Here is a 288,358-nt window from a genome sequence, read left to right on the forward strand (position 1 = left end):
TAAAAATAGTTATTAGATGTCTGAGAAAAAAAACGAAATTAAAAAAAACCCCTTAATTAAATGAAGGGGAAATGCATCTTGGTGCAGATGCTATGCTTGTGAAGAATAATGGCTGGAAAAAAAGCTGGAGAGCATCTAAACCCAGTATTTTGGCTAGGGTAGAGTCCAGCTTGTCCTGGAGTGTTATCTGTCGTCTTGGATGAGATGCAGAGGCTGAAGCTGGGATCACCACGGCTGACACAATCTAATTCTATGCTTTGAGTCATATCAACCTTCACAGGTATACTGAAAAGCAAAAATTCTTCAGTTAGAGGCTGTGTCGGGGTTGTCTCCTTGGTTGCACATTGGTGGAGCTGTTGAACGTCTCAGCAGGTTACATTAACACCTGATAAAAAAGGAGATGATGGGAGCAAAGGCTTGTGCGTGACTGTTGTGACTGATGCAGGGTTGAGGTTGGTTGGGGAAGACACTGATGCAGGGCTCCTGCTGAACAAAGACTGTCCTGAAGAGCTTTGACTCTTAAATCTCTTTGATAGTGGGGGTTATTAGCAGCAGCAACCTGCACAAGCATTGGGTGGCTCTTCCGTCTTTTGTGGATTTCAGATGAAGGCTACTCATCTTTATGAAATGGGTTATGAAAAAGAAATTATGGGTCTGTTGTGGAAATATCTGGGGGAGGATTCTTGGTTTATATTCTCTCTGGGTGACGGTAGTTGTGCTTTTTGTGCCTGAAACCTCTCAGACTATCCCATAAGCCTAAATGATTTTGTAAGGCCTTGAAAATGAAACTTGACTACAACCTGATGGCTGAGTACATCAAGGGGAAATAGAAAGTGCTATTTGCTGCCTGAGTCATGAGCTTTGTAACGTGGATCTGGCAATCCCTTGGACAGGCCCAAACACCTCTTAAGTTTGCTTATTTTCCTCATGTCTTTCTCACTAAGGAGTACTTTGAATAAATAGACTGTGCAGGAGCAGTGCAGACCTTAGAGGTCTCCGTAGGCAGAAAATCAGAAATTGGCCAAAGAGCATTAGCTTATTTCCTTCCAGCAGTTCTACCACTGAGGCTACTAGCAGAAGTTACTCAGGGCTGTAAATTGCCAGTAACTGAACTGCTGGTACTACAGGAAAGCATGGAGAACGTTCTTCTCTTCCTTGTAGGCAGGTTGTGAGGGCTGCTGATGGTGGTACGTTTTGCAAAGTCAGCGTATGATGTAAATACCAAAAATCTCAAGGACAGTTTGGGTTGGAGAGGACTTTAAAGCCCACCCAGTGCCACCCCCCGCCAGGGGCAGGGACCCCTCCCACCAGCCCAGGGTGCCCCCAGCCCCGTCCAGCCGGGCCCTGGGCACTGCCAGGGATGGGGCACCCACAGCTGCTCTGGGCAGCCCGGGCCAGCCCCTCGCCGCCCTCACAGCACAGAATTTCTCCTAAAATCTCACCTAAGCCTGCCCTGTTCCAGTTAAAAGCCGTTCCCCCCCGTCCTGTCCCCCCACGCCCTTGCACACAGCCCCCCTCCAGCTTTCTTGCAGCCCCTTCAGGTGCTGGGGGGCTGCTCTGAGGTCCCCCCGGAGCCTCCTCTTCTCCAGGCTGCACCACCCCAGCTCTCCCAGCCTGCCTGCACCGCAGAGGTGTCCAGCCCTCTGAGCATCCTCGTGGTCCCACAGTTCCGTGTCCTCCTGACGCTGGGACCCCAGAGCTGGACGCAGCGCTGCTGGGGGGGTGGGGGTGGTGTGTCTTACCAGAGTGGAGTTATATTAGTTATTGTTGTTCATTTTTAAGTATTTGTGTATGAAAGCAAATTGGTAGGCTGCAAGGCTCAAGGCTAAATTTCCAAGCATACTTGACAGTGTATATACATATATACACGCACACATACATATATTTATATTTATATTTATATATAAAATAGTCACAACTTACTATTGATCTAAAACTTAATTAGACATGTACAGAGCCATGGTCCTGGAAGAGAAACAGTAGATCCCGTGGCACACGAACGTACTAGTACGGATAATTTATCTAGGTAACTCTTGATCAGGTGGCAGGAAACTTTGCCAGTTGGATGAGGATCAACTGAGCACTCAGAACATTTCAGGTTTCCCTGAGCTGTGCGCAGAGATCTTGTACCTCTCGCCACTCCAAAGAAATGGAACAAAACCACAAACAGGCACTTTCATGCTCCTCTCGTCTGTGAGGTTTTTTACCTTTTAGAGCCACTTATTTAGACTGATTAAAACTTTGCCATTTCTTCCTCTTTGGCAAATGTTCAAATGGTTTTGTTTTATATTTTATCAGAAAATGTAAAGGGGGAAAAAAAAAAGTGTAAAGGGGAAAAAAAAAAAAAAAGGGAGGGTGGCCTTTATGCTGTTGAGGGAAAGCTCGCTTGGTTTCAGCTCAGGTACTGAAGTTTTCTGGTTGGGCATTGGTGAAATTTTCCTTTAGTGTTGTGGGATTTTTATGAAAACAAAGTTATTTAAAACTTTTTGTAGGAACGTGGGGATTTGGTGTTTCAGTAAGTATAGGGCGGTAGGACAGCTTATGGCAGTGCTGCTTCAGCTCTTGTAGGATCAAAGGATCCAGGAAAAGGCATCCCCTGAAAATCAGAATGCTTTCTGTTGCCATCACTTTCCTCAGTTCACACTCACACTTGGCAGAGTTTCAAATGGACTCTTCCTGGAGAATTATCAGTACAAGGTGTAATAACTGCACACTTTAGCTTTTACCTTTATTAGGAAATTATATCATGAATAAATATGAATGCTAGCTAAAGTGATACTGACTGGAATGCAGATGTGGTTAATAGAGATATGGAAAAAAGGACTTTCAGCATCATTATGATAATTAAGTTCTGAATCTTGTTTGAGGGAGGTGTGCGTTGCAAAATCAGCGTACCATGTAAATTGGCCAATTCAGAATAAAAGTAGTGATTAGTTAATGGTATTTTTCTTAGGGAAATCAGTCTCTGATCTATAGATAGCAACAGATTCTCTTAACAGGACACACAAAACCAGGCTTGTTATTTAGAAGCTTTGGGGTGTGGCAGGCTGGGTGCAGATATGGTGGATGAAAAGTTGGCTTCTGCAATTGTTTTGCAGATTTTTATTTTTATTTTTTAACTGGAATTGAAATACTTTGCCCAATCTGTGCCCCAACCTTTTTGCTCTGAAGAAAATCCTGCAGACCCAGGCACTGGGGCCAGGCAGGGGTGACTTTATTTGGAATGGATTGCAGGGGCAAGCAACGGTCTTTTTGTCTGAGCCAGGAATAAGGAACTAATATGAAAGAACTGAGAATCTGACCTTGAGTTTCATGCAATTTTCTTTTTTCTTATCGAGTGGAATTAGGAATAGTAGTACACAGAAACCTCAGGAGAGATGGACTGTAAAATGCTGAGCAAGGTGCGCTTTAGTCATAATGGGAAATACTTTAAAAATAATGTAAAAAATAAGTAACACATAACGGTTAGCTCATGACAGACTTTAGAAAAAGTAGTTCTACCGTTTTGGCATCTAAGCTGAAGATCTGGGCGGGGGGGTGTTTTCCCAGTACCTGATGTCGGTGTAGCACAGGGGCAGAGGCCAGGGATGGGAGAGCCTTGGGAACCCGGGTTCCAAATGTGCGGGAGCAGCGCAGTGCTGCCCTCTGAGAGAGCGGAGTCTGCTTTGAAACCAGAACTGGTACATGCGTGTGTCTGTGTGCGGCTCCACCGAGGCTCGTACCCTGCTGCTGCTGGTTAATAGGGCTAACCAGACCCGCTGCCTCCGCTTCCCTTCGGCAGCTTTCTGTTGGAGCGGGTGAGAATTAATTCAAGCCCTAGGAAGCTAGCCAGACAAATAGCAGGAGGTGAAACACTGGGGGGGGGGGTGTCATACCCCCGGTCATCACAGCACCAGGGCTGTGCCTGAAGGCTGCTGAAACCCAGAGCAGTCACCGCTTTTGGAGGGGGGAGAGCAGGGGGGAGGAGAGGAGTTTGGAAGAAAAAAGGCGGCACAAATTCTGCAGCTTCGGTTCTGCATTTCATCAAACTCAGTATTTTTCTGACTGAAAGGCACTTAGATTAAAAAAAAAAAAAAAAAAAAAAAAAAGAAGAAAACCCAAGCTGTTTTCAGTATGTTGACGTTTGGATTTGATGCAATTAAATGCCTTTTGTGTGGATGATGGCTTTGAAGGGTTCCTGCCTCCCTCAAACCTTTAACACGACTTTCACTTTTAATCTGCAAACATTCCTTTTCCTGTTCTCACCCTGTGAAGACAGGAAAAGAAAAAACAGTTGAGAATTCGCCTGAGAAAAATATACGGGTCAGGTGGATTAGAAAAAGATCAGGTTGCCCGATACCCAGGGAGGAGGTGGGTTTTTTAGTGTTTTACATTGCCTGCCAGAAAATCCACAATATACACATTTAATAACCTGGGGAAGGCAAAAGGGTCCGGGAAAGGATGATGGTGGGCAAGGCAATACTGTGTCTTTAATTTTCTTTTCTGAAGGAAGAAAGTCTGCATAGCAATGACAGGATCACTTGTTCATGCCTTTAATGTGTGATCTGTTTTCTCCAGTGGAGGGCACTCAGTGTATCACAAACTAGAACATTAGCACCAACAAGCTCCGAAGCATCATCACTCTCTGGAAAGCCTTCTGAATTAGACAAGAGCTGCCTCTCAGCACAGCTACAAAACACTTTAAACCTGACCAGCTAAATGGAGAAACCTATCCTGCGTAGCTTTTAAACTGGGGGTCTTGCACAGCGCAGGAGGCCTGCCTGCTTCAGGAGCTGGGGAGCTGGAGGATGGATTGCTGTGCCTGGGAATGGCAAAAGGCAGCAGAATGAGAGATGCTAGGTACCGGGAAAGATTTTTTTATTTCTCCCAGAGAAGTTGGGTTACCTTCATTGTCTGCTCTAGCTTTTACTTGCAGATTGCCACTTAATGCTGATGGTTCTCTGATGACTTACACAATGGCTCTCAGAGCTTAGAGTCCCTCCCTACCCCCCCCCCCCCACACTCCCCCCCATCCTCCGTCCTGTCTTCCCCACCCCCAACCCCTTCCCTATCCTTTCCCTTCCTCATCCCCAAAATTCTTGCTTGTCCTCTCTAGGGAACTTTGTGTGGGTTACTGGCATGCACACTGGATGGCGGTGATGTGAGTGGCAACCGTGCCGTGACATGAAGATTCTGATGGTTTAAAGAAAAGAGACCAGTTTTAAAAAGAGAGAGAGAGGCAAAGGGAAAGCAAAAAAGGGAAGAGAGAGAAGAAAACAGCTGGAGAAAGGAGAAGGAGGACGTTTGTTGATGACAAAAGGATGGGTAAGTGAACTTACTTTTCTTGTTTGTCTGTTAGCACAGCTGCAGCTGTATGGTATATTTTTCAGTTGGATTATTAGCTGTTCAGGAGGGGGAAACAGCCTAAACAGCAGCAGTGCATTCCTTTGCCAGGTGACTCACTGTACTTGCTATTGTATTTTTAGAGCATGTATTTCCCCCCCCCAGCCCCCCCCAGCACATACACACCTTTCCTCCTGCAGTGGTTTTGTATGTAATTAATCTGTAAATGCATGCACTGAGTTAAGGACTGTAGAGAGTACGTTTGCTGGCTGTACAACCCACCCACACACCTGCACACGTATAGATAAGTACATGTATGCGTGAGGCACGCTCACACAAAATTTCTTCTGGGTTGATAATTCATATTTGTTGAGCCTGTAGCGGTATTGTTCAGGCTGTCAGAAAGGACTGTTAACACTTTGCAGTATGTGGGAAGCAAAGGGAAGGGGGGGGGGGATTTTCTTGTATAGGTGGTTTTGAAAAGGCTTCTTTGGTCTTCGAAAAGATACCACTGATGTTGCTGCTAGATTTCCAGCAGTCATTTGCCAGTCTTATTTTTTTCAAGTGTGACAGGTTTATTTCCCTCCTTCCTTCCCCCCAGCCCCCAAGTCTGTAACAGCCAGAACATATTTCTAGCCGGCTGCTGCTGGCACATAGGCAGTAGCACAAGATGAGGATTTAAATTAAAAATCTAACCATTAAAGTGCAAGGCAGAGGCACCTAGTCAGGAGCATTTTAGATTAGGAATTATTTTGCAGATTGACCCTTGGTTTAAAATTGGGTTAAATAACTGCAGCACAGGGTTGGTTTTGTGTGTGTTCTAAATCTTAAAGTAATTACATATTAAGGAGATACCATCCCTTAAAATATTTCCTGTTGGAAGAATGCATTTTAATTCATAGCAAGATTGCAACTCTGGACAGAGGCACCGGTCCTAAAATTATTACAGGCTAAGGAAAGTGTGCGTATGTATGTTGGGTTTTCTGACAAGCCCTCCGCCCCCTTTCATAATTATTCAAAGAATGTGGAAAATGTGCCTGTCCTCACGTAACAGCATTGCTACTATATGATAAATTTGACATCTCAAATGCAACACCTTAAAATCAGTAGACCTGTGGAAGAGAGAGGGGGAGTTGAAATAGAAATGTACCCCTTTAAACTTTCTGCATTTTGCTGCTGCCAAGGCAGTGTTTATGTGTTGAAGTATTTGTGTGCATATTTTCATAGGGTATACAACGTATATACAAAATAATAAATGCTTAGGTATTCACAGCTACATGTAGATAACTTTAAATGAATATGTGTTAAGACCGTGATTCATTTGAAAAAAAATATGTCTTCCACCATTATCTTGGCATTGGGGTCCCATACTAGCATCATACGGTATACTTCTCCATATGGTTGAAGTTTGTTTCTGTGCATCTTTTTCTGTATTTCAGGTACATAAAAACAATGAGTAAGCCTATCTAAACCTACTCTTAAAAGCAAATCAGTTGGTGCAAAAAGTAAAGCCTTTACTCAGTGCCTAATTTTACAATAAATGCAAGTTTTAAAGATGGATCAAACTTCATCATAAGTAGATTTCTCACTTTTTGCAGTAATATTTGGAGGAATTGGACTTGCAATTGCTTTTATTAAGGAACACGTTTAGCAGCACATAAATACCAGAGGCTTGGGCTCATTTCCTTCCCAGCACTATGGAGCATTCAGCACAGTGACTTGACAAATATGTTTATTGTTAAAACCTCAGCATCTAGCGATAAGGATATACCAGCTACACTGAGAGATGATGTACAGGAGAAAAGCGAATAGGGAACAGGCTCTTGGTCCTCCTGAGGGTTCATAAATCACACAAAAGTAATTGAATAACAAGAGTAGTACTGGTGATGGTGTGGCTAGGAGAGATGGCAAGCCAGGAACTCAAAGGACAGGAATTTACACAACAGAAAGCGTGAGACAGGAGGCAAACAGGTTGTCTCCAAAATCCACTGCTTCGCTAAGGCTTTATTAGAAACCCCATTGACGGTAGTAATCTGTTGGCAATTTGTTTTAATAGCTTTACAATGCACATTTGTTTTCTTTTTAATATTGTAGGTTTCCATTTAATTAAGCAGCTGAGAGGCATGAGTGTGTTGTTAGTGCTACTTCCTATGGTGCTGTTTGTTATGCTTGCGGGGGCTCAGCGAGCTTGCCCCAAGAACTGCAGATGCGATGGCAAGATTGTGTACTGCGAATCCCATGCATTCAGAGACATCCCTCAGAATATTTCTGGAGGGTCTCAAGGCTTATCGTTACGGTACAACAGCATTCAGAAGCTTAAATCAAATCAGTTTGCGGGCCTGAATCAGCTCATATGGCTTTATCTTGACCATAATTACATCAGCTCCGTGGATGAGGATGCGTTTCAGGGGATCCGCAGGCTGAAGGAATTAATTCTGAGCTCCAACAAAATTACCCATCTGCACAACAAAACGTTTCACCCAGTCCCCAACCTCCGCAATCTGGACCTCTCTTACAACAAGTTGCAGGTGCTGCAGTCTGAGCAGTTCAAGGGCCTTCGTAAACTCTTGATCTTGCATTTGCGGTCTAACTCGCTGAAAACCGTGCCGATCCGAGTTTTCCAAGACTGCCGAAACCTTGACTTCCTGGATTTGGGCTACAACCGCCTGCGGAGCTTATCCCGTAACGCTTTCGCTGGCCTTTTGAAGTTGACAGAGCTCCACTTGGAGCACAACCAGTTTTCTAAGATCAATTTTGCCCACTTTCCACGCCTCTTCAACCTCCGCTCGATTTATTTGCAGTGGAATAGGATCCGGTCTATTAGCCAAGGTTTAACGTGGACTTGGAGTTCCTTGCACAACTTGGATTTATCAGGAAATGACATTACAGGGGTAGAGCCTGGAACCTTCCAGTGCCTCCCCAACCTGCAAAAGCTGAACCTGGATTCCAACAAACTCACCAACATCTCTCAGGAGACCATCAATACGTGGATCTCGCTCATCTCCATCACTCTGTCCGGAAATATGTGGGAATGTACTCGAAGCATTTGCCCTCTGTTTACTTGGCTTAAGAATTTCAAGGGAAATAAAGAAAGCACTATGATATGTGCAGGCCCTAAACACATCCAGGGTGAGAAAGTGAGCGATGCCGTGGAGACATATAATATCTGTGCTGAAATCCAGGTGGTGGTTACTGAAAGATCATACCAGGCACCCAAAACCCCCCAGAGACCCATCTTCATTCCTAAGCCCACCGTTTCCAAACTTGAAAGCAATCAGCCAACTTCTGTTATGCCAAGCCCTTCCGCAGACCTCCCAACGCCTGGAGTGGAACCCGAGTACGAGCACGTTTCCTTTCACAAAATTATCGCTGGGAGCGTGGCCCTCTTTCTTTCCGTGGCCATGATTTTGTTGGTTATCTACGTGTCGTGGAAGCGCTACCCAGCCAGCATGAAACAGCTCCAGCAGCACACGCTCATGAAGAGGCGCAGGAAAAAGGCCCGAGAGTCTGAAAGGCAAATGAACTCCCCTTTACAGGAGTATTACGTGGACTACAAGCCAACAAACTCTGAGACCATGGATGTATCGGTTAATGGATCTGGGCCCTGCACGTATACCATCTCTGGCTCCAGGGAATGTGAGGTATGAACCATGATCCTCCTAAAACCATTTCAGCTGCTGGGAAGGAGAGGTAAATGTTTGAAGCTCTTGAGGTGTCTCTAAACACTAGAAAAATTAATGAGATTTTTTTTTTTAATTTTTTTTTTTTTTTTTTTGCTTTTGGGTTTGCTTCGGTATGAAAGGTTTATCTCATTAAATAACAACGGTCAGGGAAGTGGCGGTGATTACTTTGAATAATTCAGACTTATAAAAAAAATGGGTTTGGTTGAAGTAAACAACTGTGATAAAGGCATCTAGAGTGTCACTGTCCTCTAGGTGCTGCACCTGTGTTATTAGCAGTGGCTACAAGAGAATCCGGTTTTTAATGCATGGGTAGGAACAGAGGAGCTAAAGAGACTTTTCTGTTTTAAGAATAAATATGGAAGCTGCTTTACCCCCAACCTGACGTCAAATCTTGAGGGGCTTATGGCCTGTGTAAAAACAACACCAAAGTTTTTTTGCATTTTCTGTCTGATTCGGGAGTACACCGGGGGGGACGGGAGTGCAGCACGAGCTGTGGGTCAGGCGCTTGTTCTCCGGGAGCCCCCGGCCCGTACAGCCGCCTCGCTCGCTCTTCTCCCCTTGAGCCTTGTCAAGGCCCCGGGCCAACAGTACGTTGGCAGCTATCTGGGTTGGGAGAGAGGGATTCTTGGGTTTCTTTAATTTCATTTCAGTGATCAGCGAAGGCTTAGCTTGAGAGACAACTCTACTGGAGTTCGTAGTTCCGCACGCTTAAGCCGCGTTACGATTTTGACTCAGCAACATGGGAAATAGGAATAGGAAAAGCTATGACAGTGCTTCTTTTGTCTGTTGTTCAGCTTTGGCAAGAAAATACCGTATTTTTTCATTGCTGTATTGTCAATGACTCAATGTGTATGTAAGAAACGTTTTTCCTTGTGAATGCCCTGGCTTATTTATAGCTGGTAAGGAGGATTTGCGCAATTACATTTCAGTACTCGTTACTTAATCCTGCACGATGTGGTATTAGGGGACCGTGGTTGATTTTGCTTCCTCGGTTGTGGACATCCTACCTAAAAGTGCTAAATGTGCCCGTTGAAACGTATTTGTATCTGTGTATGCAGGCTGGGTTGGCCCACGGTAGATTTTGAGCAATGCCTTTGGCAGCCAGGTGGTACGAAAGGCGTGTGAGGATGAGCAGTGTTGTGCCGGCTGCAGTTCGGGGATCCTGATTTTTTGAAAGTGGATGTTTTCACTTTCTGACAATGGGGCATCTTGAAGATCTTTCATATCTGGCACCTGAAATATCCCTAGCTGATTTCAGACCACAGAGCTAAGAAAAAGCAAAAAAAAAAAAAAAAAAGTAGTGTATGTTTTGGGGTTGCTTTTTCTGGAGCAGGGTTGTCTTAAAAAAAGAAAACAACCTGTCATAGCCTTGTCATTTCTACCCATATCACGTGGATGAAGGTTAGGTTTGGGGTTTTTTTTCCTGTTAGCAGGATAAGTTTAAAGTAAGTGATGCTAACAAAGGTATTTTGAATTTTCACTGGCTGTCACAAGGAGCATTAATTTGACCTGAAAGGCTGTCTCCTCTTCATGCTCAAGTGTAACACCGCTGAAGTTTCGTTAGCTTGAATAAAATGCTGTTTAATTTACACCAAGATGATATGGGAGACAGCTGAATCTGCATGCCATAACTGAAAGTCCGTGTAATGAAACCATAATCTGTAATGGAATTTGGATCAGGATCCTAGTGCACAGAAGATGGGGAGTATGTGCTGCTGTTTGGGAGACTGAGTTTCAGATCATTTGGGTTATGGCAGATAAATAAAAAGTTGAAGAGTCCTGTAAGGTCTAGTAACAGAAGGTCAACGTGGCAGTGTCTTCACATGGGTGTGGACTGTCACGCACAGCATTAAACACAAGGGGACCCCAGCTCGCCTGGTTTCCAGGTGCTGTTGCAGTCCCAGAGCAATTTTATTCCACTACTCTGTCCAGGTTAAGCTGATGCGCCACTTCGCCGGACTCAAGCTGTTTATCATGTTGTCTGTGGGATTTCTCAGTTGTGGTGTAAATCAGTGAGACTGTACTGACCACGACAGTGTCGTCCTGGGCTGCAGCTGGTAGGAGGTAGGATGCTCTGTGTTTGTTTGCATGGGGACTTAGCGTGCAGCAGCTATTAGCACAGAAGACTTCAGGAGACAGAGAACAGCAGACCATTGAAGGCACATGTAGCAACCATAAGCCCCCGCTGAAATACTATCTTCAGCTTGGATTTAACGTTCTTCGTCTCCATAGCTACAAGGTTCCACTTGTAAAAGGATAGATATGCACTGTACCGTACTTAAAAATGGTAAGAAAAAAATACCTCGTAGTGTCTCGGCAGGGGAAAGGTTTTATGTTTGGGGGGGGGGGGGGGGGGGGGGGCGGGGGAAGAAAATGGAACATCTCATTATTTGCTAATTCACCCAGATGTACACACTTCTGGGAAAACTATGATTTTGTACAAGTGAGACAGAGTTCAGGCCCATCCTGCTGTTGCTCTGACTTGCTCATTCCCACTGGCGCTGAGGCTCCTCCCCAAGAGGACCACTTAGAGGGGAGAAGAGCCTCTGGTTATCAAAACGAAGGCAGGCAGGCTTTCACAATGCATCAAGTTTACCAGTTTCACTTCTTTTAGTACAATTATTCAAGCAATTGTCTGCTTTCGCGTGTCCACCTATGTGCACGCCTGTAAGCAGCTAACGGGTCCGAAAATCGTGTGTCGTTCAGGAAGGAAAGAATGGTTTCATTCTGTTTTGACCTGGGAAGGATGCCTGAGCATCCTCTGTCGCAGGTAGCTGGGTGATAACGGATGGTTTCTGAGTGTGGCCCAAGGTCGTGTGCGCATGCCTATTGCGTGCACAGTGATCGTTTTGGTTTTAGAAGTATCCAGCTCATCTCATCCATAAACCACTTGTTTTCCATGGCGGAACTGGCCTTGAAATAACATGCTTAGGTATTTGTGCAGGTGCTTTTTTTTTTGCCCCCAGCTGCTACACACGTGAGCAGGGGTGGTGTTTGTTACTGTTTTAAATTCAGGGAGATTTCTAGCCTGTAGCACCGCAACACAGGCGTGCGAGAGCTGCCCTGCGCTGGGTCCTCGCGCTGCAAGCAGGGGAGTTGCAGGTACGGTTTGTACGGCTGCTTTTTCGAGCCCATGCTTTATGAATTATTTCTTGTACTACAGAGAGAGAGCCAAAGTCAGGCTTGCTGTAAATGGGAGCAACTCTCTTGGCATCAGTGGGATTATAATCACTGACACCTGGCCTATGGTATTCTATTTAGTCTATTGGCATGCGTTTCTAAAATAACTGGATGCTTATGATTTTGGCTCTCACTATCCAGTTAGCAGACTGCTGCTATCTCATTTTGGTATTTGCTTTGCTTTGTGCATGTGCATCTTACTCCCTCTCGCTTTCATATTTATTTGTACATTTGCTGAAGATCTGGGAGCCATAAAAAGTAATTTCATAAACCAAGCTATAATAGTATGCCTTTCATACGTATCACACACAAAATATCTGTATATAGCACACTGTGAAGGTATATACGGAGACAGAACATTGCTACAAAAATGTTTCCTTCTTTCTAGTGGAAGGTTATTCATCTCCCATTTCTCAGGCTGGCAGTTACAAAACAAACAACAACCAACCAAACAAGTGAACATCTTTTCTGTGTTAACTGAGCACAGCAGATGTGAAGCCCTTTGAGAGACGATCGACACAGACCCTGTGAGGTTCCTTTTTACACTTTCGCTTCTCAATTTCTAACCGTACCCAGCGTTTACCAACAAGCCCACCTGTTCACGTGCAACTACATCTCTGCTGTTGAGGCTCCCGTGGTTTCCATTGGAGTGAAAACCAGGGCAGTTGTCACTTGTATTCGTACATGCTAAATCAGTCACGCAAAATTACGTTCACTTTGAGTTCTGCTTCCTCCCCTCTTGCCAGTGGGAAGAAATAGATTGATAAAGGAACGCAACATATGCAGGCTTGGTGAGCTACTGTTGGCCCCCTCCTTTTGAGCCCAATTTAAAGGGGAGTGTTGTCATGCTGCTGTTCATTTATTTAATAAATACCATTGCTGTGTTGTTTTGAACAAGATGCAAAAAGGAAAAAAAAAGAATACTCTCCATCTTGATAGTGTTTAATTTAGAGGTTCCAGTTCTGCGAGGGTTTTTGTGGCTCTGTAACCCAACTTCAGAAGGGCTGCCAGGGGCTAAGCATGAGCTTATGTGGTGCTGCCAGCTCTTGAGAGAAATCGTTCAATGACTGGCAGAAATTTTCTTTTCCTGGTGGGAGCAGTGATCGTATTTCCTTTGGTCATCAGCATTACATTTTTACAAGGAATACTGGGCAAGGACTTCATGGCAGAGGTGTAAGCTCATCAGAGCTTGGAGGAATGCAGGAGGAAGGTGATTCCCCATATGTGGTGCATTACAAAGAGAAGAATATGGGAGATGGTGGGTGAGGAGTATGGGAAGCAGCAACTGGTAATTAGGTAGCCTACTGTCCTCATTTTAGGCCCAGAGTGGTGTGGTTCTTTCCAATGACTGTTTTGTCACATGGTGGGATGGACATTGTTAATTCAGCTTTCTTTTCATCCTTCTGTGCTATGGCTCTTTCTCACCCTGCCTCTCTCCACCTCTCTGTGATTATAGATCGACCCTAAATTCTTGCTTGAGTTGTAAACTGAAGGGTGAATCAATCTAATGAAACTCTGTCATAAGCTCTGTGTTTGTACTGGGAGAGTAAGCAAAGGCTAAGCTGATGGCGCTTTTCCTCAGTGCAGTATATCTGGAAGAAATATGTCAGAAGTGGCTCAGAGGTGAAATCTTTTAGGCACGGGGCCAGTGAGAGGTTTGAGGAGAAGGTAAATTTCAGAAACGTCTTCAGGATTAGGACCAAAGGTAGAAAATTGTGTTTGTTAACATTCAGAGCCTTAGTTAGCATTGCGTACTTGTTATTGCAAGTAGAATGTCAATAGACAGAAAGTTGTGCCGTACAAGTGCTAGTGATGTAGCAGTAAATGCACAGGGGCAAATTTTCCTGGGCTCAGCACTTGTAAAGTGTGAGATTTCCCAAAGATATCACCAAAATGACTGGCCGTATTTCCGGAAGAACTCAGCCAGCTGTGCATCAGCAGCAAATGAGACACTGGTTGTAAATTTGCAAAGGAAGCTGCAGAAGGATGCTGAACACTTCTGAACATCTTACTCAGTCCTTATTCGGGTGCCTGGGTGAGACGTTAGCTTGTCTGAAATTTGACCTTGCGATACAGGTGCTGCTGAGACCTTGACAGTGATCTGCTCTGAGACAATGCAGATAATCAGTGGCAAAGGAAGAAGCTGAGCCCATGTCTCCCAGATTTCTGTCCCCTTAGGCTTGGGAACTTCCCTAACCACATCTCAGGCATCACATTTGCTCCACTAGGTCTCATCCAGAGGCTGACAGTTAATTAACAGAACTCTGAAATTGCCCTGAGGATTCATAGTCTCAAACACGATGTCCAGCCGGGCGGGTAACTGATTGACTATCATCCTCCCTGCCTTCTCATCACCTCTTTTTCTACTTCCCCTAATTTTGCCTCTTTCTAGAAACTCCATGGTTTGAGTTATGCACAGTGAGGACTACTCAAGGGGAGAGGACGCTGCATTATAAAACCTTTGCACAAGAGACAATACTTGTGTTCCTATTATACTTGTTGCTCAGGCCCTCTGAAGGATTCCTGCATCGCTGGAATTGTGACAGATGTGGTTTGCCCTCTCCATCTCTTTTCCTTTCTCTCACCCCTTCTTCTGCTTTTGCTCAAACTCTGTGATGTCCAGAGGAGGCCACGAGGATGCTCAGAGGGCTGGACACCTCTGCGGTGCAGGCAGGCTGGGAGAGCTGGGGTGGTGCAGCCTGGAGAAGAGGAGGCTCCGGGGGGACCTTAGAGCAGCCCCCCAGCACCTGAAGGGGCTGCAAGAAAGCTGGAGGGGGGCTGTGTGCAAGGGCGTGGGGGGACAGGACGGGGGGGAACGGCTTTTAACTGGAACAGGGCAGGCTTAGGTGAGATTTTAGGAGAAATTCTGTGCTGTGAGGGCGGCGAGGGGCTGGCCCGGGCTGCCCAGAGCAGCTGTGGGTGCCCCATCCCTGGCAGTGCCCAGGGCCCGGCTGGACGGGGCTGGGGGCACCCTGGGCTGGTGGGAGGGGTCCCTGCCCCTGGCAGGGGGTGGCACTGGGTGGGCTTTAAGGTCCCTCCTAGCCCAGACCATTCTATGATGTCTGCTGCCAGTATTTTAGGGAGGAGAAAAAGATCTATTTTAGTGCATTATGGTAGTTCATGCAAGGAGGGAGAAGGGTAGCGTCAAAGAGATCTGTGGATTCATTTGGTTTTTTTTTTCTTTAACACCCCCCCCCCCCCCAAAAAAAAAAAAAAAAAAAAAAAAAGCGCCCTCAAAAAGCACACTAAAAGGGGCAAGCAGTCTTATTAGTAAGTATCCCGCTACTGGAAAAGTTCCTCAAACTCTCCTCGAGAATAATAGAGTTGACCTGACTGTTGACGTGAAGGCTGTCACCCCCAACAACCCAGACACCGTTACAGCGCACAGCTGGCTGGGTCCTGGCACTGTCCAGCGCTGTGCACGTGCTGCTTTACTCTGCTTCTTGAGAGCGATGCTCCCAGACACACCCTCCTGTGGCAGGCAGTCTGCCCCGGGAGAAGAGCCCGCAGGTTTCCCAGCTGTTGGGACTGCAGGTTGGATCCCGACTGGGCAGGTGGGTTACTTCCATTGGGATGGGCTGGTCCTCCCGTCACCTCCAGGACATCGCTGCGTCGCTGGCACGAGCTGCTGGGCATACAGAAGAGGTGTGCAGCCCTCTCCCGTGCTCTCCATGTTAGAAACGTGCCTGTGCGATTTGTGTTTATAGTGCCACTAATATCCTGGTATTTGGTCGTTTCGATTTAGGTATTTTAGGGCTGGCCGCAGATGGGCTACAGCAGTAAACATTTTTGACACTAATCAGCTTTGATCACATCTGCCTGTTTTGCAGCCAAATAAGCTTAGATTGCTTGTAGATCTTTCCATCTCCACAAGATGACTGGATCAATTCCGAGGTATTTCCGCGGAGCTGCCATCTCTGTACCCAGCTGCAAAATCCCAGCTTTGTTAGCAGCCAGAGTATGAGGCGAAGGGATGGCGTGACGTTATGGGCATATTGGCTGCTTGGCCCAGTGCATTTGTTTTCTCTTTGCCTTTTTAAGTCGCAAGGAAATCGAAAGCTCTTCCTCTTAGACCTATTAGTCATCAGTTGCCATGGGCACTCGAATGGGAATTGTTCTACCTGCAAGAAAGGGCAGAAAATGCTGATCATCTATAATCTCTCACCATCTGGGGTAGATTTTAGCTGCAGCAAAATCTCTACCTCTGTTTCTTAGTTCAAGTATAGATGTATTTTTGGGGGTTCTTTAGATATATTTAAAGATACTTGGCTAGAATGGGAGAAGTTCATGGACGCCAGCAAGCCAGAGAGTCTTTCCTGAAAGCTCTGTGGTCCAAGGCTGTGTCTCTGGCCCTGGGCAACTTCCTACAGAAAATGCCGGGACTTTGCGAGGATGCTTGAACTTCCCTTCTTTGTTTTCTCTCCTGTATGTGACAAAAAGGCAAGGACTTTTTTGCATAGTACTTCTTACCTGTAGTTCCCAAAATTCGTCAGATAAGTAACATTATCCTAATTCTTTCTTCCTGCATCACGTAGATCACAATCTTATGCAACAGCTCTTTGCTATGAAGGTTCTTTTTTTTTTTTTTCCCCCTTGTCTCTCACCATCACCATGTTATTCACTTTCCTCTGAAATACACAACAATAAAAAGAAAAATAATATTTCTGATCTTAGCCTACAGGGAAGAGTAGCCTGATCGGTTTGTTTATGATCAAAGGTGGATTGCTGATGTTTTGTGCTTGTAGAAGTGTGTGTTTTGGTTATGTGAAGTCCTAAATGGGGAAGACCGACCTCAGTCTTGACTTTGGTACCAAATTTTGTAAGTTCTTTTGTCATATAAAAGTACTTAGTATTTTCTGTCTGAACACTTCAACTGCACTGCAAAAGCTTTACCTCAGGAGAAGCAGCAGATGGTTTTTAAGTCACTTTGTATGAAATGTGTTGTGGGAACGTGGCATGGCCTTCGTCGCAACAGGCACGGCTTAGTAATTACATCGTATACGAAGATGTTGTGATACATTCAGCGCTGGGGGTGCGCGCACTGCTCCCAGCTGCATAGGGGCGTAAATATACACTGTAGGAAAAGCAGTCTCAATCTCCAGTTTTTGACAAGCAATGAAAGAACCAGTTTTAAAGCAGAAGGTTCATGGTAATTTTTTTTTTCTTTGTAAACTCTGGCCAAGTTTTTTTTGTGTGTATGGAAGAAGTAGGCTTTTCCTGGATGTTACTTGCATTTTAATCCAGTTCAGAAGCAGGCGATAGAAAGCCAAGAAAGGTAAGCTGGGTGTAACGGGAGTGTTATTACTGTGAGTGTGTTTGGGTAGCAGCTGATAACTCCCAAATTTAATCACCATATGAAAGTATTGAAGGAATCGTTGGGTGCCTGGGAGAAAAGGACACAGCAGGTAATGTAAACATAGAAAAGGGAAATGGAGACGTGAAGAGCAATTTACTGGCAGGTGATGAGCTGACCAGTGACTACTGCAATCCAGGTTTTAAGAAACCTTTGACAATCTTCTTCTGTTTATTGGATGACTCCAACTCAGTCTTGTGGAGTGAAAAGGCCAAGCCATGTTCTGTGACTGCAGTGTGCACAGGTTGAAACTCATTCCTGGGCATCAGGCCAAGGACAGACCTGCTTGGCACTGAGCGAGCTGCAAGTTCTCCGTGGGAAGGTCAGTCTCACTCTTAGTGTCTTGCACTCTCGTACACCCAAACTCAATTTTTTTCCCAGACTTCCCGATGCATGGAGTGTCTTTGATGAATGGACTTGACTTGTGTGTTTTCGTTCATTTTCAAACTCAGTTCTCATTAAAAATCAGCTTCTCCTTCTGTGTGATGGCCTCTGAAACCCCAGATGATTCTTCACTGCTCTCATCTTTCACTAACACATCCATTTGGATTATCTTTGTGCCGTGATGGATGCTTTAAAAGGAACCAACAAGGCCATCAAATTCTTGCCCTGGTTCAACTAGCATTTGTTAATGTTCTAAATCATCTTGGGCCTGAAATGTGCTACTTCTTAAATTTAGAACAATGTGATTGCCTGAAGCCTCTCCATGTGTTAATTAAATCATCATAATTGTGGTTTCTTGAGACTGGCAGGTTATAAATAGTTTCTCTTTCCCCCCTCCTGCAGTAATTTGGGATGAATGACAGGCAAAACAGCTATTGTTTAAACTGTACATCTGACACAGTCCTTCCCATTCAGACTATCCCTCTGCTATTATTTGATTGTCCTGAAATAATCGACAGTGTCATTCTTAAAGGCTAGTTAATTACCACGCACTTCTCACATTATGTTGAAGATGAGAGAAATTATTTTTCTGGGTCATCATTATCCGTTTAATTTAACAGAATGTGTATTAAGGAGTACTGAAGGTCAGGGCAGATGTTCCGTGTCTGTGTGTATACACACATGCAAACAAGTGTATTGGAACACACAGAACAAATCCTAATACATTTTAGTAATAACTTTATTTCCGTGTCTTATGGAAAAGAGTGTGGAAATAGAAGCTTCAGTCGTCTTAACATCGTTTTCCTCTCTTGCTCCCACGTGGTGGGCCTTCCCCTGGGAAGGGGTGTAATTGCTGTGCTGTACCTGCGGAAGGACTTAATAAACCTACACATTGCTTGGAAAAAAACTCTGATTACAGTTCTTTTCATTCTTCGTACCAAGAAGGAAAAAAAAACCCTACAAGTAACGAAGCTGACCAAGAATTTGTACAAAGCGCTCTCCTCGACTTCTAATCTCCCCTAGCTTCAGAGCAGCTCCGTCCCACGTGCATGAGAACCAGGTAGAAATGATGTCAGTGGGAACGTCCTCAGGCTTGCAGTACGTATAATCCCATAAGGCAGTTATGCATTGCTCCCCTTTAATGTAGGTCTGCATACTGTTTACTGCTCTAATTTCTGGGAGAACCTAACGCTAGATCTTAATCTGCTTCTCTGGATCCTCCGCGCTCTTCCAGTTGTACAAAGACACCGTACCACTTAACTGGAGCTCTTGAGTGTAGAGATGTGTCCTGCTGACTGGCTTAATCCAGAGTTAGATGAGATTCAAGAACGTATAGGAGAGAGCTCCTACATGGGAAACAGCCTTTCTTTCCAAGGCTGGAGGCTGTCCTTCCTCCTTGTGAACCTGGAAAGCAAGGTGATCCACCAGTCCACTACGGCAGGAGGCCACAAGGTTTAGGAATCATTCTAAACTCTGCTGTTCATTTATGGCGTGAGCTGGGAGAGATCGTTTCATTACTAACTGTCATACTTCAAAAGAAAAAAAAAGGAAAGCAAGGTCACATTGACTTTCATTAGAATTTGGGCATTGAAACCAATCCTTAAATCTTTGAAAATGTCTCCTGTCTTGTAGTCTTTGCCCTCCCATCTACTTACACCGAGGGTCAGCTGGGGAGGATTGCCTTTCGCTCTTTTCCTACATGGTGGCTAACAGAATAGGGTTGGGGCTTTAGCTACTGCTTTAGCATGAAAGAAAAAAGTATTGTCGGGAGCCTTAAGGGACTCCTACTGAGAGTGTTTTGTTCCTAGCATAAAAGGCAGGCTGAAGTGGTCTGCTTTGTCTTGGTGTGGCATTAGCACATGCCTATTTAGTTCTTTTAAAATGTCTATACTATATTCAGATGCAACAGAGACTGACTTACAGCTACTCAGGTGCTCCCTTGTCCCAGTAGTTTTCTGCAGCGCAGTGAAATGGCATGATTTTAATGTAAATTTCTGAGCCATTTCTTCCCCCAGCATTATCTTTTTTTTTTTTTTTTTTTTTTAAACCAGAGTCTTTAAATCGTATGTTAGGCTTCTGTCTTAAAAAGCCACATCAATGTCACATGCAAAGTGAAATGGGGAAATGAAGGCAGTTTGTGCATTTCTGCAGTTGGAACAAAAATTGTACGAATCAAAGGAGGAAGCAACCCACTGGCAATTTTGAATTGTTAGAAATTTTTATTTGAAAACAAAATCTATGGGTATTTGCTGCCTTTTCTTTGTTGAATATATTAAGAGTCCCAGTGTGCATGAAGCTTTGACAATCTGAGGAATTGATTAACCTATTTCTATTTATGATTAGCTCCCAAACATTTATTACGTTAGCTTTTGAGAACAAGGTCTAGACTTTGCTTTCCAGTAACAGATGAGGGACTAGAATTAACGTCGCTTCAGTGAGTTTTCCACCTAGGTTGTAAGTAAAAGGTAGGCATAACGCTGCGTATTTCACTACCTCTCGTGTCTAGTAAGATTGGAGGGGGGATATTTTATCCTCATATGCATATAAAATTTGAAGTGGAGAAGAGGCCGTTAGCCATCTGCTTCGCCTTCTTGTATATCCAGGGCCACACAACTGCACAAAGTTACGCTCTTCATAAAACCAATAGTTTATTTTGACTAAAAAGCGCCTCCGGCGAGGCGCTGGAGGACTCACGGAGAAAACACCGCTTCTCTGATAATTTGTTCCAAAGGTTAATAACCTTCTACAGTGAAAAATAACTTGTCCAGCTGTTAAAATAATTCCTTTCTCCACAATGACATTAAGCTAATCGGAGAGGACAATGTATCTGATATTTGATACACGGCTGAGGATCTCTGTGCGCGTTCTCCAGCTCGGTGAGGAGCGCTTAGAAACAAAACCACAGAAAATCGTGTGGAGACTTGCAGACTGAAATAGCCCCGCTCCTGGCTTTCAAGAGGATTACGTTTTAATTGAATCATCGTAGGAAAATACGTATTTATCCAAACTGCTGAAGTAAGGAATTTTCAGCACATCCGTCCTCCTCCTGTTCCTTTCACCCCATTTTCCACTAGGTCTGCACCTGCTGATCTCCAGCTCCTGCTCCTGCTTTGCTCGGTGTTGGAGCTGCGCACAGGGCTGTCCTGCGGGAACGGCTGTTCCTGCGTGCCCAGACCTAGAGGAGAAAAGCAGAGACTGAAGTCTGTGCCGAGCTCCACGTTTATTTCAGTGGAGAACAGTGATAACCGTCTCCAGGTAGTGGCGTTAAAAATACCAGTGGGTTATCATACTGCAAAATGCTTTTTAAAGCACATGGCTAGAGCAGCGTGCTGTAAGTTCGCATTAACTTGGAAATCACCAAAAGACGGGTGTATGCAGAAGTCACTGTTTGTAAACAAAGCTCAATATTATGTCACTACATTTTAAGATTGGTGTGAATTCTGAGAGTTGTGTTTCCTTTATTATTCAGTGTCATTTAACAAGTTGTTCCATATCTGCTGCCCCACTCTAAAGGACCTTTTTAGCTTGCTTGCTTTAAAACAGACTGAAAAAAAGGCGCTTTCACCCCCTACTCCCCGAATGTGGTGGTTTGTTGGCCCCAACTACATGGAATTTTATTGTTTTGATGTAATAAACTGTTGCGCTGGGACATGATTGCTACTGACTTGTGCAATTAGCTACGTACCCATAAGAAAACGGGCTCTTCAAGGATGGGTATTATTCTAGAATAAGTATATTCAAGAGCTCCTGTAAATACAGGATTTTGGTAATTGAGCTGAGGAAAAAAATGTAGGCATTTGTCAAAGATCCCAAGTCTGTCTTGTTCTGTAGAATTAACAAATGTTCCGGCTATAGGTAATTAATGAAAAAGCATTGATTAGTCCAGGACTTGTACCGGTTTTATTTCTCCCATTAATTTGGCATGATAAACTGCTGAAGATGGATTGGAAGTTGATGTCAGAGTGTGGTAACTTGCAAAACACTGGGGCTAGCTCAGCTCTCGGTTACTTCAGCAGTCAAGAACGACTGACGTGCCGCGCAGGATCAAGCTCCATTTGAAACCACCTTGTAGTATTTCTCAGCTGCTTCTGTGCCCAGATCTTTCTCCCCCTCTCAATCCCTCCTGCTGTTCTCTCCTTAAAGCACGCATCTTTCCACCTTCTACTTGGCTTTCAGCATTGCTTAAATTACACCTTAAGGATTGTGTGCTGCTTCTCGGTGCTGGCTTTCTGGATTGGTTTGGGAAGTCAGGTTTAGCACTCAGCTGACTTAGGTGTCTTTTAACCTGTTTTATTGTTTACAGGTGCTATAATCTTCCTAGGATTTCCTGTTACTTCATGCATTAACCATTCCTATGGTTCTGAAAAGTGAGAGATAAAGGATGTGTGTGACGTATCAGATGTTTGCATATACATCCTTGGGATCGTGTGCATCTGAGTGGATATATTATACGTAGTGGCTTAATTTTTAGGCAGTTATTTTTTTCTTGCTTGCAACTCCTACAGTCTCTCTGGCACAGTTTGATCATCATGTCTTATTTAAAAAACTGGCACATTGAGGGGAAAGTACCAGTTGCCATCTTCTGAAAGCAGATGACAGTGATACAGTCGTTGGCCTTCCTTCGCGAGCCGGTAGGCGTTGGGTAGCACTGCTGCGCTAGGTACCTTGCCTAGAGATCGCCCACTCGTTTAGGCGCAGCTTCGGAGCACCTAGCTTGTTTCCTGGGAAGCCTACAACTACAAGAGATCCCCACGGGGCAAATCTCCTGACCCGCGTAAATGATGATCAAGTCATTGGGTCGGGGGCCAGCAGGATGCAGGCGAAGGGCTGAAGTGGGAGCGAGATGGGTGGAAGGGGGCGTAGCCGTAGCGTGCGCTGCAGGAGGTCGAGGGATAGGGATGGAGCAGAGGCCAGCAGTTAAATACTGAGCGTAAGGTTTCCCAGGCCCTCCTTCACTACCAGAGCGTTGCAAGGGAAGAGGTGAATTTGCACATCCTGGATTTTGTTCAGCCTCTGCCACGGGGTTGACGATAAATTTTGGGCGTACGAATTCAGGTCCTTCATGCTTCTCTTTCGCCATCTCTAAAATGAGATGAATAAGGCTTATGTTCTCTTCCTAGGTGCTGGCAGGTCTGTATAAAAATTGCAGCTCGCATTTCAAGTTTTATTTTCTTAAATTTTTATCATGAGTTTAATTGTAGGTCATACCCTGGACAGCAGAGGTGGGAGAAGATGATTGCAGGACAGCAAAAAGGCAGTTTTTGTGAACATTCGTTTTCCAGAAATTTATTGGTGTTTTGATATCCTCATTAAAACTTGAACCAGTGAAATTGAAGGTATTTTTCAGGAAGAAAACCCAACCAGCCAGCCTTATCCCTAACCCAAGAATTTTCTTTTTCTTTCTTTTTTTTTAAAGTACTTATCCATTCATGATAAAACTTTAGAGATGTTTCCTATGGATGCTTTCTGAATAGAAAATGCCTTTTTCACTTAAAAAAAAAAAATCAGTGACAATTTTAGACAGGGCTGCTAAAGATAGGAGTAAAATATGCTGACTTCTTTCTACCTCTTTTCATTACAGCAGTAGTTAGAATTCCTGTTCATGGTTAAGGTCCTGCTTTGTGGGGTATCCTATAGACACAGGCAGTTACTGTAAAATAAACCCTTACCTGAAAGGGTTTCCAATCTATCTTTTAGTTTAGATACAACAGCGTGTTAGATCATCGCTAAGCAGAAATACCAGGACCTGAAGGGAAAAAAATATTATTCCCTTTGAAAACATGCCAGTGGAAAAATGGAAATGATTTCTTTTCATTCCTAGCAAGTGTTAACTCCCTTCCTTCAGCAGCAGGATTCACAGAACAGTTTTAACCTTACCTGCTATTTCAAAGAAAAAAATAAAAGAATGCCTTTGAATGGTTTAACTATTTCATGTTCACTGTCTTAAGCCAGGATTAAATATTCGTTAAAACTAGCAGGACAACGGAGTTCAGCTCAAAGGAAATAAAGAGGCTTTTCTCTCGTTCATTCCCGTATATATATGTGTGTGTCTGTATAAAATAGCAGTGGCTTCATTTATGACCTGGAGTTGCATTATTTTCTTTATGTTTAAAGGCATTACTTTTACTGTTAGCAACAAGGTTATTATTTGAGGTGCTTTACTTTCCTGTTACTGAATTGGATTACTTGGATTTCTCTTCACACCCTCCCTGCAGCCTGCCAACATTCCCCTCCCCCCTATTTTTTTTTAATTCTTGTTGTTTTTTTGAAATGCTCTTGTTTTTATTGATACACCAGCATATTTTTCTTCTCCCACCTTTCCTGAGCAGGGCATGTGTTGGGCCAGCGGTTCTGCCCGCAGCCTGTGCCTCTGGGTGCAAGTTCTGTCCCCTCTGCTGAGCCGTGCTCCGTGTCCCCGCACAGCCCCGCGACCACAGCCCTGGCACCCGCTCCGCAGCAAGCCAACAGCTGGAAAGGGAAGGGAAGACGGATGTTAAAAGCAGGCTCGGTCAAATAATGCCCCTTTCTGTGTTAAAGCACCTTTCTTGAGTGAGCAGAGGTCCTCTGGTGTCGGGATTAGTAAAGGCGCAGACCCAAGGTTTGAAAGCATCACTGATAAATCTCAACGCTGTGGTTAAGCAGGTTGTTAACAGCGGGAGATGTTTTACACTATATATACACACTGGTGTGTATGTGCATGTCTTAAAGAAAAGCAGCAGATGAGAAAGCTGATGTGTGCCTTATATATATGGCTGCTCTGGACGTCTAATTCAAGATCAGGAAAGTAATAAAGACAATTCTTTAAGGCAAGCAGTTTGTCAAAGTGACAAGTGTGGCATTGAGGTTTATGATTTTGCACATAAAGTATCTTCTTAAGAATGAAGATGATCCTAGTGACTTCATGATCAAGACAATACTTGCTCTGGCCTTCAGGTATTGATCCAGCGATCAAATATTCGGGTGATGGGCACAGTAGAGCTTCCTTCAGAGATGGGATGAGCAAGAGTTAAAAAAACAGAGAGACGTTCACTGGAATTTCTACGAGTCTGTAGGAAGCAGTGAGTAGACTGCCACTGGGTCACAGGCACAGCTCTATGACCTCCTAATTCAAGCAGGAATATTGTCCAGGGACTCTGGCAGTGTTGGGATACAGCACAAACGGTTACATGTGAGAAAGGCACATAAGGAAAAGACGTAAAGAGGTTAAATTTGGCCTTGGAGAAGGTGACCATGCTGACCACAGTGTCACACTGGCTACAGGGTCTCCAGGTCAGGGTATTGACCATGACAACAGCCATACAGAAACTGAAGACATAGGGAAGATTGTAAGTGGGCAGTTAATGGAGAGAGCTGGAGAGACTTCCAGCAACATTCATAGCTTTGAGTAGTGTTGTGGGCCAGTTAGTAAGTATGTAGTAAATTAGGCTCTTGACTGTTCAAGTAGAAATTTTTTTTCATTTCTATGTATAGTTCTACCTACAAAATTTTCAGCAGCAAGATTCTGTAGAAGCTTCTTAATGGTTCCGCTTGACTGTAGTAGTAAAAGAATACACATTTCATAAACTATTTCACATACATTTTGTAATACCTTGTGATAGTACTTCAAGGCTTAAGTGCAAGTTTTTGTCACCGGTGAAAATGACTTACGTATAATGGCCTGGTTGTATATGTCTGGGGTTTGTACTTCGAGCTTTTTGGCAAACGTCTTAGAAACCTGCCTGTTTTGTGGGAAGGTCCCGCACGTTACCCCGTCGATGTGCAAAGCTTACAGGTTTGCGTACAGGTATTTGTGGGAGTGTAAATGCAGATGCAGCAAATACATGGGCCAGCTTTTATATGTTCGGAACATCCAGCATTGCTTTTCAAAATTATTTTCATCCTGTTACTAATTTTTATTTCCAAAAGTAATGCTCTTGTGGAACGTTGTGATGCGAAAGAATTTTGGTGATATTTTCAAAAAGCTTTTAATGTAACCTGCACTAATGGTTTATCCCTGTTGTGGAGAGCTGAGGAACAGGGAGTAAGGGGCCTGGAGACCAGTTTTAAAGTGTGTTCCGTTTAAGAACTGAAATCATGGAATCGTTGAGGTTGGGAAGGACCTTTAAGACCATCGAGTCCCACCGTTAGCCCAGCGCTGCCACGGCCCCCACTAACCCACGTCCCCAGGCGCCACATCGACACGGCTTTCGGACACCTCCAGGGTGGTGACTCCACCACGTCCCTGGGCAGCCCGTCCCGGTGCCGGACAACCCTGTGGGGCAGGAATTGTTCCCGACATCCAGCCTGAACCTCCCCTGGCACAACCTGGGGCCGCTTCCTCATCCTTCCACTTGTAACCTGGGAGCAGAGACCGCCCCCCCCCCTGCCTCCACCCCCCTTTCAGGGAGCTGTAGGGAGCGAGAAGGTCCCCCCTGAGCCCCCTTTTCCCCAGGCTGACCCCCCCCCAGCCGCCCCCCATCAGGCTGGTGCTCCAGCCCCTGCCCCAGCGCCGCTGCCCGGCTCTGGCCGCGCTCCAGCACCTCCGTGTCTTGGTGCGGAGCCCAAACCTGAACCCAGGGTTCGAGGGGCGGCCACACCAGTGCCAGGTACTGGGGGACGGTCACTGCCCTGGTCCTGCTGGCCACGCTATTGCTGACGCAGCCAGGATGCTGCTGGCCACCTGGGCCGGTATCACGGGGTTTCTTGCCTGCTTCTCCAGCCTCTAAACCTTGATTCTTAGGAGCATAATAATGGTGATATTTAAGTTTTCTTGTGTGCTTATTATCAAGGGTGTGAAGCTAAATTAGCACATGAATATTTTCTTTCACTGACATACTTGAAATTATGCTTCTAAACTCCTGTTGAGTTACATGAAGGCCTCTTTGCCGATGAAGGCTCTAAAAAAAACCCGAAACCAAAGGAAAATATGTTTCAATGGAAAAACCCCAACTTTTTCCCTTTAGTGTTTTTTGGTTTGGTTGTTTTTTTTTTTTAAAAAAAAATACTGTTTTTTTACAACTCACTCTGCTGGTTGTGCTTTTGAATCTCCACTGGGTGGGCAGGTAAGACAGGGTTTGGGTTAGCCATATTTCAAACTTAATATAGCCATTAATTAGTCACTATGTGTACATTTTGTGAGAGGCTTAGAAAGTACTAGTTAATCATTGATGAATTTTAATATAGAGTAAGCACATAAATAAGAGGTCACATGTGATTTCTGAGAATTTCTTACAGTGCATATTAATTATTTATTAATACTTGATAAGCTATTTACAAATGCATGCCAGATCTGAAGCATACTCAAATGAGCTGTAGTCATAAAGCTAATAAAACCCTCAGAAAACTAATGTCTACTTCACAGAAAAAGCAGTTCACTGGTTCAGGGAAATTAGGTTGAAACACTCAGTGAACAAAACGCGGTTTATAATTGTTCATATTTGATGCTGAGATTAAAAGTAAAGGCTATGGGACCTGTCAGTTCACCCGTTCCCAGCTGGAAGACGGCGTTTTAAAAAGCCAGCTCCTTTCTAGAGGTCTCATTTTGGATATTCTGCATCATTCAGGACTTCTTAAACACAGCTGTGTGATGTGACTGGCCTTGTTGGAGCCAGCAGGCTCGCTGCCTGCCCCCTTAGCGTGGAAACGGACGTGCCTTACTACAGGTTGTGAAGTTACGTGCCTGTGGGGCACCTTCGTACCAAAGAGACTGTTTGCAGCAAAGGTGCCGTTCTGCAGGGGCAGGTGGACGGGCAATGAGGGCTCAGGCTCCCCAGAGGCACGTACTGGTGTGAAACACCCCAAAGCACATGGAAGATCTAAGAGACTTCTGAAAATGTTTGCCTGCGTGTATGGTATTACACCTATTGTATGGCAGCCGTGACGGAGGTCCAGTTTACTGCATAAATCAGAGCAAGGCAGATTTGTGTGGAAAAGGCAACTCCTGCACTGAGACTCGATTTCCCTACAGTCCTGGAAAGGTAAATAGGAATAAAGGTAAAAAAAAAAAAAATAAAATAGGAAAGTTCTGGAAGTGTTAGAACTTGAAACGACAGAAGCAGTGCACCTGTGAGACCGTCAGTCCTCTCCCAAGGAGAAGAAACACGATAATGGTGTTTTCTTCAGTGACAGAAACGATTTGAGTGAAGTAGTTCTTGCCCAAAATGCCCCGCTTGTGAGTAGCTGTTTTTAGAGAAGAGCAAAGCGCACGGTGTGGTGTGCGTCAGTTATATACGGATATATGTATATATACACACAGATAGCATGCGCCATTCGTTCTTTGAATTCCGGAGTCTTTACAGACCTTTCAAAATCAGGGAAAGAAAAAAAATAAACCAGCTTTTTCTCTCCACTTATGTTTACTGAATCAATATATTGTGTTCGCATTGAAAGCCCCTGTTTATGGCGAGCTTACCCCTGTGCACCAGGCTGTGGCTTTGCTTCAGAGCACTGCAATATTCTTTTTCTTTCAGGTAGGCACTGAAATATTTTTCCTCTCTCCTTGTGTTGATTGCTAATTATGTGGATGCAAGGTTTGCTTTGTTTCCTTTAAAAGCAGTTGGCTGGGACTATTTCATCATCATCTTTGAATCAGACAACAGCATGAATATCAAACAGAGAGCTGTTAGGAGCTTGGCTTGCCACCTGTCTTCCTTCCAATGAGTCAGTTTTGATTTTTTTTAAATATTATTTTATTTCAACTTCTTCATCCGTTTGATGTTTTATCATCTGAAGCGTTTCTTTTCTTCCTTCCCCCCTGTTTTTTATTTGGCATGTCTTTTTACCTACCTCTGAGCCTCAGCCGATTTCTTCAAGGAAGGTCCTTGAACTTGCCAGATTTTTTTACAGTGAGGATCCTTAGAAAAGGCTGCTGCTGCTCTGTTGCTGTCCGGTTTTATCTTTTATAAAGGCAGTTTGAAGTGATATTTCCCTCTTCCTGTTTTACAAGGCTATCTTATATTTTCTAGCAAAAAACTACTTTACCCATGAAAAGTTTGATCATGATTTTCCTCCCATTTTCGCTTTTCTTAGCAATCAATTATATTTATTGTAGTGCAGCATCATAGAGGCTCTGCTGACTTTGACCCCCCTTATTCCAGATGCTGTATATACGTTTAAACTGTTCCTGCTACAGTGAACCAGCTGCCTAAACAGCCTGTAAAAATACTTTAAAATTGTAATCAAATTGTCCTTCAATTTTATTAAGTGCAGGTCTGCACAGGCAAGCGGAGACAAAGCTGAGCTCACTCGGTGTGCTCTGAGCTAGCATGACACGGGGCAGTCCTAGTCCAATTAAGACCATTGCTACGTTAGCGTGACCTTGTAGCTGAGCTGAGGAACAGTGTGCTCTGGGCTCAGATGCCTTCCCCCATCACCAGGATACGGTGAAAAGGACTGTTCATGCTCACTGCTCTTTTCTCCCTCCCTCCTTTCACTGTTGAGGTTCCTGCTCAGCTGGTACAAGGCTTAGCGAGATGGGGACAGACTTTTTAGCAGGGCCTGTGGCCATGGGCAAGGGGGAATGGTTTTAAACTCAGAGGGTAGACTTAGGTGAGATACTGGGAAGGAATTCTGTGCTGTGAGGGTGGCGAGGGGCTGGCCCGGGCTGCCCAGAGCAGCTGTGGGTGCCCCATCCCTGGCAGTGCCCAGGGCCCGGCTGGACGGGGCAGGGAGCACCCTGGGCTGGTGGGGGAGGGGTCCCTGCCCCTGGCGGGGGGTGGCACTGGGTGGGCTTTAAGGTCCCTTCCAACCCAAACCGTACTCTGATACACCGCATACAAAGCATTGTTTTGGCACTAGGTGGGTTTAGCCCCCTGTTCCCAGCTGGGGACCCACCATGCAGTGAGGTGTAGGGGTCTCACAGCCAGCAGGGCCCGTCTGCACAGGACCTACTTGTGGTTTTCAGTTCAGTGACTGAGGTAGAAGGTTTCAGTGTCTTTCCACAACTTTTTCCTCTTGTACTACTAACCAGACATTTGGCCTATAAATTTGATTTTCATAATCTCCTTTCTCATGTACAGAATCCTGTTGGAGCCAAAATGCTGTGTAACGGCTTTAACCATGTAGATAGACAACAGGATCAGGACTTACCCAGTTTAAACTAAGTTTTCTCTTTAAGCCATCCAGATGCCCAGTATCTCTAGTCCGATTCCCATTTTAGAACTCGTATTGTACAAAATTTACCAGAAAATAACTTTGTTCTCTGGAATATAATCTCTTCCAGGACATGTGTGGAGCCACACTGTATTGCTGTCTTTCTTCAGAAGCATTTGGGAAATTCAGATTTACCACGGCTCGGTTTAGCACACCATTCGGATTCATTATCCTAACAGTATGGTTTCTGCCTTTGTCGTGAGGGATCCATTTAGCAGACAGATGAATTAATGTCTGGGAGCGTTTGGAGCGCGCAGTCCGGTAGGCATCAGGGGTAGGTGTGAAATGCCATCGCGTCTGTCCGGTCCTCTGGGTTTTCCATTAACCACGGGGATGACTGAAGACTTCAGACCACCCCTGACTCGCTTTAATTAACACACATGAACGTGCTCAGGGCTTCACTGACCGTTGCCTTTGGTGTAAAGCCAGGTCTCTCCTGCTCAGCCATGCCTTCGGGTACCCAGGCAGCATGCGTGCGGGAGAATCCTCTTAACACGCACACCACGGTGACCGGTGAAACGTGCCAACGAGGGGATTATCTGCGTACTCCTCCCCAGATCTGAAGAATGAGCTACTCAGGAGAGACATACTCTTCCCCTTGGTTTGAACTCTTTCAGAACAGGCTTATTACAGAATTGTAGTTTTATGTGTATGTACAGTAGCAGAAATGGGACACAAGAAGTATTTATGGAAACAAAGCCTAGAAGTGAACGTTGGAATGTGCCATTCCTCCATTCCAAAATTACAGAAAGACCTCGAAATCCTCTTTGTAATGCCGATGGGGAGTATGAGCGTGTGCCAACTGCTGAGTGTCGTGTGGTCAACTCATGAAAGTGTCATCGTGGCACAGCAAAATAGCTGAACAGGAACAAAGTATCAGGCAGAGAGGGACAGTATTGGCTTTAATTGTCACTGTTGAGTCGTCACTGCTTTCTAGTAAAAAACGTAGGATTTGAGAGAATTCGGAGCCTGGTGGAAAACACTCAACCCCTTCCATAACTGGAGTGTGTGTCAGGGTGATCCGCTCCCCACTGAAGATGTCCTCACGGGCGTGACTGTGTGTGATGCACAGGACATGGTATGGGTTGGTAAAACTATTTATCAACGGCTCTGTTCGGCCTGGCTGGAGCATCCCTGGCTGGAGCATCAGCACCTGGGCTGTGGGGGGACGTGGCAGCTGGACCTGGGAAACATGCCAAGAAGCGGAGCAGGATCAGTGCTGAGCGCATCTCTGTCAATGTAATCTGACAGGCAGGAGAGACTGCCACTAGGCAGTCTGTATCAGATCTTACCTCCAGTTTGTCAGTTTAAATCCAGCTACATTAACTGCAGATGCAAGGAGTCAGTGCTCCGTGGTGTTCTGGCCTATGTGGAAAGAGCTTAGTAATTCTCAAGCAGTTTCCAAAAGGATGAGTGGAAACACTTTTCTGCATTTGTGGTGCACCTAGATTGGTGAGTTTCTGATCCATGGGATCACAACGACAAAAAAGAAGTAAAACTTGCAGAAATAGTCCAGAGCAGAAGCAGCACTTTAGTAGTGTGACAAGATGTGCCACAAATCGATTCTTCCCTCTGCTCTGCTCTGATGGGACCCCCCCTGCAGCACTGCGTCCAGCTCTGGGGTCCCAGTGTCAGAAGGACACGGAGCTGTGGGAGCGAGTCCAGAGGAGGCCACGAGGATGCTCAGAGGGCTGGACACCTCTGCGGTGCAGGCAGGCTGGGAGAGCTGGGGTGGTGCAGCCTGGAGAAGAGGAGGCTCCGGAGGGACCTTAGAGCAGCCCCCCAGCACCTGAAGGGGCTGCAAGAAAGCTGGAGGGGGGCTGTGTGCAAGGGCGTGGGGGGACAGGACGGGGGGGACGGCTTTTAACTGGAACAGGGCAGGCTTAGGTGAGATTTTAGGAGAAATTCTGTGCTGTGAGGGCGGCGAGGGGCTGGCCCGGGCTGCCCAGAGCAGCTGTGGGTGCCCCATCCCTGGCAGTGCCCAGGGCCCGGCTGGACGGGGCTGGGGGCACCCTGGGCTGGTGGGAGGGGTCCCTGCCCCTGGCGGGGGGTGGCACTGGGTGGGCTTTAAAGTCCTCTCCAACCTACACCATTCTATGGTTGTATGAATCAAGACACTCAATTATTCCTTCCACCTCAGGATTGAAACGCTCTGTGGAGGGGCTGGCCCAGCTGTTGTACCTGCGTGGTGGCTACTGAGAGGATTTCTGTCCTGGAGCTGACAGTCTGGAACACTAAATTCCCCCACACAAAGAATCCATCTGCTTCAGTAATGCACATCCCAACCGTGTATGCGGCTTATTTCAGTCTCTACTAAATTACGTGCAAATGAATTAACAAAGTAATACAACCTGTCCCAAGCTGTTGGTATTTATTTCATCATATTGAAGCAGATGATAGCTCTTTTCTCTTAAATACCCCTTATGTCATCCAGAAAGTTGAGAGAAAATAATTTTCCAAAGTCGGTCTGTACTCCTCTCGCTGAAATCTCACCTCTTCTTTCAAACCTACAAGAAAATATGAGCTTTGTGGAGTATCTCCAACAGCAACAGTTGTCAGTTTTTCCATTTGTACTTAAAGAGAAAAGGCCTACAGTTGGGAAGCGGCATTGTTCCTTTGGGGAGCGCTGGCCTGGGAGCCAGGGGTCTGGCTCCAGCGCTCGCATCCATGTCTGACCAAATTGCTTCCCCCCTTCTGCTTCGGTTTCCCCTTTTGCCTTTTGTTTTAATTTACTGTCCAAACTCCTGTGGGACGGGCCTGAGCATAACTTTCTGCTCCTGGGCCTGTGTACCTGGGTCTCCGCTGGGGCCTCTGAAGGCTACTGCAATAAAAATAATAATAAATGTGCCCTTTTCACATTAGTCTTTAGCTTTTGCTGCCATTTAGAAAAGCAGGCAGCACATAACCGTATGAAAATGTCATTTGCAAATGTTTAGATCTCCAGTGCTCGCTGTGGTTTCATGGGATGCTTTCTGGAATCAGAAAGCTGAGAAATAAGGACCATTTAGCGTGCTCGTATGCTGGGACTGCCTGAGCAGGATTAGAAAAAGGCACCAGGGAAACCAAACTAACAAGCTCTTGAACAAGGGACCTATCAAAGTTGTTTAAAGGAAAATTAAGGAGAAGAGAGACACTTAAGAAGTCTTTCTTATCAATATTCCCTCTTTTTTTTTTTCTGTCCTCCCCTGACTTTTATGGGCCTGGACTGTTTTTTGGTTTTTTTTTTTAGTTGCATGATGGGCTTTGGCCTTTTTTCTCCTAAGTAACGGCCGTTATATTTTAATTGAACAAATCTCATTTTCCTTATTGGTTAATAAAAAGGTTTAAAGACAATCTAAAAATAAAACGGGTGTTTACGTGGATTTTAAATAATTAACATGAACGTTCACTCAAGTGTTTTAGGAGTTACAAGGCGTACCTAGTAGGACGTGGAGCCTGGTTTTCGGGATGCTGTGAGGCTTTCTGGAAGTGTTGGAGCTGCCAGGGTTGGGGCCCTGGGGTTGTTGCTGGTCCTTGGATGTGTGACATGAGCTAGAGAGGCAAAAATTTGTTCTGCCAGTTGTCTTTGGAGTTCTGGGGGGGTTGGCGTTGCTGTTGACAGACTAGATAAATGCATTTCTCCCTGTGGCGTACGGAGTCGGCTGCAGTGGGCAGAGGGCTGGGCTGGAGCCAGCTGCCTTCTGTGCAAGGGAGATGTAAGTGTGGACATCTCTGATTCCAGGCATGTGTGGTCTTGCATTAGCTTTCCTGGGAGTTTTATCCTTGGAAAATATTAAGGACTAGTCCTTACAGCCGTGCTGCGGTCAAGCTGGCCAGCGCCAAGGCCTCGACCTCTCCCCAGCGGAAGGTTTGGCTTTTCCAGCGGGCATCACGTGTCCGTCGGGCTGTTTGCAGTGCGCTGCCTACAAAGGCTCTGAATTCTCTACTACCTCATGCCACTGGTGGTATTGTCGGGTTTATTTTTGCCACGGTAGGTAGCACAAGAGGAGTTAAGCAAAGGGTATTTTTCATCTATCTATAAAATCCATTCTGTTTATTCTTCTTCTTATTATTTTTGTAAACTACTCAACTCAATTGCAGGTAGAATAAGCCATCAGGTTGCTGTCACAGGTTCTGTATATTACATACGTATGGGGAAATTGCTTATTGATTTAGCCAAGTGTGAACAAGTGGTACTAGGAAACCACAAAAGTATTCGTAATACTAATAGATACTATCAGAAGTGACATGCTGCACTTGATTCTTGGCTAGAGGGCATCAACTTTTAACCAAGGATTTTAAAAAAAATAATAATCAGTTATTTCTATATGGATGACTGCTCTGTTAAAGCTTTAATGAAAAATTTTTTGGAGAAAGAAAGGCAATACACTTAAAGACAATCTTGTCTGCGTGTTTTATTGACCTTATTGTACTTTATGTGCTAGAATTAGGCCTGGCTCCTGTGAAGTCTTTAAGTTATTTATGTCAGCTGAATCATCAAGAGAGTATCACTGTTGACAGCATCCTGTTGTTAATAGCATCTGCATACATATATTTAACTAGTTATTTGCATGACCTGGATGTTATTTTTAACCAGTTTGACAGATGAAACCACTGCAAGGAAGTGGTACAGGGCAACCTCAAAATCGACGTATTCCTGCAGGGATTAAAACGCTTCAGTTTGCAAACAAGCTGCTCTTACAGGACTGAAAGTCAAAGAATTACAGGACTTTTGGGGAAGAAAATTGGAATGGGGACTAAATTGGAGGAGACTGATTTGTTGTGCGACTACTTCAATCAGAGAATGAGAAAAAGGTGCAGTCTGTAAAAAGGGCTGGTAACAGAAAGCCCCTGGTTTTGCCCAGCGGAATTCCTTGGGAGTTTGCAGCTGTGACCACCATGTCCTGACGGCGTCTTTGCTTTGAACTAATATAGTTGGAACTTGAGTCTCCACTTAACGCTGTCACTACGCACCTCTCAGATGTTTATGTGCACTGTATTCTCCCAACGTCTGTATTTTAGAAACAGTGATCTCATCTTGGCACAACGACTCCGTCTTTCTGTTGCCACTGTAACTGGGGAGGGGGTCCTGCTCCCTTATAAACCATAGTGGCGTTTTGTTGGGGGTTTCTAATAGTATCTAGTTACACATTCTTGAGACTGAATCATTAGTGGATTGCTTATATAGCAATATATTTCTACATTTTAACAAAGTTTGCCGATAAAAATGCCAAGTAAAGATCAGAAATGCCATGTGGTTGGATGCCATGAGGTCCAGTCTCAGTTCAGCGAGGAGGATGCTTAGCGCAGCGCTAGCAGTTCAGAAGAGCAGAGGTTCTCCCAGCTGCGTGCTCTCTTTTTTCTTCCTCCTCATCTCGTTTTGCATTGTCTGCTTTTTACTGGAGAATTGCCTTCAGCCTTACCACTCTTAATGTCTGGGGGACATTTCCCTGATTGCGTTTGAAGACGGGCCCTTCTGGCTTAAGCATCCGGGGTATTTTCACAAGGCCAGTGTAAGAAATCTACTTAGAGATGCTCTGGATTTTTCATATTTAATTTAGGAAGCAGACAACTGTGCTTCACAGTGGGTATCATCTGATCTGACTCCTTGCAGAATGAAATCTGTGTGTTCGTGTAGTATTCTGTAGTGATTTTGCTCCTAAAATTGTAAGTAATTAAACAGCTAATTACTTTTGTGTTACAATCTCTGGTAGAGATTATTGATCTTAGCCTGGCTTAATGCAGGTAGAGAAGGAGGATCGAGTTTTCAGCGAAATAGTTCGGGACTTTTGGGGTCTGTTCAGTTCAGGTCTGTGCCGTCCCACACAATTTCTGTGTGATCTCTATACACTCACTGTATCTACTCACCATATCTACTCCCAGGCGGGTGGTAGCACTGGCTTTCTTCAAAAGATGTGGCTTTTCCTGAGGGATAGCGGGGGGTGCAAGGCTGTGTGCTACCCACTTCAGTGGTACAGCTTGATGAAAAAGATTGTGATAGATTGTGATGCCAACATGGCTGAGGATGTATGAATTTGTGTGCAGGCACCGTGCAGGCGGTGCTGTCTGTCCTCCTGATTTTTGGGAAGTGGAGTCTGCTCGCAAATGAGCCCAAGTAAGGTGAAGATAAAGGAGTAATTTTGACTTTGAAGTTAATACTGGTGGCCTGTGACCTAATATCTAAAATGAACAGGGGTATTTGAGCACAGAGCTATTGATCCAGGCTCTTGGCATACGTTGCTATCTGCGCAGACCCTACGCTTGACTCCCGCTTTTCCATACGTACTTTGCAGCGTAGCAGGTAACCGTCCCTGTGAGAGCTGTGATCCTGCGGCGCCCTGCGGTGCTCTGAAAGGGGTCATCGCGATGGCGCTTTGTTTCGTGGCTTTTTCCCTTGGCTCAGGTTAGTATTTAAGCTGCTCTGAGGTTCCTATTTCCAGCACGGCTCTGCCAAGGATGTCCGTGGGTACCGCAGCTTTGTGGTTTCCCAGACTAGCACTGCGCGAGCTACTGTCAGTGTGGGAAGCAGCGTAATTAACAGTCTTGTGGCTCTCAAACTGGATCAGCTAGCGCTGCTGAGAAGCAGGGACAGTTAGCCTGGCAGCAGTGCCATGTTAATATGGTTATATTCCTTTCTGGAACTGATCTGGGATTCATGGTGCTTGGTTAAGCTTGTTTTGGGGTCTTGAATTATCCTTCATTGCCCGAAGGGTGAGCTTGCAATAAAACCCGGACACATACAGAGTATGTCGGTGTACTGGGTAACCTGGTGGAAGTGACTGTCACCAAGGGGCACCCTACCTGCAGTACAAGACAGTAATCAAGAACCCTAGGGAAAAAAAAAAAAAAAAAATGTTTCCACATCCTCAATGTCTGGTCTTCTGAGGGGCTGGGGAAGAAACAAAGAAACATTTGGAAGAGGCTGTTGAGTTGGCAATGCAAGAATTTGCTGGTAATTATGTCCTGGCGAGAATTGTGATGTCACTTAAATCATTAACATGATGTTTTATGCTCAGGTAAGGTGCTACACCACTGAATTAAGCACACAGTGGCTGCGATGCTGTTGAATTAAGAGAAGCTGCATCAATGGCTGTAACATATTGATGAAAAATCTAGGGGAAAAAATGAATGCATTTCCTGCAAACATACGCAAGCGCAATTTTCTAAATTCTTAATTTGGCCTTGAAAATGTGCCAACTCATCTCTTCTTCTTCAGGCAAGAGCTCCTTAGCCATTACTCATTGTTTGCATGGTTTAAACTGAACAGCTCTGCACTAAGAGTGCTAATGCATCCATTAGCTGTCAGTTGGCCCAAACTGCCTGTGTTTGCATGTTGGCATCTAAACTTGGACTCACAAAGGGAGATGTGAAATAGCACCATCCGCCACTCAATTATGTTAGTTTCACATACATTAAAAAAATAATAATACGCTGGGATAAGATTGTGGAGTTAGTCTCCCAGAAGAATCCAGATACGGGAGATTAATAGCAATGACTCATCTAAACATAAAATATTTGATTTTCATTTTCACACTGCACTTGATTTAGGAGACATTCATTTTAGCATCTGTCAAGAGTAATGTATGTACACAAATAGACTGTCAGGAACTGAATGTGATTGCAAGTTGTATAATGAATCTTCCCTCTGACTTCATAAATGGAGGCCAAAACCCTTTATGAAACCACACTAGATGGTTTTAATAAACAAGCGAAGCCTAACAACTGCGTCTTTACTAAATGTTTCCCTGATCCATGCATAGTTACTCACACGTGGCAAAGGCACCTGTGAGATCCAGAGCCCTCGCTCTTGGTGATTTTTAGCGTGGGATGCTCCTGGAGAAGTTCCAGAGGTGAAAGCCAAAGAGCTTGGCCTTTGCAGATCAGAACGGACACGGGTTTTCTGGGTGTCTGGCATGAAGCGGATCTGCACTGTGTTTGCTTTCATCAGTCATTTACCAAGGGCCCAGAACTATTAAAAAATGCAAATGTTGAAAGTTTTGCAAGAAAGCTAGGTGATTTTTGATGAAACTCCTCATGAAACATAATCCTTTCTTTTAGTGTAAAAATGCAGGCCGGTTGGCTTGCGTCAGTGCCCTTTGGGCTGGGTTTGGCAGCTGTAAGTACCAATCTGCCTTCATCAAATGATAGTGGGCTACTCTGACACTGAAAATTTCCACGAGCTTTACTTCTTGTCTGTAACTGGGGAAGCAATGTGCTCGCTGCGTGGTTGTTTGGAGCATATTAACCTGTGATGTTTATGAATAAGTTACATTTGTCTTGTGGGTAGGGGAGATTTTGTTAAATTAAAATTTAAAAGCACCACCCTTCTGAATTTCCTTACGGTTCTTTCTTTCTGAGTCTGAGAAGCAGATATTACAGCTTTTAATATCAAATAATTTTGTGGTTTGGTTTTTTTCCCCCTCCTTTCTGCAGTATTTGAGCAGTAAGTTATCAGGCTTGGGCAAGCACAGATCTATCTGGTGGGTTTTGACTCTTCTAATCTAAGTAACATCAATCTGAGCACCTGCATGGCTTCGTTACTTCAGTAGCCTGGTTATCAGAGGCGCTGAGCATCTGCTGTAACACCCTGAAGCCCCTGGAAGCTTCTGGTATTCTGTGAAATCAAGAGTCCGTCATGCCTCTATTTCAGAGGGGGATCCTTTCAAATGGCAGTAAATCATCTCACTTTTAATCTGCTGAGCAACAAGGGAGCTGTTAATACTTCCTCCTAGTACCTAATTTGTACTGTGAATTTTACTTCATGACAAAGGATCAGCAGATACCATGTTCGGCTGATCACAGCTCTCTGAAAGAGTGTAGGTGATATTGCTCTGAGTTATGGTAAAAATAATTTAAAACTGAATGCTCCACGTAGTTAATAATAATGCTTAAGCACATTACATCTTCAAGAAGCTGTACAAACAGTAACTAATTAGTACCCCCAACTAATACATAATACGCCATCATGGTATGTAATTATGTATTACTATTAGAGCTGGAGCAATTACTCGTTGTGAATAAATTATCCAGCAAACTTTGCTTTTTTTCCCCTTCCAGTTGTGGATTTGTTTGGAAAACATTGCCAGGTGTTGTGGTGGTGGTTGATCTCACCTTTGCTGCAACGATGGCGAAAGGTGTATTTGTGTTCTCCAAATATTCCCCTGGTCACTTGATGTGGTTTGTGACGGGTGTTGGTTTCGTTGCAGCCCCCCCAGGCCCAGGTGAGTGCGAGATGGGGCTGTGCAAGGTGCTGTGCGCTTGTCCTCATTGACCTGCGCGGGAATCGTTAGGAGGAGATGGAACAGAATGGTGAGAAGGGAGGTGGGTCCAGCGGGAAGGAATAACTGACTGGCCCACAGTCCTGGAGCGTGTCGAGTAAATCCATTCGGGGTGACGGTATTGGAATTAAACGCGGGTTTCTTGAAATCCATTCCCTTCGACAACGCCTTTTCTCTTAATTAGGTCATAACAATTTATCTCAGCGTCACGGTCACTGCTGAAGCCTGCAACATCCCAGTGTTCGTACCTCTGGAATAGGTCCGTGTTTCCCTCCTTGACCCGGGCGGGTGATGGGGCGCGAAGGTGGCGGCGCTGGCGCTGCCTCTGCAACACAGGGAACTATTCACATCGCGCCCCTGTGTTTTCCAGCCCCTGTGTTGCTATTCTGCATTGAGATGGCTTGCCTCTGCTTTTGCAAGCTGTTTGCAAATAGCCGACGTGGCAGCGTGCCTGGACGTCCCAAAGCAGTTCTGCTTACCCGTTGTTGAAGCGCTGTCTGGAGAAGCCTTCCCGCTTAGCAGTGCGCGGTGGTACGCACCCGCGCGTGCACCTACTGGGGGTGAAGCATCATCTGTCAGTGCTGCTTCTGCAAATGTCTCTGTATTCATATTTGCTATTTAATTGTTGTTGCTTTCCCAGCGTTTTTCGGAGCGCAAGTGAGATTGGAAGCGTTTAATCTCAGAAAAGAGATGACTAAGATGAAGCATGATTAAAGTATTCTCAATAATGACTGATTTGGAGAATAGTTATTTGGAGCTTTTCTTCTGACTCTTTACTCAAAAATTAGAAGATAGTGAAACTGAAAGATAGGAAACTAAAAAAAAATCTGAAAAAAAATAATCCTTTCTTTTCACTGAAAGAAAGAAATCTGTGGAAGTCATTGTCATGAGAATAGTTATTTGGAGCTTTTCTTCTGTCTCTTTACTCAAAAATTAGAAGATAGTGAAACTGAAAGATAGGAAACAAAAAAAAAAAATCAGGAAAAAATAATACTTTTTTTTCACAGAAAGAAAGAAACCCGTGGAAGTCATTGTCACAGGATGCCCACAGGCTGAGATTCTCTTGCTTTAAAGAGGGCTGAACAAGAATAACTAAAAATGTTATAGGTAACGTGTTAAAAATATGCACAGACATAAAATTTCATTTTTCGTATTTAAGCCAGTCTCAGATCATGCGGAAAAAGATTACTTTCTTGTTTGGTAAATTATTTTTCATCTTCTTGCTGTAGAATTTTGTGTGACCTCAGCTGATCTGTCTGCTTTTCAATGATGGAACTGAAAGGCCCTGGCTCTTAAATACCATGGGAGCTCTGGCGTGTGAAGCAAGGCTCTCCCTCTATGGAAAATGCCTACATATATATATATATATATATATATTTCTAAAGGGACCTCCTCTCCTGTCTGCCATATTCACACTTTTTCTTAACAGTTGCTCTGATGTTGGTCTGCTGTTCCAAGCCATACACTAAAAATTGTCACTTTAATTTTCTGTGTTGAATGCAGATGGAACAGAAGGCTAAGGGTAATAGATCTGCAAGGCAGTCTCTCCTTTCTTCCTCTCGTCATTTTTTTTTAATTTTTTTTTTTTTTTACTCTGTTTTAAAGAAGAGGAGGTGAAAATACAAATATGGCCCAAATGCAGAATGTTAGTCTGTGAAAGCTCTGGGGATTATTATGGTGGGCATAGCATCGTTAGGGTAACCACAGCAACTAGGTGGCTTTTTTGCATCCTTTGCAGTCAGTATCAGAAAATTGCACTTTCTTGTCAGATGCAGTGAATTTATAAATATCTGCCTGGAACATACTTTCCAGAATTGTTCCTCATAGTTTGACACTGACTGATTTTAATGGTGTTCCATTAAAAAAAGTATTAAAAGATTTTATTGAGAAAATAAAAGGAAGGGCATACATGCCTCAGAAAGAAATGTGTCTGATCTGATTGTGGAATTCATGTTCATTCCACACAGGTATAGTTAGCTGTCTGATCTTCACGATGTTTCCAAAAAATGGCTTTAATTAATTAGTTAATCGTCAGGAAGTAAGCTGTTCAGTGGCGGTGGGTCGGAGGTCCCTGTGCCTTTCCCCAGTTAAAGGTGTGACGTCTGGGATCACACAGTTGGAAGCTGGGGCATCTTCTGGCCACCACCTGTTGCTCTGAGGGTTGTGGGTGAAAAACCTGCTGTTTGGTGGCCAAAGAGCAGGATTTGACCACAATGCATGAGCGCTTAGCTAGAGGCATCAACTCTTGTGCCTTTAGGGAGCAAGAGCTGACGTACTGGAAGCTCTGGGTGAAAATAACGTGTCGCGTTGTGGGAGACCCTGAAGAGCCGGGGGGGGTGGCGGGGGGTGCTGCCCTGGGGGTGCTGCCCTGGGTCTCTGCCCCGAGCTGTGCCAGGCAGATGAAGGCGGGTCTGGCTGGCTGCTCTCCCGCGTTCCAGTTACAGTGGTTTTGGCGTGGTGCATCTGAAAAAGATGTTCATAAAGGCCTGTTGCCTTGACAACCAAAGACTAACAGATGATTGGTCAACTGATAAATATTTTTAGGATTAAGCACAATTTATAGAGCCTGTTACCAAATTTCCCAGGGAATAGGATATTTGAGAAGATCTGAGATGTGTTCCTAGCTTTCACATAGACTATCTAGACTTGTCTAAGTCTAAATTTGCTTTATCTTAGCTTTGTACTCCTTACTGGCTCTTGTAGCTGTCAGCTCCAAGCACCTTCTAATGACTAACGAGAAGAAACCTCCGCATAGCCTTACGTACACGAGTATGCATAGGCACGCTTTGTTTCTTCCACTTTCAGAAGTAATCCCAAAATGATCATGAGAATATTACAAAAGGCTTATTCTGACAAAGCTAAATTAAAGAAATAGATGCTTTTTAATTTCCCTGGCTATGAGATGAAAGTAATCATGCTTTTTGTATTTTTGTACAAAAATTCTTTTTGTACGTGTGGAAATTCACTATTATGTGCATCTGGCACGGATACTAATGAGACTTACTTAAAAACGTGTGGTTTTGATTAGAATTTGTGGTAATATTGAATTTCAGGGGGAAAAAGGGGGCAAAGCTAATAATATTTGTGTGGCTTTTTTCTATTCCGCCCTACTCAAATATTAAGTTAATATCTCTAAAATAGACCAAAATTTCAGAGGCCTGTAATTCCTGAATTTAGGGAGTCCTTTGAGTCTAATTCTCTTCTTATTATTTAACTCTTACATTAAAACCCCAAAGCTAGCAGTAACAAAACCCGCACTAATTTCCCTCTCCTTATTATCTTTCCCTGCCTTGTTTTGATCATTTTAGCGTATAAGTTACTTGGAAACAGAGAAGTTTGTCCCGTGTGAGTGACACAAAGAGGACTCCCCGTCTTGTTGAGTGGTTTACATCTGCTATAATTAAAATAATGAAGTTTGGGTAACCTTTGCCTATTGTGCTTTTTTTCTTTTTTTTTTTTTTTTTCTTTTTCTTTTTTTTTTTTTTAATCGGTGGTTTGTGTGCTTGGCACTGATCTACCAAAGCACAGGAAGAATACGGGGTGGATCTGGAGTGGTGTCTCGGTGTGGGGGATCTGCTTGGTTTCAGCAGGGTGATGGGCGTCAGGTGAATGGGGGTTATTTGCCCAGACGTGCAGCAGTTCTGGGGTACGGCTCAGGACTGAGCCGGTCTCTGAAGTCAAGCCTTGTTCCCAAGCGAGTGGGCCAGCCTTCTTTTCAAGGCACCCGTGCAGTGAAGAATTGTGAAAAAACCTCATATAGCAGAAGGTGAAGGGATAGGCAGCTGAAGGCGGGAAGATCTGTATTTTAGTGTTCCTTTTAAGAGGCACATCATTTTTTTCTTACAGAGTTTTTTGGCACGAGGGAAGATGGTATTCTTTTTCTGAAGAGCGCAGCGCTGTTGATGTTATTGTTGCATTTCATATGTTGGGTCAAGCTGCTTTTACACCTGGCTCAATATTCAGCATAGTTGAGAGAATACAATCACCTTATTTTCTTGCATGAGTCAACAAATAGATTTCTTTAAGTTGGCTGAAGGAATGTGCAAGAAATCCCTACTGCGTAAGGCGAAGGAAGACATAGCTTAAATGGTCTTCTGTGCTTTGAAGGGCATATTTAATCAAGACTCTCTTCTTTTGGCGCTTAAACTTTCATTTGATGTGCTTTGGTTTCTTTAACTATCCTAAACGACCTTAGCTGATCAAAAGTTCACGAGTGTAGTCCGTGTTGGCCAAGTGGAAATGCAGCTGCACAGCAGTGCTGAAAGGTCATATTAATTAACGGATGGAACTCAGCAAAGGTATCTTAAATCGTTTCGAGCTAATAGAGTCATTGTCATAACAAATTAAGGCACAGCTCTGTTTTTCAGTACTGAACTATCATATGTGAAAGGTTCAGTGTTAACAAGGAGCTGGGAAAATAAGATTCCTTTATTTGCTTTGTTATCTTCTTGCAGATCATGACTGGGGGATTTCTTAAGGACAGATGTACAAATTTTGTATTGAGCGCTTACAAAATAAACCCCATGTTCTGCATGCTAGGTGCCAAGCACTTGGAACTCAAGCTTCAAGACTGCACATTTAGTTGACTTTCATAACTGAATTTTGCAATAATGTAAAATTATGGAGTCACTGGTTTAATTTAGTATTTTATTTTTACAGTGAAAAATAAATCTAGCTAGGGAGGAATCTATTCTGGGTCTTGTCTCGTTTCTTCCAATTAGTCTGTAACTTGCTGCCCCTGAATAGTCTTGCAGGGGCTTTTTTCTTCCCTCGGGCTCTTCGGCAGCATGGAATTGATGGAAGAGTTAGAGAGAGGGATACGTCAGTTCCCTAGAATCAGCTTTTATCACCGGATCGCTAAGAGTGGATGTTGGAAGTTGGGAGCTGACCAAAGAGTGCCAGAGCTGGCCAAGAGAGCCGTGAGCGTGGTCTTCATTGTGTGATGACCAGGTGTAGCAGCGCACACCAGCTTGTGTCCTCCGAGGAAGCTTGTTCACTCCAACAACGAACAGGCAAACACAAGAATCGGAGCTGTATCTTTTCAGTTTTCTTATTAGGATCATAAATATGTAAATGAGGTGACACCTTTGGGTTTAAGGAGTATTTATAATGAAGTCTTAATTGGAGGAGTATGCACGTTTTCAGGATACTATGACGATCTTCAGAAGGGTTTATGTGACTTTGGAGCACAAGTCCTTTTATTTTAGTCATCAAGAATTTTTAGCACTTATTAATTTTGTTTATCTGCAGTATAGTGGCAGATAAGGCAGACGAGAGTTAGAAATTAAGCAAGCATGTACTTATTAACTCTTAATGCACAGAAGCCTTGCTGCCCTGTGTTTGAGTAGGTGGCTGAATCGGGATCTTGGTTCCAGCTGAAAGGTCGGTTCCTGCAGATTCTTCTTCCACCCCATAAACAGCATTTCTCAAGCTGTTTGGTTCCGTTCCCCTCTCCAAGAGGCTTGGCTAATGAAATGCAAGTGCATAAAAACATACAGTGACAAGTAAGGAAGAAAAAGCAAGTCCAAGAAGATGGTGTGAGAAGAATCTGCCTTGGCAGAGCATGACGCCTTGCAGCGCGGTGCAGCAGCCCGGATCCGCCCTCCGGCACAGAAAGGAGAAATTTCGAGGGTGGTTAACACTGAAGCCGCTCAGGGCATGAGCACAAAGTTATTTAGCCCAGGTCTTTGTGTAATTGGGATTCATTTAGAATAAGCGCCATGTCCAGTGGCACTCAGGTTTCTGCCGGTATCTGTCTGTGCTGTGGTCTCCCCCTACCAGCAATGTACAACGAAACATTTTGTTAAAGGACACGGAGGTATGTTCAAAGTAAATACTCCTTTGTGTTGCTAAAACCCAACAATCGCCCGCCCAGGTAGGACACATTGCTATAGCTGGATTTACATTACAAGGCTGTGACCTCGACCTGGACATTTTGTGAGGCTCTGGCTGGTGCCGTGCTCGCCCTTGTGTCACCTCTGTACTTCTGGCTCTGTTCACTGGTGTTTCAGTAGCGCAAACTGGTGAACAGGTCCTGCCTGTTACAGGGCATATCATGGTGGTGCCATCCAGAACTGATACCCACCCTGAGATGAGAAATGAACACCTTGCTTCCCATTAAACTGAAGGTGTTGATTTTGACCTCTAAAATTTTGAACGGCTTGACATTTGCCTGAGAGGTCGCCTCTCTCCTGCAGCTGCAATCGATAAAGGAACTCAAGCTTGAACCCTCCTGATGTAAACAGGCGGGGGCTGCTGGCAAGAGAACATTTTCCAGCCACAACTATTGTTACAATCCATTCCGTTTCCATTGAAGGCAGGCAGAGTTTATTAAGATTCGGAATACACGGCCACATCGATTTATTTTGCTGTGGAGAAAGAAGAGCAGGAGTGAGGCTGAAAGCTTGTGTTGCTCAAACTGGTTTTGAGGGTTTTAATTCTGGATAATTGTTTCCTGGGTATAATGGAGCAGCTGTTTCCCTTGGAGGAGCTGTGACTGACCCAGCTTGAGCAGGGGGGCTGGTCTAGGTGATCCCAGCATGACCCTTCCAACCCAGATGGTGCTGATGTTACCTCCGTTCCAGCAGATGCGTTATTTTGGGAATCTATTTAAATACATGTTGCTCATTCTGTTACCTTGGCGCTTTTGGGGACTTGTGTGCACACATGGAATTTATGTTTGGCTCCTGATCTGCTGCTTCATTAATGAATCTACCGAATCTACTGATTCATTAATGTGTCTCTGCCTTTATGTTTGCTGACATGCGGCAGCTGATTTCACTCGATTGATGAGTGCAATAATCCCAGCCTTGTTAGAAAAAAAGTTAGACCCTTGTACAGGTTAAGCCGACACCGAGGTTGTGCTAATGAGTACCTAGATACCTCGCCTCCCCTGCTGTCTCTCATTATGCTGTGGCTGGGATGTTGCTGTTCAGTGATGGTTGTTTACCTCCCCCAGCGTACTTTCTTCCTGCTTTTCCATCAGGATACTGGAGGGAGGCTGCTTTTCCTTGGGAAGGATTATCTACATGTGTTTCCCAGGTAGGTGGAAGCCACGGATGAAATGGAATGGTGTGGCTGAGAAGTTTCGTCGGTGGTTTTAAGGGAACCAATATTCCTTTTGAAGTGAGTAGAGGAACAGTAATAGCCCAGTAGGGAATTCCGTGATAGGAATTCCTGTGGAAGGGAATCGATCACTCGCCCGTCCTCGCTTCAGGGAGAGCGCTTGCTCATTTTGAAACTGGAGCCAATACTTGTTGGATGTTTTTAGCTATAATGACCTTTTCTGATGAAGAGATGCAAAACTTTCTTTTATTTCCCCGATAGCTGCCCTTAAACTGGCACTTCAGCGTTTCAGCAACCCGTCTTTGCTGAATATAAATCAGCATTTGCATGGAGAGTCCCAGGTGTACGAATGAGAAAACTCTTAACGCTGCTAAAATGATGAACAACTTACATTTCAGAAGCTAGAGAAGCTGCTGAGAGTTAACGTGTTTACCAACCAAAATGCATTATGGATAGAATTCTTCATTGCTGACTGAGCTGTTGGGAAGACCATGATTTTTGCACCTACCTGTATCTCCTACAGCTCATTTCTGTTAACTTCATTGCATATTCTTTCTTGTTCTGTCATTTCGTTATCAGGAAAATATCAGTAGAAGGATGAACATTTAAAAGTCAGAGCACAAAACAATGCAAAAGCATCAATCTTAAGTAGGAAATAGTAGAATATGACCCAAAAAAAGTTATTGAAACCTGGGCAAGGTATCATTTGTCGGGGATCTGTGTATGAAATCATCGCTTGTATTGTATTAGCATTTCAGGGTTCTACCTCAGGTTGAATCACAGAACATAAAAATAACCCTGAAGTTGCTTACCACCAACAAAAATGAGGGAACTTGGGCGTACAGAGAGCGCCCAGGCAAGATTTGTGAAGTTATTTGAGTGGCAAGCGGGGGAGCTCGTAACTGGTCAGCAGAAGAACGCGATGCTCTGCTCGTGAGCAGCAGCTGTAGCCAAGCAGAGACACAGGAGTGTTCCTCCTTCACAGTAGATTCATTATTTATGTATGTACCAGTTAACTTTTAATTATAATTAAGACTAGCTTTTGACTCAGATTTCTCTTTAATCTGCATCGAAAACCGAACACAGTTCAAAACTTGATTTATTTAGTTTTGATGAGAATGCAGTTTAGCAGGAAGGACCTAGTTCCTGCTTCTTCCCCTTCTCCCATCTTTTGTTCATGCTCGTTGGCAGCATTTGTCATCCCTCTTACAGGCTCTGGTGCAAGGATCATCTGTCATTGCTCTATCCATAAAGGTCACCTTCCAGGCAAAGCCACCTAAACGTAACTGGTGGAGGATGCACTCTTTGTTTTCCCTTGCTCGCTGTGAAATCCTTCTGTTGTACAGAGCAACAGGAAAAAAAAAAAAAAAAGTGTGAAATTTGTGTTCTGTCAGAAAGATAATGATTAACATCCTGTTTTCACAGCTTTAAAACAGAGCTCAAAGTCTAAGGGCAATGAATAACATGAATAAAATAAATAAATAAGATATTATCTGCTGTCCTGTGGCAGAAGTGACTTCAGCCAACGTGTTATCTTACAATGAAGAAATTTAAACAAAGAAAGCAAAAAAAAAAAAAAGAAAATGAAAACCAAACCCCAACCCAACAGGTATCGCTTATAGGTAAGCCAGAGAAAGAAACGGCCCTGGTCAGCTGTGGGCAACTTTCCTTCAAATCTGTGAATCCCTCATGCCCCTGAGAACCTCGCACAGACACCTCGTGCCTTGGTGCTCTGCGTTTGAACCAGAAGGATCAGCACATAACGGTCCAAACCCGGGTGCTAATAATGTTACGAGACTCTTAGCTGATGGGGAGCGTAGAAGTTCGGTGTATTTGCCAGCAGGCAGGTAGAATGGAATTAAATGAAGGAAAAGGCAAAAGGTGTTTGAAAGCCTGCATGTGTAAATTCAGACTCTTCTGGGGTTTAGTTACTCTTCAAGGCTGGGGAAGGATAGCTTTTAAAAGAATATGACTTGTAAAGTGCTTTAAAGAACACTTAAAATTCTTTTTCCCTTTAAGAAATAGAAACAAAAAGGGACCCTCTATAAATCTGATATAATGAGCAAGATGCATTCCAGAAAATGCAGATGTACTGCTTCACGCCTCAGGATGGCATTGGAAAGACTGTAATCGTTACCAGTGGTGTTTTGGGTGTTTTTTTCTCTACTTACCGTTCTGTTATAGTAGTGATAGGAAAAAAGACAACCCTCAGACAGGTTTTTGAAAAAACTCAGTTAAGTACCATCCTCCAGTTACATGGGCTGGGCTTTCCATATGTTCTGACTCAGGCAGGCTTTGGAAATGAGAAGAGACTGTTAGAGGGGATTTATCACAGTTAATTAGGAATATCACGCATTATCGCAGACCACTGGAAATATGGGGTATTAGTCCTGAATGTTCTTGAGGTTCAATATAACTTGGGGGTTTTTTTTGGAATAGCCTGCCTCTTTCATGTCACTGGGTGTTCAGGAGGAGACATCGCTGATGGAGAAGTGATTTATATAATGGCATTTTAACGCCACTAGGATTGCAAAGAAATTCTTTTTTCTATGAGGTCTTCGGGTACTTCTGAAACATTGGCTATTAAATAAGCTTTCGGAAATACCTTTTCTTCTTCACCCCCAGAGAAATTAATCTGAATAGGAGAAAAGCAGGCTTCCATTCCAACATATAGCCGATTTCTGTCTCGTAGGAAGAAAAAGATCTGATGTGCGGACCTGTTCCCTAGAAAGGTCTGCAAAACTGATATCCCATGGTGCTGATGTACTGCAGGATCAAAGCAATCATCAACATGTATCAAAGTAGAGGAAAGTCTTGACTGTACAGTATAGATTCAGATTTTAAGCCATCCTTAATTAACGATGGCGAGAAAACGTGGGATGGGAGACTCGTTTAAGCGAGAGGAAGTAATTAAGCTAAAGCCGTAGACAAAAAGGTGTTGCTGCAGCTTGAGTTGTGCTTTACAGAGGCTCATTCCCTTTCTAGAGCAGCTGAAAAACAAGTCTGTAAAGAAAATGTGGAATTTCGATGAATATTCAGAATGAAATGTGGTGATTCAGAGAGTGTCTTCCAGGTCAGAGACAGCTCTCAGAGGCATCCCGTGGGTCAGCAGTAAAGTACGAGTAAACTATGTTGGGTGTACTAATGCTGTGTGCATATGTGACCTTGTGTCCTCCCCCTTACAGCAGCCTGGAGGCTGGCTTCGAACATCCTGGGAAGGTTTAACTCCGTTGGAAGTTTTGCTGAGCTCGTTGTCCTGGCGGCTTACACTGGCTGTGTCGGGAGCAGCCGCTGGCCACCCTGGGTGTGAGTGAGGGGCTTTGTTCCAGCCCCATCCCAACATGGCACAAGTTCACACTTCCAACACCTAGCAGGGGAATTAGGCAGGTGACGCAGGAATGGCTGAAGTGTCACTGTTGGCCTTAAAAAACCTTCGTATGGAGAATTTGAGGGCTGCAAGTAGGAAGGATGAAGAGTTTCGGGTCTCTGAAGCAGTGATGCTGGTAGGCGTCTGCCCTTTTCTGATCAGCGCCATGGTTTAGTTTCATTTCCAGCCCTGGAAAGGTGTGTAACGGGGTATACGTATATATCTATCTATCTCTGTGTATATATATATGTGTGTGTGCATATACATATATATATCTATAACAGGAGTAGACATGTTACCGAAATCTCGGAATGAAAAACTTACCAACACCGATGTGATGTAGATAAGCAGACACTTCTTTATTAACGGCCGGGTGCGTGAGCAAGTCCTCTCACGATCAACGCACGCCAGGTCTCAAAATCAGACACCATATATAGAACTTATTCATACGTATTCATTAAGTATTCATGCATAACCATGATATTTCCCGTAAATCATTAACATATTCTCCTCCTATATCCGATTCTGCGCAGTAGAGCTTAGAAAGGTCTAGAAATGGGTCTGGGGTACGGTTTGGGTAGGTGGTATGTGAGTCGGTGGTCGCGATCTCCCCCTGCCGGAATTACCTTTTACTAAAGTTCACGGTTTCTTGGCAGGCAACTACAAGCTGTTCCAGTTGACTCTTCCCAATTTCCATTCATCTCATATTCTGACATCTCAATACACTTTCTACATACAGAAGACTGGTCAGATACAAAGAAACCTCTCAAACCCTAAATTATTACCCAAGTTTCAACAATGATTCCAGCCCCTTCTTCTGGCCTTGGTACGGGATGTACAGAGGGTCTCATAGCAGCTTTTACTGAGCAATTATAAGTTTCCTCAAAATATTTCTTACCCTTCTATTTTTCAATTTTATAAAATGATTTTATAAAATGAATTAATCAATCAAATAAAGTCAATCAATCTTAACTTATTAACAAATCGATAACATACAGACTCCTGATACTTTTTTTCCCTGAGGACCAAGTCACCTAGACTTTTCCAATACTCAGCACCCTGACCACATCTGCTCATCTCACGAGTTCCTGCCATTCTCGATGTTGTTTTCTTTGAGCTGTTAAGAACCTCTTTAGCAGACATCCTGAGATCAAAACTTGTGGGTTTTTTTGCAAGTATTTGGGCTGTTGCAGTACAAGCATGAAAATAGTTCTGCTGAACAATGAATTCACACCCCATTCACAACAGAAAGCGTTTTCCATTCATCCATCTTTTCTTGTCACCACTTTTCAATGCTAAGGCTTACTTTATTTATGTAAAAGGTACTGTATTTATGATTTTTGTACGTGTGTTAAATGACAGCGAGGTGGAAAGTTTCTTGGCTTCAGAATTCCCGCAGCACTGGGCATCCATGACAGACGTACCCAGCAGCGACCACAAAATGTGACTGTTAATGAAGGCTTAACACAGAATGACGTCAGACTTGCTAATTTGGAAGCCTCTCACCAAGGTGAGTGTTTAGTTGGTGCTGGCTGTTTATTGTTAATTTTGCAGTCGTGACTGGCGGGCCTGTAAGGGTTGGAGGACGATAGGAGGGAATTTGTCTTCACGAAGAAATGAGACTGCGAAGAACGTTTGGTGTTGCTGCGTGAGGAATAGGGACTGATGGTGTGGGAAATGGAGAAATCCCTTTCCTGAGGAGGGAGGTGCCCTGTGCTGAGCATAAAAATTGCAGGCATTAAATAAGGATGATGCGATGTGTTGACCTGTACCGATACACCCAGCTGAGACGCTCCCAAAGGAGTTGCACATTCCCCACAGAGATGAGGGCAAGCGTCTCCTGTACCTGTTCAGCACAGCTGCCTCGGCGCTTGTGGGAGGCTCGTGTCAGTGATGGAGCCGTTAATGGATCAGGGACCTTCGAGGGGAATGCAATCGACGAAGAGCAGGCTTCGCGTGGCTCTTGCGAGGAGTTGGGGAGGGCCTTTGTTTCTCCCTCACCTCCAGCGCTTGTCTCGGCACTTCAGAACCTGACGTTAGTGTTCGCTTTGGGCTGCAAGTCAGGGTGGCCTGTGGAGGACCCACAGAGCGAAGCAGCCTGGAGAAGGACAGTGCTACAGCTGGATCCGGAGGGGTTTTTTTAAGATTTATAATTTTATAAAAGATTTTTTTTTTTCCAGAACGGGAGAATTCCTGCAGAGAAATAATTAAGCTTCTGATGTAAGCCCTTAGATACCTTAACACCTTGGTGTTACAAGATACTCAGTCAGGGAACTAAGTTTCTGTCTCCTTGCACCATGTCTGTGTGGTGCTAATCCCATCCTTTGGGCGCTTGGTTGGTTGCCTGCAGAGACCAGGAAGAAAATACCTTCCCCCCACCTTCCGTGATGTGTGGCAGCTTCTGCAGGGAGCCTCGTTTCTTTCCTCCAAAGTATTTACAACCAGCGAGGGCTGCACATTTCGGATAAGATTTCTCAGGTGCCTGTTGGGTACATGTTGTACCTGGGCTCAGGATTAAGCCGGTTGGTCGTATTTGGAGTCGAGGAGGACTCCTCGTAGTGTGGGGAAGGTAGAATGTAGCAGGAATCCTTCCTAGTGTGGGGCAAGGCTGGAGCATTTCATTCCTCATCAGCAAATCTCCTGCACTCACAAGGATCCTTCATAGCTTTTGCCCCTCCTGCAATTTTTTTGTCTTACTACAAAACTGAAACGTTTGTTCCAGGAGTGTTGTTTGTGGCGTTTACGAGTGGAGTGGTTGTGAGGTTTTGTCTGATGCAGATTTCTCTTGGGTGATGGACCTTGGGGTATAAGGGACAAGACTTTGTCCCCTCCGGTCTCATACTGTGGCTGCGAGCATCTTCGGCATTCAGGACTTTACTGAAGTCGGGTTTATCAGGACTATGAGCCATATAAAAACAGTGAAGGAACCTATGTGTGTAAACCATTGGGCTTCCAGAACGAGAAACCTTCCAGTTCCTTGTGCCCACGGACATGGCTGCTGAGTTTTGGGGATTCAGAGTAAGAGCCCCTTGTTCAAGTTATGGCCCGACACCCTCTTCTGGAGTCAGCAGTGGCCAGTCTAGGGCTGCCCTTGAACCAGTGATGGGCACAGTGGTGTATGGCCTCCAGCTTCTGGTCTTCTGGAAAATCCAGCCCCCTAACACGGCATTCCCTTGCATATAATGTCAATAGCTGAAAAATAAAACCAGGCAGGGCGTAAGGTAAAGCTGCTGTTTTCTATAGCCCTGTGACTGCAACACAGGCAACGTCTTGAGAAAGAAAAGTGATCCCAACTGTTCTGTTTAATTTGTCCTGTTTCATAACTGCATTCATGCTCCCCATTTCAATCAAACCTGTTCGCTCGCAGCGCAGAGGGGGGAAGAGGAGGGAGGGAACGCCAAGTGGCTTCACAGAGTTAGAATTAGCATAATCGGGCAAAGCATAATAAAACACTTTGCAGCGACAGCTCTTTTGCATAATGCCGTCTCGTTGAGGTGTCGCCGAGGCTGTGGGGTGGGGGAAGGGGACCTGCGGGAATGGGGGTGTTTGCTGTTGTGGCTGGGTCGGGTGCGTGCTGTTCTCGGCCCCGCTCTCAGGAGCGGAACGTGGCAGGCAGCGTTAGCGATGACTTGGTGTGAAGTGTCTTGATGCTGGCAGAAGAAAGGGTGGGTTTGTTTTGAAGGGTCCATGTGTATATGTGAGCTGAAAGAAAAGCTCTTTTGAAGGATGTAACCTTCACAATAAAGCGATCAGGACTTTTGCATCACTTATTAATGGGCAGCCGTATCCCTGGTCTGCAATATTAGGCAAGGCTTGGGGTTTTGGTTTTTTTTTTAAGAAAGAGGCACTTTTTCAGCTGGATCAGTTTATTCAGCTGATTAGTGACCTGCCCGTCAGCTGTGTTGGCACGTGGCAGGTACCGCGGCCGGAGGTGGCTCTGAGCATGGCACACACCTGGAGGCACGGCTGGTGCTGTTGTGTTGGCGAGCTGTACCCAGACTGGGTACAGAACTGTGTCATCTCACGGTCTGAGAAGTTCAGGACTTTGGGGTGAAAGAGTAACTGATTAGATGACATAGACTTTATTGGTGCGAGTTTGTAATACTGTTTTTTAGAAACCAAATGAGAGCGTTTTGATGCTCACCACTGCCAGAGCTGCATTGTCAGCAAGTCTTGCTCATCCGGAGATGTCCTCCCTTCCCTCCTGCCTTACCCCAGCAGCCTTAATGCTCACTTGGCTTCTTGGAGTTAATTCCTCATGTTTGCAATTAGTCCCTAAGGAAACTCGTATAAACAACGACAGAACACATACTCCTTCAGCATCACCCTTTACAAATGTGAAGACTTACTGTTTCTCCTGTATGCCTCAACAATCGCGTTCTTCCATTTTTTTAACATACGTTTTCCAACTTCCTCTTTACTGTCTTTCCTTTTCCCCCCCTGGATTTGTCACAATTCACTACGCCGTTCGCGTAGCCTAGCTTCTCGTTAGCCTTTGCCACCTCGACGGTGCTTTGGCCACTGCCTTCCAGACCTGTAGCTCTCGTGACCAAACAGTATTTAATCAATCCATGATTTAATCAGCAGCTTCATTTACCGATATAATTTAAGCAGACCGATAAGTAGTTAATAGATAATTAGGTAGCCATTAACCCTCTTGCAAACCCTAGGCCTGATGCGGTGGGTGTGCAGGTGGCTGAAGAAGCTGATCCGAATCGACCACCCTTGCTCGCGGAAACCGCGGGGTCAGCCGGCCTTGGCCTTGTCCGCCCTTTACACCCCTCCTGCTCGCTGGTGCAGTTACTAAAGGCGTGTCTTTTGTCTCCCTCGCATCCCTTTCTGCTTGATGCTGCCTAAGAGCTCAGAAGCACTGGATGCTGTTGCTGTGCCTAGTTTTTGGAGACATCCCCTGAATCTGAAAATTTGAGTGAGAAAAATTTGAGAAAAACTAAACAGGCAACGTGGCTTTTGTCAGGAAAAAAATTTGTCGTAAGCAAAGCTTTCTGTTAGACCATACTGCGTTTAACTTACACGCTACTAACCAGGCGATCAAAACAAAATAACAACATTCCAATTTCTAGCTTGCGTTTAATAATAAAAATTTTTCCACTTGAAAAAGTGTTTATTATTTTAAATGAATGCTTTGATATTTTTTTTTTAATTATCTCAGCATTTACAGCTTAGAGATCTCTTGCTTCATGATGTTTTGCAGTTGCTATTCCAATATTGGAGCAGAATATAATGATGAGAAATCAAATCCCACAAAGAAGTAAATAATTCTGGAGAGAAATTGTACTTAGAATCAAGAAATTTAGGCTCGGTTTTGTATCTGGACCTGTTTTTTTCTAGTATCCACACCTTCATGGCAGTATCCACTGCTTTGTTGGGATGAGGGGTGAGATTTGTTGGCTGGTTAATAGTGTTTGTGACTGTTAAAGGCAGTATTTAAAAATCGGGCCATTATCTTGGTACCCTCTAATGACTTTTTCTAAAGATGTTCAGGGGAAAAACATCCCAAGTCATCTAAACATCCCTCGGGGAATAACGGGATCAATTAACATAGAATTAATGGGTAGGTTTTGTACTCACCAAACTTGGGAGGCTGACAGGTGTCAAACAGCTGGGGTGAATTTTGTGTTTTCTTCTCCAGCCCCGCACCCCATGGGTGTGTTGCATTCTGATCATCCTTCTGGGAAGAAAATTTAAAAAAAACCAAACGATTAAACAAACTCCCTTTGAATGTTTATGGATAATCTGGGGTGGGGTCGACTGATTTGATTAAAGATCCATTAGCTGAGTGGGGCTGCGTGGTTAGAGCACAGATAGTTCATTACTACCAGGTGGCCCAGAGCCAGAACATGTTCATCAGTTTATTCACACTACTGTACATGATTAACAGTGCCATGGTTTGTGACGCTTGAATCAAATCTATTCCATGCACATTACCATAATTAGGTCAGATACAATGCACAGGCAGAACACAGCTGTTTTACAAATTAATCATGGTTGAAAAGAGTCTTTCTCGTGAAAAACATTGCATACCGCTTTTTTTTTTTTTTTAATAGTGGAGGCTGTAATATCTGCAATCTCAGGTTCTCACCCTGCTTTTCAGGGCAGTGTCCCGCTGGTACGATTCCAAGGCAGCACCACGGGTCACAGCTGAGCTGCCCAGCCCAGCAAACGCAGCTTTAGGCAGGCAGGGACCAGCCACGACGCGGGGACATCACACCATTACAGAGCTTTTCAGCTGGTGATGTTCAGCATGGTGATGACTTGGTGATAGAACTGTGTCAGCTGCACACGGAACAGGATGGAACATGTTCCCAGTGGAACTGAAACCAGTGGCACTGGGCTCAGCTGAGACAAGTATACATTGCGTGTCCAGGACATATTAATGGCTTACGCTTAAAAAAAGCCCAGTTCTTTTCAGAGGTTAAGCACCACTGACAATCAGTGGAAGTTAGGCTCCTAACCCACAGAAATACTTGGATTTTTTTTTTACTCAAAGAGAAGTAATTTGTCTATCTCGTGTTTTTTATTCAAAGTTCGTTTATTCGCTGTGCAAATCTAGTAATTAAGTATCATTTTCCCACTAACAATGACCCTTGGATCTTATGAGAGCGCCGTGTTCTAGGGAACTTCATTGCACGTTGTCAACAAGTGTGTTCAGTCAGCACATTCATTCCCGATGAGAGATGTTGCTTAATAAAAAGCACAGTACTTAACTGTTACATAAGTTATCCATTAATTTACTGTAGGGAGTATTTTGACTTGCATCTTTTACAAACACTGATGTCATCTCTAAAGAACATCGTGTTTTAGATGAATGTTTTAAGTTACGGTGAATACAGCACTGTTGAGTGAAGTGAATGGGAAATGCAGAAGCAGAGCCGAAACTGTCTCTAATTTGGAGGCTCTGAATGCAGAATGGAATTATTCCAGCCAGACGGAGCTGTAGGTGTGAGCACACCAGGTACAGTCCATGTCACTCGTGGGAAAGACTGAAAAGTATGATCAATCCCCAAATTCAGAGTCTGTGTGTTTAAATGTATTCCCTAAAATCCCAAAGACAGTTGAAATCGCCAGGACTCGGAAGCGTGCGGTCCTGAATCTGAGGTTGCCACCATTTGTTTTTTTATCTTTTGACCATGTTCTTGGGGTTGTCTCCATATTTTAACAGTCAGACCCAGAGCAGAGTACGTTAGGAGGTGGAACACCAGGCTGTGTCTTTCTGAAGCAGCATTAACCTTTTGTAGAGGCTTGTAAGCAGTAGCTGAAACGTGGGCACAGATTCGTTGCAGTTTCATCGCATGTTTTGAACATGCAGATTCCAGGCTGAGCCAAAAAAAAAAAAAAAGAAAGAAAAAAAAAAAGGCTTCAATTTTCTTTGAAAGTGATCTTGCCATCATGCCTTTTGAATTAAATTGGTTAAGCAGAAATGAGATGTTTCGGTACATAGCAGGTGTAAACTTGATTTATATTATTCTCGTAATGAATTTAAAAGCTCTGTTATAAACACTCTGGTTCCGCAGTTGTTAAGAGTTGAAAGCTTAGATTTATCAACCTCAAACTAATTAAACCCAAATTAGTACAATTTACTATTTTATATGGAAAAAGAGAATTGAAATAAAGGGTGGGGTGGCGTCAGTTGAACAGGACAGCTGAATGCTCTCATCAGGCCATTTCCAGAGGTGAGACGGATGCTGAGCTTGTGTCCACCAGCAAATCGCACGCAGGTCTCATCTGTGGGCTTCGGCACTCAAATAGATCATTTTTATTAGGGTGTCTTCATTGCCTTCACTGGTGAATTGGATCAGATGAATAAACTCCAAGATAGAGCCATAAGCTGTCCACACTGCCCGTATCACAGCAGGGTGAACGCTGGCATTGCACCGGTCAGGACTCTAGGAAAAAAGCACGAAACCCCCCAAAAGTACCGTCATGGCAAAACTGTGCAGATTTAACTGGAATTAAGTCAGTTCTGGGCTCAACTGCAGAGGGGAAAAAAAAAAAAAAAAAAGAAAGAAAAATCTCTTGTCTTCCTTCCTATTTGAAATATAATGCAATGCATGTATGAAAATACAATTTATAGAGACATAAATTTTAAACTGCTTTGAGGTAGATGTTGTCTAATTTGCATTTATGGAACTACAGCGAGACATTCTTGTACGAATTGGAATATTGCTGTTTGGTCCTTACTCAAATCTGGTATAATCGAAGTACTATTGTACATAATGACACAGTGAGAAAGCTTGTTTCACTGCCGATGTTTGAGTTAGTATTTTTCAATGTCAGCTATTACATTTTCTTTAAGGGCAAATAAGTTGCTTTTCTTTGAAAGGAAAATATTTGATTTAGAAAGAATGTTTTTCCCATTCTCGGGTGTTCCTGACGAGCCCGTGATTTCCCGTTTGATCACAATGATACTTAGTTCTGAAAAATAAGGAGGAAATAGTTGAGGTGGAGCAGTTCCTTGCTCCAGGTCGGCACGCAGCTGCACGGTCGCCCGCACCAGCATGCTGAGAGGGGCAGACAGGTGGGACAAGCGGCGAGGCTGGCAGGGAGCAGGGCCACCTCGTGCCAGCGCCGCTGCGGTGTCAGCCTCACCCGGGGCGTCCCGGCGTTCTGTCTCCGATCCCCTTCCTTTGAAAAATTAAAGAGCACGGTACTGCATTGTCCCCTTCGCCTTCGTTCTCCTTTTCAAGTGCTGTATGTTCTTGCCGTATGAGTGACCATGAAGTAGCAGCTCCCAGGTGCAGGGCTGCGTGTCCGACAGAAGACGGCTCTTGGTAGTCTTGTTGCTTCGAGTTCATGCCAGGTGTTGAGAGTTAAAACTCAGAAGTTCAGAATTTAGCAGCTCTTCAAGTCAACCACACCAGGCTGAAAAACCTTGGAGTAACTTTACGTGTAGGATTTCTGCTCTCACCTGCTTCTTCCCCCAAACAAATACCTTCAGAGCCCTTCATTTGGTATTTTCATCCTTTTTAGCTTCAGGTTCTATCTGGAGCGACGCAGCCTTTGGCCAAACAGTTTTTGAAGGAACCCCATATAAACATTTCAGAGTTTGAAGGGAGGGAGACGGAACCAAACCCAACATCATTTTAAGTTTGCCTCTGAAAGAAGGGGATTGAGGGTATTTCTTGTGCTGGAGACTTAACTGCAGAGTTCACCAACGGTGGTATCCAGAGGTCTTTCTTTAACCCAGTGAGGTTCATGGCGATGGTGGCCTCCGTAGGACAACGTGCTGGACCAATTAGTTGCATTTAGCAGTTCTGTGCAAAATTACAGTGCCGGTATTGTGCGAGCAGGCTTTTTGCAGTACACACGTATCTAGGTTATGCACACACCACCGCTTCTGTGGGGAGGAACAGAAGCAGTTAGACCACGTGCGGAGGGGCTTGCACATCCATCAGACAGATTTCCTTGCATTCGCCAGGTGGCTGAGCGAGCTGTACGCAGCAAGAACTTGAGTTCTGGAGGGTCTTTCTGCTGCTTTTGGCGTGGCACAGTGAACGTCTGAGCTATCAAGGGATTGCTTGCAATAGTTCTAATTCTGCAGAGGCAGCTGAAGGAGTGGAGGACGTAATTTCCTGTGAATGATTGTAGAATCAGAGTGCATAAATCTTTTTGACTTCTTCAAAATCCTTCATCAAAGACTTTTTTTCAACCCCCTCCATTAATTCTGTAGATAAACGATCTGTATTTTTTTGCTCGCTCCACTTCTTGGATGTGTTGTGACCCCAGTTTAGTCTGGTTTAAAAGAGAGGTAGAGTCTCTGTTATGCCTGGGGTCGAAAAATCTGATTATAGAACTCCATTCTTTCTACTCCATTGATCCAGTTTATTTTCACTTCTATCTCTGCTGAATGCAGTGAATCCATTAGTCACTTCAGGGAAGGCTGTAAATGATCTGTTATCATCTGCGTGGAACTGCTGGGTTGGATATTGTACACAAAAATCAGAAGGCGAGGAATAGAAAGAGTCTTTAGGTAAAGATCGGCCAGTGCTTCTGAAAAAAAAAAAAAAAAAAAAAAAGGAAGCTATTCTCTGACTTGAGTTCAGAGGTGTATTTGAAATTACTTAATTTGATCGTTTCCAGTTCAGCACACAAATTCATTCCTATTCAACAATAAATAAAATATGAGGGTTTGCTGTACCTTCGTCTGTCACTTAGGCTTACTGCACATGAAAAGATGCGGCTTTCGGCCTGTGTAATATTCAACAAATACCATATGTTAATTACGATGAATCATTTATAAAATAACATAGAAAGGGTCTAAAATCCAGATAGGTTATATAAAGCTTTTGCATGATCTAATTTGCTTTAAAAATTATAATGTGCTACATCTTACATCAACATGTACATCAGCACTTGATCTGACATGTAATTTTTGATGCTCTGAATTAAGGGCAAGTCTCTGCTCATCAAGGAGGGCAGTTAAAGCATTGTATAGCACTTGAATTTCACTTAAAAGCCCAAAGAATAATGGAACCTTTTGAGAAGCTGACAAGAAGCATTTAAAACAAAAGCTTTTCACTGTATTTTTTCATGTTATGTAACATAAAGTAATTCTTCGGAATTCATGACTGTGAGATGGCTTTGAAATCCAGAGAGCAACAAGGTGTAAAAATAATGTGTTTTCAAAAGACGTGCATGTGATTAATGAGGACATTTGGGTTTAGGATGACTACTCGAAGAAGTCGTGAGCTTTGGCAGGGATGCCAGGTCTAACGTTCAAAGACATCAACCAGCCAACAAGGGCTGAAGTTCGAAAGGTCGTGATGTATGATAGAATAATAGGCGGTAAATTTTAACCTGTACCAGTTTCCAACCTACTTCAGGACAGCCACAGGGGTTTGCTGCTGGATCCAGCTGCGGTGTGGGGACGTACAACCTCAGCCTACCTTCAGTTCTGTTTCCCCTGATCTCTCGCTGCCTCCGGTCTCTTCGCTCTTTTTACCTTCCCTGTTGTGATTTCAGGCTGAATTGCCAACGTGGAGATGCAAAGGGCTGATACAGAAACGTTTTTAATCACACGTATTTATGATGCCAACGAGTTGCACAAAGCCCTCGTGCAGGGGGAGAGCAGCTGCCACTCACAGTCTGCCCGTCTGGAAGGTTCTCCTCGTGTTGGCCATGACACAGCATTTAACAGCTTAGTTAGAAGGGAGTAATTTGGGTGTTAACTAAGTTTTAACGAGTCCCAGTGCCAAACCGTTTTCGGACTGCACACCCATCTGACCTATACGGCACGGTGGGGACCTGCAAAAGTGGTAATGATGGCTCCCATCAGCTGCATCTGGTGAGATATTTTAACGTCAGCCCTGGCTTGCCACCTTTTATCCAAGGATTTGAAAATAATAGGAATAAGAATTTTTAAAAATATTGTAAAGAATGAAGTAGTTGAAGTGACCTAGGACAGGCTGTCCGAAGGGGAGCTCTGAAAAGCCTTGTGTCCCGCAGCACAGCTTTTCCTCCTCTCCTTTTTTTTTTTTGCAGTAGTTGGGATTCTGGCTTGTCTTGCCCCTGCCCTCGGAGTGAGGCAGATCTGCTGATACTCTCCTTGCAGGGATGGCAGTTCTTCCTGACCTTGTGTCAGCCTCCCCAAGCAGAGTTTCTGGGTATGTTTGAGGCAAGTAGAAATTGCTTTCCTTGGTTAACTCTTAAGCTCCCTGCTCCTCTGTGAGCCGGCTAAGTAGGTTTTTTTTTCACGGTATAAACGGAAGTAAACGCTGAGGTGCAATGACTGTAAATTTAATTCTAAACTGCTCCCAGATGAAGACAAAAAGTAAGTGTAAGAAAATGCTCATGTAAATTGCATGAGCTCCAAACAGCAAGGTCACTAGAATAAGCCATTCCGATAATCATCTTAACCATGACATAGGTTTTGCTGAGGTCTCCTGCTCCCCATAAACGCTCGTCGCTGCTTTCTCATGATCTGGTAATCGTGAGCCAAACCCAACCGATCTTCTCTCAATCTTTGCGCAATGCTGACTTGGCTCCTGAAAGAGAAAAGCCTGAAATACTTCCCATCCCCTCTGAAGCCGCAGTAGCGTTAAACTTTCTAGAACAACTTGTGCCAAAGGGTAGGTGGGCAAGCCAGATACTAAAAAAATAACAACAGGCATTTGGCTTGGACTGAGCACAGTCTTTCTCATCTCTGCCAGTAAATCAAAGAGCTTTTGACAATAATTGCGCAGTATTGTGTGTGGAATAAAGTAAGTACATTTTTTGCAGTTTTAGTTGTTTATGAAAAAGCTGTTGTAAAGAAAAGGCTTGATTTGGATACCACAGCAGATAAAAAACGCTAGAAGCGAACACATTGTCTTTACTTTGGGCTGCAGAACAGGGCTGAGTAGTAACGTGACTTTACTTGTATCGGAACAGTATCCAACCGAGAACGCGTGAATAGGATCCGCAGGACTCAAAACCAACAGGGGGAAGACAGAGGAGCCCGTTATTGTGCCCATTTGGTAGGTTAAGAAGAGAGGAACACAGATGAAGAGGGTCACACCGACTGACCTGTGGCCCCAGCCCATCCTCGTCCTTTCCTCTTACACTCCGGCACAGGGTCTCCTACGGAACAAAGCGCAAAACCTGCCTGCGATGGCAACATCGGTCCCCGAATGACCTCTTTGCTAGAAATTCTTGTTTCCATCGCAGTACAGCAAATAATTCAGCTGACTGAACTATTCCGCGTATTATAACAACTGCAATAATTTGCTTCGCCCAGAAATTCTGACTTTTAATCAGCCTGCTTTAATGTTAGGAATAGCCCAAGAACGCTGTCGGCCAGGGCTGTGTTCTGAGCGCTCAGTGGGGCTTCATTCAGCCGAGGCGTTTCCTAAGGACTGGTGAGCGTTTCTCCCTTGTCCTAGCAATGCACCCACTAAGCTCCAGCCCTGCCCACAGTCATGGACTTTGCTGTGGTGGGTCCACAAAACCTTTTTCTCTAGGCCAGCAGGGGCGGAGGGGGAGGGTGTTGTGACCCCCACTCTTCTCTGTGCCATTAAATCATGCACAATTTCCAGGTGCCGTTCAGAGAGCCCAGGAGCCCTGGTTTTGTAGTCACAAGGACTCTTCACTACACACTTTGCTATGATTTGGAAATATGTACAATTCTGGCGTGCAAGTTTTAACCCCTAATCCTTACTTTCTAGGCTTGATTTGTAATTGAGTCCCTTGCAGACTATCCTCATCTGGGTAATGCTGCTCCATATAAAAAGCTTGCCTTAAAATAATGAGGGAGTTTAAAATAAAACTGTTTTTGTCCTTCAGAGTGCTGGTGCTCTGTAATGGATGTTTCATGCTTGCTGGCAGACAGGTAACGTGTCAAACATTTCAGGTAGCTGTGCTGCTGCAGCTCGTTGCTTCCTGGTATCCTGCACGCTGTTAAACCAGGCACAAAGCCCCGGGCTGAAGGTGCTGAGCGGTGGCAATCACATGGAGCTGGTTTTGCTGGTCCTGCTTGAGGTTGCCTGGCTTCCTCCACCTCCACCAACCAGCCAGAAAGCAGGTGCTGCACAGGATGGGCTTGCAGCTCCTGGTATTCCCATCCTCTTCTTTATTGCTATTTTTCAAACATAGCATCAGGTTCTCACTAGAATTTTCATGGAAACGTATCTCCGAGAAAATCACAGGCTTGGGTTTTGATCACTATTCAAGACAGACTAAGCCATTTTGAACAGCCGCCAGTATTTAAACTGGTATTTTGGCATTTACCTTTTATTTAATAAGAGCGGACAGGAGGTTTAGAGTTGACAGAAAATTTACAGCCAAGACAAATGCCGACGCACTGGCTCATTTTGTGGTGTCTGACTGTTTCAGGTAGATCCTGTGTGCATGCTTTTAGTTCTTGGCCAGGAGGCTCAACTGACAGCCCCGAGAACAGCAGCTGCTCTGCCCTTCAGCCCCAGCAGCTCTCAGCCGTGAGAGCTGAGCTTTCATCTGCCGTCAGCCTCCCTGTTTGGAGTGCTGGGTGGTACTAATCCTGAGGTGGCTACTTAATTAGGAAGAGTGGGCGAGGTAGCCCTTCTCCTATCGCTTTTCCAAGCCGACTTCAAACGCAACGCTGGGAAGGCAACAGGTCGCTGTTGTGTTCAACCTCTTTGCAGCCCGCAGGCGGCGACCTGCGGAGGAACCACTCGGAATTCCCGGAGCCGGCGCTTTCCCCACCGCCGCCTCCCTGCCCCTGTGCTCCTGCCTGCCCGGCAGCACGGCCCTGCAGCCGCTCGCCATCGCTTGGCTTCCCTGTGCTCCGTCTTGTCCTTCGCTCCCTTCCGCGTGTAGATGAAGTCCGAGCCGGCTTGCGGTCTGCAGCAGCCACTCTTCCTGAGACCCGTCTCACTTGGACCTGTCTTGCATTTCTGCCGGGTAAGTGGTGCCTGCCAACCTCGCAACACATTTTTTATTTTTTATTTTGAAGTTCTGCTCTGAGCCCGTGAAAAACCAGCATTACAGTTCCGCTGAATCCTAAGGGCTGCCAAAACTGTGTCACACAGTGCCTCGCTCTGTCCTCTGTATTTGTATTAATTTGCACTGAGGCTAATTGACTATGAAGACTCGATCCTCGCAAAGCACTGAGGACTCTTCTCTCATTTCTAAAAATGCTTCTGTATAAAGTTCATCGGTACTAAGGCAAACATGTTCTGAGGGCCAGTCCCACCGTGGTGTCCATTAATTCCTCTGGGGAAATGAAATCATGGAAAATTACCCCAAATCTGGCCATTTCCCTGTCAAGATGGCAGAGACCATTTCAAGATGGCAGAGACCATTCCTTGCCTTTTTTTTTCTTCCCCCTTCCCCCCCTGCCCCTTTTATTATTTTTGTGTGTGTGTGTGTGTGTTTTCCCTGTAGTAATACAGAAAAAACTGCTTCACAGAACTTAATTTCAAAATATATCACCTAGGCCATAGATAGATTCTAATAAGAACATAAGTCAGAGCATTTATGTTGCTGGTGTTAGAGGGAGACAGAGCTACCTACCCATCTTGGGTACTGTTAAAATAGTTTAATATCTGCTGGAAGAAGTACCGATATTACTATGATAAGAAATACAAGAACCTGTATAAACGATAAGCACTTAAGCATGGGAGTATTCTCACCAACGCTATGCCTGATTTGAGAAGGTTTACGTTAGAAAATGCAATCATGGTGAGCATATCGCTTTAAAACAGACCATAAAAAGAACAGCAAGTTTTCCTTCTTCTAATAAATGGTGAATCTGAAGGCAATTACTGCAAAATGTAAAGTTTTCCTTGAAATACTGGACTGGAAGAGCAGCTTGCGTTTCACTCTGGCGGTGGTCGGGACGTGTCGTCGGGAGCGGGTCACGTACGGAAGGAAGCAGATGCCTGACCTCATCGGAGGCGTCGGGAGGGGGACTGGAAGAGGAACAAATTTCCACAGCTCAGTGTACCTAGGCTGCACATTCATCATTAGTTTTGTCTGTGGCAGAACAGGATGTTTCCAGAATAATGAAGCACCGTAATACATACCGCGCAATAAAATGCAGGTCTTGTCCGTGGCAGTGCTCTAAGCCATCTCTTGGGGGGGAAGGGGGGTGTCTTGAATTGAGTCGGGGGTGGGAAGGCCTTCCTAGGGCTGTGTAAAAGCAAACCCGTCCTTCCCTACATAACGAAAACAAGTGCTGCTTGCAACTGGTTTATCTGCAGATTTCAAAGCACTCGATCAGAATAATTATTAGTGATGGTTAGTCTCAGAACACGTCGCAGAGAGGATGTAGAGATTTTTCCTGTTTTATGAAGAACAGTCCAAGGTATAGAAAGGTTATGGCCAAAATTTGATTGCTACCCTCTTACAACTACAAACACCACCAGAATACTTAGGGAGTTGGCCTCTGCTTATGGCACTTAAGGAAATGACTGGATATAATTATTGTGGGGTTGGGGGGGGGGGGGGGGGGGGGAAGGGTTACTTTTTGGAGCTTTTTTCAAAATCTAACCATGTAATGCAGGTACTTAAATAGGGACCTTTAGTCGGTTTTGCACGTTGGATATATGAAAATATGGTTCTTTAGGTTGCCAAGAAGCTGTCCTGGATCCTTTCAAACCTGACAAAACCAGAACTTCTGAAAACCGCATTATCGCTGTTCCAAGTCAGACCAAACAGACCTGGCACAAACACTGATGTTACCGGTTTGCTGAATAGCCAATTAATCATCCGGTAAAGTGCTGAGTTCTACCCTTGGGATAAGGGATAAGCGTGTGAAGGGAAGGGATGAACACGATGGAGATCAGCCCACGGGGTTTCGTGCGTTTATACCACGGCTGAGGTTGTCTCCTTACGTCTTTGTACATCCGTGGCATGGCAGTGTCTTCAGGCACGGCGGTAGCGATGTGGCTGGTCTGATTGCTAACTTAATTCCAAAGGCTACTGGAAAATGACTGTATTTGGAAAGCCTAATGGAAAGTTTGTTGTGAGCTTCTTGGAAAGTCGGGGAGGAGACACAAGTTGAACAGATTTACTGACTGGAAATCTTTGATAGTGCCCTTGCTAAATCCCTCATTAAAAATACCTACCTTTTGTCATTCATACCTGTACTGCTTCAGTGTTCCTGTGTTCTTACATTGTTTGTTGTATTCAGTGCTGGCTTTTACGGGTCTGATCCAAGACCCTGAACTCATGGTCCAAGAGCTTGAAGTCAGTCCTCTCCTGGATTCGTTTGGGCAAGAATTTACTCCAGGTAACGCTGAGCACTTAAGTGAGGCACCTTGATATCGCTTCTGTAAATACGCTCTGTCGTCAGGAGAGATACCCACACATCTAGTGGAAATACAGATTTGTGGCAACCGCTGAACTGTTCTCTGGAGATAAGGAGCTTGGAGTAACACACTCCTGATGCACGTGCCTTGAGTTCTTCAAACTCGCTCAGCACGCAACTGGTCACATCCAGACTCAAGTTTTGTTGATTATATTCATTAGTTTGCAGGGGCTCTGGGTCAAGACTGCTGTATATGTGGTAATACACTGATAATTTGTATTCATCGTAATTCTGGTAATAAAAATGTAGTAATTAAAATACCTAAACCAAAACAAAGTTCTTGAGACGCAAATGAATAATCAACATCAGCTTATCAACTGCAATGCTGGTTGCATAAAATCCGCTAGAAAAAATAACAGCCAAATGTACGCCGAAGCTAGCAGTAAGCTGCTCACTTATTATAGAACCATTAGTCATTTCATCACACCTCCAACCTTTCTTTTTTGTTCTTTTAATTTCTTCTGCATAGACTTATTTTTAGAGGAACTTGCTGCACTTGGATTCATGCACAGCAACACAGCCTAAAATATCCTTTGAATTAATTCTATTTTTTTTTTCCTTCTACATCAAAACAACTAAAATTATACTGCATGGCATATCCCAAGCATTACTTCTACCCACCCTCTGCTTTTTTATGTATGAAGAAAAATATATGCAGTCAATGTGCAGTGGCTTGACTGGGCTAATTCTAGTTAATGGTGTTGAAAAATACTTTGTAGCTCTCATTTATACTGTGCTTTCAAGTTTGAGAATAATTCCTCTGGATGGACTGAAGACGTGAGGAGGATCTGAAGCAGATTAGTTCTCTGAAAAGAGCCTGAAGTCTGCAACGGGCAGGATCTCTCCTGGTGGCCCCAGCAGTCGGGCAGGTGGGCTGGGCAGATCTTTGCCTACCGGCACCTGCGGGGTTTTGGGGGACCTCAGAGTATTCTTCGCTTGTGCGGTTCTTTGGGAACACTCTGGAGTTCTGTAAAGTTGAAATATGTTATTAGATGTGATGCGAAATCAGTTATTAGTCACGCAAATTATGGTTAAATTCTAGCCTGTGAAACTTAAAGAGCACAAGCAGCAGGAAAAGATTAGCAGCATATGGTTTTCACCAGCCGAAATATTAATTGATACAGCTCTTAATATTAATTTAGATTACAGTGGCGTTGCGTTTACAAGCGGTATGAGTTCAGTCTCTTGAGCACTGTGCAAATATGAAGGGACAGTTTGTTTTTTCTGAAGTAATTTGTATGCTGAAAACACTTTATGCTCCCAACGTGGTAACAAGAAAACAAAGTACTTAACCTCGAACGTTTCTGGAAGAATATCTTTAGAAGAGACGCTATTTGTCCTGGGAGCATTTTTCTGTATCATCTCACTTTTGCACTTACATATAAAACTATAACAAATCTTTTGTGCATTGTTTTTCTAGCTATGGCTGCAACATAAATCATATGCTTTGAGGCAGTCGCGTGCACCATGTAGCAACAGCAGGATTCTCGGATGTTGAAAAGCATCCGGATAGTTACCAAATGGGGATTACTGGTTATCCATCACCTTTGACATCACCCAAGTTCCTGCAGTCTGTAGTATGTCTCTGTTTGTGTGTAATAGGCTAAAACTGCTCAGATCACAGGCTCACTTTTAGAAGTTGTCCAGGTAAACTTACAGCCTGATCTGAGGAAATTCCTTGTTGCCTCTTCACATGCACCTTCCTCGCCCCAGTTCTGTGCAGTGATTTATTCTTCAGCACGCTCCATCATGCCGTATTAGAGTTTTTCCCGTATCTTTGGTTTTGCACGTTCATTCAGTAACACCCTGCTATCCGTCGTTTCTTTGTCTCAGAATTTAATCATTGATCATTCCATACCTCGCGTGGCTAACTGCCATTATCCTGGTTTTCCATCTTTCACTGTGGATGGATTGGATTGCCCTTGATAAGCAGCACGTGTTTGAGGGCGGTGATGACAACAAGGCAGGTGGCAGCAGGAGCAGCTGCACTGGAAGGTTTGCTGGGTGCTCAGACCTGCCTGAGAATAGTTGGGCAAGATCACTAGGGCATCCCGAGATTTGATCTCATGAAGAGATCTGCTGATCAAAATCTGAGGTCGGTAAGCAGTCACCTTTTGATTTTCATGTTAAGAAGTAACCAGCAGCTGCAGCTGCCTACAAACTAAGTTTGAAAAGCCAGCATCTCCTCCACCTCCCCTGTGTTTCTTGGACGTGCAGTTGGCAGTTGACAATTCTGATGAACTTCCTTCTGCCGTTCCCTCCTCCACGTCATGTGTACCATCCCCATGTATTTACACCGAGTATTTATGTCCCCATGTGCATCCACTCTCAAGTAATTAATTCCTGTAGGAAAAATGACTTGGGTATCCATCTCACTGCCGATCGCTGCCCTTTCCAAGAGCCCATCCTTGAAGGTGTGCAGCGTGCACTTGCACAAGCGTACACCCATTTCTGCCTTAGTTTATCCCAAATGGCTGCTCACAAAGAGTTTTGCAAATATTGACAGCCCTGGGCGCAGGGGGGTGATGAGGATTCACTTTCAAGAGTGAATGCCTTTCCTTTGGCAACACAGCAGCCTAGGCCGGTGGTCTGAGGCAGGATTCGTGCGCCCCGTTTCCTTCTGCCCTTGGTTTTCCCCCTTAGGGTGCTCGGGGTGGGTTCTGTGTGTCTCTGTATTAGGATGCCTGCGGTGGTTTTCTTAATAGCTGCTCTGGTGTTACGTGGTGTCTGTCACTTGCATGTGTTTGCTCAAGAGAAGTCGATTTATATCCGTTGTTTATCTCTTTATCTTCCTTTTTCAGCTACGTAATAACTCTAACGGGGACTGTAAAGTGCAATCAATTAACACCTGTGCAAACAGGAGACACGCAAATGGGGAGATACTCCGGAGGGGCTGCTGGTGGGTGCTTTTCATTTCCTACCGGGCTGTCTCGGCGCTGTAAGATTCTGTATGAACGTGGAATGCTGTGCCAGGCTTTGGTCCCAGTTTGTAATATTAAAAGTAGGTCACTGTCGTAGAAGCCAAAGACTAATTTGAAAAGGTTTTGGTTGTGGAACGAAGCGAACGGGCTCACCACGGTATTTATGAAAGCGCTGGAGCAGCGTCTTTGCCCACCTGCCACCGCGATCTCCCGGTGCCGCTGCCGGCACCGAGTTACATCTGCAGCAAACTACGGCCAAGCGATAAAACCCGGGACCCCAAGTCAAGCCAGTTTGCTCACGTTCAGTGTAAAACAAGTCAGGGCCGATTTGCTGCAGCTGGTAGCTCAGCCTCACCTACTGAAGCGACTTAGTGAATTGCATGACTGCCTGGTTAGTGGGGCATGACCATACCTTTGGCACTGATCAGTTCTCCCGACTGCAAGTCCTGCTCCCTGCTCCCAGGAAGGGCTGGGAGAGGCCCATAAATCCCAAAGGGCGCTAGCAGCCTGTCCGTGCCCGCGGCTGGGAGGCAGGAGCCCTGTCCCACCGCGTGCTTCGCTGCCAACCGAAAAAACGCGTGCCGCAAAACACAGCTCGTTAATAATTCGCCGGACTGCTGTCTCTAGAGTTGGTTCACGGATGGACTTTTCTTTCCTCCCGTGTCCCAGACGTTTCCTGCGTGCTCATTATTCCGGGAGGGGAAGAAATCTGAACTGGTCCGAAGTGCCGCACGTGCTGCGGAATCTCTCTAAAGGCAGCGACGGGTTTTCCTTTCGCCACACGCACCCGCCTCTGGCTTGCAGGTAAATGGTGAGAGGGAGAGCGCACCCCGGCCTCTAAACCCATTTAACTCTGCGTATAGAAAGAGGAGAGGGCAGCTGTCAATACCAGCTCTGGGTGCTAAGGAATGGTGTGGAGAAGGGGGCAGAGCCGTCTATCTGTGCTCTTTCTCTGGCGCGATTGAGGCGTGAACTAGACAGCTCCCGGGCTCCGGTTCCATCCCTGTTTGCCAGAATTAGGCTGGAAAACAATTTACTTCTCGCATAAGCTAACCAAGAAGAATTACACAAAGTGGTCAGTGGGAGAAAGTGCTTCTGAATTTCTCGGCTGTTCCCGACATGGTACATCTGGCACATAGTACCTTTTTTTTTCCTCTCCACTAACTCCCAGAGGCACAGCCTGGTTCTCCAAGGAAGCAGGGTACGGGTTTATTGACAGTTATGACAGATGCAGTGTTTCCTGGAATCCGTGGTAAATGCAATCAGCAGTGGCTTGAGGATGTGCGCTGTGTATCATCTTTTTTTGATGCTGCATCGCCAGGAAGTCCTGGTGAATGTATGACTGGAATTCGAGAATCCAAGGTTTCATGTGTGTCTCTGCCACTGGTCCGCTGACCTTGGGTGAGTAATTGTATTTCTTCAGTTATCTGTTTCCCCACTTTACAAGTGGGGATAATAATAATGATTTTCACCGTGAAGTGCTTGAGACCTGCTAATGCAGACTGTCTGACAGTAGATGCGTTGTCCTTACGACTCAGAGCCGGAAAAAACCCTCTCACCCATCTCATCAAGGGCAGCGTGGGGGTTACTTTGCAGCAGGCAGAGCGCAAGCATAGCGGCAGCTGAACTTTAAGAAAAGAGACATTTCGTCGCCCCACATGTCAGGTGACTGCAGATGCAGGTGGTCAATTAGCTAGATGTGCCAGGGATCAGGAAATCAGACAGATCTGAGGACCCGATAAGATATAATTGCGGTGCAGAGGAAAAAGAGCACACAATTAGAAGTGGATTCTCAAATTAAAGCACAGCATGTGATGTGAAATCCTGTTCATACTCTAAAAGAATATCATATGCCAGTGGGCTATAGCATGTGTTCCTTTTTTTCCCCTTCTTTCCTAAACCCTGCTGCTTGGTAACGGCAGTATTTTTGGGACTGATTCTTTTGCTAATTGCTAACCAGAAATAGCACCTAAGTTTGGCAGAGCTTTCAGGAGAAGAAGAATGAAGGCTTTTTGGGGGAGAAAATTCAGATATGCATAAAACTTGCATAAAAACGTGGTTTATTCGTCTCTCTGAAAATTCATCGCTCAGGCATATGCAGAATGAATATGATTATGACAAGTGGGAGAAGGTCCAAAAAAACTGGACTGCTTTATAGAGGCTGAAGTCCCAGCTTCAGCCCTAAAAACAAAAGCGTACCCGGTGCCAGGGCCTCTGCGTGAGCTCATGGCCTTCCTACCACCGATGTGTCTCATACCTAATGTGCTTGCAAGCTCACAAGGCCGGTTTGCTCACCTGCTGAGGAGGAACACGATGATGTTATGTAGAGTGATGGGGAATGAAATGAGGGAGCAAAAAGAGGATGGAAGTCTTGGAATCTCTCCCCTTCTTAAAAAGCGCCATGCAGTGGGACTTGTGATAAATCAGACTGAAGACTGCTTGGCCCGTACAAGCGTCCTCATTCTGTCCTCCACAACGGGTGACTCGGAGAAGGGAAATCTGGGATTTGTGTCGCTTCTGGATCTGCCAGGGTGCTGCAGGTCCATCAGCTTTTACTCGAATTTGGGATGCTCCTCGCCTCTGAGCCCTGGCTTGCAGCGCGTCACGTTTTGTGATGAAATAATGAAAGCTGGGGAGCGGAGGCCCCTGTATAAATGGCTGGCCTGCATCTGTTTCTTTCTGTTTGTGCGTGGAAAAACAAAAGCAATAACTATTTAGGGAACCAAATTATAGATGTTTTGTTGGTACTGGTCAGCATTTACTCATGTGAGTAGCCTCATTGCCTTCGGTAGTTACATGAGCCGAATCGTTAAGCTTTTCATGCTTGTGTCCCTCTCGGATGATGCAGATCGTCGGTGTCCAGCCAGGCCACGAGAAGGCAGGGCAGGGCGGCTGCGGAGTTACTACTACGAGTGGCAAAGTTGGACACAGTGGAACCTGTTGTTCAGAAGTTAGTAGAAATGGATGTGATTAAATATACAGGCTGTGAGGCTTTTATCTGAGCCCATCACTCAGTAGGGAATGCTATAATTATTTTGTACTGTAGGGTGATATAATATATATCCATTTTTATTTTTTCTGAGTCACATATTTTTTATGGCAACTGCAGAAAAAGAAACCAGATAATGTACATAAAGGGGAAGCTGGAAATGAACCAGCTTTGAGCTGTAGCATCTGAAGATCTACATTTAAAGTAAAAGAAAAAGTAGGGAAGAAAAAGAATAAATGGAGTTAATTTATATAAAATTATGTTCAAGAACAAATCAAAAGACCACAGAACTTTCTTCTCCAAGGGTCTCCTAATTAACCTCAAATCAGGCAGCATGATTGATTTCTGCAAACTTTTGTCATGTTAATCTTTTTTAAAAGTTTTTTGGTTGGTTCCCCCCCCCCCCCCCCCCCCATTTCTGCATGGGTTATACTAGTATGTCTCTTAGTTTTACTTACCTGTTGGCAGCTGTTATAATGGGGCGAATCCACCTCGACAGACGCTGCATTATTTCAGGCTGCTTTGAGTGTTAAAATTTTCTCATTCATCTGTTGTTGTTGCTATTAGTTGGATGCTTTAACGCTCTGACCAGAGAATGAGAACCTCTGGAAGGTGTTAAATTGTCTCATTCATCTGTTGTTGTTGTTGTTGTTGTTGTTATTAGTTGGACGCTTTTAATCTCCAGCCAGAAATGAGAACTCCTGGAAGTTTATCCTGTACACAAATGAAGAAGGTCCCTGTTTGTGAGGATTTGGAATTGCAGCCAGACAGGAAATGCTTTTTCTTATTTTTTTTCTCCTTTCCCCAAGAAAAATTATGACAAAAGAGGGGAAGATATTTCTGATGTCTACCCTTTTTTCCCACCCTGCATTTAAACTCCTAATCCTAGAAAAAACAAACAAACAAACAAACAAACAAACAAACAAAAAGCTTTATAAGGCAAAGGGAAAAAAAACAACAAAACCAAATCCTGATACATTTTTCTGGTATAAAGCAAAGGTAATTGTGTTTGCTTCTTTTTTTTTAGTGAACTCCTTTCACTGTCACCAAATTTGGTGAGATCTTGATGAAAATTCTGTTAAATTTTTGTGGGGTTTTGTTTGGTTTTTTGTAAGCTAGAGCTGTTTGGAGAAAAGAAAGACACAAGTTTAAGTTGTACTGTCTGATCCTTGCTGTTAAAATCCTTGAAAACAGAGGCCCTGAAATGCTGTAGGGAACGTCCATAGCAGCGGCCTTGCGGCGGCGACCTGTGCAAATGGGGAAATCATCATTCTGCTGTTTGCTACCACCGCTGGGCTTTTTCTTGAGTTTGCTGGGAAGATGCTGAGTCTCAGGGGAGTGTGACCTCCCGGCTGTGACCTCTCTGAGGGCTTCGGGGGCATGGGAGGAGCTCTCCTTCCGAACGCTGGGTACAACCTGCCAGCTGGAAAATGAAGCTGGAGGGGGATTAACTTGAAGCTGGAGAGGGAGAACTGTGCAGAGAAAGCAAGGGTAGAAAGGGTAATAGGCACGTGTTCTGGTCAGACCAGCTGGAGGTGACCTGCCTGTTGTCAGCCAAAAAGGCCACCACCATTCCACGTAACGCGCCAAACGCTTGGCTTCCAAGACGACAGTTGGAGACCTGGCCAGAAGCATAGCGCCATGTTTGCAAAGGAGGTGCCACTGCTTGCTAAGTGAAAGCGATAAAGAGATCCTTAGTAAAACCGATTAAAAGATTTGAATGTGAATTGCATCTTCTCTGTCTTCCAGGTCAGTAGAAGTATGAGAAAAAAGCGCCTGTATTCAGATGTATATGCAGGCAGCTGGAGTGAAATGATTGGATGATTTATGGGTTTTAATGAAAAGCTTTTACGATTTGTATTAATTAACTTTTTTTTTTTTTAATATACCTAGGAAGGTAAAAAGCCTAATCAAACAAACCAACAAACAATAGTGAGGGGGATGGATCCTGAGTGTGCATCAATTATTTGGGAGAGAATATGCAAAATTAACTTAGAGGTCCTTGTGCTCTTTTCCACATATTCCTATATCCCAGCTCTCTGCCCATAGGCGTGTATATGAAAGGCATGTATGTACGTACAGTGTGCGTACGCATAATTAGCAACACCTTTCCTCACAAGTCTCCCAAGGGCATTAGGGCTCTGTCGGTATGTCGGAGGTCTTTAATTGTGTGTGCTTTGTAGAAGGAGAAATGTATTTCTCCGTTCCAGCTTCACATTGCCTTCTGCCCCAAGCCAGTTTCGAGCTCAGCGGGAGCTGGGGTGCCGGTTCCGTACGATGCCGCGCGAGAGCGTGTTCACCCAGCTGGGCTAGAAGCGATGCCGGGACTCCCCGCTGGCCCTGTCACTAGGTCCGATGGGGATGCAGCGGCGAGCTGCATTTGAAGCACGTGGTCTGTGTAGAGACAAAATACCCGGGAGTGTTTCTCGGTTTATGGCCGTGTCCTCAGCTGCAGCATCTCCCATGGTGATCCTGAAGGGAAACCAAACTGCAAGACCAAATGGAAACCACTGTGTGCCCCCAAAAGGTTCTCTGTGTGGAGAACCTGGTCTTAGGAGACGAAAGGAATGAAACGTTTGTGATACTGTTAGAACTTAGGGAAACAGAGCATAACCAAGTGTCACTAAGATTATGGGCAAAAAAACTATGGAAGTCTTCAGGAGATGGTGTCTACGGAGCTCATTTTTGAAAGACGAGAGCCTAGAGACGGGAAGGAGTCAGGTCATCAGGTCCTCTCTCCAGGGGGCCAACAGCTGGATTCTTAACCACACGAACAAGTGCTGCACATGAATTCTACAACGGATAATGGTAAGATTGTTTTCTATACACATTCTCTGCGCTGCGCTGACTGTTACTGGTTTGATTGAAAACCTCGCGCTGTACATTAGCTTTTGAAACTCTTGTGGCTTTTTGGCAGATCAGGTTTCCCTCCATTCATCTGGGTTTTAATGTTCTCATTGTCCAGCACATGAGTTATTTGTAATTATGAGTACAACTAGGATGAGAAATCCTTGAACCCAATTCTTGCTTATAGAAAACCCCCTCGATATTTCTGTGGTTTGTGAAAGGGCCATCACGTGGATAGCGCATTAAGAGTGTCCATTTTAGGGAGCGCTGGAGCTAGGTTATATACTTGTCCATCTTTTAAGCTTGACTCTTAAGTAGAATTTTTCTTTAAAGATTGGCTATAATTGAAAGCCTTGTTATATTTGTATACAATAAATCATTTTCTCCCCAAAGGCAACTGCCTCTCAAAGTACTGTTGATATTCTGATAACCTTGACTCAGCGTGGTCGCATCGACGTGCACGCCAGACTCCTTCTGTGGAGCACGTTCTGCGTTCGTACAGGAGAGAAAGGGATGTTTTGTTGGGTCAGGGCAGGGATTCAACGCAGGGTTCAGGCACTCGATGCAGGGGACCGCAGTGCCTAAGACGTACTTTACAAATGTGTTTGGAAGCCTGACTGCTCAGTGCTGTTGAACATGCTGAAATATTCAGATCACTTGCCTGATGGAATTCCTAAAAGTACCTGAGTATCCAAACTGTGTAATGCAGTTCTTACAAATTCTTACAAATCAGAATAGACGTAGGGGGTGACGCGCTACACGTGCCACCTGAAGGCTGAACAGAGCCCATCGTTTCTGGATCTCCTTCCCTGAAGCTCTGGCTGGAGATCAGGCCGTGCAGTATGTTTAGTTAAAATTCTAGAGCATTCCGTGTTACTGTCTACTGGATAGCAGGGGGTAAATGCTGTATGTTATGCTCAGCTGCTGCTGAGGGCTGTGCATAAGGGATGCAATTGTTTATGGAAAATTTGCCCCTTTTAATGAGGACACACTCTTAATGAGGCAGTGTTTTGGAGAAGGGTTCATTAGTCATTTACTATTCTTGTCACAGCTCAGAGTTAAGCTGGAATGGCTGGCCTGTCATTAATGCACGCTGTTGTGCCTCCATGTTAGAACATCTTGGGGTACACGGTGACACGGGGCAAACAGGTGTATTGGCTGGGAAGAGAAAACGAGACCTAACTTCGCATTGCTGTGGGTATTTTGCACAGCAAATTAATCTGCGGCTGGAATGCAGGTAGTCAGAGATGCATTCGTCTTGCTATTGCAAGAGAGGATTCTCTTGTGCTCTTGGTCTAGATTGGACGAACATGCAGGGGTCTCTGGGTATCCACCCCAGTTCCTGACTTCAGAGCAAATGGGGAAAATCTCTTTGTAGGAGTCGTGCAGACTGGTTTGAATCTAGCTGGCATGGAGGACAATAGTAGGGAATTCAAAGGGACAGGATTTGGAGTATAAACTGGTGATCTGAGCATCTACCCACAGAATTATTGTGCTTCCGTATCCTGCAATTGTGTGTGAGGATAAGTGCAGTGAAGGCTGTGACGTGTTCAGTTACCATGGTAATGGAGGCTATATAAGTAAATTAGAAAGGTCCATTGGAGATTGAAAACATGGAAGAAATAGGCTGTTGCTGATGGAAAACACTATCTGTGTACAGCAACTCCCAGCTTATTGTTTGGAAAGGCTCTGGTATATTATTCATTTTTTATTACTGTTATGGTGGCACTCAAAGGTAGCATCTGATCATAAGCCCACCGTGGTAGAAGCTGTACAGACAGGGATCAAAGAGATGGCCCTGGCCCAAAAAGCTCATAATGGACGTATTTTGTATCTCTGCACAAATACCTCCTTGACTCAAATTATTCTGACTGCTTACCATGCCCGTCCAATATGACTATGAACAAGCACATTTACAGAGAAAAAAAAAAGCCAAGGATAAACCCCTGGCTACCTCAGATACATTTGGAAACAAATCACGGAGGATTTTCTCGTTGCATTTCTAGCAGGTCCCGTAAGGGAGGGGGAGGAGGTGTTACAGTCGGGGGAGCCCACTATGTTCTCAGTGTCCCCGTGTTCCGAGGCAGGTAGTGCGGAAGATAATTACGGCGACAGGGGACACAGTGAAGGATGACAGCCTTAACAGAGAGGCTTCTACCCAAACAGAGAACGACAGGCTTGGAAAGAGAAGGACCATTCAGCTCCTCTGATCTGATTCATGATTTAAGGTGCCCCACTGAGCTAAGGCCGCCCAGGTTGGCCTGGTGTGGCAGATGCAGCAGATCTTACCATAGTTCCCACTAAAGGAAATAAATTGCTGTGGACTGATCTTTTCTATTTACGTAGTAGCTTGCTGGCATGACCTGTAACATCACCGGGGCTTTCTAGGATTTGAAAATCATGTCTTCGTTCGCTTGCTTTGGGAGCTGGCAGGGCAGGGCAGGCATTCCAGAAAAACTCGTCTTTTGCTTCGCTAAATTTTATTAAAAACAAAACCCAATACCCTCTAGAATTTAGTCTGTTGACGTAAGGTGGTGTTATAAATCAGCCAGCTCCCACTGAAAAGGAAAGTACCAGAGTGTTTTCAGAAACCCTGAGCGTTTTGTAGGCATCCTGCAGTGTTCATCACTTTCATAACAACTTTATAATTTTTGTAGCCCTTTGTTAATTTGGCTTTTTTAAAGTGCAGTTTCCAGATTTGTCGTTACTTTAAAAGATACCTTGATACCCGATAATGAAAATACTTTTTCATCTTGAAAGTGTTTTAATGAAAGAACCTATGACTTAGTGTTTCACTGAAAGCAATACTGTGTTCACTGATGTTGCAACGGAATAGCAACCTCCGCAGCCATGAAATAGGTTTCTATTAAGATAGCTGCATTGTATAGATTGGTGAAATGAGAAAGCTCAACTAGCGAAGAGCTGATTTGAGATGCAAAATTAGAAGCTATTTTCTGGTTCACAGTTTGTGATTGTATCACTCCAGCTGATGTCATCCCACATGGGATGGCTTAAAGATTACCATGTGAATGGGGTTGTGCCTCTGTTCGTGCATCTATAAGGAAAAATGCTTTCTCTGCCTCCGATATAAAGGTGTTTCTGTGGAGACCCGCGTTCCTTTTGACTTCTTTTTTGTCTGTCTCACAGAAGTAGAAGTTGTCCCGGAAGAGAATTAAATGGCACCAATTTATTGTTGAGAATATCTTATCTTCTAGGAGGGCACTGACGATTTCGGCTGAAAACCACTAAATCGGCAACCTGAGAACAGAGTAGATGAAATAGTTGCTAGAAATCTGTTTTCTTAACAAATCAATGACCTGAATGTTTAATTAAATGGTTATATGTTGTTTCTATTGCTTTGAGATGTTTTATATTCAAATCCGTTGGATAAAGCAAACATTTTTGAACTGAAATGAGAATACTAACCTAGCAGTTGAAATGAAGACTTAACTTGCATGCTTTTATCAATGGAAATATAAACAGTACCTATTACCTGTCATTTGCATTGCGGTACTTCAGTGGGTGTTAATTGTTGTGGACTCTACAGGCCTGTACGAAATGGTATTCCGTGTAGTGGGAAGCTTACGTAGCTTAGTAATGAAAGCAGACTTCCAGTCTGGGAACAGAGGGGCAACGGAGGGAGAGGTGCGTTTCCCAGATCGCAAAGATGATTAGCGCTAAAGAGAGCAGACATTTGAAATTTCAGTCTAGTGACCTATGGACTGGGCACACTGCCTCAGAAATGCAAGGTATTTTACAAAACCTAGTGCTGGCGTGGCCTTAAAGTAAGTTTACTGCAGCGACAGAAAAATCTTAACACATTTGTGGCCTTGCATAAACCGCTTTCCCTTTCTTTCTCTCTCAATCTAATATCGTTGCAGTCATGATACTGTTACTGACAGAAGCTCTCCAGAAAGTCTGGTTTAGCAGGTGGTATGTGCTGGTGCACACAGGAACGCAGAGCTGAAAGGAGCAGTGGGGTCTTACAACCCCATCCCCCGTAATCATAAATGAGCATACAACGGAATGATTCACGGGACCATCTGCTCCTTCCCTAGGAGCCTGAACCATAGGTATAGGTCTTATTAAACCAGTTTATTGTTGTAATAAGATTACAAGTTTGATAAATGCAGTAACATCAATAACGTCAACGTAACGTAACATGATTATGAGCTCAGGTTGCAATGTCAGCCTTGAAAGCAGCAGCTCTTTCGGGGAGTTGTGTGACTGTATGCAAGAACAGAAGCTGTCCACACCTCGCTCGTCCAAGCCATGCCAGTGGGCTTCCAGAGTTGTGACCTGTGCGCTGTGCCTACCGTAGCTTGTTATAGCTCCGTTAAATGCAAACACCTGCAACTGCCCTTGCTTCGGAAATCACTGTCCTTTGCCAAATAATTTAACACAACAGCACACATTGTAAATAAGGTGGGCCATACTAATTGCATTTCCAGCGGTTTTACAAAATGTTGTAGGGGTGACAAAGATCATAGAGTAATTGCCACAGTAATCTCTCTCCTCTGTGTTAGGTCACTGAGGGAAATCTTAAATTTACTCTTCACTGCAGTCAAATATTGGAATCTATCTGGCATCCCCCAGCCATCTGGTGTGCTATAAATCTAGCCAACAACATGGTTCTCCATCATGAAACTCTAATTATTATTCAAACCTCTATGATGAGGTCTAAACAAATAGCTTCAAACAGGTACAAATCTCAAGGGAAGGTTAAGCACAGTATCAAAAGAACACTGGGTCCGATTCTTGGAAAGATAAACAGAACAAAGATATTTTACCCAGCCATAATTTAATCTTCCTTGATTGCTGATGGATTCCATGGACATCACTAAAAATCTGACATGTTCACAGCACCTTTGCCTCTCATCAGTCATTTTAATTTGCACATTCATATATTTAAAATATGTTGTCAAGGTGACTCTATATTTTTTTTCTTTTCCTCTTCACAAATTAGAAGGATGGGAGGACTGAAATTCAGAAAGTTCTAAACAGATTGGGATTATTTTTTATTTTTTCTTTAAGTCATAGTAGAGAAACGTTGTTTGTATAAAAATGAAGTGCTTTAAGGTTGCGGTTTTTGCTGGCAGAAAGAGGAAAAAAGCTTTTTTTTGGGGGGTGAAGATCTTCTGCAATGTATTAGTGTCATATAATCAGCTTCTCCAAGGCGACATGAATATAATAATACTCATAGGACCTTTCTTCTAGGGAGTTCAAATGCTTTTCACACAGAAAGTTTTTAAGTCTTATGAAATAAAAAGATTTCTTCTGGGACTCTTGGGCTGGTCGGTATTGGCTAAGGGAAGTTTTCCAGACAGTTCTTTAAGGTTGTGCTAACTTTTAGGCATGTACTGAAGGCCAATAGAAGTCAATGGGCTTTTTGTGGAAGTGTGTAACTGACAGCTTCCCTGTGGTGGGATTTTAATAGAATTTGATGTAGGGAATCCTATTTTGGATGGTCAGCCTGAGAAACAGGGCTGAAAATAATGTTTCAGGTCATCCGGCTGTGGCAGTGACTACCGCAATAACCGCTGCTGCCTGTATCAACCTGGAAAAGATGACACGGTATTACTGGATCTTATTATGGGACTTCAGGAGAGACTTCCATAGCCAGCACTGAATCGTACCTCCTCCTGCAATGGAGCAGTAGCTCTTTAACAGGGCAGAGAAACAGCACGGGACACTTCAAGATGAAACAGCAGCATGAACTTGGGCAAGAAAGTCTCCTTTGATCAGGATTTCAGTTTAACACTTCAACTAGAGATGTCCTAACCAAAATACAGAGCTACTAGAAAGTCAGCTCCAGGGAAGAAACTTCCATAAAAATAGTAAAAATGCTAATTTGGGGAGCAAAATAATGTCTGTGTCTTGAGTGAGGATGATGACATTCAAATAAACAGTCACTTCATCAACAGTGTTTTAGTGGTGCAAGTCAAGCCAGATCTAGGGACTGAAGCTTAGTGCGTAACAGAAAACAACAATTTTCTGAAGCCATGCTTCTGATTACGGTTGCAGCCGCGGCTGTAACATGTGAGGTGTCAGCAGACAGCATTAAAAATGTAGCAATGTTTTTGCATTTTGTAGGACTTTCATAACTTGTAGCATATGGCTTCCTCGGGCAACTCATATTAGCTCCTGACTGGAATATTGTAGCTCAGGGAGGCTGGAAAGTAATTTTCATTATTTTCTGACTGATGTTTCCCTGCTAGATATATACCCTTTTTGCTCAGGTGATACAGTTGTGGAAAATTGCAGCCAGACAGAATTGGTATGAAATGCAAATATCTATGTAACATTCAAAATTGTAGTGTTTGAGTACCTTATAGATGATAGGAAAATAATAACACATTTTACAGAGAAAGTAATTCGATTTGCTCTGAGAATATGTGTCTGACTGGACTAGGAATTGAACACAACAGAGACCTGAGCTAAGACTTGCCAAACTTGGTTCGTATCTTCAGCTCATCAGTAGGATGAGCGAGCCTGATAAGCTCATTGCAATGCCTCCATTTCCCCGTTTGTAAATGGTAATAATGTTACAGAGTTCCTTTGTACAGCACTTGGAGACAGACAAGGCTGATTGAATTGTAAAAATGTCATTATTACTGTTTATTTTCTGAGTTACAAGCGAGCGCTTCAGTTACGCGCCTGCACTCTTCTTCCTGACACGGCTTAGAGAAAGGAGTTACAATTTTAATTCCAACAAAATTCCGGATGTAAATATCACAAGGTCTGTAGTATTTGCGTCTACTTACTAAAAGAGCAAGATAAATAAAAATTAGATTAGTAAGTTTTGACATTGAAAAGGAAACCTTGTCTTCACTTGCCAGCTCTGTATGATACATCTGTAATGCTGGGAGGAGGTGGCTGGCCCAGCGCGCTGCCAGGTGCTGGTGGGAAGCTCTGAAGTGTATGTAGATCAGCAGGTGGGTTTACTGCCTGAAAGGGGTTCTTTCCTTTGTTTCTCTTGTTTCTCAGACGTGAGTATTTCTGAAGCTTTGAGATTCTGAAATCCCTGCAGCCAGACAGGCTTTCAAGTTCTGACTCAAACTAGAGAAGAATTTGGTGGAAAATGTGGGATTTCACCTTCTTGCATCTCCTAAGACTCCATTTCCAAATTGCTTTGCCAGAGGCTCTTTAATTTTTACAAGTTCAGTTCAGTATATTTTTTTCTTTTTTTTTCTTCTTTTTCTGACTTTTTTTTTTTTTTTTTTTTTTTTAATTGGGCCAGGATAGAGAAAATGGAAATGGTGTGTCAGTTAGGTTCAGGGCGCTCCAGCTCGAGTACGCCCTCCTGTTTTCCAGCACTGTCTCTTTAACAGAGATCTTGCACACCCAGTTCAAAGGATTGTTAACTATACAGTTCCTTGTTCCATGATGCAAAGTTGTGTCTTAAAATATCGTTTCACTGTAACATGTGCACTGGGTCAGGAAATGGGAGCGATCTCTTATGTTGCTTAGAACTCAAAGCTCTGATCTAAGTTTGCGCAAGCAAGTCTGCCTCCCGCTCTTGTGAACACTTAACTCCAGCTCAGCTAATGAGAAACGAGGGCATCTCTCCCTGCTGTAAAAGGGAAAACAAAGAATTGGGATTATAGTCTTTGGCCGTGATTCAGGAAGGCATTTCTGATTATGCTTGCCTTAGAGCTTCAGTAAACGTGCTCATAAGTATTCATGCGCAACAAAGCCTGTGAGAATTTGAAGTAGTCATGGTGGGCAACTTTGATCATCTTCAAACCATAATTTTTTTTTTTTTCCATGCTTCAATAGACATGAGAAGCCACACCAGAATTTTTCTTTAAAGAAACAAACTGTAGAATCAAGAAAGTCTGGACTAGTTTTAGAGTAGCAGACAGATGTTCTAAAACTCTAGAGTACAGCTTTACCAAGCTCATGATCACTGTGGTGTTACAATAATGATATTTTCACTACTGCCTTTATCTACTTTAGGGTAATGCATGAATGAAGTTGAGTAAATCAGAGGGTTTCTTCAATCTTTTAGGTCTACAGGGCCACTCTGTAGTTCTTCAGTTATTTATACGTCACCTGGGCACTACCAATAGTAGCAGTTTAATCTTGATCAGGTGTGGGTACAGGATCCCATTTCTTTCAAGCTAGAGAAAAAGATAATGAACTTGTTCCAGCCTTGCCAGTTGATGGATACTGTTGGCTGTGAAAATACAGGCAGTACCTGATCTGGCTTAAATTTGGAGCGGCATGGATGGGAAAGACAAAACCAGTATCCGATCTAGAATAAAGCATATAAGACCAGGATGGTTAAAACATCAGGTTTTTTGTAATCGAATTATACTCGCAAGACTGAGTTCCTACCAAATCATTGCTTCGCATCGTGTGGCCACTGTGATATTCATCTGCTTCTAGAAGCCCTAAAGCTAGATCTGCTGTATCATTGAACTGTGGCCTCAATGTCAGCCCTTTTTATTTCTCTACCAAACCACAGATTATCTCCTGCAGGTCCTGTAAGACTATTTATGCTGCCTGAGAGAAAACACAGGAGTTTAGCCGTCTGGAAGGGAAGGAGAAGATATCTGAGACACAGAAGTTTTAGAATGGTAAAAAGAATCCAGGAAAATAATGAATGAGATTCAAACTGCAGCGTTGCAGCCATTATATCAACTTCTTACAAGCAGCCTCTCTTTTGTTTGTTCAAACTGGTAATAGCTCCAGTTTCATAAGAGATCATTCACCACATTCAGATCAGCACTTGTAATAACAGAAATATAGATTTAAAATGTAGTGTTTGAACTTTGCTTCTACCAAGCATTGAGCTTACCCACTTTTTTTTATCACCCCTTTCAGATTAAAGGCTGACCCCTGCTGCACCCTGAGAAGTTGTAGGTGCAACCTTCCAAAATTTAGTTTTAATTTGCTTATTATTTGTTATTTCTGTGACAGGAACATCCAGTGGTTGTAAACAGATTTTGGAAACATGTTGTATGCTGGGCAGACAAAATATGTATGCTTTCAGGAGTTAAAAATAATAAAAAAAATTTACAAATACCAGCACTAAGGAATGTAATATAAGAAAAGTGGGAGCTTTGTACCCAGCTCTGCTGCTGATCTGTCGTATATGCTTGGAAAAAGCCCTTCACGAATGCATTCATATGATTCTTTATAAATTACAAACTCTCTGGAGAAAAAATTCTGCTTTACTAAAAATCTGCAAAGTAGCTGTCATGATACATGGGCTTTTGCTCCTTAGATATTAGTATTATTTATAAATAATAAATCAAAATAGTATTTTCTACAGTTTGCTTTTGTTTCAATGAATGTTCCTTTTCCTCCTTGTATTACAAGAACAAGGAAATAGTAGTATCTGATTTATATGGCTTCTGTGTAATGATACATCTGACAGTTCTCTCCAGCAGTCATATGCAGAGCCTTGGTTTCCCAACACTGTAAATGAATAATGCCATTCTTTATTAATTATTCCTTAAAATGCAGATGATTTTCAAGATGCCTCATTGGCTTCGGGTATTATATTCCTGTGCTGTTTTTTCCATTGAAGTTTTAACAGTGTTGATCGTGCCGGGGATATATGACAGCCTTGTGAAACTCGCTGGGAAGGAGAAAAATGGTAAGAGGTGTGTTAACGGAGCTCTGAAAGCCAGCACAAAAGTGTTGTGAAAGAAAGTGTGTTGACTAATAAGTGCTGTGTGGATTGATCAGACAGGATTTTTAGGTCCCTGGCTCCTTGCGCGACCTTGAATAAATAATCTGGTGTGTTCATGTCTCAGTACTTGTGTCTCTCAAGCAAGTGTAAACAGAAGTCAGAACGGGAGTGACAGTTTAATTACTGCTAGTAAAACGCATGGTACTATTGCAGGGAAAGGTGCTGAAGAAACACAAAATGCTCAGTATGTTCCATCAGTGAGAGGTTGAAAGTAGTTCTGAAGTGTCCTCCACGGTGGCTTGGGAGAGACGGTGACTGAGACCTTTAGTGGCCGCAGTCACTGATCCATAGGTGACTTCCGAGGTGTGTGGCACGAGAGGGTGGTTCGTGTATTCTCTGGGCCGGAGCTGAACCCATGAAGCTGTGGAAGTTTTCGGTGACTGTCACAAAGGTTCACAAAGCAATACAGGAAAGCTCAGAGTCTTGAGAATCTTCCTTAACTGATTCCCAGAACACTCACATTTTTAGGCCAAGTCCCCACGAGGTCACTGCTAAAACCCAATCGTTGTGATGAAGTACAAACCAGGGGACTTGGGGGGTGGGGTGGGGGGGTGGGGGGGGCGCAGTTTACAGTCAACAAAGAAGTGCTGTTTGGAATAGTAATTTATTAAGATAAATTATTTCTGGAAAAAAACCCTATATTTAAGCAGTCTCACCACACACAGAACATTTTTCCCTCCCTGAGCTGTACCTACATGTCTCTTTTTTTCACCCTATGAATGCTCTAGTGCATTAATAGATTTAGTTGCTAAGTAATACATGGAAAATAAGCAAAGCAAGACAATAATTACCACGATGAAGAGGCAGTAAGAAACCTGAGTACTGAATAACAAACAAAGTAAGTATTCAACATTGAATTTAAATGTTCTTTTTCAAATTCTAGGTTACTTGAGACTTAGGTAAGACATTGGGTTTGTATCTGGAGCTTCCCCTGTCACTGGTGGTATGGAGCCACCTATGCCCTTGGATGGTTGTCTCTGTAGTCTGGAATTTGACTGCGAGTTTATATTGTGTGTGTGTTTGAAACCTGGTAGAGAGACAGCTATGAGAGTAATGGTACAGTCTCTAAAATTTACTCTTCTTTTTTAATGTTGTCAGAAGGCATGTCTGTATATGAAATTTACAACTCAAGGTTTCCCTTGACGATTTACAAAGTACAAACAAGATGTTTTACCACTGAGAGTAGCTTACAGAGGCCTAGGGACACATTGAGGGAAATCTGAATTAAGGGAACAAGAATTAAATCATGTCCTGACATCATTTATGAACTGCCAGCAAGGTGGACATTAATGTTTCCAAGCTGAGTACTCATTCACAACCAGTAGATGGAGCTTTTAGTAATAGAGTTTCTAGGGGTTCCTTGATCATGAAGAATTTTTAAAGCGCATTTTTAGTAGACAAAAGCATATTAAGTATATACAGTTATAGAAAATAACATTTATATGACTGGCATCTTTATTCGTTTACGCTGAGTCCATCTTATTTTGAGAAGAAAATCAGGCACTCCCATGCAGACGTGCTGGTAGAAATACTCAAAAGCGTTTACACACAGGGAGTTCAAAGGAGCTGAGCTTTGCTGTGAGCTACTAAGCCAGAGATTGTAACAATGGTCAGATTTTCAGAGCATTCAGATACTTTGAAATATTGCCTTGTAAATAAGCAATCAGAATTTAAAAACTGCTCAGCATTCAACTCCTTGTAGAAAAAACAAACACTGTGATTACGTTTTATTGCTTTGTTTAGATATGGAAACAGGAACTGATTACTTTTAAAACTGTGCCTATAGTTTTGTATTTTGAAGTCTTTACTGTGAAGTAGCATATGAAAAGGAAGTTTACACTAAGTTAAATTTCTTACCAGTATAATTTTGTCAGCATCATTAGGTTGGTAAAACCAAGCCATTGCTTCTATGAGGAAGAACTACTTTTTTTAGACAGAGCATGTGATCTGGCATGGAAGATTGAATTATTTCAGTAGTTCAGTTTCCGTACAGCATCTGATGTCCAAACATTTCTAGCAGTGATCATATTCTGCTTTGCCATGCTTTTTGTGATTGCTGAACTTAATAGGTTGCTTCCTGACAGCGAAACATTCTCATGATTACCCTGTCATCTTCTACATAAGGAAATGCCAAAGACTACAAGTACATACTGCAGTGGAAAGATTTTAAAGCCCATGCAGATTTTTTTTTTTTTTTTTTTGGCTAATTTCATTTAATATTTTCTCTGGGTGGTGGCAAGTGTTGTAGGTTCTGGAAACTTTCTGTTTAAAACAAAACAAAAATGCCCATAACAAAACCAGCTTGAAACTCAATGACCTCGAAATACAAGGTCTGACCTCCTTTTCTCATGGGATGATCTATTCTCCATCGTGTTGGAGCTATGAAGACGCTTCCCCATTGCTCTGCTTATATAATTGCTTTTTGGTTGAATGAACAGCGAATTCTGCAGCTTATAGTGCTTTATAGATAGGAATTATGTGATCCAGTGCATGTAATTTTTCTGGATTAAATTGTATCAGCTAGTTTTCTCGTTGGTGATTTGACAGATGTGGGTAGTGTGACTAGCTAAATGCTGAAGGATACCACTGTTTCTGCTGTGCATCCTTCTGAAGGGGGCTACCTTCTTACAGGTGAATGCTAACGATGTACCTCTGGATTTTACGCTCTACTTTTTTTAGGCTGTAGTAGAGATTATTCAGTTCCAGTCATGGCAGAAGTTCCCAGCGGGAATTGTTTCAGGGGAGGCCAGTGCCGATTTTGGCACCGATTCAGAAGGTTAGTGTTCGGCTCCGGTGGCTCGGATGTCTGCTGTAGAGGTCAGAGGTGTTGCCTTCACAACCAGCGCTCTGTGCTAGAACTAGCAGTTGATTTTAAGGAGTAATGAGCAGATCTGGGAAATACTGGTTCCCTTTTATGAATACAAAAGTCCATGCATGTTCTGGTGTAGGGAACTGCAAGAGGAGAGGAGAATAGTAAGAAAAAGATGCAGTGTTGTGGAGTCTTGAATGGGAACACGCAGAAGGACAGAAAGGCCCAAGTATTAAAGATCCAAACGGCAGAAAGGGAAGATAATTTTTAGTCATTATGCACCAGATTTTCCAAAGATAAAAGTATATTCTGGATAAAGACTACTGAAAGTAAATGAGACTTAAGAATTTTGAATTGAATAATTCCACTTTGGATTTTCGAAAGAGTTTAGTACATGAGATATTGATTAGAGCCTATCAAAAAATGAAAGGAGGTGGCAAAAAAGAAATTATTTTCCTCTGCTGAAAGTTCTGATGAAAATGAAAAGCATTTTGCTTTGAGATTTGATTTGCTTAAATTTAGGAAACACAGGAAGGGACAGGGGGTTTTAGGAAGAAGAATAATGATGTACAAGCAATATAAAAAGCACAAGACATCAGAAGGAGTAAATTTTTTGAAAAGCAGAGAAAGTAGATCAGATCGAGTAGGCTTCCCTACCCCCCCCACCCCACCCCACCCCCCCCCGCCCTGGTTGATCAGAAAACAACATGGTGTAATTCTTTGACCTTGGAGCACCTTAGCCACGAAGTATCATATAGCGGCACAAGGACATTTTCAAATGGTGCTCTTCATTTAGAAGAATGCTGAAATACGTAACACCTGAAATTTCTAGGTCTAGGATCAGTGTCTCACATACTGCATCATATCTGTGGTTTATTTTTTCTTCAGGAGTCACATGAATAATGTGAGAGCCAAGCTCTAAACCAAGCTCTAAAGTATTAACGTATTCTTTAACTTCTGTGCCATCTCACGGCCTGTCTGCCAGCAGCCAATGACAAGTGATGGGGAACTCTGGGCTGTGGTTGAGAACTTCCATAGGCTGCGCAACTTACAGATCTACAGGGATTTATAGTACCGTTGGCTCAAATCCTTTCTCCAGGGAACATTTTCCAGAGCTAGGTGATTACCTGAGTTCTGAAAGCAATGTGCCATCATCAAATACATCCTGATGTTCTCCTTCCCTTTATTCTTTTTATGGTAACTATGTCTAGTTTGCAAGCCAGCTTCTTTTTCTGTGAGCCTAGAATAGCTTCCCGGCAGTGTTTGTCTTGGGTTGTGAAAGAATTCCAAATGCTAGCAAAGAGCATGGCTAGCAAGAATTTAGCTGTATGATTCAATGAACAGAACCATCGCGCAGCCATATGATCATGTAATTACTGCTGTCATATATAACAAAATACGGGCATGAAACATCAAGTGTTCATTTCTGAGTGGAATTTCTTGATCCATGTAAGCAGCTCCAAGGGCGTCCGAATCAATGGACTTGTGGCTTGCAGTCTACTAGACCAGCTGTGTACTTGGCAAGCAGAAAAAGCCAATTATTGTCAAGTTGTTTTGGTGGATTTTTTTCGTTCTTTGCAGCATGTTCACATTGTTACTTGAGTGTTGTGAAGTGTGGTCTTGAAGTTTATCAGGTTAAGTCTTCATGCATGCTTTTATAGTCAAGGTCATTCTCAGGACTCTGACATGTCCCATTTTGCTGCCTTCAAAAATGACCACGTGCAGTAGGGCCGAACAGTACTTGGCACAGTTTGAATTCAAAGGCGTGTACTCTGTAAGCTAAAACAGCAGGTCCGATTATTAAAAGCATCTATTAGCAAACTGGCAACAAAGGTGTATATAACGTGCACTTTATGTCAGTACATCTTTTGCTGTGTATACGTAACGGTCTTTATGTTGTCCCTGGAATGTCCAAGAAAGAGTATGGAGGTGCTTTTTTCATAGTCCTTTCCATCCTTTTCTGCTTCTGAAGTGAGCATTTAGGCAGATTAGAAAGCTCATGAGATCATTTTATTGAAGTCCCCCCAACAGACAGCTACCGGGTATGTTCATGGAGAAATTTCCCCAAGTGGAAATTCTCAAAAAGGAATTTGGAGGACAAATTCCATTTTCCAAAAAGGACTTACATGCAAAGGACCCAGATTCACCAATGTTTATGCTTGTAACCTGCAAATGAGACCAGTGGGAAATCAGGAGTCTCTGTTGAATCTGGCCCAGAGGAGCCAGAGACTTACCAGGAGTTCCCTGGATACACAGCCGTTAGAAGAAGAGAATGTCATCCCGTGTGTGTGCAATTCCCCAAATGGGGAAATCTCTGTCGTCCATTTATAGCCTTTCGGAGCCGTCCAGTCACCTTGGCCGTACTAGTCTGTCCCTTTGGTCTTTGCTCCTGTCTTTATTTCCACTGCAGCCATCAGGCAAGCTAATAGAAATAAAACTTGTCTTTTTTGCCCTCTGTTTAGCATCATGCTTCCAGCAAAAGAGTCATTGAGCCTAATGTTCATCCAGTAAATACAAGTGGAAAGGATACTATTCATTTGCAGTTCTATTAGTGGAAGCTATGGTTAACAATTCAAATCTAGGGAGAAAGATAATTGCAGGAGCTGATTGCCAACCATCCTCCTATGTTGACTCACAGGGCAAAACGAGTGAGAGTGAGAAAGAGAAGCTAAAATTACAGCAACTCTCTGAGGAATATTAATGTAATAGTTTTAACATGATCCTGCTCACATTTTATCAAGTAATGTTAATAAAAAGGATGGCTCTGGTAATTTTTGCAGTATTACATTTTCCTTGGAATAATTGTGACTTGACACTCACTTTGCAAACTAATGGAACTTTTACATTTCTGAATGTTTTTACAATTTTTGTTATTTAGGTGAAGATTATACCTTTGGGCTGAGAAAGTGCATTCTGGAATTTTAATCTTGTTTGCTAAAATATTTATGTGCAATATTCTAAAGATAACTGTACAGCGAAGGATCTTTGTGGGAACATGTTGTTATGAAATCTCTGGGATTGCTTTGAGAAGCTCATTAGCTATGCAAAGTAGGTTCATTTTGGGTTAACACAAATATAAAATTTTCATTATAGCCCCAGTCAAGAATGTGGGCCCCAGCGTGCCTGGCGTTGCCCTTGCTTTGTAGCAAGCATATAGCCCCTTCCCTAGAGAACTAGCCGTCTGATGCTAGATGGATTGCTGCAAGCAGATGAAACACATGAGGATGTAACAACAGAACCAGCGGAGCTTTGCTAAAAAGCCAGATTAACAGTTCACTGCCTACATGGCCAACTGTTGAAGGGTTTGTAGACACTGAACTGAAGGTAAGTCTTATCTTACTGTTAGACGCAATCTGGATGCCCTGTACAATGTTAACATTCAGACTGTATGCTGTGACAGGAACGGAGTGAAGAGGCAGATACTACGGGTTTCAGCAGAAAAGTGACTGATTTAGGGACATGAGCCGCTTTCTCAGCTGCCTTAGAGGTAGGCCGTGTAGTAACTCTTTGAAAGAGTACAAGAGTCCTAAAGAAGTAAGAACCATCTGTAAGCCTGATCTGAGAATAAGCAACTGAATAACAAAGGACAATGTTCCAGCTATGTCCAGCTTGATTGATTACTTGTAGTTTGGCTCTGCTCAGCCCGCGCTCTGTAGCCTCTCTAGTTCCTCTGTTGTGGTGTCTTATGTTCTGTGTGTTTTATTTCTTCAGCTGGAGGGCCTGCCTGTAGGTATAATATTGTTGGCCAGGCATCTGGCACTTGAGCGAAAGAAGTGCCGCCATCCAGCGAGCAGCTAATAATGAGCTACTGTTCCCTCAGCTGACTTACCTACAAACCATACACCCTATGTGTGTCTAAGACAGATATTAACCCTTTCCTATAGTGGGACAAAATAGATTTTTTAATGCTGTCGTTACAAAGTGAGACTTTACTTTCCTCCATACCCAATCCATTTCTAGGTAAGCTCATTTTGAGCTCTCCTGCTTTGCCCCTTATCTTAAACGCAGCTTATTATTGGCTGCTATCTGTTAATGCTTCTCCCCTGCACAGCCAATGTGTTTTGTACACAAAACACACAAAAGAGATCTAAAAATTTATATTAGGTTTACTTTTCTCTCCTATGCTAGGCAGCTTAATGAGGCCAGTCCAGGATAAAAAATATTAGCATCTGCCGTATGGAGCAGCACAGAAAGCTAATGCAATGCATTCAGGTAGGTCTTATGTATTCTGTCAAAAGAAAGTACCTCCTGGGTGTTCATTCCTGCAAATGAGATATAAAATAGTTTCACATTTCCCTGGGGTTATCGGCGCTGTTCACTCCATCAGACTGCAGTGGACAGAGATCCATTAAAAGTTTTAAAACTAATCATCTGCTGGGTTATGATAGCCTCACCCTGCTTGGCAAGGTATTGTCAGCTTTCCATCACTCTGTCAACAGTGCTGGTTTGCAGTGGTTAGAAGTATAGGTATTTTCTGCAGCTATTAACAGTCTAATTCTTCCCATCTTGGTTCCTACCTGCCACCTTCTGAGCATGTGTTAAGTTCTGTTTTGTAACGTGTACAGTACCCAGAAGAAAAAGGTCAAGAAATGATTTATGTTTTTTTCTTTCCCAACATATATCTTCAATAGAAGTATATAGACATATATTGAGGTAGCAAGCTAGCTAGGGTGAATTGTTTCCATTCTCCAGTGTAGCTGCAATGGTACCTGCTCAAAAGCTGATGTGGTAGTACACTCTGTGTTGTAAATTATACACAGCTCATTAGACCCCCCTAAAGAGACCTGAATTCTTTTCACAGGGTACAGAATGCCTTCCAACTCGCATTGAAGTAAGCAGAAATTAAATCGTGTAGGATCTATGTTACTGGGATTTACTGTATCTGTTGCGACCCATGTGCAAGATGCTGCAAGTGGAGAAAAATCAGATAATGACTGAAGAAAGCATCATAAGACAGGCATGAAAAGTTCAATATTTTGAAGATAGTAATTTTTTGAGTATACCTTTTTGCTTAGCCACATTATCTTGAAAATGTTGTCTTTTTTTTTTTTCATGTAAAGGCTTACATTCCCATTTACTAGCATGACCCTCAGTTTAGACCTGTGTTTTCCCATTTCTGCTTTTACTTGACTGATGTTCAAAGCTGACTCATACTTTTAAACAGCTCAGCTGAGTGTCAGCTTTAAAATTCTGCACATCATAGGCTAAAAACTGTACACCGTACAAATGACAATACTGTCCCTAGGAATCTGGAACTCCCAGTGAGATATTTTTTAAGAAATGAGAGATTCTCATCTAAAACAAAGGAAAAATATGCCTCAATATGGCGTGTATTTCAAATGTTGCTTTCTGCATTAGCAGTCTTTGACGGGAATGTACTGCTGCTTCTGATCAGGACGGCAAAACAGCTTTTCGAGCGGAGTTTGTTGGGGTGTTACAGGAAGGGATATTTTTAGTTTGTAAGGAAATTACTGTTTTCTCAGTGTGTGCACATGCACGCAGAGGGAAAGGAGGGTAGGAAGCCTTGTTACCTTGAATCGCAGTGAAAGTAATCTTGCTGGTTGGGATCCAGCCATGTAATCCAAGGTACTGTTCAGACAGTATTGTTGCAGAGAATGTGTGACAAAGACAGGTGCATTCTAAATATGCACAAATTATATATACATGTATGTCTATATAAGAAGCATTTGTATCCTGGTCGTACAATATTTCCTTGGACTGCAGTTTTAAAACATCTGCTACCAAACGTATTGCAGAGTCAAGATAACTCTGAGAATTACTGAGGGAAACCATTATTACAATAGCTACCAGTAGTTCTTGCCACAATATAGAAATATCCTGGGTGATTCACACCTATATTTCATCAATTGTATCATAATTGAGCTTTTTTCAGTATGAAGTCTGTATTCAGAGGTTGGGGCAGCTGAATTGAATTTGGAATTGTTCGTTAAAATGCACAAAGGGAGAGGAAAGCACAATATATTGCTAAAATGATTAACACTCAATTAATACATTCTAAAGCCAGAAGGGACCATTAGAACGTCTAGTCCTGCTTCCTGAATATGCAGGCTGTACATTTCACCCAGGGTTATTGAACCCAATAACTTATGTTCGATTGATGCGTACTGCCCAGGCAGTCATTCAGTCTTCATTTGAACACTCCAAAAGACAGAGATGCCTCCACTTCCCTCAGCTGTTTATTCCGGTGGTTAACCACCTTCACTGTGTAAATAACTGAATAAATCCTGACTTGCAGTTTGTATGAGTCTGGCAATTCACATCTAGCTACTGTTTCTTTTGATATCTTTGTACGCTTGATTTTAAAATCTCTTTGGTACTTTCTATTTGCTTTCTCAAAAGGTATGTATACATGATAAGCTAGTCACTCTGCTTTTTTAATGGGATAAATAGATTGAGGTCTTAAGGTCTCTTGCTGAAGGACCTTTTCGCAAGCCTACCAGTCATTTTTGCCTTTCTTGCTGTATTTTTCCAATTTTCCAAAATCCCCTGCAGATCGCAGTACGAAACCCAACGTTGCTGCCACGTAATTCTCCTCCACGTGGTGCACGCTTTTCCTACATATTCCAAGATCCTACTGATCCCTCGTGTGTGGGCCAAGCATTCAAGCAGAGGGTAGAAGGCAGTGAATAACGGAGGGGACGTGTAACTTCATGTTTTACAGAGGAGTCTGCTCTCCAGCCAACGAGAGCTGAGTGTAACCAGCCTCATTTGCTGAAACGTGAGCCAAGCTGTGAAGGATCGGTGACTGCAGTTGTGTGTATCTCCTTTTGGTGTATGTTTTGTGGGTCGCCAAACAGGTGCAAAGAGAGAGAGGGAAACTTGAGATATGCGTCACATATACCTTTCTCCTCAGATAAGCTCATTTGCTGTTTCTGCTCATGCCGTTTAACATCCTGTCTGCTTTTTGAGAAAGCTAGTGTGTGGATTTCTGATGAAATAGCTTAATACTCACCTTTCTTGTTCAGCGTTTTGACGGGCATTTGCAGAGGAAAGCCCCTCTCCAGGACCTTACAGGGTCTTGGGGATCTGTATTACTTATGGAGCCAATTTGTCTCTAATATTGCCTTTCACTTTAATAAGTACCCCAAATACTGCAGCAGTGAGTCAAGAAAGACATTGATTTCAAATACGTTCTCAACATCCAAGAATGTTTATTTTTGTAAGAGGATGAGTCAATACAATCATCTGATGTGCAGTAGTATTAAGAGGGGAAAAAGAAAAGAAGAAAAGAGTAAGCCAAATGTCTGAATGGATAATGGACTTTCTGCTTGAGTGATAATGATTTTAAACCAGCCCTGACCCAAGCGGCTAGAATTTATTCTCAGCAGCAGCCAGCAAAAGGCCTGGTTTTTAAGGAAGCTAAACAATATTCATCCCAAACTCTAGCAGTTTTCTGGCAGCACCATGCAACTCTGCTTCTGGGCTCTAATCTAAACCTTTCCCATGAGGCCCGCAGACCTGACAAACCCTCTTAACCTTCCCTTTCCTTCTCTCTTTTGTTCCTTCCCCGCTCTGTGGTGAAATTCAGTCGTCTAGCTGAAGCTTTATAGACTTAATTGTTTGGAATGGAGAATTACACTGTGGTAAGAGTGATGGTCACTAAGTAAGTCAGTTAGCATGCACAAATGGTCCCCGAAGGTTTGGCTTGGAGTAAGGTATATGCTTAAATACCTTGCCAAAAGAAGCAGATAGGTCAAGCAGATGCTGGAAATAGATGCTTGTTTTGATTCTTTGTATTCATTCAGGCCAAAAGAAATGTTTTATTGCAGGGCAAGCGGCTACATTGGAACAGAGAAACCCTGAGGGTCCTATCAGGGTTCAGAAAGTTTATCCATGTTATTTTCTGTATTAAAAAAGGGTGTTACTTTTACCTTTGATTACTGTGATCTACAGGTTTGCAGCCAGAGGAATGAAAATGAATGTTAGATAGAGTCAGAGGAGATGGACAGAGGAGACCTGCTTTCAAACAGACATCAAAGATGATGGTCGGGAAGGGCCCTACTCCGTGCATTACGATGTCATGGTACAGGGTAGGTTTCTCAGTGTTCGGTATTTGCCAACCTTCTCTATCAGCTATTAACAGTTAAGCAGAGGACTTGTTCCTGCCTGATCCCTAATTATTTCTTTACTTCGTTTTGTCATGGAAACAGTGAAATCAGGGACATTCAGCAACATCTAGAAATATTACAGTAATTTTATTTTTTTAAGGCGAGATGCTTTTAAAACAATGTCCCTGTGGCCTAAGAAGGCCATTTTTATCTAGCACCTTGCAGAAACAAAGATAGACCAAAATTTTCACAGGTGATCTCAGAATTTTGGAACCTCTTTTTTAGCTAAAACTGCTTTTGTCTTGACATCTAGGTGGAATGAGTGCTGGGAGCAATTAGTGATGAGTTGGCATTTTGGGTGTTTTGCATTTAAGACACTGAATTTGCTCCGAAGTTGGACACACCAGAATTTCAGAGAAGTGATAATTTTGCAAAGAATTTCAATAGTTACAGTAATTTATATCAAGGAATGTGGAATCCTGCCTGAAACTCAAAAAGCAGGTGTCCAGCAGCTGAGCATCTCTTGTTTTGATGTGCTTCCAACTCTGAGGACTTTGTAGCCAGGAAAAGAAACTTGAGTAAGAATAGCACCTACCTCTGTTTACAAGGACTGAGAATAACAGGGAAAAGGGATTTATGGGGGAGAAGTTTGCAGAAGATACTTTGAAAATAACCAACTCAGCTGCAAGAAAAAATAAAGAGTATGGGGAGGGAGGTGGAACCCCCTTACAAAGCAAGCTGCTTTGTGCATTCAGAGGCAAGAAAGAGTCTTCATGCTCAAGAGCTTACGCTAAAAAGAGCTTAATCAAAGTCAATGGACAATTATAATGTTGGAACAAATGATGATAAAATACTGGATCTTGAAATTGGTCCAAGGGAAGACAGAGGAGCCTAATGTTTTCCATAATTGATTTCAAGGCTCAGATGGGGAATACTGTGTATTATAGAAACATCAATTGTTCCGTTTTCTTAATAATTTAGACTGGCTGTTTCTTTGATAATGATGTTCTCAGCAGTTGTGAAAATAACATTCTGGGTAAACACAGTGTAAAGGCGGATGTAAGTACTTGACATCAGAAACAGTTAAGAAAAGTTGCACTTTCTGCAGCAGTGGTAGGAGTAAATAAAAGAAAATACAAGCATTTGGAGTCCATTATTCAGTAATTTGTATGCCGACGGTTTCTCAATTACTTTATGACTGCCTGGGACTGCAGGAGACACACTTAGGGATTTTGTGTTCAAACTAGATATTGTTAGTAATACCTAACTTTTTCTGATACAACTCAAGGTATTTTACAGAGGAGACCAATACTGTTATCCCCTTTACAAAAGGGGAAATTGAGGTACAGAGGCATATATTGATTTGTTAACTGATTTTAGCTATGTATTGCCTATGAATACAGAATGTCACTCCTTTGGTCAAATAACTATATACTAATAATTTGTGGAAGTTGCTTTAACTTGTCTCTTAAAAGTAGCAGAAGAATGACTGTTTCCCCCTGTAAAGTGATAAATTCAGATGACAACATCCTAAGAATGTGTAAGCAGGTGATAGCAAGGACACTGTTAATTGAAACATATTGGTGCCAGAAGCTGAGTATTTCAAATGCTTAGCCACAAAAGTAGACATATTTTAGAGCTGTGTTTATTAAAGACATAGCTTAAGGACTCGATCTTTATCCCCATCTTTGCTGTAATTCAGGAACAGCTGCAAGCATGTCACAAAGGTGTCCCACAGTCAAAACAATGTCATGGTAACAGATACCCCCAAAGTTCAGAACGATTATGAAATCAGGTGTCTCATTTCTGATAGAGCTGGAACCTTTAGGGCCACCTCACAAAAGTTCAGAATTTGAAGTGTGGGGTGTGTCAGTTGAGGCTTTTTTTCATTCATTTTGTTTTTAAATATAGTGAAACAGGTCTGAGAAACAAAGGGGGGAAAATCCTGTTTTTACAAGACAACATTGCAGAATATAAATCTGCATACTGAATTCAGTCCATGCTGAATAAATACATGGACAGCAGTTTAATTGCTCCAGATTTTCCAATAAATTATTTCAGAAGTTAACAAAAAAATCCTTTGTCTATTACACTATGCAACCCAGCTCAATATTGGGTTGCTTGTTGCCATAGCTGCATCTCAGGAAAATGCATTTTTTTCCAAGATTTATAAACAGAGATTGCAATGTTTTAGCTCTGTGTAGCAACACACGATATCCAGTGTCCCCAAGTTGCATATAAATTCAAACACTAGGGAGTCATTCAGATCACATTTGAGCCTCAGTATACATGTAGCACAAGAGTAGCACCTCACTGATAGTCCATTAATGTACCTTGTACTGTCCACTCAGAAGACACATTTCACCAGGGTAGATTCTGGGAACAGAGAAAACAGTTCCATCATTTGAAACCTTAGGGATTATACTATTCTGCTGGGGAGTAGCCATAAGGCACAAAGCTGATTTCTGCCCACCCACCGCTCAGCAGCTCTGTACTTCTTGTGCTAGGCTCAATTTTAGAAATCCCACATACACTAGTGGAAGGTGATTGTTAGGGAGGCTTGATGCAGTAACACCACTATCATACATGTGAGGTGCAGCACAATACAGTTTCGGAACACAAAGCACATTATTTCAGTTGTTTGTGTATAGAGAGCATTTTTTGGTATTTCCCTGAAGTGTATGTGAAAAAAAGTTTTCACGCGTTTGCGTTGCAGAATAATAGAAGCAGCATTACCAACTCACCCACGTCAGCCCCATGTTCTCCCAGGAGGCTGAATCCTTGGTCATCTTTGCCTGTCAGGAGTTCAGAGTAGCTCCAGTGCCTGTGGTAGGTAGGGGCTGTACCTGTGGGACACTGTGCTGAGCCACAGACAGTCTGACATGGCCTCAGGGAAGCACGCCGCGGCGTGCCATCTTCTTCTGAAATTCTGGCCATTCAGGCTGAAACTTCCAGCGACTTTGCTGTTGTATTAGCTTCTTTCCAATGAAAGTAAGTTGGTAGAACACTGTTTAGTTAATGGAAGTGGACTGAAATGTTTGAAATCTTTTGAAAATCCTTCCAAAGTGTTTTGTTCTGGAGTAACCTCAGGAGAAGTGAGACTGGTATTTTAAAGGCAGCCTGAAGGAGCTAACCTCATTCAGAGCGCATACAAGTCAGGGGTGCATTGTTCTCACCTTCGCAAATGGAAATTTCTTTCCTCTTCTCATACCCCATTTTTAATACTGTTAGTCCTTTGTTTCAACATAGAATTCTCTTAGAGATACTTCTTTTAAAAAGGAATTCAGCTTAATCAAATCACAGTTTATTGCTTGTGTCTTGTTTTATGAGTCTAAAACCCTACCATAAGATGGGAATAATGCAGAGGCTGGAGTATGAAGGACAAACCGGAGACACTGAACAGAAGGAACCATTGTTTGCTGTAATATACATCAGACCCCACTGATGCATCTTAAATGTTTTCTCCATTTCTTTCCCCCCTATTTAAAAAGTTAATGAGCCATAAGGAAAAGGCTGATAATGAGATGTTTATTGTCAGGATCATGGGTTGAGAGTATAGTCTGCTGATGTGTTGTTAGAGAGAAACATTTATGTTCTGGAGTATCATGAGATGCTGGTTTTGAACACCACCTTTTGTATGGTCAGAGATGGATTCATTAGCAGGCTGTACACTTAGACCTCGTATGCATCTTCTTAATGGCAGTTTGATTTATGTAGGCTTAGACTGGGTACATTTTCAGTCTTGCCTGCTGCTTTATTTTTGGGAAAGCTCAGGAAAAAATGGTATGTATTTTTTCCAGTAGCTGGGTGTTGGTTGGTTTTTTTTTATTGTTTTATTTATTTAACTCTTCGCTGGCTTCTGATTTTACTTGTGGACAATTAGTTTCTGTTTGTAATAAATACATCATCAGATTAGGTGGATGAAACAGTTACTTCTGGCACTAAGCTCCAGGAATCCGGGGGCAGGGGGTGGGGTGGGGAGGGCAGAGTAACCTCAATCAAGCACAGAAATGAAAAATTAAGAACTAGTATTAGAAAACATAACTCTTAATGTATGCGTGGCAGCTCTTAATTTAAGTTCTGAAGCGAATCTGATGTTAGAATCCAATATCATGTTATTTATGCAAAGAAACAGCTTGCTTTCATCTCCAGTTGCACAGAAAGGTTAGAAATGTGTTTCTCGAGCCACAGATCATTCTTTAAATTTCTCTGTGCCCAACTCACTTCGATGTTACTGTTTACAGTGGCACTGCTCATGTAAGCTGCTGCTCTTTGCAGCTGTCCAGTTCTTACATGTCTGCATTTCATGTCCTTGACATGAGATTTATACCACCATGATCTGTCTGTCAGTCCCTGAATTGACAGAATAAAGAACCGAAAAAAAAAACAATCATGAAACTTCCAGAATAAAAAAAAAATTCTTACGTAAATGTGAAATATTGCAAGAGTTAAATAATAGAACATTTCAGGCTGGGAGGATTCCATGACGGACGTCCATATGAGGCTTTTAGACAGCTATTACTTTTGTCCAGAGAATGATGGGAGTTTGAGCCATATCCTCAGAGTTTTATAACAATTTTCCAAAAGCATATTTGAACAAAATAATAGTGTGTCTCCCAATATATTAATATAATGCCAGACCTTGTCATTTCTCTTCCTTTGCCTGTTAAGTAAAAGCTGTTTGTATTATCTGGTGGATACTGTAATGGCTATAGAGGGGAAGGGTAAAGCAGCAATCTTTAATATCGAGTCTAGTGTCTCAGTGCTAACTGTAAACCTGTATTAAGTATAGAAATTACACAGAAAGGAGCTAGTTTCATTACTCTCATATTTTCAAAAAATAAGTGTTGCCGATTCAGAAGCATAATTATATTGTTCTTTTAGACTTTTGTAAGTAATGGAGAGAACAAAGAGCAGATCTGCTCTTAGGAAATGCCTGAAATAACCTCCATGCTAGCTTTGCGCTTCAAGGGCTGCTTAGGGGTTGCTCTAAATTTGTCTGCCTGTCCCCTGAAGACAAACTAGCACCTCCAGATACTCATGGAGCGCAGCATGTGCTGGCTGCATATCATCTCACCCACAGGACAAATATTTCTTCCCTACAGCATGAATCTTAAGCACTCTTTTATTTCAGGAGCAAAGCATGGCCTGGTTCATAGCAGCAGCAGCTTGTAGTCTTTTCCAAGTCGGTATAGACAAGGTCACTCAGCACCAATGAACCAAGGGCCAACAAGTGCAAGTCCTGGATATGCTTTTCATTATGTCATCTTGTACAGTCATTCTGCAAAGTATCTAGAGCTGTATTTACATTCTTGGAGTACCAGTGAGTAGAGGAAGGTGATGCAAAGTAAGAAAACTGATTAGAAATAGTTTTGCAAGTTGCTACCTGCTGTCCTCTGTGGCTGTAGCAGTAAAGGGAGTACAGGTGACTCATAGGGACTAAAAGGAAGAGGTGTTCCTTTTTTTAAAGGACCTACCTGACTGAGGAGGGGGAGTAGCACGCCAAAAACACGTGCTCTGACTCCCTGACACAGACACTCACAGAGCTTTCTGTATTCACCTTAGCACCAGCAGCTTTTCTTCTTCAAATTCCATGTGTAATGGACATTGGACTGAGCTGCTGAAACTGCATGTGAGCTTGATCTGATGCAGGGCTTCCCTTGAGATAAGAGCTGTTGAGAGAAGTGATAAATGCTGTTTGTTAGGCTCCCCCTAGACAATGGGGCCAATCACAGCTTGTTTTATTTGCTCATCTCTTTGTATGTACATCAGAGGGGTGGTGATGCCTAGTAGCTGAGCATCAATTCTTGGCTTTGCCACCTATAACTGCAGTATGTCCCTGGGTATGTCAGTTCCTCCTCCGCATTTCACATTGAATCTGATGTAAAGCTTTTGATTTCAGTGTGTGAGTGTGCAGTGATAAGAGGTGACAGCCACAGCCAGACAGACCTCTTGCTAACCAGATATGGTTGCAATATATTTAACTCACTGTGCGGGCATTCTGGGAAAAAATAATAAAGACACAGGGTCTTTGGGGGGTGATCAAGTGTTTACCATCTGGTGTTTGTACTCTGGTGTTTGGTGACAATCAAGAGAATTGCAACCAAGTTGTACAAATGGTTTCCAGTGCAAATGACCGTTATGGCCCTTAGTAAATACATGCTCTAGTGTTATTTACATTTGGGAGGGGAAGGCAGAATCTCTGCCTAGGTACATATAGACTGTAGCTACAGAAATCAGCTTGGCAATAGTCCCTCTTAAGGAAGAAAGTCTCATGCAGTCTCTTAATATATGACAAGAATAAGGCGTCTTTTAGGAAGCACAAAGCTAACATTTACAAAAGAGCTTGTGGAATGAAACCCCAAATGGTGCAAGCTTCTTGAATCCAGTAGTTGGTTAAAAAGCTACATGGGAGTCTAAAGAATATTTAAAAGAATAGTTAGAAAAAAACTAGCAAAAACCCCATTGCTTGACCCATTCTTGCTGCTGAGAAGGTATAATAAGAGAAGAAGCTTTATGAGTATTGCAGTGAATAAATCCTAGTTTCCAATATACCGCTCCATGGATTTTCAGATTGATTGTACAGCATTTGTTTTTAACTTTTGACAGCCCAGTCTCCAAAGAAACCCAAAAGGCAAAACCAAAAAGACCCAACCCCCAAACCATTTTGATATTCTGAGATTAAAATGTTTTGCCTTGCAAAATGTTGAAATGCCATGTTTCTGTTTTTTAAAAAAAGTTGTGTCTGCTTTTGCTGGTGAAACTTTTACTTGAGTTCAGCATGGCTTCAAAGCAGCTTCAGAGCTCTAAAATTCTTGCCCCCCACGCCCTTAGTTATTTAATGATTCACTTCCTGTAGAAATCTTTATTAATTTTATAATACCTGAGGCTATATCAGCACTTAGGAGTAGGACTCATTCCTTGAATTTTCTGTCAGATTTCTCATTTTTACTTTCTAATTTTTAAAGGGTTTTTTTTTCTATAATTACTGTAACAGGCTCATATTTTGTGATACAAGCAAAAAAACTTGTAAACTTATATAGGATTCTGTAAACATAATATAATTTCCCAGAAGTTACTCTGCTGTTTTGTATTGAAGAACCTCTTCCACAGATAGCTTTGTCAACTGCATTCTGATTAATGGATTCATGATACAAGACACTTTAATAGACATCTATGTTTACAATTTTCAAGATAGCCCTAAGGAATAATCGCTATCTCCTATTGAACTTTAGTGGGAACTGGCCCAGAAAATCCCTTAAATTCTCTGAGAAACTTGCCTGGAAAAATATTCTGTGTATTCCAGGACAAGTTTACAAGAGAGAAGATGACTTAAGGTGTATGCAGCCCATTCTCCAGTCTAGCTGTGAGGACATTCCCGTCATGCATATGTGCATATACATCTCTTTGCCACTGTAAATCTCTGACCTTCACTTTAAATTGAGATTGGTATGTGTAAGCCTGTGTTTATATATACAGAAACTGAACCCTAGAATAGTACATACTGTTATCTATGGGACCGGGCTTTAATTCCACATGTAAGACAAGCCCTGATAATTTTTTTTTTTCCTGACTGTGCATTCTGTATCTGTATCTATATATTCTGTCTAGTAATTAGTATTATTCTCCTACAGGTAGGATGAATTTAATCTCCACTACTTCCCATGATAGCTATTATTTTACCTTTTTTCCTTAACTGCTTGAGTTTAGCGTGACATCCACATTGTCCCCCCACCCCTTCTTGCATGAAGCTGCTAAAGGGTTTCACTTTAGCTTGTCTGAAATTAATGTTCCATTGAAAATAAATAGTCCTGTTCTCGGGTTGATTAAGGTGACAGATCCTGTAGTAGAATTGCCACTGCTGTTCAGCTGTTCTGAGCAGGAATAACCAACATTTACCAGCTGCAGATGCGGAGTTTGCGATTACTTGGCTCTGGCTGCCCCGGGCCGTGCCACAGAGGCCTGGATGGCGGGAGGTCAGGCACAGCAGGCCTCTCTGCAGGGACGGGGAGGCTTTAACATAATCCAAGAACCTGTACCGAGTTTGAGCTGTTTGTTTTTTGGGTGAGTAATGGATGCGAGAGGGTTTCAGTTCCTCTGAGAGGAGGAATTCCTCTGGCCTTTACCTCACAGACCAGTTCCCCCGCCCCCTCTCTGAGGCAGCCATGGCCTGAGGGAGGGAGCCCGCTCCGGCCCGTCTGCCAGCGGGACGTGGCCTTTACCTGTTCAGCGGGGGCGCCGGGCCCTCGGGGACCCCCCAGCCCCAGCCCCTCCTCTCACAACAGCCGCTGGGGGCAGGTCCTGCCGGGTCGGGGTCAGCCCGCAGCCCCGGCGCCGCGTTGCCGCTTCCCGCCGTTTCCCGCCGCTTCCCGCCGCTTCCCGCCATTGCGGGCCGGCCGGGAGCACGGGCGGCGTGGCGGGCCCCACAGCCTGCGGGCCCCGGCTGCCGCAGGGAGCGGGGAGAGCGCCGAGTCCCGCGCTGACAGGAGGGTAAAGGGGTAGAAACCACTCAAAAATGTATTTCATCTACACGCTGGGAGGGCGCCGAGGCGAGCTGGCGGGAGGAGGCCCGCGGTGTGGGAGCCGCTGAGGGACGTGGCGGCCTCTGCCCCCCCCCCCCCCCCCCCCCCCCCCCCCCGCCTCCGGAGGGGCACCGCTCCTGTCACACTTCTGCTTGGAATTCTCAGGGAATTGTGTGATCCTTGGATGGAAGGGATTGCATGTGGCAGGTATGGTACTTCAGCAGCTCCTTACCTTCTCTTTTACTGCGTAGTCCCTATCAAGATGAGTAGTAAAGGATAGTCACAGCACTATCCAGGATGGTTTAAATTGAAATGTCAATGTATTTTAATGATATGCCAAGGAGTAATCATACAAAATCATGTGTTTTATGTAATGCAGATAACAACTTTTCTGTCAAAACCTATTGAAACACCTTAATTTTGACTTATTAGCATCATGTCGAAACTCCTGACTGACTTTTTAAATTCCAGGCTTTGAACCTCCATGAAAACAATCCGTAAGTCAGAAATAAGTCATTTGGCATCAAACTTGAGGCTTTGAGCTCGTTTGGAAATGTCTGCATGCAATCAGCGATAGTGTGATTAGTGTACAGACAGACAAAATGGTGGTTGTGTCCCATTCACGTTTGACTGTTGCCTTGTGGTTGTAACAGCTGGAAGGAAAAAGGAAAAAAAAATCATGGTCAGTATTATCTTAACGTTTCTGTTTGTATTTGCGTGCTGCTTGCAGATGAATTGCAGTTTCTAGGTAAATAGGTGTTGTGCAGAGCTGTCTGCTGTCTACCTTTGTTAAATAATTCTCAGTGTTTACTTCTTCCAGAGCCATTTGAAGTCCCAGCCACGCTGCCTGAAGTGCAGAGGCCATTTTGTGTTGATACTGACAACTGCTTGTGTGAAGGTTGATTTTGGAATCAAATTTTGATAGCTCATAAGTGCAGCTGTGGATTCAACAGTTCCTTTGCCTCTGAATAGCTCCCTTAAAACACTTGATATAATTTTAAACTACTTGGGTTTTATCCTAGTGCAAACGGGTCCATGAAGAAACATTGCCAAGTGAAGAAAGGCAGTCTCAGCACTCGGGTTCCTCTGAAAGTCATTAGGAGATGAGGCAAAATTTAATGCTTTGACTTCCCTGAGCATTCATGACAGAATAACAGACAGAGGCTACCTAAACTGAACTTTTAGGACTACAGGAATTGTGCCATCTTAATGATAACCTGAAGTGCAAAAAACTCAATCCTTTCGTATTTTTAACTTGTTGCCCAGTTTAACTTTCTCCCAGTTACACAGGCACAATGAGTGACTGGGAAGAGGCCCACTGAGACCTCTCTGCTAGGGCTTGGGCTTGGTAAGAGTATGGTCTTTTAAGAGTGGCTTAAAAAAGATATTTTTCTCTTTCTCCTTTGCCTGTTCTGTTAACTTACAGAAAGATGCCTATGGGTGCTACAGGCTCGCTACTGTAGAATTGCAGGGGTTCCTGTGTAGCAAGTCTGATGTGTGACTGGATTCTGACTGAGCACAACAGTAACAGCTCTGGACTGGAAAGTCACATTGCCGCAAGAAGATGGTGTATGCTTACCATGTTCTTATGCTCCTTGACAGCATGTAGCTCTTCTAACAGAGACAGTATATTGACTGAGTTGGCTCTTGGTTTGATTCAGTAGATCTGTTCTTATCCGTGTTCTGTTCCTCAGGCAGGAAGTTTTCATTCTGGCTGTATAGCAGAGCAGGGAGAAAAGCTGCATTTATGACTCTGCGTTCCTTTCCTTCCAGAGTGGTAAAGGTTAGGCAGGTGAAATACAGCATACTACCTTCTTCCATCTATCCTTGTTTAAGTGGAGAGATGCTCTGCGTATTTTGATCACTCGTGTGCTGGAGACTTGAGGAAAATGAAGACCGGGTGCTACTTACTGAACTGTAGCCTGAGATTTTCCCACTCATGGTTGTCTAGATTAAATTAGCACCACAGACATGTAGCAAAGATATTCAGCATATAATGTTGGTAATGTGAAAGCTGCATGAGATTAAAATGAAGCTCTTCATTTCTTTAAGAAAATAATTACGTTATTGTTCCTAGGCTTTTGTTTGTAACGTGAAAGAGAACAAAATACTTTTATTCAAGAATTCAGAAAATGAGCTTCCAGAAGAAAATGAACATACCTAGACGCTGGCAGCATTTGCTAATGATGGTCAAATGGTTCTTTCTCTGACAAGGGCTTCCATTCAGAATGATCCTTTATATCACTGTTTTGTGTTCTCTGTGGTTTTTTTGCTTTCAGAAAACTGCCAGATTTCTTCAGTAGCGATGCCCAAACACGAGGGTCCGTGAGACCTCACATTAACCTCATTGATACCTGTGTGATAACACGAGAAGGTCCTGAGCTGTTGTGGTAATGGCCAACAATATGGACTTGTAAGTTAGAGAAGACTGTCCAAAATGCTTAGCAACATCTGGTAGAACATAATTGCATTGACAAGAAATAGACATTATGACTAATGAGGCTCTCCTAAAATCCTTTTTTCTAAGGGGCTGTGGAAACGAATAATGCTGCAAAATGTGAAGTACTAAAGGGCAGCACTGCTGGCTTGTCACTCTTTTAGCCTGCTTTTACCAGAGATGCTTGACAGCTTAACAAAATGTGCCATAATCTGCACTAAAAGCTGCAAGTATGCCTGCTGCTTACTCTGGGCCAAATTGCCTGCTATGTATGCTACAAAGCTCTATTAATTTCAAGAGGATTGCATGGGATATAAATACAGGCAGCCCATGATTTTCAGTCTCCAGTGTACTAAATTTTAAGTGTAGCTGAAATCTGGAATGGAGGTCATTGGCATTACATGCCTTCATTAGCAGTAAATGTGTGTGCCAAAGACTAGGGCATAAGGCATTTGTTTTAAATGCTGGGTCTTAACATTAGCAATCACATAAATAATTCAAGTGTTGTGATGTCTGGACCTAAGTTTAATGTTTGAAACTACAGTTCAGCCCTGGAATTGAGTACCTCTTTAACACATAGGCCATAACTTTTCTATGTTCCTGTCGAACTTAAAGATATTATCTGAAACTGGAGTCTCAGCATATTTAGACACACATTGCATAGGCAATATTTGATCCCAAAGCCCTGAAAAGCTAATAGATCAGATGTGCATGTCAGATTTTCTTCCCTCCCCCTGCTTTGCCATTCCTGCTCAACTGGTGGTAATGGGGACCTGGTGCGTGAAAGGAATGGGGATATTTATCATTCGGTACACGGGGGCGTGCCAGTACTGAGCAAGGCAGTGCGGTGCAAAGGCTGATGCTGTAGTCTTTGAGCCTCCAGTTAAGTACGTGTTGCAGTGCATTTCTTAAAGCTGGGTCAGCTTGAGCTGCAGATGTCCTTTCTTTTAGCAGGGGTAAATACCTTGCAGCTGTCCCTGTGCTGGGGTTACCTTTCTGCAACTTGCTTGTCTGTTAAAGCAGTGATTCTGCATATTGAAGGTGGTCTTGTTGTTCCCTGTTACTTATGTCTCAGAGATTAAACCTAAACAACTGCTTACCCCTGAAGTAACTTTTCAAAGCAGAAGTTGTGGATTTGGCTGATTACTAGCTTCGTGACTTACTGTAAATTAAAAATTATGATGCTCCCCCCCCACCCCAGCCCCCCGAGTTTTCACAGAGCAATTGCTGGTATCCTTTAACATCTTTCAGCTTCAGCTCCTGCTGTTTTTTTTCTGTGAAGGCCAAAAAGCAGTATACACAACTGTTGAAAATGTCATTGCCTGTTATATCCATCCTGAATTCCCTCCTGATGCATTGTAATTATTTCTGGTTTGTATGCCAGTAACTCAGTATAATGAAAGCATCTTTGCCCGTATGAATTTACTAACAATCAAGGACGTTGCACTGGGGGACTGCTGTAGTGGTTTGTCAGATAATCCCTCTGGGGTTCATCCTTCTATTGCAGGATGGCCCAGCTGCTTCTGAAACAATCTTTCTGAAGTTTGTGGTGATTCAGCAACCGCTGCACATGCAGTTGAGCTGTCCCTGCCACAGGAAAGAACAGGTGCTGAGGGAAAGGAACTGGTTGGAAACTACTACATGCATACTACTTGTGAATCTGAGTCACAAGTATTTTAGAAAATATTCTTTAGTGTTCATATTCATAGCTAGCTCTTTTAAAACCCTTTCGTGAGGGGTTGACTGTGTTTTCCTAAGACTTTGTTCTTTAGAACCTGTTTGTACAAATAAACGTAATACTCCTAACATTCTATAAAAGCAAATTAGATTTATATGAAAGAGTTCAGTGAACAGCATTTTGAATGGGATCCATAATGGGCTTTTTAATTAAATGAATATAGTCATTTCATAGAGGCAGTTCTCATTAGTGTGCCAATATTGAGATGACCATTTCCTTCTAATCACATTGTGTGTTTCTGTAAGAGGCTCTGGTTTAGGTTTGATTTGAATAGATTGATATGTGATTGTATCTTGACACCTAGTGCACATATAAAAGGTAAAATAGCTCTGCTTTCTAAATGAAGCTGTTAAGTATTCAGTAAAACAAATGACAGTTGTTTACTGTAGCATGTCTTTGCTGGTGCATGTACACATCTCAGTGTCTACCTGTTGCAGTGCATATATAACTCCAGCTATTTAAAATTCCTTTGCCCAGGATCTTTTTCTGTTGCGTGAGAGAGACTTTAAGGGACCATAAATTTCCACCAGAATTCAGGAAAAAATGTTTTTCCTCACAGCCTTTTCTTTCTTTCTCCTACTTTTCCATGTGTAATACATAGCAGTTACATATTTTCCTTTAGTGTTGTAACAGAATCGTAATTCTATCTTCAGAAAATTAAATTTCCTTCTTTTCCAGCCTGTATATCTTTCTGTTCTATTCTTTAATACTGAAAGGAAAATACCAAGGAGAAGTACTGGCCCTCCTTGGATCAAAACCTATGAAACTTGCCAAGGAACGAGTTGTAGAAGAGGGTAAACTGTTGGGAGACTGGGAATGCACAAGGAACTCAGTTTTCTGCACCCCAAAATCAGAGTTAAGTATGAACTTCATACTGCAGCAGCCATGCACAATTTCTACAGAAGTTCACAAAAATCTCCACTGCAGATGCATAAGCACAGGTCAGAGAGGCTTGGGCGGTACTGGGGAGCTCATGAGTCAGCAAGAAAAGAAGTGTGTTCAGCTGTACATTTCTGCTTGTGCCACAGGATTGTTCCTAAAGCACCTGCCTGCCAGAGTCTGTGCATTGAATGGGGCATTATAGGCAGCGGGGAGGAGAACAAGAGTTGATTGCAGGCCCTTTCACAACGAGAGGAAACATTCAGGTCCCATTCTCCCATCTTCTTTGGTACTTCTGCTTTAATTGGGAAGCTTAATTCTGAAATTTAGTGGGAGTGATGTATAAAAAGTTCTTGGAGAAGCTTCAGTTCCTTTTTCTTTTCACCAAAACACATGTGTGTTATCAGTGCACCAAGGTCAAACTTACTGTACTGTGGCATTGAAAGATACTATTTGAACAAAACTCTTTTACCAAAGTTAATACCACATTTTGTGTGTGATTTAATCCTGTTTCAAAAGGAGAGGTCCAGTACCGGTCACAGAATTACCTCAGCATCTTGTAGCAAGTTTTTTAATGCTGATGTACATTGTTAATGTTCAGAAAGTTATATCTGGATTCAAAGTGTTTTGCTGTTGTCAGAAGTCTAAACACAATGGGCCTCCAGTGGTGAGTGGTTCAAACAGTTAAAGCTGTGAAGCTTCTCTGTTTTAATGACACAGCTGCACAAGTGCTTTTATAGGAAGAGCTAAAAATGTCAAAGCACAATTTAAAAATGTTAATTAAGTTTCAATCTTTGTGGACAACATTGTTAATCACAGTAACTGAGTGAAACAGCAACCCTTGATGTTCTCTGTGTCACATCTGATTGAATGACAAGTCGTTCCCACTCCCAGGTGTCTCTTCAGCTTCCTCTATTCGGTTTTGCCATGAAAAAAATAATCACTTAATATTGGTTCTTTGGTCAGAAAATTTTGTCAAACATCCAACATTACTTGGTAAATGTAACCCTCTTCATTTTTCCTCCTTCGTTTCCAAGTTTTAATTATTACTGTTGCTTTGATGATATCTCAAATGCTGTATACTTTTCAAGCATGAAGGTTCAATGTTTAAAATAATAAACTCGTCTGGAAGAGGTGCCACACTCCAGAAGAGATCTGGTGGTGTGTGATCCATGTATGTCATGCTGCTTTGATGTTGGGAGAAGTTGAAAAGCAAGTTCCATGTTGTGCGAGCGGGCACTGGTTTCACTCTGATTCGCTTCCCAGGGCAGAGTTGTTTTAGTTTGGCTGAGCAACAAGAACCAGGGTGAGACATCCTTTGATCTTGGACAGCTGTGTACTTCATTCTTCTAATCGCAACCTTTGGTGCCTTGGTAATATATAACCTGTGTGTGTGATGAAATGATGAGGGAAATATAAGCTAGTGCAGCCTTGCATTGTCAAAAACCTCTTGCATCACCGGAACCAGACAAGATGTGCTTTATTCCAGATATCCTTTAGAAGCTCTAGGCTGATTAGTAGGAGATCCACAACACGAGGAGTTGAAAACTGTGTACATCATCCATGGCTGCTTCATAATAATGAAGAAATAGTTGTTCAGGTGGTGGTTTCTGCGCTTCGTTGGCTTAGGTACCACCAGTTTGGAGAAGACTCCTCTACAGCGGCAGCCTCTCACTGTGGACTGTGCGTGAGTGGCTAGGGGCTGCGTACCTACCCGACTGTGTGCATACAAGCAGAGACATTCAGCTGTTCCCTGTCTGCAGGAAGAGGAGAGTGTGATTTCACACCGCCTTCCTCCACATGTTTATCAGTGTCTTGGTTTGGGAATGCTGTCTCTTGTCTGTAATATCCTGGTGATCAGCAGAGGCAGGAGAGGAGGTAGGATGAGAAGAGGGCTAGAGGAGAGCATAACCTTTTTGTGGCACTTGCAGTGCCACTCGGTGTGTCTTGGCCCCTCTTCACACAGAACGTGGTAGCGCAAGCTGAATTGCTCCTTCATCCCTTTCTGTGACCTCACAGGTGTGCCTGGCCTTGCTGACCGATGTACCGATTGCTTTCATCATCAATCACATATTGTGTATGTCTGTTTTTTTCAGGCTGCTGGCCTTGATAATGACGCTTAATGTAAGGCAGACCTTTACACTGTGCTAATGATTCTTAAATTACTTTGAATATATTTCACATTGCTCATTATATCACCTTCATGAGCTCTGAACTAGGCCTGGATGAGCTTTTTGACATATACAGTAGCTTACTGACGCATCCACTCAAGTTTTACTTGCAGCAGTATTGCCTTCTAATGTTTTCCCCCTTTAATTATTTCCATTACTCTGAGCCAATGTACATTATTTGTCTCAGCTGTCAAGCCCTTGCAGAGGGTTTTATCCCACTAACTGTAATAACATTTCTTTTTTTTTTTTTTCTTCTTTTTATTGAAGTTGCAGCTTAAATCATACTTGCTTTGTTCTCAGCAAATAAAGGAGGATGCTAACAAGGCTTCCAGTGTGTACATACGTATCCTAAATGCATTTTCCATGTGTGTTTTTAAGCTGTCTAAAGGATAAGCAGAAACATTTTGGGGAGCACTGCACTTTGCTTTAAAAAAATTAAAAACTACCACCAATGACAGGAAAAAAAACCCCAAACTACAAAACCCCATGCCTTGGTTTGTCCTTTAGTGTATATCAGGCTTTGATTCATTTGTATATGAAAAGGTAAGTGTGCAGAACAGCATTCCTGTTAGGAATTTTCAACCCTCAGTAGGGCAGGATCTGTCTTTTGCCTCTCTAGAGCATTGTGCATTTCTTCCTGTAAGTCAGCGTAGGAAGGATTTAGATACAGGGAGGCAATAAGGCCAAAGCCATAGCGCACAACAGGAGCCTGCTGCTTCTGTGTGATGCCTAGGGCCATCAAAAAGGAGAACACTGGCAGGAATGGAGAGTGGAGGAGGAGTGTGCGTGCCCATGTGTTATGACTAAACGATAGTTAAGCCTGTATCCTATCCTGCTGATTTAGGAACTGCACAGTAGCCACAGGCTTTCTGCAACTTCAGCAGTTGATCTATGGTCTCTCTGTGTTATCTAGCTTCTTTCTAAATATTTATTTACTTTTCATAGTACTTATCACTGTGACACTCAGACCGTAAAAGTGCTTCGGCAGATAGTTTGCAAAACCTTGCACACCTGCACAAATTTATTCAGCGCTGCAAATTAACTGCTTTTGTAATACCACGATACAGAGTATGACCTGTGGCATTTTTCTTGCTGGTAAACGCTGTTAGACAAACCATTTCTATTCCATTTCTTTGAGTAAAATACAAGAGGATAGACGTTTACCAAGAATTCAAACTAGTTTTGCAGTATCTTTGTTCTGCCCAAAAGCAGCAACATTGCTGGTTCAAATGTTAGTCAGTTGGGCAGCACCTGAATCTCACACAAAATTATACAGGGCCTCGTGAAGAATTAGATGTACTCATTCAGTAATGCTGGTATGATAATCCATGTCATTCTTTCCTTGCAATTAATAAGGTGGAGATTATTGCTGGTGGGTTTTTTTCCCCTTCTGTTTTTTCTTGTTTCCCTTTCCATTTTCCCTCTCTGTGGCAAAGAGTGTTTCCCAGGGCTAGGGACTTACCTCAAAACTGGCTATAGCAAGTGTTTTGCTGTGCAGCTTTGTCATCTTGTCTTGCAAATTAAACAAGCATCTGTATGTCTTTGTTTGGGAAGGGTTCAGTCTTTGGAAAAAAATGAAGTGTTTAAAAGTTTGATGCCTCAAATAGAGCCATTTCAAATCAATGTATGACCTTGAAACTTTGCTTTTGGTATCAGTGCCTCCATACAGCCTTTTTTGACACGCACATAACAGCCTTCATGCTTCAAGGGAAACACAAATGCTAAAAAACAGTTGCCAGTTCGGTGGTTGCTCGTTGCTACCCCATGACTTCAGTGGAATTTCAGTACTCAGGTGCTGCAGGGTAAATTTCAATGAATATCTCTATCCTGAAGAGAATAATAGTAGAGGAAAGATGATACATTAAGCATCGCGTGTGATTTTAGTGGATGAAGTTGTATCACTTAATCTGTCTTCCATTCAGACATGCAGGTCTTGTTTCTGTACTTCTTACCATTTTGAGAGACGTGCACACTCACACACCCGCTAGTCCAGAGTGGAATTCACATGCTGCAGCTGAATGGAAACGTCTTCTATTACCTTGTGTTTGTAAATGGCCTGTGAGCGCCTTTGTTGCGAGAGATTCTGTTTCCTGCTGTGAAACGACGATGCTTCCAGTATCGTATGAATTTCGCACGTGCCTTTTGATAACCTTTGCTTACCACTTGTCTTATGAGATGATTAGAGGCCTGTCACTGTACTAGAGACCTCATCAAAATTGCAGTCATAGGTCTTTCAAGGGTAGTTGCAGCTAACTCGTGTACTGAGCTAATGGAAAGCATATAGTCTTTGTTTGAGGAAGTTAAAATCTCTTAGAATATTTATCCCCTGCTGAGGAGACTGGCTGCTTTCTCCTCTGTGTGATCTACACAAATTACACAAAAGTGAGAGGGGCAAAAAAGTTGTTATTAAACTTTGGTATTTCCCACAGCTCTGCCAGTGTGGAACTCACTCTTACAGCACGCTGCAGTGCACTTGACTGCTGTCATCAAACTCAGACCAGACTACTTGCTATTAAAAATAGTTCTATTGAAAATGCATCTATTCTTTCACTACTACATTCGAATTTTTACCCTTGTTTCCATTGTTTTGGTTGTCCATAAATCCTTTACCAAAGTGTTTATCTGTGTTGATGTAAGAATCTAATAGTCAATTATATTTCAGAAAAAATGGGAAAAGCTAGTATGGGTAAAGAACTTTATAGTGGTTAACTGATAAAATTTGTTACAACAACTTTTTTTTTTTGCAACTGTTTGTTGTCCTCTTTGAGGACAAATTTTTGAAAGTTACCTGACTAGAAGGCCTTCTCATTAAAAAGTTTTGCCTCAATCTACTACCTTTCACAGCTGGGACCTCAGAGTTGTATCAGCTTTAATTAAATGTTCTCAGCACCTCTAGAAGATGGCAAGGCACGGTAGTGAATATATTGAATATGGGATTTCCAAAATTCTGCTTTGTTGACCTAGCTCTTCTCTGACTGAAGTTGACAATTACCATTCTCAGTGACTTGAATTAGAGCAGATGGAAGTAAAAACTGAATGTTCTTTGCAAATCTTGCTCTAAATGAAATCTTTAGCTCGTGTGATGCACAGGCAGCAGTCAGGGATGAAACTCAAGAATCCAGATTCTGATCCTTCTGTTCTTACCCACTTTCATCTCTTTATGCAACCGTTATTCAGTGGAATTGAAAGAATAGAAAACGCAGACCCAGTGAGAGCAGACAGGGAATTCCTTCCCCCTTCTGGAAGACCAGAATTAGGAAAAATACAAAATACAGTGCTGAGCAGTTCTGAGCAAGAAGTCATAGGCTTCATGCAGATGCTACAACAAAGGTAAATGGATGTTTTGGAAGGAGCCAAATGGAACCGTTTTTTTAATGTGTTTATATTTACTTGTGAGTGGTGGAGGAGAGGGTTACCTTCAGGCAATATCCTTTCCTGTGTCTGTATAAAGATCCGTGTGTAGTAAATCAGCTGGATTTTTGGCCTGACAAGTATTCTTAATTACAGTGAGTACTTAGGAAAGTTGGATTTCATCCATTTGGGAAATATTTTGGGATCATACAAGGCATGCTGAAGACCGCAAAGTTGTAGTCTTGCATTGACCTGTACATGGCAGTGCATTTTACTGTTAGACGAAAGTCAGTAGGGGCAGCACACTGTGGAATTCTACTGGGTGGCAGCTTGCTGGGTGAATTCCTCTATGCTGCAGTTTTATGTGTGTCTGTTCAGTGGTATCCTCATGTCCACAGCAAAACATCCGGCAAGAAACTGTGCTCAGGTGGTGGAGTCATTGGTGGTAGTAGTGCCAGAGTTTCCTGTCCGTCATCCAGATGCAATATTAGTCAAAAGCTTTTTGAGAGAGAAGTTGGAATGTGACACGTGGGTGTGCATTTGGTATCAATTCAGTTATTGCAACACTACTGAATAACAATAATAAAAAAAAAAATAATATCTGTTTCCTGGTGTTAAAATGAAAAAAAAAAATTTAAGGACTCTAAACTTATGTTTCCACACCGTAGTTATTAGTGCTGTATTTACTGCACTATAAATAACCTGTGGCAACAATAATTATGTTTTTGAACAAAGAAAATTAATATATTCTTCTTAAATAGTTTTTCATCTTTTATCAGGTGGTTTCTGCTACAGACCCATGGTCTGGTGTGTCTATTTGCAGGAGGTGAGAGTAAGTTGAGTTAGAGGCTGTTGTTATGTGAAGGGAGATGGGGTGCAGATTAACTAGTTAGCTGATTGTAAAGTGGATCTGTCCATTGCTTGCAATATAAAAAGTATGAATTCTGAAATGGTGTATCTATAGCATCATCTGTGATTATTTTTGTTTCTTCTTTTTTAGCTGAAAGTAAACAGTGCTGTAAGCATTCAGTGGTAAATAGTTTTACACTGCTCAGTATGCACGGTATTCAGATAAGTGCCAAATTTGACTTAGATGCTAATAAAATGGAGGGGGAAAACCAGCTAAATTATTTGCCTAAGTCTGCTCCTATAGTCTGCCAGATTTTAAGTGTGGATCACTGCATTTTGGTCCTGTGATCTGACTGGTAGGATGTGAAACTTTCGTCAAGATTCTGAGCTAGCTACGCTTGTCCTGGAGCTTTTTATGCTTGGCATTTCTATCAGGCACTGGGTGTCACATGAAAATAAGACTCTGTTTTGTACTTCTGACAGAAATATAACTAAAGTGATGCTGAAGATGCTTTTAAAATTGCATTTACATGAAGTTATTTGCAATGAAATAGTGAAATTATGGACAATGAAATGCTAAATATTTTGTTACGGTCCTTAAAAGAATAAAGGAAATGATACCAGAATAAAATCAAGAGATGAAGCATCAAATCTACTTTGGAGTAGATAATGTCTCTAGCCCAGGGTGTAGGACTGCTCCAGGAGGTTATATTTGGAACCCGATGGTCTTGATGACCTCATTGTACAGAGAAGATTGTAAAACAGAAAAAGCAGTACTGAGGGCAGGCTGATCTTACTTAGTCAGACATAAATACACAAAGATATAGTAGAGGAGCCAAATCTGTGTTCCGGGGACATTAAAAGAAAGCTTTGTGATTGAAAAGCTGTGATGCTTATCACTGGTCCTCCATGCCTACTGCCATGTTTCTTCATTTAAGGTTGAATCCCTGTAATAGGTGTGCATTGTCTCGTTAATGGAGCACCAGAAGGGAGGGGAGATGCTCAGTGGAGATCAAATCTACTTTTGTTCTGAAAACAGTAGATTAGGAGTACTGGAGAAGAGAGATGAGGCCAAGGGCAGTGAGCTTTTGAAATCTGCTAGAAAACACAGCTCGGGGTGGTTGTGGGTGGTGTGTGTTTTGCAAAACTGGTGCTTGTATTATTTTCTTTGAGTTTTCTCAGTGGGGAGGTTTTCAACCTCCATCGGTTTTTCAGTCATCTGAAGTACTGGCATGTGTACAGAGGTGGTTTTATTTGGTTTTTCCCCACCCTAAATTGCCTGTTCTGATGTATAATGATGCTGTAAAATGGTTAGTAGCCATAATGCTTTCTTGAAAGATCCCGTAAGCCTGGCTCTACTTAGAACGTACCCATTGTAGGTGATAGTAGCATTCTCCAGCTCTGTCTGCAATATAAAAGAATCTGCTGTGCGATGGTTCCAAGTTATCAGTATCATTAGGGACATCTCACCCGTTTTTTGTAGTCTTTAGAGCACAGAGCTTCTTCCTAAGTTGTGATTTGTAGGTCACTGATGGTTCATGGAGAGCTAGCTCTTCCTCTGAGATCAGCTCCTCCTCCTTATTTTCAGCAGCAATACATAGAACTGTATTTTTCTTAGGTACTTTCTTAACATCAGTATAGAAGCAACTGCTATATATGTAGCACTGTCATTTCATCATCCGTAAGAGTGCCTGAAGGATTGTGAAAGAAGAAAAGGAACAGAATTGTTCCTAATAATACAACAGCTAGGTCCACAAGGGGAAGCTTTCCACTAAAAATGTGTGCTGTACTTAGAAAAAATACTCAAAGCCTTAATCTAATCCTAGTCAAAGATCAATTTCTTAATCTTGTTAAGAGTGAGAACTGACTAATGAGCTGAATAAAATTTAAAGCCACTGAACCACTGGCAAGAGTAAGAACTGGGAGTAATTTGGAGGGATTTTGTTTATTTTGGCTGTTCTTGATTTTTCCAGAAAAGCTTCCCCTTGCATTTCTTCTTTTTCTTAAATCATAATTTCTTCCCCTAGAACTAGAAATGAAAAGAACTATGGCAGAAGGTTGTTCTGGTATCAATTACAAGTGCAACAGCTGGAAAACTGTTTGGGCGATAACAGTCATGCAAGACTTTTTGGTCATACGGATCTTTGAGGTCTGTTTTTTAGAACCGTTTGCATAACAAACAGGAGCCTGAAGCCTTAGGCTACTAGCCTGTGGTCTGGTAGAGGCTCCTTCCACATCTGGGGAAGCAGTTTCCTGCTTGTAACATGTTTAATTGGTCCTAAGAAGATGATGAATTTAAAATTGTCTTTATCTTTTTTTTTTTCTTTTTTTTTCTCCCCCTCCTTAGCAGAGCTGTATTTGAACTGGGCTATTGTGTAGAGGTGCTTCAAGTAGAAAACCTGTTGCTGTGTTCCGCTGAAACCCACTGCGACACAGGTAGACCTGTCCGAGCTAGCTCATACTCTGAGGGCGTGGTGTCACTGATTTCATCGCTGAGAGAGATTTTCTTAAATGCCCTTGGGTCCTGATGATTTTGTACAGACTGTCCTATTTGTTTCTTACAGCGCCATTACCTTAGTTCAGGTATGGTGAACACAATTCCTGTTTGCAGCAGGAATGCAGCCTTTGAGTTTCATTAAGACAGCTGGTTAATGGGAGAAGCTTTATTTTCTACTTTGGTGTTTAGGGACTATTTTGTTGGCCTTGTTGCCTCGTGTAGCAAAGGCATGTATGTATACGTGAGCTTGTGGTAAGTTTAAATGTACCTGTCAAGTTAACTATTAAGAAGGTACGTTACTAAGAGAGAAAGAGGAAGCATGATTTACGTGCTAAAAATTATGTTGTAGATCATGCACAACTTCATAAGCATCAATCTTGAAGTGACTCTGGGAGCTTCGTAAAATCTCACCAGGATCATCATCTATTTAACGTTAATGGCACTACTAGGTACTGAGAGGAACTGGGTTTGGTGTTTGGTAAGAACACGAAGGAATCAGTGGAGCATTCTGAGCTGCAGACTGTGCTGAACAGTGTGCTGTGTGCTGGCTGATATTCTCAGTAAATTATGGTTCTATTCAGTACTCGCTATAGGGAGAAACCAAACTGAAATTCAAGCCTACCATGAAAGTTCTCTGAATTCAGAACCATTTTTAGAAGATTTATGAGAGTTCTAGTTTCAGAAGGAGAATGTGCTGCAGATGTCTTAAGGGAATGGCTAACAGCTTGCAACAAATCTCTCTACAGAGTGAGTGCTCATTTGACCTAGGCAGCAGAAGAAGGCTACAGACAACTTCAGGGTATTCATTAGCCATTTTGCTTTCATAGACTGGGTGATGCATTTCTTTTTGGAGTTGAATCCACGTTACTCTGAGTCTGTCTACAGTTGCAGCAATCAAGTTGTAAAATATGGCTATATGAAGGAGAGACAAAGATGAACCCGAAGAAGTCTGTAAATGTTCAACCTCTCCTTAGCCCCAAGAACTGAAGCATTGATTAGCCTCTCGTACCCTCAGGAAACAAGTAAAGAATGCCTACTTCTGGAAGTATGCGTATTGCATAGAATTTATGTTCTTCTAGAGGCTGAAATACTACTTCCAAATAGGTAAGCGAGTCTGCTGAGACATGGATAACGGACCATGGAATTAGCAGGAACACAGGTGAGCCGAGATCCTCTGAACTCTCATGCAATTACAGCCAGCAAGACTTGTTTCTTTAGAGAGTAGAAAGATGATGACTGCGATTACTGAGGGAGATTGTATCACTTCATAGTTAATTTAATGTTTCTGATAGCTCATGTGCAAGTATCACAGTGTCTGTTGTAATTGAGAATAGATGGTGCAAGTTGTAATGGATTTAGATAGTGCTTTATTCAGGCTGGTATATAGTAATGATATTATTTTATCTTATTCCAGACTGACTTAATACATTTCAGTTTAAATGAACCCCAGTTTTTCAAGGAGCCACATCCCCCTTGGGTTATGTATATCTTTTTTGACGGATAGGAACCAGAAATATATTAACAGCACATGGCAAACACTGTATCTATTACAACAGACATTTCACATTTGCAATGTCCCAGCAAGCTTCAGGTTTAGAGTACTGCTGTGTCTCCCAGTAAGAGCAGAAAGTAGTTGTTGGTCTCTCTTTCGCCTATTCCAGAGAGAAGCTGGAGACAGAGATGTAGATGGTGGAGAGTAAGTGCTTCACTTTTTGCTACTGTTCGTCATCCTTTGTACCTGCACAATTTGTTGAAAGAGCAGATGGAAAAACTTGAATGGGAATAGTAGGCGTTCGCAAAGCATAAATGAGACACATTGCAGTGCTGAGAAGTCAGATTTTCTGTTTGTTTTCCTCATTTTCATTCAAACAAGTAGAATGATGAAATTGTGATTTGTTTCTCTCTGTCCATCTCCAAAACGGATTGATCTCAAAATTCGTTTTGCAAAGGTGGATCTCTAGCTCTGCTGAAAGGCAGAGGAGAAGAAATTGCCAAGTATATATGGTAAGTCCCTTTCATAATAGGAAATAGTGGAAATGAGTTTCAAAAATTGTAGATAGGCACCTAATGGAGCTTTATTATTAGCTTTAAAAATGTGTCTGGTACCTTCACATTTCCCTTTGAAAGCACACAGGAGTTGAGCAATTTAAATTGCGTGGTGTCCTTGTAAAAGGTGTAAAGATGTGTAATTACAGACATCAAAGTATCTTTGTAAACTTGGCTGTCGGTCTCTTAAACTTTATTACTGATGTGGTTTAATTTTATGTTATTCTTTTCTTGCCAAAGTAAATAGCTTCCCAGGTTTTTGGAAGGAGACTAGAAAATAGCTCGAGTTGAGTGTTTCTAAGGTATCTTAGTGAATTTACTACATCTTTCCTTAGATACCTGGAACCTTTTTTTTTTTTTTTCTCCACTGCTAAGGCCCTTTTTACAGTTACTGTCAGCATTCCCAGTTGAACTGAATAATTTACCCTTTTAAACTGACAGCAGCTGTCATTATGAAAATTGCAGGGCCAAGTTTGACAGTATTCACACAATGGGGGAACTTAAAGTTTTAACAGGCTTCGAGAAAGCCCAGACTTTTCAGCACATCTTGTCAGTCAGTACACGAGCTCATCTCTTCCTTGTGAAAAGTTGGCAGATTAGAAGATTATATCTGACAGATCTGAAACAGCACTGATGACATCCTCCAACAATATCATTTCTGTGAGGGGTGGGGGGAAGAGGGAGAAATGGTATAATGAAAAAATTGTTGTTAAAAATTGAATAAGCGCTTTACAAATTGAAGGATGCTCAGTGTTTGTGGCTCTCTGTTTATAATGCATTCCTCTTCTGTGGGCTAAATATTCAGAGTCCTTAATTTTCCAGAGATTTACTGCTGTCTTTCTGCAAGATGTGTCTCTCGGGTTTTAAGACTTATTGTCGATGAAGAAGTTGTGTCCTTTCATGTCCATTAGTAGCTAGTGTTTTGACATTAAGGATTAGGGGTGGCACACGTCTAAGGCAAGTGTAATGCAGCAGTAGGTATGTCTGGCGTTTTCTGATCTTCTGACGCTGTAAACAGCTGCTTAGCAAGCGAAGTCTTTACACTGGCAGAGTATGTGCGCCAGCAGTGCCCGGCCATTCTAGTTGCCTGTGCTTTGGGTTATTTTCCACTTTTGGTGAGGTTAGTGTCACAAATGCTCTTTTCTGCTAGGGTTTATTGAATTCCTTTACTGAAGATCATGGGGTTGTTTATGTCTGTCATAAGGGTAGGGTGAGGAGGGGGGACCAAAAACCACAGAAGGTTTCTACTCTCCGCTGTTCTTGTGTTTTCCAGTCTAAAATATAAGACATGGCCTGAATTGAGGAATACAGTGGAAGTGAAAGGAAGAGGCGCAAATGCTTTAGTGTTCTTGTCAGCATCTTTAAAGTTTATCCTTTACTGTGTCATCTGGTTTCTTTTAGTCTATCTTTAGCCTTGCTTCCCTTTCTGAGCCAGCAGAAGTACTTTTTTGTTATCGCTACTTACTGTTTAAGAGCACATCAGGGAAAAAAAACCCAAACTTTTTCTGACCATGTTCATGCTGGGGAATGAAGAGACTGCCATTTAGAAATGCGGTGAGGATTTGTGCCTTGTCTTGCACTATTCCTGTAGTAAGTCCCTTTCTAACAAATCCAGTAGTGCCTCTCATTGTTTTACTGCCATGCCCATTATCATCCTTCTCAAAGTCAACAGTGATACACAAAATCAGTAAGGGATGTTAACATTAAGCACATTCCATGTTGGACTCCCATGTTTGTTTTTTTCAGAGCTTACTGAAAAAATAGATTGTACAGGTTCCAAGTTGTGTAAGCCATACTTGAAAGCATAGTACACTGCTGTACAAGCAATGTCCATTGGGCCCACACGAAGAACTGGAGCTCATTCTGAGATCCCCAAACGTCTTGCAGGGAAAGGCACCTTACTTCAGATTCATTAGCCCATGTTCTGATTTGAGATGCAGCAGTATATACATCTCCTGAAAACTCGAAATGCCATTGTAACTCAGCTGCTCCCACATACTAGCAGCAGGCTAAAATAACTATCCACACTGTTTCCATTGCAGTAACTAGTATTTTAGAAGATGGAGCCAAGGCTTCCTCTGCTGCCAAGATGGAGTGTGAGAGAGATGTTTTGTTCTGTTTGTGCAGGTCTGTTCATTCTCTGTTTTGTTCTGTACCTAGCACACCACAGACCAACCTAAATCCACACCTCCAACCCCAGGAGCTCTGAACGTGTGGTCCAGTGGCTGGCGTTCTCTGCAGGCTATGAACATTTATTGCAAGGACAGATTAGAATTAGGTGTTTTGTTTGCTTTGCTTGTGGAATGAGTTCATCCCTTTCAATTGGACATAAACCAAATACGGTTTACTTTCTGGAGTGAACTTTAAATAAGCCCCCACAAATAAACTAAAAAAAAACCCCACCCTACAATACCTAATCAGACTGATGCTGTCATATAATATAAATGCTGAAATGAATGGATTGTAAATGCTAAAACCAATTTATTTCATCTCAACAAAACCAAATGTATGGATATTCTCAGAATGAAATGGGGAAACCTTGAAAAGAACATTTTGACTATAAAAAGTTGCTCTGCCGGTACAGACAGGTTTCCATGAAATGCTTTCATTTTTAGTGGAATCGTACACTCTGACAGAAGACTGTTCTCTGAAATGTGTGTTCATCCTCATTCAGTAGAGAAGGCCCTTGAGAACCGGGATTGGGATATTCTTAATATTTTTCTTTCAACTGCCACCTTCAGTTTAGGAGTTCCAGATAAAAGCAATGTCCTTTCAATAATTAAGAGAAGGAAGAAGGTTACTGAATCTGCTGAAGGTCTGCATGCTCTGTAGCAGGCACTAATGAAACCAGTTAATGCTGATGATTCTTCTGTCTTCGCAGCTGCCTTTTTCCCATGAGACAGAAGAAACTGCTTGATGATATCATGGCTGCTTCCCATAACCATCAGCCTTCATCTCATTGGGAAGAATGGAAGAGGAAGGTTTTTCATCCTCCAAAATGCTATTAATGTATCAATTATTTTTCTCAATTTTATTCTTAAAAAAAAAAAAAAAAAAGAAAGAAGAATCCTTATTCAGTGCAGAATGGTTATAAAATGCAAAACTCATCAATTATTCAGGCTATTTATGCACGTTTTAAAGTCAGGGACATTATGTGGCTTCCTTTAAGAGAAACTGAAAGGAGAATTAGGATGAGTGGAACATCCTGCTGAGCTTTCCAAGGTTGTGGCTTAGCTTGCTTGCGTTTGTTGTGCATGTTTCCCCCCGCTCCCCTTTACAGATGTCAGTAAGGGGGTGACTCCTTAGAAACAGTTGAAGCTGTAAGAGGACTGAAACCCCCAGGATTTAAATAGGTCTCACTGTTTCTGATGTTTGACCCAGTGGGCAGAGCACAAGCCTAGGATGTAGCAGGTATCAATTGCATTCCAAGGTCAGGTTGGATTTTGCTTGATCAAATGATTACATCTTCCCCTGTTCCTCTCTTTGTAAACTGGTAATAAGACTTCCCTGTTGTAAAGTGTTATCAGAGTAATGAATGTTGATGTCGGGTGCCTGAGTACAATATTGATAAGGGTCAAAGAGTGCCCTCCTCTGATGGGCTCTGCTTTTCAGTTGTGTATCCAGACAACTCCATCGTGCAGAGCATCAGCCCTTGCTAGTGTCATTGTGGTAAATCTGTTATTTCATACATTCAGGTGAGAAGCATTGTGTAACAGATGCTGGTTTCACATCCTATAAAAGCATCCCCTGAAGGACGGTAGCTGGAAGACTGATTTCATGGGCCTGAGGATTGTTGAGAAAGCATTTGTAATGAGGACAGTTGTTTTGCTGTTCATATCTATTTGAGATTTACTGTTCCCAGAAAAGATGGCTGTCATGGTAGAATTTGGACAGGCCGGTGAGCAGAAAAGCTAGAATCCAGCTGGGGACAGGTTGTGCAAGCATGCTTTCAATAAATAAATTAGTATGGGCAGAATCAGAAGCAGGTAACACTTTACCTACTACCAACATTGTAAACTGGAAGCTGTTAGGAACAATTCATGTTGCTGTTATAAAGTGATGAGGGCGCTCAGCACATTGCAGGAGGTATTCATTATCCAACTGCACTGGACTTGAAGTGATTAAGATCATGTTATGTATTGTAGAAATACTGTAGCAATTCAAATGGCTCTGTCTTGGATAATTGTGTTTGTTTCTTTATGTTAAATTTATGAGCACTTTTATGCCTTCTCCCCATGTGCTTGCAGATTTTCCATGGTAATTTGCAAAATAACCCTGATTGCTCTTTCTAAACTCCTTTCAACGTGCTGTCTGCAAAAAAAAGTCTAAAATGGGCAGTGCTTGGAGCTGACAGTTCATCGTGCAGACTACTGCTGCTTCACCATATTCCTGTGTTGTCATCTTCAGTCTAATCATTAGCTTGAAAAAATCTCTTTATCAGAAATGTTTGTCCGTGTTGGTGCATGACCAAAAGGTACCTTGATCATCTTAGAACTGCTGTTGCAATATATGTGGTCGTTTGCTAAATGCTGCAAAATGGTTCATATGTATTTGTAAATAAACTCTAAAATATCAGTCTGATCTATTTCTGTAGGTTACGTCAAGTGATGGCTGCACGCTGTCTTGTTGCTGTAACCACTGCATTATGGTCTCCCTGTCCATCCCAAGTTACAGAGAGAAAATGTTCTCTTCAGAGTGCTACCGCTGTATTGTACAATATGACAGTCCCTTTGGCCCTCTGAGTGATGAATGGCTCTACTTAGACTGTATTGTATTTGGTTTAATTTCAGTGGACACACATGATTCATTCTATTTTGTGCTGCAGAGTCCCTGCAGCACATAAGGTATCTGAGAGTTTCATTTTGGCAAGTTGGTAATTGCCTGCCCTCAGTATGTTTATTGTAGTATTGGTCCATGTCGTTTTGCAAGGAGAGGGAAGGTAGGGGAGGAAACCATGAGCGTGACTGAAATGAAAATGTAAGATGAAAAAAAAAAAAAAAAAAGAGGCCAGAGTTTCAAATAATTCACAACTTTGATGAGACCAGAAAGGAGCTCCAGAAATGACCAGTCACCCACCATTGCTAGCTCTAGTGCTGGGTGCTGAAGTCTTAAAAATCTAGTCTCTAGTCCTTTGCTGGAGGTGTTTCATTTGAATGTTTAGGGGTTTCTTCTGGGTTTTTTACTTTGTGTGTATGTTGTGAGGTTTTGTTGTTGTTGTCTTTAAACAAGGTCATCTTTGGTGACCCAGAAATATTGCTTCCCCTGCCACCCTTCTTTCTGTCCCTCCCCTCTCCTGCGAAAGCCCCCAGTTTGTTTTATTTTTCTCCCCTTGTTGTCTTGTAGGCTGGCTCCAGATGCTTTTATTTCCACTTCTGCTTGGCTGACAGGGTAGAGCCCAATATGTAGTAGTTTACATGTGTAAAACTAATATGGTGACAAGAAATCAATCTTTGTAATAAAATTAGCTGAGTCTTTCGCTTACTCTTTTGCACAACTGAAGACCGTATCATCTGCATTAAGGCAGTTTTACGGCCTAATTTTTTAATGGAGTGTAAACCAGCATTAATCACGTGGGGAGGGAGGAAGATATCAAGCATAAATCCCCTAAACCTCAAATGGTTTTCTGTGCATCTAACCACACAGAGATTATGAAACGCTGACAAATTAAAAGAAATTTTGGGAGTGCACTTGTCAGTTGGCTTGAAGAACAATTGCTGATACTCTCCTTGCATTATTCAGTAAAAATATCACGAAGGAGAAGAGTTAAATGTCTGAAGGTCTGCTAGCTCAGCACTCCTGTAAGAACATTCATATGATTATGTGACATTTTTGGGCACATCTGCTAATCATATCTCCTGTAAGACTCTGCTGGGTGATTTTGTTGTTTTTAATACAACGTGCCTTGCTTGCATATCAAAATAAAGTCATCGCTTGCATTTAGGGCTTGAGAGGAATTACAGCAGGGAATCTGATCTTGAGTTGGCTGTCCAAGATAAGAATGCTGTCCTATACTGGAAGTCAGACTCCTGCAGATAAGGCAGAAGGAACAGTGATGATTGGCTTGTTAGATCAGGAGTTTAAAAGATTTGAAAAGAAAAAGAATATTAGTTGTCTACTTTTCCTTGATGATATTGGCCACCTTCCCTTTACTTGAATGGGTAGAATGTTGGATGCATTTATTCATCCTGGTGTGATTTATGGCATACAGTAAGCTGCGCAGTGGCCTCACTTCACTACTGACTCATCTGCTGACATTGAGAAATCCTTTTGCGCACTTAAAACATAGGTGATAATTCTTACCTACTTCATAAAGTGATCTGGAGACTTAATTCAGTTATGGCTGGACAGTGCTGCTGAAGATTGGTTTCATATGTAGAGGAAGGTAGAAGAAGATGTTCTCATGAGTTTTACATTATTTCTGATCTCAAATGGGCAGGCTTTTGCAGTGTTTTGAAAATTTCTGTTGTTAGTAAGTGCTTTTAATCCCTGCCAAATTATATTTTTTACAGTTTCTCCTCTTTTGTGATTGCTGCCACGTGTCGTGGGGGTTGATGATTGAACAACAGAATTCTCTTTCTTTTTTATTCTGCTTTGCACATACTTGAAGATTTTGTGTGTGCATGCATATGTGTAGTTCGTATTTGTTTTCTCCGTCTGAGTACACGTGGTTCCAGGTTTGCATAGGCTGACTCCCTTCTGGAGGAAAAACAAAAACAAACCCAAAACATTCCAAAATTGACTATGACCCATTTTTCTCATTTAAAAAACCTGTTTAGTTTCAGGGGTTCTGTTTCATAGTTGCACAATCCTGTTTCCACCTGTTCAGTGTCTTGCATTAGACCTTATCACTCACTGGGCTCCCTTTTCATGGTGAGCTTAATGAACACAAGTGAATAGCATGGAAGGAAAACGAGCCCTGATTTTCTTCTTTGTTAGAGTTCAGCTACCAGGGTAGACAGCTTACTTCTGAGCCAGGGCATGAAGTATTTGTGTTCTGGGGCCAATTAAGCATTTTTCCATCTAATGTGGGGATTTTTTTGTTAATTTTTGAAGTGTCCTATTTTCACAGAAAACTAAGGTTAAAAATCACTCCTCTGAGGAAATGAAATCATGAATCGAAGAACTTCTCGGCAAATCTCCATAAGTATAGCCTTTGCTCTTAGGGAAATTTTGGCAAAAGTCAAAACAATACACAGAAGGGGTGAAGAACTAGGTGCCTAGGGGATCTCTGTTTTGAATATGTTATATTTTGCCTTTGGCTGTGTTACGAATTGGATGTCAGTTGTCGACCAATATAAGCTTTTAATAGTTAAATGTTGCCTTTGTCTGTGGGGACAAAAATGAACTCCTTAAATCAAGTGGGTAATTAATTTCCCTGACAAGCTATCAAAATGCTCGATTGAGATTTTAGCCCTCATATATATGACTTGACAGTTTGCATTTGCCTTCTCCCACCCCCTCGTGAAAACTGCATGCCTTGCTGAATTGTATTGTTAACATGTATAAATCCCCGTAACACCAAGAAACGAGATTGTGGTTTAATGTGTAATAAAAGCTTTGGAAACGACTCCTTCAAATGCTTCCAGAGCTTGGAAATGCATCTATATATATCTACTTTATGCATAAAGTTTCAAAACCTTACTGGAAAAGGTCCTTTATTCTAAAACCTGTCATTAAGCTCTGAGGCCAAGGAAATCATGTAATGTTTTTGATGTGGTGGTGACAATATTTGCAGTTAGAAGCGGTGGGAGGAATGGAGACCCTGGACAGTAACTGCAGCGTTGGCCCTTTGCTGCTCCTGTCTGCTCCCTGGATGCCTTTGTAGCTTGATGTGTCTCTCGTCTTCCCTGTAATAACTCGTAAAACCCAACTTCAGTGATGGTTGCTTTGCAGTAATCCTGGCCCTTGGGCAAGCTGCCTGTCTCTATAAGCCTGCAGTTCTCACGTGTGGCCATGCATTTGGGGGTCAGCTTGCAAGCCAGTAAATCTGTGCTATTGTGTATCTGCAGAAGATCTGGCCCTGAGGATTTTTTGGCTGAATGCTTCTGTTTTGTTATGTATAGTTCCCATTGAGCCAAATTCACTGACTAATAAATTTATGTGAAAATCGAGACCGAGAAGTCTATAAAGTTTTGTTTCCAGTTCTGTGTTATCTGTGTTAATTTCTAGGCAATTACTTACCTTCAGCGTGCGAAATACACCACCTTAGAAAAGGTGAAAAGTAGGTGGTCAGTGGATCACCCCATGGCTCAGTTTACCCATTACTCTGTTAAAGGTCTGGGACTATTTAGCCAGCATTACTGGTTGAATATCAGTGTTGGTTTCCATCCTTGCAACCTATCTTATTAAAAAACTATTCTCTGGGCACCAGGAGCATAATGGTATAATACGGGCTGAATGCAATAAAGACGGTACCCTTTTTTTCTATAATTGGGTTCAGAATAGTTGGGAGCCAAGTTACATTAGGTATATTGTAAAAATCGCATAATAAAAGTGACTTATTTAATGAGAGCAGGGAGTAATTAGGTGCTTTAATTTAGGGAGGGAAATCTCACTACAAAACGAAGTGTTATTTTATGTTTCATTATTCATTAAACATATGACAACAGTTTTTCATGAAGATAAAAAAAAAGCATGTCAAAATACGCTATGCAGGAGTACAAGGAAAAGGTGATCAGAGTGTTACAAGAAAAGAGACGATGCTGTGAAGCATAAACTTTCTGAGTCCTATAGGAAATGTGAGGAGGAAGAGCACTGGTTTCTACAGACAACCCATCCCAGTGCTGCCTTCTGACAGCACTCACAGTAACTCTAGCTTTCTAGAGTTTAGGAACGTAGCATTTGAGTTCTGAATACAACCAGGCAAGTGTCTTAATTAGAGATACCAGCTATTAGAGATACATGGGGGCATTCAGCTTTAGATACAGCATGTGCTTTACAGTACCACATAACGTAGTATTCTGCCTGCTTCAGGAAAGAGATTCATGGGTGGAGGTGGGAGCATGTCGTGGGTCGTTGAAGTAGATGATCTTTTCAATTACAGGTTATTTTACAGCATGTGTGTGTATCTTGAAAGATCGGTATGGAGACAGGATTTTAGTGTTGGACTGTGATAGTAGCCTCGGAATTGTGGCCACTGATTTTGTGCTGTATTGGAAGAATGACTGAGATTTATGGTAAGTGGCTTCAGACAGGTGCCATCTTCTTTATTAGCCTGTAAGCATATCTGTAACAGCTCTCACTGTAGTTACAACTACTGTCAAATCACAAGAGTCAACATTCTGTCACCTGTGCCAACCACCAATGTTCACGTCTCACTATTCGAAATTGCATCACTGCATGGGCCTTTGTCAAGGCAAGGTTCTTTTGATCTGAAAGCATTGCTGAGGGAGCTAAAGCAGTTCAGTGACTAGAATCGTAAAACAGGATCGAGGCTTTGATCATCGACTTGCTGTGTAATTGTGTCACTTATCTGCCTTGTGCTAAAGGTGCCTACTTTTGAAATCCAAGAATTGGTATTCACAATTGCCAGGCAGAATTGTAAGTCTAAACAAAACTAAAAGTCACTAGAACATAACTGCTGCCTTCTTCTGCACATTAAAAATGAAATTGAGTGCTGCAAGGAGCAGCTAATATGATTTATCTGTAGTCTCAAATGAAGACCTCATATCCGAAGAGCACTTAGCATAGCAGTGGTTTGAATTCTAAGCTGCCTTGTGCAGCTAACCTTCAGCTCCTGGCTTAGCACACACTGTCCAGATGGCACCCTACAGCACTCCAAATACGCAGCTACTAACTGGTTAATTTATTTATTTTCTCTGGAAGTCTCCTCTTGCAACGTCCCGTGAAGCGACCAAAGTTATATTTCCAGTATTTGTGTTTGGCAAAAGGAGAATCGGATTTAATGCAGCCTAGCACTGACTGCACAGGGGCCAGATTGGATTCTGAGACTGCTGAGGTTTAGTTTTGTTGTCTTGTCTTTCCCAACAGCAGTGCGAATTTACGTAATCACCAGAGATTAAATCACTTGGTGAAATGATTCTTCTGTCAGCTAGTCAGTAGGTCAGTGAATTAAGTAACTTTATGATTTGTGGTAGCGTGCTCACACCAAGCACTGTTTTCATCCTCATGGCTAGAAGTGCAGCTAATAGTACGCTGTGGCCAAACTATGTATTATTACCTCAGTGACATTTTCTTCATAACTATTTGAAAGAAATTCTCTTTGGAGGGAGGATTTGGTGGGCTGGCATGAGGTTGAAATTAATTATCACCATGTGTTGTTGTTATTTGTATCTTTTACACCTTGTGCACTCCTGCACACAGGGCACTTGAGGGTCATGCTTGGAATGGCTCCTGTAATTCACCAGGTGAGTTGTAATGGCGTTTTCCATGTAGTAATGTCTTTATGATTATAGTAAAGTAAATACGGAAGAGAAATATAAGACTTCTCCCTTTCAGTTCCACTAGTTAATACCTCAGAACTAGCTATGCCTTTATTGTCAGGTTTCATTACCTTTCCTCCCTTCCCCATACACTGATAGGTGATGCTGTAGTCATCGTAACAGAATGACTCAGGTTAATTTCATCCTAATCTTACTATTTTACTGCCTAGGACACTTTACATACATAGACTACATACCTCACTTTTATTGATTCCTCTTCTGTCCATTTTCATTCTAAGCCTGTGACTGTTTAATCTCAGATTTTTAAGGCATTATATTTGTTAGTGACAGTCCATGTATACTGTATTCGGTAGCAAGAACACTTTCAGTGAGGGGCTCTTAAGCTTGTTGTTAAACTAACAGAATAAGATTCTTTTGGAAGAGTAGTTGAGTCTTGATGCTCCTGGTGCACATTGCTAAGAATGTCTTCAGAGTGGGCAGAATGACTCAGTCGCTCTGCTAAAAGGTATGGTATATTTAGGGGTCATGTGCCGCCTTAGTAATGTGTGAGTCGTCAGTCAAGCTGATTTGGATCATACATGTCTAATTAAAGGAAACTTAACACCCATGTGACTATCAGAATCTGATGGTTTGAAAAGATTGTGAGCGCTGTGACTGTCTCGCTTTTTTACTCTGGTGTTTTGCTGCTGGTTTTGCTGTGAATGTGGCCGATACCAGTAATACCACAGTCCTGCTGTTTGAAAGGTTGCTGGAATTCCAGCAGAAGTAGATTCAGTCGATGAGGATTAAGGCTCAGTGATATCAGCTGATAAATTTTTCCCAGCAATGAGGCATTTGAGCATAGGGTATGTTCTCACACTGTTGGCTGGAGGTTTTGTTTCAGTCACTTGTGACTGGGAGCAGGCAGTGGTTGAAAACAGAGTCTGCAGTCCTGGTAGCTAACCGAAAAGGTGGCAAGGGGGGATTACAAGCATGCAGTGTTAGTTCTCACTTTTTGGTTCAGAGCACTAGTGGAAGCAGCACGGTGCTCCTAGGAGGCCTTTCTGCCTGGAACCTCAAATTTGAGGCTTCTCTTTCTTGGAGTTCTCTCTGCTTCCCATTTCCATATGATGAGTCAAAGTGATGCCTCTCTCATTGCATGGCCTTTCAACTCAGTGTAAGGAGGTAGCTGGGGGGGGGGGGGGGGGGGCGGTTGACACGAGGTAGCAAGTTTCTTTAGGTGATTGGTCAAATACTGTCAAAATGCAGTTGTGATTCTTCTCTCAGGTTGTCGCAGAAATAACATAGCTAAGGTTTCTTCTTTGAATACCATGGATGAGGTGAGGTGTAGAGTATTATTTTCTTGTCCTGGCGATGAATTCTTAACATGTTCTGTGAGACAAATGCATGTATTTTTCTATGCATTCCAGTTACATCCTTACCTGTTTCATAGTTCTGACGTGTCATTTTGCAGGGGGGAGAGACATGATTTATAGTTAGCCATACAGTCTGGACACCTGCTGGAATATAAAGACTTTAGGAGAAACACAGGTTTGTTCATAGTTTACTGTGATGATGGTTGCAGGTGAATCAAACACAAATTTACATGTGATTTGTGAACATCAGGGTGTTATGTATATAAAATGGAAATATGTGGTGGTGTTCTTAGTTTGTGGATTACTCATTCTTTGAAACGTTGAAAACCTTTTGCCTACAAGGGCTGAAACAAGTTCAGATCTTCTCTGCTGAAAGTAGCAGGTGTTCTCTTGTTCCTCATGTTAGAGGAAAATTAAATTTGAAACAGCAGAATTTCCCTGGGAGGGAAATTCCATGTTCTGGGGGCAGCTTTCATTCTGTCTGGTGTGTGGTTTTGTATATTCTCTGGTCTGTCTTTTACCTCCTGACTCATGCCTTGTATCTTGAATATAGCTGATCTGGGTCAAGGAATCAGTTTTCTGATCTGTCCATCTGATATCTATGGATCCTGATGTGCAAATGGAGGCTGAGACACTGATGAAATGTAACTGCTAAATAAGCAGTGCAGGTGTTGTAAGTGCTGAGCTAGACTCACATGAAATGACTGATGTAAACAAATTTGACTAGCTTCTAACTGAAGAAAGACTTCCCCTCTAAAATTTTGATTATTCAAAGTGGTTTGTTACACAGTGAGGCAAAACAGCAAGCAGATTATTCATAAGATAAATATTAATTCTGTAGACATAAACCTCTGTAGATGTAAAGCAGTTAAATTCTTACTGCAAGGTAGACTTGACATTCTTCATAGCGCAAATGGATCAAGTTTGATAGAAAGGTCAGTTGTCAGGATTTTGTATTGTTCCTGAGTGGTTGGTTTATCACTTAAGATTTCCTGTCTACTCATGATTTACATTTGTTAATGTTGTAGGGGAAGTAGGAATGGTCAAGCTGTGAAAAAGAGGCAGCTGATGGGCTGGGAAGAAGCAGTAAGAAAAAAGTGATGAAAGAATCAGGTAGGAAAGAAGAGACAGGTGATGGTGCAAAGTTAAGAAAGAAGCTGTGTGAGCTCTGTTACCTTTGGAGCTATACTCAATTCTGTTCCATTCTGTCAGCTCATGCTATTGTGATTAGGGAGCCAAAGGAAAATTTAGGAGTGTGACTAAGACTTTTGCTTTCTATTCTGTTGTTCTGTCACTTCAGTCACAGCCCCCATTGCATTACCCTTTTCTTCAGTGCCAGGTCTGGAGCTTTTACAACAGGCCCCTGAGCAGCTGGAGTTTCTGACTTTGTCTCTCTCGTTTTACAAAGATCGTGACTTCCCTGAAATCTCGACAACAAGCAGACTTTAAGGGGGCAGCATTGCCAAACAGATTGTTGCTTCTGTGCCCCTTTAAAAGAAATCTCTTATTTCTGTATGCAAAGGCATACCTAGATCATGGTGTGCAAATCTTTTCTAACCAGTTTTCTCAAGTGTGCATTTAGCAAATCAAGGCATGGATGAGCCCTGCTGTTCTCACATACTCTATTCCCCAGCCACCTCTAATGTTTTCCTCAGCATACAAAGGCAGCAGTACCATCTTTCCTACCAATATCTCCATTTCTTCTTGATAAGTATCCTCCAAAAATATTCCCACTTCTGTGGATTGTTACTATTCCCCAGTGGCAGACTCCCTCTGCACAGTTTTTAATGTAAAGAATCGGATGATTAAATATTTGACAAGTGCATTCAGCACTGAAATACTAATAAATTGCATTATCTCTTGGGGCGGAGGGTTATTTTTTTGTCATTTTAGCAGCAGAATAATGATGCTTTTGGAGGCGTGTGGGCAGAAAAGGTTACATTTTGCTGCATGTAAATGCAAGCAAGTCCTCCTTTCTTTGCAGTAAGACTGTAATATAATTTGCAACTGTTGTTAGCTTTCTATACCACCACCCTCTTCTCCCCACCAAAAAATGAAAACCATTAGTTTAAAAATTGGGGGGGTGTATATTAGCTTCATGCTTTAAAAATTCAAATGTTTATCATTGAGCAAAATTGAATTCCAGGTTCATGATGGCAAGAAAAATAGATCTTTAAATTTATATTAAAGGAATCTCTGGTCGTGCTTTCTAGTTTCTGACAGAAATGAACTTGTTTTGGAATTCAAAGTATAAATTGACTTCCTCCATTCCCATTCTTCCAGTGTGACAACGGCATTGATTGTTCTGGTCTGGTTTTCTGCTACTCCCATCACTATGGTTATCTGAACACCTGATGTGTGGTGCAGAAGAGAATTAGTGCTCTCTTACTTCACCGATGCAGCCCAGCAGAACTAGATAGCTATGTAGGCATGTGTGATGCAAGGAGAAGGCATATGTATTCTGATTATGAAGCAGCTGTGCTTCCATGGAGTTTATGCTTTAGAGACTGGATTAGCCATGCCTATATCCCTCTTTCTACCAGTGCAAAGTGAAATTAAAATGTAATCATTTGACATTGAAGCCTCTGTCCGCCTTCGCACCGCTGTGAGCGAGTCAAAGTGCAAATTAGTGGTCAATCTGTCATTAAGGTGTCAGTCAGCTGGGTTCTGTTTGAAATTGCTATCGACTCCTCCTGTGACCTTGAGAAATTCATTTAGTTTATCGAGTTTTCACATTTGCAAAACAGAGCAGTACTTCATTAGAATGCCAAGTTAGCTACTCTGTATGAATTTGAGAGCTTTGTCGTTTACTGAATCACACCAGTGGTCTCTAGTGTGCTATCATACAGAACTCTACACTAAAGCTTCAGAACTATGAACTTAACTATCGCTTTGTGAGGGCACGGAGGTCAGACTGTACAGAATAAGATGCAGAATCAGAATCTGAAATTAGCAACATGGGAGTGCCCAAAATTAACATGCATTATTGATGGGATGGTGTTCATGTCATTGTTGTAGGCATGATATGCTAAACTGGGCTGTTCAGTTACATCTGTAGGCATTAATGCATTAGCTGTAATCGGAGTTGTTTCCAGCAGAACGCTGTTGCTGATGTCCACGAGCCGAACAATCATCCCCGATCTGTAAACAGTCTGAGCCTGTGACAGTGACAGGAGCAGCAAGCAGGCTTCCTGATCTGGGATGCACAGATGCCTGGGAAACAGCCCAACCTAACTTCTGCTTCTGAGACCCAGCAGAATAAAAGGGATTCCTTCTGGTAGGATAGTTCTCCTACATTATTGAGAACTTGAAAAAAAATAGTTACCTAGCCAGTGTTTCATGGCTGCAAAGTAGCTGAGAGAGAGATCAGAATTACTTAGTGCTGGCAGTATTCTTAAAATTGGTGGAAAAACGTAGATTTTTCTAATATTCCTGTGGATGAACAGTTTAGCCTCATTTTAAATGAAAATGGGCTCAACATTTCTTAAAATCTCTCTGTTGGAACTTCTAGAGGAGTGCTGGAGAGGCTTGAGTTGGCTTTGTCACTAGGCATTTTAAGGTTTCCATGGTAGTAGATATCCCTATCCACTTAAAGGAGCCAACTTTTTACAGGTTCATGGAATGTAGGAAGCATCAAATGGCTTTTCTGCTCATTTTTTTGTGTTTGAGGTGAGCCTGTTACTCAGCGGTTTTTGAGCAAACAATCAGAGGCCTGATCTGTAAATGGCTTAGGTGAAATTATTCTCACACCTTGCCCTTGGAAAGGAAATACAGAAAACAGCTACTCATTGCTCACCCTCAACCATCTTAAGAAGTGAGAGTGACAGCTCCTCACTGGTTTATGACACTTGCATATGAGATTTGAATTATTTTAAAGTATCAGTTTATGTCTACAGATAGACTTTTCTGTATATCCTGATCAAATATGTATTATAGGAGATTGGAAGCTTTTCTTTTGAAGAGAATACCTTGAGCAAACCGAGAGGTATTTTTCTTTGTGGTGACCGAAGAGTTAATTTGAAGGTTTGAGATTCAAGGGGAAATTTCTCCTGCTTGTAGGACATTATTTGTTTTGAAATGAACAAAAAACATCACAGACAGGATTTGGCCCAGCTGATTGTGCATTAACCTGACCTGTTCCATAGTAACGGCAAGTAACATTCACAGGAGCAGGAAATCTTTGGATGATTTAGGAACTTGGTGCCTCCTGAAAGTCCTTCTGCCATGTATATTTCACGTTCGCTAATCGGTTTGGTATGGGGAGGTAATATTTAAACTAGCAGAAAATCATTAGATGATTTACAAAACAGTGAAAACACACGATGAGACCGTGAGGCTTCTTTTGGAATAGAAAATGATTTAATTATTCTTTGCCGTTCAAAACATTCGTCTTGGTAAAAATTAAAATGATTGTGTCAGGCAGAAAATTGTGTTCCATATTAATATTTGCTGTAAATGAACAAACGGCAGAGTGTCAGTTGGTTTCTTTGCTGGACTGAAAAAATGAAATACATTCTGTGGTCTTTTTAATACACAGTAGTTTTTCAAAGGTAATAAGGAAATTCTATGAGCCTACTTGTGCTTTATATTTTAATTTAAGGAAGTCTGTATCTTTGTCTGGTGGAATTACTGTCTCTTTCCTTTCTCCCTCTCCTCTACTTAGAAGCTAGGATTCTTGCATTGAAGTATTTGCATCTGTGTCAGATAAGTGCTGCCTCAGTGTCTTATCTTACTGGACAGATGACACTGTACACTGTCATCTGTTTTCTGTGGAGACCTAGGGACCTGAGTGGGTTTTTCTGCATGTTGTCTTGGGGTTTTCTTGTACTTCATGTGGCTGCCTACCCCTGTGCAGCGGGGGTGTGAAATGCATGCTCCTTTATTAGTTTGCCACCATTTTGTACTCATTCCACGTAGCACAGGAACAACAAGGGGCAATAATAAAACTCCAGCTTCCTAAAACCTTGAAATACTAGATGGATATGCATAAAGGATTTTTTTTTTTTTTTTTAAGAAAAAATAACAAAAATTCAGTAGAATCCGATCCTGCCAGTCGTAGAAGCCAAGGAGACTGCACCAGGCTGGACGCACAGTGCATCCTGCTCTTACCTAAACCTCTGGGACTTAATTTTGCTGCCGTGCAATGGGCCATGGGATAGAGAACAAGCAGGAATGCGTAGCATACCTAAGGACAGCATTTGTTCTGGCAGTGGTGAAAATTAATAACTAGGATCCTTTTGCATACTTTTGTATTTCCATTTTTTTCTTCCCTAAGCTGGTGTTTTGAAGTTGTTTCTTCAGCAGCCTGTTGTTTAGGCTGAGGATACTGAGCCAGATAATCAGCTGCCTCTCACAGATTTCTATATGTATTTTTTTTAAAGCCAGAAGGAACCTTTAGGTAATCCAGTTAAGTCTCCTCTCTATCTGAAATATTTCACTTGTTAACCCTAGATGGAGCCCAGAGATCTTTTTCAAGCAATTCTGATTTTTTGCACGTGAGGATCCAGTCAGTTGTCTTTTCAAAAGATCAGACCACAGGCTAAGGTTTAAACACAGCCAAATTAGGGGACACCCCCACACTCCCCGACAACCATGCTTATGTGTAGGAGTATTTCTGTACGTATCTTCCTTCCTCCCACACAGTGGATGGAAGCAGGCGGGGAGAGGGGGGGGGCTGATGTTTCCAGCTGCCTAATCTCACCATTTGGGGTAATCCACAGGACTGTTAAGCAAGTGAAACGGTTACATTCTGCACGTTGTGTGACCTCAGCTCTGAGTCATTTTTGAACATGACAAGCCAAGCACATCCCGTGGGTAGGCGGGGGAGGGATTGAGGAGGGCATAGAAGGCAAACTAGATTAATGTTTGTGTTGTCCCATATGGCTTCCAGACCTTTATTTTGAATCCCCTTAAGGTGATCAAACAACTCCAGCATAAAAGGGATGAAGATTAAAATGGTTTCTGCTCGCTTTGACCTTGTCACTTTAGAAAATATTATATTATAATGTAAATAAAAATATTATGTGCTGCACTACAGTCTGCTAAACTCGTTTTCAGGCTAAATCTGGTGATGCTTGAAGGAAAAGGTGGATACAAACCCTTCCCCTGTTAAAGGGAGGGAAATTTTAATCTTGGCATTTCACAAGGCATCCAGTGTTAAGCTAGGGATCTGAAGTGCAACACTTGATGGACAAATGTTCTCTTGGGGAAAGCATGGTCCAGTTATGGACTGGGATACTAGGAGTGATGTCTACGCAGAGCTGAAGTGCAGACTTAGAGCCACCTGACAATGTTGTTGTCAACTAGGTATCTTTTGTTTCACCTTTAGTTACAATAACTTTTTTTCATCAGGGGAGAGTATTTGTGTAATTACAGATCTGATCTACTAGGCAGCCAGGAATAATGACATTAATTAAATTTAACCAACAAAGCAATTTAACTAGCAGTCCACACCTGTTCTGCACTGTTCATTTAATTGTATGCTGTACAGGCAAATGTCTGCTCTTACTCATTCCCTTTCATTTTTGAAAATCCCTCTTTGCTGGGACAACCTCAAATTAGGCCCATATGGCACCATGCAAAGAGGGCTCTAACTGCTTGAATGAGGAGGGAGGACTGGGTTTTTTTAGTACTGAACTTTAGTTTTCCTCCCTAGTTATGCTATTGTAACATACCTAGCCCTTCATAAACATTTGAAACACTTTTATGTAACCTCATAGCATATCTGATGGGGAATCTTTTTAGCCGAGAAGATCCTAGGGACACTACTGTAATATTACTTTAAAGCTATTATTAGCAGTTAGTTAACAACTGGGAAAATGGAGAATCCTCTTTTATCCAAGTACTTGAATGTGTGATATGAGCAACTATGTATTTGCTTGCTACCTTTTCAGTTTAGATTTTTGTTGTAATGTACATACACCCATGTAATAGGTTACACTTTTATATCTATGTGTGTATATAAGACAAAGAAGAAGTGAGGAGCACATTTTCTGCATTTTAAGTCATGGGTTTCACAGTAAGTGGGAGGATGTTTAATTATGTTCAGGCCTCATAAATCAGTGAGGCCAACCCTGTTTCCAAGCATTAAGTCTTTAGCCTGTGCTCAGTCACAAAACCAGAGGTTCCTGATGATGGTGTAATCTAAATCCATTACTGTTACGCAGAGACAATATTCCCTCAGCAGATTTGTTTAAAACTGGTAATACATTAAAAGCTTTTATATAATGAGAAGGAGTTTAGCACAAAGCTTTTCTGTGTATTCTTTACAAAGCGTTTTATTTGTCATACACGTTCCATAAATGGTGCTGTATTTGCAGTGGAAGATCAGACTTTTTGCTAAAGTCTCTTCCAGTAGGCAGCACCATAAAAGTACCACTGCTGTTCTCCTGCGATAGAGCTCATGTATGAATCACTGCAGTGATCAATATAAAGAATTGTTGAATGTTAGGATATAAGGTGTTTTCTGTGATAAAGGTTTTATTTTACTATATGAAGATTAAATATTGTCTGTTGATAGAGTGGTAGTATTTTCCTCCATCCTTTCCTAGGGCTAATTTTCTAATAATTTCCTAACCATAGAAATTGCGTTATTTCCACTTCAGAAACACCTCTGGCTGCAACACCTCTTGCTTTAGGCAATGGAAGAGAAAATGAGTCAGCAGTAATGAGGAACTGCTGTGATACTGTTACTTCAAACCCAGGTAGATAGTTTACAGTGGATAAAGATGTATGTAAGAATAAGCTACTGGAGTTGATTACCTTTAAAAAACTAAAATGGGGAGCCATACCTGTCCTGGGACTTAAGGAGTATAGAACATGAAGGCATTTATATTGCGAAGTGTGGGACCAGACACCTTCTGTGGTTCACCCCACATTAATTTTTCCTGAGAGCTCACGCTGGAACTAGAGTAGTATTTTTTTAGATGCCCTTGAGTAACAACGCTCAATTACAATGGGAAAAAAGTTCCCAACCTATTCTTGTTTACTTTCTGTCTTAATTGTAGTAACATCTGTTTGTTAGTAGTTCTCAGAATTATGCTAGTAACATTCTCTTCTTTGAGAATATCTGGTTATTTACAAATTTGCAAAGCTTTAAAACTAGAGATACATCTTTTTTTGAAGTGTTGCTGACAATTATAATTAGTTCTCTGTCCAGGCTTGTTTGTGCTGCCTGCAGATTGTTCACAGTGTTTAGAATTCTTAATGATACTCTTATAAACTAATAGGATTGAATAGGTGGTTAGTTTAAGTTTTGCATGGCTCAGGAATGTGTCTTCCTCTGCTTCTTGCCCTATCGATTTTTTTTTTTTTTAGCTCAGTAGTGAATGTATTATTTGTTAGGGCCATGTAGTCTGCATCTAGATAGATATTTTTTCAGTATGATTCCCAATGCTTTAAGCCCAAAGTGTTGTGGGTTTTTTTTTTTCACAGCTAGGAATATTAAACTCATAACATCAGAGTTTGTAATGGAACAATTCAGTGTTAGCTGTAGCAACACTGCTTATGCACATTACAAATCTGTAATGTTTGCCACTCATCTGATTAATTCCACAAATACAGTTCAGAGAGTTTTCTGTGAGAGTTTTTAAAGAAAGCATATGGATTTTGCTCCCAACTCCCATCTGTCTGCATAGCCTGCATTTTAAAGGAAGAGTACAATAGTGAGATAATGAATTTGGGTTAGCTTGTCTGTTTTCTCAGTGTTTCTTCACTCTGCCAGGTTTTGTTTCTTTAGACTGTAAACAATGTAGCACCAAAATAGCCTCCTTGCTGGATTAGTGCAGTCAAATCTACAGGTGTATTCATGTGCTTGTATAGACTCCATCAAAGTCGGGTACTCCTGTTGTGGTAAAAGTTAAATTGCATTAGCAGCATCCTACTCTCTGCATTTATAAATGACTGCCGTGCACTGCCCCACAGTTATTTCTGTTCTGATTTCCTAGACGGGTAATTCCCCGTTTCCTAGAGCAGCATGTGGAATTGTTTCTGCAGTTGCTTGCCCATTGAATGCACGAGCCTGTGGAGACAACATTACATTATCGAGATGTGCTACGTGGAAGAGAGGTAATGGGAGTCTATGGAGAGTTTGCTGTGCTGTCAAAACAAGTCACAAGTTCTAGCACTACTGCAGAAACAAACATAACTCGACACGTACAACAGGCTTGAAGAAGTGAAATTGCATCCAGAAACTTTCACGGCAAGTCCTTGTGCTCTGGAGTTTCTTTCGCCTCTGGGGTCAACAGAGCGACCCCTCTCTTGTTGGCGTCTGTTGACCCTTAGGCTGACCTTCTTGTAAAGACTTAAGACAGTCAATAACTGTCGTAGGAACAGATCTTCTGGCAGTTTTTTTATTGTAGAAAAGCCTAAGCTGTCCGCTGGGGAGTCAAGGGGTATTTCTCTTGAGATGCTCACAGGTGAGGTGCTTACATGCTGTAGTCTAACCTCACATAGGGAGTGCCTATAGCAGGAGAGGAGTAACCGGATTTAGCTTGTGAGTGAAAGGCTCGAGGGCTGCATACAGCCCTGTAATGGCATGTCATGGCTGAGAGAAGGAATTCTGTCTCTAGGTGTGTGTTTTGCTGTTATCAGACAAAAACTAGTACTTGTTGGACTGAAGACTTAGGGCATGTGTAAGCTGTAGCCTTTATAGCGCAGTGAAGTTCAGGCTGACACTTGGAGCTGACGCACCCTTTTACAAGCTTGAAAATCAAGAAGCTGAAGTAAATCAGATATGATGTATTTGTGACTGAAGATGGGAAGCCTCTTGAGACTGCAGAATTAAGAACAGTGTGTTTGACTCAAAGGAGGTGCCATTTCCAAACTATTTGCCTGCTTAATATTTTTATTCTGTGTTTTTGAGATTTCCATGGGGAACGTAATAGATCACTAAGCCTGGCTGCTTCGAATATTTACCTATATACTCAAATCATACTAATTCCAGGTACCTTGACCTGCAGCTTGACTGTTTTGAACTGTCATTCAAACTAGATCCATACATGCGAGCATCCAAGAGCTTGGGAAAACAGAAAATCCAAATCTGAATCGGAACTGAATGGCTGTGTCCCATCCCCAGTTCATAATAAGGCTGGGACAGCAGTTCTGTGTGGCTGCTTTGACCTTTCCATTGCTCACGGTATGAGCTCTTGAGTGGGTAGCCATTATATGTGTATGTATTCAGTGTGTATATGTCCTTTTCAAAGTTACTGGGTTGTTTATTTTGTTTCCTTGTCAGAATGATCACAGATAGTGCATCTGTTTGAGTTATAACAGCGACGGTCAGGACTGATAACAGACTATTTTAAGCTACTCTTAACAACAGCCTGTGAAACTGCAAGGTTGTGTGAAAGATAGCAATGGAGGTTTATGGAACTGTGGAGTGAATTATTAACTGATGCTTCTACCTCAACATGACAAATAAAATTATATTGCAAAAAGATACTCAATTGTGTCAAGCATCGATTTTTGAAGATGTCTAACAAATGGCTTCTGGGTAAGCACGCCATCTTTCTTAATTTGTCTGTCTGATCAGTAAAGTTGAATGGAGAGAGAGCCACCAAGTAAAATTAGCATTTTCTTTCAGTCATTACCTGTGCTTTCTTAATGAAAGGCCAGGAAGCCCCACTGGTTTAACATATATTTATTTCTGTTTCCTGGCAAAGTCACTGAAGGTCCATGAATCAGTTGCAGATGTGTCAAAACAGTTATTCATCTCAATGGCAGTGGTTTTGGGTTGGGGTTTTTTTTAGTTGCTTTTCTTTTCGTCTTTTTCAATTCAGATATATCAGTTTGGTACACTGTTGCTGATGACCATGGTTTTCATCTGGCAAACAGTGTTTGTTTTGTCCCCTCAAGAGTAATTAGCCAGGATGATAGGGAAAGGGGATGGGAGAGTAATTGGAAACTACAGTAGCTGAATTTCTGTTTTGCAAGGCTTGATCCCTGGCTGTGGATCAAAACCAAGAAAGGAGGAAGAGGAGCTACCAAGTCAGCCAGAGAGCATTGCTGCTCCATGAGGTAGATAATGGCTCCCAAGGATCCAGCTTGCCTCCAAGAATACCTTCTTGCCAATGGGTAAGATGAGTAACGCATGCTTAATGCTAATACTGTGGGCGTAGGCCAGCTCCTGGAGTCCTGTGATTTTTCACATCTAGTGCTACTTTTGGTAAGATGAGAGCGTGCTCTTGGAACACGTCTTTCCAAGCCAAGTTTTCCTCTGCAGTTCCTCAGTCTGCAGCATGAAGCTGTAACTCTGCAGGGTATTAGTTTCCCCAGTTCAGATGCTGGATCAGTCAATGGGTGGATCCACCTGCTGCTTTTTGGCAGCAGGAAAATGGCAGCACCTCTCATGTATTTACCGGTTTTATACTAAGTAAGTGTATTTACTTCAGCAAGTAGGGCAGTACGTGGGAAGGGGGAAGCCTTGCTGCTGTTGGCAGTGTTTAACCTCTCTTGTTGGCTACAGGACTACAAAGTATAAGGGTATAACCCCACTTTTCTGCGAACGCAGACATGTCATCTGTATTGTGCGTGATGATACAGATGCAGTCTGTCAATGCTTTTATCAGGCATACAGATCTATTCCACAAAGGAAGCCATTAGAAGCTTTAAACTTGGAGGCATCTCATTCTACAGAGGTACAAGGCATCTCATCATTAATGTTCAATGTGCAGATAATTCAGGAGTAGTATCTTACTACAGAAACAGGATGCACAAGAATTTTTTATAGATGTTTGGTAGATGAGAGACTGAGAAGTAAGATTAATTACTTTACAGATAGCATTGTGGTACTTGCAGTTTGCAGTGGTATAAGTGAGGGAGGGTAGGCAGCAAGACTAATCTGTTGAAATTTAGATGTAAAGGCTGGTTTTCCGTCATAGTCACATCTCATTGTTCATTCTCACTGCAGTGCCCTGAGTGAGAGAATGTAATACACTGTTCTGAAGCATCTGTATTGTTTGTAACTAGTGGAATGAATTAAAAATGGAGTGTGTCTTACTTTGGCTTTTCATGTTCAAAGAGGGTACTGTCACAAATTTCCTAACCATGGTGACTTGAAATCTATTTTAAACTTTATTCTCCTCTATGTCTGAGTGTCAGAATAGTGCTACACAGGTGTTAGATACCGAGTTAGCATTGACATCTACATTGTTACATTTTTATATGCCGTGTTCTGAATTTCTGATTTGATCTAATGGACAGAAAGGGATTTGGGGGGAATAAAAGATAATAATTTCATTTGTGAACACTTAAGTATCAGATGCTAAACAAGATAGGTGTAAAATTAATTACTAACGTAGGTGAACGGCTTACAGACCTGTTTATGTTTTTCTAGCGATCAGTATTGTGTGGTGCAGCTCAGTACAGTAATGCATCCTGAGAAGTGACTGAACTTCAGCCGTGCAGCACATTGCAGTACCGAGGGAAGGTACCTGGAATAGGTCTGGGACTAATAGAACTGCACTGATAGAGCCTTACACCCAAGAGGCTTAAGCTCAGCACGGTGTGATCTGGCTGTAGCTCTAAGTGCCTTTGAAGCCTGACTCCTATTTGAGAGGCTCTGGTTTCCTATCTGCAGTAGCAGAAGTGATCCACAGCAGTCAGGCTGCCCTCTTAGCTTCCCTGTGGAAGGAGTGCCTGAATGTCAGCTCATCAGCTGTCAGCTTGCTATGTGGCTTATTAGCGTGGCTGGAAATCACTGTGGTGCACCTGAACATTTTAGTTCGTGAGAATTGGTGGCTGAGGGGACACGCCATGCGCAGGTGGCTTTCTGGTGAGGGCAGGAACCTGTTGCTACAGTGTGGTGCCAAGGCTCGGTCGACTTGCAGGTATGACTCTGTGATCATAGGAGCCATAAATTGACAGGACATGGGCTCTGAAGTACCTAAAATGTTTTTTAGAATGATTTTCAGGAGCTAAAGCCAGGTAAGTCCTTGCAGCAGTTTTGTCTGATTTAAAGAGATTCTGAACTAAGGCCATCATTAAGAAAGTGCTTATGCACATTCTGTTCAAAGAAGCACTTAACTGTATTTTGCTTAATCTACTGCATTGCTTTTCCCCTGTTCTGTTTTATACCTTGCTCTGTAATGGCCAGTACTTGAGATCTTTTGTTGCAGAAAAAAAAGCAGTGCATTGAGAATAGTGGTGTGACCTCTGCTTGCTAAGAAATATTATTATGGAAGCTACAGAGAAGTTCATGTACTCTGCAACACAAGATTTAGAGAGAAAAAAAGTATTGTGAACAATTTTATTGCAAGTTCCATTATAATAACGTCGTAGGAAGGCATTCACGTGCCCTGTTCACATGATCTAGTATTAGTGCTAATCATTCCTTTCCCTTAAAGCAAACCATTTGTCAGATACAGTTATTCACGGCTTGGTTTTTGAAGTTTTTGAGGGTGGTGAAAGGGTATGTCAGTTGTGGCACCCTCTTTATGTAAGGTTTTCTCCAGAGAAGTTGCAAAATATTGCAATATATGAGCAGAAATATGAGCAATTTCAGAGGAACATGAAAATTTACCTTTTCAGTTTTCTAGAATGACCCAGAATGCAGAGGTGAAATCCGTCAGCTCTCAAGCATTGTGGAGCCAAATCACCTAAAAATTCTGACTTTCTTAACTTAAATTTTCTTTGCAAGCTACTAATCATGTCCAGCAGCAGCTATGAAAAAAGGTATCACAAAGATGTAAATTAAACCTCTGGGAATTGCAACCAAAAGAGAATTGGCAGCCCTGGGCACCTCATGTTAAGGTAAGTGGCAGTAGTTGGAGTAAGTAAGCTTGTTTCTCCTGCACATAAACATTCTCTCTGTTTAACCTGGTTCACTAGAACTGGAAGCTGTAGCTCCTTTCTGCAAAGCTTTTCTGTGCAATTAGGGTCCTGCGTGATTAGGGTCAGGATTACAGTCATCTTCAGTTTCTACTTCAGGCTGTTTGCTCCATGAAAAAGAGAAAATATGTTGATGGAAGGAAGAGAATTGAAAAGGACCCACCCACCTACCTCGGGCGAGGGGTGAGAGAGAAAAGAAGTGCTATCTTTAAGAAGCATGAAAACTGGTAAAATGTGAAACTCACTTAAATAATTTACCTTTTTCTCCCCTAATGACCAAACAGAAAGATGAGGTCTCAGTTTTGCTATAGTGCCAACAGTAAGAGATTTCAGTCTACATGGTTAAGCTGAGTCCTGGTTGCGATACTACTGACCATATCTTCAGAAAAACTGTTGTTGCTGCACTGACCTCTCTTGAAATCCTGTCCCCAAATCTGCCTAAATAGATCAGTTCAAGAATTTGTAGTTCTTGCAAATGGGTGAATGCCTACTAAAGAAATCTAAATGTTGTTGCGTCCCAAAGATTACATCGTCTTGAATGTTAACAGCCGATATATTCCTTGGTATTTATATTCATTTCTATTCTTGGTTGACTTTACATAATCTCATGAAGCCTTTTTATTTTTCTGTAAAAGGAGATTACTGTGGTTAGCAACAACTGACGCCAGCACAGATAAAATGGCTTAAAATAGTTGATAGAAAGGATGAGAAAGACAGTAGCTTGTATAGAGCATGTAGAAAGTTTCTCTGCATTTACAACTGGTCTTTAACACTGGATAATCTGACTTTCCGCCCTCCCCCAGGTGTTTTGGCTTAAGACCCTGTGAATTGGGGTTTTTTCCCCCAGATTTCCCATTGCTTTCAAACACTAAGCAAGGGCCCTTACACTATGAAATGTCTCCACGGTATAATTGAATAATAGTCTGGATGTGATACAGTCCTTTCCTGTGTAAGAATTTCACATGGAGGTGGGAACAAGAAAGGAAGCTTAAGAGTAGAACGGTTATATGAACAAACTACTTGTGATGGTTTCTTGCCTGTCCTTCTGAAGCAGCTTGAGGACATTGTTACCTTCAATAAGGCAGTAAGCTCGGTGGTCCACTGCAAAGACCAGAAATGTAAATTGTGTGTTCATTTTTGAGAACCCCTTGGTGATACCAGCAAATTGGCCTTCAGAACTGTACATATCCTTTTCTCATGCCTGCTAGCGTAGATTAAATTAGTGCAGGAAAATACAGTCATGCTATGTTTGCATTCTGTAGATAAGCATCTCTCAAATCCCTGTATAAATTAAGTATACATTCTCGGCGCCTTTCAAGATGAGCGGTGGAGTGGCTGGGCAGCCTTGCAGGATCTAACCTTGACGAATGAGCAGTATTACAGATCCATATATATATTCTCCAGTACAGGCTTTAGCTTCACTAAAATGAATGGAATTCTCCAGTACTATACTAGCATCACTGGGAGAATTGACACAACCATTTGATGGGATTAAAGCATATATCTATCAAACTAAAATGAGTCCAACTCTTTTTGAGATGCTGGCTTGAGCATGCTGCCCACAATAGCACGTGAAACGTCTCTTGTGTCATGAATTTTCAGGACTTGTTTACAGGTAACTTCTTGGCTGTAGGAGAAAAGGAGAGAAGTGCTTCTAGGTTTCTGTTTCACAGTACTCTTCATGAGTTTTAGATGAAAGCTCCTGGATGCTTTCCCTGCTGTTGCATCCATATGAGGTACAGAGTAAAATGGAGTTGATGATGATTGCAATGTATATTTGCAGGTACTTTTCTTTTTGTTGCAGCAGGGCTGACTTAAAAAATTGGAGTAATGCCAGAAGGTGCTTCTGTCATGACAGGGGTTTGTAGTCCTGAAGGAAGTATTTATGTTCTAAAATGTAAAGCATTCGTCATTTTGCCGTGATTTTTCTCGGTGCGTGCCAAGCTGCCTGCTGCAATGAATTAAATTAATGTGTGCCCCACTGAAATGGTTTACAGTATAGTAATTGTCACTGGCAACACGGTGTTGTTTTTAAGTTGTTGTTATGCAGGCACAAGCCCATATGTCATACAAAATTGATATGCTGCATTATGTATACTACCTTCAAATTAACCTGGTATAATATTTGTCTTAGTTAAGAACCGGCTACTCTGTTGATGTCATAAACAAACATGTCTCCTCTATTTTCCTTCTTCGAAAGACAAAAAAACCCCACCACTCCCCCACAAGAGCTGAGGTCAGATTTAATTTAGAACAAATACCTGGACTTTAATCATTAGCATTCATCCAGAGCATTGCAGAAGAGTTCCTAATAATTAAGAGATAATGAATTAAAAATTAATAAAAGGAAATATGGAAGGACATAGTAGGCTTTTTCTCCTTACAGTTAATAAATCTACTCTGAATCATCTGAAAGAGGAGAGTAATTAGCTTAGCCAGGTAACTGCTTAGTGGACGAGGGAAAGGCTGTGGATATTGTCTACCTAGACTTTAGTAAAGCCTTTGACGCCATTTCCCACGGCATTCGCCTGCAGAGACTGGCTGCTCATGGCTTAGACGGGTGTGCTGTTCCCTGGGTAAAAAAACAGGCTGGCTGGCTGGGCCCAAGGAGCTGTGGTGAATGGAGGTGTCTCCAGCTGGTGGCTGGTCGCAGGTGGTGTCCCCCAGGGCGCAGTGTTGGGGACAGTTCTGTTTAATAGCTCTGTCAGTGGTCTGGACGAGGGGATGGAGTGCACCCTCAGTAAGTTTTCAGACAACATCATGCTGGGGGGGAATATTAATCTGTTTGAGGGCAGGAGGGCTCTGCAAAGGGATCTGGGTGGGCTGGACTGATGTGCCGAGGCCAATTACATGAGGTTCGACAAAGCTCCGTGCCAGGTCCTGCACTGGGGTCACAGCAACCCCCCGCAGTGCTGGGGCTGGGGGCAGGGGGCTGGGGAGCTGCCTGGTGGGGAAGAACCTGGGGGTGCTGGCTGATGGTCAGCTGGACACGAGCCAGCAGCGTGCCCAGGTGGCCAGCAGCATCCTGGCTGCGTCAGCAATAGCGTGGCCAGCAGGACCAGGGCAGTGACCGTCCCCCAGTACCTGGCACTGGTGTGGCCGCCCCTCGAACCCTGGGTTCAGGTTTGGGCTCCGCACCAAGACACGGAGGTGCTGGAGCGCGGCCAGAGCCGGGCAGCGGCGCTGGGGCAGGGGCTGGAGCACCAGCCTGATGGGGGGCGGCTGGGGGGGGTCAGCCTGGGGAAAAGGGGGCTCAGGGGGGACCTTCTCGCTCCCTACAGCTCCCTGAAAGGGGGGTGGAGGCAGGGGGGGGGCGGTCTCTGCTCCCAGGTTACAAGTGGAAGGATGAGGAAGCGGCCCCAGGTTGTGCCAGGGGAGGTTCAGGCTGGATGTCGGGAACAATTCCTGCCCCACAGGGTTGTCCGGCACCGGGACGGGCTGCCCAGGGACGTGGTGGAGTCACCACCCTGGAGGTGTCCGAAAGCCGTGTCGATGTGGCGCCTGGGGACGTGGGTTAGTGGGGGCCGTGGCAGCGCTGGGCTAACGGTGGGACTCGATGGTCTTAAAGGTCCTTCCCAACCTCAACGATTCCATGATGTGCCAAGCTTTTTGTGGCAGTCTGCAGACGGTGTTGCAGTCAGTGCGTGGCTTCTTTTTAGGCGTGCTCTCTATTGTGTAAGCAGGTTCAAGAGGGTTTAGTGAAATTAATGATGATTTCTATATTAAGTCGTGTATTGTTGCGTTATATTCTTTTTGTGTCTGCTGTCTTAATGAATATTCAGTTATGAGAAAGCATAGATCTGTGTTACACGCTGAGTAAATGGTGTTGGTGTAGGAGTCTGATCCAGAACCCACTGAAACCAGACCATCTCTTTCTGCTGGTGTCAGTAAGCTTTCTGTTGGGCCAGGCTGCAATGCAAATTGAGCCTTGAAAATGTAAATTTCAGGCACAAATTCCTCCTCTCAGTGCCTTTTCTGTTTTCCCTAGAGATCATTCCAGCTAAGATGCTTTCTTCATCCTGACCATTCCCAATTACCTACATTAGACATAGATAATTTACAGATCCATTTACATTGCAACACATTTTTTTCTTAAGTAAGGTGGCATGCAAGAGCTGTGGGTTATAGTGAGAGCTGAAACACTGCGTTGGTTTACAAGCCTCACATGTCTCTCTTTCATTAATGTTACTCATTTACAGTGAGGCTTTTATGTGTTTGTTCTTGGTGATAATACTGAAAATGATGGAGTAAAAGAGAGTCCTGTGTTTAATCAAGAGAGGAACTCATTCTAACTCACTAAAAGATTTAAGGCTAAGAAATATGGCTGAAGAAAGATTTCTGCTTTCTCTCACTTAAAGAAAATGACAACAGCAATGAACCAAAACCCAATGAGAACTACAGGCTCTGCATGCTGAACAGATGTGTCACTGGAGCATCAGGACAGTAGGTACTAACCAGTGCCCTCTTATCACCAAGACCGTATGTGGTGGATGCCATTTTTATGGCAGGCCATTACAAAATCATTAACCGGCCTCTATGCATTTTACAAATATTTGCTTCCAATTAGTTTTGTTGCTCCAAGGGCCCACGTTATTAAATCTGTAGATACTGGGTTTGGTTGCTCTCTTTTATTTTTTAATTTCAGGTTTTCTGTGTCCTTGCAACAGAGGATCAGATCCTGTTGTTTGATTCTTTGACCAGATCCAATTATACATAAGCAGTAATAAAGCTCCTTCACTGGGTAGTTTTGCTTCTTGGGCACCTTTTTGTTTTTTAGTTTAGAGGCAGTGTTTGCATCAGAAAGAGGGGGTAGCTTGGTCTTGCTGTAGTTTGATTAATGCCCACCGAATAGGGTAATTTCTGTGGGGCTGTTCTAGTGGATTAATCTAAAGACTGAACACCTATAAGTGACTGTAGTATGGACACAACAGATGGGTATGGTATGGCAGAGTTGGATGGTGCTAGATGAACTGTTGATTTCAGTACAGAATATATTTTGTACAAGAAAAGATCTACTACAGTTACGAATCACCTGCAAACCCTGGATCATTTTAGTGAAATAACGTAGTATCTAATAGGTTACTTTACTTCCTTTCTGTCTGGTAACTCTTCTTCATTTATGTAAATGTCTAGAAAATATGTAACCATGATACTCACTGCGGCGGTGAATTCCAGAGGTTGATAGTGCTCTCTGCCGAAAATTCCACATTGTAGGTATAATTATATATAATTATATTGTTTCAAGAGAGAGATGTTAAAAGAGTTGCTAAAATGATCAAAGATGATGACTTTAAGACTAAACTGTGACTTTTTACATAATGTCTGTGAGACATTTTAATAATATATTCATATTATCTTTTATGTTTCCATTCAATTTTACACACCTGCAATACTGTGTGTGTTCTAGTGATAGTCAAGCCTTTCTGATACTAGAGGCACCTGTGATCTGGTAGTTATTATAGCTGTTAATAGAATCAGTTACTGAAAGGAAGCAACTGTTGGTGTCATCAGGAAGGCCGAATTAACAAAGTGAGCAGGGACAATTCCTGTTGGTTTTTAGCGAAGCTAACATCACTTAATGCAGAGCAGAATCTGGTTTAGTCTTTGGAGCAGAGTAAGGTGCTTCTGTTGCATGGTCTGCCAGGCAGTGGTAAGATTTTACACAAAAGCTTTGAACTGTTTGCTCCAGCTTTTCTTCATCCATCAAAGGTGAGTGATCCATCTCAAAATTCAGCAAACTGCTAATGAATGTGCAGAATGTTTAAGCTTATTTCCTTCTTTAGATACAGGACAGAGTTCTTTTGCAGCTTTGTTGTCTTGGAAAAAATTGGGAACTTCCAGCATAGTTTGGTATCTTAAGGAGATTTTCCTTCCTTAGCTAAAACGTTACATCATCCTGACTGGTGCCTTTAGAACTGATGCAAATAATGGTATAGTCCTCAGTTAGAATAAAGCTTAAGCTTTCAGAACATACTTTTGACACAATGTATACTTGAACTTTCTGGTTGCTAAAATACCACTAGTGTTGTTCAGTGAAAGATGTGATTTTAAACGCAGGCTCTGAATTTTCTTTATGCTGAGCCAATTAAACTATAGCTACTAAATTCCTTATCTTAGTTTACAACAGATACAGTATTCAGCAATGGAATATACAAAACAAAATGATGACAACAATTAAATCACTTTTGCTTTGTTTTTAAAACATATGATCAAATGCAAAACCAGTTTCAGGTCTGTCATATGTTCACTATAAAAAGTTAAAGACATCCTTTCTGTATCTGTCATCTATTGTATAGAACTGAGGCAGAACCCTTCCTTCTTCCAACTTGTGGACTGGGATGCGAAATTAAGGCCTGTGTAAACATGCTCATGAGTAGGGCCACCATATTGAAGCTTGTCTACATGAGAATGAATGCGATGACAGGCTAAATGAGTGTAAGGTGAAAACGAGCATTTGTGGACAAGGATCAGCTGTTGTGTTCTCTGCTCTGGCACAGGAGTGTTATTAGGGCTTGGGCTTCTGAGACTGCTCCTCTTGCATCTTGTAGGGGCATGGAAAGCAAATTGTCTTCAAGAATTTTGAGTGTTGGCAACTTGAAAGTCTATATTTTTGTACAGAATATATTCTTTGAAATTGGACAGTTAGGCATGGATAAATTTCTACTACTAAATTTTCTGAGGCTTTTTCCTTCTGATTTAGTAGAGCATAGCCCTAAATATGTAGCTCTTCATGGCAAATTAATTTTGATCTGCACAGTGCCACTCAGTGTACAGAAAGCTTGTTGTTACTGCTTTTGGCATTCTTTGGCAGTTGCTGTTTGCTTTGATGTGGAGAACTCTGGCAAATTTTATCTCCAGGTGTTGGGTTTTTTTTAAACTAAATAAAAATGAAGTCTTTGCCACATAGCACCTTTCAGCTGTGGGATTGTATGTTAGATGAGTGTTGTTATTCCTAATTAATGTATTGAGAAACAACATGAAGTGGCTTGTCTGTGATTGTTCATTAAGTTACTGGCAAAAGCTTGGAATAAAATAAGATCCTGAATTTGCATCCGTTGCCCTTCCAACAGCTTGTTCCTTTTATTTCTTTATTTTTAAAGGTATCTGTTTCCAGCATCTCTGAAAATCAGTTCACTTTCAATTTAGTGGGACTGACATTATGGCTGCTGCTGGCATCTGAGTACCTAAGATAATACACTTCTAAATAAGTGTTTGCATACTTTAGGAGCTAAATCTGCATAAGTTACCAGTGGGGATCAAAGATGTGCTGTTTCTTGAGCAGACGTGTTGATGAGTTCTTCCCCTCGTATCAAATTATAGGAAAGCAGGGTCTTGCGCCATTTCGGTTCCAGTTCAGGGGAATGCTTTTGTTGTAACAGTGAACAAATTGGAAGATCTTTGGCAGCTCACACATTTTAATGTGCCAAGAATTATCTCCCTAGAATATACAACTGTACTTTTATCGTTTACTGGATTTATTTGGAGAAACAAGTGGAATAGCATGATCTGGGTGGAAAGTGTCTACTCGGCTACCTGTGAAATTGCTCTTGTTAACAGAGAGCCAGTGTAATCTTGCACTGTAATATCTTTAGCAGTGAAAGTACTTCTGTAGAGGAGTGAAAGAAGTAATAACATAATAAGTGAGGAAACATACAGCTTGCTTAGATCAGAACAGTATTTGTGTCTGTACTTTATAACTGCAAGATGAGACAGGCTGTATTTAAGTGACCATAGCATCTTGATATCCCTACATGTGTGTGCAGCATTCAGTGCCTGCGAGCCTACCGTAAGCATTTTCTCCATAGTCAAAGCAGCAGCCCCGTCTGTTGAAGTGGGATATGACAGTTGTAAGGAGGACAGCACCAGTACAGGCTGGTGAACGGGGACTGGAGTGGAAGGTGGTGGAGCTGGGTTTGTTCTTGTGCTAGTGGTCCACTTTTTGACTGTGAAAGAGTACGTTATCCCCTCCATTTGGGAACAGCTTAAAAAGTGCCTTGAGATTCTAGCAAGCTGTACTAGAGTTAAGGTATTGTTGTCACATTTCTTGGCTTATCAAGTAGCTAAGAGACTGATGTTAATAGCTCGAATGTCACTGCAAATTGTAAATCTCGTATCAAGTGAAGTGCTTTGTATGCTGCAGTTCTCTCTCACAGCACACAGGCTTGACTTCCCTTACATGGTGTCAAAACCAAAATTACTCATTCTCGGTACTTGCTTCTGAGTCTGTTCCTGTCTGTGTACATACATGCTGTATATATGCTTATATAAAAAACCTGTATTTCTATTGGCTGTAACATAGCAAAACTTGGCATCGCTAGAAGTCACAGATCAATAGATTCGTTCAGTAGCAATAATTACTGAAATCATAAAGGTGGTGAGTGTCTCTCAGCTGTAACCAGTTTTGAAGGGAGATCTTGGAAGTCTTTTCTGTCTTCAAAAAGCAAGAAACCTGTGTAGAATTATCATCATTATTACCAACTTTAGTCCATGTAACATAAATAATTTTCTTGGTCTGCTCTCTAAAGGTGGCTTTTAAAATTTTAAAATACTTCCTGTATGCAAAGATGGGGCATATGGAGCCATCTGAAATTAGTTTGGGTGCAGAGTTTCCATTGAGAGCAGTCCCTCAGTTCTTATCTACACCACAGGAAGGGGTTCGTCAGAGTAGCTGTTAGTTCCTGGTCGGTGTGGGACTGAGAAATTGGAAGTACAGCTGCATTAGAGCAATACAGCACCACTTGGAGCTAAAAACATTTTTTTGAGATACACAATTATGTAGCCAAAAAGCAATGTTTTAGGAAGCAGACCTTTGGGGTGGTTGTTTTTTTTTTTCTGTAAGTACAGCCAAAAGCCTGTGTTGCCAACATCTTTCTCCCTTCCCCCTGTTTGGCCCGGTTTTATTCATGGGTACTCTAACATTAAACATTTGCCTTTTGTGTACGCATTAAAGACCACTGCAATGAAGACACCTGAATATTTTCCATCTTCCCTGCTGAAGTAGAGGCCAAACCACATCTGCTCATTTAAGAACACTTGCAAATGTTCATAACTGGAAAGATAGGGTGAATAACTGAGAACACTGCCCAAAAAGACACAAACATCGCAGAGAACGTACTGTTATTCATTGCTTTGTGCTGACAAAATATGTTTAAAGCTACGTAGTCCTTGACTACATTAAAGGGGGAAAAGAGATGCTGAAAAATTAGCGAGATAACCGAGTGTTTAATGCAGTAGGACTGGAGCCTGGGGTTAAAGTTGGGTGAGCTGTGAGGCCTGTTGCTTTACACAAGTGAATGTTTCATGAGTTTCATTTTTCCTCCTATATAGCCAGATTATGACAGTGTTCAGAAATCTAAAAGGAGCTGGTTGTTTAAGGGGTCCCTGGGATGTACCCAGAAAGTACTTTGAAACCTTTAACATAAAAAGAAGCATACGTTAATTGTTAGTGAGTGGATGTATAGTTCTGCACAGGTTTTATTGTTGCTGTATGATCAAGAGTAAGCAGCACTTGCTTTCACGGTCAGTCTGAAACCAGAAGAGTTTGACAGCATTTGAGTGGTAAAATCAGACTTTTTTGTTGTTTCCTTTGCAGATGTTGTAGTGCTTTGGAGCGCTGATGTCAAAGGATTAGACAGACATTCAGTTCAAGACAGTCCCATACCCGGAAAGAGCTTGCAGCTCCTAATTATTAGTATTATTCTACTGTTTTGCTAATTCATCTTCGGGTTTACGCTTAGCAGCGTACTTACTACGCTTAGCAGCACTTATTTTAATAGAGTTAGATTACGAATTACTCTATGGAGAAGTTCTTAGCAGTGTGGATTTTAAAAGGAGGCAGGAAGGAAGAAAGAGAGCAGGGAAAAAGTAGAATCGAGATTTCCCTCTGTCCTTTTCCAGCTGACTGGGAACGGGTTGAAAGTAGTCCCAAGGCATGACATAGCATCTATTAATTCCGGGAGCGACGCTCTACACATGGCTAATGATCCACTGTATGGATTCATTTCCTTTGGTTTCAACAGCTTAGTTCTGAGCATTAGAATGATGGATTTGGCTTGGTCCTGAAGGCGGCTTCCATTTGAAAGTCAAAACTTCTTGTGGAAGAACGCTTAACCCTGTGAGCTCGTGCAGTGAGCTTCCTGCCACCTGAAAGGCAGGAGAGCGGGCAGAGGGCCTCGGAAGTCGGTAAGCCCACATGAGTCTTTACCTGGGTGCAAATAAAAATGGCAGGTTTCATTTGGTAGAGTCCTAGAAAGGTGAAGGAAGATAAAAGAGGATGAGAATTTGCATGGTTCTTTCTTAGTGTTTATGTTCAGGTTTCTACCTGGCCTGGTTCAGAACTGACACAGAGAATTGGTGAGTGGCAGGGTACTAAAATAAAAGCCATACAGCCATATTCTGTGGTGTAAAATAACTGCAGTAATTCTGCTATATCGGCCCAAGCTTTAAATTAAATATTACATTAAGCTAGTGCTGTCCATGTGAATGCCTGGTGTTCTGTTTGAGATAAATATATTTATTAGTTTCTTATTTTTTCTTCTTCACTTAGTTTTTCGGTGATGCATGTAGGCAGAGGTGACAGTTGCAGTGGTTAAATATGAAATATCTGCTACTTTTCCCCTGCCAATTATGGGCTTGCGTGCACTGTATCAAGTTTATTGAGTGCCCTAGAATATTGTAGAGATACAAGATGATCATTCTCGATATCCATTGTGTACCATTGAAGGGAAAAACAGTTTTATTAATTTAAAAGTCTTAAGAATGCAGAAACAATTTAATACAGAAGCCTTGAGAGTGTTAATGCTGTGAACTTTCCAGGACAGCGAGTTGAGTATGTGGGCAGGTAAACAAGCCACTGTCCGTAAGGTCAGCAGCGTGCGTATTTACTACAGATCGTCCGTCTTGTTCATGCTAGCTATCATCCCGATCTGTAATAATCACTAGGTTATTTTCCTGTCCAAGAAAGATACCATCTAGAACTCATTTACCATAGGGTAAATGCAGACGCATAGGAGGTTACCGGTGTGTACAATAAGTTTAAAACTTAATTCAGGATTCATGAATTACGTTGGTTGCTCTGCAAATTACTTTTCAAAGTAACTATGGGAAAACCAGGTAGGTCTTGTCTGTGAGTTTTTAAGGGTTGAGTTTGCGTTTATTTCATCATTTTTCTCAGTGTCATGGTGTTTTAATTTGATGTAGTTTTATGGTTTTAAAGTTTCCTTTATAAGTTTTTATAAAGGAAAACGCATTAAAGAACACCCTCGTACTAGTAAAACCGTGCTTGTTCTGAAAGCGCTGTCCCAATTTAACCGTACTGGGATACTTATAAGAAGTTGTTTATTTAGACACAATCTTGATCTGCCTGTGCCTCTCTTTGCCCTACTTTAGGATGAACAGTCAGAATGTATACAGAGTGAGGCCTTGGAGCAACCGCAGTGAAAAGTATGATGCAGGACCATTCATTTCAGTGACTGTTTTAACCCGGTCAGGGTCTAGCTCAGTGCTAAAAACTAGCCTGCTGGATAGAAGCACAAGCAGCATGTTCTGGGGGAACTGAAAGTGTGATTCTGATTTTCTGTTTGCTCATCGCCTGGTTACAAGACAGTACTTTTTTTGTTTGTTTTTAATGGGAAAATCAGGCTGAATAGATGACTCAGCCCATTTTGCCGATGTTAAATTGAATATACTTGGTTGCAGACAGTGGGCTAGGCACTGACCTGGTGGAGGAGCCTTCCATAGCTGCAGGGCTTATTCAGCTATCCCCAAGGTGACCTGCTTCCAGCAGTGAGGTCCTGTATAAAGCTGAACATGTCCACTAGTGTTTAAGGCTGAAGATCTGGAAATTTACTGGGTAAAAATTGAAATCTTACTAAAAGAATCTGGATCTTCACCTTGACATGAATATGAGTTTCCTGCACATAAATGTTTATAGTCTGATTTGTGATGTCGAGGCCAACTTCTGTATGGAGGATGTTTTTAGTTGGTTTCCCCCCCACACCCCCTTTTTCTTCTTTTTTTAAGGTGTTTTCTTTCTTTTTTTAACTCTCGTTCCTTTCTCCCTTCTCTTCTCGTCCCTTTCTCCCTCCTCTTCTCGTGTCGTCCCTTTCTTCCCTCCTCTTCTTTTTTTTTTTTCTTTTTTTTTTTTTTTCCTTCTTTTTTTTTTCCAAGTGACTGAAGCAGCTGCTGTCTAGCTGGGAAGAAAATTGATAACTCCACACTGCAGCCAACAGGGTGCTTGCATTGGAGTCATTGATTTCCTTCCCTGCCAGGCAGTGGCTGCTCCAGTCTCTCTGCAGAAGGCAGACTGCATCCTTTATGGACTTCATTATCAGTGCAGTCGTGCAGAGACTCCACCAATAGAATATAATGGCATTATTATGGCAAGGGTAGCGTTTGATGAAGCCGCTTGGTTTAGAGACCCTGAAGACCACTTCTGCTGTTCCCTTGAAATGATAGCATTGGACTGAGGCTGGAAGCTGTTTCGCTAATGTGAAAGTTTCTGACACCTTCAGGATGGAGTGTTTTGACGCTTTTTTTCTTTTTCTATTTTTTCTTGCTTACTCATGAAAAAGTCAAGAAGCTAGTTGCAGCTTTGGTTGTGGGAGCTGGGCTGAAAAACTTAGATGAGCTCTTTTTAAAATCTGCCTTTTATTTTTGGACACAAATGAACAGATTCTGAGAGATGCTTGACCCCACGGTATCCAAAAAGTCCTAACTATTTCACTCATTCTGGCAAGACATGATTGGCATTAAAACCATTAGTCTTAAATTTCAAATCCATATTTGTTTAAAAAAATATCCAAGCATGTATTTTTTTCCATGAAACGAGGTAATTACGAAATACTGCCTGTTTGAGTTAATTTGGCCTCAGTAGAACCAAATGCTTTGAAATTCTCTTGCGAGTGTTTTAATGTGACGTGTTCCCTTAAGGCACTCTTACTTAGTCAGAGCAGCCTGTTTTGAGACACAAAAGAAGATTTTGTAGGAATATTTTTGACTAGTTGAAGTGCTGAGGTTTAGTCTTGATCACTCAGTGTGTAAATATTTGCATGAAGACCTCTTTCTGAATGTCTGAACCTAACCAACCTTCTAGCACCACAGAAAGACAAGGAAAACGTTCTGTGAATAAAAAATTTGGCCGACTCCTTTAAAAAGAAGGTGTTCAGATGCAATACAAGGCAGTAAGTCCTTGGATTGTTAAAAAACCCCCACATATTTTTCAAGGGAATGATTTTTCTAGAACGCAAACGGGAATCCAATGCCTAATTTCAATCTCCTTTTAGTTGTGCATCAAATTCCTTTGCAGCTCTGTTTATTTCTTAAAAATAAAAATGATTTATGTGATTGAATACTAGATGGAGACATAAAGAATACTATTCATTAGAGAAGTCAGTATTAGTTGACTAATATAAATTACTAATATGTGTTCAGCTTTGAAAAATTAGAATTCCTATTCCAGATCATTGATTTAGTTTTGTGGTTGGTTGGTGTGGTTTTTTTTAAATACCTACTTTGAATTAGTTAAAATTAAAAGTAACATTTTGTCATTATTAACTTCTAGCTACTAAAGCTGATGATAATGCTTGTTTTTACATTCCTCGAAAATACTTCAGGCATAGTTGCTGTCTAGACACTATCATTTTCTATTCAATCCCAATTGTTCCCAGTGTGGTTTCTGGTTGTAACATCACGGTGGAAGAAATACCATGAAATGAAAACAGAAAGCTATCTATAGAACCTTTGTTGTAGGAGAATTCACTTAGACTGGCAAACAGCGTTCAGATTTTCCTCTAAATTAAATTTTGTGTGTTACTTGTTTATGATCAGAAAGCTACAAGATGTCCAACGTTGCCAGAATTCAAGGCATTCAGGTTCTTTCTCATTTTATAGGGGAAAAGACAAAAAAAAATCCCGACAGCAGTCAATCTGCTGAGACATTGTGACGACTGCTTACCATGCTGATCGATATTACTTCAGCCTTTCTGGGTTTTGTCTGTTTGTTTTAGTTGGGTTGGGTTTTTTTGTTGGTTTGTTTGTGTTGTGGTTTTATTACTTTTTTTTTTTTTTTTAAATAATGCGTGTCCGTTAGTGCAGGTCCTGGTGCTTTGCCAGTATCAAGAGAGGTTTGATTCTTGCAGCTCTCTGAAGGCGTGGGTGGAAGGAATGGAGACCTGAGGAAGGGGTAGATTGCTTCTGGATAGACTCCTACCTACATACCTTAAATCCGCTCAGTGGAGAGCAGTATGTACTTTCAGAGGCTAATTTAAGCTTTCATTGGCCTTTCTGATCCTCTGCGGATGTTTGTGTCTCTTCTCTAATTCAGGCCTCAGCTCAGATAATGGAAAAGTTTGTGGTGACACAGCAGAATTCGGGGAGTTGAAGACACATGGCTTCAAATTACTCAGTGCAATAATGATTGCGCTACGCTCCATATCTAGGGTATGCTAGACATGGAGACAGCCTTGACGCTTTGGAAAGGACAAGCAGGATTGAGTGTCTGCTGGCTCTTGAAAGGGAAGTTTTGTCTTAAAACATTGTAAAAAGACACATATTTCTTTGGTTTATTTAAATTGTGACTAGATCAGAATTTAAGCACCTCTTTAAACATACAAACAAGCAGGAAAACAAGCAGAGCCCAATTTCAGGTAGATTTAACATGCCTGTGGACAAGTGAATTTTTAATAGCTAATCTTACCCTGACAGCTCATGGGAAATATCAATCTATTAGGCAGGATTCAAGTGTTGAATTTTTAATGCATTTTTAGTGATTAAAGTGCTCTTTTTCTCCACTGCTTGAAAGAGATCACGGTGGCTTTAAAGAACAGTTTAAAGTCATAACAACAATAGAGAATTGATAATTGTAGTTGACCATATTTCTCTCCGGGAGAGAAGGTCTGTGCCTATTTGCATACAAGTGTTGTGTTTAGAACGTTACAGACAAAAGAAAATCACTCATTTTGAGAGCAGCAAATGAGCCAGATCTGCTTGAAAAGGGTCCTGTGCTTTTGTTGTCTCTCGTAGCAAGTGGTTGGACATAGTTGTGGGCCTCTAGTGATGGGACGTGAGGCTTGTAGAATAGGAGTGAGCGTAACACTAATGATTTCAGTCAAGGATTTAGGCTTGGCATTCAGCTGAGAATTATTCATGCAAATTGACATGTAAGGATGGAATCTCAGTGTTATTAAGGTGAAAATGTGATGGACCACTGATGTCAGTGAAGCCGGAATTTGCAGGGAGAGAGGCCCAAATCCTTACAGGTAGCTGGATTCCTTGCTGCTGTTGCAGCCAAAGGAGAAAGGCATAATAGCGTTAACTGTGTTAGATCCTTTCCACTGGTTCATGTTCTGTAAGAGAAGATAATACCTTACCTTCCTGGGGGGGGGGCGGGGGGGGGGGGGAGAGTGCTTGGCCCGTAAGCCAGTTGCAAGGCTGCCGTGTGCAAACCAGAGCATGGCTCTTCAACACCACAGCATTTACTTTTCTAATAAAAAGAAGGAAAATAACACTCTTGGTCCAGATTGTTCCACTTGACTTACGCAAGCAAAGACACATTTGCCCGAGTTCGCTTTGTACATGTGCACCATTCATGCCCCAAAGCCTTTTCCACCATGCATTACGCACATCTGTCTACAGGCCCACTTGTAAATTAGTGTGTGACGAATGTAAATTCCTATTTAAAAAGTGCTTTCAGAGACTCTTTGCCCCATCAGCCCTAAATTTGTCTTCTAAAAAAGCTTCAAAGTAAGTCCTTGCTGGAACTTTTGTTCTCTCACTCTTCTTGTTTTGGTATTGCTAATGGATGCATTATTGTAATACCAACTGGCCCACAGCGGTAATGAATTACTAAATTTAATTGTGAAACTCAGTCTGGGATTTATGTTGCTGTGCTGTATGTGACAAATCAATAGGAGCCAAAGAGTCCTGTAAGGAGAGAAGCTCAAAGCAGGCGCCATTTGCATTGTGTCTGGATTTGCAGCAAACACTTCGCCTCCCCTCTGCTCACGTTGATCATATATGAAAACACCAGAAAGTGGGAGAGGGGTGTTTGGATTAATAAAACATTTTATTAATACTTTGCATCTGGGAAACTTGCAAAGATTATACTGGGCTCCTTGTTTTTTGGCCTCTCGGATTAGAAGACGATTCTCAAGCACAAACTTCATCCTCCATCTGCTTCAGTTCAGCAGTTAGGATAAAAGACAGGGTGCCAGTATGAATTTTCAGGTATTGGGACTGACAGAACTTAAAATATGACCCACTTCCCAGTCAAAATGTTCAGCTAATCCTTTACCTCTCCCTGCCTTTGAGTGACACTTCCACCTTACCGTCTTCAATAATCTGATCTGACCTGATCCAGCTAGAGTATGCAAGATGAAGGGAATGTTCATGTCTATTAAATCAACAGTATGATTTAACAGATGAATTAAGGTGGATCTAGCTTAATTGAGGGTATGCTTCCTAAACCCTTTGAAATTGGTAGGGAAATTATCTGTTTGCTTTGGGGTTTGATGACGTAGGTAAAGGGAAGAAAAATACACTTGGCAGACAAAATGTGCCTGATACTGTAAAATATAATGGTGCTGATTTTGCAATGACGGTTTTCCATTCACTATTAAAATGCATATTGCATGACAGCAGTTCATCCACCTTACAGAAAATAAATGTTAATTACATACCAGTGTCCTCTGGGTGGATCAGTATTGCTGTGTTGAAGTCCTACGAGCCATCCTGTGTGCAGCAGGTGAGGGATCTGGCCTGAAGAGCGTTCATACTGAAATAAGTATCTGTAATATGGTTTCCGCTGATGTAACCGGCTGGTCTGTCTCACACCAAAATGTATTTCAATGCATTGGATCCTTAGGTGTTGCAGTGGCAACAGGGAGAGATAAATCGGTGTATAGTACCTTTGGGTGTGGCCATCACACTTTTTGGATGGTAAACATGTGAGCAATGCGCAGCCCCTTGTGATTGTAAAGAGCTAACAAAGCAAACCCAACCCCACACAACAAGCAAATCAGGAAGGTGAAGGTTAATTTAAAGAAGATTCTGGTATGTATCGATGGGCTCTGTTGACTTCAGTGGCTCTGTTTTGTGTTGTGTCCTATGATTTGGCTTAGTCCGTTTAGTGGAGGGCACAGTCTTAAGACCCTTCCTAAAATGCAGTGATGAGGAGGGATCTTCCATCCCTAGAATTCCTCCTCACTTCAAAGAGTAATTCAGAGGGTCGTCTGCTGGCAAGTGGTGGTGCAAGGAGGGAGCTGAGTGCTGTGAGGGATGGCGCCAGGGTTAGCTGGGTTTCCTTTTGGCTTTTTCTCTGATTCTCTGTATGTGGAGGTGGCTTCTGTCAGAACCGGGAATGCTCAGAGACAATCGGAATGCTCAGAGCTCAACAATGGAAATGGTGACAAACCTAGCTGCGGTTTATGAAGCTGCTTTTGCTATTTAGTGCTTTAAAATTAGCAAATAAAAAGCAAGGAGCACTAAAGTCAGAGCATTTTGTCTAGCCTCCACCAGTATTACTGCAATGACTTGAGCTCTCTAGTAATTAAAAAGCCACATTGGGTTCTTGCCTCTTCAGTGTCAGCAGAAACTGAATTAAGCGAAATGCTTCGTACTCAAACAGGTAGCTCCAGTGACTTTAGGGAGGGGGTTACTGTGAAAGTAGTGGAGCAGGGGAAGGCAGCTGGGCTCTGGTAGAGGTCTGGGGTCTGAGGAGAGCGAGAACAGCACTGCTGAGGGTGTAGGGGGACAGGCAGACAAGGAGCTCCTCAGCCTGAAAGAATGCCTTCACTGTTGCAGGGTGAGTTTATTCACTGTGTCCTGCAGAGGAGGCAAGATAACATCTGGGAATGTTTATTTATCATCAGCATTTCTATGATCCCTTATACTCTTCTACCTTAAAGTTGCAGAACATCATTTGTAATATTGCTCTTCACAGAGTGCCCAAAATACAGGGCGGTGCTACCCCTGGCGACGTAGAGATTCAAGTCATTTGCTTGTGGCTGAGCAAAAAATCAAATGTTTGTTTTCCTACATCCTTGTGTTTTGGAGCATTGTTTCTAAATCTTGCAAGAAGGTTAGTAAAGCCATTATCTATAGATGTTACTTATTACAGGATTTCTTACCAATCGGAATATATAGCACGTTTTTGTAAAATGCATTGAAATTACTGTTGAACAGGGTGGGTGTGAACGTGAAGTCATTGGTTTAGTGTGAGCTAAGCAGTAAAACACTGGAGTTAAACTGGTTTACAGATTTCCAGAATTAATTTTACTCGGTATTTGAAAGGTACTTTCATCCTCCTTCCTCAAAACAGTTTTTCTCCGAGCTTTTCTTGACAGCACAGATGCAAGCAATGATGTTTTTGCAAGATATTAACTATTAACTAGCTTTGTTTATTTTTCACTACTTAAACCTTTTATGTCTGTAAAACTTCTTTGTGATATTTGGATAGTGATGTTTCTTGTAATGTTTCCTGTCTCCGTCCTGCCTGAGGGTGATGAGAATCCAATACAGAATCCCACAGTCATTTTGTAATCTCTCATTAAGCTGTTTTAAACCAGGATTGAGGGGTACTTGGTGAACAGGCTTGTGGTGCACATAGCATGGAGCTAGTCGGGAGGAATGATCCCAGGGTGTTTTTGCAGTATCACCAGGTATTTATCTGAAGAACCCCATACCAGCTACAGCTCGCTCCCCAGTGCAGCCCAGGGACTGGGTCCCTGTCTCCTGTTTCTCTGTCTTTATGCTCAGAGTAGGCTGGGTACCAGTGCTGTCATTTGAGGAGAGGAACAGGAGAAAATCCTGTGTCCTCAAGGAAAGTCTGGGACCAGCAACCATCTCAAAGGTGTGCTGTAGGATACTGGAGAAATTATCCTGAATTTCTACATTGTCCTAGCCAATTTGGGACAGCTAAAAATCCCGAGAACTGCGATCTTTAACATTAAATTCATACTTTAACAAGTACTTCAAGGCCTGCAGCAGCAGTGATTTAATTGGAACATACTATCTTAAAGATTTTCAGGTGGAAGTCTGGTATGTTTGTCTGTTGCATTGTGGTTTATGTTGTCTTACTTAAGCTGACTCATGCTGGTACAAATGGAAATTAGTGCAGTTTCTAATTTCCTTGTATGGCCTATGCGGAGATGCAGTAAATACTTGTAGAGTGCAAACTGTGTTCTTCATGCATGCGGTACACTGGAATAAGAACTCCAGGGTATACATTCATCATTCAGATTGGTGCCTCCTTGTGCCAAGGACCATGTTAACTGGCATTTCTAGGAAACAGAACTGCCTCCAGCAAGAGTAACTGTTTACAGAAGTGGGAAGTTAGTACAACAGAAGGCAGGCAGCCCAGATGGCGTGGTTATGAATGGAACTGGATATCTCCCATGGTGTCAAGAGAGATGCAATATTTTGCTTACTCCATCCTGACATTCGAAAAACAGGGTAATTGTCAGCTCTTTCTCCGAGGCAAAGTTTTTGGAATGCTGTTGGTGTGGCATTCTTTTCCAGACTGACTTTGCTATAAATGGTATAGTCCAAATTGCACATCTGCAAGAGACTGGCTTGCTTGAGAACCACAGGATTGGCCTGACTTTGTAATTTCCTTCATTATCCATTTTCCTGTTAATTTGTCCATCCCTACAATATTGTCCTCTCTTGTCCTCCAACAGCATAAAGCTCAGTGTGCTTTCAGCAGGCTTTAGGGGAAAGGAGGAATAAAAGTACGTAAGAAGGTGCTGTTTTCTCTGAGTAGACCACAGAACACTCTGTGTTTTGTTCTTCCTGTGAATTTCAGCTCTTAAAGCAACTAAATGAATGGTACATACGGAGGAGTAGATGTACTATGTGTGTAGTGCGTTTATTCTCTGTATGTATTCTCTGCTGATCTATGAGATTCCTACTCCTACCATGAGGTATGTTATACTGCAAGATGATATGTTAGCTCTTAACATAGCTCAGCTTCCGGATGTATTTTTCCAGAACAAAGTACCAGGATAGGTGAAAACTGATTTTTGAAAGTAACTTTGGCACGTAACATACGCTTTCATTGAGATTTATCTTCTGGACTGGCAACTGGGAAGTCTCTAAAAATGAAACTTCATCTCTCTACTTACATTAGTATTCTTTGAAAATGTTACTACTGCCTGGGATTGGTAGCTGTTTCATTCATTTTCTTCATTATAGAGGGATTTCCTTTCAGAAAATTGATGAAGGCAGCCTCGCCTCTTTGATCCTGTTTTTCCCTTATTCGTACCTACTCTGTCTCATATTTCCCCAGCTGGCAGTTTTTGAATTTTTATTTATGCCCTCTTTTCTCCAACCCCTCACCATCTTATTCCATATGTTTATTATCTTTTCCATCACCAAGCTGTGAATAATTTTGTGGGAAATCATGCAGCTGCATGGAAGTCAGCTGTTTGGCACGAGCACTATGCTGGCTTGCTGGAGAAGTCCCTGGGTTAACAGACAATTGCTACTAAAGTATTTTGGAGAGCACAGAAAAACATCCTTTACCAGTGATGCCAATCTCAAGCCTGTAATAATTATGAGTTATTATTGGATTGACTGAAAAAATAGCAAGTTAAAAAAAAAAAAACCACCAACATTCTGTGTATTTATTTGCTTTCTGCTTTTCTTAGAGTTGCAAAGCACTGTTTTTAACTCCAGGATGAGCTGAACGTGACATATTTTATGAAACTCTGGGTTCTTACTTAATGAAAAGCCTAAAACTAGGATATAGTCACTTCAGTCCTCAGAGATTTTCAGTGAATAGATCAGTTTTAGGACCAAGGAAGGTTAAGCTCCTGAACTGAGAACATGTTGTTTGGTGAAACAAATCCGAGTCCTACCCCTGCTCACGTTCATGCCATTAACTTGCCTCTCTCAGGGCTGGCTCCTTTGCGCCGTGCCTGATACCACCGTGACTGCCGAACCACCACGTAAGCCTCAGAGCAGGGGTCTCTTTGCCAGCTCTGCGTAGTACCTGTCAAAAGTTGTATTATTCCTGTTGGCCTGAGGCTAATTAGTAGCCCGCTGCCAATACACGCATTTTGTTGCGATGATGATCCATAGCAAGCAAGAAAGTATTTAAAATGACAGTTACTGCCATTGATCTTTAAGGAGCTAAGAGAGCTAATTGTTTTGCTGAACAAAGTAAAGCATAAATTCTGTGCGGTTTGTTTCTTCAGTCTTTCAAAGGCATCAGATGAGGGAAACTGTACAGGCATGGAAATAATTGTTTTTGATTTTTGCCTGATCAGCCAATGGTTCAAATAGGCAGCAATCAAAGCAAAGCTCTTTCTGTCTGTAAATAATACTTTAAAGGTTCTGATGGAAGAATAGCATGGAGGGTTATATCATTAGCTAGCTTTAATATTTGTGAGATCAGTGAATTACAAAAATTATATATGAATCTACAGAAAAGTAAAGAGGCTTTCACATTTGATATTGCCATATCAGAGGCAGTGGATTTCTGAAGGCTATTGAGATGTTCCCAGTGTGTATCGACAGCTTCTTGCTTTTCTGAAGGCATTAACAGTCTGCAGGCATCCGTTGTCTGAAATCCTGTTAATTTTTCTAGCTTGGTACCGTGTTAACTTGTTTATATTGCCATAGGACATGACATTTTTCAGGCATGGCAACATTAGAATTTTACAAGGTGGAAGAACTTCAGTGGTAGAACTGAAGAAAGATTTCTTTTGGAAGCAGCCTCTGGAGGTAATCTAATCCAGCCCCCAGCTCATCGGGGCTAATTTCAAAGCTACTTTAGGCAGGGCCTTGGTCCGTCCAAGTCTGAAAATCTACAAGAATGTGTGTGTGTATATATAGTTATTTATTTATTTATTTTTAATGTGTGCAGTCAGAATTTCCTTCCTTGCAACTCGTGACCATTGCCTCTTTGTCCTCTCATTGTAGATCCCTGAAACAAGTCAGGCTCCATCTCCTGCAGACCTTTGCTGGAGGCAGGGGGCTGCACCCCTCACCTATGAGAGCTTCCTCCCCTTAGAGCTGAACAAGCCCAGTACCCTGAGCCGTTCCTCAGCCTTTCCTCACCCGCCACGTACTTCAGTGGGTGAGATAGGTCCAGTTCTGCCCGATGACTTTGATGAGTGCACCGTCTGGGCAAGAGTCGGAAGCTTTTGATGTGTATTAATTTATCTCTCCTCTCTCTGTGTGTCACCCCCCCCATCCCCTCCCTTTGGTTACCAATTAGCAGCTTGCTAAAAGATCTGCTTAGCAGAGTTGCTCCAGGATAGATATTTGGAGCGTTGTATCATACACAGATGTGAGAATTTTCTCAGTGTGTTTAATACTGTTATAAGCGTAGCAGAAAAGTTTTTTTACCGTGCACAAGATCCAATGCCGCTGCATCTCTAACGCAGCTCTTCAACTCGGTGGCAAAAGCCCCAGCTTTTGCTGGTTGCTCTCAGTCAACCGGTCTTCAGTGCTACACTGCCTCTCACTTTGTACTATTACAGCAGCATAAGGAAAGGTTGTAAAGGGAGGACTCTGAAGTGGTTTTCCACAACTACTTGTTTCTGTTTCTAATAGTCCCCTCCATTAATCCCCACTGGAGAGAAAACACACTTGTTATAATGATCTTGAAGAGCAACACAATCTCCTCTGCTTGCTTCCCCCCCCCCCCCCCCCCCAGGTTTATATACTTAGTTTAGAGCAATTCCACATTACTTCAGCTCACAACAGATTTGAATGATAAAGTAGTTCAGTTAGACCTATTAAAACAGAAGAAGCTGGGAGCTGTGTTATTTGCTGGAAGACTACAATTTGTACAAGAAGCTGTAGATAACCTATTCACCTTCCCCCACAGAGCTGTAATCCATGGGTTTGACCATATGGAAGCTGGTATTCACACAGAGTGAATGTAAATAAAGCTTTTCAATGCCTTTGATATCAAAGCTATTTATGCCTCTCTCTCAGCAAGTATATCCATTCTCTCCCAGACATAGTTAGCATAAAAGAGCAACCTACTGTTTAGAATGCATTTAGGCTAAAAAAGAACCCAGACCCAAGCAAATACAAAAAAACCCCTCCCAACCTCGCAAACTTCAATCTCTTGTTCCCTGACTTCAGAAGATCATTGCAAAGTTTTATCCTCCAGTTATTATTTATTGGCCAGAGGATTTAGCAAACAATGGAAAGATTTAGGCAGCCAAAGCCCATCACTAAGAAAATCCTGATGTGGTCTTCCAAAATTATATTAGTGACTCTTTGCAAAGGATGATTTTAGACACTTAGACAAACATACATATATGGGTGCATCCACATATGTTTACGTGTTATAAAATTGGATGAGGTTAACCCTACCCTTGAGATCAGTTGCTGATAGTCTGAGCTTTGCACGGTGTGTTTTGAGAAGTACTTATGTTCTTTCATGTAAAAAAATGTTTGCTTGAACAAATTAGCCTTATTTTTAACTGAAAAAATGGCTACCATCCCCCTTGAATGGACTGAGCTGCTCAGCTGAATTACTGTAAGACAGGATTCCAAAACATTGAATTCCTACAGCACGTTGAGAACTCTTGGCAATTCCTTCCCTATTATGAAGTTTCCATGCGTATTAAATAGTACTATATATAGATACAAATACAGTCATTAAAGATTTGTTTTGCTGAAAAAAATTATCAATCCACATTCTGTGAAAGCATATGAACATTTACATAAAAACACAACAAGGAAGATACCCAAGTGTAGCAATGCAACACACTGATGCGCTATAAAAAGACACAATTTGGAAACTGTTTTTTCTTTGAGCCTGCACAGGAATGAATTCTCCAATCCAACCACCGTACAAATTTCCTTGGGTACCTAGAACTGAAAGTGCTATAGGCAAATGGCAAACAAAATGGTCAGGCATCTCCTAAACGAGTACGATTTAGTGCAACTCTACAGAGCAATACGGAGATTTCAACAAGCCAAGGATCCAGGGCTTACAAAAGAAGTGTGAGTTAGCAGTGAGAAGCAATGTCATATTTTGTTGTGCTAGATAGTAAATATCTTAGGCCTAATCCTAGCAGCCACAGGAAAGTCAGCCCAATTCGGCCTACACCCCTGACTCCCAGCCGCCATAGAGGGCCCCACCCCCGTCTCTGCCTTACTCCGCTCCAGCACCATAGTAGTAGCTGTTAGATAGATAGATAGATATATAGATATATAGTAGTAGTATAGTTAGATAGTAAATATCTAACACCAAATAAGGCTGTATTCGCATGGTATACCTGTGAGCAACTTTAAAATCCAATAACTGCTCGTGATTTTCATTGGACTTAGGCCTCTGGCAGTTTGAAGGTTCTGGAGAAACATCAAAGATAAACAGATAAAACTTAATTGATCACATGAAAAACTGTTGTTAAATTAGGCCTCTAGTTTTCCTTGGGAATCCTTTTTTTTTTCCCTTGCCTTTTTTTAAATTTCTTTTTATTTTTTCACCTAAACAGGAAGCCCTTCTGCACAGTGAATGTAACCTGTGCATGATCGTAAGAAATGCAGGGGGCTACTTCAAACCTCTCTGTTAGAGGGTAAACTTCTTATATGTATGTTGAGGATAAGTATCACCTCAGACATCTTTGTCAAGGAAAATTAGTTAAGATACTTAAGCCAGGATCATCTCAACAAGTGTGGTCTCAGGAAGTTGGATCTCTTACTTATTTTGGACATGATGAGTATCACCTTTGTAATATATATTTACTAGGGTGAAAAATGAAAAATATCTTCGTGAACTGAAGGGTTTCCTATAGATACATCTGAGGCCTACAGTTACAATTAAATAGATGGAAAATTACCTGAAACAACTTGTGCTGCTCCACTTGGTGCTGGGATATAATTCAGAAGCATGTTACAAACATGAGTCAGTGGGAAAGGATCAGAAAACTTCAAAGGGAGCCTGTATACGGAGGATCAAATTCACCACCGGAGCAGCACAAAGGAATCGCTAAGCTCTCAGAGCAGCAGATGTACTGCTAGGGTTATATAAAATGTGTTTATCTAATCTTTCCACTCAATCAACATATATAATTAGGCATATTATTATTTATGTTAGAGGAATGCTGAGGTGTTCTGAGATTAGGGCCCTGTTGTGCTTAGTGATGTACAGGTGCTTGAGGGGAATGCAGTCCCTGCTCTGAACTGAGGAGCCAGATAAAGAAGAGAATGGTATGGACTGGTGAAGTGATAGATCCCACAAGAAATGAGTGGCAAAGCCAGGTTTAGCATGTTAATTAGATGCCCTGTCTCCTTGTCTGCGTTGCTTCAGCAAGCTTGTATCTGTGTGTTGGAGAATGGCTGAAGGAGAGCAAAGTTAACTTGTGGTTGTCACAGAGGGAGAGGAGACACGGGAGCAGGTGCCGCAGTACACCGGTAAATGTGCTCCCTTGCTTTGCAGGGCCTGGTTTGTGTACATTTGTCTCTCCTATGCATCTGCTTTCTCTCTGCCGTCACCTTGCCCCCCCTCCCTTTCCAACATTTGTGCTGGCTACTTCATGTAGACCTATGCTCTGCTCCCTTGCTGCTCTTGAGACAGTGCCTTTGGTCTTTGCACAGCAAGTCCACCGCAGCCACTCTTCCCAGTAGTGAAGGTCAGCGAGATGCAGAAAAGGAACGAGAGTGTTCCTGTATCTACTTGTTAGTGCTTGGCCAGAGTTTCCAACAGCTGTGGCTGCAGGCAGGATTTTTTTTTTTTTTTTTTAATCAAAAGCACTCAGCACCAGGCATCAAACCCCAGAAAACTTCTGTGGGAACTGTGGAGTTCAGAGCAGTTTTGAAAAGCTGCCTACCCTTGCAGGTGCCTAAAGGAGATAGTGATCAGGTATTGAGCTCTTCTGAAATCTGGACTGTAATGAGCATGATTCACATAGACCGTTGGTTACAAAAGCAGCTGGTCCCTTAATTTCTGCTAACTGGAAAGGAAGATACTCCTCTTGATGGATCCTTCCATAGCGGTGTGTGTTGCTGTTATTTCTAGAGCTCTCTGAGTGGGAGTTTTTAGGATAGCAGAGAGGGAGGGCAGTGCTACAAGCAATAGCTTTTATCTTTGCTAATAGTAATCTAATGGACAGAAGAGTGGGCCTGTAATTGGATTTTGCTTCAGATCATGATTAGGAAGATTGCTTTGCGAAGTGTGTAGAAACTGCCTGCAAGAGTTACGCACATCTTTCTGTGATACTGAGCAAGAGTGATAGAAAAAATTAAAGCTGTGGTTATCACATGGATCTGAATTTGAGTAGTGAAGGGTAAAAGCAAAGGAGAGGAATCGGCTCGTGCAAAGTTCAAGCGCGGAAAAACAGATTGAGGCCTTACAATAAGAAATGTACGTAAGCAGTAAATTATAGCTCAGTTTATGCCCTAGTATACGCTCTGTAGTCACGATTTTGCACAGAACATCAGTGTTTACTGGAGAAAAGGTGCAAACACAATATAATCTTCATTAAACCTCTTTCAAGAGACAGTTACGTTCTCTTTGACATTCAGTAAGGGCTTTTTTTGGGGGTAGTACCTGCCTTTTCAGTCTTCTGGAAACTTCTTCATCTAGCGTGCTTATCTTTAAGGTACCTTGCAGAATCACTGAGGCCAGAAGTGACCTCTGGAGACAGTCTGCTCCGTCTCTCCAGCTCTGGGCAGGGGCACCTAGGGTAGTTGAGTATCTCCAAGGACAGAGACTGACAAGCCTTTCTGGGCAGCCTGCCCCAGTGCTTGAGCACCCTCACTGTAAAAAAAAAACAACAACAAAACACAAAGCTTTTTCAAGTTTCAAGTTGTTCAAGTGAAATTTTCTCCATTTCAGTTTATGCCCATTGCCTCTTGTCGTTTCACTGCACGTGGCAGTGTGCGTCTGGCTCCAGACTCTCCTTCTCCACCACCCTGTCAGGTTAGTGGACACACCGATAGGATCTCTTCTCCAGGCTGAACAGTCCCAGCTGTCAGCCTCTGGTGTGTCTGATTCTCCAGTCCCTCAATCATCTTTGTGCCCGTACGCTGCACTCACGCCAGCGTGTGCGTGCCTGACTGCTCCTGGCGAGCCCAGATCTGCACACAAGACCATTTCATACAGACCCACGTGGTCTCTACCGGTGCTGAGCAGAGCAAAATGCTCTGCCGAATGCAGCCCTGGATGCTGTTGGCTGCCTGTGCTGCAGGGACGCACGCACCGTTGACACGTCGCTGGCGTTAGCTCTCTGTTCGGTCCTCCAGGAGGGGACACAAATCAGCTCCCTGCTCCTGGGGGTGCTGAGGCAGGGGCGGTGGGTCGCTCACAGCCATAAGGCATATGTCAGCTCCCTCAAGCTTTGGGCCTGTCGTTAATCACTTCCCTGTAAAACTTCTTAGACAGAGCAGTCTTGGAAGGTCACCTGAAATAAATCAGTCATGATTCATGGCAGATCTGATCAATTATCACTCAAGGTCGTACAGATAAATTCCGATGTGTGTCTGATTGGTTTTGAAGGTAATGTGTGACTGTTTAAAAAGCAACCGTGTGTGTAAACTGGTTTTTGTTTGTTTGTGCCTGTTGCATAATTAATAAATCACAATAGGAAGACTGGAAATTTATAAACTAGAGACTCAGCCAGAACTGCAGGGGACTTTTTCCAAAACCGAGAAGAAGGTGAGGCAATTTCTGAGATAACGGCGGTAAAGCAAGTTTGTCTCTTACACCTTTTTAGTATGGCTTTAATTGCCCCACTGGTAGAAGTCCAGAGGAGCCCTGCTTTAAAACACTGGGTTTGTTCTGCTGTTTCTCTGGGAGAGGAGAAATGAGATCAACAGAATTAAACCTGTAGTAAAGTTGTGGAAAATACTGCTTTTTTGAGCTCACAGCAAAGTGTTGCTGTTCAGTTGTTGCTGATTTAGTTTTAAGATAAATTAGTAAGCGTGTTAATTGGACTAGCACACGAAGATGTGTATGTTGTGTGGAGGCACCGTATAGGCCCCTCTGAAGACAACCCAGGTGTTACACAGTTTACGATGTACGTAGTGCAGGTAGTAGCCTGGTGGGAGGGAGGGATGAAGTGTTTCCCGCTGTGAATTTCAGGTGCAGACTGAGGCAGGAAAGAGAAAGCTACAAACTGCCTGTTTGCTGTCATACGTCTACGATTTTTAAGCTGCTTATTTCTGTCTGTCATTTTAAAAAATCTCTTTAAAGAGAGAAAGAGTTAAACTGAATCATTTAAATGGATTGAACCAAAAGCTTTAATCCACGCTTTCTAAATTCCTGACAAACAGATACCTCACGTTATCGTTATTTCTGCAGCAGAAATGTACAGAAATTTCACTGTGGATCAGACTTCTTAGGTTACTTCAGGCCTGATGGCTTCCACAAACCAAGCCTGAGGTTAACGTAGGTCTCATCAAGCAGCAAAAGGTAAAGAATAAATTGTCAGACAATTGTCCTTACTTTTTAGAACACTAGGCTTAGTACAGGGGAAATAATCAATGTGAGAGAAGGCTTTTAGGTAGCCGAGGTGGACGTATAGCCTGCATTGCCTTCAGGCATCTTGAGCAGTAGCGTTCCATGCGGGGTCACTGTGCAGAGAAATTTGTGCCAGATGAATAAGGAAATGAACAAAAAATGCATCTCAGGTAGCGTTCAGATGTTCCTGCAACTTGACAGAAGGCTGCAAGGGCATCATTCCACTTGCTGTCAGAGTGAATTCAATTAACTTCAAAAAGCAAAAGGTATGGATAACTGCAAAGTGATATCTCCAATGTCACCTTCAATTTAGGGAAGTCTTGACTTGTTTCTAACTTTGTCAAACTGAAAGGAACATAAAAATGCATTAAATAGTTTTCTAGCATTGCTGCGTATCCAAATCCCCCCTTCCCCTTCCGAGAAACAGATTATATTCAGTTTTCTTTGCTTTGTCCACATTCTCTTTAGATTAAACTTTGTGAAAGTGATGCAGTGCCTGACTCTTCACGAGATGTCTGGTGGCACCATGGTATCACTAACTGTAGTTCTTTGGTGGCGATAAATGCCGTGGAACTCTGAAGAAAGAAAAACATGGCTTTACCTTTTCACCTTCGTGAATAAGTAAAACAGAAGAAAATTGGTGGCATAGGGTACCTGGATGGGAAGTGTTGGGGTCAGCAAAATATCTTTGTTTGGGGGCCTAATTGTTTGGGCCTTGAGCAAGGGGAGGTGAGAAGAATCTGCCTGGTGTTTATGGTAGGTGAAGCTCAGGGGTGTCTGTTACAGCCACCACCATTATTTCATGAAGTGCAGTGACAGGCCTTTTTATTTGTGCCTAGCGTGACCTGCTGCTTAGAGCAAAGGTCTGTGGTATCAGAAGCTGTAGGATATTTCAGTGGGCTCCGTTGCAACCTCTGGCTTATCAAAGGACATAAGATAAGCTATCTGAAATCTGTTTCCTAGCCTGTAAAGTGTACTTATATTGGATGGTCATTTTTTCTCACGGGGTTTTGATACCCGCCTACAAGTGCTAAGTACTTCAAAGCGCTCAGCCTGCCTGCATCTGTATCTCGAGGTGTGGTATCACTGCCTTGGTTCCTTTCTGACTTGTGTGTGTGTTAGCTGCCAGTTGCATCCTAGCACTTCACCGACTTTTTTTCTGACTGGACTCTTTGTACAATGAAACCTGTATCAGCCCTTTCATGACATAAATATATTGTATTTTACTCTAACTAGACACTAAAGAAAATCCATTTTCTGACCCCTTTGAAATAAGGAAAGATTTTTTTTTATTGTCAGTTCAAGTGGAAAGGCTTGGCATTATCTGAATAGCAAATAAGAAAGCCTGTCCTGTGGAGTGGTGCTGTTTATTTAGCGAGGACCTGCCTCTGCAGCTTGTGAGCTGAGACAGAGAACTGAAGGGGATCAGAAAACTGAAGTCTTGGTCTGGTGTGCACATTATCACCAGTCCAGCTGAGATATTTGGGACTGAATTAAAGAAGAAAAAAGCAAGATTGCATGAATGAAGGACTTTATACATTTATACTCGTGTTGTATAAAAGGCATTTGAATCCTGTTCATGTTAGTAACAGTGGCACAGGATCAGTTAATAGAAAACAAGGTCTTTGTTTATAATGCTCCTGTTCCTTTGCACCCAGAATTGTTAATAATGCCGACTTCATTTTTAAACCTGTGATTTTCAAAGGAGCCTGGCAGTTGTCAGTCTGAGCTAGGTTAAAATTATCCTGACGCCTCATGATTTCTAGCATGCACAACCATCGTTATCTTGATGAATTTAGGGCTCACTAACATGTATTTGAAAGATGATGAAAGTAAGGTACGGAAGGAAAGTAAGTTCCGGGCTCAGATGTTTGAAGGATTATAATTATGTAAGCCTCGACACTTTTACAAGGGAATTAACACGGAAATACCTGTGAACAGAAGGGCCTACGTGAGCTATCCAAATCAAGGTTTTGGACAGACACCGAAACCAACCTTGGTCTCTTGCATCTTAGGTGGGTGAAAGAATGACTGAGCTGCTTGTCTCATTGAAACGCCATTTTAACGGTGTTTGAGTGCATTTGAAATTGCCAGCATAAATGTCTGTCTTGAAATCGGCAAAGAAAAAAATGTGTGTGTGTATGCATGTGAAGAAACTTATGTTAACATTAGAAATTGGGAAAGCTATTAATAGCTCTAGACGGTGATGCTACACACTGTCATAAATGTGCTGTGAATTCAAGCTAGTGCTTTTAAGTGGAAAAAGTGAGTATGGAAAATAAATCCTAGATTTCCACAGGGGCACTGTTCAGATTAGCCTTAATCTTTCAAAACTAGAAGGGGATGGGGGAAGGAAATCCTTTTTTTGTATGTTAAAATAAATGCTTTGGAGAAAGACTGCTATACTCAGCTACTCCCTGCAGCGTGACTGCCAAAGCCTCTCCCCAGCTAAGGGAAAAACCTTACTGCAATGTCAGGTTGCAATGCTGACCCAAGGATCCCAGTTTGGGATAATGCTGTGCCGGCGCTGCGGAGGCTTCACAGTGCAATGGGTGCTTTCTTTTTGGACATGCGGTTGCTGTGCAGAAGAGCTCTTCCAGATTGCATGCACGTTGATTAAGTGTGTTGCATAATTTATGCTTCTGCTTATTTAATCACTCTGGAGTTTTGGTATTCGCTGGCACTTGCTAGATTGCTTTATTAAATTTAGGCTGTGTTGAAGGAAATTTATTTTTGTGTATTCCTCCTTCATAATTTTTTTTTTCTTAAATGTTGTCACATAAATTACTGCATTATCGATGAATCTGCATGCAGAGCCTTACTATTTAGTTCTTATGCCAGAATCCTCTAAATCATGTATGGCATACATATTATATCTTACTTCACGCTATCCTTCTCGATGATGGATTTACTTTCCTTTCTTTCTTCTCTTTTATGTCAGATGAAGGCATTCAAACTTGAAAGCAATGGAGAAAAAAAAAAATACAAAATCTAGATTTTGTCTCTCTACTCACAAAAGTGTAAGTCCTCGACACAAAAAAGATCTGTTAAAGAACATCATCACAGAAAATACGGACATCTTACTTTTCCTTCCCTTTCCCAGAGGAGGGTTAGGGTCAGGGGAGGAGAAGGGTGTTGGTTAGAGGGGGTTAAGTTGAGGAACAGATGAAACATTAGTTGCTTTCTGTAAGGAGAAGGAAGCTCTTAATAGTCAAAGTGTTAATAAAGAAATGCAGAATTCTTGCATTACTTAGTCTCATTTTAATGACATGGCATGATGGATGTGGTGAGGTAAATAAGACAAAATGTTAGAGAAATGGTGTAAGATGCATGATGCCCAGAAAGCTTTCTTGGGATGAAGGAAGCCCGCAGTGTTTTCCTGCTCTGTACATGCATTGGGTTTCTTTTTTGGAAAGTTCCTGCTGATACCGTTACTTTTTATACAGACTTTGCGTGGCATTTTATTTAGTTAAAACAGTAAGGCGTTAGCACATGTACATTTGTGACTGCATAAATCAGCGTTAAAACACCCCAACAGCAACAGTCATGCATGTGCAGGCGTATTAGAACATCTGGAAAGTTACCTATGTCTGATTTTTAGGGACAGATAGCTCTTTACAAAATCAAGTATTTGTTAGGAATGGAAATTTTTCTTCTTTAAATTACAATAGAGGTATATTTTGATGCAAATAGAAAATATTTTTCTCAAAAGTCCTTACAAGAAGCAAAATATTTAGTGAGTTGGTGTATATTTATCAGTATATATCAATATATATCAGTATATTCTGATGTGTATGTAATATGGGTTTGGATTTAATTTCCTACTTGTTATTTGTCTGAACAAACTTGATTTATGAATGTATGCATGCATATATGTACATACCTTTCAGCTGGTTGAAAACTACCCTACGGAACTGTTTTTAATGGAATATTGTTTTTTCAGTTATTCGTCTCATTGCTAGTGTCTGCTTCCAGTGGTAAAATTCCCACCAATAATTTTTTCAGACAGCTATCATCATTCTGATTCTGCTTTTTGCTGCCAAATTTACATTATTCCACAGCAAAATAAATCTCCCACAAGTTACCGGGTTTTATTTTGTTTCAATCTATAAAGCTATCCCTTGGATATACATGAGCACATAGCTATATCACTGTAAATCCTACAAAAGGAAAAAAAGGCATTTGGAATTACAGCCTTTTAATGAGAAAATTAACTTTACAGTGGTTACTTTGGGTTTTTTCATCTCTTTTAGTAACGATCTGAAGTGGAATAGGCCTAATCTTCCTAGATTAAAGTTCCACAAATTTGAGGGCCGTAGTACATGCAAATATTCATGTGTAGACTTTACTAAAATACTTTAATCCTCAGAAAAAGTGGGCATTAGACTTCTGATATGGAGATTCTGTGCCGTGGCGTAGCTGATGGAGAAAGTCTGCTTATGAACTCCCCAAGGCTGGGGATGGCGGTCAGAGCTGCCCGGTGCTGCTGAGGAACATGCTGTCATCGGGTGTTTAATTGCAGGTACACGGCTGTTGTATTTGCTTGGAAAACTGATGTCTGATACTTCAGCGATCATATATTTGGGATAGTTACTTGTATGAAGTGTGCTTATATTTGTATCTTCTAAGAAATGGAAATAACCTAAAACCTGGTTATTTTCTAACATAAGTTTGTGGCTGAAGATACCGACCCAAATTCATTAGGAATTGTTGAAACCATTGGCCCTTAACTTTCTCTCAAGGTAATTAGTGCTTTGCACACAAAATGTATTGTCAGGGGGAGCTCTGTCTGAGCACTGTACGATGGAAGGGTGAGCGGGGAGGGTGGTGGAGGGTGAGCGGGGAGGGTGGTGGAGGGTGAGCAGGGAGGGTGATGGAGGGGTGAGCAGGCAGGGTGCTGGCTCGGCTGCTGGCCCTGGGTGCCCCCGGGCTGGGGCAGGACACCCTGCAGGTGTGCGGGGTGCTCAGCACCCGTGGGTGGGTGCGAGGAGGAGTATGGCAGCAGGGAGCAAGGCAATGTAATGCAATTCAGGCTCTGACTCTGCGGTTCAATTCCTTGTTGATGTTTTCCACCATTCCTCGTAAGAAGGGACTCTCAGGTTTTGGTTCATCTTGCACATCACTTTTGAGAGAAGCACCTGAAGCGCAAGGTGCTAAGCCTCATCTGTTCTCTCTGTCCTGCTCTTTCAGCAGAGCCTCATCAATGCCTTTTCACCAGGCTAGAGGTAAGCAGGTGGCACGATTAGGACTTTCTCTGAAAAGAAAATGATGAGAAGCTCTGGAGCTTTGTTATTGCTTTAGTGACTATGAAAGCAAAGGGGAATGTCTGCCTGTGGGTTTTTTTCTGCTGGAACTCCAAACAACTTGTGTGTTGCTGAGGGTCTTAGATCTACCTCATCCCCATCCTCCCCTCCATACTGACTTCTTATCTAAAACCTGAAACCCAGCTGTTCTACATACTATCCCAACAACATTTCCTTCCAAATTACAGCAGCGGCATCATGGAAAATTTCATTTCTGAATTGCACTAATTCAGAGAGGAGCAAGAAGTGTCAGATCCCATTACATTTCTTCAACACACTGTTCTGTAGTCAGGGCTCTGTCTGCAGCTAACATGGTTTAGCTCACAAAACACTAAGAGTGACAGTTACACTATGACACTTTAATACTGCATTATAAATCACTGTCACCTGGTCCCAGTTGTACCATACATTTGATATAACAGGTTTCTCTGATGTCCTGTTCTCCTCTCTCTTCTTTTTCTGCCTGGCATTACCTTTCTCATACAGGTTTATATTCAGTCAGCTGAAACTAAGCATGATATGGTGGCATAATATTTGCCCAACAAATTCCCCCTGTGCACTAAGCAAGTGTTGTCCACTAATACAAATATATTAGGCTGGACTTAATTTTCTAGCAAAGAGAGAGAGGCAATTTTGAAAATGTCATCTGTTTTACACTTTCCTTCGGATGGGGAGCTCTGCAATTCAGCCTGCATCTTGCAGGCCCAACGCCTGCACTGTTATGCAGCAAAATACCCTGCTGAAGAGCGAAGGCATTTACTCTTCTTCTGCAACCAGGAAAGCAGGATCTGTAGCGCTGCTCAGGCTGCTTTTTGCTCTGCCTGGCTGGTTGCGCTGGTGCCTGGCATTCCAAGTGCTGCGCTATCATCAGAATCCCAAGGAAATGTCATGCAATACAGGAGTCTTGAGTTAGTCTCAGTTGAGTTAGTCTCAGAGCACGGTGCTGTCGCATATATGGCTATTTGCTCAGGCACCTATCCTAATAATCGAATTGGCAAGCCATTAACAAGGATCCGCAGGAAGATACAGCCAGTAAGGAGATAATAAGATCCAGTGGGAAGCAAAGGACTTGCATTCATGTGTGGATTGCTTCCCTCTCTTATGGCTTTGTTTTTCAAAATAAAATAAAATAAAGTAGTACTGTTTTCAGAATCTCCCAGGTTTTGATAAGAGTAGCATCTGTTTTGTTGAGATTGTCTCAAGGTGCTTTCTAAATATTTTAGATTAAAAATCAAGAAAAATTTCTTTGTCCTTCAGAGTTTGCAATCTGAACAGTCACAGTAAGAAAGAGTAGTAAAAAAAGTTGCTTGCTGTTAACAGACCAAGATGGAATGATGAGGGTCTTTTTTGCATAGGAACTGTGCTGTCTTAACTGAGAATAGAACCCAGATCTTTGGAATTAATTAATAATAATTCATTATTTATCTAAGATAAATCACGTAATTACCATGTGCAATTTCCGTTTCAAACTTAGTTAATTTATCATTTTATGTCCTTGTAAACTATGGTTGAATAAAGCATCTCATTTTTATTTAATGTAGCTTTTGTTAATTAATTTTTCTCTAACATAACTTAGGACTTGTTTTCTGACTGACATACGTATGGTCATGCTTTTAGATACAGCCTGTGGTACCAACATGTGACAGTAGGGACCCTTAATCCATGGATTACTGGCTGATTCAGTGGTTCCTCCAAAGGAACGGTGAGCATCTGTTAAATTGGTGAAGGTTTAGGTAGCTTTGATCTGCACGTTAAGCACTAACACCACAAATTTCTCGAATGCAGATAGAGCGTGTTTGTACTACAGCTCGTTGTTGTGGCTCCATTTTTTAAATGCAGAGCTGCAGATCCTGACTGGAGGTGGAAAGCGTGCTAAACGTGAGCTGCTCCACGACACAGAGTACAGTTGCAAACCCAGGTCCTCGTGTGAGGCAGGGCATCCCCGCACCTGCCAGGCTGCAGGCTCACGGCCTCTGGATGTACACGGATTCACCTGCATGACGTAATCTGATAGCTTCGTTATGCTGAAGCCTCTGACACACGGTATGGTACCTGGTAGTAATTAGGGTCACTTTTCCATGCTCACTCTTCCTTCAAAGAATGATAGTTTGTTTTGAAGGGAAGCTGAAGTGAACAGATAAAGGTGTTTTATGATACTGTTTTTCCTCTGGCAGAATCACAGGAAACGGGCTGGGTCTCAGTACCACAGGTGCAGAGCTGTTGAGGCCAGGGGTACCACTTAGTCTTCTTATCTACCCTCATCTACGGGGTACAGCATTCTCTCAGTCTAAATACACCAAGACTAAGACCAGGAACCAGCAAAGTCAGAGGTTTTTAGCAGTTCTGAGATTTTCTTCTTCATTTTTCGTTCGGTTTGTTGTTGATCTTACTGCTGCTACAAGCTGTTGTCCAAGCAGCCGGTGTTTTTTTCTGCTTCTTCCTTCCCCCAGCCTCCTCCACAGAGGTTCCTTCTATCCCGTTCATACTGCAATGAGGTACAGTCCCCAAGAACTTGGTGCACTGAGTGTGTATGGCACAGGGGGACAACTTGGGTTTGATTTCCAGGAAAATACAGAGCAGCTGATAATTTATTTCATTCTAAATTCACATTTTCAATTAGCTGTCTACTAAGAGCAATATGTCATTATACCATACATTGACTGACAGTCAAAGCGGTATTTTTAGTTCTTGTGCTCTAGTTTTCCCTCTAGATGCTCATACTCTTTTTTGTCATAATGTAAAAATATTAATTAATGAGAGTATCATTCACACAGTGACACTGGCTGTCAGTAACAAATGTGATTTTAAAAAAACAAGTAACGGTGAGCACATAGCAGAGGTGGCAATACAGTAAGGGAGATGAGAGAAGTTAATTGCTGGACTTGAAAATATCTTGGGAAGGGAGGTGCTGAAAAAGTTTACAGGAAAAATTAATGATGTATAACAAATTAATTAGAAAGGCTAAAGCTAGAAATGAAATCCTACTTATAAAAGAGGCAGAGATGTGGACTGGAGTCTCAGGGAGAATGATCATTGCACGCTAAAGTTACCAGGAAAGCACCAGTCTATTTGAGGACCTTGCTTGCAGGTCAGGTGGAGATGTGGAGCCTTGGAAGGGGACTCTCTATCTTGTAATCCACCAGAGCACGAGTCGGCGATGCAGCACAGCGAGTGGAGGTTAAAACGTTAACTCAGCCCTGCTGAGACGCATCGAATAGTTGGGCTGTCAGAGCTGATCTTGTTGACAGGGTGAGTTGTGTTTGGGCATCCCGGGGGATGGAAGAGCATGGGTACCATTTGCGTGTCAGGGGGTACAGACAGAACTGCTTCTTTCTCTATTTCTGGCTGCGGTCTCATCTCCCTGGGTTGATGTAACAGGGGTAACAAGGCAACGCGTAGGTAAGAGCAAGAAAATATCGACGGGGGGAAATAAAATGGTGGTGTTATGCAGACTGCTGTGGAAATCAAGCGCTGAGGTGCTGTTAGGGGGTAGGAAATAACTAACTACACTGTCCTTAAAATCCGCTCTTCTAGGTCTGCTACAAATAGACTTTCTCTTTTTGTTGTGTGCAGTCAAAACCCTCTAAATGCTGTTGTTATGGCTCTCTTGATGAGGTCACCCGGGGATAGCCTCACCTGAGACATTTCCTCCTTCCTATACTGGCCTTTTGACTGTTCGAGTGCAGCAGCAATTGAACACATGGTAAGTTCCCTACCACAGGGTTATCTCCATCCTTAAAAAAAAGAGATCTGAGGAGTATAATGTCTTTTTCTTCTCAGAGCATGATAATGTTCTCTATCAGTCTTTCCTTCAACCCTCTTGGTACCAAAGAGGATAAAAAAAAATGCCCCTTGATTTCCTCAGTGAGCTCTGGATCAAGTCTGTGCTTTTTACAATATTTTGGATGTGAGGAGAGAAAAATGAACTGAATAATAACAGACAACTGTGAGACAGTGTTAGATCAGAGTCTCCAAGGTATTTCTTTTCTAGGTTTTTGGATCGCATGCTCTATTGAGAGGTCATCTATTAATACATTACAAAAGATTAGGTGGTGATCATTAGATGTTTCCAATAAATTACAAGTCAGTTGTTTGAGGTAGATGTCATGTTCAACAGGTCAATAATCAAAGCAGTGTTGTTTCTGCATTAATGTTTTCGCTATACATACAGCTGTTTAATCAGTTCATATTAGAGTTCCTTTCTTAACACGCTCTCAGAAACTATGTAACCCTTTAAAGCTTTTGATAAGCACCTTGTTGATTATTAGATTTTTTACAGATACCTTCTGTCCTCATATGATGAGTATTTTAATGTATTTTAGTAATCTTTTAAGTAGATATGTTGGAACATCGCCTGCACCTGATTTTCTATTCCGTTACACATCAGTTCATCCTTTCATCTTCTTTTTGAGCATCCCCTATGGAAAGACTTTTGGAAGTTTACTTTAGATTTGGCATTCTAAGTTTTATATATTACATTGTCTAGCAGGCTGCTTCTCTCCCTCCGTGTGACCTTTGAAAATGGTTTCAGAACTGAGCCTACCATTCTCAGAATGTCTGTGAACGTGGCTGCATCTGAGCACAGATCTTTTTGCTTAGACAATAACAGTATCCTCTGTTCAAAAAATAAGTGATAGAGGGCATCAGCCATTCATTTGTAGCCTACTTCTTACTGCGTTGCAGTGTAAATACGTTGAGGAAGGTATGAAATTGCTTGTGCTGCAGTGTGATAAGCTGCATGCGTACACGTAGGTTCTTTTTTCAGTATCACTTTCCAAACCCCAAGTCGTCCCAGAGCGCTATACCCAGTCAGATTACTTATTTATGGACTTCTGCAAAATAAGTCTGATGTACAGTACGTTATGTGTAGCTTTCATCACTGTAATTGTCTTAGTGTGTCTGCTAAGTAGTTACAAATATGATCTCTCATTCATTACTTTCAGCTTGTTCAGCATTTCCTAGGAGTGAGAGCACTAGGATTTAATTCACTCGACTTGCCACCATACGATCTTTCCTCAGGTGTTTCAGCCAGGGCTTCTTCAGTTCTGACCGCAGTGCCTGGTGCACTCCATACTGCGCCCCGTGCTGCGTGGCGAGCGCTCTCAGAGCTTACGCTGCAAGGTACTTCACTGCAAAGATAGAGCCCCAGCAAAGCTGGCCTAGAAGCCTTTAAGAAGAAGAGTAAAAATGCGTGTCCCCCCATGATATTTGCTTTCTTTCTGCTCCTGTTTTCTCAGTTGACTTCTGTGAGGTTTAAAATAACAGTCTTTGAGCTTGGCTGCAATCCCTAGGTAGGTGGAGAATGGCAGAGAGCTAGTCTTGTGTGTCAGTACAGATTAAATCAGAATCTTATCTTGCCTTTCTAATCAAATCTTTTCCTTCTGTATACTGACTAACTGGTAGAATAGATCACTGGTTTACCTTAGGCCTTGCTTTTTTTGAATGCCTTGGATTACCCGTAAAACCTTACTGGAATGAAGTGGCCATCTTACCCCGCGGGATGAAGTTCTCCGAGTCTGTCCGGACTGTTGCAGTTTACAGACTGTGTTTCTGCACGTAGACAAATACGAAGGATTTGTACACTGAAAACCTGGGTTTTCAATGGTCCCCAGAGAACCATCACCTGCACTGCAAATCCCACTTCCCTGGCACACGGCTGGGGCTAAAGGCTTGCGTGATGTAAACTGGCGTCGTTGCCTTCCTTGCTCAAAGTGGAAGTAGTTCATCCGTGCCAGGCAAGCATCTGGCCTTAGGGCTTTGTTTGGGACCTGGCCATCGGTTGGGAGACAAAATCCCAACATGGACAAGGTCTAAAAGCAATTACTGTCTTGGCACGCTACCAGAGTTGATCTTTGAAGGTGAAAATCAAGCTCAGTGTGTCAATTTGGACTGCCTTTTAAAGGAGCTGTTTTTCTTCTAAATGATGTTACAGATATTTTATTAAAACTAGCAAAACTTGTGCCCCTGTGTTCTTCATCTTCAAAGCTGATGTTACTGCAGTTTCATTACTCAACCCATCAGGCAGCAACGGTTTCATAAATGAATACGATTGCATGCCGGGGTGGTAGCATTACTGAATAAACTGGATTTTCATCCAGCCATGACCGTTTGGATTATAACATTTAGAATCTATCGCTTCAGTAGCTTCTCTTAAGCAAAGATCACAGCACAACTTGAGCTTTTAAAACCACAGGAGGGACAGAGGAAACGTTTTAAAAGGCTTCGAGGTGCATGTAGGGACGAAGGGAAGTCTGAGTGGGAGAGGTTAATGGAGTCACGCCTCTGTTAGCAATGAGTGTGAGAAGAGGAAAACAATCTATTGTCTTTCTTGGACCCAGCACTTATCCCAAAACTCCTGACACAAGATTTCTTCTCAGTGCTATTCAGAATTCAGCAGAGCCTGCAGATGCTCGGTGTCAAAACAGAACGTAAGGTTGTTCAAAAGATTGGTGTCTTTGCGATGGACGTTATTACTTTGGACAGAACCAGAAACTTCTGATCGATGGCTGTGATACCCACTCCTGCTGTTAGCCAGTCATGGTTCCTATGGCAGCTATGACAGTGGTTGAAGGAAGCTTATAAGATTCTCCATGAAAATACTCTTTTTTTTTTTTTTCCCCTTCCTTTTGCTGCAGATAGGAGTGCCCTTTTCTAACTTGGTATAGCTGGGAGGATAAACAAGTTTGTCGCTCTTGTGTCTCTTCTTTGTCTCAATTACATTTGATTGGAGTTTGAATGGGGAGTGTTTAGTTACAGTACTTGCTAGTTCTCTGACAGAAACTTGGATAATTTGGGGCAATTTACTGAACCTTTTCATGCATCAGTTACCTATTTTTAAGCGAAGATAATGAGAGTTCTGTTCTACCTGTCTGTTTGTGATGTCTCCTAATAGGTGTTCCTGACCTTGCCTGGGGCCCCTATTTATATAACATTTAGATTGCAGTATAAACAATTATGTTCATATTGTATTTATGTTTACCCATCAGGCTTATGGGGATTTTTTTATTTGTAACCCTTTTACCCGTGTTTGTTCAGATAGAAGTTGCGTATGCCGTGGCGTGCAGGTGAGAGTTTTGTTCTACTATTTTTCTTTATTGAACTGAACGAAAAGGCGAGATAGACAGAAGCGCCAAAGCATTGCTACAGCTGCCTCTCACCTTGAAACCATAGGTGAAACCCATAAATTTTAAATATTGGATTTAAAGTTTTGAAGATTCTTGATAGAAATACTACCAATGGAGAGGCACCCTCGGGATTTACACCATACTTTGATTTAATTATTCTTTAGAGGAGCATTATGTCCTGTCAAGGCATTTGTCCTTTGCTGTCAAGGCTGCAAGCACCGATTTCACTTTTCCAAAAAGGACCCATAATAGTCTGAAAATAAGTACAAAATATTGTGACTATAATTATGATAATTTTTGGTGTCGTGAAATGATAATCCTTTTAAGTATGCTCCAAACAGTGTACTTATCCATAATTGCACCTATTCAGACTTGTTATTTGCTTTTGTGTCAGTATCAGCAGGAAGAAAGCGATGCTGCTCATGAACACCACCGAGGTCCTTGTATGAAAATGATGGAGAAGTGACACAGGTGTAAAGAGGGCGGTTGTTTTCTTCCTGTCCAGAAAAAACATCACTTGCTGTCTTGAAACACGCTGTGGTTTTGCACGTCCTTTTCAATTATGCCAAAAGATCCTTTGAGCTAAGAAAGCAGCTAAGAGTTGCAGGTGGCAGTGGGGGCCACCGTTCTGGTGGAGGCAGTATAAATGTTTATTTGGAAGGCCGCTGCCTGCTCTGTACCGTGGCCAAGTGTAAAAGTTGACCTCCCGACTGCTCCGGAGCTTTTGTTCTATCACTCCCAACACTTTTGTGCACCCGTATTGTTAATTCCGATGCTCTGGCAATTGCAGCTGGGTTCCAGGTTAGATGTATGAAGAGGGGGCGCAGGTGGCTAGCATTTCCCAGTGCTCCCGGAGCAGCAGGCGATGTTTCTGCAGAAGGCTGAAGTCAGAGCTGTCTGTCTCCTTCTAGCACCTGCCTCACCTTCCCAGGTCTTCCTGAACTTTCGCTTGGCTGTGTTGTCACTTTAATTTCATAGCATCTAAGGCCGGAAGGGACCATTAGATCATCTACTGTGAACTTCTGTATATCACAGACCATTAAGTTTCACCCAGTTACCCCTGGGTATTCTTCACTCCCAGTCTTTAAACTTTTATGTAGTGTTCCTATGCCGTGTTTCATCACAGAGGTAGCTACATTTCAGTGAAATGTATTCTGTATAGAACCAGTAATGCTTGTGAAGTGCATTAGGAGCCTTCAGAATGAATAGAACTTGTATATATTTGGTCTGAGATTTTCAAAGACGCTTAGGGAATTAGGAGGCTCAGGTCCCATTAATTTTTATGAGAATTTAGCATCTAAATGCCCCGGGTAGCTTTGAAAAATCTTCTCTTTTAGTGGGAGGCATAAAAGTAACCATTTAGAATTAGTTGAATTGTGTATGTAGTTCGTTAGTGTTAGATGCTTCAGAGTAAGATGATAAAAATATCCTGTTATAGACAATTATATAATGACCTGCTCTGGAGGTCATTACATAATTTTCTTCCTGACTGTAAGCACTTCGTTGTTGGCTTGAAGCTCGGAAGTTTATACCCCTTTTTAACTCCTTAGCCCACTTAATGTAACTCAGGAAGTTCTTAGTAACCATAAAAATGTCTAATGGTATTTTAGGTTCTACTACTTTATCAATATTGGTATTTATGAAGTAGGACAACACTCCTAATTGTTTCACTGTGCACTGACATGTGAACTACAGTTCTCATTAGCACCAGCTTTCAATGATACGGGAACTTACTTAACAGAGGAATGAATTTTCTCCAAGATGGTAGTGCCGAAAGTTTATTACTGTTAGTAATAACTGTTCCTTGACTGATGATTTTGTAAGGATTATCAGGCATCAGAATTTCAAGAGGCTTTCCTGGTGGTAGATGTGGCCCTAGTATTCGGATTTTCTATTCAGAGAGAGAATTACAAAATCTCAACTTTGCTCTCTGCAGAAATAACTTGTAAGACACGGTGACATTTTGAAATGTGCTAGAATATGCTACAAATGTCCTAGAATACCATATACATGTATAAGAATAGCTTTTCTGTAGATTATTTTCCACTTTCAGGGTGCCTAATAGCATTAGGATGCCTAATGGCATTTGAAAAATACCTTGGGTAGGATAATTCCCTAATACATTTCAGAAAGTTGTTGCATTTAGGCTGGATGTTAGGAAGAATCCCTTCCCTGAAAGGGTTGTCCAGCACGGGAACAGGCTGCCCAGGGACGTGGTGGGGTCACCATCCCTGGGGATATTTAAAAGCTGTGTAGATGTGGAGCTTGGGGACATGGTTCAGTGGTGGCCTTGGCAGCGCTGGGTTAGTGGCTGGACTGGATGATCTTAAAGGTCTTTTCCAACGTAGGAAGATGTCGTAGGAGGTTGTCTCTCATGGGTTAGTTATCCTGCTCTTCTCCACTGGGAGCGTGTGTTACGGTCTCGTAGTCTTTGGCAGGGAGATTTCCCCCACTTACTCATTTCCAAGTCCTCTCAGTCACTTCACATTGCTCTTAATCATACCCACCATAAATAATTTTTCTCCAGCCTCTCTTTTGTGTCCTTTGGGTATTTGTAAGCAGTTAGGTTCTGTCTCCATGATCACTTAACCAAGGATGGGCTAATGTAAGACAACAGCTAGTAAGAAACACTGTAGTATGTATTGAGTACACCTGCCTTCCTAATTATTACATGCCAGGTTTAATTGTATGACTGCAAATACCGGATCAGACTACTTCCCATGACATGTTGTGACTAAAACAGCCCACATTCATTCTGAAGGTACATGTTGCCCGAAATTGAAATATTTGTCTTATTTGACACAAATTATAATTATCGTAAAGAACCTGAAGGTTCTTCCTCCTCCCCTCCCCCTTTTTTGTCTTCCTAATTATCACTGTAGCTCGTAATGAAATTGGTTGGTATCACTCCTCATTAGCCAAATAATTTCTTTAGCTATTGTCAGAAATTTAGGCAGCCAATGTGGAAAAATACTGTAGTACAAAGCAGGGCTTTTGCCTTTAGAAAATTCCCAGATGCAGATCAGGTTCTCTGTTGGTGTAAATGCAAGAAACTACACTGAAGGTAAGGTAGCTGCACTCCCTTCAAGGAGAGACAAATTTAGCTCTCATATTTAAAAACACGACACCAAATTTTATTGATAGGTATTTAAACTATAAATTGAGCCTGACATTAGCAGGTGTAAGTCTATACAGCACCAAGTGCTTCCATGGAGAGACAGGATTTATACTGGCTGAGTATTTCGATTGAAATCCTGTGACCTTTCATTATTTTGTGGTGAAGTAATTTCAAGTGTGGCACTGACAACCTGGGATGTTCAAACAGCAGCCTCCAACCCCAATCAAAAGACCATGACACACTGATTTCTTTTGAGTCCTTAATTTCTCTGGAGCTCTTGAGCGTTTGCTTCATGGTCATGTTTTAGGTGGAAGGTCCTGAAACCTTTTTCTCAGTGATGGTATCAGGAACTGAAGTATTATGAACATAAACAAATATTAGAGACATAATAAAACCCTAACAGTCTTCTGCACTGTAAGCAGACCAGGACATGGCACCGGTTGGGATGTCATCGCACACAGAAATGACCGACTACAGATGTTTTTAGTGAGTTTTTAGTCAACCTCCTCACACCACAGTGGTACATCAAGGTACCACTGGTTAGAGGGTGGACAGCTAACACAGGGCCTGGGCACCCAAGGGCCGAAGAAGTTCTCAATGCGTGAGTAAAGAGTGAACAAAAGGATTGGGTTTTGGTGTCAGTCCGGTGAGGGGAACTTTGTTGTGACCAAGTATCTCAGTTTGCTCTCAGCAGCAGGTTGTCTGAATAAGGGCTTCCAGTTTCACAGCTGTATAGAAGTACTAATGATGGGCAAGCAGTTGTTGTAATTACAGCCCTGGAAAGAAAAGAGGAAAGGCAGACCCTGGACAACGAGGGTGAAGGGTATCTTAGGAGTTAAGTTTGTGATCTGAGACGTTGGCTTAGTTCCCAGCTCTGTCACAGTTGTTCTGTGTGACCTTGGACAAGTCGCATAATCTTTCTTTACCTGAGTGCTGTGTGTGGGAGTAATGATGTCTCCCTGGGCAAAAAGACGGCTTTCCTGCTGCATTTTGATGGTGAAGTGTCTGGGATCACAGGTGTTTCTCGAAATTCAGGACATTACTATATAGATTGTTCTATCCTACGTGTGTATGGAGCACTCGATAGGCACATAGCTATATAAATACAGATATAATCACACGAAAGCCTGCTGTACTCCTTTACTCACACTGCAGTCCTGACAGATGTGTTCTCAGCAAGATTCCACCATATTCCACAGTTGAGCGGAGACCGTATGCTATTGAAACAAAAGAAGAAGATTAATTAGGCTGTCATTGGGTGAAATTGGGTTTGTGGATGGCAGGCACGCTCAGAAGCCTGCATGGAGGATGGAGGTTGTCCATTTTTTTAATTACAGAAACAGAGGGAAAGGAAGAGAGAAACCTGGCACAGTGGCCGGCGTGCGAGTGGCAGGGTGTTTACCCAGGCGGCTGTGCACCCTTTGGTGGCAGCGGTGACACAGTGAGGGGTTCGGCGTGCGGCTCTGCTGGTGAAGGCGTGCATGCTGCAGACAGTGGGTAGACGAAGCATGCTGGAGTTGAACGAATAAACGCCATCTCTGTATGCATCTGCAAATGAATTCGCTCATTTCTGGAACTCATCAGTCCATTAAAACCTAAAATTTCTTGCATGTCAAGTCAGGCCAGTGTCATACTCTCTGGGGTCCCGCTGTGGAGGGGAGGCTTGACTTACCCCCTGGAAGCTCGGAGCCTGGTTGCCAGCAGAAGCAGGTGCAGCACAAGAAAACGTGCCCCTAGGGGCAGGCAGACGATGTCTGCGGTGCCTCGGAGCCCTTGGGGCAAATGGCTGTAGTGCCAAAACCAGCTCAGAGTTCTCGCTGCTGCTGCCTAGGTGCTGAGCGGGGCTGGCGGGGGCTCCCCCCGGTGTCCCCAGGCCCTCAGCTGTGGCTCTGCCCTGGAGCAGCTTCTGTGGGCAGCTCCGTACCTTCCAGGCTCGACTTACACTGAACGGCAGCTTTTTTCCCAGCCTGAACTTGGGCTTATTTATCGGAGGGCTGAATTGTTCTTGGTGACAAGTGAATTTTTGGTATCAATTCGTTAAAATTAGACAGTGTCTAGGTAGCAGGCTGGAATGCAGCTCCCCTGTTTAAACAAGGGCAACAGCCACCTGCAGCAGGGGAAATACCTCCCTGTGTGCAGTTTGAGACCTGTTGCATCCTTCTAAAGATCCAGGAGATGAACATAGTATTCAGATTCTTTCTAATTTAGTTCTGCTCCATTATACGCATCTCAGAAATGAGCACCTATTTTATTCTCTCCTTCCTTTAAAGAGAAGGGAGGGAACTGCTTTTGGGCATATTCCAACCCAGGTAATAATATTCCAACTCCCTCTGCTTGCAGTTTCAATTGGAAAAGAAAATCTTACTGTGTGCCTTCAGTTGCTAGAGGCAGAGTTGAAGTACTTTGTCAGAGATGAGGGCTTTGTGGTGGGACACATCTACGTGTAGGGGCTATCTCTCCCCTTCTCTGCAAAAGCAAAACCATGCTTCCAGGCTGAGTGAGAGCAGAACCAACCTCACTGCAAATCCTGCAGGTGGAAGACAGGCCAGCCGTGCAGAGGCGGCACCTTGGACGGGAGCGGCAGAGGTTGCAGACGCAGTAGATCTTGGCTCTCTGTTGTTCCGTGGTGGCGTTAACTCCTACCATTGCAGCCCTTGATCAGATGCCATGCACTGCCTTTAAGGAATTGCACTGGAGCTGTGTCAAGGTACTTAACAAAATAGTTCATTTAGAACAGGTCATTCTCTCTGTCCCTGCAGAATCCGCTGGTTGTTGATGCTGCTGCCCTAGAAGGAGGGAAACGTACAATAAATCCTTCTGTCTTCTTGCTGCGTTATAATATAGACGAGTGACAGGATTTGGAACATTTTTTTGTGCTCTGTCTGGCGTTCATTGCCAGGCTTCATTGCTTGCTTCTGCAGCTGTCCTGCTGCCCTGGGATTGTCCCAAGGACAGACCGTCCCTTGGGGCTGAGCAGCTGAAGGCTGCGCTGAAATCCCAGAGGGTTCATCCCAGAGGGTTCGCAGGTATTCAGTCTCCTCAAGGGCAGACCCTGTGAACCCTGTAATTCAAATGCTGAAAAATGTTATATGAGCCGCCAGAATCCCATGGCTTTTGTTGGAATCAAAGAGAATTGGGGAAATGTTGCTTAGCCTCCTATCAGGCAGCTGTTTGTGCGTCATTACACGGTGTGGTGCAGCCCTGCTGGGTTCCTGGGAGCACCTTTGGGCTCTTTGTGCTTCACCATGCTGGGATGAAGGAAATTGAGAACAGTTAACTAGAATTAATAATTAGCAGTTAACAATTTACAATTAACAGAGTGCTGAATCAGCACTCTGTTACAATGCAAGGATCCTTGTTTGCTATCAATTAACATTTGCAAAGAGTGATTAGCATGATAGTTAGAAATACCTACGTTACCTGACCTTTTTTAAAAGTGTAGTAAGGGAAACTGAGCAGGGGGTGTCAGAGATCTTGATTCTAGTGCTTGGTAGGTGAGCAGTAGTTCCCCTGAGCCAAAGCACAGTTTCTCCAGAGGTGTGCAAGTTTGCTACCCCAACCCACAGGCTGGGATTTCTTAACCGGACCTCTTAAACCTGTCAGATATTTCCTTCACCTGTAGGGGTTATAGCTCAAAGAAAACTTCCGCTCGTCACGTGGAAGCAATATATTCTTTATTACCCCCATGAAGAGATTCTCATTAATACTTCAGGAGATATTGAAAAAATAGAGCCTTTATTTAAAACTGCTTTTCCCCTTACTTACTTAAGGATGTTGCCTTTCATCCACCCAAGTTGAATTTATTGCAATGAATAATAATTTTAATTACAATTAAGTTTTGTATGTACACATCTCTGAATCTTGTGTTCATCTATTTGCCATCTGCTGATTGGTTTGCTATTTTTATAAAGCTTTTTTTTTGTTTTGTTTTGTTTTTTAATTGTAGATGGTCATGTACTCATTTCCAGTTTCAGCATTCAACTTGTCTTGGAGACAACACTTGACTGTATTAATCTCTGTATAATTAGGTTACCAAGACCGCTAAAATCATCAGGTTGTTTCCATTCAGCCACTTCCCTGAGCATGCGCTTCCTCTGAAGATGCCTGTGCTGCTTAAAAGGGACCGGTTTGGGTGGACTGGAGGCAGTGTGTTAGGTGGGAATTCGCTCCTGATCAGCTGTAATTATGGTTGTGCTGAACTCGTTCATAGGACTCTGGTCACTGTTCAGTGTGAGTAGCCGTACGAATGCAGTTGACTCTTGGGTTACTCACAGGTACAGGGGCCAACTGGTTCTTCCCAGCAGGAGGATATGGCTTGTGGTCGCTGCACGCTGTACTGCCTCAGAGCTTGCTGACCCGGACGGAGCCCGGTAATTGGGCCAGAATTCTTCCAATTCACTACTCGATACTATTTTTTTGTGCAGAAAGGATCTGGCTGTTTGGTAGGTCTGTGGATGGACATGTGAACCTGGTCCTCTGTACACATGCATGATTTCCCTTTAGTGGTCCAATTTGTTGTTCTCAACGTAGGTCCACATAAAAAAACCCTAACATTCATACAATGCTGCGTGTATAAGCTCCCCCCTTTTCCCTGTTGGAGGCTTTGCAAACAGGCTAAAGGACTTAAATCCTTGTCTGGGTAAACTTAGGTTTGTGAAGATGAGGTTGGGTGGAGGCTGAAGAGAAGGAGAAGTGTTTTTCAGAAACACCCAAACAAAACAGAGAACTACAGGCACACTCAGTATAAATTAAATCAGATTAGATCTTCTCCATAGTAACCAGCCTGAGCTTACCATTTCTCTTTTCATTGTTCATTGCTTAGACATGGTCCTGCCTGGGAATGTTTCTGGTAGCCGAGGATATGGTTTGATAGCTGACCTCGCAATCGTCGGTGTGCCTTTACCTAACACCAGATGCTCAGGGCCTCCCTGCCTCCTGCTCCATTGAACAAACACTTGAAAACTGAAATAAACATAAAACCTACACCAAAATCAACAGCTGTTCTGGAGCCAGGAAGAGCTAATGAACGCATAGCAGGTGCTGCTGCGGATTTCCATCCAATTGCAGTCCGGCAATCCGATACCCTGCTGCAGACCCCGTAACACAGAATCAGGGAAGGCCGAGAGGGGTGAAGCCTTTCCCTCGAGGCAACGTGAACCTGCCGTAGTGGAACTATTATTTTTGCAGCTCGTACCGTGACTCAATGTTTCAGATAGCGGTGGTTCACTTTCTCTTCAGTTCCTACACCCAGAACGTCACTCAGCCAGAGGCAACTGTCACACCAATGGTTTGAGGACAGGACTTGGACAGGTCTGTGGAAACTGCCCCTGGGTTGCTGCAGTTCTGAGTGGGTCACATAACCATTCAGCCCGCACCAGTAGACCTAGAGACCCCGATTAGTATCGGGGCTCATTGAGCCAGGTTCTATAGAAAGACCTAAAGAAAAATGGGTAACCTGAGGTGTAATGCAGACAGTTGTTTAAATGTCCTACATTCTCTCCCTGGAGTATTACCCACCTATTTTAGAAAAGTTAGAGCTTTTTTTTTTTTTTTTTTTTTGGGTGAAGGGGAGCCCTTGATCTTTTCGAAATTCTATTCTAATGCAAGTTTTCACGGTGTTCAGAAATACAAAAGTTTCTTTTCAGATGTGGTATAGGCAGTTAGTAGCCATTCTTATGAAAAATAACCAACCAAAAAACCTTGAAACTAAAATCTCAGCTGCTTTGATGCACCTAGGCACTCAAAATTTAAACTGAAGTTTAATTTGAGCGTTTAAGTCAGGTCTTAGAACCAGACTGAAGCTTTTAAGTCACAGAGATACTTTTTGAAACGTTACCCCAATTTTGACTCCTAGTAAATACGTTGTTTTAAAGATGAAATCTTAAAATCACTAGGGCTTTCAGTGGCTGCCTCTGATTATTTTTTTCTCCCCAGCCATAAAGCCAAATTATAGCAGGGTATATCCCATGTAATTCCCTTTCTGGCCCTGTCTTATCTCTAGCTCTTAGCTGATGTGATTGAAAAACTCTGCCATTCCGTGACATAAATCCAAATAGCGAGTCCTAAAGGCCGTTACTGTTTGTCCAGGAGCAGGTCCAGTCACTTTACAATGGTGTGCACACAATCCTTCCCCACCCCCGACCCCCCCTTTTTTTTTTTTTTTTTTTTTAAAGAAAAGAAAAATACCAGGTTGCACCTTTTAATGCTGTGCTGGACCTACAGCGTGGGAAATGGGCTACAGTGAGGAGGAAAGGTGTTTGATTAGAACAATTGGATGCGCTCAGATGTGGACCTGTACCGTTTTGTAGCTTCCTAAAGTACCACAACTGAGCTGTTCGTTTATCACTGTTTACAGGGTTTATTTTATCCTTATAGTCCAAGGTAGCAGCGAGTCTCGCATGTACCCGGCAGCAAACTGACCATACAGCACATGAAGCTTGTAGATGCTGAGGATGGAAATGACTAGTGGAATGAATCTGTGGAGGGTCATAACAGGTATTAAAGTGATTATGATTTATGTAATGCACTTAAGATTATAACTTCGTGAAACCACATTTTAGAAACTGCTTTCTCTCGTGCAGTGACTAGGAGAGTCCAAGTGATGTAGCGTAAGTTCCTCACGCAGCTTCTCTCTGGTGCTGAAGTGCTCGTTGAAAGCTGCTCAGGGCAGCAGATGAAATCCTCCTCTCCAGAATAATGCTGTCAATATCTTAAGCTCTGGATACAGAGCCGTGCGTCAGCGTTTGCAGATTCATGCAGATTTAACAAAGAGACAAATCTTCCCCAACATATTTAATAAGAATGTTTCTGAGGTAGAATTTACTTGGACTGAGTTCGATATAATTTTTGCTGACATGACAACGTAAGATAGAGATGGCATGCCATGGGCAGGATTTAGTGCTTCATCTCTTTGTATTCACCTCACTCAATAACGCAGGAAATTTATTTACTATCCAGAGGCAGTTAACTGTCTTTCTAGTGCATTGTTTCAGCAGTCAAAAATGGGGATACATCTATATATCTATTTTTAAATTAATGATTCTCAGTACCCGAGGAGAAGGATGAGAAACCCTGTTTGTTCTAGTATTGACAGAGAAATGAATTTTTCCACCAAGTTGATTCTCAGACATAGATTTGATTATTTTTCTTAAAGGAAGTTTTCTGTTGTGATTGTTACGTTTCCACTGTTGATCCTAGAAGAAGCAATTTAAAAGAATTATATATTCTATATACCCTTCTTTAGCATGGGAATGGCATGGGACCAATCTCTGTGTCATTAATAGCCAAAATGTAACTGTCACTTAAGGGGAAAGATAGTTCCCCTGTGCAAGATCTGAGACTCCTAAAAGGAAATCTATTTTGGGGCCGAGGAAAGACGGGGCCAGACACTTATCAAAGGTCCAAATGGGATAATCTTTCTCACCAGGTAAGAGGAGCGCAGAGCCCTTCTCTTTGCCAGCACAGCATTGTTTTTTCTGTCCTGCTCTCCTTGCAGGCACGCTGACCTGACACAGTGCTTTCATCCCGCTTCATCATTGTGTATGCAGTTGCATTTGTTAGACTCATCAGAGATTTGAAATGAGAAAATAATCTCGTGCAAACTGGGGTCTGTCCCTTCATTTCTTTATCGCTGGCAGGTGGTTATATCGCCTGGAGAAGCTGTGGCCTGGAATTAGTTTATCCATGTGCTTCATCTGTCTAGCCCATGCCAGGCCCTGTTGGAAGTGCACAGTGAAGTGGGGGGGAGGGCATGACTTTACTTAAGTCTTAATTGAAGGGGTTTAGATCTTACAGTGCTGTGTATAATATATAAAAGAATTCCAATTTAATACATAAATGTAAAAATAAATAGGTTAATTAAAGAAGCGTAATGGGCTATTTAGAGCAGAAAATGCATATCATTGAGAGCTTTGTCTAGAGCTGTTGGTGCGTTAACGTTGCAGTCTGATAGTTTGAAGTTTAAAGTGTGTTTGTGATGTAGAAAAAATATTGTGCCTTATTTTATCTAGTTTTCAGTGCTGATTGTCTCCTTGGGTTTTTTTTAGAAAGAAACAAAGGGAAGAAGAGAAAGGGAAGGCAATTTCTTCAGTATACAGACAATTTCTACCATATATGTTGTCGTTCCATCACATCCTGCCCCTGTTCCCCTCCTCCTCACCCCAGTACAAGCATTTCTGAGCACTGGCATAGCAAGGAGGGTGGAATACGTTAGCTGAGGAAATCTGCTTCTTGCCTGACAGGCCTTCGTTATCTCACAGTAACAATAACAGGGTCAAATCCTTCCATCTATCTAAGACTGTGTAGATCTTTCTTTTAAGTAACTGGCTTGTGTTCTGTGTGAATCATACTATAAAAGATGAATAAATATCCAGGAAGAAAATACACATGCATGCATGCATCTCAAATCGTATTTGCAGCAAGCCTCGACATACCTATACATTAGCTACATGTCCAAGAAGGGTAAAGTAGCAGATAAGTTTTTCAGCTTGAGCAACATCATTTTTATTGCATTTGGAAAGGAAAGATCAATGGCATGTGCCCAAACCCATGAAAAATACAAGTGAGAGGCTCTTGTAGAAGACAAGGTTTCAGATTGGATTTTAATTTGAAACAGGTGCAGAAAGCATTGCTTAGAAGCACCCTGGTGAACCCTGTACGTATTCCCAAGGTCTCCGGACACAATTCTAGGTATTGTTTTCCCTAGCATTTGCTCATACAACTGAGGTAGAATTCAGGTCCTTGAAGAAGGACAGACTTTTGGTCCTGGGGCTAAACCATATAGGTTCCTACCTCTCGGATACTCTCTGTGACATATGGATTAGACGTGGAGTCTTGGAGACATCAGAAAGCCTATACAAGTATATTTTTGTTCCTATCTACTATATGTAATAGAAATAAAAAAACCGAGGTTCAGCGATTAAGAAATTGATCAGGACTGATACCTTCCTATGAAAGCCTTTGGTTTTTTGCAGAAATAGTGGTTTTCAATACAAAATTGTCCTGGCAAAATGTTTACATTCTCTGTCTTTTATATTTTGCCCAGCTGTGGGTTGTTTTTTCACTTGGTGCTCAAGTCTGTCAGCCAAATAATAGGAATGGTCAGTCTGAATGGAAAACTTGGAACTACCAGGACAGTCTGTCGAAATGATTCATGGAATCATACAGGTAGTAACGTTTACAACCTTAGCTGAAATGTGAGTATTGCGTGGTGGTGCATCAGGGCTCATAGCAGCCAAGTCGAAAAAAGTTTGAAAAGCACCGTTTTGGAATACAGCTTGTGTCTTCAGTGAATATTAGCTTTGATGGTCCACTCCCTATAGCTAGTAAGGCTAAATAATCATGTTCCATAAAAGCATAATTAGCATTACATTTTATTTTATGAAGCATCTTTTCAAATCATTATCCTCAGAAGTGAATGCAGTTAATTTTGTCTGGTTTATTCCATTTGACTGTACTTTATATATGATGTATCAGTACCCAGCTGGGTAATTTTCCAGTCCTGTTCTCCCAGCTTCACTATAACTTTAATCACCTTGCCCAATGAAGAAATCTTAAGTGCTCTAACACATTGTGTTAGATTTGCAGAGACTTCTACAACTGCAGGAAAGGATGCGAGATTGCAGTGGCCTGAGGAAAAACATCTCAGAGCTGAAATGAGAACATGTAATTCCACAATCAGCGGATGAAGAGTGAACTGTCAGAGCTCCGTGACTGGAAGGAAGTGTGGCGTCATCCTGACTCCTGTGTGCACCCCAGAAATCCTGGTGTCACTCATAAGGAAAAAGATCCCAGACAAACCATATCTTTAGCTTCCACAAAACAGTCCCCGCTGAAACTTTGGGTCCTACTCATATAAGTGAGACAGTCCTTTCTTTCATCAGAGATAAATTCCCCTCTCATCACTGTGTTTTACATCTGATTTCGTATAGGGATCACACTTTCTTACACTGTAATCACAACCATGTATTTATATGATATATTTATACGCAGTGAGATTATAATTTCTGTGTCACATGTACTATGTACTTCAGATGCAGTACATTGTGTATAGTAGAACGGAGCACTTCGCTTGTGGCCATGCTATTCGTGACAGTAGGGTTATATGCCTGTGAGGGACTAAGTAATCAATTATCTATTTGCCTTATATTACATGTATGTAATACATACATGGATTGTGTGTAATGCAAAAGCATTCCTGGTCCAGCTGGACAAGGAGCAAGGCTGAAGAAACGTGGTTCATTTACCTTGTATTAGTCTAGTAGATGACTGCATGCAAAGAGGTTTTTAATTTGCTGCTAATGCAAATGAAGGGGATGCTGGAGAATCTCAAGCTGGGCTTCAGAGCCTTCCCAAGAGACCCAGCTACTTTGATAATTGTTTGCTTCGGAGTTGTTCCCAGAGGTTCAAGTCATAGTCCTTAGCAGATCTGAATGTTTTGTCCAGAAAGGAGAGCGGGGAGGTGGTGCATCCACAGTAATGTTCTTACTAGTGCTATCACAGGAAAGTTTCTCTTCCTCTTGTTTTTTGCAGTTGTGAGGTTTCAAGGGCCACAGTTTGAGGGGGTTTTAGTTACATGAATAACACTGATGGTTTTTTGTCTCTGTTGGTATTGATTTTTATTTTTTTTTTTTTGCTCTGTGAGATCAGACGTAACAGAGCAGGGTGTATTGTTAGGCCAAATAAATGCCATCTTAGTAAATGCCTCATGACACTAATGTAGGGTAAAAAAGTTAGATGGAGCAGTGCTTTCACACAAGCATTTGTATGCATTTTCTCCAAAACAGTTCCTTCCCCAATACAACAGAGATCTGCAACAGCCAAGTTTTTTTTTCCTTTTACTCTTTATTCACTTGTTTTCTGTGCTTGCTTCAACTCCCAGGACAAATCAACAGCAAAAAAAAAAAGGTTATTTTGTGATAAAACCGTAGAGTATGTACTCATTTCTAACAATCAAGGCCATGAAACGTGGACTGGATTTCCAGTTCTCCTGAAGCAGAGCAGTCCCCTGGACTTTGGTGGAGCTGTGGAAGCGACAGCCATCTGAGAATGTCTTGGTATTTTTCATTTTTGCTAGTTAGCGCTTAACGAACATTACATATTGGTCTGTATCGATTTGCAGATGTGATGCCAGATGAGTTTAATTCCTGATTGCGCTAATTACCCCATGCTGCTGTGTTTAGTCCTGCACTGTGGTGAATGCAACTGCATAGCTTCAGGGGTTATTAGAGCCATAAAAGCATTACTAGCTTTATGATTTTTTCACTCATGTGAAAGATAAGCACTTCATACTTTTCTAGCAATTAGGTACCTTACCTATGCAGAATCATGTATATACATCATCATCCGTTAGCAAGCCATGGTTTGAAAAAAATAGCAGCTACTTTTTCTGCTCCACTGATGCCCTGATTCCCCATGAAGTTTGAGAGACTTTTTCCTTTGCTTAAAAAAATAAAGGCAAAATTAATTGGAAATGACAAGAGGAAAATGATCCAGCTGAATGCTTTGATAAGCAATCAGGGCTTAATAGATTAGAAAATATAATTAATTACTTAATTATACTCAAAGTGGTTGTTGTTGGTAGATTGTTCATTGAAAAGCCATTGTTTTATAGAAGGATACGCCTGTTGCATGCATATCAGTCTCCAGGAAGCCATTGCTGCTCGCTGGGGCTCTTAGTGAGCAGATTAGTTGTTCCAGTTGATGCGTACCACTGCACACTTGCATTACACAGCTTCCCAAAGCTTTACAAGCAGTTACCGGTTATTTGCCCTCATGGTTAGCTAGAGGGTGATGCCGGTCAGCGTGGTATTCCTAGAGTTACTATCATTCGGACAGGCACCAAAACTTGAGTTCTTGCTTTCTATAAATAGCCACTTTTATATATTTATACGTATAGACATGTGCATTCTATAAACGTATATAAATATATAGTGTACTGACAGCACTCCTGTGAGCATAATTGCATTCCGTCCAGTCACCCTGTGTTGGACAGGTTTTGCGTAACTGGTGTCTAGGCTTTGTCCGGTAGAGTCATGTCAACATGATGCTGAGCTCATTTTGCAGGTCAGGAAGGTTTCTCCATTTAGTGGCTGCAGAGGAAACCTGAAATGATGGTGTGGATAAACTCCAAACCTGTCCCCTGCCCTACTGACAGGAAGGGAAGTAAGAAGATTACAAATAATTGGGTGTAAAAATGGTAGTTTTTCCAGGCCACTGTGATGACTTCGGGAGAGTCCAGTTCATTATTTCATTGACTTTGAGTCCAGCAATACCTGTTACTCATTTGAAAAAAAATCACATTTTAGTATAAAACTATTATGAAGTGCTGTTGTAGCAATCAATGAAATAAAGGGAATGAAGTGAAATGGGGCATGAAATATATAGCCGAGTTACTTTGTGTCACATGTGAAAGTACAGTGCGGCTAGGCGATTTCTCGGCTCCGCGGTGCAGATCAGTGGCGTTGCTGCTTCTGCAAGTGCTCTCACGTGTGGTTCTCTCGTGTGTTCCGGAGTAGCTGCTTCAAGGCTGGGCTCTGTCTGATGCTGGGACGAGCGTAAGCAGGCTGTCTGAAATACCAACTGAAGAAGGCTGCGGGGTATCTGTAAAAAAAACATAGAGATAAACAATGACTGTATTTCATGATGTTTTGGGTTTGGTTTTTTTTTTTTCAGATTTGACTAAGAATGATTACAATATCTAGCTCTTTTCAGCAATATATCCTAAAGCACTTTAGGAAAAAATTGTGGTGTTTTCAAAATCTCAGAACTGAAGAAGCATTGAAAGAAGTGATCTATCCAAAGACACCTGGCAAGCCTGAGACACAAGGCAGGTCTCCTGAGTCCCAGTCACAATTCTTAGCTAGTGGTGCCGTTAGAAACTATTCCTTCAAAGCAGAGCAGGGAAGCAGAGAAATTTAAATAGAAACCCTTAAATGTACATAATATTATTTAGGGTATTCCGTATTTGAGAAGAATGTGTTTTAGTAAGAAGCTCTAAGACCAGTGTTCCATTTTAAACTGTCTAGGTTGTTCTAATTCTAGAAATTATTTTCTTTCCCAGTCTGTCCAGGACTGGTAAGGAACTACATAGGTCACTGGGGAGCTGCTGCTTACTGGTAGAAAAAAAGTTTGTGGGTGAAATTTTTCGCAGTGACTAGAGAATCGGGGTGTTCAGTTGCCAGCTGTACAACAGAAGCACAACTGGCTGGGAGAAACGAATATAAATTTTCTGAAAATTAGACCCCATTTTAAATGTCTTGGGTTGGGCACTCAGAGTCCACGGTCCCTGTAGAGGATGTTGGTCATTATGTCTTTACTGGTTGTTAACTCTATAGATCGTTTTCTAAGTTTGTGAAGGCACTTGGAGATAAAAACTAGGGAGCAGATGAATGTTAGAGGATTCACTTATTACTAAAGAGCTGTGCATTCGTTCTTTTAAGTGCCATTTAGTTAGATGCAGCAGCAGCGAGCAGTGATGGACTGACACAGATGGAGCTGAAGTCCGCTGGGAAAAGTCCTATTGCTTCCACATGCTGCAGCGTTACCAACAGAAGACTGCAGAGCCGATTGCACTGCGTTGGTGTAGCAGAGAGTGGCAGCAGCCTGCAACAGCAAGAGAAAACTTGTCCCGATGGTCTCCGTTTGACTTCATTAGCTCCTGCAGTGCCTGGGAGTAGAATGGATTTATTTCTCCCTGGAGCCACCCGCATCCGCCTCGCAGGGCAGGAGCCCTGTGCGCTTGGTGTCGTTTTGCCTTCCTGTGAACAGAATGAAATTAGCTCGCTAACAGATTGTCCGATACTTCTTGCTGTACTCTACGCTGTGTTTCTGTTGGGCTGCCGCTGTTTCACTTAGCGATGCTTTCCATAAGTTAAGGTCTCATGCTGGTTTCTTTAATTGTACTTGGGGTTTGTTCTTCTCGTACGTGTCTTTGCTGCATCTCTGTGAGCGTGTTAGTCGCTCCTATTGGCATAAACCTGAATGTTGAAACACTTGCCTCAGGAGTTGGTCTGGAGAGGAGCAGCAGTTCTTACGTTTGTTGCCTTTGTAACGTCTCTGGATCCGACAGTTGTTAAACAGGCATCAAAAGTCTGATGACTCCGTAGTAGGGATGTAGCACTTTGCCTCAACTACTGAAAATATCAAAGGTTCAGAACAGTTGAAGATAACAGTTTTCATCTTTATCAGACTGCTTACGCTCTACAGAATATTCCTAGCAGAGTATAAAGCAAAATCTTCGCATCGCACTGTTTTCCAGAATATAATCGCAAATCAGCTAATCCCAGCGAGAGACTTGGTTTAGAGAGGGGTCTGAGCACCTGCATGTAGGAAACCCTACAAATGAGACCATCCTCAATTAGAGACACGAGCTTATCATCCTTGTTAATAAACCCTAGAGAACAGTTCCTCATTGTTAGGAGAATGTCATGGCTTCTTATCTTTGATTTCAGATTCCGTGATGTGGTCCTGACATCTGTAAGGCAGTTGTAGTCATCTCATTTGTGCCTGAGACTTGGAACGGCTCATTGTGATGCTCCCAGAACAGGCATTGAGTCTTAAGACAGTTCCAGATTGAGGCAGGAATTACTAAACACTTCAGTGGTTTTGAGCACAAACTCCAATCCAAAATGCCTTTGAATTTTCAAGTAATCCCGTGAGAAATTTCAGCATGCTCACTTTAATTGAACCGGAGTTCTGAAAAAATAATTCTGAAATTCCAAAAAGAATTTTGCTGCGAGGCTTTCTGTACTAGTCACGTTTGCATTGAAGAGTCTTTGTGTTACTAATAATATCAGTAACTTTTCCATTGGAGTTAATGAGTGACTAGTTTGTTTTTACTTCCTGAAAAACAGAAATCTATTTCCCATTTATATACTGAAATGTTCTAAAGATAGTTATAAGGACCTGTTTACTTCCCAGCTTTAGGTACAGAAGAGGAGGAATGACTTGTTCCAGCTGTGAGCCAGCGTTGCCATATAGATGAGACAGCAGAAATCTCAGTGACAAAAAGACAAGAAAATACGGTGCCAGGGGGGTTGTGGTGTCTTGGTTTCAGTGAGTTGAAATGTATCCTTGGGAGATGCGGACAGATCTTCTGGTGGTGTCAGCAGGAGGAGTTTCTCAGAGTAAGCCTGTACTCGCTTCCAGTCGCTGTCAGAAGCAAGTTTGCTTTTCCCTGTGCTCTGCTGGGGCTGTTGCTGGATGTGGCATATTGAAAAGTGCAGTATGCGTGAATATCAGATTCTGGAAAGCCTTCAAATTAATTCTGTTCCACTTGCATTAGATTCTGTCTATCTACATTAGGGTCTCAAATTAAAAGCTCTTTCCAGGATTGTTCAGGGGGCTGGAGTTACTTTGCTCATTTTGGTCTGTTCTGGAGTTTGGCTCAAGCCCTGGCTAAGGACTGGAAGGAATTTAGAGAAAATAAAGTAGCAACCCTCGTCCCAAGTTCTGGAGTCAGGGCTTTCCAAAAGACAGTTGTGGGACAAAAGACAGAATTCTGATGCGGATCTGGGGAGGGATACGGGCGTGGGAAGGGGATACAAGAAGGCCATGGGGACATAGAGGTTCAAGATGATTAAGGACAGCTGGGTACTTTGGGTTCAGTATGTGATCTGATAACATCAAAAGAACACAAATTAATGGGAAGCAGATTTTTGCAGGAGGCAAACTGTTGGTGGAAATGAGCTAAACTCAGTAGGGTCAAACTTGCTTTTGAAGATAATAGCTCGGCTTCCTGCAACTGTGCTCCAAATCCTCCTCAAGCATCAGTTTGCCATTAGATTCAGTGATGTACAGCACAGATAAAAATAGTTTAAGGTACAAAATTACAAATCCTGTATTCAATTGCATGATCCTGTTTAGAAAAACTTGGATATGGTGATAATAGTCGTAGTACACACCAATTCCCTTATTACTCAAATGACCTTCTATTTTAACACACAATTTATAAGGCAATGTATATAGCATTCTGACAGAAAGTACTGGAGTTTTAGGTTGAGCAACCTTTCAAAGGGTTTTTGCTTGTAATAATTTTAAAAATCAGCTCTGTGAAACCAATACCATGTTACCATGGTAAAGAACAAAGAAATGCAAGGAGGCTGGTTGTAGTTAGTAAAAAGAGATTGTATACAGCGGGGAACCTGCTGGACCTCATTTTTTACTGCTTACACCTTTTCTCACCGTCAAGACTGGATTTTTAGAGACATCGGATTTCCATGATGGAAATCTGCTAATGCCCTGTGCAGTTCTCCCTGCACACATCAAAATACGCATCATGATCCCCTGGTTAATTATACCAATATAAATCGGGAGTAAATCTACTGGCAGCAACAGAATTAGCGTAACTAGAAGGAGTATAAGCCCCATATCCTTACTTCTGCTTGTGCGTATAGAGTAATAGGGATATGTAAAATGTATGCATATGGAAACAAGCGCAGTTAATTTGTTTCTAGTTGCACAAATTCAGCGAAGGTAAAGGATTTAGGGCTGTTGTTGCTGTTTCCAAAACAGTTTAAGTACTGGTGAGTTATGAAGAGATCCAAGCTAAACAGAACAGCCTCGCTGAGGATGAAAAACCAGACATGTTTGTGCTGAAGCTCTAAAACAGGCACTTCTGATGCTAGAGTAAATGGCTATACATCCCCGAGCTGTTAACATGGATTTGATAGAATCATTAAAGATGCTTCATGTTCAAAGAAATTCCTGTTAAGCAGACACCTCTAGGGAAAGAGCGGAGTTGCGGTTAATTTCATACTGATGTTTGAGCAGGGTTTGGCGTGCAGTTGCAATCATGGAGTTTATGTCTACAAAAGCAAGCTTCACCTTACTGGTGTTACGGCCTTTGTGCTCGGTGGTTGTCTGTGTGTCCCTTCTCGTGAAGAAGCCTTGGTGAAGAAGACTTTGGTTTCTCCACTGGTTTTATCAGATGCACTGGAGATGTCTTGCTCATCTAGAGGCAGTCCAGCTCCTCCTCCTGTCCTCCTGCAGTGGGCTCACGTACAGATTTGAAGGACAGCAGGGCAGATTCTCATTTCTAGTAGGTTTTAAAAAGCTGATCTGAACTGCCTCCCCTCTTGAAGCATGTGTAGTGTTGGAGCCAGACTTCCAAAGGCCTTCAGGTAGCTTAAAGGTATTAGAAAAGTGATTTGTGGGATTTACAGAAGTGTTTCAGAAGGCTAGGCCCAACTTCCTGAATTTTCAGCAGTTTTCTCTCTGAAAACAGTTCTGAAAGTCACTAGATGAATCAGGTGCCGTCTCTAGGCAGCTAAATACCTTGGTCCTCCATGCTTTACCTGTGATTTTATATATGTTCAGTAAAAGAAAAACCAACCAGCCTCTGAAAACAGCGCCTGAAATAGCAGGCAACCCCTGTGTTGTTTCTTGACAGTGCTTTAGCCAATATCATCTATCAGCAGCAAAGTCTGCTGCAAGCCTGTAAAGCATTTTTCTCCTTGAAACAATAAGTTCAAAAAAGTTGGAACTGGAAGGATTTTGTACAAGGGACCCAAACCTGTGAAGGCAGAAGATACTTTTGCGCTCTCTGATCTCCCTGAAACCCATGTGTCTTGAAAGTTCTGTGATACAAAACTGAGGTTTTATACAGATAAATTAGTTTAAAAACAAACAACAAACAAAACAAAACAAAAAACAAACAAAAAAAACCCCACCAAAACAAAAAAAAACCAAAACCAAAACAAACAAACAAAAAAACCCACGAAAAACGCATTACAAAGCCTCCTGGAATTTATTACTGCTTTCCACTGAGCTGCTAAATTAAAAAGGTAGTAATTTCAAAATAGGTGTAAGCTTTCTAAGCCTTCTGTATGGTTTGAAAATACAGAAGCAGGGCAGGGGAAATAAAAAAAATATTCACCTTTGGAAAAAAAAAAAGTAAAAAAGAAAAGATATAAAATAATGCGTTTTCCTTAAGGGGAACAAATAACCAGCAGTTTCAGGTTAAATTCCATCTGAATATGAGGAAGAACTTCTTTACGGTGAGGGTGGCCCAGCACGGGAGGAGGCTGCCCAGAGAGGCGGTGGGGTCTCTGGAGACATCCCAATGCACCTGGACGCGGCTCTGTGCCACCCGCTGGAGGAGATCCTGCCTGAGGGGGGGCTGGGTGGTCCCCAGAGGCCCCTTCCCCAGCCTGTGGTTCTGTGACATAAGTGATTTTTAAGAACAGAGACTTCCCTCCCCATCTTTCAACAGCTGTAAGAAGTGGAGTGACCGGTAGCCTTAGCTTTCTTGTGACAGTGAGCGGAGAGAATTCCTGCTGGTGGGACCCGGAGTGCCAGAAGCCCTCGCTTCCCGTGTCCCGGTAGGCTGGGTGTTCGGGGCACAAACACCCTTGGTTACACTGTGCCAAGAAGTTGTCGCTTTTACATGGCTTGGATTCTGTAAACAGTTTTTCAGTGCCACAAAAGATCGTACTGTCAAAGCTTGTTTTGTGTTAATTGCTGAACACACGTTTAATTGTATGTGTGGAAATAGGTCTGTGTGCGGCAAGAAGTGATTCTCCGTTTACTTCAGTGATGCTACTTCCCTTTATTTAAAGATAAATTATCTAACTTCAAGTAGGATGGGAGATGTGTAAATGAATTGCTGTATCCAGTCCAAGCCGGAAGTTAGTAATGATGTTTGATGGAAATGGCCGGCCAGAATCCTGAGCCCCTGGAGGAACTGGGAAACTGTTGATGCGGGATCAACCCGGAGTTGTGCTGCACTGGGGGCTGGTGCATCAGTATTTTTATATGTATATATATAAAATATACAAATTACTTGGACTAGATGGTGTTCAGCCAAGACTTCTGAGGACTGTTGTAATACGAAATTGCTGAGCTAACAACATGGGGTGTCTGTCGCTTATATCGGTCACTGAATAATAAAAGTAGCACGTACAAGTTCTTTTCCTGTTTTTAACAGTGCTCTTAAAAACTACATAGAAGTCAGATTTGCCACTCAAGGAGATGTTGGAATCACAGTTCTCTGAAAACAGCTCAGTGGTGTTTAGAAGAGCAACTAAACGGTTTGAAATGTTTAGGAAAGAAGTTGAGAATAAACCCGGAAACATCACTGTTCCATCTTACTGACTGCATGTGCGTGTTTCCTGAAGTTCTGGTCACCACATCTCGAAGGAAATTTAGTAGAACTGGAAAACAGAGAGGAAAAAAAGCAGAGGAAGGTGAGAGAGAGATGAAAAGGCTTACATAGAAGGAGATGGTAAATGAACAACATCCCACACCTGGGAAGAGAAATGACTGAGGGGGAGGTGGGATGAAATCTGTAGCGTTATAAAATGCTATTGCAGCAGTGGCCAGGGGAGGATTTACACATTGCTTCTCACAGTACTGGAAGGGGTAACATAATTTTACCCAAATCAATTAAAAAGTCCTGTAAAATCTAAACCAAGTTGAGCCGAAATGTTTGAAAATAAATTTGAACTAGTTACAGTTCTGTAAAAGAAGGTCCTTGCTGTCGTAGTGTCTCAGTTCACTGGTCTCTAAAAACCACCAGGATCTTACCGTATCTTTTTAGTCAGCATTTCATGGACAGAAGCATGTTTTCTGTAGGGTTTAAGAAAATAGAGTCATAATCTTGCTAGGGACTCTGTGTACAGTTTAGATTGAGCTAGAGGCTTATTTAGTCAGAATAATCCAGCACAGGCTAAAATTGCTGTGGAGTTAGTTTTCTAGACAACAGAATAATGATTCTGTAACTGTGCTAATGAAATTAGCATATCTACACTCTCAGTCTCGGGTAAGCACAGATACAAAGGGAGGGTCAGGGATAGGGATTTGCAGCAGTTTGTTTTCACAGTGTCCGTTGAATGGGACAAGGTTTCCCCTGAATGTGTTTTGCGGCCATTTGTTTTTATACAAAATGCATTTACAATTAATGCTTGCTTCTGAGAGCGTGTGCACAGGAGGGGAGAAGTTTCTGTTGTGTCCCATCATTAAGGTTGCTTGTCAAATGGATATTCACGTTCAGGAAAGCATGAAGGTTGCAGGGTTGCAGAATGAGGACCTTGCCTCACCTCTGGGTCAGGTAAAGTACAACTTGTCAGAACAGAAAGGATACTGTGGCTTGATAATTGTGTTTACCACTACTTGAAAGGTCTGATTTCTGTAAAAAGGAAAGGGGAAAGTAATTTGTTCCTCTTTCTTGCCTGAGAGGGCATCCTGCAGCCAGCCACATCGATCGCAAAGGTCCTATTAGTCGTCAACAGGACCAGAATTAATTGTTTTGTATTACCCAAGCTCCTCAAAGTCTCAGGCTAGGATCAGAGCGCCGGTGTGGCAGCCTCCGTGCTACGGGCACCAGATCTGGCATCTTTTTGAGCTTGATCAAAACAGTGTTTCATACCAAAGCAACCACGACTCCGAGAAGCTGGGCAATGGCATGGATGTACAGGAATAAGTGGTGGTTAATGATTAACTTTCCCTTCCCTCCTTCGGTCTTCAGCCAAAACCGAACCAAACAGGCTTTGCCGTACATTTGTCTTTAGTTTCTACCTGTTGCACTTTTGTGGTAGCACGTCTGTGTAGTATTTAGTCTGCACTAATAAGAGTTTGGCTGGGAGTGCTTGGAAGAGCAGTCAGGTGTTTTATGCATGCAGATCATTTGGTTCTCTTCCATCCTAAATTTGTGTCAGCTTCTAATGTTTATTATTTTGTTGCGTTGTAAACTTTTATCCCCCAAATTCGTACAGTTCTAGCAACTGTATATATCACCAAGGGAACATAAATTATTATTTGATTCTGTAAAAAAAAAAAAAAAAAAGTAGTAGGCTTAGGTTGCAGTATGATTTGAGTGGGTTTTTTACCCCCAGACTATCATGGGTGACATATATAGAAAAAAAAAAAAAAAAAAGTAGTGGAGCATTAATATTTGTAGAGCAGGCCAGGTGTGGCGTGCTGTTACAGAAGGCTGTAGAAATGACCTGGAAACCAAGGGTTTTGGAAAGAAATATCTACCAGCTTGGTATCGAAGGAAAAGGATGAAGACCACTCCCTCTACAAGTAGATTGAAGGATAACGGGATTGAAGGGACCGACTGTCAGCCTTTGAGCCGAGTCTGAGTGCAGGAGCTGTCACCATGCCGCTAGTGTACAAATCCAGACTGCATCAGGTACGCTGAGCGAGCTGTCATTTATGTCAACGAGTGGCAGCAGAGCCCTCAATGAAAGGACATTTTGTGAGGATATATGTACTTTATTATTTTCCTTTCGTATTGTGATACCTAGCCCCCACTTGCAAAAGGGAAAGGGGAGGGAGGGGAGAAGGTAGTCCCCTGATTTGTCAGACAAAAACCATATGGTTGAGGCTACAATTGAGCCATGGTTGATCACACTCCCCTCTAATGTGCAGCTGTTTTCTTTCTGATAGATAAATATGTGTTTAAATAATGCATCCTACCTAACTCTGACAATTTTTTTTTAATGTTTCCTTTGACAACTGAATGTTTCCATTAGGCCCAATAAACATCTTGGAGACTGACCCATTCCTGCTTGAAAGGCACATTAAGGCTGCATTTCCTTCGTTTCACCGTCCAAAGGAAACAGTGCAGCTGTTCATTATTTGCAGCACTTACTACAAGAGACTCATTTTCAGGAGATAATTTTTTCCCCTTAGAACTTCATAAAAATGTTTTAGTTCCTGACCACAAAGACACAGTGAATAACTATTGCAGAGGAGTGCTGGGAGCTTTGATGTCAGAGCTGTTCTGCTTTAAAAGGGCACCGAAGTCTGTCAATGGCACATTCTTTTCTTCCATGGTAATGGGAAGAGGCTGCATTGCATTGTGTTATATTGTAGTAAGGTTTTGAAGCTGAACTTACTACATATCCGTAGCACAAAAAGGAAAAGGGTAACCATGTCAACCATTGTCCGGCTGGCAACCGGTACTTTGCACTACTATCATTCACCGTACCTTGCCTTACCTCGATAGCTTGTTTATAACAAGGAGATGGGGGCTCTGAGGTTCTTCCTTGGAGCAGTGAGTATTGTGTTGAGGCAGTGAATAACTGGTTATAATCGCTGTAGGTGTTGGTCTTTCTGATTGCTTTTGTGTTTTGATGCAAGTCCATGTACTTTATTTCAGGGTAAAGAATAGGGAGGGGAAAAAAAGCAATTACTGGGGAGCTAATGGATATTTAGGTAACCTTCCCCTGGCTTTGTTTATGTGAGTGGAAGAACACACAGGCCAAAGAAAAGGCTGTATTTGTTATTTAAACTGAGGTGGCACCCAAAGGACTCATTTTTTTTCCCAAGGACCCCATTGTTTGTGTCCCTTCTGTTAAGTATTGTGATTATTAGTGAATTATGGCAGATGCCGTAAGCCATACTGGGATCACAGCCCCGCTCTGCTAAGCACTGTGTGTGGCTGTAGTTAAGGAAGAGTCAATCACCAGAACACTTACAGTGCCTTACAGGAAAGTCCTGTTGATTTGATAAAGGATGAAACCAGTTGGATTTGATGGAGATGAAATAAAAGCCTGTCTATATTGGGCTGCAGAAACAGTATGATAGTTTCGCTTTCCTGAATTGGAAGACCATCTCTAATTGATTTAATGGCTCTTGATCTGCAATGCTGGGGCCAGGTTTTAAGATGCTGAGACTTCTAAAGCCCCTTTTAATGTGCCCCGCAAAGACTTTTGTCAGTGTGGTCCTTACGATTGACTGCATTGGGGCCGTATCACACAACAGAGCCATGTATCTAAGTATTTAATTAGCATTAGCCCTAGCCAGAAAGTCCAGTCGACAGCTCATGGATTAGGGAAATACTCAAATATTAAATATATGAAATAATTATTCAGGAATGTTGTAACATCTATATCAAATATGCTGGATGTGCAGCAAGACCGGTTCTCCTGCTGCTGAGTCCTGACAACCGGCACAGAGAGCTGAGCAAACAGCCGGAGCTGCCAAGAGTCAGAGCTCATCACGGCGTGGGTCGTACAGGTCACACCGTCAGGAACCTTCCTTTCTCAGTGAAGGCCACGGGCAAGATGCACCAGGGCAGAAAGAGGCTGGAAGGAACATGCTTGCAGAAGTGAGCCAAACAGCACCAGAAAACAGTAAAAAACAATGACCAGAAACTCCATCGAAAGAGTTAATGAATGTAGAAAACCCGTCACTTGCTTTATTGGAAGAATGTAGCAGTAAGCAAGCACGGGGTGCATTAAGGCCAGCAAGTTGTTACGGTTGTTTCTAGATAGACCTGATACTAGTTCTTAAATTGGGAGCCAACTCTCAGGTGGAGTAGTTACCTTAGAGACCAAACATCCAGAGCCAGTTACCTGGTGTAGGACTAACAGCTTCAACTCTTGTCTGTTCCCTTGTCTTTTCGGTAGGAATAGTGATATCAGTCTGTTACACCCTTCGATGTAGGTATTGCCTACGGTCTCTGGGTTGCCTCGGGGGGGAGTTCTTTGACCTCTGTTTATTTATCTATAAAGTGAGGGTAATATTTGCTCATAAGCAGCATCGCAGGACTTACCTGAGTAACGGTTGCAGAGCCCTTGGATGAGAGGTGCAGTACAAGGGCAAACAACTGATGTTTGTTCTCCCTGGTACCATGATTTGACTTACGAATGTTGCAGCCTGGAAACACACTCTGTGTAAAAACTCTGCGAAGCCCTAGGTGGGTCAACACTGATGGGACTGCAGTGCCCGTGCTGTGAATCATGGTTTAGTAGTATTATTGTCCTGGGTTTACTTTGTGGAAGATACATATGGAGTAAATCTTGTATCGTGCAAGTCTGAATTACTTGTGATTGCCAAACATAAACCATTCCACCGGTGTGAAGAGGCTGGGTGACCATTTGGCTCCTGAAATACCCGATAATCTCGTGAATCTGTTAGTGATAGAAAAACACCGTAACGTGTAGCCTTAAAGGATATGGAGGAACAGCTAGTGCTTTCTACTCTTTTTTTACAGAGTTCAGATCATTGAGATAAATTGCCTTTCTTCCGTTCCACATTCATCTTCATACACCTATTGCTCTCCCTCATTTGCCTCCACGCACATTTTGGGACAGACCAAAGAGCGTGTATCTTTAAACAGTGTGCTCTGTGTTTAAGGAAGCCTGTCCAGTCACCCTGATGAGAATGAAAACATTCTTGAAGATATTTTGATTTTATTTCCTTTCCAGAGACCCTGTGGGCAGTAACATTTGATCTGACCCCTTCTGCTGATTGGACATTTTCACGCTGCTCACTGATGGCAGTGAAACCCTCGATGCAGAGCGTGTTCTCACGTGTGCTCTCTGCTCACGAGAGAGAGATCTCAGTGCAAGAGAAATCCAATGTCTTTTCCACAGTCTTCTGTTTCCTGCTGCAGTTACTGTGGGATCACTTTTTCCAGCCTTCCTCTTTCTGTCTCTTCACCAGAGAAGCACACAGGCTGTGGCCTGGAGCCACAATGTCACCTTTGTTCTCTTTTTAGTTTGGAGTGAAGAGCCAGGAAAGGAACGGAGGGGTCTGAACAGCCCTCAGGGCAATGGCAGCCACCGTGCACCGCCAGAGATGCGTGCAGGGCTCTGATTTGCACAGTGTTTATCTTCAGCACCCGACCAGTGTTTTGGGCTGCAACTCCCAATTCAAGACGGGTTCTGCCAAAGAGCTGTTCTTGTGTGCTGGGATGCGGTGAGCTCGCCGTGTGCTGCCTCTGGAAGGAAGCCCAGCATGACCTGCTTAAGCATCCACCTTTGCAAGTGCTCAGTTCTGTAAAGGCTTTGTTGATCTTGGATTAACTGCACAAAAGTAAAGAGGGCTCTTAAACGTAGCAGCAGGCAAACCCTTTGCATGGAGGTTCGTAGCGTCATCTAAAACTATGGTGTCAAAGTCAAACACACCTTTAAACTGGGAGGTTTGAATTCTGTTGTGCTGTCTTGGGACACTGGAGAGCTGGATCACTTCCCTGGCCCCCAAGGATGTATTTACATCGATGCTTTAGTTCAGATCAGAATCTCTTTTTTGGTATGGGTCTCGAGATCGTCCTCTCTCAATGTGTTTCGGTTAACATCCCAGAGCAGTCAGAGAGAAGAGAGACTGAATCCTTTTGACGTGAAGCTAAACTGGATCTGCTCTGAGAGTTTATGGGACCAGACTGGAGCTGGTTAGATGTAAATCCTCTGAAATGTCTGTGTTGTGGACACTGTGTACTCAACACCAACTCTTGTGCTCTGCAGATTTGCTCATACTGGGCTGCATCGCTTACAAATATATACACAGGCACAGTGGCGACATGACGAGGGAAGTCATTTAGGGATAAAAGATCTGTATTCATGTATTTAGCTCGTAGAAAAATCTGTCCCTCAATCTGTGCATCAGTTTAAGAGTTCTTTTTCTTGTTTGCTATTTTCCTTTCTCCCACCCTTCATCTGTCATGCCTGTCTGGAGTACAAGCTCTTCAGGGCAAGGACTCTTACTAAACGCACGAGCGTTGGTTACCACCATGCAGTTCCAGCTTTTGTCGGGGCCTCTAGGCACTGCAAATAAACAACAGATTTTGGAATGATGAAGAGGCTGATTTATCTCTCTGTATTTCTTCCCCCAGTCTGTTTCACCCTTGCGTAGTTAGGGATCAGGTCACAATACAGCCTGGACCCAACGGATGAACTGGGCATTGGGTGTTTGTTCCAGGTGGCTGCAACTGGTATGGACCCAGCAAAGGGAAAGGTCCCATGCAGAAGGCTGCTGACAGTTACAGCCCCATGTTCTACCACACCAGTAACGCACCAAAGCAATGCTGCGCTCTGGAAAAGTTGAATTACTAACCTCTTGCTGATCTCTTCTGACAGACTGGTGTTACCTTTCCCGAACAGAACAAGTTGAAAAAAATATCGGAGTGCCTGGAAACCCTTGGCTGGTTGAGGGATTGTTCAAGCATGCTGTCTCTTGTTGATGTGAGCTGCAGATATTTCTAACAGCTGCTCCTTTGGTTTTTAAGATCTAGCTCACGGGGCAGATTTTATTTTCCAGCAAGACTCTTTGAACCTGGTTCTTTTCATTTACACTGCGTTGCTACTGCTGTGCTCAAGCGCAGAAACGGGCCAAGTGGGCAACAACTATTTCTGCTTATTAATGTTCGTTGCGTCAGAATAGGGATGAGGCTGCTTTGTTTGGCTTTTCCAGAAATGCCAGGCTGTACAGTGCAGCGAGCAGCGCAGCCCGTGTGCTCTGCAGCCCTCTCCTGGCTGGATTCACCAGCGCTCGGCTGGAGAGGCAAGGCTCGATTTCTCTTGGTGGGGATGTGGCTGAACGCTTGTTTTTCAGAGCTGCTCTCAGGCTTCGGTCAGATTTACGCCTCACGATCTGTTCGCCAGTAATTACAGCTTCGGCTCTTGCCAGCTGACAGCTGTTGGAGAGGGGAGAGTGGCGATCCTGACGCAGAGCGGTCCCGAAGCTGTGCCATCCTGAACCTGTGGCCGCAGCGGCTCTCTGCCCGTGCTTAGAAATGGGACCAAATTAAGATGACTTGCTGATTGCCATCTCCACGGAGGAGAGAGAGCTTGGAGCATCTGTCCCTTCCTCTGCTTCTTAACCCTCTCAACCATGTCATTTCCGTGCCAGTTCTCAGCGGGATGACCACTAAAGCTTAGTTTCTGGTGTTTCAGGTTTTATTTCTCTGTAGTTGCTGCACTCCCCTTGCATTTTCTACACTAACTGTTTTGAGGATTTGGCATGTGGCTTGTTTGGGTTGGGTTGGGGTTTTTTGATGTCACACAGACATTCCTTTCTGCTTTAGAAGTGTCACTAAACTACTGTTGCTCAGTAATTAGTTCCATTGTTTTTGCTTTCATGGAATAATTGAATTGATCAGCTTGGTTTTGAAGCAGCAGAGATTGCTAAGCCAAGAATATTTTCTGTCCCATCCAGTTTTCTCAAGGACTCCGAGTATCTCTTTACTGATGATTTCCCTGCATATTATAAAACTTGCCCAGAGGAATGAAAAAGTCATTTGTTTTCTGTAGAGAATTAAAAAATAATGCTATCATTGTGCGGTGCCCTTGCCTGCAATACTGGACAGTCTTGCATTAATTTTCTGCTTGCTTGATCTCTGATATACAAAGATTCTATAGAACGTGACTGAAGCATGAACCCATGATTGTTATTAATTTTCTAACAGCGTGTACTGTGCAAGTCCCTGCCCTGCCTTTTCTGTTCTTCCCGTTTGCCATTTCAAGAGTCTGTTCAGAAAGCGGTAACGATGCTGCTGTTGCATCCCTCCTTTGCATGTCAGACGCTGGTAGATGAGCAGCGGCAGAATATGCTTGCCCTGTCACGGCAAAGAGAGGCTTTAGGAATACAGTGAGTTGTAGCAATTCATATCCAGGAGTCTCAAGGCTTTTTATGAGCGTTAAAGTCCTCATATTACTGTGTAGTGTCTTGTTTTGACATAGATGGGGGGGTAGACTACGTGGCTATATTTACTAGTAAAATATTTTCAGCCAGGCAGGCGGGTAGCCTCTGAGGTTCAGGTAGGTAGATTTTCCTTGGAGCTGGTGGGCTGAACAGCATCACCTCTTAGCACGCCAGTTAAGGCATTGAGCTTGCCCTCCCACCACGGTTTGCGTGTTCAGCGGGTTTGGCAGAGGAGCTGAGGAAAGAGCCGTGGGTTTATTCCCCGTCTCTTCTAAGCCAGGCTGTCCCCCAGGGTCAAGGGCACGCTCCACCCTCTGCTGATTTGAAGCCACTGCCTTCGAGGAGCCCTGACAGCAGGTCCTCCTGCACCCAGCAGCATGTCACCCACAGCTAGGCACCCTCCTGCCAATTCTTCGTCTTCATCCCTAAATTATTTTCTCTCCCTCAACCTAAACCAGTCATTTCCCCCCAGCTCTGCACCACTCTACCTTAACTTATGGTGCTGCAAGATGCAGAGGCTGTTCCTTAACCTTTCAGCGAAGATGGTGGTTATATAAATCCTCACCCCAATATGAGTCATGTATCAGTACCTTTTGGAAACTGGGGGGGTTGCGGTTTCCTCTCGGCGTAGGCGCGCTGCTCCCATCAGTGCTAATGGAAGTGACATACGCACATCAGCAGAAGAAGCTGTCCCTTCTGCTACTGGATTAATGTTCTTGCCAGTATGTTTGTGCCACCGTACACGCTGATTCCTCTGCTAGGAGACAGTGGAGGCAATTAAAATCTTGTAATTTCACACGAACAGAATCCTGCTGAGACATTCAGTATAATAGGAGCTCCCTCACGTGTCCGAGAAGGTCTGTAGTGCCAGCGGTTTCTTTCTTCTCTCCCACCGGAGTGAATTTCTATCCCTGTTTTCTCAGAAGAAATGAGTAATTCCTTGAGCTCATGCTCAGCTTACAGTCATGATGCTTTGCTTGCTTCTGTTCTTCTAGTTTAAGATGTTCCTCATCAACAGCTCTGGATGTTGATGGTCTGTTGTAGACCATCTGATCCTCAGATTAGCTGAAGCAACAGTAGCACGAGCACGTATTTTCTATTTTTTTTCTGCCAGTTATTCTTTTCTTTGGCACCCCTTTTCTGTTAAAGAAGAATCCCTTCAAATTGCCTTGAGATGACTGAAAAGTAATCAAATTATCTGCTCTGTTAGGTCAACGCCATAATGTTGAGCATTGGATTTTAAATGATGACAGAGGAGAAGGCCCCTGTCGTGCTGTCGCTTGTCAGGGATGCAGGGGCTGGATACTCTCTGTATATTTAATATTGCCATATTAAATTGAAATAACGCCAATCATAAATGTGGCTCTAAGCATTTTTTTAATCAGAAATGGGTTGAGGCTGTCCTCTGAGTCCAGCCAAAACCTTTTGGCTATAGCATAACTCGATAACATAGAAGGAAAAACTTGCATTTCTTTTATCAGTCCAATAAGGCAGCCAGTACCCTTTCCTGCCAGCGCAAGTGTGGTTTTAATCATAAGCCATCGTGTTGCCTTGTTTATACCTACTTACATCTTAAGGACAAAATACTGTGCAATTTGAGTCACGTTCCTCCAGCTTTAGGAAGTAAATTTTTGGTCTCTTGATGTACAGAATCCGTCTGCAACTTTAAATAGTATTTAAAAATCTTTAAAGACGCCATCAATTTCTGGATAGCTCTTTTGCACGCTATAAATTCTAGGCAGATCTAATGAAAAGGCAGTGTTTTAATATGAGACAAAGACTTATTTCACTCATTCTCCACTGCCTTCATTTGTCACTGTGGCAGCAACATTATCAGATGTTCATGTTAAATACTGTACTTATTTATTTTGAGTAATGGATGGAGCAGGTTGCCATCTTTATGATCACTGAGTGGAAGAACAACTCTACCTTTTCCCTTATTGTCGTAACTCTTTTTTGACAGATGCAATGAGCTCTTGTTTCCCAAATGCCACACTGGACTGAGGGCCTGTGAGGATGCTTCAGGCTCCTAAATAAATTGGAAGGTCCAGCTCCGTAGCGTTTCAGGCCCGAAACGCCGGCGGTTCGGAAAGCTAACTGAAGCTGGGAGTGTTGGAGGTCAGGAGAATGCTCCGTGGAAGTTATTACCGGATTGTTGACCTGTGCTTTGCTCTTTCTTCTTGATCCCTCGGAGACTTGGCTAGGTGGACCTCTGACTTGTCCCGACAGATAAAGTACAAATGATCCGCGCTTTGCAGCTCTGAATGCAATGCACAGAGAGCAGCCGTTCCTGGTGAGAATATAGCTTTTTCAAGTCGGTAAATGGAAGGTGAGTTGCCTTAAGTGGGACTACATTTTTGAAGGTATGTCTGCGTAGACACCCAAAGATACTGGGAGACACCCAAAAATACGGAGAGGCACCCAAAGGGATTCGTTTGCATCTGGATACGTAACGACCACATCGTAGTGCACGCCTTTGAAGTACTGCTCTTCTGTCCCTAAGCAATGTAAAAGCTTTCTTGAACCACCAGGCTTCTCTTCCTATTGAATTCTATAGGAAATTATCCTAATAGCACTGAAAGCAATATTAATGGCTTTCCAATTAGAATATCTAGATAGTTTGTTTATTTTATTGGCCCTCTGCGGCGGAAAATCGAAGGTTCCTGTGAATCTCACTTTAAGTTTTTCATCAGTGGGCCTTTTTGTCAGGAGCCAGATACTCCATAAAAAACAGATAAAGCAATTTAAAAGAAATATTTTGCCCAAGGAACAATAACAAGGCTTAGAAGACTCTCTTCTTTCTGGGAGTTTCCTTTAGGGAAACCTTTTCATTTACTGATTGAAAGATCAAATCGGCCCATAGAGGGAGCAGTGGGGTGGGCATGATTTTTCTCCTGATTTCTAGAAAAGCACACTTAGTTAAACAGGCCACCGAGAGGTTCGGTTTTAAAGGGAAAGGCGTCTGCGTGGTTGGATAGAAGGATGAAGAGGTTATCTGTAGGGAAGGGAAGGGAGATTTGAAATCCAATTCACAGTGCGAGTGGAACTGACAGGGTGAGGTTATATAGGACTTTGAAACGTGACATACACTCTGCAAGGGCGATTGGATAAATCATAAAATTCTGTCTTTATACCCTGTGTAGTTTATAGATGGTTTAAAGAGTTGTTGAATATTTTAATGCCACATAAGAAATTAATAGATCTATTTTAATTAACTTTGTTTTATATGAAATCAATCAGTTTTGTGGAGTATTATATAGTCCCATATATGAGACTATGTAATAGTTGCTTATTAATATGACATACAATTCATTAGGGTGATATGCTGATAATCCCATCTAATACAATGATGTTTGTTTAATTCCTGTAGTTCTTAATTATCAGTTAACTTTTTATGAACTATAAATAGGCCTTTAATAGGACATGCAGAAGTAACTGATGGCTGCACTATTTTCTGCTCCGTGTCTCCTGTCTGTTGTTTCTCTGCATTTTTCATACTAAGACTTCTCTGCTGATAGTCGGTGTCAATTTTGGGATCCCATTTTCCCAGCCAGAAATACAAGAATTGAGTAAGATTAATGACCCACCTGTCAGCTGTAGTATTTAGGCTCCAAATTTCCACTGATACCAGCTTTTTTTACTAGGACGTGGTCTGAGACCTGCCAACCACAACACTTTATCTCCCGGTTAATTTTTGATGAAGAGGAGACTTCAGTTCCGCATGTTGAAGAAGCCGTCCTGCGCCCAGCCCCTGCATCCTTCAAAAGATTTCAGGCTTGGTTTTAAAGACCTTGATTTAATCCTCGGATCTGGTCGTGGGAGCAGTCCTGGCCGCTCACTGCTTGTTTGGAGTAGGAAGCTGCGGTCTGCTGAGCGCACGGTCCGGCTTGGTCCAAAGCATGTTCAGCAGCTGCAGTTCAGTGGCTGGCAGGATGCTGCAGTCGCCACAATTCCAGCTGGACTGATGGGATCCAGGTCTAAAAGGATGCAGGATGCTCAGAAGATGGGTTTGTAGGACTGTTACGGTGGGCATAAGCGTAGGACAAGGGAAAAAAGACTGCAGGGAAGTGACTCAAAGGAGATGTGCTTTATTTAGAAGACACTCTTGCTTTGTATGGCACTTTGACTTGAGGCATAGGTGCAGTTTGTGTGTGTGTGTGTGTGTACAGGCGTGCAGGAGATCATGAACTGGCAATACTAGACATCCCTGGGGAACGTCAACCCTCTGCAGATGTTTAACACTTTTTTTTTCGGAGAAAACTAGTAGGTACAGAGTTGGAAGTTCTTGTTGTGATACTAATGATTTCAGGGCAGTGGGATCAGACAGCGTGGGACCCTTACCTACAGGCTGAGGCTTCCTTCTTGTCTTTCTCATCTCCTGGGGAAGCTGCATAAACCATTAATCTGATTTGGTAGGAAATAAATAGAGGAGGCAAAGAAGTGGTTTTTGTCTGGAGTGGGAAGAAACTGGAATATGAAACTGCAGGATACGGATTGTGGGAATTGCACTTACGATTCGAGCTACCGAAAGACTCTTGCTCATCACTTCATGCCTGATGTAGGCATACCAACCTCAGGCAAAGTTCCCAGTGGGATCTATAACTCTTGGAAAACCTGGGCTAATTAAAGAGTTTTAAGACCTTCACATAAACATCAAGTTGACAGTTTTCCTGAAGTGCTCAGATGTCACACAGGCAACCTCGGTACAAGCAGGACTCACAAAAACCTCATACCGCCTCATGACAGAGCACTCAGATATCGAGTTCTGATTTTTCTTTAATAAATAAGATACATTTGTTTCCCCAAATATGAGAATTACCTTAGGAAACCATGAATTTCAGAACAAAAGGCCAATTTTAAAAAACACCCCGGCACTTTTGTGTCTTTTCCAATAGGAGACAGAAGAAAACCTGTTCCTATTTCAGAACTAACTTCAGCATCTGCATTTGTCCCTTTTAATGGGTTCAATAGGAAGCGTCTCTGCATTTTCCTGACTAGGAATGTTTTTCTGAGCCGACTCCAAAGGGATGTTCCAGGGTTATTAACTGTGATTTTTCAGCAGCATGAAATCCACTGAAATTGTTTATACCAGCTATATCTGCCTAATGGGCCTAATCAATCTATCTCTAAGGTGAAGCTGTGTGCTTCACTAATCGTAAAGCTATGATAGTATATCTTGCTTATTTTTACTCTAAATTATGATAGGGTTTAAAATGAACCCTGAATTTGATTTATCAACTGCTATGATGCTAATTCAGCAATGAAGTCATGGTGTTCTGAGACTAAATATTAGCACTAATGAGAAAACATAGCTTCCATATTCTGTAACTCTGATTTTCCACTACATGTGGACAACTTCTAAAGTTGCGTGTAACTTAATCATGTAATCATTAACTAGGCAAGTACTTACACATAAATCAGTTTACCTGGATTAGGGAGTACCAGCAAATGTGAAACTAGATAGCGTTCCCCTGCCCGAGAATGCTGAGGCTTCATTTTTGGATTTTAGGCGAACTTGCCTGCTGCAAGACAGCGGTGGTTGTCCTGTCACATTTCCCGTCAGGATGAATGGAGCCTGCCTGTGGTTTTACAGAGTGTTCCCTCTCTTTAAAAACAGAAGCACAGAACTGAAGACACATAAACTGCCGTGTCTAAACAAGGAATGTGTAAAGCCAAGGTACCCGGGCTGAGACAGCTGAAACAGCCTGCTTCTCTGACAGTACGTCACTTCTATTGCCAGGCTCCAGGTTTTAGGTTCTTGCCAAAGCAGTTACTTGTCTGAGAATCCTGTGACAGTTTGTGCCCTTCATACCGTTCCCCTTTCAGGGGAAAAAATAAAATGCGCTCCATCCCACCGCGGACTTCCCCCCAGAAAACGTGTGGGATTGTCGGTCAGTCCTTGTATTTATTACATTTCTGTCTGCTTGTTGAGATTTCGGGTGGAGACACCGAGACATCCATGGCCGTTCGCTTTTCTCAGGAAAGAATTTCCTTCTCTGCAGGATAAAGAATGGTGGGAGATCTTTCTTCAAAATTGAGCATAAAGAAAAAACTCGTCACATTTCCAACACGAAATAGATCTGTTCTGAAAACCGGTGTTTCCAAAATTTGATTTAACAGTTTACCAGGACATTATTTCAACCTGGAACTGGTAGTGATTAGATCTCGGTGAGCTGCAAGTGATTCTGAACGAGACAGAGAGTTAATCTCTGTCTGATGCCCAGCTCGCCTTCACTGCGCCGCTTGCTGCTCCAAGCGCAGAAGGAAACACTGGGGCAGGAGCTGCAGCCTGTATAAACTTGGCGTTCTCTTAAACTCTCTTGGAATTACCTGACGGAGAGGTGTCATACCTCAGAGCTCATCTCAGGGCTGAATTTCAGGTTGTCTGAAGCGTCCCGTTAGGAGGCAGCGCTAGGGAATGAAGAGCATGTGCAAGCATTTAAATGGCATGAGAGGCTGCAGAGAGAGAAAAGTCTTTTCAAAATAAGGTCACCTGAAATTCATTTCGGCCCTAATCCAATATTCTTTAAAGCTCACTAGATTCAGTGGCTGTATGGTAAGGTTACATCCTCAATAATGTACTTTCCAAGTTCCATAATAAGGATTTTTATCGATGTTTTGCTAAAAATCTAGGGTTTAATGGCTGCATCTATGAGAAGCAGAAGTCCGAGCTGAATTCCTATCACTGAATTTTTTTAAATAGAACTTTATTGTGTAATAATAATCAGAAATGTATAGAATAAGGTAGGTAATTTACCTGCCAATACTTCTGACATGAGTAAGTAAAGCTGCTGACAAAAAACTGAGTGTTTAACTGAACGTCACTGCTGAATGTCAGAGGAAAAGTGGACAGGGAATGCTGAGAAATACCTTTTTAATGCAGGTTGGAATTTCACTGAATTTCAGGTAAACTCAAGTTAGTCCGGCTTGTTTGAAGGGAGTTGTTCTGTGGTGAGGCTGCTGAGCTGTTACCCTCTCCAGTGTCAGTTCAGCTGCGAAAAGGAAGATCTGCATTCTTAAATTTCCACTGCTACATCTTCTGTCTTCCTTCTGTAGCTGGGGATTTATGTACATTTTGCTTGTAATGGACCCTTGGTTTGAAGTGTGTGGCTGCTAAGATGCGATGTTTATTAAATTTGGAGGGAAGATCTGCAGAGGTGTGGACTTAAAAAATCAACATTAACTAATTAATCCAGCCCATTAGCCCAAAACCCACACCGGACCCTTACAGTGCTCGTAAGGCGGTACACTCGTTGTGTTACGGAGTCAAGGCTTTCCTCAGAGCACGGATTCATTCTTGACTTGATCAACTATTTGCAACAGTGGTTAGACAGCATGGTCACTTAATGTAAGGCATCTGAGCAGAAGACACTCCTGCTTGGTGCCGTGCATGGGCTAAACCCAAAACATCCATCACACGTGCATCAGTGACCCTGGGCATCCTTCTCTTGGTGATGTACGGTTCTAAACCTCCAAGTCAGGACGGGGCAGTGTTGCTTTTAAAAATGAACACAGAAATTATTCAGAAAATGCTGTGAACAGGCACAGTCATCATCTGCTGTTAAACGTCTTGGTGCTCTGCGTCCCACCCCTGAGCTCCTCGCGCTGCACCGGACCGTGCTGTCGCGGCGCGTAACGGTGAGGGAGCACGCGAAGCCAAGAACTGAGGCAGGTGTTATGGCAGATGATGTGAAAGCAAAGAGTTTGGGTTTGTGTCTCTTGTGTTTCCATGTGAGCAACTCTTCATCTTCATTTACAATTGAATTTCTTCCAAAACTAAATGTAAGGAATTTTGTAGCACACACGGCTGTGGTTAGTGGCACGGAGGAGACAAGAAGGACACCCTGGTAGAGGATCCCGGTTTCGTTCTTGGCTCTGCCTTTGCTGGCAGGTGAGTTCTCAGCCTTACTCCCTCTTCCTAGCTAGTGAAAGATGGGTCTTCCGTGGATCAGGCCTTGGGCTAGAAATGACAGAATCCTAGAGGCTGTATTTGTTTGCTCAGGTATTTAGTGACCTGTTTGGATATTTTTCACTCTAGTCACCTGCTTTTTTGTCTCATGGAAGCCACAGCAGCTGAAAAGCCCCAGCTTAGGTTACAGGCATGTTGTTTTAGTCCCTGCACAAACAGCCCTTGCCTCAAAGAGCTCTAGTCTCCAAGGGCAAGCAGGGGCAGGACTTAATCTTCTCATTTTCCAGCTCATAAAATGACTTGTCTAAGGTCGCATCTCTCAGTATCTCAGGCATTAGTTCCATAGCAATAATGAAATAGAAGAGAAGTTACATCAGAACATGGAGCAAAAAGACTTGTAAAATTAGTTTTCAACAACTTGGATGTTCTTAAGTATGTTTTGTTGATCTCTGAATGAGAAAAAAATACAACAGTATCAGCTTTGTTCAGAATGAGCGATGTCACCGGTATTTTCCACCCTCTTACTCACATCAGAGTGAGCGGTGGTGCAGTCGTGCCTCCACGTCGGCAGCCAAAGCTGTGTCCTGCAGGAGCTTTTGTGGGCCCGTGTTCCGTGTGCCGTCGCTTCACGGTTAATAAAAACTGATCCCACGTGTCTTTCTGACAATGCAGCGTTGTTTTTCAGGGAAGTAAAGGCCACTGGGGTCTGTGGGGACAGTCCTCTGGAGGCTTTCTGTCTGATCAGGAAGGTTCTGTCTTGGAATTGCTCAGACGGTTGTTACCTTGATTCTAGGGGCATCACGAGAACTGACTTGGAGCTGGTGGCATTTCTTCAGGCAGTCTGTACTGGAGGTAACTCAAGGGTAATTCTTCCTACAGTCATTTGACATGATTTTTTTTTTTTTTTTTTGTTAATTCCCGTAGTGGGATCTAACACCCAAAAGCGGGAGAGGAAGAGTAGTACGAGGGCCAGGACTGAGTACAGGGAGGTGCAAATCCATTGCTGGGCTTCATTATCCTAGAAATGCTTTCTATGAATTCGCCTGCAACTCCTTAATCTCCTGCGTTGCCCAATATACTTATTTTATTTTATTTTTTACACTGATATCCGCCCTCCCTCCACACACGTGGCAGAGCGACCCTTACTAATATGATTTCAGGCATCGGCAAACCTGACTTTTAAGTGAAAACAAGCGAGAGATTCTACAGAACTATGGAGAAGCAGTTGAAAAGGAAGCGTGTTAATGCCTCGTTTCGGGATGTTGTTGAGGTCCCCATCCTTTTGACTCCTATTTGGAGAAGGGGAGAAAACAAGCAGACAGTGCAGCACACAGGACTCGGGTGGTTAATGTACTGTGTGTTATTGCTGTAAAGCCGGGACCTCAATCTCTCAGCTCTCCAGAACACAAACAGTCCTTGGCTTTTATAGAATCATAAAGAGCTGCCTTAAAGGCTGAGGACAAATTCCAGCCCTGATAGGAATTGGCGCAGATATTACTGTATCCAAAGGGAGTTAGAGTTTCTTGCAGTGTGGCTGAATTTGATCCACAAGTGAACACAGTTGTCCCATCAAATTCTACCGAGCAGCTTGTCTTCTGCAGTCTTGCCATTCAACCGTCACGTAAAATGACGTTTTCAGCTGAGTTCCATCTAGCGGAAGAGTTTTGGGATCTCTCCAGCATGCAAGCAGAGGAGCAGGGGGAGGAATCTAGCTGCCGAGGAGATCCAAATGCAAGAGGAAATCTAACCCTGCAAAACTTGTAATTAGTCTTAATGCCTTTGCTTTTTTCATACCTTTTTGGATGAAGTGTGCCATGCAATGGAAATTTGTGATGAATTTGTGATAAATAAAGCTCTGTAGTCTTCACTGAAGGCTCGGTATGGAAAATAAAAAGGCATTTGTTACAAGATTGAATTAGTGTAGGATCTCTCCGGCTATAATGAGCTCAGGTTTTCTAGCAGCGTTAAATAAACTCTTGCCTGTATCTCCTGCAGTGTGTGGGGTTTTTCTCCCTGAGAGCATATTTCTTTCTACTTGATCAGCTCATCTCTTGCAGATGATAAAATTATCTGCAAAGATTTGTATCTGATGTTGTGCCATAAATCATATTTAGTTGTAGGATTAACATTTGCAAGCATAGAACATTTATGGAGGGGAAAAAAAAAAAAGAAGGTGGGGGACTGGCAGTTGCTGAGTATTTACATGAAGAAGAGAGATGGGATTCAGGATAAACCTTGCAGACTTTTCAGGTGCAGGACCGTTTTTACAAGGTGTGGATGTGCCCAGCTCCAGCGAGCATCAGCTGAGCCGCTTTGATGGTGCTCTTCTTGGTGAGGTTGTAAGATAAAGAACCCAGGAAATCATGACCTTGGGCAAGCAGCTTTGTCGTAGGAGAAATAAACAGATGTTCCAGCTGTGCCGAAAGCTACGCATGCTGGCAGCCAGGTTTTTCCAGTCCTTTGACATGCTTGGGCTGGTCTGGGTTCTGTAGAAATGCTCAGCCCCTTTCAAAGAACTGGAAGAAGAGCCAGTTTTTTAAAGGTTTGTATTACCAGCAGCTTCCAGTTTACCCTTCATAGCCGGGTTATCCGAGAGAGGTCAGAACTCAGCACGCCAGAGCGCTTTGGAAAGCTGCCCGCAGCCGCCAACAGGAGCGCAGCCCCTCTGCTCCGGCTGGGCGCGCTGCAGGGGGCAGGATGAGGCCGTGAGTAGGTGGGCGTTCAGCAGGGGCCTCCGTGGGAGCCCCGAAGGTTTACCTGGCCACCAGAGCTGTGCAACGAGCGCGGGCGTGCTGAGCCCCCCGCCGGCTGGAGGCTGCGTGGCGAGAGATGCTGTGCAAACTCCCGACGAAGCGCGTTATTGACACGTTTCTCTTTTTTTTTTTTTGATCTCTCTTTCTCTGTTGCAGGTTCCTCACCACATGAAGACTTTACCCTATTACAGTTACGACCAGCCGGTGATCGGATACTGCCAAGCTCATAAGCCTCTCCATGTAAATAAGGGGTACGATGCCATGTCCCGGGAGCAGGCTGAGACGACCAACCTGGAACTCAGTCGAGACCACAGCTTCATAGCTACAATCGCACGTTCGGCTGCTCCAGCCATTTACATTGAGAGAATACCAAACTAACGGTGGAGACGACTGCTTCAGGGGGCGGAGTGGGGAGCTCTTTTGAGGGACCTTTCATCTCAGAAGAATCCAGGGCAAGAAACTAAAATCTACCATTCCAGTTACAAAATGTTCCAACACAGACAAAGGGAAGGGGATAAAGCAAACTCCGCAGACTCTGGAAATGCTCTCTTGCAGTACACACTGAGAACTTCGGGATTTTCTTTGCTTTAAACTTTCCAACAAATTCCTCAATGTAAATATTAAAAGAGAGATTGTCAAGTTCTTATTAAAAAAAAAAAAATAGATTTCACTCTAGCTACATAAAGGGATGGATTAAGAGTTTTGTTTGTATATTTGATTTTTCTACATTGCACGGTTCCAGGGAAGGAGAACCACAGGTAAAAATAAAAAGGGTGGGGAGGGCCGGGGTTGGGGTGGGGTGGGTCAGCCATGTTTCCTTATTAAGTGTTTATTACTCTTCAAAGATTTGTTTAATATTTTTGTTCTTTTTAAAGAAATGAAAGATAGATATATATTTTCTTTTTTTCTTTTGGGGGTTTGGGTTTTGGTTGGGGGTTTTTTGTTTGTTTGTTTGTTTTTTTTAAAGTGGTCAAGCGCTAATATTTCAAACTTCAGACATGGGCATTAAAGCTTATGTTGAACCAAAAGGACATTGGCAATTGATGCAGCAGAAACAAAGAAACTTGGGTGCATGTACATTTAAGACACAGGCTGTACACTATGGAGGGTGCTTTTGATTTTTACTATCTTCATTGTGCTTCATTGTTGACACTATAATTACTTTTCGGGCTCTAAAATAAGGGGAAAACATGCGGCGGAGTATCGACTCTCATACTTACAGTCCAGCAGTGCTTGTTAAGCAAAATTAATGGACGTTTGGGAACCAAAATGGAAGTGATGTGCTTGAAATGGATCAGAAGGAAAATCTTTTAAAGCAAGAGTATTTGGTGAAACTCACTGGCTGACACAATTTCTAAAACACAGGAGAATGTGTAACATTGTTTTTTGGTTTTTTAATTAATTATTATGATCAGTTAGTTTTTGTGTAGTTTTTATCAATAAAATGACAACAAAAAAAGTGGTGGAAAAAAAAAAAATAAACATATTATTTTGTGGTTGGGACGCCACAGCCAAGCTACTGTTTGAATGATTTCTGTGGGTATGTGACATGGTGACTCTGGACAAAGGGAACACTGCCTTGTCCTGTTCCACCTCTGTCTCGCCTCTTAGAAGGAGCTCAAAGAATTGTTTTGAGGTTTAATAAACCTGAGTCTGAAGAAGCTCAATTTATTTGGCCTGTCTAAGAAAAAGAGGGGATTGATCAGAACACCCATGCGGGCCTGGGGGAGGGGAAGAGGGGGAGAAGCAAAGTAAAAAAAGTAAAAAAGTTTTTTACTAAGGGTGGGGTTTTAGTGTCTTCTGTCAGAAGGCAGGTTTTTCCAAAACAAACCCCGATTAAAACATCAAGGTATATGTTGTTTACTGGAGGGCGAATAGTACAAAACCAGGGTTTAGAACATAGTGAATTTTGTGATTGTTTCAAGTGGTTTATATTGGGTGTTTTTATGAGAAATACACTTGGCCACAAGGTAAGGGCTTAATGAATTTCTGGAAGTGCCGCGTCTTGTGTCGCGTATAGGATATTACATTGTTTGCTGTGTTTCTCGCTTGAAAAACTTACGTCTTTTTCTCTGAAAGGAGGAGTGTCTGTGGATGCACACATTCAGGGCGCTAGGCAGCTTGCAGGGAAACGCCGACGTACAAAGTCAACTTGATGCATCAAAGGTAACGTATTTAGAATTAAGTGTTAGGAAATGAAAATGGAGTGAAAGGCTGGGCGATGAGTTTACGGCCAGCTCCGTTAGACACCTTGATATCTGTCAGCTTGAGCAGTGCTGCGGACGGAGGGAGAAAGCTGCTGGAAACACTATAGTTTCCTTCAAATTGAGTTTAAAACATTGACGACCCACAGACTATTGAGCTGAAAATGGAAGAACTCCCATTGATTCCTGTGGGCTCCGGATCAGCAGTAGAATGCATTTCAAAAAAAGCATCAAAAGTGTAATGGCATTCCCATGCTCCTAAAAGATGAGAATGGTAATGTTTTTATTATAAGGTTCATTAAAGACAGTTGTATAATTCTGGTTCTGTTTTTAACAGGGCAGTTATATACCTGCCAGCCTGATAATAGCAAAACCAGAGAAGGAAGTGTCAGGCAGGACCCCCCTGCTGTCTTTTTATATGGTTTTTTCCTTAAGCCCCCAGCTGCTGGGGTCATGTGAATATTGGAGAATAGCTGTTTATTTTGTAATTCCCTTTACAATCTTCATCAGTGCAACTCTCCCCCCCACACACACACACTCTGGGGAAAGCAACTTTGTAACTACTGAAAGGGAAGGTAAAATTAAACAAACTCCCTTTTCTCATTTCCTGATTTCAAAATAACTGAATTTTAGCATTGGTTTGGGGGATGTTTGGAAGTGGCGTTAGACTCCGATTACAGGTTTTCTGTGCAATTACTGGGTATTGTGCTGTTCAGGGAGAACAAAATACTCTGCTGTGTGCGCAGCCTCCTGGATGAATTTGTGCTTTTCTGCCTGAAATGTTGCTGGGTTTCTGCTGTTCGTCCACTGATGCCAGTTTGGGCAAGAACCCTATAACTTTTCTTTGTGTCCTTAACAATTAAGGAGGTAATGTTCCAAGAAGGCTTTGAAGGTGTGAGGTTGAACCTTACTTAAGGGCTAAAGGTCATGAAGAGCTAAATATTTATGTCACGCGTTGCTTTGGATCGAAGCAGAAGTCGGTGCAGCACATACTGAGCTGCCCGAGCTAGTGGGAGTTGGTTGTGGTGCTCAAACTAAAAGGGCTCTGTCTGAGCCTACCTTACCTAGAGGTAACAGGGATTGAAACTTAAACCACCATGGCTGCAATTAAAACAAAAAAAAATCCGATTAAAAACTTGCTCTTCGACTGCAATGCAAAACCCCAAGACTGTAATGCGTTCATCTCTGGTCTTTTGTTACAAGTTTCCTATTTGTTTTTTGTTTTTAAAGCATCAGTTGCTGGAATCATGTGATTATATTATAATATATTAACTTGAGCTTAAAAACATGTCCAAACTCTTCTTAGGGAAGGTCTTTCCACTCCTCTTTGTACGGTTCTGGTGAGGGAAGTGACTGCTTCGGAAGGGAGGATGGAGCCACTCACCAGGTGTCCAGGTAAGACCCAAGAAATTCAAACTTTCTGCAGCGTCCCTAATGATTCCTCTCCTAGCAAACAGCACACAGAGCATCACTTGACGAGGACTCATTCCTGAATGCTGGCGTGTGATGGCATCTTTATGGTTGTAGCACATTGTCTGAGCACCACTCTGCTCCCAGAGAAGGCTGCTGTCTGGCTGCCAGAGCTCGCGGGTGTGCAGTATCCAGACAAGCAAAAAAAAAAAAATAAATAAATAAAAAAAAATTCAGGCTGACCTTGAGACCAAAGCTGTTGAACTTTGTGCTGTGCAAAAGACAACAACTGATGCGACCAAATAACAGGTTCTGGAAGACTTCGGGAAAAATTGACTGCTGCCTGTCTCACTAGCTAATAATTGTCTTGCAAATGTCAGCAGGGCACTGAAATTATACTGTCCTGATAATGCTGTGGGTAGGATCTGCAACCAAGGAGAAAGAGCCTGTAAAAGCAGGCTGCTGCTCGGAATTATTTCCAAGGCTGGCAATATTTTGCTCTGAGATTTAGAAATCTTTTGGAATAAGCTGCCCTTTTCTGTAATGAATTGGATGTCTTCCGAAGATTGATAAACACAATTTTATCTTGACTCTCCATTGGAAAAAGTCCCTGGAGGAATTTGGCACATTGTACATGGGAAAGCTTGTGCTTTTACAGATATTTTTAAGCTGCATGAAGATTTAAGGGTCTAACGTACTGCATATTGAAGGTTATTAATTTTTAGGTCGTTCTTGCCACTGGGCTCCTTTAAATGTCACTAGTCACTTTTTTTAAAACCTATATAAAGGAAAGGGGGTTAAAGATAAGGCTGTAAGTCCATCAAGCTGGAAACTTGCCTTAAATTAAGAAAAAGAAATTACCTGTCTGATACTATTGCCCATGCACAAGCATGCCTTCCTCATAATATTAAGAGCAATAACGAAGGCTCTGACAGACTTTGTTGAGTTCGGGCTTGTTAGAGGACAAGAATTAAATTCTCTCCTTGCTCTGCAGAAAAGAGGAAAGACGGATTTCAGGGATACGCAGCATGTGTTCCCCAGTGCCCTGCGGGAGCAGAGAATCTTCTTCCTGATCACCCCGGAGTCCTCCTCATCCCTGGAACGATGAGATTTGAGTATCATTGTTCCAGCAAGTGTTGTTATCAATGGCAGATCAGAATAAATCAGCAGGTCCCTTAAAAATCTAGCCAGCCTGACTCCGTCCTGGTAAAAAAGTAAAACAGAAAGACTGAAGTGGATGGGTCAAATGCAGAGCAAGGAAACCCAGACCCGCAGCAGTTTTGGGTCCTGAGTGGTGCAGCAGTACCACATACTCCTTCATCTGTTTCTCATGCGCTTATTTCACCAGTGCTTAATGCCCATTATTTGCTTTGATGCCCTGGTGGCTGGCATTTTAATAATACGGAGGCAGGTTAAAGTAAATTGGGCTACAGAGGAGAATTATATCTGTCATTACTGGAGTCGAGGGATGCATTACACCTTTGCCATTACTATGCTAAGTCATATTCTAGTATGGCAAAAATAAAACTACATTTGAGGCAGACAGATCACAGGGTTCTCTCCCACAAAGTCGCTGCCAAGCAGCCCTCCAGTGCTGGCTCAGCACTTCTGGGGTCTTCAGCGAACCGCAGAGATGGATGTGAACATTATCGCCTGGCATCGAAGACATGATGAGCTTCAGTGGCTTTAAGGTACATCACCCTAGGCAATTATTTAGGTGACTTTAAAAATAAAGCGTGCAATACATATATCTATAATTTCTCGTTTATTTTTGTTGTATGGTTGAGCTACAGGTAAGACAAGTTTTCTAAATAGCGACAGATAAGCTGCTAAATGCGTTCATCCTTTTTTTTTTTTCCCGGTAATTTTTGTATTTCTTTCCCTCTAGGAAGTATCAAAATTTGGCAGAAAAGGAAGAGAGTCTTTCCAAACTCCATAGCAGCTGAAACACCGTGCATCTGCAAGGCAGCCTTGAGTAACTCAGGAGTTACTGCCTCTCACGGAGGCAAGATGCAGCTGATCAGCTGCCATCTGGCCAGGTAGTAGATCTTACTCCTGTTGCATTGCTATGGAGACGATGGAGAAAATGGGTGGCCTCGGTGGTGGTGAAGCCATGACCTTTAAGACAGCTGATTGCATTAGTGACCGCAGGAGCTCCCCGGGGGGGACCTGCTGCCTCAGCTGCATGGAGTCCAGGTGTTTCTGACTCTGCTCCTGCTTTACTAGAGCACCTTGGGAATACCACTTTACTTTTTTAATTCCTTCCCAGATGTTAGCATGTCTCATTTCAATTGAGAGCTCGCTGGGAATGGAGCCTGCATCTTACGCCCAGCATTTTGCACCGGTGCTGCCTTGGTCGCAGTGATAACTTTTGGTGCAAGTGAAACAGAAATAATGAAGTCAAACAAGCCCTCCGTATCTCCCCCCCTTCCCCATCACCCCCCCGTGATACTTTGCATATTAAAAAGGCAAGTAAAATCAATTTGATAATGCAAGAACTATGGTAGCTCGTGACTTTCAATCAGTGCTTTGGGCTCCCCAGTGATCTGAAGCACTCTTACTTGCTAAAAGTGAATTCTCAGAACAGCAGGAACGGGGGGATCTTGATAGGCTGATGAAGAAGGAAAAAGCATTTTCCTCCAAAGTCCTCGTGGGATTTAGAGCTGAAAAAAGAGAGCAGGCTAACATATACAGTGATGTTAGTGTTCTGCTGAAAAACAAATGCGTGTCCCAACAATTCAGGGCAAAATTTATCTTAAGTCACCATCTTGTGACTTGCTTGTTTACTCAGGCTGAATTTTCAGGGAAAGATTGAATTTAACTGCAAGTGGACATTTCATTCATTAAAAGAAAAGGGCTGGCCAAATTAAATCGTAGAATAGTAGGAAAACATGGGTTGGAAAGGTCTTCTGGAGGTCATCTAGATCAGCGTCCTGCTGAGCACGGAGTTCACCTCGTAACGAGATCGGTGGCTCCCAGCCGGCGTTTCTGGCTGTGCCCGGCTGTGGTTTCGGTGGCCGCGGGATCGCAGGTTGGTGAGCGCTGCTGGCCTGCCTGGGGCGGGAGGTTACTGAGCACAGCAGCACGTTCTGCTCTTAAAACCTTGGGAATAGTGATTTCTCCATGATACATGCGTACCTACAGGATGCAGGTAGGACCTTCTTGAGGTTATGGTAGACACCAAGAAATTTTGGCTGCTTTAGGCGTATTTCTCTTGTATTCTTTTTAGAGCTGGACAAGTTGGAGCACCGGGCATTTAAAAGATGTAGTAAGAAAATCAGACCTTGTGGTAAAAAGACATTGTAATAATAATTAGACCTTGTTTGAGTTAATATTTGTGTTTACCCCACCCCAGTCCTGGATCCAGGGTCCATAGTCCCAGCTGCTGTAGAGAATTTAAGAAAAAAATAATCCTTGCCTGAAGAACGTTTTATCTGAGGATCATCCCAGGGAAAGCAGATGCATGCAGATGTACAAAAGAGCCCGTGAACAGAGTATTGGCTGTAAGAATTGTTGGAAATAGAAATGTTTGGTCCTTAGTAGTTAGTTAAAAAGAAAGCGCCATCCCCGAAGCGCTCTCAGCAATGTCAAGGAGCTTTTTTTCTCTTAAACTCAGGTGGCGGAGCCTATAGATCGTGTGTGTTTATGGGAAACTCCTCCGAGGCTTCGAGAAAGGCACAGCAGGAAGAACAAACACGCTTGGCTGATAACAAGAGCAGAGATGTAGGAGAGACTAGCGCCCGTGAATAATCAGAGGCAAGGCTTGTATTTCATGCATCCCAAGCGTGGGGCCAGATTCCTTTTTAAATTCCTCTTACTGGGCAAAGGAATGAACATTTCTATAAACTGCAGTTGATGGTACACAGGTTGTCATTTATAAACAGCCTACTCAAACATTGCAGTATTTGCAATGTATTTATATCATATTATGAAAGATAAATTGTTGGCAAACATTCATAAAGTATTTATTGGACGTGCCACTGTTTGTTCAGTGATTTATAAATCAATGCTATAAAGTGTAAAGTGGTGACAGACTTTCAGATAAATTCTTTGCAAAATATTTGCTGTGCATCAATAATTCTGATATTAATTAGTTTACAGTTTATCCACAAGTGCTTTGGGGATGATTTATAGTTCACTTTCTCACTAGCCCAAGTCGCAAAGGGTCTGGCTCGGGGTGTGTGCTAGACCTGCTGGTTGGTCGCGTTCGTAGTTCAGCCTAGAGCTGAATCTGGCCCTGTTTGGTGCATCTTCTTTGCAAACTCATTGCCAGGAGGCAACAGCAAATGGAAGCAGCTAGAGGTGCTGAGGAAGGCAGGACAACCCCGAGCCTTCGGCAGCAGCAAGCTGCTTTAGCAGCCTGCCAGCAGCACTGAGCAACCCGGCCTCCGCCAGGAGCTTTCTCCCTGCTCCACTTTTTCTCCACCTTCCCATCTGAGGCAACGTCTTCCACCTTTTATCACCCCTTGGTTGTCAGCCCATTTCCATTAAATACTTAGAAACTTCGTTGGAGTGATGCATTTCCCATTGTTTGGCTGATGTTTGAGACCTAAAAGGTTTCTGGTGCTTTTCATGCAGGGAGGGAAGAAAAACCCAAACCCACAAACCAAAAATCACAACAGGATTCTCACTTTACGAGTTCCTAATAGCCAAGTTGACTTCTGTATCCCCTCCTCCACTCTCCCTGCAAAGCATTAAATGACTCAGAAGAGCTGGAAAAACTTAGGGTGAAACCCTCAAGGTTAAAACAGCAGAGGTGCTAAGCCTTCTGAACAGCATGGGGGGTGGTAAGCCTGTCCTGTGCTCTCTAGAGCACCCAAAAATCTTAGAAAACATTCTGTAGAAACGGTGAGTTATTAATATGTGCTTGAAAGAAAGGTCACTTGTTGCCTTAGCAAAAGGTTTTCACATTGATGAATGGAATGCCCGAATGTGCAGCAGGTGGGAGGCAGGACGGGGCTGAGCGGAGGGCTGGCTTAGCTGGGGTGCTTGATTCCCTTCACCTGGAGGTTGCACATGCTCCTTAATCTGCCTGGGGGGCTTTGCTGGCCACGTTCTCCTTCAGTTGCTCTGTGGGGCTCGGTAACAGCAGATGAACAGCCATGGGGTTCCTTCCACAAGCTTAGAGGTACCTAACTCTTAAAAGACACCAAAATACGAAGGCTTTCGTCTTTAAAGGACCGAAGCTGCGCCTGTTGAGATGCAAATGCACGGTAGGTTATATTTATCTATGCAAATGAGTTTTGAAGTAGTGCTTGAAATTCATTCTGGTTAGAGTGCGGTCATCTTTTGCTTAAACTCACTGAGGTTGAAATCTTAGTCGGTTTTAGAACTGTAGAAATTAGAATGACTAGTACTAATAGAGTGTTTGTGAAGTGCGCGTCGCTATCTACTCATGTGCTTGTTTACACAGACAAAACAACCTTCTTGTGGTATAAGGAGCTATTCTTAAATAAGTGCGGAGTTAGCTTTTGGTGATGGATGTCCTCGCTGAGGTGGTAGAAACGTTTAGACCTGTGTTAATGTCCTAGTGAAGATGAATGAAGAGCAGTTAATATGTTTGTTCCATCAACAAGAGGATAGTAAGAGTACATAGCTGCATGCCTAGACACTCCAGTATCTTTTGCCTGATGGCAGTTAGTTGGTATGTTTTATTCCCATTTGATGAAGTTTTTGGTGAATAATTACAGCCCACTGAAACAGCTCTGAGTAAAGGCCCCCTAATTGCCCTCCCTTGGGAAATTTCAGGCAGGATTTTTGTAGCTTTGTTTTGCTCTGACTTTCCTTTTGAAAACAGACTTCTGGGGAACAGCTCTGTAGAGGTGGAACTGCGTTTGAGCTAAATGGGGCTATCTAAATGCATTACAGCTTATTGTGCTTGCACTTCCTTAGCTACATTACTACTAAGAGCAACCTTTAGACAACTGAATGAAGCAGGGATAGCAACGTGCAAGAGTCGTGTGATTGGTGTGCATTATCAGGCTCCTGCTGGCAAGAGCCATCAAAAGAAAATGTGGGAGTGATAGCCCTGGATAGTACACCAGGAAATGTCAGGTATTTCAGGCAAGGAAAATTGGTTTGAAATCTGGATGCACTACCAGGTGAAGCTTCAGGAAGCACTGCAGGGAGCCATCCCTTCTTTGTGAGCATCCCTGACCCTCCCCTCAGATCTCAGGTTATTAGTATGATACATTTAGGCTTATCGATTCAAAGGGAGTGAATTTGTCTTGTCCGGTACCTTTTGAGAGATGTTCCGTGGCACACCTGACTTTCCTCTCGTGTCATACCTTGTACCTTTTAGCTGATAAGCTTATCTGGCCAAGGCCTTGCTGGTTTAGCGTATGTTTTTGGTGGAGCACCATGCATGCTGTCAGACTTTGATAAATACTGTAAATAGCAGGCGGTTAAGATGGGTCAATAGAGATGGAGGTGAACTAGCAGAAGTCTGCGCTGTGGCACCTGGAAGTTCGGAGTTAAATTAACTGAAGTACGCGATGGAGAGGGATGCTTGTTAAAGCTGGGCAGAACGTGGTCTCTGTGAACTTCTCATTAAGGTTTCAGCAACGCAGTTCTAGAGACCTGCGCTCAGATCTGCCATGCACAGTAAATTTCTGCCTGTATCTCCACCAGCATTAAATAAAGCTTAATAAAGACATGAAGATACACGCACAGACCTGCACTTGGCAACCAGATGCAGCGTGCATCAGCTTCTTGCATCTGCTACGGAGAGGAAAGCCGAGCGAGGGCGAGCAGCAACAGTCCGGATCTCTAAAAAAGAAATCCCTGACTGGCTCTGCGTTGAGAGGGCTTTTACGCAGGTTGTGTTTTGGGAGCAAAGTCGGAGGAGGGATGTGAGATCCCACCCTCGCGGGAACCTTATGTGGTGCTTCTGCTCTTCCTTCCTAGACAGAGTTGATTTGAGGTAGCAGGCAAAGCAGGGTGTGTGGTGCTGGGCAGGAACAGGCCCGGGGCTGTGTGGAGGTGTGTCTCTTTAAATGCAAAGTCATGCTTTTCCACGTTATTTTACTCGCCAGGTGAGTAAATTCCTGCTGGGGAGACCAGCAGGTGTTTGGTATCAGCCTTCCACAGGTGCCTGTGATTGCACTGGTAACAAGCAGTGAGCAAGTGCTCTTGAAACTGAACTGGTACCAGTCGTTACCGGTGGCTAAAATAAACCTTCTTAATAGTTGTGGTGGGCTAATTAGGTGGACAAGGTAGAAGGCAGCTGTTAGGTTTGTTGCTTCATCTTCTCTTCCCCCTTTTTCTTCTATAGACTGAACCCATCAAGGTTGCAAGTGGTTGTTTTTTTTCTCTCTGAGTTCTGCCTTTGGCGCTGCCGTTCCAGCCCTCCGTGCCTCGGTTTCCCTTCTGTAGCTGCCTGCCTGGGTGAAATCACTCTGGAAAACATCACTCTGGTAACATCGAAAGCTTTTACCTCTGGTTTGCGTTAACCCAGCCCGCAGAACCTTCGCGTGTTTTCAGTGTTGCTCTCAAACTGCATGTAGAAAAGCCTTTAAGAACTGCTGATCGGTAATACCGTTGGGCAGAGATTGTCTTTAAATTCAAATGCTTTGTAATTTAATACACTGAGCCTGCTGCTCAGGGGCTCCCCGGCGTTGTGGAGCGCGTGAGCAGTTGGAGCGAGGCCGGGATGTCGCAGGGAACCCCCAGGAGAGCTTGTGAGCTCCCCACCCCCGCTCTCTGATCTAGATTTGTCTTCTCTCTTGTGAATCTCGACCGTATAATGATGCGGTGTCTGGCTGGGAGGGTAGGGAAGACTGGCATGCGGGCTATGAATATTTATGTTGAAATATTAGTGGTTGGTTTTAGTGTAAATAACAACAGCGCGGTTGAATTCTTCCCAACAAAAACATCTATATCCCTGTCAAGATATGTAAATATTGTAAAAGCCTTTTAGACTGCATAGGGTAGGCTGACTACTTATCTGCGAAAATTATTTCATACTTGTTTATACCAAACTTTCTTCCTGTATTCTCTCAAGTAATTCATTTTTTTGGCTGTAGCAGGAGCAATGTTGCTAAATTAAAACGGCTGCTGGCCTCGTGTGAAAGTTTTTGAACTTGCAAGCGATGACGTTTTGGAAACGAGAACAAATCCGTTTTGAACAAGGAAAAGAAAAAGTAGTTGGGTTTTTTTTTTTTTTGTACGGAGAAGCAAAGCACGATGAATGTCAGTTTTTAAAAACCAGAAAGAGCACCCCGTCGATTAAGAAAAATATTTGGGTTTTGCCTTTGTATGGTTAGGCTCCAAGATTTTAGGCTTTGTACATGGAATTGAGGTTTTCAGTAGAGGTTTCAACCTTCTAAAAGGCATCAATATTTCAAAAGCACAAGAAAGTTGGTTTACAGACTGCTCGGTTGTATTAAATAATGTATATATACTTGTGAAGAAAACAAAAAATCAATAGCTATTGCAAATTTAGCTCTGAAAGAATCCTAAGGAAATGTCAACAGTTCTTTTCTGTGCTGTTTCTGCTCATCAAATGGCTTGGGCTCTCCTTTGAAATGATTTTTCAATATTGGCTTTTACTTTGTGGTGAACTTCATGCTGAACATTCTTGGAGAAGCCTAAATTTTCCTCCTCAGTAACGACTTCACAGAGACCCGTAAACATTCCTCAGCGAAGTGGCAACGAGGTGACGGGCAGTGACGTGTTTTGCCCTCTGTGTGCCACAGGGAGCAGAAATCCCGACCGTTCCCTCACATTGTCCTTATTTGATCTAGGGATGCTGCTTCCCGATAAATGCGTGTGCCGGAGCCTGGTTTCACGTGGTCCCTTAGGATGAGCTCAGGGATGGGTGTGCTAATAGAGGATTATTTCTCCTTGGGTTCCTAGTTCTCTTGCAGAACAGAAGTGTTCCTTTCTCGTTTGAGTTCTCTGTTCTGAGTTGCGGTCTACTTTAGAACTTACGTAGATAGACCCTTACCATGGGGGCGTTGAGTGTGTGCGACGACAGTGATGGCAGGGAGCGTGTGTAGCTTGTGATTCTCTGCTTCGTGCCAGGCTATCCGAAGGTGGCCAAAAGATTAAGTAATAGGTTTAAATGCGTTTCAAAATTCACCTTTGTACAAACCTACATCGGTTTGGTTAAGCAACCGTTAAGATTTTAGGGTGCCGTGTGGTGTACGGTGGCATGACTATTTCTTTTTCTGATGCCAGGTTGCAGGGTTTACAGTTGCTTTTGCATCTAAAAAAGTAGCAATTATTTCAGAAAGAATGGCTAACACTGAGTATTTTATTCAATAATATATTTAAGTCAATAATATTGTTAAAGATCCTCTGACCTTTGGGGATTTAAGAGCATCTGCAATGTTTCATACTGATCCACAGTGGATGCTCTCCTCCTCCCCCGCCCCAATAAAACCAGTTTATAAATGAGCAAGGGTTACCACTTGTGACTGTACAAGCGCTCTCAGTGAAACTAGTTGGAGTATGTTAGAAGTCAGGAGCTACTTCTGGTGAGCAAGGGCATCCTGACCTTCCTGCAGGAGCGAGTAGATATGGTATCCCTCAAAGTAACATATTCAGGGGCCCTTCTGCAGCATCGTTGGTACTTGAATTCCCTCTGGCATCAGTGTGATTAACACAGACCTACGAGTTTCAATAGCCGTATCTTGCTTGAATGAGACCCGCGGTGGCTAGTAGAGGCAGAGCAGCTGGTGGCCCGTGTGCTTGGGCGTAGCTTGGACACTCCGTGGTGGCATATTCATTTGCTTTGCGGTTTGTTGCCTCGGGGTACCCGTTTGTGTGGCCAGGTGGTAAATCCAGCTATAAATGACTCTGCAAAGTGGTCAGGGAGAGGAAGGAGCAGCTGCTCTTGGAAGGAAAGCAGGGAAGAGCAGCAGTGTAACCGGGAACGATGAGTGCTGCCGGTGGATCTTCAGCTTCAGTATCGATACCCACCTGCCTTGGGAATTTGAACAAGGAATGACGAATGATGGGGAGTTCCAGCTCCTTTGCTACCCGATAACACCTAATATCACTGTATGAAAAGTGAAGTTGGTGTAAACTGGTAGTTTCCAAATGATTTGTTAAGTATGTAGTCTAATGACTAAGAGCTTTGTAAATATTTGCAGACAGGGATGTGGAATTAGCTTGTGTAATGCATGCAAGCGATGTAATTTTCAATTTACTTATCAATGTAAACATTAATTTAAACCTGATGCTAGTGCTGGTTCACATAACTTTCTGGGAAAGCCGTGACATTTCTAATTTGCCTGCATCTTCAAAGTGGGGTCTGGGTGCCGGTATCCAAATCGGAGCTGGAGGCTGGAGATGGTGTGGCCAGCTCTGCGGGATCCCGCTGGCCCGCGTGATCCGGGATGAGGGAATAACGCATCAGTACGTTGCTTGATGGCAGAGGGATTGAGGCAGCGTGACCTGTCGGACAGTGCTTTAAACACGAGCTGGGGGAAGCTGGGTGCTCTTCGTACCCCGCTCCAAGCCGTGTGCGCTGACGGTTCCTTCTCCTCGGTGTTCTATCTGTGCTGAGTTTACAACCCAACCACGCCAGAAAGGCAAGGACTTCTGCTGGTCGCATGTATAGCGCCTTACGTAATTCACCGCAGCTTTGCTTGGACTCTTTGGGCATTACTGTCGTACAAATAATATTAACCACTTTATTTTAATGCTTTGTTTTGCTGTGCAGAACTCCGGTCTTTCAGAAATACTAAATCAGGTTCTTGTATCCCAGTGGAAAAAAAAATTGACATGTTATTCCAAGCGGTTGTGGTTTTTTTTCTTGTACAGCATCTGCCTTTTCTTGGAGAACAGAAAGAAATCTTTCACAGAGCAAATCTTTTTGTCGCCTTTCTTTTTCTCCATTATTGTTTAGCAGATCACAATCTTATACATAATGTATATGTGACTGAAATATTCAAGGTAGTTAACATTTACCATTGTTGCCAAGGGAAGTAATTCTCTTCCAAAGATACAACTTTAATATAAAAGAGTAATAGCTGATATTACAGTGTTCAGATACAAAAACTGATAATGGAGCCCTGTTGATATTTAATATCAGCTGGATTCAATGAATTTTACATTACGATACTTTTTGAAGGTTGGATTTGTGGTTCTGTGATGAATAGCTAGAATAATTACATCCATATAAAATATAGTGCCCGAGAACTGTATGTCATGAAAATACACCTCTGATAGACTTGCTTTTCAATGTTAATAAAATTGAAGAAATACGACTTAAATTTAACTTAACCTGGCAGAGAAGTTCAGTTTATCCAGAAGTTATTAATGCAGAAGAACAGAAGGATTTGGTGGTTTGTTGGGTTTGTTTGGTTTGGTTTTTTTTTTTTGATTGCTGCTTAAATCAACATTCCTTCTTTGTATCTCAGTTAATACTCTCCCAGGAAAGAGAAAAAATCGCTCCCATCAAAGTACGTTATCACTTGGGTACCCTAGTGTGAAGCCTTTCTGATTGGGCCTGACGGGGAGAGGGGAATTATCTCACGTCTTGCTCTGCAGCGCAGACGCCACCGCACCATTTCTCATCTTATTCCTTGCTGGGTTCCCCATAGCTTTTGTTTTATGGAAGTAACTGCCATGCTGGTGTTACGCCGAATCTCAGCCCTGATTAGATTTTACTCCACACGAGTGCATCAAAATCTGCGGAAATCGTTCCTCCGCACCCTCGCTGTGGGGGTGGACTTAATGGTGGGAGCTGGAGGCTGCGGCGTGCTGCTGGTGGGGACAGTCGTAGGCTCGGGCACAAAGAAGTCCAGAGCCAGAGAAAGGAGGAAAATAACCTTCTTTTTCAAGGTTTTTGCAGTTAACGTGAGAGGTGAAGGGTTCCAGCGATCCCAGGTGAGAAGGCAGGAGAGCAGCAAGCCGTTCCCCTGCCTGGCGCAGACGGGCGAGCCGGGGGAAGGATGCCGGTCTCGGGGGACCAGCTGCTGCAGCAAGGCACTCGAGAAAGTAAGCAGGCATCAGAGTTAAACATCTGTGCAGCATTAAACATCTGCGCGGGGGGGGGAAGGAGCTGGCAGCGACCCAAGATCGAGGCACCACTCTGGCAGAAACAACTGTTCCTTTTTGTGCCCCCATTCATGTCCGTTCCACGGTGCGAGCGAAGCAGCAGGGGCAGCGGTGGAGGGTTGCGAGTGAGCTGAGCATCAGGTGGCGGAACTTGCCGGCGAAAAAAACGTTTCTGAGAGCAACAGGAGGTGGCTTGCAGGCTGCCAGCCGGTGTGGTAGCGAAGGCTGAAGTTCTTGCCACAGGCTTTGCAGCAGGTTTCTGAAAACATTCTGGAAATGTGCTCTGCAACGTGCTTTTCTGCTCGTCTGATCTAAGAAATCTATTTCTTTTTGTGACTGTGGTTTTTTCCCCCTTCCCAGCAGCCGTGGATGTTTCCCCTTTGCTGTTTCATTCAAGCTGCAAGAGGTCATTTGTCCCCATCTTCAGGTGTGAGACTGTTCCTTGATCTTTAAATCCTTTCCCTGGACTTGATGCTTATCAAGGTGTCTGAGAGGTTCTCGGCTTGATTTTTGGGAGCAGAGCGGTGGATTGCTGCCTGTTGCTGTTTGATCAGCAAGTCTTAGCTTTATTTCCCTAAAGTATTTGGAACCAAACATATTAAACCGTTGAGGTGTCACCGAGAAAGGGCCCAGCACCCTCTAAAATTGCTTCTAGCGAGACCTTCGGGTACGATGTCCCCAAGCGCACAGCTCGCTGTGTAACCTCAGTGCTGTGAGTCTTCCCTGCTGAGGTGGTTTCCATCCAGGACATGTGAAATATTCCACGTTTGCTTGGAGCAGAGAGGAGTCTGTTGGCTGCCCCAGTGGTGTTGCCCGTTGGGGAGGTCTGTCTGAAAGGCTCTCCCCCACCCAACCCCTACTTTGCTTCCCGCTGGCGCACAGTGATCTCGTGGTAAGGCGATAAACGTGTCCGAGTGATTATTTATTCAAGCGTGTTGCCCACCAGTCCCTTGCGAGATCAGCGTGGGGTGACCAGCTTTGGTTTTTACATGAAGGAGCTGGTTTCATCCTTTATTTCTTCCCTGTGTTTGACAGAGAGACGGGACAGAAAAACCTTTTTTGTTGTCACTTTCCCGTTCTGGCGCTTCTCCAGAGGAGACGCCAGGTGTGCAGCGCGCCGGTGTCAGAGCCTCGGTGGAATAGATGCTGTAGGAGAGACATTGCGGAGTGGAGCTGCTGGAGGAGGGAAGCTCTGCTTGTCACAGGTCACGATGGCAGTCCGATGGCCTCCTGGTGGGTTGTGACAGTGACCTCTGTCACTCACTAAATGAGTCAAACCGAAATGGAGAGACCCGAGCCGTTGCAGAGCATCCGTATCCTGCCCTGGCTGGCTGCGTCGGCTGCGCCGTGGTTAGCTGGTGGCTTCCCTTCCCCTCCCAGGGCACTAGTGAATTTTGATTTCACATGCCATAAATCCGTGGGCTGAGAAGCAGGGCGCAGGATTTTTGTCACAGAAAAGTGAGCCACGCTCCTTGCGACAACGTTATCCCGACGAAAAAGCCTACATCACTTTTCAAAACTCCTTACAGCACTCGGGAACTTCACCTGAGAGCTACAGACACTGAAGGTCCTGCTGTATTTTACAAATCGAAGGTGGCTTCTAAGCCGTGTAGGTGGGCTTGGAAAGTATTGTTCTTTGTTCTTTTTATTTATTTATTTTATTGAAGTCTGTAACTGTGTCTGCAGGTACAGATGGTCCTTTACCAGGAGGCGAAGGGTCATGTGCTCTGTCCAGCTGGTACTCGCTGCAAGATGTGCACTGAAGTTGCGTGATGTAGTGGCAGGTACACAGGCACGTCCGCTTCCCCGTCAGAAGGAATTTAGTGAATCATCCATCTGTGATAAGAGCAGTGGATAAACCCCTCCCTCGCAATACCGGCAATTTTCCAGTTGGGAAAACCAGCCACCGTTGCTGGTTTTGCTTTAGCCGTGTTTGGTCTGAGCTTTTGGGGCATCCCTGGGCAGCACGGACGCTGTTGTCAGATGCTTTCATCGGAGAGGCCGCGCTGCTCTTTTCTGTCTCCTGTAGAAGTTTTGAAGATTCTTCAGTGTTTCTTTAGAGAGAAAACCTTGAGGTTTTCTCCCATCGCTAATTGTATGGCCAAGAAGGGAATAACAAATTAGCTGTTTCAGATTTGTCAATTTTAAAATGCTATTAAGCTGCTCCAGTTTAATTTTGGTTAAGAGCTGTTTCATTATTAATGCGGAGAGGAAGTCATCTCTAATGACCCTTGGGACATGCCAAAGTGCTTTAAGATCAGTTTGGGTAGTCAGAGATGTGTGAGTAATAAAGCGTCTGCTCTTGCAGGGCCTTTGCCCACCTTTGGCAAGGGAAGCTGGCAAGATGGGCTCTGCCACGTTGCTTGCTGATCGCTCCCAACCTGCTGCCTCCTTGAAGAGCCCCCTCCGTCTCTTCATCTCTGCTACTGCTTCCCTGGTTGATATATATAAGTTGTTTTTTTGGTTTTATTGGTTTTTTTGGTTGTTTTTTTTTTGCTTTCCCAGCACAGAAACCTGAAAAGTTAAGGCACCACAAGATGCAATATGACATAATCGATACAGTAACTTTTCAAGCTTGCCAAGGCTTTGATTTATTTTTTTTTTTCCGAGTGTCTTGCTATCTGTCAGCATGTGCTAATTGAGCCTACATACCCATATGGCATCCACTCTCTGGAGGAAAGTGTTTCAATAGTCCTGTGGAGTACAGCAAATAGTGGTTGATGTGTAGGGAAGCGTTTGCCTGTGAATATCGTGTTCTGGTAAAACAAACTGGGGCTGCTCTCCGCGAAGCGTACACCCGGGTCCAAGCCTGAGTTGGAGCTGCCAGTGCCGTTGCTGTATTGCAGAGGAGTCTCAGGGCATGGTGCTGGGTGGATTGTGTTAGATATCGCGCCGAGGTAGAAATATTGACGATTTTAGTTGGGAGGAGGGTGGGACAGATGACAGCGGGTGATTGCTGAGAAGCACAAACGTGTGGCCCGTGGAAATGAGGCAGCAGCTCTGTTAGACGTGAGGCATGGTGGTGGTACTTCAGCCGTCGCCCCAGAGCGATGGGAATGCTCCTCGAGTGGCTTGATAACAAATGCGTCTGCTTCACTGGACTGAAGTCCACTGGGATTTTGCGTTCCTATACCTCTCTGTGTGCCGCTGTGCGCACGCCGCTTGCGTTTCCCTGAAACCCTTGGAACAGGGTGCAAGTGCTTTTGTGCCCCGTGCTGCTGGCTGCAAAGGGGTGAATTTCACCCTTTGAATTAATTAAGCATCTGTCACGGTGGGGAAGGTAGGTGCTTTCACATTCACAGATGGATAAACAGAGGGAGAATGGGTTGCCTGAAGCTACGCGCTAAGAGGAAGCATTAAAAAAAAAAATACATAGTCGTGTGTTTTGCTTTTTGAAGGGACCGAGAGGTACGCAAGCAGGTTGGGTGTGCCTGGGTGGAACCAGAGCGCTGTGGACCCGGTGACCAGTTTCAGTCAGACACAAGAGTCCTGCAAATGTGGGCATCTGGGTGCCGTGTGCCGCGTGACAAGCACCGAGCGTGCGGTGCTGTTGCAGCCAGAGGTTTGGGCTCGGCGGGGCTGACACGAGGCTGTTCCGCGGGTCCTGGAAGCGGCGAGCGCCGCGACGAGCACTCGCGCCCTCCCCAGCGCCCGGGAGCGCAAGTGCAGCGGCTGAAGGCAGGAAACCAGCTTCGATCGGGGCCCAGTTTCTGGGACTGAATTGCTGTGCCACTTGCGCTGCGTGACGTTGCATAAATCATACCGTGGTTACGGGCTTTCCCTCTACCCGTCTTGCTTTGCAGCCCTAATTTACTCTACTTGAAAGCCATCAGGTGAGGGAGGGGAGTCGCTCCAGCCAGCCTGAGGGCTCGATTCGGGTCTGAGCGGAGGCGCTGGGCGCCATCCCCTCGCCATGTCCTTCCCTGCTCTCTCCGCACAACGATGTCAGGAGGAAAAAATGAGTGACTGTGATCTGAAAAAGCAAAACCGTGGGGCGTCCGTTGACAAATGTGGAAGGAAAGGGCTGACAGGGATGCCAACTGCCCCATTTTGGCTACTAATATCCATGATTATCAATATTTAACAGATCATATCCCAACCTCCAGGTACCCTGCAAAGGGGGGAGTTGTGAGTTCTTGGTTTGGGGTTGGTTTGTTTGGTTTTGTGTTGGGTTTTTTTTTTTCTTTCTGCCAGGTCTGTTGCTGACTTACTTTGCTGGATGCCATATGGAAGTGTATGGAACATGGGTTATTTCTTGTGTGTCTAGAGAAGCATTTGTGTGTCCAGGGTCATCAAACTGACTTTTGAGAATCTTGATGACATAACCATATAGATTTGACTCTTAAAATCACTGGGTTCCTCTAAAAAGGAGAGCTTAGACTGGGCCTAGGTCTTTACTTGTTCCTTATACTGCGTTGAATATTTGCTTGGTGCTTATTGAGTGATGCAGAGAAATTATATGGCTGTGCCAAAAGCAACGTCTTTGTATAAGAATTGCTGTACTTGCAGTGATTCCAACTGTGCCTTCAGTCCTTCAGGTCCGTTTTGCTGAAGAAATGGCACTTTCTAAAGTGTGTGTAACGATGTGCTTATGTTTGATGCTGTAATTTGAAAGACTAAGGATTATTGCTGGCTTGCGTTGCCCGAAAAGCTCAGGCTTTTTGTTGGCTGAGCACAACGAAGAGCTGCGTGTGAGCAGCAGCGTGCAGGAACCGCTGTGTTTGCCGCGATCCGACATCTGTCTGATCTTTGATGTTGACCAGGGCCAACGCATAAACCTGCAACAGGCAGGTGAAATGAAATAATCCATCCCGCGCAACAGAACTCGCTGTAACCAGCCTGAGAATAGCTTAACCCCTGAAGGCGAAGGCTTAATAATGTTATTCTGTAATAACTTCAGATCTACTCAAAATCCATTTAGTTCTCCCATGTCCCATTATATTTTTTGCCGGGCCAATTTGTGTAAGGGCGAGGTCTGCACTTGTAGGTATTGTTCGAAATGAATGTCCGTGGCCGCTGGTTTTCAGTGTGTTTCGACTGTTACTGAGCGGACTGCTGTGGTTTTTAGGTGAGGTTTCCCACAGAAGTTGTGGGTTGACCGTAATAAAATATGCTGTGAAGTATCTATATCGCTTGCTGCAATAATCGAGACCAAAAAAACCCAAAGAACCCAGCTGATGAAAAGTATCCGCACATACGTGCGTAAAACACAGATTAATAAAATGCACCCACCGCTCTGTGGAATGGATTGTCATCTGAAAATCTGTCGATCCTGGTGTTGGGGTAGTGAAGTCCTGTGACGCTGCTCTGACATGAGCGCTGATCTCCCTCTGGCTCTGAGGGCGGGTGGAAATAATCTGGCTGCCTGGACGTTCGTATGGTTAGGGCCACGCATTCATATCAAGAGTCTTTGTTTCCCTCCGGAGCTCGATCCTAAAAGGCCCCTGATGCTTGTGCTGGCCCAGCCGAGGGGCTTTAGGGCAGCATTATCCTTTCAGCTTCATCGGGAATATCGACGCCGAGACGTGCGGGGTCCTCGGCTCAGCCCCTGCTCTGCCTCCTAGGACCAGGCGCTTTGCTGTGCTGCGCGCGGACTCGCAGGCGATCGATCTGCCTGCTGCCCTTCCCTCGTCCTGCCGCAGCCTCTGGTGTCTGACACGCTGCAGCTGTGACGGGACCCAGCTCTGCAGCCTTTCGGAAGAGGAGGCTTGTGTGTAAAAGAGGAGGGCAAATGTCTTATTGAAACCAGTGGGAGTTTTGTTTGATGATTATTATGCACAGCAGCACTAGGAGCAATCGCTGCTTGCTCCTGCAAAGTTGCCGATTCCTCTTCAGCCTTCTGTAACACTCTGGCTTTCCTCTCCCCCCCTCACTCGCCTGAGCAGCGGAGGAGTTTGCCGTTGGCTTCTTCCCCAGCCTGCTTTCTCATGCAGATACGTAGCCTCTCTTGCATATGCCCTCGACGGGGTTTAATCTATACAAATTCCATCCCCCAAAATCCGTCTGGTTTGAATAGCCCCTCCTGACTCATCACCTTCGCCTTCCCGCGTGCTTTGCGGTCAGCAAAGCCTCACGTACCCCAGAAAGGACCGTTGGGTTAATTGAGTTAGTAGGGACCTGTGTTTTGTCTGCGGGGGATGAGATATGCAGTGTGCTGCACGTGTGATAAGTAGCCTTGTTTAAAGTCATCAATTAACTCATTCTGCGGGGCAAATTTGGACAGACTTGGCGGCTGGAGCATCTTCCCTGGGAAGAGAGTGACCTGAGAGCTGGTGCTGATTTGAAGTGACGCTTCCAGCTGGTGGGGACCGGGGGAAACCCCCCAGGGCGAAGCAGGCATCGCTCTTCACATGGGTCTACTCGCTGCTGCTTGAAACCGAGCTAAGTTTCCTCTCTGCAATTTGGTGGCTTTAAGCATCGCGGCATCTTACCCGGTTCAGATGGCAGCACCGCTCTTTCCAGGCGCCGCTGGCTCTAACTGGGGTAAATCTCCAGGGAGGAGCGATGCGTCAAGGCGAGCCGTGGGTTATGGAACTGAGAGCTGTGTAAACCGAGAGTACGAACTCTGTGCTCAGACGTAGGAGAATCTCTGCTCCTGTAAGGGCTGCACGCACGCGTTGGACCGAAGTGGTGATTCACTGGAGCTGTTGGCTGCCGTCGGCTCGTTGTGTGTATCCTACAGCGCAAAACAGAGGGGCCCAACGCTGCTTCCCTCTGCTCCAGCGTTTGCCGCACCTGGCAGGGCGTATCCAGATGTGCAACACCCATGCTTAGTGGGATATAAGCAGCCGAAGTGCAGAGATGGTCGGAAAAATAAATAAGTAAGCCCCAGCCCTAGAAACTTTGCTTTGCTCTCGGAAGTTTATTTAGGAAGGCAAACGACCGTGACCAGATGTGTGTGGGTGCAGGGAGAAGACGCTGTAGGTTTGCAGAACTGATGGCAAACAGAGTGGGCCTAATCAGATTGGAGTAACTTGGATGCCTCTGTGCCCAAGGGGTGTTTGCTTGCGGATAAAGCTTTGGAAAAACCCCGGGACTTGGGATAGGAGCATCCCAAGCGCCTTTGTGGCGAAAGTTCAGCGGTATCTGCTCGGTGTCTGATGTGCTTCGGTTAGGGCACATCCTCCCTACGCAAGAACGGCACTTGGATGGAAGCACGGATGTTTGCTCGCCGCTCCGTGTGGGTGTAACTTGGTAGACGGCGATCCTCAGGTGGGGAAGGGGGAGCAGGCGCCTGGGGTAGAGTGAATGTGCTAAACTCGGGTACTAATGTGGAACCGTGGCCTCAGCCCGGCTATAAATTGCCACCTTGCAAAGCAATTTCAGTTTTTCCTGTCTTCTCACTTGTGATATATTTGCTGGGAGCTGTAGGTGTCTCGCCCGTGATTCCCTGTGCTGCTCTTTGAGTCTTTTCCAGGGTTTGGAGAGGGTATTTGTCTGGTTTCTGTGCACGTGTACCCTGCGCATCTCAGACCCAGGGAGGCGGTTTCCTTAGGAAAATCTGCAGGTTGCAGTGTGTTTGTCTTTCAGAAACAAAGCTTTTCGGGGATGCACGTTGTTTATGCCTTGGAAAGTTTTCTGGACCAAATTTACAGCCTGATGCAGGAGGCAGTCTCGCTGCAGAACAGCCGGTCGTCGTTCGAGTATTCCCTGGACTAGGGAAGAGCCGGGTACCCAAGAGCTGCATCCTCTGGGCTGGGTGGGTGGTTTGTTGTTTTTTTTTTAAAAAAAACCTTTCATAAGGTCTTGTTTTGTTCTGCTGTGCTACGAAAACAAGTTGCAAACCATGACTTTTTTTTTTTTTTTTCGTGAAACGTAACTTGTTTTTTTCCAGCCAGCCCACAGGGAAGACGTTCAGCACCCCAAAGAGTCGAACTGCCATCCTCACTGCCAGAAAGGCAGGCTATCAGTTTAAGTGACAGCTTTGTTTTGCATTTTAGCATCTCTCCAAGGATGACTGACTATCCTAGGGAGAAAGTGTCACCTGATTTGAAGCCTCCCTGTGCGTGGATGCAGGTAGGCGCGAGATGATATCTGAGCTAGCTATGAAGACATATCCTTTGCAAGGAAAATGTTTGTTCTCGGCTGTAATCAGACATGCTGGTTTCCTTTGCTGATGAGGTTCCTTCAACTATATTAAATAGCAGGGCACTTTATTTTTCTAGGGTCTTGCTGTTTATTTTATTTCGGCACGCTTCCCCGTCTTACAGAGTGGCTGCCTGTGCAGTTGGACTGGAAGATATTGGAAGGGGAATAGGAACAATAAAAGAGCTATGGACGGGCCAGGAGAAACAGCCTTTCCGTGCATCTTTTCTGATGCCGTTGTTCCTGGGTTGGCACATCTCATCACAGCTTTAGAGAAACCTCTTTTAGTCCCACTAGTCCTGTCCCATCACTAATGGGCCTGAAAAACTTCCGTGTTGAGTAATGGGAACACCAAAAACAGGCTTACCTTGTTGCTGTTGAGTTTGCCCTTGCACCCGTGTCCCTTGGCTGAGCTGGGACTGTCCTACCCCAGCGTACCGTGAAGGTGTCACAGTTCCCGGCCATCCGCCGGGATGTCCTCGGATGCTGGCTGGCTTTAATATGCTGGGCTGAATGGTGGTGCTTGAGGAACTGAGTCAGGAGGAGAGGAGAGGCCCCTGCTCTTCAGAGCTGAAGGCTTTCATCCAATGCCACGTGGTGAGGGCAGCGCTACTGGTTTAAGCTGGTGAACTGGAAGTTGATTATAGTGCCGGCTGGAGCGTATTTTCTGCCCGTTGATGTTGTATCTTGGCAGCTGGGTGAATGCAAAGGAGTAAAGCAAGGCTCTGCTCTTGGCTGCTCTCTCTATCTAGTGGGTGGTGTAAGTGCTGTGTGGGTGTTTAAAAATGCTGCTGAACTGGTACAGTCTGGTGCGAAGGGAGAGGTGCAAGGCAATCCGTTGGGCACAGGGTACACGGGCTCTCTCTCCGCGGCGGACCTGTTCTCAGCCACTTTGTTTCTGGTTTTGACAACAAGATTTGTTTCTGGCTCTGAGCAGTAAGCGTGAGCAAGCAGCTCTAGCTGGATAAAGTTTTGGTTTCTTGCTTAGTATCTTTCTTCCAATGCTCTTTGTAGCCTTTGGGTGATGCGTCGCCGATGCACAGGCTCTTTCTGAAGGCTGGCGGAAGCAGCTGGAGAGATGGAACCAGTAGAACTGATGGGCTGATGCAGCAGCAACCCTTGCTCCAACAGCTCCTTACAGCATTTATTCATCAACAACAAAAAAACCTAAAAATTCAATTTTCATACCAGGAATCTGACCCAGTGGCCACTTGAAACCAGTAGATTATCTTGCGAAGTGTCAGGGAGGCTGGGTTAGGATCCAAGTATGTAGGCTCAGCTTAGGAGCCATCACCTAGATGGTAGGTAGGTAGGTAGAACAGAGGGAGCTGGGGAACCAGAGCTTTTAAGGCACATAAATACAAGCATTAGTAACATTCTACAGTTTGAAGCTGGTTTGTTTTTTCCTAAAGGTCACTGGGTTTGAAAACAAAATCCCTTAAGAAATCGGACAGGATCTTTGGTGCTGTGCTGTTAGCTTGAATCCCCGGCAGGAGTAGCAGGGCACGGAGACGCTGGAGCCTGCGAAGAGAAGCCTGCCAGGCAGACACGCAAACATCCGAATACATTCAAGAGGCTGTGGACAAAGCAAACGCCTGCGTTCACCGCAAAACCTTGCAGTGAGAGGTACCAGTCGAGAATTTTAGTTGACAAAATAGCAGCGTTTTGTTTGCAATAGCAAAAGAAAAAAAACAACAACGAAACAAACAAGGGGGCTTGTCACGTTCACCTGAAGCCCACAAGAGGTGAGGACCCCCCGTTGGGGAGTCTTGTGAAGGAGGAGGTAGATGTAATGACTCAGCTCACTGCGCTCCTGGAGCTCGGAATGGCTGATGCCAGTAGAAGCAGATGGTTTTATGCTTAATTGTGGTTCAAATTAAGCACTTGTGTCCGTGATTCAGGCTAAGAGTAGGATGGGCTTCAGAATTAGGCTCTAAGAAATCAGAGAGGAACCGGGAGCAAACAGTTCCCCTTCCCTCCTCGGCTTCACGTCGCCATCTCGATCTACCGATGTGCCTTCCAGCTGCCGTGCCAGGTTTAGTTGTCGGAAAATCTCCTTCAAATCCCAAAGCACGGAAAAGCAACTCGTGAGGCGGCAGCAGCAGCAGCAGATGCCTGGATGTTCGTAGCATCTGCTGAAGGCAGGGCAGGGAAGAGGAGTTGGGTAGAGCATGTGTGATGTGGGTGCTCCCAAGATTTACACGCCCTGTTGAGCATATGGAGAACTCGAATAGCTTTTCTTTAGCGCTTAGTAAGTGCGGAGTTCAGATGTGTCCAGATAAATGTGATGATTCTCCATGCTAAAACAGAAGGGGTTTGGTTGTTTGTTTTTTTCGTTTTGGTGGGTTTTGGGTTTTTTTTTCCACCAGGCTAACAGGTCTTGATGGAAGAACAGTGAGCAGGTGTGAACTTGGCTTTCAGTGGTAGGAAGAAAAAAATGTAACTCTAAATGCTTGGCTGCTTGGTTTTGTGTTTTCTGGGGGAAGGGTGGGAATCTGTTTTGAAACTACGTAGGAAGTCTCAAAGTAAAGATGGCAGATCTATAAAATATTTTGATTCTAGGACTCATTTGAGACCTAGAGGTTCATAAATCCAGCACCTGGTGCCCAGTTCTCCTTTGAGCTTGACTGGAAACTCTGCTTAAGGAGTGGCAAATATTTTTCTGAATACATTTTGGGAGGAAACCTGAGAAATACTTATTTTTCTGCATTATTCAATATATTTTTGGAAGTATTTGCCTGTCTATATGTTTGGCATTGGAAAGTCCTCTGTATAATCCAAGCAATGTAGATGAAAACTTCTGAAATAAGAGGCTGTGTGCAAATTGATTAGCTCGGTCTCCAAAATCCCGTCTGAAGCCAGCAAGATATCCATCAGCAGCAGAACTGTATGAGTGAAAAGATAAACACGCGCTTTGTTTTGCCAGTAGTTTCAGAAGAGGCACACAGTTGCTTTGATTCAAAAGGTTTATTTTATTTTCACATAGATCAGATTGTTTTTGAATTTCTTAGCGCGCTCTTTTTTTTACATTTGTAATAAAAATATTCGAATAATTAAAATTGAAATGTATTTTGACATTTTGAAGTTATACATTTTACCGTCCCGTTTCCTTGAACCTCCTCACCCCCAACCCATTAAAGAAATGAAATTACAGAAATCAATGGCTCTTTCACCAGTGATAGCTGTTTTTTCAGTCCCCATTTGGCTCTTCTTTCCCTACGCCTTCTGCGCCGAAAGGTTTGAAGGTAAATTTTGCCAAAGTGCTTCATCTTATCCATGATGCCATGATGTTTTAAAATTTTATTATTATTTTTTTTTAATGGGGGAAAATAATCCTGCTTTTACGGAGCGCCGTAGGAGGCGTACACGGCGTTCCCACCTAACCCAAGTTGTCGCTTGCCCCGATGCTCGGGGAGAGCTCACCTCCGTGCACGCTGCCGACGGGCTCCGAATCCCCCGCCTGACTCACCTCCTGCTAATTGGCACCCTGATTAGGGTTCTGGAGAGCAGGGAGCTGGATGTGTCGCAGGCAGCTGCCCTCGGGACAGATCATGAGCGGTCCTGGCGAGCCGCGGTCTTGCGCTGTCAGTCCGGGATGTGGCAGCAGCACCGGCCTCGCTAATGCGAGAAGACAGCGCGCGTGGGGAGCCGGGCTCTGGAGTGGCACCAGCTAAAAGTCAATTTGAGTTTTCCAGTGGAACTAAGAAATAGGCTCCTTGGCTTCCCAAAAACGCGCGGAGCAGCAGTCAGGGACCCTCTTTGCTTTTTCTTGACTGCCCTGCCCTGACTTGTTTGAAAACTTGTCCCCCCATCCCGCATCAGGAGACGGGGTCTCAGCATCAGACGGAAATCAGAGCTGGGGTTTGCGGTGTCGTCCTGAGCTGGAAGTGCCACGCGAGGTCCCACGCCTGCTGCGCCCAGAGATTTTTGCCTTGATCCAACAGGGGATCCGCGTCCCGTGGCAGCCCAGATCTGTGCCCCGCGCTGATAAAGAACGCTTTCGTGACGGATTAATTTTACGTCAACAGAGAAATAGGCTCGTGCTGACGTGGCGACGGCAACACACCGCTTATTTCCTTCTTTACTTCAACCCTTGGGATGCTGCTTTTCCTCCTCCCTCTCCCTCCTTGCTTTTCCCCCTCCTCCTCCCTCTCTCTCCTTGCTTTTCCCCCTCCTCCTCCCTCTCCCTCCTTGCCTTTCCTCCTCCCTCTCCCTCCTTGCCTTTCCTCCTCCCTCTCCCTCCTTGCCTTTCCTCCTCCCTCTCCCTCCTTGCCTTTCCTCCTCCCTCTCCCTCCTTGCCTTTCCTCCTCCCTCTCCCTCCTTGCCTTTCCTCCTCCCTCTCCCTCCTTGCCTTTCCTCCTCCCTCTCCCTCCTTGCCTTTCCTCCTCCCTCTCCCTCCTTGCCTTTCCTCCTCCCTCTCCCTCCTTGCCTTTCCTCCTCCCTCTCCCTCCTTGCCTTTCCTCCTCCCTCTCCCTCCTTGCCTTTCCTCCTTTTTCTTTCAAACTTCTGCCATTTTTTGGCAAAAAGTTTATGCTCCAGCCAGCGCACTCTGGGCTGCCTCACGCTGCGCTCTTTAGAGGTACCCGCGTTCCCGCAGGAAGCATCGCGTGTGCTCAGACAGTATTGGTGATGCTGTCAAGCTCACTCCTGTCATCTAGCTGCCTCCACCTACGGGAACGCTTCAGTAAGCAGGCAGAAGCGATCTATTAATACACAGCATGGAAAGTTGGTGCCTGTTAACGTATCATCTAAATTTAACTCCGAGAGCCATGTTCATCCTCGGGCTGGAAGTTGGGTGACGTCAGTGGTCTTCTAGAAGTCAGGCGTCGGTTCTGCTGCTCTCAGGCCCGATTGAGGTTTATACCAATTCAGAGTACTTTTGAGTATGTGTGTAATGGATTAAATTAAATCACTGATACGCTCTTTTGTTGGCCTGTGGGTTGTGCGCTCCCATAAATAGTGGAGGGGGGGTACCACGGTTTGTGGTGGGATGCTCTGCCGAGGCGGTGTGCTCCGTAATCATGGATCTCTTCCATTTGAGAATGACCATCTACTCTCTTCCTTCTGTTTTGAATTAGAGTTCTCTTGCAAACCGCTCTGATTCTTACAGAGCTGCGTCTTTCACCGGAATGACATTTTCCCGCAACACAAATTACGCCCTGCCCGTCGACTGGCTCTTGGTGTTGCACGTCTTCGACCTTGGTCCGTGGGAAGGGACAGACCTCGGGGCTGCGTCAGGTCGTCCGGCAAGCAGATAGGAGATGTTGATCACGTTTCAATTTCCGTGTGGTCAGGTATCTGTGCTTTTCCTACAGGATTAAAATGTGCATACCAGGCGCCCGTTTTATTCCTTTTCTCTATGTATCTGCCTTGCCAGTAGGTGTAAGTGGCTGCAGTCACTTACACACTGCAGGTGTAAGTGGGCTCCGTGTGTTGCGAACTGGGGGTCGATAGAATTTTAAAGCCGCGTTCTCTTCTCTGTTGGGTGTTCAGGGCTTGATTTGCCAAATTGCTCCGCCTGTTGCCTGCACTTTGCATTTGGTCCGTGAACAACGTTGTCAAAAGCATTTGGTGTCAACGTGCTGAGCGGTGCTGAAAATCTGGACTTTTATCTGCCCTTACGCGGGTTGTGGTTACACATCTTGGAAACAACTATTAGAGAAAATATGTTCCCCATATTCCAGCTGCCTTAAAACTCCTGCTGCCTTAGAGGACGAGCACATTTTTCATTTCCTGAGAGCTTAGTGAAGCTCTTCTTGTTTTGGTTTTGACAGAGCAGTAGAAGGCTCTTTGTGGTACCACTGATCCTTTCTTCTCCAAAGAGGTTATTTTGGGTCTTTTCTTTCCCAAACTTGCAAATTAGTACAGGGCTAACAGGATGCTGCTGCTGACACTTCATCAATTTCTTTTTCTTCAAAGTATACATTAAAGGGGATGGGAGCTATAGGAGCCTTTGAAACTTAATTGCATTTGAGAGGAACCACTGAATTTGGAAGTTACTGAGCAACTTCAGGTAACACTAACAAACACTGTAAATAATTTATCCCCATTACCTACCCTCTGGCCGAGGATCTATTCATTTTAATATTGTTTTCCGATGACGCAGAGCTAAGGAGTACAAAAATAAAGGAGGAATACACTTTTAGCATGCTTTGGGATTTTCTGTATAGCTGGATATATTCTGAAGTTGTCCGTTGGGTTAAGGCTGTGTTCAGCCTTAGGGATCCAAGGACCTCAGCTGCCTGGAGAACGGACTGCATGACAGAAACACCCAGTGTGAGACGTGCCCCCTCTCTGGGGGCTGTCTGTAATGCTGGACATGCAGAAAAGAGCAAGAAAAAAACCCCACAAAAATAGAAAGCAGGAGCAGGGCTGCCCAACAGACCGCAAATAAATATAAATGAGATGCAGAACTCCCGGTTTCTGTGCTTGGCTGTTGTGGTTAGAGCTGTGGTTCATGGGCAGTGGCGGTGCTGGTGGGTTTTATTTTTTTCTTTTCCTAGTTTGCAACCTGGGAGAGCAGAGCAAGCGCGATGCCTCCACCGACTGTGTTCCTGGGCACTCTCCTACCATCGGCCTCGCTGTGCCTGGTCCCCCTGTCCGCCGCCCCCCAGAGCCCCAGCTCTTGGCGTTTCGCAGCCCGTGGGCCATCTCCGCCGTGCCGTTGTGTCGCATCCACCGCGCAGCTGTCACGGAGGCAGCGAGCCCTCGCCTCTGCCGTGCTGGCGGAGCAGCCTCTCCACAGGCTCCCGGGTCGCCTCCCCCTCTTCTCATCCCGGCAGGGGGAGGGGGAGGCTTTAACATGAGAGGGAGGGAGCCAGATGACCTTTACATGGTGGTTATGATGGCGAGCAGCATCTGTCTATTTAAATTTATACATTATGAGTATTGTGCTTTCTCTAACAGTCTGCAAGTGTTGTACAAGCATGTTAAAAAAACAACCCCCAAACAACAAACCCGCTGACCCCAAACGACTTGGCAATTGCTGCAGGGTTTTAGCACAGATTTTTAGGCGCCTTTAAAACCACCCCAACGCTCAGCTTTATTAATCGCATTGTACATGGGATGTGCAGATTGGGGGGTTACCTTTTAGGTTGCTTTAATTTAAAGACCATAGCTCTCGTGAAAGGGCCTTTGACAAAGCGGAATCTTTACCTGACCCCGCACTTGATAGATACACGGCGTAATATACGGTGTAGGGTAACACTTCCAAAACCATCTCTGAGTTTTTTAAATGTTGGAAGTTTTACCATATCTAAGGGGAATCCAGACTGTTTTGAATACTTGACCCGTGTGTTCTCCTTTTATACAGCCTGTAGTTGTACCGGTGTAGCGAAAAGCTGCCTCCCGAGGTGGGAGCTGCCCACCTCATAGCGCTGCCCACCTCATAGCAGCAGAGCGTTCAGGGCACTGAGGGGTCCAGCTGGAGTAGTGATCGTGAGGAATTTTGAGTTAGCGTGATATGAAAGCCTGCTCTGTTCTGTGTTCAATCCTAGCTTGTGCTTAAACATCTTTGGACTAGGCAGGTGTGTAAATACAGCCAAACCTCACCTACGTGGTGGTAGTTAGACGTGAGTAAAGGGAGTTCTGTGATTCTTCAACCTTCTGGAAGTTGAATTCTTGACGAAGTCGTGTCACCTGCTCTGCTGGTGCTGTGGTTCACCCACGTGATGCGCTACTTTTGGGTTTGGCCACATTTGTCTCCTACCGCAGCTGGAGATGTTGTGCCTGGCCTGTTGCTGTTGGCAACTGTTAGAAGCTGGTTATTCCTGAATCGCTGCCCATATCAAAATCCTGATAATTTAATTCAGCCTAATAAGGTCCGTCTGGTTTAGATAGTGGAGGATCTGCACATCTATATTCCTTTTCATGCTTTTGCATCCTTTACCAAACCCATGGTGTTCTTGAGGCTTGTCATTGATGTGGGAACATGCGTGCCCCGTTCTGGTACAGCCAGTCCGAGCGTCTCCCTCGTGACCTTTGAATTGAGCACTTTGTAATGCAAGGAGAAGTTAAAAATAAAGCTGTGGCATGGCGACTGCTGCAGATGGTTTCACTCTTGGACAGTGCTAGAAGCGAACGGGTTTTTATCCCCTCCTGTGCTAGTCATGGAGAGAACTTCTGTTAGAGCATGGCCAACAAGGCTAGCAGCAGATGGGTTGACTGTAGCTCCTGTTTATGAACGAACCTTTCTCCTGCCTCCCCGCTTTCGCTATCGCTGGCCATGGGGAGAGAAGCAAATGCCCCACCGTGGCTAAGATTGAAGTTAAACCTGCGAGTAGGATCTTCACAGTGTAATCTGTGTGCTGGTACAGATTGATTTTTTGCCTCCCCCGCTGCCTACTTACTCCCCTCCTACCTGCATCTAACATTTCAAAATCCATCTCTGTCGTGCTGCTGATGCAGCGTTGCAAAGGCAAGCAGTGTTCCCTGCTGGACATCGGTGCCTGGGGCGGTCATCCCTGCCGTGCCAGCCTGGGCTCCTCGTCCCTTCCAGAGCAGGAGCTCTTGATCCTTCTCGTTCAGAGTCTCTCCGAAGCCTGCGAGAACCAAGTGTCTGTGAGCATTAACATTCAGCGGAGATGCTGAAGTGACATGAAAAGAATAAAGTGACCTCTTGCCTTCCACAAAACCCTGAAAAGAGGGGATTCTTGCAGGGGCGGTTAAACCAGTTCCAACATGGAACAGCTCTGGCTTGCTGGAGGAGATGAATTCATCTTGATGTTCAAGCCCTTTAGCAACGGTCCTCTCGTGGTGTAACCTGTGCGGAACGTTCAGTCTTCACAAGCGAGGCGCTCCCGTGACCAGATTGCCATAAACGCTGTCCGTTTGCAGTGCAGCCGGAGTTCAACAGAGGGTGGGACAGCCTGTGCCTCAACGGCCACGTTCAGGGAATGTAAATTCTTTCTGATCTGCCCGAGCCACCGACCTTGGGCTTGGGCAAAGCCTGGAGAAACACCTCGGTGCTTCAGGAAGGCACCAGGCAGAGAGCTGCCCAGCGCAAGCTAATAGGAAATAGGAAATAAGTTTCTGCACTTGGTTTGTAGTGATTTTATATTATTTTTTGGTTTTTATTAAGGTGCCTGAACTAAAAGCATGCAAGTACAAGGATAGGGATGGTGAAGGAACAAGCTTATTTTAGAGCTGGGGGGCAACGTTCATGCAATTACCGCTGTGGATTTCCAATCTCATTTGGCGCTGTGGACGGTCAGCGTGCTTTTTGCCGCATCCCAACACACAGCATCCTCTGATCTGTTTACGCAGCATCCTCAGGTCTGTTTACGAGGTTCTTGTATTTATATTCTTTTGTGCAGAGCTCTGTTGTTGGAGGTCACGTTGGCGGGTTGGGTTACTAACTTTTAGTCCAAACTTCCGCTAATGGTAGGACAAGGATTTGCCTTCTGGTTGTGGAGTGCTAATGCAATTGCAGGTAGTTTCAACGGGCCTCGTACTAAAAAGTTACTGCGACCGCTGGGTAAGTGTAGAGAGTTTTATCCTGTAATGTTTCTTTCCCCCATGCGTCTTTGTGAACGCTAATTTCTATCTTGGGGAGGTTAGGGGTTTTTTTTCTTGGACCTTTTTCTTAACCTCCTGACCTGCCTGACAAACCTGGGTGCTGTGCAGCTGTTAAAGCCACAATAAATGAAACGGAGCCGAGGTGCAGAACAACTGAGCTTTGCCTCCTGTTACAACAACGTGTTCAAAGCTACCCAAGAAAGAAGATGTGACTGTGGGACTTGGATGAAAAGGCTTGGCGAGGGGCCTTGAAGAGGCCACTACAGAGAGAACCTAAAAGTCAGCGTTGTGAAAGGCTCAGAAGCCAGCGCTGCAGAGAGTGAGGGCACGGCGCGCCCGGCGCCAGGCTCGGGCTGCCTTTGTACTGGTGGAGAAACTGCGGCAAGCCACAACAAGGAGAACCTGGCTGACCTCGGGAGCCTTGGAGGGCAGGAGATGTGAGCGGCGGGTACAATAATGAGCCTTGACCCGATTGTCAGATCCTGCCCGTCAGCAGCAGGCGGCACGCGCGCGCGGAGCCCTTGGCTGAGGATCAGGTAGTGGCAGAGCAAAGGTTGGCGAGACTGTCGTAACTTGGTAGGACTTCTTCTTTTTTTTTTTTTTTTTTTTCTTTCCCCCCTCATCACAGTTGTACAGGGAGCTCAAAGCTTTTTGATCCCCTCGAGGGCGAGTCTTGGATCTGATGCATCGGCAGCAACTCACCGCCGAGCTAGCTGAAACGCTTGGACGGCTCATCTTTAATCCAGCAAAAGGTGGATTTTTTTTTTTTTTTTTTTTTTTTTACTTAAGCCTGCATCAGGATGGAACCGGAGATCAAACATGAGACCAGCAGTATCCTTTAGCCAAATTAACGTAAAATTAGTGAGTTACAGGGCAGTCGTTTTAATATAAAGCTTAATTACCTTGTAGGTGTTGCCTGCTGCTGTGCACTCCAGCAGCATCCTCTCCAGAAAGAGCCCATGGCAGTGCCTGAACGAGAGCAAAGGAGCGGGAGAGGAGATGTTTACCTCATAGGACAGGTTCACCTTGACTTGGTTTTGCTATGTGGGTTTAGGTGGAAACACAGCTGTTAAGCATTAATTTTATATTTAGTGTTTGTGCACTCCATTTGTTTGTGCAGCCAGTTGCAATTTAGCTCAGGTTTTACTTCTGGCTGATGTGCTCCTGGAAGCTCCGGTCTGACCTTTACAATTTTTATGAGCTTGTCGTGTCCCAGCACTACAGCAACAACCGGAGGAGGAACGGGCCTTTGGAGGGAACGCTGAGATCAGTCCCCAGCATTTGACCGGGGCACTGACAAAGGACAGTGTCAGCAGAAGGTAATATTTTACAAAAACACTTTTTACGACCTCCGTAACGGTCATTACGTTTTGTGACAGAATTGCGGCTTAAGATGACTTTTTAAGCCTGGGAACCAGCATAGCTCGGCGGTGATGTCTCCTGGATGTTAATGGACTCGGTGAACTCTTAAATGAGTAAGGCTGATGATGCCAGTCGGTGCTTCACCCTCCTCCTGGGTGTAAGGCGCTCGGGAGCGTGGATTCAGCCCTGGTTTCTCTTGACTTACACAAGTGAGGGGGTCTCAGTTCTGGTCTCGTTTTTATCCGTAACGGTTGATATCATGCCCTTTGTAGGATGGCAAAGGAATGACCACAGCCCAGAAGTGGGCCCAAGTGTAGGGAAGCATCTGTTGCTTAAAAAAAATCCTGCATGGGAATTAATGTTGGTCAAAATCTCATGGACCCCAGCCCGAGAGCTTGGTTCATGGGAATGGGTGTGGGAGGTAATTTGTTTTTCTTGGGTGTCTTCTGGAAAGAATGGGTTAGGGACCCATAAGGTAAAAAGTAGTGAAAATCAATTTGACTGTGTTCAGTTTCCTGAAAATTCCTCTGTACTCTCAGGAGCCTGGGCAGCCGGTGATGCTCAGCAGTAAACTTGTAAGGTGATATTTAAAAGGCTCAGTTTACCTAGGGTATTACTCTTTCTTTACACCGTAAACTTCTGAGAGGTGTCTGTCTGTCTTTCAGAGGTGGGTTACACCATGTGTAGCTGGTCTATAGAGCAGTGGATGCGCTTGGTACATCGTCACACCAAACACTGAGGGTTTGTGGAAGGGAAAAGCTCGTGAGCTGCCGGGCAAAATTCTGCTTTCAGTAAAACCAGTGCTTGGTTAAAGTTAGGGTTTAACAAAGTAAACGAAATTGTCCTGAATTTACATTGATGTGACAGTGCAGATGGGTCCATTATCAGTTTTTCCTTATGGATACGGTACTTGGGGAAAAATTACATCGGTGCAGCTTCATGGTAGCGCTGGTGGAAACAAAGTCTGAACTGAAGCGACTCAAGTGAAGCCTGCGGGTAGGAGGGATGATTTACCACTTATTTCTCTTTCAAACTTAAGAGCATCTGCAGGGTATCCTGCAGCGGTCTTTTAGAATTCATCAGCCGGTTTAAAAAAACAAAAGGAAGTTTTGGGTTTGGTTTCTACCACACCACCACCATCACCACCACCACCCCCCAGCAAGTTATCCAGTGGTGGAACTCATGGCCATGGGCTGTTTTGGAGGACAGCATTTCGTATGAGGCCGGAGAGAAAAGAAGGTATCCTTACAAAAGAGCAGCCTCTAGGGACCAGTAAACAAAGATAATACTGGAAATACTTCTGGCTTGGAAAATCCCCAAATTGCTGTTTCCGTGGAAATTGGAAGAGTATAGGAAAAGAAGGGATCGTGAGCTGTCAGTGTTTCCTACACGCGTTTACTGAGCATCCCCCAGGATCAGGGAAGGGACCTTGGGACCTCTAGCCCTTCACCCTGGCCCACGGCAGCCGTGCTGGTTTGCTGCCATCAGCGAGGCTAAGTAGAAAATTTTAGCGAAAAAATAGAAGACTCAGACCGAGTAAAATCCATGTTTAGGTAACGCTAAATGTTTTTTCATGCAAGGGGAAAGAAAATACGTATGTATATAAAAAAAATACTAATTTTTTTGTGCACATTATCTGAAGGAAACTACTTGTGTGTGTTGGTGTCCATGTTTAATTTGGACTGGGTGAAATGCTGTAGCATCTTGGAGCTGCAACGTTCTCATTTGGGGAATGGAGGTGACTGATCTTTACTCTTTTTCTCCAAAACTTTCAGTCAAGTCACTTTTTTTTTTTTTTTTTTTTTTTTCTTTTACTATCCTTGAGCTTTCAGTGAGCTTGGAAGACAATAAGAGGGTGTGGGGAGCTTTTTGTTCTTTGCCTTTTTTCTTTTCTTTCGGAGAAGGCCCGGTGGCTGATACCTTTCCAAACGACGGCCCTCCCTCCGTCTTGGTGCTGCGGCTCCCTCGGTCTCCATATGGCTCAGGATCAGCGGCTGAGCGTCGCTGTAACACACGTCATAAAAACAGGAGCTGAAATGGAAATTTGATTGATTTATTCTTGTGAGTGGCAAGGACTGGTCTCTCAAGAGCCGAAGTTCCCAGCGTTACTCCCTCGTACAGCCCTTAGCTTTTCACTGTTGCTGAACAAACTTACTTATTTTAAATGTAACAATATTGATGGTAACAGAGAACCCGTGTCCTTGGAAGACAAAAATTTTTCTATTTGCTCCTTGTGCTGTAGCTTCTCCTGGGGGTATTGTTCTGTGCCCCTCGCGGCTCGTGCGGTTGAGTCACCTTTCAAGTTGATGAGTAGGTTCTGGAAGTAAGAAATGGTGCCTTTTGTAACGACTTTAATGCATCCTAATTAGAAATGGAAGCAATACCCCTGTTTCAGAGTGGCTTTTCTGCAAAAGGTTTACATTAAGAATCGAGGTATTTCGTTGTGACAATTTCTTGCTCTTTCTGTCCCTGATGTTCTCTGAACGGTGAGATTAAAGCGTTGGGATCATCGGAATTGTCTCCATTTATTCCGCCTCTATGAGGACTGACTTAATAACTCTCATGTAGCCAACTTGGATAACATGATAAATACCTGCGTTACCGAACTAGTGTTATTTCAGACCATTTATTTTCATTAACCCATCACTCTTATGTTTTGCCTCCTACCAATGTTGCCCTGGAAATGAATTCCCGTTTTTTAGGTTGCTTGCAGCTATTGAAATCGGCAAAACTGCCGTTCTGCCAGGTAGTACGGGATGGGCTCCTCCCGGCACCCTTTTGCTTTTCTTTATCACATCCCTCTTCTCATTACTGCATCCCCACATGGCTTTTTAGTTTTGTAAACAATGCAAATGGGAAAAAGCTGTGAATTACAGAGTACCCTCCCCTCCCAGGGAAGCTTCTCAGCACTACGTAAGATGGGACCAAGTCTTGGCTTGGACGCTGATGTGATTCCGATTTCCATAGTCTGAGCGATTCCCAAAATATCGCATGTAACGACGAAAGCGTTGCTAGTGTTGTCGTCCTTCTAATCTTTATCTCTGTTGACTCTGGTCCCTGCTATTTTGATTTTATGCAAGGACATAACAAAAGCAATCGGCACCTGCGAATTCCCGTGTTTGATGCCAGTCGTGCTGTCCTTAGCGTTGTTCTCCTTCCCCACCTTTGGGTTTGGATCCTGCTGGAATCCCTTGACTGTCGGAATCAGTCTGAAGTCTTTTTGCAACTGGAGGAGGCACCGCTTTGAGGTAAAGAATCAAAAGTAATGAAATGTATAAAAACACTTTGTTATCATTTTGACAATTTTGCGATCTTAAAAACGAAGAGAGGAAAGAAAGTCAAATACAGCGTTTGCGCATTTGCTGGAAAGGACAACTGTTTGCACCTAGATCTTACCAGAATTGACCCGTTTCCCGGAACAATTCCGTGCAATGTCATTTTTCTAGAGAAAAGATATTTCAAAAGTGTTCTGATGAGTTCCGAGGGGGGGGTCATTTCTGAGCACTCTTTGCGTGTTCACCCCTTCGTTCTGTGGCACGTGTGTACCGCCAGGTGCCACCATCCGGGGCACGGTGAGCCCCTGCAGGTTAGGAAAAGCTGGGATCCAGATCGTAAACTCTCTGCAGCAAAAGAGAGACCCGGGAATGCCCAAGAGGTGGGGGCTGGAGTTCGAAAAACAGCAAAACAAAGAAACGGCAGCGCCGAGGATGTGAGCTTTTTTGAGTTCAAACAGCAAGTTGTCAGTGGTACGAGATGATTTTGTGGTCTTTTGTGAGCTGGGGTGATGGAAGGAGGAATTAGTTGGGAATTTCTTTTCATCTTTTATGGTCCTGGTAAAGAAATCATATCCCTAGCTGGTCTAAATCTGTTGTGGCTTTATTGATTTCAGTAGAGCAACTCCACATTGTTCTACCTGAGGTGCGGTCGACCTGCTCCTATTTCTGACCCTTGTAGCTAATTATTCATTGTCATAGTTGAACAAGCAATTCTGTCTAAACTTAAGGAGTTACTGAGGAGCATGTGAATGTTTCAGCAGGTGGAGTCTGATGGGAAGCAGCTCCCTGCCAGTAGGCTCAACTGAATCGGGTGGTTGAAGCATCTTATTGCATGGGCTAGAACCAGCTTGTGAGGTTTGAGCATCCTTCTGAGCGTTCTGTTGCCTAGTTCAGCACAGCAATCTGTTCAAAACAAGCTAATTTTAGCTTTTCGATGATGGAAGCGGGCCATTTTGTTCAGCTCAATTCAAAATTTTACACGTGGGTTGTGTGGAAGTCTGGGGTTGACCTGTCAAACATTTCACAGGATGGAAAATACGCACATTTGTAAGATGCTCTTGGGCTTGTCCACTCGGAACTGGGTGGACTTCCACAGCATTGTTTGGTTTTGTTTTAAAACCCAACGGAACAGAGGACTGGCTTTAAAGAAGTACAGAATTGTTTGCACCAGCTGGGGTATTTGACAGCAATGGGGATAACTGGGTGGCTCAATGGGAGTGGCTGTATCATTCTTGAAAGGAACTATTTATTCCCCCCCCCTCCCCCCCCGCCCCCGTCATGAGCTGTAGGTGGAGCGAGTAGATTAACCTCACTAAGCCGGAGCTGGTGTCTGGGAATACCTCTCACAACAATGCAGGGGATGTTGTGCAAGCAAAATGATTTATTAGAATTTGATTTAAATGAGGGGGGAAAAAAAAAGATATGTGTGTATTATGAAAAGGTTGGAACGCTCCTGAAGCAGCTGTGTGGTCCGGAGTGGAGTGTGCCTGCTGGGCAGGTATTTCTGCTGATGGTGGGAGATGGAGGGGGGGGTCAGGTGTGGGAATTACGCAAGGTTGCGGTGCCGTCACCTGCCTCCTGCTTCAGGGAGCGACTCCTAACACCGACTGCTCTTTGCTGACCTCCTTAGAGGTGTGAACAGTCCGGCGGCTGAGGAGGCCGCGCGCAGTCTGCAATCCCAGGTCATGCATTTCAGTAGGTGGGTGTTCCTAACCAGTAATTATTAAAAAAAATGGAAAAAAAAGCCTGCACCCCCCCAAATTTACATACCTTTTTTTCTTTGTCCCCTGCCTACATGCATCCATTTGTATTCCTACCGTCGCAAAAGCTGACACACGTTTCAGTTGCCATGGAGGGGTCATCAAGTCAAACCACATGGTGCATCTGGTCCCTTCTCAGCTAAATTGCAGTGGGCTGGAAATACAGAATGTAAAGGAGGGGGAAACAGTTTGGGTTGTCTTAAATTGATGGAGCTTGTACCTCTCAGGAATTCCAATGATACATAATGGAAACCTTTTGTGCCTGAGGGTCAGAAGTCTCTTCAGACGGGTTGATGCAAGAAACACTGTGAAAAGTAAGCGAAAAAATTTAGGATTTATTGGAATTTTGAGTGGTGGTTTTTTTCTGAGCGTGTGTCTTTTATGTCTGTTTCCCTGTTGCATTTTTCCCTCCAGCGGCTTCCCTAATGGATTTTGCAGGTGGATTTGGAAATTGCAGCATGACCCAAGCTAGATTGCTTGGAAGCTGTTGGGTACTTCCAAATTCCTCTGTGATCGTTGGGACGCGAAGATGCTTAGCGCTTGTGGAAGGCAGGGGGTTGCATTGCCAAGGGACGGTGTTGAAACTGGGCTTGAGAACTCTTCTTCGGTGTGGTGACTAATTAGGTTCCGTGAAGATGGCTTCAAGTGGTAGGTGACCCAGTAAAGGTCGAATCAATTGAGTCATGAATAAACCGGCCGATAAATTCTTGGAGAGGAACACTGCTCCTTCATAAGATCAAACTTGTTACCCCGAAGGCAATTGAAAAAATGGAAAATAAATTGAAAATAGAGAAATCGACACTGGCAAAATAAGGCTTTCGTTTTCATCCGTGGAACAGGTTCTGTAGGAATGTCGTTTATTCTCAATCGGTGAAAGTCTGTATGATATTGATGGTTTATGAAATGTTGTACTGCCGGCTGGTATAACCTGAATGGGGGAATGGCTAATTGCTCTCATTTGCATCATGGGGTTATTCCATAATTCGTTTAAAAAAAAAAAAAAAAAAAAAAAAGGCTTGTCAATTGTTTAGGATCAAATATCCTTCAAAATACCAAGAAGTGGTGTGTAAAGAAACTTTTCATTAATTATGACCTGAAACATTCCTATACCTTTACTCCTCAGCTTAAAATCGGGCAGGAACCGAGACGCGGCTGCGGGGTTTGGTTTGCGGTACGGAGGAAGCCCCGTACGTTGGTTTGCAGCAGGCTTTGTGGTAAGCTCAGCTTACAACCCCTTAAAAAGGATCCCCGTTTCAGGGACGAGCATAGAGTATGAGTGTGAAAACTGGGTATAATTAAAGCGTTTCAGATGGGGGGCTTGAGCCTGGAGGCCCCCCGAAGTCACCTCTTTCTGGGATCCTCAGAAAAGTTCACCCAGATCGGGAAGTTCAGTCAATTTTTAGGTGAACACTTGATCAGTGGGTTCTCTCTGGTTTGTCCCATTTTGGTACATTGAGCATTAACCTCTGTGGTGTCTGGAGCCACGTTGCATATCGTCAGAGTCCCGGAGCACCGGTTCTCTTTCAAGAAAGCTGCTTTTTAGGTGTGTGGGCTGCATTCCGCAACTTCCCCAGTCCTCGGGGAACGATGAGTCCTTCCTTGCATGTTTTATACCCCGTTCATTTGTTGCTTGTCAGGATCCCTGGGGAGTTGGCTCTTGCACTGCAGCATCGCCGATTCGTTTGAATTGTGACTTTTCAGCTTTATTATGCTTCAGGGGAGAGAAACGGAAGGGATGCAGGTGGGATGCGGGCAGGATGCGCAGGGATGCGGGCGAGCGGGTTGTGCAGGGATGCAGCTGGGGTGTGGGCAGGATGCGCAGGGATGCGAGTGAGCGGGTTGTGCAGGGATGCAGCCGGGGTGTGGGCAGGATGTGCAGGGATGCGGGCGAGCGGGTTGTGCAGGGATGCAGCTGGGGTGTGGGCAGGATGCGCAGGGATGCGAGTGAGCGGGTTGTGCAGGGATGCAGCCGGGGTGTGGGCAGGATGCGCAGGGATGTGGGTGGGTGGGGTGTGCAGGGATGCGGGTGGGATGCCCAGGGATGCGGGTGGGCGGGATGCACGGGGATGCAGGTGGGATGCGGGTGGGCAGGGATGCAGGCGGGCGGGATGCACGGGGATGCAGGTGGGATGCGGGTGGGCAGGGATGCAGGCGGGCGGGATGCGCGGGGATGCAGGTGGGATGCGGGTGGGCAGGGATGCAGGCGGGCGGGATGCGCGGGGATGCAGGTGGGATGCGGGTGGGCGGGATGTATTTGGCTCTTCAGGAGGTGCTGCTGGGTGTGACGGTCAGCATCCATCAGTGATGGTAGGTCAGGTTGTCTGTTTCCAAAAGTGGTTTTGATAGTGAATACGCTTTGTGGTCAAAATTGGGAGGAGCTGTTGTCTTTTCTGAAGCCTGACCCTGCTGTCGCTTGCAATGGAAACCAAACCCAAATGACTGCAGGTGCAGCAGCAGATTTTTAAAAAGAGGATTTGGTATCTCGCAGGTCACACAGAAATGTCAGGGGGTTGTTACGGCTTTTGTCATTTTTGGAAGCGCAGGGGTGAGGTGCAAGGAGCCTCGGTGAAGCCTTCAGCATTTAGCAGTTGTTGCAGAATTCAGGGTAAAAAAATTACTGAGAACCGCCAATTTGTATTAAAAGCGACAGATGCAAAATTCTGTCTTTGGCTTAACCTGCTGCCTGGCTGGGCCAGCAGAAGTAACTAACGCCCGATGCAGGTGTTTCTGGAGCCTGGGCTGGGAATCATCTAGAAACCTAAAGGAAAAGCTGCAGTCTGTCCTGGTGATTTGCATGAAGCTTTTATTTTCCATCACGTTAGAGAAAGACTTGTTTCTTCTCTGCCAGCCAGCTGCTGTAAAAATAGCGGTGATGGAATCCCACTGATTCCACCTAAACCTTTGGTGTTCGTTTGTCGGGGTGTGCAGTGATGCTCTTCCTAATAGCAGCTGAACCCAGAAGAGAGAGCATTTAATCTTTGCTAAAAGCGGCAAAATTCACAGAGAATTCTTCTCCCCTCTGTGGTATGCATTAAACTCCATTAGATCCAAACTTCTTTTAACTGTTTGGTACAGCAGAGAGGGCTGTTTTCCTTTTCATCCTGGCTGAGGCTTTTGTTATTCTAGGCACCGTCTAAATCTGCTCCTGCCCTTAGGTGCTCGATTTAATTTTTTCCTTTTTCTGGTAAATACACAAACAGTGTTCTGCCCCCATTGGAAGCGGAAAATGAAGTAGCAGCAGACAAAATCTGTCACATGTCGAGCAACAGCCGTGGCACCTGTCCTTTAAGCACAGTGACAGAGCAGTGTTCTGGGGAGAGGAGAACCAGGGAGGAGAGAGGAGGTCACGGCAAGGTTTTCTCTTCTGGGTATTTATCAAAGGAGATTTGAAATTTGGAGGTATATTTCGGTCAGCGCTGTTTTCTGTGCAGACATCTACTAAATGGGTTGTTGTATTCTTTCAGGAAAACACATTGCTGTCGTTGTCCAAATGATGCTCAACAATCAATATTATCTTTTCGGGGGGGGGAATAATAATAACATTTTGTGAATGTCTGGAGTCAAAGTGATTTTCAGCGCTTATCTACACTTTGTTTTCTCTCATCCTGAAGTAAATTCATTCGCTCTTTACAAGTGTACCAAATTGATCCATAAACATTTCATTACCAGTAAACATGTTGCTGCTTCCATCAAGTATTTTATTTCTATGATGTTAATTGCATCCAAAGCCGAACATGGGGATGGCAGATAATGAAACCAAAGCTGCTATTAACAGACAAAAATTGGAAACTGTATTTTCTTGCTAGTTTTTTTTTAATATATATATATATATAAGTAGGTTTTTGCATATCATAGCAGTCTGCTGTGTCACGTTTCAGCCCAACAAATCTTGTATAATTTTTGCTACTAAACAGCACAGGTCAGCCATGGGAGGGGGGAGTGCTTCTATCCGGAGGAGCTTAGTTTTATGGCTTTCCCTCTGGCAGACAAGGAAGAGGAGCTTTGATCTCCCACCTCTTTAAGCATGTGCCTTTACTACAAAGCTTTGCATAAAGAGGAGCAATCGCTGCCACTTCTGCCCTATCTTCAAAAGAAAAGGATGTCCACTGTGGCAGTGGAAGGGGAGAGCGTGTCTCGGTTGGTCTGTGCTGGGTTCGCTGCAGGAGCTCCCAGGCAGGTCACCGCTGCCCACCGTCCCGCGCAGACTTGTAGCTCAAAGCCTGCAGAGCTGGAATCCTGCTCCCTGCGGGAGCTGAGCTGGGGTGCGGGGTCACAGCTGCGATCTGGGGACCCGTCTTGGTTCTAAATGTTCTGGTGTGACATAACAGGTCACGTTAAGAGGTGCATAAGAGGTGCCACGTTAAGGCAGGAGGGAAGGAGCAGCCCCCCAGCGCCTGAAGGGGCTGCAAGAAAGCTGGAGGGGGGCTGTGTGCAAGGGCGTGGGGGGACAGGACGGGGGGGAACGGCTTTTAACTGGAACAGGGCAGGCTTAGGTGAGATTTTAGGAGAAATTCTGTGCTGTGAGGGCGGCGAGGGGCTGGCCCGGGCTGCCCAGAGCAGCTGTGGGTGCCCCATCCCTGGCAGTGCCCAGGGCCCGGCTGGACGGGGCTGGGGGCACCCTGGGCTGGTGGGAGGGGTCCCTGCCCGTGGGGGGGTGGCACTGGGTGGGCTTTAAGGTCCCTTCCAACCCACACTGTTCTGTGGCTCTATAATGATAACACTTAGCCTGCCTTTGAGCTCCACTCCTCTCCTCTGAGGTGCAACATTCAGCATTAACCTCCGCAGACGCTGCGGGGTTGGTTGAGGTGTGGGCGCTGCCGCAGGCGCGGTGCTGGGTGATGGAGCGGGTACCTCGCTTTGGGCGGCGTGGCAGAGGACTCTGAATAAGCTCCTTGAGGAACTGGCTTTGCAGAGCAGAACCAGGGCCCTGCACGGATGGAGAACAGCTCGGGAGCTGTGGAAGTACCCAGCTTTGAGACATAAATGAATAACTACCCTTGGAAAACAAGCTTGCTTTTTTTTTTTTTTTTTTTTTAAAGGATGGGGAGGGGTCGGGTGTTGCATTCAGCTGCAGTAAATTGTGATAAATGACCCTGGAAGTAACTACTGTGTTAGGCATGACATTATTATTAAGCATATGTTTGGATCAGCAAATTCCCCTTTCTCTTCGAGAGGTAAAGGACAACATGCGTTCGTTTTAGCTGCGTTTTCTGTGTGCTGATCATTAATGTTCTGCTCCCTTTTATTGTAGGTACTTGGCATTGTCCACATAAGAAATAGGAATTTGCATTATAGAACAGCAATGTCTGTTTTGATTAAGGACAACACTTACCCCTGCTATCCTGTTTCCCATGAATATTTAAATTAATTAAGCCCAGCAAAGATTTTATTTCAGCTTAATGACTTATAAATGTGACTTCTTACGTCTGTGGAAATGAGTGAAATGCAACAGGCACAGCTCTTAATACACCTAATTACTGAATTGATGCATTCCAAGAAGATGGGGCAGGCAGCTTTTCTCCTTGGATGTTACATCTCTGAGCTTGCGGTCGTTGCTTGTAGCTGCTTGCCTGTCTCCCATCCGCCTCACTATTAGATTTAATATTGAAGAGTCTGCTTTGATATAAAAACTCTCATTTTAGAAAGAAGAGCCCTAAGGGAGGGATGCAGTCTGCGACAAAAGGTGGTTGACCAACTTGGAGCAACGTTACTGTAATCCTGAGGCCAGCCAGGGTTGGTTTTGAGGTGCTGAGCATCGCCTTGGTTAGCTGAATCTGGGGAGGGGGGAAGAGGTCAGAGATGTTCCAGAGATATTCTTATATTTCAATGATTTGTGGCAGAGCGGTTGCAGGTAACGGTATCGGCAGAGAAATTCTGGTTTGTAGCAAATAGGTGGAATTGCTTAGGGGTTTTTTTGTTTGTTTTGTTTTTTGTTTGGGGTTTTGGGGTTTTTTTGGTCAGATAATTAAACGTCTAGTTTAACTTTCAACACTGACTGTGCATTCAGAATTAGAGCGAGAGCCTGATTTGGGAAATTGTTGGCTAGGCTTGAAAAACCAACCTCTTAAGGCTTCTGTGTTGGGGTACTTTAAGAAAAAAATAAAAATAAACATAGACGTCTTTGTTGAAGGTCTTACTCCCACTTTTAGGCACATCTGAACCTCAGACATCCATCGTTTAGAGAAGCTGGTCGTACTGGTGGTGTGGGTTAAATACAGAGCCTGTATTTATACGAGCGGTCACAGTGGCGTCGGAAGAACGGTACATACGTTCACCGCCCCTAGGAGTAACGAAGCGATGCCGTTAGGGACTGGGCAATCTGTGCTAGGTACTGCACATACTGTTACATCTGTGTATCGAGACTTACCTGGCCCGGAGAGTTCCCGTTCAGTCGCTCCTGACAAATTCCTGCTGATGCTCTTCCTGGGGAGGACCCGAGTAACACCTGCTGGTGGCTGCCGTGCTGGGAAAGCAGTGGGGAGGTGGCACGTACCAGTTCCTCGGCTGCTGTTTGCTTTAGAGGCTGGGAGGGTTTGTGTTTGGAAAGGTGGTTTGGAAAATAACAGCTTGGAACGAGAAGTGTGTGGCGTTTTGTGGGCAGCAGGGAATTCGGGGGAATGCCTTTGAGTCTTCCCTTTCCCGCAGGAGCTCGGGCAAGGGTGCCCGTTCAGAACGGCACCAGCAGCGGGGGCTGAAGCAATAAAACCTCGTTCTGTGCTTGGCCAACGCTCGGGTTTGTTGACTGAGGTGGGGGAACGAACCCCTCATGCTCCGAATTGCTGAGCGTTCCCAGGCTGTACTAAAATTTGACCCTTTGGGGTTTTTTATTTCTTCCCCATCCTTATCCTTTCAGGTGCTGGGGGGCACAGATCCCAATTCTGTCTTAAGCGGATCAGCCTTGACTCAGTTTAAATCCAGCTGAGATGCTAAATTGGCGTGTAAGTAGGTGAGTCAAGTGCTAACAGTCTCTTTCACAACAAGCTGTAGATGTGTTGTGATTCTAATTTATTTCTTTATAACTCTCCTAATGGAATAAAATGTAGGAGAGGGATATGAATACTTGGATGGCTAACAAGAAGGCGATGGGGTTTAGTTTTAAGTGAAGCCAGCATCTCCGGAGGTAAATGACAATGGAAATTAAAGAAAGTTTTGCCGGGATGAAGGGTGGGATGGACCTTTGGGATTTACCAATGTGTGTAAAAAATAATGGAAGACCTACGTATCATTTTTAGAAATGATGACAAAACATAGATACCCCCCCCCAATTGTTCTTTGGGTAAAGTAGATTTTTATTTCTTTGTGGATGGGTGGCTTAGGAAATAAGTCTTCCAAAGCATCTTCAGTATAAAAAATTAGAATTTGATACTTTGCCCATAAAAAAATCTTTTCAAGAGGCTGACTTTTTTCCCAACTGCTGGTTCTTAAAAATTCTTTATGGTCTCTGTAAGTCGTATGTGCAAAATCCTGTCAGGTGTCACAGTGAATAGCTGAAATCCCTCCCCCTGCACGCCCCCCCCCCTTTTTTTTTAAAAAAAAAAAAGGTATGTATCTCTTCTTGGCTTAAAGGTATGAGGAAGATGAAAACCTGAAATATTATAAGCCTTTGTATGGAGAACTGTTTGATGAGGCAGCTTTATCTATAGCATTGAGCGGATTGGTCTGCAAATATACGTAGAAAAAACCTAAAATATGTCATTATTGCTAATCTGGTGTATTTGACCAAGCCAATCTTACAAGGACCGGGACCGATTGATGTATCGGGCTGTCTAGCCCTAATTTTGGCTGCTGTGCTACTATGGTGATGACCTCTGAGCTGGTGAGTTCAATTAACTGATTGAAGTTGTATTCTAGAAGTTCAGCAGAAAATGGTTTTAAGCTCCTATAGATTTTGTACTAATCTTACAGGAGTGCCTCGGATTATAATGAAATAAATGAAGGCTTTAAGAATCTTCTTCGTATTTCAAATTCATTTTACTGCCGGTGGGGAATACCACGTTGCAGACTTTATAGGCTTTCTCTTAAGATTATCTTGACGTGGTTTTAATTGCCTTTTGTAATATGTTTTCTATAATGATGGGGGAAAGGTGAGTGAATGAGACTTAGCTGTCGGCACGATTTATGCGGAGGGGGTGACTGGGGGTTGGGGTCCTGTTGTTAGTTTAAAATAAAGGGGGCAATAGGGGGGACACTAAAAACAATTAATAAATGTGAGGTGGGTCAGAGGGAGCAGGGATTTACGTTCCTAAGAATGTCCCGCTTCAGTGTGCCATTTAAGCATCCGCAGGTACCGCTGAGCTTGCAGGCAGTGAGTTACACCTCTAAGCCCCTTGGCCCTTTCCTGGCAGCAGGACTGGGGTGTTGGGGACCCGCCGAAGGGGTGGCAGGCTGGAGGTCGGGCCACCGGGGATCTGCTTGAGGCTCTTCCCTGGACTGGGCTCTGCAAGTGCCGCGGTCTGCGCCCGTTTACACACCGCGGCTCCCGCAACGGAGCAGCTGTGACTTGGCGTGAGCTCCGTGCAGGTGTAAGGATGGCCCTGGCCTGGCTTTGTGGTCTGATAGACTGTTAGCGTGTGCGGTCCTGTGACTACAGGGATGAGCGTTACGCGTGTGAGCACCTGTAGGCGTGCAAAAGCTCTTGTGAGAACCTGGCTGGTTTCACCTGGAGCAGGGCGATGGGAAAAGCATCTGTGGGAAAATCACCTTGAGGTGGGCAATTAAAGGAAAATTGGGTCCTCGTAGAAGCATAGTATTACAAGAACCTTTTTAGCCCTTTAATGCAACAGCATCCCTTGTGAGAGAGAGATGCTGTGGCCGAGGCTTTGCTAAAGCTGCCCACGCCAGTGTAGGTCAGGTCCATCGTGGTGGCATCTGCTCGTTCCTCCTCCGCTCTGCAGCCACACTGGGCTGGAAGGTGGCAAGAAACGGCCGTGGGAACTAGTATTTAAAAGCAAGTCCACAAGCTATTGCAGTGGGAAGGTGTTTTGGTGTTGGGTTTTTTTTCAGCCGAAGTCAACTGATGTTAAATCAGGTCTTGGTGTGGGAGCTTTTTATTTCTACCTGGTTGTCTGCTCAGAGATCTTCTGTCTGAATGCCATTTCCTTGCCTTTTCGTTATGAAATGTGATTTCTGTGGCTGGCTTTTTGTACTCTCAATGAGAATAGTTGGATTTCCGTTGTTTGGAGGACACGGAAATACAGGGAAAATGCATTCTTTGGGGCCGACGAGAAAGTACGTTGCCACGTTGCTGTAGTTCTGCTCACAGCCTCGTGTGGCAAAGGCAAGGGCGCTCAGAGTTGTCTTAATGGCTTTTAAAGTAGTTCTATCCGAGTCCCCCTCTGTTTGCTCCCTGGCTGGGAGCTATTTGCTCCATGCCGCAGAAAATGCGCGTTCCCTAGAGCCAGGCAGTGTGCAAACTCATCAGCTTGGCTCTTTAGATTATTACCTTCTTAGACAAATTCTTTACAAGGAGCTTGTGTATGATCAGACGCTCTTGTTCTGTTAGTTAGCGCTGTCAAAGGAGAGTGGATGGGCATAATTACCGAGTAGTTCTGGGCTGGTGAAGTGGATAATGAAAAGCGCCACTGACATAATCTTTGCATGCCATTAACAACGGTGCAGGTGATGATTCAATGCCCAGAGTTTCACCTGTGCTGCTGGTGGCAGCTCTTTCTTCTTTGCCGTCTTCCCCCAAGTTGACACCGTCCCCTTTGGGACAGCAAAAATACCCTCATCGCGGGGTGCCGTACCCTCAAGGAAGGGGTCACCGCCTCCATCGCTTCGTTAGAGGCGGCAGAAGGCGGGATGGGATTTGGAAAGTGGTTCGTTAGGGGTGGGGGGGGTTAATGCAATAATTCTGGGTGGGTTTGGCAGCCGGGTGGATGCCCGCTCCTGGTGTGACTTGGCTCAACACTTATCCTGGGATGATATCCTCGAGCCACGCGGGATTTGCTGTAGTTTACTAAGCATCCTATGCCAGTGCCCCGGGTATTTTAAAGCAAATTGCGTTCATCTAAGGGTAAAGGCTATTTCTCAGCCACTTCATAAAGTTCTTAACAGCTTGCACTCGCTGCACTTACCGGGGAAGGTATGACACGCTCGATACCTGCTTTCAATTTTGCGCATTAACGGAAAGAAAATGAAAGGGTTTATTTCAGAAGCAAGCCACGCACTGCTTTATGTAGGAAAACCATTTATTTTTTAATGATGCTAAAAATTTCCAGCTTATGTAGTAGCCAGTGGATGACTTGCACTCCTGGAACATTAAAAATTGAACGAGTACTTGGAAGTTATTTGGTCCGGAGTTAATGACACCTTTGCTGTTGACTTCTGCGGAAATGGGTGCAATCGTCTAGGCAATAAAAAAATCACAAACTCCAGTAAGAAATCAAAGGTTGCCTCAGAATCGCCTTTAGGTAGGACAAGATCTTCTCTCATGTTTATCAACTTAATTTACACCGAGAACTTGATTTATAGACTACCTTAGACTTTTCTTTTTTTCCCCCTATACCTTTAAAAACTCCACAAATTCTTCATTAAATCCACTTCAAATCCAGTTCAAAACACTTAGAAATGCATGATTAATTTCTCTCCGGTTCTGTAGGGCTTTTACTGAATTGTTCATCCTTGACTAGGATGTCCTGGGAGACTTGTGACAGAATTACTCAGAAAATTTCATATTCAGGGAGATTTTATGCTGCATATCTTCTTGCTGTGAAACACTGCTCGGAGAATGATCATAAGGAGGGAGAATTGCACAGGGAGTGTTACACTGCAAACATCTTTTCACTGCTAATGTGATTAAATGCATTTTGTAATAGCTGATGAAGATCCATTGCATTCTGAAAATTAGCGAGGCTATGGATTAGGGTGACCAAAAAATTAAAATCCAGAATATTGCCTTGTAAAACAGCGAAACCACAGCCAAGTCAGAGCCTTTCCTCCTCCATGTGTTCATGTTGAAAGCTGCGCTTAATGAAGACTAAAATAAACCCAACTGACCGCAGGACATAAGTTTGGGAAGACAAAACACCTTCTCTTTCTTCATGGTCACCAAATCTTATTGTCCATCTCTGTGCAGCCGCATCCGTATCTGTCTCCTGGCAGGTTGGTGATGCTTGTTCTGGCCCAGCCAGTCCTCTCCTTATTTTCAGCCCAAGGCAGAGAGACGTGAATTATTTTCAGTGGGGGCAGGTTCTTGCAGCTCTTTCCCCTTCTATAAATCCCAGCCTCGGTGTGTCGGTCACATGAACACACCCTGTGTGCACCAGTTTGGCGTAAAACCGCTTGGTAGACTGGTAGCATGAAAGAACGTATTGGGGATGTGGTGATCAGCTGATATTTAATAAACTAGCTTATTTTATTTCTGGCATGTTGTGAAGATGTCCTCCATGGTTTCTTCGTAGTGTTTACCTGTGCGTCTCTTGGGTGGGAGGAAGGGGGTGATGCTGAGGAGGTCTCCCAGTGGAGGGGGGAGATACACGGGTCATTCAAGCGGGCGCTGCAAGCAAGGCATGCCAAATTTTGGCAGCCAGTCTTCTTTGAGAACAGAGGACGTTTGGTTGGGGTTTTTTTTTTTTTTCTCCTCTCTAATTAGAAAGCACTATATAATATTATGCATAATGACAAGGGCCAAATAAGTATCTGCAGTCAAGTCTAATAAGATTAAAGACTGCAGCAAGAAAAGCTGTTGTATATGGCGCTCACGTCCATAGCCAAGTACCACAGCATCTATAAAAGATTATGTTTGGTTCATGCAAAACAGTTTGACGTCGTGTTGTTGAATTTTTATACAGAAAACACTTCGGTCAGGTTCGAATTCCCCAAGGAGGCCTGCAACTTGGTGTTACGATGGTGCAGCTGTAAAAAATCCGCAGAAGGACAAGCAGCGCTGCTTCTGCCTTCCCCGCTCCCCCGGCCTCCCCACTCGCGCTGGCTGTCGCACCTGTCGCAGGGATCTCGGGTTTAGCAAACACCTCCAGGTCTTTATCAGCGCCGAGAGATTTATTGGCCTCCGTGTAACTCTTACTGCGTATGCTCTTCCGTAACGTCGGAGGCTGCCGTGCCGTGCGCTGTTTGAAGCAGCAGATTTACTTCTTATCGGAGGGGGATGATGTGCGCATTGTCCTGCTGCTCCGCTGCAGCAAAAGTAACTTCTATCTGCCATGTGCGGATCAGAATGTGGCGGTGTTATCAGGGCTCTGAATACCTCTTCAGCTGCTGCCTCTTGTAGGAAAGTTCTCACGTAAACCTCTTTCTCTCAACGCATGCAGTGAGGAAAAATTAATTATGAGGAAGCTGGGTTTTCCCGTAGCTGAAAGTTTGGACTGTGTTTGGAGCAAGGGCTGAATTTCAGCATGAAGCCCTCGGCCAGAAAATTTTTATTTAAAAAAAAAAAAAAGGCAAAAAAAAAGCCCAGCCTGCTCGCTGTGCCTCCCATTGTGTTTGGGAGAGGAGGCTGGGGAGTAAATCAGACTGACACAACGGAGACGGTGAGCTTCCTTGATGTATTCATTGTGGAGGTTTAAAATCTGTTTTTTTTTAAACAGATTTTAAAGTAGAACACGGCACAAGGTGGCAGTTGCCATGTAGAAAGCGAGACGCCTGTGCTGCTCTGACATCTGCCTGAATCCGGGATGATGGAGCAGCTGCGCAGGAGTTTCAGCCTCCTGAAGCTCAGTGTCCCTGCTCGGTCGTGGTGGTGGGGAGCAGCGCTGGCAGGAGACAGGGGTGGCACTTTCGGCTTCATCTGAACACGCGTGCCGTTACTTACCGGCTTCTTTCTTGGGGCTGGGTTGGGTTTTTGACGGCTTCAGCATCTGCAGTAATTTGCTTCTGTGGCTCAGGTCAAACACTTAAGGAAAGGCAGGTCTCTTGGACAGAAGGCATCTGCACACGCAGCATCAGCACCCTAAGGATCCTTTCTATCCCTTTTGCTAGAGGTTCGTAACAGGTTCCGCGGCCAGCTCGCGTGCCTGGCGAGAGCTTTGCACGCTCCAGGCTCTGCAAAACTCACTCCTTTTCTGTTTTGTGTTATTTGGGTGTCAGGGGCTTGCATACACGGGCCTTTATGGAAGGTGATCGGGGTGTCTGTAAATGAAACTCTGGTTTGGACTGGGATGCTCGCGCCAAAGAGATGGCGACTGATCTGTAAACATTTTCATCTCCATATGGATGCTCACATCTCTCCTTTAGACAGATCCGAATCACACGGATCTTCCAGGAGGGCTGAAGATCTTTGTGTTTCTCCGGTGTCATTAGGGGCTGCTGGTGCTCAGTATCTCTGAAAACCAGCCTGCTTCCACTGGGATTACTAGCTGCAAACCCAGGTGCCGAATTTGCTGAGGATTTTTTTTTATCATTATTATTATCTTTTTTTATGTACCGTCCTTTGCTAGTAGCTCCTTGTGGCCCTATCCTGTAGATCCTGTATCACTTCTGATAAGTTGTATTTGCCTGCTTTGCTCCAGTGGAGCAAACAGCACTGTGGATGCTGGTGGAGTGTCTTCTCCAAGTGCTGTAGCTCAGAGGGATGTCACTTGAATGGCTCTTAAAATTAGGTCTGTCTGGGAGAGAATCATTGAAATTCCACAGTTAAAACTGGTGATGGAGAGCGGATGAAACGGCTCTGAAGGCTTCGGAAACTGCTGCTAATGGCCAGAAGGAAGAGGGTCAGGGGTTTGTTGGGAATCACTTGGAAATGATGAGCCCCAAATCACCCAGCATCTCTCAGTTGGTGAGACTCCCCCCCGACTTCTGACCGATGGGCGCTGCGTGCCACGTGATCCCGCGCTCCGCCTTGTGCCAGAGCATCTCCTAGGACAGCAATTCTGGCTGAAGAGCTCGCCAGCAGTATTTCTGTGCATGCTGGGAAGTTTTTTTTTCTGAAGAAACCCATTTTGGGACTTCCCGGATTAGAGGTGGGAGCAGCCTTCCAGCTGTAGGTGACCCGGTGTTCCGGCTGAGGGAGATCTCAGCTGCTGGGGCCGGGGTACCCGTGGGTAGGCAGCACCCTGAAAGCGTCAGCAGTGGCACAAAGTGCAGATAATTCAGATGGCATGGCACACGGGTGTGTGAGTTTTTGGTTGAGTCCATTGGAAAGTGATTCCAAGGCTGAGATTATTTGGGAAAGCGTGAGATAAGTGAGCCTGCTTGCACTGTGTTCTCCTTTTGCGCCATTTTTGCGCCCATGTGCCTCGGTGGTACCCAGCACCACAACTTGCCGGCTTCTTAAAGCTCCATCCTCACGGTCCCCGGGCGTACGCAGGGACCTCAGCTGGAGCCTGTAGCTCGAGGGAGCATCACCTTGCAAGGGGTAGCCACCGAGTGCATGGTTGTAATTAGCAGAAAGCAAACCAGAAGCACTCGAAAGATACTGGTTTCCTTAGGGAACAATACTTGCAACGCGATGTGGGTTTTCGTAAACATTTATGGTGTTACCTGATAGTCTTTGGCGCGTTTGGAGCGCTGCTTTGGAGTCGTGATGTCTCTGGGTGCTGCGCAAGGGCAGGCGTGACCAGTGCCCCGAGGTGGTGGGAGGGTGGTGGGAGGGCGCAGACGCGCCTGCTCGGGTGCCCAATGGTGTTGGACGTGCCGGGTTTGCAGCCCCCCGTTTCTCACCCCGCTGGCAGAGCCTTGCTCTCACCAGCACACATCGGGATTTCCTGGAGGGGCAGGGTCGGTGGGTTTTGCCTTGAGCGGGTTTTGCGGCACGTGCCAGAGATGGGCTGTGCTCTCCGATGTGAGTGCGTGGAAAAGGGAGGGGAGGAGATTAATTCAGGATAAACCCTTGTCTCAGTGATTCCTGGCAAGCTGTGACTATCGATGTCAGCGGAGCAGTACCGGTTTCCATCTGCCAAGGATCCAGCCCATTAGAAGTGCAGCAAGCCCAATTCTCTGGGTAAAAATATATTCTTATGGAGAAGCCGGAACCCTCTGCAAACGTGCGTGGATTAAGCCTGGGGAATTCTTGCACAAACCAGAACAAGCCTGCGCTGTCTTGCGTCCCTCAAGACTGTGTGCAGCCATCTGCAGGCCTGGGGAATGTCCTTTTTTCCCACCCTCTCCTCTTCAACTGGTTCTAATTTTCTTTTTCCCGAGTGCTGTAGGCGCTTCCCTCATTTGTTACGCAGCTTTGAGCCAGTATTAGAGACGCACCGTGCGCTTTGGAGTAACCCTCAGAAAACCTGGGATAGAGAGGGGTGGGGGGATGCGTGAGGTTTCACACCTTCATCTCCGCTGCTCCTTTCTCCTTTCCCTTTGGGGTCCAACCGGCTGACGTCAAGCAGCGGTTAAGGCGCTGGAAGGGGCGCAGTTTGGGAAGGTTATTAACGGCAGGGCAGCTGCTGGCGGGGAGGGAGAGCTCCTGACCTGGGCACCGCGGTGAGCCCCCTGGGGCAAGGGGGTGACGGCTCCCTGGTGTAAAGCCGGGAGCGGGTGGCGTTACAGGAGGCTCAGCGAGCGGCGAAGGTGTTTATTCCCGTTGATGCCTCTTTCAGTGCGTGCCCTGGAGCCTGGCGGCCGGGGGGAACGCCGGGCTGGAAGGGAACATCTTGCCCGAGTCCCTGTTAGTTGTGCGAGGCGTGAGCAGGCGTCTCCCTCTTGCCCATCCCTGAATATCGTTCCCTCCTTACCTAACGAGACAGAGATAATATTTTTTTTTTCTGGAGCTTACCATACCAGCCATCCAGAGCCTTCCAAGCGGGCTGCGGCTGCCAGTCAAAAGACTTTTCTCCTTCCCCTTTTGAACTTGGACTTTATATGAACTTACAGAAGTCGTGTGTAAAGCGTTTGGGGTGATGCCTGTGTGATGGATTCTCCCTTTAGAGGAGATCATTTCGTGATGCTTTATACCCTGCTGTGACAGTTCAGATGTATTTCTGTGCGATGAGCGATATCTTCAGCTATCGAACAAGAATTTGGGACCCAAAATGAGGTTAAAAGCACAGTTTGAATTATTGAAAGTGGAAACGTTTGTCATTTGGGATTCTTATAGATCTCCTCTTTTCTTCTTCTTTTTTTTTTTTTTTCTTTAATGAATTTGTTTGCTCGCAAATTCCTGCCAAGCCTAGTTCTCTTAAATAAAACTAAAATTTTGGCCACAGCACCACCTTCCCCTGGGTCTGAGCAGAGTACCGGTGGCCTCCGGCAATATTGTTTTATTCTGCTGAGCTGGGTCAGGAGTATTTGGAAATCGGATGGGAGACCTCCAGGGTCCTTCCCAGGGCATGTTGGTAGGTCAGTAAATGCTTCTTCTCCCAAACCTTGTTAATCACATTTATTGCAGCCGGCGAGAAGAGGCCTCCGTTGTGCTAGCTGCTGCGCAAATGAGAACACGCTGCAGGCGCACTGGCGAATTCATGCCGCGTAGGTTCCAGAAAGCTTTTAGAAGGAGAAAGCCGTGGCGTGGCTGATCAAAAAGAGGCGAGCGAGCTCCCTGTGCACGTCACATCCCGGTTAGATGAAGAGATTTGGGCTTCCTGAGAGTGCCACGGTGTCCGTAAGAGATGCGCTTTGCCCAAAGGCTGGAGAACGGCCCGATGAGCAGCAGGAGCGACGATCCTCCTGGTCCAGCAGCCGCAAGAAGGACGAGCTCTATGGGGCTGGAGAGCATCCATCAGTGACGCTCTCTGGCATTCCGCTGGCACCTGAACGCCACCCCCAAAAGGGCGCAGGCTCCGCAAAGGAACACGTAGGGCTGGTGCCCGTGTCCCTCTCAAACGCAGAGTCGTTGGTAGACTGTTTTTAATCAGGAGCTGCGTGTTGTAACAGTGTCTGTCGGTCTCATCTGATGAGCTGAGATCACACCTCTCGGCGTGATGGCGCGATGCCTTTTTCCTTTGTTTGGATTGCAATGCACTTGTTCCGAAGTGTCGGGTGAAAAAGAATACCTTGATTAGGCTGCTTCGCTTTTGTTCCTAATGACGATGCTCGCTCTTGGCAGAGCCGACTTGATTTGATTCCCATTTAAATTGCAGCTGAGGGCCCAATCATAAAGAATAGCTTCTGAGTCGGTTGGGTTTCTGGGTTCGATCGAAATCAAGATTAAAATTGTGGTGTATGTTATGGAAATGTTAACATTCTGAGGACTGCTTTCGGGAGGAGCTGCCTCAAGTGATAAACCTGCCGACCTAGAAGATCTGCACGTAGTCTAGGTGGCACGTGGGATTTTTGGACTGATTTCTTGTTTCAGAACAGGACACGCGGGGAGGACGTTCCTGGTTTCTTCATGCCTGTCCGGTTTCTTTAGAGCTTGGCGGTCAGGAATTGGGGGTTAGATCCCCCGAATTCTGTGTGTTCTGTTGACTATCAACACATATTTATAGTATGTTTGAATCTGACACGTATGGTGGGACTTGGCATCGTAAGCAGGATTTTTGTCTTCATTTATCCACTTTGTTGTTGCAAAAAACTATTTTTGTGTAGAGGGTTATGCATTTATTCAGGATAGTGTTCGAGTTTGAATCCTTAGCTGATCTCTCTTATTCCCCAAATTCCCCGAGCTATTAGTTTCTTTACAAGGCTAATGAATGCCTTAATTTTTTCTTTATCCTCTGTCAACAGCATAATGTTGTTTGTTGGGTGGTTTTTTTTTTTTAAATTAATACTTTGCCTAAAAACCTTTTAACAGTATCTTGTTCTTCTAATCAGTAAATAATTGGAACAATAACTCAGAGCTGTTACTGTAGTCGTCATCATCATCTTACTGCCGTGACTTTTTGAGCCCGTTTCCCACCTAGAGCAGCACGAGCGTTGAGGCAGCGCAGCGAGGAGCAGCATTTCTGCGGTGTTTGCAGCATGAGCGAAACCAGGGAGGTTGCTGGCAGAAAATTTGGAAAAACCTGTGCTGATAACACTTTGCTGTCCAGTTGGCAGAAACACGAGGTCTGTTTAGATAAAACGCTGCTGGAAGCACAGGCATTTCAGGGCATTGATCTACACCGGGCCAAAAAGTCTGCCGCTTTTTTTTGGTTTGGGATGCGTTTTGCATTTCGATTCAAGTACCTATTTTGAAACAACAGCACGGGGCGTGCGTCGGAGTAGGGATTTGTGCTGGGCCAGTGCTTCAGCTGTCATACAACTGGTAAAATACTGCTCTGAATGTTCAGTTTAAAAACAATCGCTGGGAACGTACTTGATTTTTTTATTATTTTTTTTTGCTTGCAGTTGAGAGGAGCTGTTTCTGGTGATTTTAAGCTTTTCTTTGTGCATGGGCACAGACCTACTGCTTGCCTCCAATGCTGCACGCATAGTAGTGGGGTTCAGGAAAGTTTGTCAGCTTGGAAAGAAACTTCTTCCCCCTGAGAATGCTTTGGGGGATCATGCAATGTGCATATATAGAATAATATTCCAATTTGAAAATAATTGGAACAAGATATACTTGACATCCCAAGTCTAAGAGAATAAAAAAAGAATTTCGATTCATGTGACATAGCGCTTTTAATGCCTGGAAGCTAGTGGAAGCAATAAAGAACTTCAGGGATTTTAATCTTGTTTGTCAAGTAATTTATCACAGTTGTTTTTGTAAATCTCACTGATAATCAGCATCTATAGCAAACGGGGGCCGGATTAAAGACGAGCTAGCGTGTTGTTCTGTTAAACTGTATCTTGTCTCCCAGCGTGTCAGGTTTTAACTGGGCACGGTGCAGAGCGGCACGGGTCCAGGAGCGTGACGCAGCACGACGTAGCAGACATCGAAGAGCGTGTTTGGGAACGTGGTGTCATCTTATAATCCTGAGAACAACCCTGTTTGCGTCGCTCCTGGGCTTACTGAGTAGCTGAATCTAGAAATAAGCGCTTGCCTTGCCATCTGAAGGCCAGCGTGAGCTTCTGCAGAGATTTTTGGGGTTTCTGGGTGCGGATGGTTCTCGTTCAGGTGGTCATTACAGAGCAGTTGCCGCTTTTCTGCAATAGGAACGGCAACTGGTTTCCGTTATTGCTCAGGAAACTTGGGCTTTGGCTGGAAAGTTTCTTCTTGCCTGGAAATTGTTATCCTTTGCACTAATTCGAGATTTGTGGAACTGCATTTGAAGTTCTTTGGAGCAAAACCTCTTTGTGACTTGTTAATACTGCGCACAGCTCTGAAGGCACCTGCGAACTCCTATCTCACCACCATTACCAGCTGTCACCTTGAATTATTTAGTGTGCCGGTTTGGCCTGGGATAAAATTAATTTTCTTCATAGTAGCTAGCGCGGGCTGCGTTCAGGGGTTGTGCTGGGAAAGGTGTTGATAACACAGGGAAGTTTTCATCGCTTACACAGGGTCAGGGGCTTTTCTGCTCCTCACCCCCGCGGCCAGCAGGCTGGGGGGGACAGCTGGGACAGCTGACCCCAGGGGTGTCCCACGCTGACCCCAGGGGTGTCCCATACCATATGGTACCATGCTTGGCGTAGAAAGCTGGGGGAGAGGGGGGGACGCTGGGAATGGGAATGATGGTGTTTGTCTTCCCAAGTCCCCGTTAGGCGTGTGGCTCTCCTGGCGACTGGCTGAGCACCTGCCCATGGGATGCGGTGGATAAATGCCTGGTTTTGCTTTGCTTGCCTGCGCGGCTTTTGCTTTATTTACTGAATCACCTTTATTTCAAGCCACGAGTTCCCTCACTTGTACCCTTGCGGTTCTCCCCCATCCCACTGCAGGGTGGCGAGCGAGCGGCTGCGGGGGACTCGTTGCCGGCGGGGGTTAAATCCTGATAAAGGCTCGTTGCCCTGGGAATGGGGGTGCTTGGAACCTGAACCCCAGCACAACCACCCTGCTGCGTGCAGCTCTGCAGCTTGGGCTGCAGGGAACACGGTGGGGGTTATGTGCAGCCCCAAGACGGTTAGTAGTCGGCGTTTAGCCAGCGTAATCTTCAATAACCGAGGAGGTCTGGGTCACCGAAGCAGTTGTGCTTGGCTGTGGGTTTCAGAAGCATCACCCCTCGGTGCTTGTGTGGCTCCCAGGTTGAATGGGAGGTGGGCTGAACTGCTGAAAAACTGCCTGGACATCGGCAGCTGGGCTCAGCGCGAAGACTTGTGCGTAAGTTACAACTGGCAGGAATGAATTTTAGATCAGGACGTGAAGTGCTTGCTTCCCGGAATCGGGACCAGATACTGGATTTGGTGAGAAGCACTCATGCTTGGCCGGAGCATGGAGATCTGTCTCTATTAGCGTGTTCTCCGGTTTTCAGTTCAGGGTGCCTTTGGCTTCTGCATCAGCTGTATTTTATCACTTCAGAACACTGTGTAATGCTGCATCAATAAATTCTGTATTAGTGAAATCTGCAAAGAAGCAACAGCCTTATCTTAATTAAGCAAAATATATGACTCCTGCCACAGGCCATACCAGGAGCCAGTCAACCTTGTAACAATCACTTTTTTTCTTTTTCTTTTCCTGGATGCTCCTTTTAGGTTTCAGGGGTTTTTAACTGTAGAAATTGGTTTTAGGGAAGAAAAACATGCATCATAGAAGCACGCCAAGGGGCAGTGACAGAAGGGAAGCAAGCTCTGCTGCTCGATGAAGTGGTGTCTGGCGTGGTCTGTCCTTCAGCCCCTCCATCCCTTTGTGCTGTTCCTGGTACCCTCCGCCTGCCGCCCGCCATCGTGGGGCTGGAAGAGACCTGCCGCTGGTTTGGCTGGCACGTTGTCCAAAGGGCCTTCAGTGACCCAGGTGAAAGGGATCTATTTTCCTACAGATTCTTTTTTTTTTTTTTTTTTTTTTCCCCCCCCCCCAGGGTTGCTCTCGTTTTCCTGAGGCAGAACGCCCAGGCAGCGGCTGGTGCTGGGTACCCTGGGTGGGTGTAAAACCGCATTTGGCTCTGACCCTCG

The 288,358-nt window shown here is 43.6% G+C and overlaps 1 protein-coding gene across 2 annotated transcripts; it reads left to right on the plus strand.

The window, feature by feature from the left end:
* The first annotated feature begins 4,600 nt into the window (after positions 1-4,600).
* On the plus strand, positions 4,601-228,637 carry LRRTM4 (leucine rich repeat transmembrane neuronal 4). 2 transcript variants are annotated; one of them, XM_027782250.2, is made up of 4 exons: positions 4,601-4,839; positions 5,096-5,304; positions 7,417-8,963; positions 228,095-228,637. In XM_027782250.2, exons 2-4 carry the CDS (start codon positions 5,301-5,303, stop codon positions 228,314-228,316), a joined length of 1,773 nt encoding a protein of 590 aa, XP_027638051.1. In that variant the 5' UTR covers positions 4,601-4,839; positions 5,096-5,300; the 3' UTR covers positions 228,317-228,637. The 2 variants fall into 2 exon arrangements, with proteins under 2 accessions (XP_027638051.1, XP_027638052.1); XM_027782251.2 differs by having other exon boundaries at positions 4,607-5,304.
* The last annotated feature ends 59,721 nt before the right edge of the window (positions 228,638-288,358 follow it).

This window comes from Falco peregrinus, chromosome 17 (assembly GCF_023634155.1).
Source record: "Falco peregrinus isolate bFalPer1 chromosome 17, bFalPer1.pri, whole genome shotgun sequence".
NCBI lineage: Eukaryota > Metazoa > Chordata > Aves > Falconiformes > Falconidae > Falco > Falco peregrinus.

Coding starts and splice junctions, on each gene's coding strand:
- LRRTM4 (XM_027782250.2), top strand. Junction 8,964..228,094: donor CTGGCTCCAGGGAATGTGAG/GTATGAACCATG, acceptor TCTCTGTTGCAG/GTTCCTCACCACATGAAGAC.